The following is a 259481-nucleotide window of genomic DNA, read 5'->3' on the forward strand; positions in this document are numbered from 1 at the left end:
TTGGGGTTGTAGTGGTCCGGTCTGTATGGATTTTAGTTATATTAATGTCTTGTTTTAAAGCAACTCTAGGACTATGTTGGGACGGATATCGTAATTTTGAACCGCGGTCAGATTATGAGGACGATATCTGAGTTGGTACCCACCTCTCCAAACTTCCACATCACACGAGGGGGAGGACGTTTGGCCCCGATGGATTTAATGTGCACCAGACCCTCTTACACGATGGTACTTCGATGGAAGCGGGTCTCGAACACATAGCCCTCCGGTTCCGAAGCCAAGACTTTACCACCAGGCCACCGCGGCCTACAGTGGTCAGGTGGTAATGTCTCACTTAAAAGATTTCAAAACCCAAATCCAGCTAAATAAGTTGCTAATGAATATTAGTATTAGTACGCAAGAATATCTAAAGTGTTTTGATTACGAACGCATTTGCAGTTTGAAAAAGACATTCTTTAACACGTAAAAAAAAGTCAACAGAAATAAAACGTGAGCTCAGTTTTTTTTTTTTTTTTTTTTTTTTTTAAATGTTCAATATATGAAGAAAAAGAAGGTTTAACTTATAAATGGGAAGAATTTTAAACTATTTTCTAAAAGAGAAATACTTTCTTTACAGTAACTACAAACTTTAAATGTTTTTCTCGAAATAATTTTTAAGAAATAAATTAGCTAACATTTAACATAATATCTCCAAATTATTAAAAAAACTTTAATGAAATTTTCAGGGAATGTTTTGTATACTATTTTTAACTACCTGAAGTAAAAGTTTTGATGTACATTGCATGCTTTTTTATTTACAGCTTTTTTTTTATTAGAAAATAAACGGGAAATTTAGAATAACATCTATATTGTAACATAAAAATCTTTATAATCTTTTTTACATTTTAATCTATCGCCTAGGTTTTAGTTTATTTTGAAGATAATTATATTATGAGCATAAAGAAGATTATGATTATTCCATTAGAATTTTGTGTAGTGTTAGTCGTTTTGGTCCGAGTTTGTTGAAATTTACTTCGAAGTTGTCAATTAAAAAAAAAAAAAAAAAGAAGATTTGTACAGAAATTTGTGTTTTATATTTTTATGTATTATTTAATTATAAAATATCAAAGAAAACTTTAAAGATAGATTTTAAAAAATGGCTTCCAATGTATGCAGTCACTTTAAGATTTTATTTACTTAACTTACGACTTTATAAAATTATTTTTGCTTCTAAACGTTCAATGAATACATTTATTAAAAAATCATACAGCTAACTGCGTATAAAAAAAAATGAATATTTTAAGAGACAATTAAATTTTTCTCAACAAATTTTTACTTGTTCTTTGTTACTTTAGCCACAAAATTCTTAATTTTCTCTTTTAAAAACGGATATTCAGTATTTTTTTAATTTTAATAATAATCTGATTTAATCTTAATAATTTAAACCCTTAATGTAGTTTTATTTATAAATAAATGATTTAGAGCTTTGACTAACATATCAAAAGTAAGTAATGTAATCAATATTATTGTCACATTATTTTTTACTCTTTAAAATAACTTTGAATTTATAAAATTTCAAAAAGTATCGCTAATATATTTAAAAAAAAAATTAAGATATTACACAGACATATGACTCTTTAGTCCATCTACTAAATCTGAGAAGAATGGTCATTCCAAAAGTGTTACTGGAGTGTGAGAAAACTTTTTAAAATCAAGATAATTTTTTAGAAAAAAAGGACATGGAAGTTCATTTGAAATACAGAAACTAATAAAAAAGCAATTTTGCAAAAATCGCTGACAATGTACAACTTAGAAGATGCACCTCAGTTATTTAAAATCGATCATCCTAACATTGAAACTGGACTCTCTGCAGGATCAGCAAGTTCAAGATTGTGAAGTGCTCATATTGGAAATTTTTTCCTTTTCTTTTAAAAACGTGTGATCGAAAAAGGAACAATATTAAAACTCCAGTCACTTAATTTTTTACAACAAATATAATGCTAATAGTATGAAATTAAATTGCAGGAACTATCCACTGCAAATTAGGAAATTCACTGAAAAAGAATTGGATTTAGATATCGAAGTTTGTATAAATCAGCAAATCAAAAGAAAATTCGAAGAAAATATTTTTGAAATCAACTATTTAATTAGAGCTGGTTTTTCAATTAACAACCCTTTTAAAGCATGTTCATAACACCAAGCAAAAGAGTTAAAAAAGCAAACAGATAGTTTAACATGCAGTTAAAAATTGATCAATTATAATTTTTTTTAAAAATTATAATTGATAAATTTTTAATTGGGTATTTAATGATTTAAATTTCTATTAAAATAAATACTATTTAAAAGATTAATATAATGAGCTTATTTATTTTTCTTTTATATTTAATGTTATGAGTAATAACAATATTAAATATGTGAAATCAAATAAGCACTTAAAAAACAGTCAATTGTAAGAAATTCAAAAATTCATTTGTGAAGTAGACAAAGTGATTTTTTTCTCTTTTTTGTTTAATAACTGTTATTTATTTGAAAAAAAATTAGTCAATTTTTATGAATGGTTCAGAAAAATTAACTTTTCTGGACTATCCAACAATTTTTTTTTCTTACTTTCTCAAAAATTTTAATCAGAAGAAAACCTAAATATGCTGATAAACCAATATTGCTAAAGAGATTAACAATCACTGATGTATTGCATGAAATGAGTATAAAAGCATTTATATTACAATAAAAAATGCTTTTAAGTTAAAAATAAATAAATCATTCACATCAGTGGTATAAAAAATATTTTAATGTTCTTAATAATAATATAAAATATTTTGCATGGTACAAATATCTTACAAATAATGAAAAAGTTGTAGTGTTAAGTATATAAAGAAAGAATAACAAATAACAAGAAAATATGTTAACACAAAAAGATAACTTCTGAGAAAATGCATTGTATTATACATAGACAAAAATAAAATAAATTATAGAGCATAAAACGAAATGCTTTCAGTGATAAAATGTTACTAGCAACTTAAAAAGTATTTTAATTGTGCCTTTACATTAATAACAGCCAATATATTTCTATACAAACATTACAATCATTAACATTAATTAACAACACTCAATCATCAGTTCTTTAGCATATTATACATCACTTTAAAACATGTGTCACATGATATTTGTACTCTTTCTTTGCTTGTCACAGATACAACAGGGTGTCTACCAAATTATGAGGGGAAAATTAGGATTTCATTAAAATATTTGTTTATTATTATTCAAATATATTTGGCATTTAGGCTAATTGATTTGAGAAGAGTAAAATAAATTCTAAGTAATTTTTAGAAACATCCCATTAAACTTTTTGTACATAAAAAAAAAGAAAGAAAAATAACTTTATTTGCAAATGGCAGACACAGGGCTTTAAGCCAATTGTTAAAGAGGTCTCTTGATATTTTCCTATAACATTTCCATAAACTCTCTAGGAAAAGCATATTTCAATTGCTGGTTTGAAATAAAGTGTGCATTAAGTTAAAGAAATCTAAATTTATGCATACCAATCCATCTACCTATAGCTCTAAATTAAAAAAAAAAAACAATGTACATTTTAAATTTAAAAGAAAAATCTTGCAAAAATATAGCATTTAATTCAATAATTAGTTTTTCCATTAGCTCTTTAGCAAGAAAAGTCTGTTCTTCTAGAGTACATATTGCAAACCATGTCATTGAACAATTAATAGTGAATTTTCTGCACTTGCGATTTATGCTTGGATAACACAGCCCACAGCTTAACATTACAAAAATGTTTTATGGCAAAACTTGATATTTAATGCTAAGAATTCTGGTCAGCTATAATACAGTAAGATGGACCTGATTAGTGGATAACCAAAGTGACTGTCATAATATCAGGTGATGGATGGATGGAATTCCTGTATTTGATGCACCATAATTGCACTCAATCATTAGAGGGCACACCACCTGATTTTAAGATGAGGCAACCCCATCTTCAGATTAGTTCCCATGCAATAAAAATAAAAGACAAGGTTCTTAAAATTGGATTACAAAGCTTTTTGACTGCTTATGATCACAGCATTGGTCTCTGAAGACAAAAAAATTGAGTGAAATCTACAGTTGTTATGATGACTGAAGGGTTTAGCATAAGATGAGTCTAACAAACAATAATTGTAGTAAAAATAATATCAGAAACTTCAATATTTGCCAATAACAACTTTTTTTTGGACAGGTATTAAAAAAACTTTCCATGCATTTTCTTTACACATAAACAAATTCTGCATGGCTGAAAAAATTTCTGTCAGCTTACTACTGACAGAAATTCAGCAACTTTTTCATGGCAGGTAGACCCCCTGAATAAAATGAGTAAATATGAACACTCTTCGAAGGCAGTAAAGCTTTATACTATTAACTAGAACTTTAAACAATCTATAGAATTTAACAGTTAACATAACAATATAGCTCAGGAGTACAAAACTGTTATGATCAACATCCTCTTCTGGCAGATGTATCTCTAGAATTATGAAGTAAACTTTCTAGATCAATCTGCAATAGAAAAATTAAAATCAGTCAAATTAAAAAGAAGCATTTTAGAATACAAGTTAAAAAAAATATAAGATAAAAATTTTCCAAATATACAGTTTAAAAAAAAGTACATAGCTGTAATGAAACAAATTATTTCAAATTGCAAACAACACATGAATAAAAGTATTTCTAATTCATATAAAAAGGAAACTTTTGGAATTTAATACAATGGAATCCCTCATGCCTCAAACTTTTTTTTTTTAGGGATCTAGGTATTTTAATAGGAAAAATGCCTATTATTAAATCAAATTTCTTAAAAACAATAAGAAATTATCCATAAATATCACAATAAAAAATGACTACTGCTTTTGTTCATAATCATGCGAGAATTACCCCTGAGCTACTAATTCTGCAGATTATCTGAATGACCTTTGTCAAGACAACACAGAAGGCAGGAACTAAGATTGGATCCTAATAGCCATCACTGGTCATGTTACAATGCTTTCTGTAAAAGGAATGTCCGATCAGAAAAGTGGAGGTAATTCAAGCCTACAGCCTTACAATACCCGATTTTCATAAGTTCTCAACTCGTATCCTAATTCGACCTACTTTCTTTTATAAGGAGGAAAGAAAATGTGAAGTTTCACTGATGTTAACTGCAAAATATTTAGAAGACAGGAGATTGTTTAATAAAAGATAAACCCTCTTCACCGAGTTATCTGTAAGAATAAATGAATATATTTTTTTATTATTTGATTAAGATTCTTATTCCAAATTCAGTTTAAATTTCTTGTAAAAAATATGACCCCTAAACAACATTCTTTAACCAAGAAAAAAAGTCAGTATCAGTAAAAATTTAAAAAATAAGATCTTTTATTTTGAGAAATATTGGATGAATTTCAAAAAGTATGATATGAAACACATACAGACAAGGATTTAAAATAACACCATTAAAGTCCATTTCATTATAACAGGATTAATCCTGATTGATCGATTTACATTGAACAAGTTAGTCTCTCTTTAAAAATGCTGAGGCATATTAACAAAATCATAAAATATGATGCATAAATATATATTCTATGGGCAATAAAAAAAATATACCATGCTGCAGTTTATCTTAATAAAAAGACAGTACCAAATTTTTTTTGAAAATCTAAATGCATGAACATGAGCACATACAAATACATTTTTGATTAAAATTGACAACAATTAACAATGCAAAACTGAAACTGCAAGTATGGTTAGTTGAATACAAACAAAAACAAGCAATAATTGTAAGTAGTTAAGTGAAGAATATATGCAGTTTCAATATTTTATCCTCAAATAATTTTTTTTTAATTACCTCATCACCAGAAGAGTCTGAATCTAATTCAGAGGAAGATTCTGCATGATCTGTAGGTGTATGCAATAAATTGAATATATCTTGTCTGATCTTTGACTGATTTCTCTTACACAGAGCATAAGCTACGCGCACTGGAGTTCGACCAGCATAATTTCGGACACGTGGATCAACACGACATTTTGAGAGGAGCAATTCGACTAGCTTTAAGTTCCCACTTTCAACAGCATAGTGAAGAGCAGTTCGTCCTGTTTTTCCATCCTGTTGGAGTAGAAAATATTTAAATTAAATAAACTTTCAAGACTTTTTAAACAATTAAAACATTGGGAAACATATTCCAATTCGGGAAATAATATTCACAATAAATACAAACAAATGTATATAGTTAGGAAACAAAGTTTGAAATCTGGATATAAAAATTTTCTGAGCTTATCATTTGCAATTTTGTGAGAGAAAGACAATTAAAAAGATGACTGCATTATTATTATTTGTAAGTACAACTGCAGAGCTAACAATTAACTAGGTTAAAAAACAACAACAAAAAACAATGACTGTGCAATAAATGTGAAGATTTAAAAGTCTAATAATAACGATTGATTCATATAATATGCATATCAAGTATTACTGTGGTTTATTTTATATTTAAGTCTCACTACTTCCTTATTATAGTTGGCCTCAAGATTCAGTTTCAAGAATCGAGATATATTGCCATAATGGAAGTGAAATCTTACTAACATTTTATGATTTTGGTATAATTTTAAGACAGTCAAGTAAGCTAAATGGCTATTACAATAAGAATTCAATTATGTAATAAAATATTTATTGAAAGCAGGAATTTTATAAACATACATCAAATGAAACAGACTGCTTATGAGGAGTCTTCCCAGTTTTCAAAATTAAATAATTAGCTAAAATAACTGTAAGATTTGTTAGTAATAGGAGCCTTTAATTCATATAATTCAAACAATTACAGTTTTACTAATTAAATGTCACAACACGTTTACAGATACGAGAGTTTTTCTCTCTCTTTCGTTCATAATTATATAAGTTATTACCAAAATTATTAACATTTCCAGAAGAAAATTTAATAATTTTTATTTCATTTGAAAATATCCATTTGTAATATATCTAATATTTTGGAAATGTCAATTTATTTAAAGAACAAATAAGTTGAATGAAATATATTTTATGATTTTTTGCTTTTTAATAATTTGATACAGACATACATATTGTAAGTTCTTCACATTTCAGCATTTTAATTAAGTTGCAAAAGTCATCACCATGAACTTAATTCTTAATACTCTTAACTGATACAAATTTTCAGAAATGAACAAAGAATTTTTAAGTTTTTCTTCTAATCTTATTAAAAAATCTCTAATTTAAAAGGAAACAACTAAAACTAATTTTATATAAAAAATAGGAATAGTAAGTAAGAAATAAAAAAGTCTTTGATTAATGATGCTAAATAATTGTGCAGAAAATATTATTTAATACAAACTATTGTGAAGAAAATTGACAGAATTATGTCTTTTAATTGTAAAAAAAAAAAAAAAAAAAAAATGTAATATTTTTAAAAATGACAATCTCTTTTCTTTTCATAGCTGAATATTAGAAGAATCAGATACAGTTTGGTCACTTTTCATTCATTATTTGTGTGGTTTATATATATTTATATAAATGTGATAAATCTTTTATATGATGCTTTTCAAATATATTGAATCTAAGATCATCAATATAGGAAACACATCAGAAACAGCTAAATTAAAATTCAACTCAAAATTGCCTTTCATTACAATAAAAATGCCTTGCTTTCTTTGTAGCTTTCATATGCTTTGACTAGATTGTTGCTCTTTAAGGGTGTATCTTCCTAAATAAAGATATCTTTAATGACTATGATGTCTAAAGAAAGTGTTTAAAAATTTAACAAGATTAGTCTCTATCTCTTCTTTACTTCATATAACATACATATAGAATAATAGTTAATGGTATAAAAAAATAGAAACTTTATTCTTCACATAGTTTTTTCTGGTTGAAAAATATCCTGATTATGAATAGATTACCTATAGGACTAAAATTAAAATTTGGGAATTATTTTGGTTGAAAGACATCGAGCATTTTTAAACATTTTATATTTTATGCTGATCATTAAGTGTGTATTTTTTATCATTAAATTTGGAAACAATCAAATACCTGATCATTCATGTTTGCATTATTGTAGTAAAGACATTCCATTACTTTTAGAAATCCTCCTGTAGCAGCAAGATGTACACATGAAAGACCTGAAATTAGATGTCAGTATTTCATCATGTAAAAGGAATTTTCAAAAATATAAATATTCAAATTTTATCATGTTTTCAACATTCAACACATTATTTTATTTACTTAGATGTGACTAGCTATATTGATTAAATATAAATAATGTTGATTACATATCTGGATTTTTGTAGTAGAGGTAATGCTGATATGAAATATTTAAACTGTATAACAAAGTTTAGCCAATGATTATATTGTAGCAATTTTTTAATCTTACAATGGTTGATTACCTTCATCTAATAAAATTAAGCTATTAATGGTTATTTTAAGAAGTTTTTATTTTTTATTTTTTAAAGTCATAATGAAATTGTCAACAGCGATATAGTCACACTGACATAAAAAAGTAAATAACACTTATTCACTCTCTGTGCACAATTCAATTCAGAAAATTTGCAAGTAATGCAATGATTCAATTTGCTGACTTTTCTAATGATCAGCAGAATGATTTAAGAATGAATTAAATCTAATTGCCTTAGCTAATCCCTCAACAATTATGATGAGATTTGGGTTAGTGTTGGGGATTCCATAAGATCTGCCTCCTGGAAAAATAAAAAATGAAGAGGTAGCTTCTAGCTGTACTTTCTATTTTTGAACTAATTGAAGCATAGTTGGCTTATGCTTGTAGTTCAATCCCTATTCACTGTGTAAGATTTCTTACACTTTCTTTGCAATATTAAAAATAAGGACAAGGTAAATTTATTATATGCTTTTACAGCAAGTAGATGCATGCAGTTAGTTTAAAGTACAATTTTAGTATGATCGTTGGGTATTATTTATGGAGCCGTATTACATAAAGATTAAATTAAGACACATCAATTTTATTTCAATACTTATATCCAACTTAATACTATACTTGTTATTAATATTCACATTAAGATATTTTTTCATGAATTCTGAGTTCGTGAAAGGTACTGCATATTTTATTGCATTAACATTGAAATCTTGGTATACTTTTATTGCTAGTCAATAAATTTTCTTAATTTTCACTGTTAACTCGATTTAGAGAGAACTAAGATCTATAATTTCTCTTTTCTCATTTCATCCTGTAATACCTTTTATCCTCCTCTCAATTAATTGATCATGTACATGCATCATAACCTCCATTTTAGAACTCATTTGGAATTATTATCTACAGCTGAAGAAACAATTGAAAAAACACTTTTCATTAGCTTATAATATTTCTCAAGGATTTATGAAATAGAATGGGGGAGGAAGGAAAAAAAAAAATAGCCACAAAACATTTTAATATATTTTGCATAATGATGAGAAATCTTATATGTTATAGTCAATGAAATTATTAAATTATTTTTGGTACTAAACATGCTTAGTATTAACAAATTTTACCAGTTGTTATTAATAATAACTGATTAATCATCTTAGCTATAATATATTGATACAAAGAAAGAGAAGAACATGGATAATGGAGTTTGAAAGAAAAAAAGCTGACAGGAAAAAGTACAATTAGATTTTAATTATTTTATCTTCAAATTTTATGAATAAAAAGTATACACACACACACACATACATATATATAACATAGTTTCGCACTTATGTGCCCGAAAAAAAGAAAATTTTGAATTAATTTCTATTCTTCTTTCATGAGAGGTTGGTTTTGAATATGGGAGCGAAAGGCAAAACATATCTATTCCCACCAAAACAGACAATGTCTGAGAAGCTATTTCCTTATTTATTACTAATAAGGATTTCTTCAACACATGTTGATTCAAGAAAGGAAATCTTATGTATCTTTGAAAGAAATGCCATAGGCATTAGGGATTTTTATCCCTTCATTTATAGCATAACGCTTCAATGGCATCAACTTTTTAGAGCAAGTTACAAATAATTAAATTTTAAACAATGGGATTTGGATTAGGAAATAAGAGAAAATTTTAGAATAAAGTATGTTACTTTAAGATATAAAAATAGGAAATTAACTAGGATTTAAAATAAGAGATATTATTAACATATATAGTAAAATCTCACATTTAACTTACCATCATAATTTTTCATATTTATGATGTATGATAAATTCTGGTCTTGCAAATATATGGAATACAAACAATTTGCTTCATTAACTTCAGACTCGGTGATTGGTGCAAGCATTGCTTGAACACAATCCAAATCACCTCTACGTGAGGCAATATGAAGAGGAGTATTCCCATGATGATCTTGAATATCAAGAGTAGACCCAGCAACAACAAGCCTTCTAACAATATTTGACTTCCCAGTTAAAGTAGCCAAATGTAGCAAGGTCTAAAATAAATCAATGAAAGAATTAAAATACACAAAGCTCTTTATATTAAAAGATATTATTCTACTATTTATCAGTACCGAAGTATGTACCTATACACAGTAAAACAAAATAATGCTAAGTATTTGAAAAATTAGAATAATTGCACCATTTTCTATTTGCTTAAAAAAATTCAATATATAGAGATATGAAAACTTTGGAAACCTTTATCAGCAATCAAACTTCGTGACAAACAGGTGAAAAATTGATTGATCAAACATCAAGTATAATAAAAATACAATTTATTCCATATTTTGAGTTGATTCTTCATATTACTAGAAATGTTGAATTATCTTATTAGCATTTATAATCTTATATTCTTTTAATATCAGAAAATACACACACACACACATACATACATACAAAAAAAATCATAAAGCTGCTAAAACTATATCTTTTTTCAGCATTTAATCCTCCAAGTATCTAATTATTTTATGCCAAAATTTTCAGCTTTGAATAATTAAGAATTCAAAATAAAGTGCAATTTTAAGTAAAATGCATGAATTAAATATTATTATCTACTTTGACAGAGAACATGAAGAATGGAAAATGCCAGTTTAAGCCATTTAAATGAAATGATGGCATTAATGTACATCTACATTAATTGAAAACCATCTAATGAATATTTCAACGTCTACTGCCAATATTACAATGAAATAATTTTTTTTGAAATTCAAAATAAATCAAGAAAAATTGACAGAGCAAGCAATTCAATATTTACTAATATTTTTGTGGCATTCTAGTTTCTAATAATAATAATAATAGAATATTAAAAATACTTATTAGTGTGATTAAAAAGTAGAAATTTTACTGAAAAAAGTTTCTATGTTTTAATCTTCAATTTACAATTATTTGTTATAATTAAAATTCATCATAAAATTTAATTTTCATTGACATAAAAAATAAAAAGTATATAAAAATAAGACAATATCTATAAACTTGGATTTAAATATGAAATTATGAATATAAATATATAGATACAATCAAACACCAATATTTAAACTATGCAAATTAATAAAGCTTCACAAATATATTGGTAGAGCAAATTAAATGCTTTAGTCAGAATTATAAAACTGCAAAGTAATATGAAAATATAATTTAATAACATATAAAAATCCAATTTGAGACAGCTGTCAAAAAAAAAAAAAAAAAAAAAAAAAATTAATGAAATGTTTTAATTTCTCATATCATTTTATTTTACAAAGGGAATATGCTACAAAAAATTTTGCAACTACAAAGATGTTCTATATGGCTTAATTGCTAAGAGAATTCAAGCAAGCTTCAAATTCTTATACAAAATATTTCAGTATCTTTATAGAGATATTAATTTGCTATAAACTATTAAGTGATAATCAAATATTATGATATATCAGTGAATATTCATATCAGTTTTACTAAATATAGATTGACAATGAAATTTGAATAAACTTCTGTAAAACTAATTTTCTAAAAATACTGAAATCTCCATCTTCTAAAGTGATGAAATTAGATTAAAACATATATTTCCATATAAAAAATGAAAAATATGCTTAAAAAATAGTTCTGAAAGTCACAATGAACTCTTAAGAGAAGTACACAGTGGTCATACAGCGGTTATTGAAAATGAATCTGCGATTCTATAGTTCAAAATGCACCCTAAATTGCATTTTTCAACAAGATTTAACAACTGCTAAAAATAACCAAAAATAAGAGAAAAATTTTAATATATTTTCCTGAATTTTCATATTTAAATAACATTAAACCCAAATATTTATTGCTTCTTTCTAGCCACAAATTTGATATTCTCATATTTCATTTCAGAGCTAAGATAAATTTAAGATATAGAACAACAAGTATCATAAGATTTTGATACTTGTGGATACTTATGGTCCCCAGTTTATTCAGGGTTTTTTCAGATTACAGCAACTTCACTACACATAATGCAACTAACTTTGCAATATTTTTCATTTGCTCTAGCGATAAAACCTGGATGGGTGGAAGGGATGTAAATATTCCTAAGTATCTAGATTTTTAAGTATTACTCTGATATGCAAAGTTTGCAAAGCTGAAGAAAGTACTGAGCATCTGTTTCTTTCATTGATTTCTTTGAACAACAAAGAAATATATTTTTTTAACAAAATGGGCCTTTGCTATTTCCATGATTTTCAACTTTTAGATTAAAAAAAAAAAAAAAAAACTTTTGCAACAGTGGATTTTTTTTTATTTTATAAACAATGTTATTTTTTATGACAGTTTATTTATACAACACATCAATTTTTAAGACTTTTATTTCCCCACCTTTTTCTTAATCTTGCCACATATGACAAGTACATACTTTCTGTTTGGCAAGAATCCTGGGATAAAGAAATGCAAAATAAATTGCATTTTATTAAACCGACTATTAACTTGTGGCCTGCTGTCTCGGCAGATGTCAAATTAACCAGACTACGCACAAACATCTTTTGTTTGGTCAGCGTCCACCGATGTGCTCAGACTGCAATGTTAATCTTACAGTTTTACACATTTTAATTCAGTATCCTAAATTTAATTCTCATTGTGTGCAGTTTTTTAATTCATTAACATTGGAAATGCATGAATTGGTGGGAGAACACCCTCACAGGAGTATCTTTGAATTTTTAAGAGCTATAAATTTTTTCCATTTTATATGAAAACTATTGGCATTTTAAACTTTTTCTTGGAATTTTTTCCTTAATTGGTGTCATAATTTTAAGATCTTTGTCCTTTAAACTTATTGTGCTTTCTTTTTATAAGTGTAAAACGTTGTTTGTATTTTAACCTTGAGGAAATGTTTTGTTTAACAATCATATGGTAATATACACATACCACTTGTTTTGGCGCAGCATAGCCAGTTTTGGCTCTTGCGCCATAAAAAACCAATATCCATCCATTTTCTTAATCTTGATGTCAAAATGAAATCAAAGATAACTTGAAGCCATGTGGTCCAAGAATGAGCATACCTCTCAATATTATTAACAATATCTCAATAATATTATTTTAAATTAAAAAAAAAGATAAGGTAAGGAAAAATGACTAACTCCCTTGGAAATCATTAATCCTTCCTTTCATCAAATACGTTTTAGAAAGCAATGTTTCATAACATTGAACAGTTGCCAAACCTTTTTCCAAACATTGGTAACAAATGCTAAACATTCCATGTACTTAATATAAGAATTCAAATTTAAAAAAAAATAAACTTACTTGATATAAATCATTTGCAATATCTAAGAAATCAGGATGAGGTGCTAACTGAATGAGTGGAAAGATGATGTCTGATCGAGCTTCCACAACAGCTAAGTGTAGAATCCTGCAGTAGATAAAATTTAGATAAAATAGTATAGAGTAAAAACTATTAAAAATATTTTCAGCTTTTTCTAAAAATATATATTTTTTGCAACATTTTATTTAGTAACATTATTACAATAGTCTTTTCACAATCAGGCATACTCTCTTACATGGAGAAAAGTGATGAGAAAAAGTAAATTAATCTGAACTAAATATTGAAATCAAATTAAAAAAATATTTTTTATTACTTTAAAATGCCATAGCAAAAATTAGACAAATACAAAAAAGCAACAAGAAGGATAATTTGAATTAATTTAAAATTTCACAAACAGCCAACTTCTTGTTCGCCAGATCCATACCTCCAAAAGAATAATATATTCAATATTAAATTTTCCGATATAAAAATTCCTATTTTCTTTATTACAACAATATTATATGAATTTATAAAATGGATACTTCTTTTTTTAACAAAATAACAGTCGCTAAAGGGTGGGCTAAGTAAGAACACTTAAGCCACATAGATGTTGTTTTATATATGCCATTACAATTTGTGTATTTTCATCAAAAATATTACTATATTTTACTATTTTTAAATTGAATTTATTTTTCAAAAAAAGTATTTAAAAAATATATTATTGTTCTTTTACATGAAGCATTGACATGAAATTTTAAAATAATGAGATATAAAAAAAATTAAAACAGTAAAATTTCATAACTTACATTAATTTCCTAATTAAATAGTAAGTCCTAGATTTTTTAAAAACAGAAAATTGTTTTTTAATTATAGCTCTTGAAATAAATCATCAAAAAAGTAAAAAACATTGCCAACTAAAGTCGAATCATAAATGATATCATTTTGAAATTTAGACATTTTATATAAAATAGAATAATCTGAAAATCACCGAATAAAACCAGATGCTATAAATATCGAATGAGCATAAAAAATATTAATTGAAATTAGAAAAAAAAAAAAAAAAAAACTTACGTATCACCATCTTTGTCTTGGGTGAAAATATCTTCAAGCATATATTTATCCTTAGTATTGTGTTCTTCTTCATAAGTAAATCTTTCTGATTCTGATTTTTTAGATGAAATATTTTCTGAACTTGTCGGAGAAAAACAGTCTGATACTACACCACTGTCATAAGTTACACTTTGGTCCAATTTTTGTGGAAGATTCAAATCTGATATGGATTTACTGGCTGAAGAATGTGTGCAGGCAATTTCTTCAGATTTATATCCGCAATCAGCTGCTGAATCAAATGTCAAAGATATAGAACTGTCTGTTTCAGAACTGGATATTTTAGATTCTGATTTTAATTTGCTTTCCATTGACTGTTTTTTAACACTTTTATCTTGCTTGACAGACTCCATTTTCCTGAATATTTATCAGAAATCTCCTTTATAGCTTAATCTACAAGAAAATAAAACAATAATCATTAAAAACACCATTTTAAATAACAAAAAAATTTAAAAACATTTTTATACAAAATTATAAGACGATTTAAAAATAACTATATATAACCCCTTATTCCTCATTAAATGAAAAATTTTACAGTTTGGTTCAGAAATCATGAGCAAATTGATATTTATTTAGAAAAAAACTGAAAATTGCATGAAACTTTTATTAACCAGTTTAAATAATATATTAAATGAAATATTTACGAAAATTACAATCAACACAAAAAGCACAATGAAACAACTAGAATTAAAAACCTTAATATCACAAATCTATTAGTGATATGATTTTAACACAGCAAAATATATTTAAAATAATAATATTAATAATTATAGGCCATAAATATCATTACTAATTTAGAAAATAAAGAATAATTAATAACTATTTTGATTGAAAGCTGCAATCAATAGTAGTACGGTGAAAGAAAAATTATGCATAAAGAAAGATATAAAAGATACGTATGGATGAAAATCAATATTTCATTTAAAAAAGTCAGACATGATAGATTTTAATTGTACATGCATTATATACAACACAAAATTTCAGATAAAATTAATTGTATGTAATATTTCATTAGTAGCACCAATGACTAAAAATAAATTATAATAGTAAGTAAACAGAGAACATAATCCGAAATCAAGCAATCAATTATACAATGAAAGTTTAACTTAATGTAAATTTTTTATCAATTAAATAATTTATTAAGGCAGTTCAGATAATAACAAAGAAGCCAAACAAAAAATAAAATTAAATGTACCAATACATTTTAAAACTACATTATTTGAAGAAATAATTCAAACAATGGTTAAAAACGATCAATAAATTAAAATTTTTAGAATAATTTATCTCTAAATTTCTAGTTTCATTCTTAAAAGAACTACCATTTTTACTAGAAGATTATTATTATTATTTTTTTTTCATTTGAGGAATACTGCAAATTACTTTCATATGGAAGAACACAGAAAAATAATGCTTCACTAGTTCATCATTTCAGTAGTTGAATGATTTCTGACATATAACACAATTAATATTACAGCAGAAATTCGGTTTTAAAGTTGTCTTGAAAGAAGACTTCTCGGATATTTCATATGAATGCAAAAATCTCTGGATAAATATGCTTAATGAAGAACTTCATACACTTAACACATATTTGATTCTCATTTCAAGATAATTCTTTCTTTAGAATTTAGCCGTTATAAGTACGATATTATTGATTAAATATACTTAGTTATCTATCCTCCATAACGGCTACATTAACAAATAAAATTATCTTCTAAAGATAATCGACGTCATATATAAAATGCATAGATCTATTTAACAGCTTGTAAATCAATTAAAAGAATGATATTTAAGTCATAGCCAATTAATAGAAAAATATACAGTTTCATTAAGAAGTTAGATGAAATATGGCAAATAACTTTTTACTTCGCAGAAAACCACAAAAAAGAAACTGAAAATTAAAGGGACATTACCTTTCCCAGAAAAATTAGATTTCCATTTCAAATGATCAGAGAAAATACAAAAAGTGAATGAAGAAAATTAAAGGAAAAATATAATAAATGATGTACAAAAATTAAAACTGTTTAAATAAAAAACAATTAAATGAAAGAGAAAATGAAATTAGCAACGACAGAAAGTGCAAGAAAGATAACGTCCGTCCTTAGCCATGGGAAAAACCCAAACATTGGAAAAATCAGAAATTTTTTGAAACAGTCACAATCATGAGTATATGAAGTTTAAGTACTAAAAAATTTTCATTTCACATTTAAATTTTTCAGATTTTAAACTGGTGAGTTATATAATTAAAAAAGAAGTATTCTTATTGAATATGAAGTAATTTACCAAAAATACATTTATGAAATATAATTTAGAAATATGATTTGACAGTTCTGCTTCGTAAATATGAATCTTTATTATTTATATAGAAATATAGGTAATTTTTTTATTTTCAACCATAATCTTTGCATTTTTTTATTTTTACATTAATTTTTGCAACTGAAAAAAACTACCATAAAACACAAACAAAAAAAAATTCTGAAATTAGTTTTGTAACTGCAACTGCATTTATCTGAAATCGCGCGGAACTTTAACTTCTGTTGCCTAACAAATTTGTTTCGGTATGAGATTGTTTATGTTTATTTTTGGGAATCGTATGTCTTAGTTTTGTATATATATTTTCTGTTAATAAATAAATTTATTTTTTAAAATAAATATTTTATTTTATCCTGTGAGATAGCTAAAATGGAAGAAATGCGATATGCCCATTGTGATGGGCACACTGATATTTGCTATGATGATTCTGGAAAGTAAGAACTTTTAAAGATTTAAGCAAGTTTGCTATGTTCGAAAATTTTGATTTTGCGAGTTTTATTATTTGTATTTCAGCTCATTTTTGCTGTCTTTAATTGTAGCTACATTATAACTTGTGGTACAGATGGAGATATAAGAATTTGGAATGGCTTTGAAGATGATGATCCACAATCCCATCAAATGGGAAGTAGCGTGTCAGCTGTTGCTTTTAAGGTATTTCATTATAGCTCATTTTTGTTCCTACAGAAATTAGTTTTCCTTCTTTTGCCGTTAAATATTGTTTGATATTCTGAATGCCGAACAATAGGCAATAAAACAATATTGTTGGGTATTTTGTGCTAATAAAGTCTTGTTGTTGAGTTATACCAAATTGTATTTCATGTTATTTATTTGGGATTTTTAAACTGTTTCATTTGCAATCTTATTATCCGTTGTTATTATTATTTTTTTATTAATGAAATATCCATTTATCATATTTCTTTGAAAATTAGACAGAAAAATAAGATGATGAAATTTTCCATTGATGTTTTGTCATATATATTACTTTAAATAATAAGGTAATAATGTTAATCAAATTGAGGCTTTTAGTATTGGAACATAATGAAACAGCCATTATAAAATAATAATACTAATTTTGAATTGAATAAATAATGTCAACCTCTTCTCTTATTTATTAAAAATAGATATTTTCTTATATTTTTAAACAAAAGCACATGCATAAAAAACACACACATTTAATAACAAAATTATGGTAACTACATTTTATAGAGGAAATATTTTAAATCAAAGCTAGTAATAATTAGTCAATAAAGGCGAAATCAAGGATTAATGAAAACAATTAAAAATTCTTCTTTTTTTTTTTTTTTACATTACAAACATTGATAGAAAATTTGAAATGAAAGCTACTTTACAAATTTTTGATGATCTCCAATCAAGTCACATTTTATAGTTTAAGGTGTGAGTTAAATGGATAATGAATTTTTCTCTACAAATTTATACTTGCAACTATCAAATTAATTTTTATTTATAGAAAGGTTTCATCTACTTATCAGCTGATAGTTTCAAAGTATCTGCATATACCTTTCCAGAAGCAGAATTTGATCAAATTGTAGCCCAGTTCAGTACAACAGTATATCATATAGCATGCAGTTATGATGGAAAACTAATTGCTTCTGGTGGTGGGTAAGTTTTTTAAATTTTATTTCAGAACAGTAGTGAGCTTCATATTTCATTTCTATTGAAGTATCCTGCTGACTTTTTTAATACATATTCAATAATTTTTTTTCTTCTGCTGCTTAACTAACTTTTAAAATTTTCTTTTTTATGTCTTGTCACTTTCTGAAATTTTTGTTACAAGAAAACAAAGCATGTAAACAAAAGTTATTTTTTATTAAAAAAAACTTATATACTATAAGTAATAAAGTAGAATAAAGCATATAGTATTTCACTTTTCTAAAAAGAGGCTTACATGTATCCAAACTACATTAATTTCATAAGTCATTTGAACTAAATTCAGATAATTTAATTATTTTTATTTTTGCTTTCGCTTCTAATTAAATTGTTGCATTGTTATTTATAACAATTGCTTTGAAATCTTTACAGTGATTTCATCATAAAGGTTTTTGATACATCTGATAAGTCATTGGCTGAATTTAGAGGTCATGATGGCCCAATATTAAGTATAGCTATTGATCCCAAAGGAAAATATTTGGTAAGTATTTTTATTTTTAAAAAATCATGTTTGACATTTTAAATATCTAGTATTTGAATTTAAGTATGATATACTTTTCAGTACTTACTTTAAAATAAATTTGTCCAAAAATTTTATTTTGTATTATATAATGTGCTATTGTTATTTAGTGAGTGCTAGCATTTGTGATTTTCATTTAGAAAAAGATAATTTGAAAAGAGTAAGTTTTGATTATAAATTTGATTGGTTATTTATATATTTAACATCAAAATGTTTTATTTGTATGATTTAAAATAAGCAGAAAGGTCATTATAAAATTACTTATTGTAAAAAAAACAATATTTTATGAAAGATAAAAAAATATATCTATTATTTAAAGTTAGAAAAAGTAAAAGAAGATTAATTTTGTTTAATGAAAAGTATGAAATGTTTAAAGTACCGTAATTTCACACGTATAGTAAGCAGACACGATTTTATATAAAAAAAATTTCAAAAATCGTCAGATAGTCCGCAGACTATACGTCTGAAATTATGTTATTTTAATATGGCAATATTAATGTATTTTAGAAACGAAGAACTAAGTATAAATAGAAAAAAAGTACTTACTTACCTTCAGAAATAAAACGCTAAATACAAATAAAAAACAGTGCTTACTAATTAATTAATTACTAACTAATTAGTCAGTGTATGAAGCGCATCTCATATTTCCTCCTTTACCTTCCGACATCCAGTTCCCCAGATACATTGCAATTGTATCGATACGATACATACGAATGTTTTCTTGGAATCTCGCGCTTTTTTTAAATTTGATCATCGGCAGTTCACGGTTGCGTGTTTTTTAAATTTCAACGATTTTAACCGTGAACAACCAGCGTATTATCCGAACTGGTGGATAGTCCGCAGCTTCAAACACAGATAGTCCCCGGACTATACACGCAAAATTACGGTAAATTGCAAATTTGTACTTTTAAAGTAAACTTGTTCTTGTGTTTCAATACCTGGCATCTGAGAACATTATATTCTTTTAATTTATTTCTAAATGTTTAGAATGATTGAATTTAAAAATTTTGAAAATTATATATATAATTTTATTATTAATTAGCAATAGACTGGAATTGCAAGAAAAAAAAAATTAATTGGTTCATATATTTTTCTTTCCAAATTTAATTGGCATCCTTGTTCGAGTGTAGATTCTGATGTTTCTAGTTGAAAAGATAAATATTTTTATATCTAGGAATAATACTTTCCATTCAAATTTAACACGGTATTAAACCGGTATGTAATACAATTGCTTAATAATAATAAATATTTTACTAGTGAAATCTGTTTTGTTTTGTTTCAGGCATCATCTGGTTGTGATGGTACAGTTCGTGTCTGGCTCTTATCTAGTCAAGAATGTGTAAAGACTTTAAATTTGTTTAAAAAAAGTAATGACTTCAAGTAAGTAAGAATTTTCCCGACATTTTTCTGTATTTAAAATTAAATGAAAAATTAATTTAAATCAAATTACATAAACTGTTGTATCATGATCTTACACACATATTTGTTTTTGTAAATGTTGTGAGATTTTACTACGGAAAATTATATTGTTCTTTAAAAATTTTGATATATGAATTTGAATAGTTAGTAGAATTTTTCATTCAGGTATGTTTATTATTATTACCTGAGATTACTTGAAAAATTTCTTCTTTCCTTAATATGGATTTTCGAAATAGAGTTAGAAACTTGTAAAATTGATAGACTTGACCTGATTCCTTTCAATTGTTTATATAATTTGGATTTTTTTTTTTAAAATTACATTCTACAATTAATGTTGCTTTTTGTATCAATATATCTTTGTATAAAACCAACATATGTATAAAATTGTCATATTTTTTGTTCAAGATATTGATTATATATGATTATCACAATTGTAAATATTTTTGAGCTTAGATTGTGTGTGTTCTATTCTTTTTCTTGAAAGATTATGCTGGAATAACTTGAAGTTTATTTAATTTTTTTAAACAATTATCTAATATGCATTTGAAAAGTAAGTGCTGTGATGGAGATTTTTAGTATTTAATTAAATTTGTAATCATTTCAACAAAAATATAAGTAGTGATATAGATAATTTATAAATAAACAGTTAATTTTGCCATCAAATATGATATCTTTAATGAAAGTCGTTATTGTATCTGGAAATTATATTTACTATAGTTCTAATTTATTGTCCATTATAATTGTTTATTTTAATCACTGATTTATTAATTTTCAAAAAGAAAAAATTTTCCTTTTAAATTTATTATTCCAGATTTCCTTATGTTAGAAAGAATTAAAATCTAAAATTTTGTTAATATAACTATTACAATATAATAAATAAACAGTCATGACACATAAACTCTGGTTATAGTATATCAAAAAATGATTTATCACAGGTATATAATTATTTATTTTACCTTTTTTTATCTATTGTATTTTGTTATATTTAACAATTTCTGATTCCCTTTTTTTTTATTGAATTTCATTTTAGTACATCAACAACATTGTGCCGATTGTCTTGGAGTACTGATGGGCAGGTATAATTGAGGAATTAAAAAAAAATCTTATATTAAAAATTATGATTGTCAATTAAATCTTTACAGCAATTTGTTAAAATTTTTATTTAAATAATTAGCATTGAAATAATCTTTATTATAAACATTTATTTTCTATAGAGTTTAAAGTTTTTTTTTTTTTTGCTCTTATTTATTTTATTTGCTAGAAATTTTCCTTTTTTTAGGAAAAAATGTATGTTTTTGTCCTGTTATTTTTTATAATATTTTTTTTGTTCTATAAATTTTTTATTTGTGTTTTGCTTTTGACAGTTTTGAGCATTTATTTTTCAATATGTCATTTTTTTTATGACCGAAGATATTGTTCAATAATTTTCTAATGTTGGCTTAATCATGAACTGAAGCTTTAAGTGTATAGGCTTGGTGTGTTTATTTTTATTGAAAGGCATACTTTTGTAGTTAATTTGCATTAAATGATTAGTATATTTTCATTGAAATGAATAGCATTTTTTGTAATAGGAAAATTTATCACTAGTATGAAAATCTTTTAATTTTGTTCTTTTTTGTATGTATAAATATTTTATCTTTTTGAATTCTGCAGTTTTTAGCTATTCCTGTTGAGACAGAAGTCTGTTTTTATCAACGAGACACATGGCAATCAAAATTTTCACTTTCTGATGCGTGCATTACAAAGGTAATGTCTTTTTATAATTAAAATCTTTTTCATTTGCTGGAAAAAACATGAAATTGTTTATACTTGTCTTAATAATTTTCTTCTTTTTCTTCTCTGTTTCTTCTTATATTTATCTAGATGTTTTTTAAGAATATTTAATGCACAATTTTTATTTTTAAATTAAATTTCCTTTCCTTTTCACCATATTTGATATTTTGATATGATTTGTTTTAGGGAACTATACAATTTCCCAGTAAAACTAATGGAAGATTTTTTTTAAAACTGTTTCTTAATCTCTTTATTTGCATGTTGTAGTTTTTATTTTAAGGATGAAAAGTGAAGATTAGGCTATTAAAAAAAACATTCTTGTACTTTTTTATATATCTCTCAAAGTGAAACAATACTGTTATAGTGTTTTTATTTTTATATGAATGAAAAATTATGTTTGAACTTTTATTGATATATTTCTCTAAATATATGTTTATGATGCAAATAGCTCAAAATATATTACAATTTATATTTGTAATCAATTTTCTTTTATAAATACAGACTCTTTCCATTGTGACATATTCTCCTTATGGGAAATACCTTGCAGCTGCATCTATGAATGGACAGATGCTTGTTTGGGATGTAGAAACTAAGAAATGTGTTTCCAGGTTAGTTATTAAAATTTAACTACATCATAATTTTAAAAATAATCATGCCATCCAAAAGCAGCATTTTCAATAGCTTAATATTTCATAACTGAACATTTTGCATTATGCTGCATGGTTGTGTATCAATAAAAGAAGATTTTTGTTAATTGGTTATATACAAAATATGAGAAAAATGGGAAATTGATTTACTGTAGAAATTGTTATTTGATGCAGTTCAGTGGAAAGGAACAAGTTAGTCTCCTATGAACATTCTTTCGTCCATAAAATTTATGGGAATGAAAAACAGAAATTTGGTTGAAGAAATTCTTTAACTCAAATAATTTATTTTATATAATTGTTTTATTTCCTTTTTGTTTTATTAAAATTTATTCTTCTTAATGTATAATATTTCTATAATTTTTATTCAAACTATGTTGAAATCATTTGCAAATAGATTGTTACAGATGTATTAAATACTTGTCAAATTCTAGTAAATGCTATTCTTTTATACTGCAGCAAATGTGATTTTAATTATTTTTATTGATAATGTTTCCAAATGAAGGAAACTGCATGAAAAAGAATTGGCTGTTTGTGGTCTTGCATGGCATCCTTCTGGGAAGGAATTAGCATTTTGTGATATTGAGGTATGGATTTTATAATATAAATCCCACATATAAGTGTCATTAAATATTAATCATTTGTTTGATTGGTAAATAATTATTACTTTATTATATGAGAGTTAACTATAAAAAAAATATTTAACACATTTCTACTTTATTAATTTTATATTTAATAGATTACCAAAAATACTTAAAATGTCTAATGTTTTTGGATCATTTCTAGTTTATGAATGCAATTACTTTTATCAGTTATATTAATATTCATTTTAGGGCCAGATGGGATTATATTCCAGCCCACTGAATTCCGTTCCTGAAAAAGTATGCTATGTCTAATTTTTTTTTTTTTTCTGATATGGAATGTTATTTTAATGATTTTTTCAAAATCATATGCTTGATGGAATTCATTTGATTTAGATTATTGATGTTCAAGATAGTTCTCAACCAGCCAGTGAAGATTTTGAGATGAATGACCTTGATACATTAGTTGATGGGGAAGCTGTTGAAATTGATGATGATAATGGTAAAATAATCTTTACTGCATTTTACTGATGAATTTTTGTGTGGAAATATTTTTACATATTTAAAACAAAAACCTTAAAAATCCAGTACTTTATATTTCATAAAATGCTTTGAATGTTCATGATTATTATTAGAGTCTTTCAAAATTAGCAGTAAGATATTTGTAGCTTAATAACCAGTGTTATTAGCACCAAAAGATTCTGTTTTCTTTTCCTTTTCCTAACTCTATTTAGCTTGAATAAATTCTTAAAAAAACTATTCCTTTGGTATTATTTTTGGCACTGAAGTAACTGAAGTTGATCAAAATTTTGCTACCTTTTGTTTTACTGCGATTAGTACTTTTTACTCTTGGTGACTTTCTTATACTCTAACTGTAATATTTCAACAGTTCTGTAAATAGCAGAAATATCTTTTTAAATTATGCTTTCTAACTTTTTAAATCTATGTTTTAAATTCTTTTGCAGCATTTGATATTGGAGCCATTAAAGCTTCCCTTGAGCCAAAAATATTTGGGGAAGATTCTGAGGATATTCCCGAGATAATAAAAACAGAGCCAGAAACAAAAATCCAAATTGTCGAAGCCCCCAAACCACCTATTCAAAAACCTTTTCAACCAAGCTCAACACCTGTAAATTTAGATCGTCGTTTTATGGTAATATGTTACATTTTTTTTTTGTTTATACTTATACCATATGAAGATTTTTCAAAATGCTAGTCAATATGTAATATCTACATTATTTTTTTGTATTAGTATAATGATATTAATTTATATGTTAATAATTAGGAGTTTTTTTGTAAGACTAGTTTCTAATTAGTGTTACTTTTTTTTAAAGTTTATTGAATTTGAAATGACATAAAAATTGCTAAGAAACATGCAGATATTATCAAAAGTAAAGACAATGGAACAATACTTTTCTTTTTCAATAAATGTGAATTAAAAATCTCTTAGAAATTGTAAATAACACATTTTACAAAGAGTTAAAAAATTACAATAATCTTTATGCTTTCACCTGTTCCTTCTGAAAAAGTTTTCTTTTTCTTTTAAATATTCTAGTTATGGAATAATGTTGGCATAGTTAGATGCTATGATACAGAAGAAGAAAATTCCATTGATGTTGAATTTCATGATGCCACTGTCTATCATCCTTTACATTTAAACAATATTCATAATCACACACTTGCAGCTCTGTCAACTGAAGCATTACTTTTGGGTTCACCAAAATCAGATGAAACTACAAGGTATATTTTTGTATTTTTTCAGACACTAATGTTCACTATGAATATTTCATAATTATGATAGGTGATTATATATTTATGATACTATAATATAATTATGATATTTGATCTATTTATTCTCTAATATTTAAATATCTTACAATACAATTTTTTAATCTTGTTTTCATGTATTGAAATTAATTTTAAAATATTTTTCATTTGCTTTACTATACAGTTGTATGGTGTTTGTGTACTTTTGTGTATATTTTTATCACTTAATGAGTCCTAAATTATTTTTTTTCATAGTAAATTAGAGTGTCTACACTTTGGAACCTGGGATTCCAATAAGGAGTGGATAGTTGAAATGCCAGAGAATGAAGAAATAGAGGTGACTTCTTTTTTAAAAAAACATTTGTAGTTTAGAAAAAAAAATTATCTTTACATAAATTCTGTGAGAGTATTGTTCTGATTACTTAGACTAGAAAAAGTAGAACTAAAGAAGTTAAACTGTAAGTGAATTTTACTATCTTGATACTATGATATTAAATTATAAAATAATGAAAAAGTATATTAGAAGCAAGTCCCCTTTATTTCTGTATAAAATAATAATAAAAAAAATTATTTAATTTTTCAATTGTTGGATTATTTAAGCCATTAACTCTTCAATTCCTGATATTTAATTTCATACAGTGGTGAGATTTTAAAATGGAATTAACTACATATGAGATATAATCAGATTTTCTGATCTTATATTTTTGTCATTTGAAAATTTTGAAGGAAATTTGAATGATTTCAAGACCAACATAAGCAATGAAGAAAAATATTCGATAAAAAAACCTTGAAGGTAATAATACAAGAACTGTTTTACATTTAAAATAAAGGATGTACTCTTAATCATATTCTTCTGGAAACATATAACTGGTATATATTTAGTTATATACTAACTGGTTAACCTGTTGGTTAACCAGTACAAATGTGTATATTTGTATATATAAACTAGATAACTCAGTTTTGATATATAAAACAAGATATTCAACATCACTTTGCACCATGACAGTGAAGTGGTGCTTTCCAAAAAGTATCATCAATGCAAAAATTTTGTCAGCCTTGGCATGGCATGGATTGGAAAGTTGTATATTTAATCCATCTTATTATCCCCTCAGTCCATTTTCATTGCATTCTTTGGATTAGGCATTCATTTAAAAAAATAATTTCACCTTTCTAGATCTGTTAAATTATATAAATGTATTTTCTTTTTGGTTTCATTGATGCTTCATTTCTAGCAGAATGCTAATGAGTTTAGAGGTCAGTGTAAAAGGCTTTTCTTCAGTTCATTGAAGTACTGTTGTGTGTGGAAGATATATTCCTTTTATTGACTTGAATCTTCTTTCATCTTTTTTTTCTTGTACATTAGTGGGGTGGGGAATAATCTATTTTCAGAGATAATTTCTCGTAATTTATATATCACCTGAAGTGACACAAGTTTGTTTTTTATGCGATTTTGTTGTTTCTTTTTTTTTTTTGCAAGTGATTATTTCTTCGTAGATAATTTTTTTTCATACTTCAGCTTTATTATTAACAAATTATTTAATGTATATTTATTGCAAGCAATGTTTGTCTAAACAATTTAGAATTTTTTTTTAACAATCTACTAGGAAAATCTTAATTTACTGGGAAATCTTACTACTTGGAAAAACTCATATTTAAGATGTTTATAATTATTGCTTGCAATTTTACGAAATATGTGAAAAAATTTTTAATTCCTCCACAGGCTGTTGCTTTAGGTGATGGTTTTGCTGCTTGTGTTACTGACAAGAAGTTTATAAGATTATATACAATAAGTGGAATTCAGTGTGAAGTATTCCTGATGCCTGGACCTGTTGTTTGTTGCACAGCTAGAGGCAATCAGTTGCTAGTAGTGTTTCATAAAGGACTAGGTCAGTTGACTTGTCTAATTTTATGAATTATATCATTTATACATATATTATTTTAAATGAAACTTAAATTATAAAAAAAACGTATTTCCATTCATTTGATGGGATTTTAAAAATAACTTTTCTCAAATGAATTATATGAGTGGGCTTAAAATATGCCATTTAGGCTTCATTTTGTAATATATCATGACAATTTAAAAAGTAAACTTTGTTTTTTTTTAAAGATTATATTTATAAAATTATTTTTTTAATAATTTTTATTTTTTATTTTGTGAAATGTAAATGATTTTTCAAATTGGAAAAGTGAGATTTTGAATTAATTAACTAATTTATGTAGGAATTTTTTTATTTTAGTTATTTTTTTTCTACAACCAGGAAAAGGATATTGCTTGAATATATTCAGAATTATTCAGCTATTTATATCCAAACATATACAAAATCATTTTTAAAAAATCAAAACAGAAGTTATTATATTTGAATAAAGTAACAACACATGATTCATACAGAATGCTGATTTTATAATTAAACTGAAAATGGAAAAGTTTTTCTTTTTTTTCTGCTGTCTAAATATTTCTATATGAAATTACATATATTTTGGAAGCCAACAAAACTTTTAAATGAGATATCCACCAACAATATATAGATTGGAAGACCAATTCTTAGATTTTTTCATAATCAACAAATTTGTATTACAGAAGGCACAAGCATATAATATCAACATATTTTTTTTGAGTAAGAGACAAACAATTACAAATGAATATGTTCTTTCTAAATTTTCAAAGATTAAATGCTTAAATTATAAAAAATTTCTTCCAGAATCAGTGTCTATGTTTAAAGTTAAGGATATCCATTTCAAATATTTTAAAATAGATGTTCACCAATTAATGCAATAAAAAATAAATTTTCTGAACAGTGATAGAACTTGTCTTTGAACAGGAGGGGGGGGGGAGTATCTTTTGAAGGGAGGAGAAGCAGATAATGATTTTGAATGAAAATCATTATATTATGAATAAAAAAAATTCTTATCTGATGGCTTTTAGGGAAATCATTTTGATCTAATGGTGATTATTCATTAAGAAAAATTATTTATAGTTTCCAATGAAAATTTGTATATTTCTGTTTTAAATGACATTAATTTTTGACAAAAATTTGCCTTCAACATAATTCAGCAAAATAATTCTGAAATTGATTTAAATGGATGTTTCCCATTTCAAACCAAGAATTTGTTTCTTTGTTTTTTTAATTTAGGAATTGAGGGTGATCAGTGTTTAAATATGATGATTGTCAAAGTTAATCTTGAAAAGCACAGCAGTGTGAAAGAATGCTTTCTTCCTCTTAGCTCCAAATCGTTTTTAAGCTGGCTTGGGTGAGTTCAAATTAGGTTCTTTAATATTTCATGTGATTTCTTTTTGTGTAAATAAATCTGTCATGTAAGAATTTTTTAAAAAATGCGCTTTTCCATTTGTGGGGTAGCAATACAAATTATTCCGGGTTGTATTAAATATAATAATACTTCAAAATATTTGTGCTTATAAAGATATTTAATGCCTATTGAACAAACTTTTTTTTATTGTATTATTTTTTATTCTTTTTTATTGAATACTTTTCATAAAAAAAAAAATAAAAAAAAAACTTAGTTGTTATATTATTTGGTAACTGTTAAGAAATAACTTTGATTATGATTGATCTATATAAAAAGGTTTATTTGAATGCACAACAAATGAAATATTTTTTTCGTGAAACTCACAATTTCTTTTTATAATGCACCTTTAGTTTTATTATTATCAAAGCATTTCAGTCATTTTATTAAGTCATTTCTGTTATATTCTGAGCCATATTTGTGTAGCTCTGTTGTTGTTACAGTACCTGATATCTGTTTTTGAAAAAGTAAATGGTTTATATAATTTAAAATTATTTACAAATACAAGGCATATATATATGACATGTATTTGTGAATAATTTTGATTATTTGAAATATACTTCAATTTTAATTTTTTTCTTTGCTTATAAACTTGTTTTCTTTTCCTGGAACTTAAATGTCTGCAATTGAAAAAAAAATTGCTTTGCTTTTTTTTATTCCATGTTAATTGCATACCATATTAATCTTTTAGCTTTACTGATGAAGGAACTCCTTGCATAGTAGACAGCTCTGGAATACTTTCATTGTTGAACACATCTTGTGGTGTTAAATGGATACCAGTTGCAGATACAACAGCTAATGTAATGTATATTTTTCTTATATTCTTAATTGGAGTGGAGATTGATGTCTCTTGGACATAATGTACCTTTATAATTGCCCCTTGTCTCAGCATTTGTTGTACAATTGAGCTATCTCAAGCAATATCAGTATTTAATTAACATGTTATTGTTTATTATTCAGGTCTTGTTTATGAGCGTAGCTGTGATTTTTTTTTTTTAATAAAGAGCAAAAGTTGTAAAAGAATTAATTTTTTTTAAATTTGTAAGTTTTAAGAAATGTTTTAAGGTTTGGTAATTGCTACTTCTATATTCTAGTTTGTGCAGTGTAACATAGTAAATGAAACTGCATGTTGATTGTTAGTTCAGGCATAATCTGTAAAAATTTGCATTGTATTAGACCTCTAAACTGCCACCTCTTGACTATAGATCACACTACACATCCGGTACTATGGATCATTGATCCGAGGTGCATAACGGTAATTATTATAGACTTTTTTCATCTTAAATTACAATGCCATATAGTAAGAAGGGAAAGGGAGACCTTCCACATGAAAATATTATTATTGATTCTAAAGTTATAAAAAACAATCGAAGCTATATATACTGAAACAGAAAAGAAATTTTCCATTAGTGAATCATATAAAATGTTTGATGTTACATTTACATTAGTTTGTCATTTGCGGATTTTTAAGAAATCTCAGGAAAGTTTTATATTCAAATATAATGTTTGATATGCCATTAGAAAACTTTCCTTAGAAGATGTCTGTTTAGAGGAATATAAACAAAATGGCAAAACAAAGCTACATATTTAAAAAATAAAAAATAAATTTGGAGCTTGACTTGTAGTTTGGACAGTAATAAAAATCAACCTGTCAAGCAAAACAGAGGATTATGGGTAGAAGGAAAAAAGCAGTTGGAGAAAAATAGATGAGGCTGTTTATGACAAGGCATGTTGCAAAATTATCCACTTGAAAGTTCACAGACAAATTTGTTAAGATTAACAGCTGTCAAGCCTACTGATGTTGGAAAATGCACAGTTAAAGTTATGTTTCTTTTTCTTTTCATTAAATATGAAATATTCAATGAATTTTCATCCTATTTTTCCTTTCAACAAATCTGAAATCGGGGTGAAGCAGGATTAACAACAATATATATATATATATATAAAACGATGTAATCCAAGTACAAGATTATTTTATATTATAAAATATTTGCATGAAATTATAATTGTTCTTTATTTTAATTAACATTCCTTATCTTATTGCTTATAGACAATAAAAATTAGCATTGAGTAGAGGTTACATAAAATTAGGTTCTGAAATCTAAAATAGAAATGTAAATTGTTAATTTTTTAATTATACAATAGAAAAATTTATCTAATTTATGACAATCTTTCTTCTATAATAAAAAGAATGTAATTTCTTGAAATTATTCTAAAATAGACTTGCAACTTTGATTTTAACTCCTCATTTTATTTGTATAAAGTAATCCAAGGGAGGATAAGAATTTTACTGTTGAAATAGTTAAAATATTCATTCAGCTTTTGTCCAGCTTGGTTAAAAGCCTTTTCTTAAGTTAAAATGACCATTTTTATTTTTATTCTTTTTTAGATGAAGGGTAAATCTAACACTTATTTTGTTCTTGGACTGTCTGAAATAAAACAAGAAATCAGGTATGTTTTTTGCCCTTAATTTTTTAATATATATATTTTTTTATTTATATTTTTCATTTATTCAGCATTCATTTCAAACCTTGCATTCCAAATTTCGATCCTTTTCTAAAATTAAAGAATTATAAAGGTTACTTTATATTATATAAAATTAGATGCTTTAAATTTAATTTCGATTTTTAAGTTTTCTAATTACTTATGTTTTATTTTATAAAATATTCATATTACTTATTTCAGGTGCATTTTGTGTAAAGGTTCCAAATATCCTTCTTTATTGCCTAGACCCAATATTGCTGTTCTTCCATTTTCATTACCTTTCTGTGAAATGTCTACGGATAAAGGAAGATTAGAGGTAGATATTGTTATATTTCACATTGTTGCTTCACATTTGCATTCAAAATTTTATCATTATTTTTATAAAATTTTACTTCTAAAATTATTTTTACTTGCAACATTTTCCTCTTCTCATCTAAAAAATGAACTTAAAGGTTTTAATCTTTTTTACAGAGAGTGAATGAATATTAATCAACTCCTACCCCACAGGGAAAAAAAAAAACTTTATTGATAAATAATATAATTTTATTTCTACCTTTCCAGGAAGAAAATCAGAGGTATGCCATAGCTCACAAATGTATTGAAATATTGCTGAAAGAAGGATTTGATCTTGATTCTGAATCAAATGCAATTCAAAAGAAGCGAATGGATGTACTGTTGAAGATGTTTGCTGTGAGTATAGGGTTATTAAGTCTATTATAGTTTTGTAGTAAATTTATTAATCTCTTTATTTTTGTTATAATTATTTTAGATTTTGTAATATTGCATGCACTGGAATTAGAAATTCTCCCATGCATTATGGAAAAAAAAAAGTTTTATTTTATTATATAAAATTATATAACCAAAATAAAATTAAACCTGCTCTAGCACATTACATGTGCATAAAAAACTATTTTTTTTATCATTGTGTTGCCATCACATTGATAGAAGCCCAAATTAAAAGTTTAACTTTAAGCTTAGTACAGTATCATTTGCATTTTGTTTATTCTGAGATATAATCAATATGACTGCAAATCATGTACACACTTATCTTAACTTCAGACATTTCATTTAATACAGCTAAAATATGATTAGCTGTAATTAATTTTTTAAATTTTAAGTTCTTATTTAATTTTTGAAGCATTATTGATGTGCAGGTGTGATGAGTATGCAGAAATTATTTCATATCAAAATTTTTATTCATGTAAAGTTATTGAAATTGTGTGGAGTTTTATTGAAAAAGTTTTGTTTAATTTTTATATAAAATTTACAATTATCACATAGCTGGATTATATTATGATTTAGCTTATTTTTATTGATTAAAAATCATTATTCCCAAATGTAAAAATTATTAATATTATTATTTTGTTTTCAAAGTATTATCTTATTGAATATTAATCATTTTATATTAATCTTATGTAATGCATTATATGAACATTTAATGCAATATTATAAAAACTGGTATTGAAAATAAATTGTTAATTGTAATATTCTAAATTATAATTTAAAATTGAAAGAGGATTTAAAATAGAAAGATTTAAATTATATATTTTGCAACTATTTTTGTTGTGTGCAATATTTACAAATTAAAAAGTCTCTTTGCTATTTTTACAATTTGCAGAAATCTAAATAAAATGGAATAAATTTTTTAAAATTTGCATGTTTTACAGTTGGCAACAAGAACTGATAGAGAATTCAGAGCATTGAATGTAGCAGAGTTAATGCCTAATCCTGTAGCTGTTCAAGGAGCTATTCGATATGCTACTCAAAGGCATCGCATTGCACTTGCAGAACGATTAGGAGAAGTTATGAGTCAGAAAATGGCTAAAGAAGCTGAACCTGAAGAAGATGATGATGAATTTGATCTGCCATTCAGTGAAGATCTATCAACATCTCTCATTTCTGGAAATACATCAATTCCAAAGTAATATTTTGAATGCAAGTTTCGCAATTGTTACATGTCTTAAATCTATATTAAACTTTTTAAAAACTGAGGCGTAATTTGAATATCAGCTAGTAAAGATTTAATAAAATATGGTTTAAAAAAAAACTCTAAAAAAGAAAGAAACCATCTGGTTATAAAATAGCATTTCATAATTTATTTTATGAGCAAAATTTTGTTGTGTAACCTCCACCATTTTGGGCACTGTAAATTAATTTAATTTTGTAATCAAATTATAAAAGGAGAGAGATGTGTGGACAGTGCAATATCTTCTTTATCAATGTTTTTGCTAAATAAAATTAATTAATATTTTCTTTTTTAATTTTCTTACATTATTCAGTAAAAAAATTTTAGTTGGAAAAAGTTTCTCACTAATTTTTCAATTGTTTTGATTTATAGAAAATGGCTACTTTTATAAATAAGTTAACATTTAACTTCTGTTTACTTAATTTTTAAAGCACTTTATTCTACACATTGTTATTTCCCATTTTCTAGACACAAAAAACACATAACTTTAGAAATGTAATTATTTTTGATTAATTTGTATTAAATTTATTAAAATTATAAAACTGCAAACAAGATGTTTTCTAAAACTTGCTTTTGTTGAAATACGTTGTGGGTATTTTATTTGCATTATTGTTAATGCTATATATTTTAGTAAAAGTAAATTTTTTGGTTCCATTACATTTTTCAGGTTTGTTTAGTAATCATTTTAATTTAATGATTTAAAAAATTTTTGTCAAGTAACCCACTTTTTTTTTGTGTGGGGGAAAAATTTCTAATGTTGTATGGCATACAATTATATTCTTTCACATTTCTTAATCAATATTTAAATTTTCTTTTTGTAGTTTGAGTGTTCCTTTGAAAGAGGCTTCAGTCTTAAAACCCAAGCCTCTCTCTAGAATGAGAAGTAGTCAAAATTCAGGAAAATATTCTGAAAATTCTGACAACAGTCAACCTGATGTTGGTAAATATTTTACTGATATTTCCTCTCCCCATAGTTAATTCTATAGCTATTTATGCAAGATACAGAATATTATTTAGATTTTTTCTTCTTAGTAGAACTAATGCGTAGATTTTTGGATATTAATTAATAAATTGCACAAATTAATGAATGTACCTCAGTAATTTTTTTTTTATACTTAGCATTTCATAAACTGTTCTAATTTCAAATCTTAAAATATCTATAAAAAATATCGCAATGATATTGTGATCGATTATTGTATCATTGTGATCTTTAAAAAGATTTTCTTACCTTTAAGAATTTTGTGTTTAATTGTTGAAAATAGGTAAGATAATAATATTTATATTTCTAACTAGTCGCCTCGGGTAACTAACTGATTCACCAGGAATATTGGTTATATTTGATTTCAGATAAATCGTTTAGATATAATTTAATGTACAAGACATAACGATCATTCTGCCAAATTGCCTGATATTAACAGCATGTTGTTTTTTTTTTTATTGTGTATTTGAAACTTTTTAATGGAAACAGTTCCCTAACATCATAGAACTATTAAAAATCTAAATATCTGGTTCCTCTATCTTCTAAATTTTGTGATATTGTAACTTCACTTTTTTATTTGTCTTGTGAATTACACAACACATTAAACAAAATTTGTGTTCTTTAACTTTAAATAATGGCAGAAAATAATGTAAATATTTGATAAAATTATATAAATGACTTGAATTTCAGGGCAGCAATCTAATATATTGTTTTTTTTTTGTCTGTTAAAATTTTTTTATTATTTATATTTCATTTCCGTAGATGAGGAGAGCAGTGCATGTTCTTCCAAAGACATTTCTTTACATGCGAAATCTTCACCACATACAAATCCTTTCAAGGTTTGTGAACATTTTATCTTGACAATCTATTAATCAGAATTTAATTGTAATTTATTTTAATGTCATTGCTGCTTAGGGCATAGTAGGGATAGAATCAGGATATCATGAAATTTATTTATCTGAAGAAATTCATAAAAAATTCTAAAAGTCAGAAAAAATTGCAAATGAGAGCATTTTGTGCCAATTATGTGCACAACTGGTGAATTAATGTTATCAAAATCTTGCAGTGATGAAATATTATTATTAAAGATGATAATGATGCTTTGTCATAGTAACAATAATGTTGAGAGAAGATTTTCTATCAATAAAGATTGGCTAAAAGAATTGATTAAAGAATATGAAAAAACAAACATTTAAAACCATTTTATATGTGAGGAATTCATGAGCCATTAAGAATATAAGGAGAAAAACTGAAGGTAGAAAAGGAATTAAGTTAATATTTGGGAAGAAAATTGGGAAGTGATTTGATAAAAAAAAAATACAATCTGAAATCTATAATCGCTAGAAATATACAACATGTAAGATAAAATAATGAATATCCAGTGTTAGTTCAAATAGTGCCAGTTATTGAATAGTTTACAGAATTTAACAAATACAGCTTAAATTCACCTTCAAATCCAATGCATCGTTAAAAACACATTGCAACACTTGTCGAGATTATCAATTCTGTAATGTTTTATAGAAATTGGTTGAAAACTCCTTAGTTACTTGTTATGTTGTGTTCATCTATTAGTATACATATTGAATGTTCTAAACATTTAACTTGAATTGATATTTTTTTTTTCATTGAACATAAAAAAAATACCTTAATATTAAGGCTTCTTTGTTATTTCTTAATAATTTTTTGCAAAGTGTAAAAGTACATTTAGAATACATTTTATATATCCATTGTTATGTCAAGACAATAACTAAAATAAATGCAGTAAGCTTGATTGAATTATTATTCATAATTGTTCATGATTAGGGAAGAATTTGTTTGTTGCTGTCTCACATATATTATTTACAGTGGTATTCATGCTTTGGAGGACTGCCCTAATAGATGCCTTAGTGGTAAAACTTTAATATGTTTATACCAATCTTCAAAATAAAATACGAGGATGTGGAAAATTTCATCCCCATTAACCTTTATTAAATTATTGATGAAATATTCATTACATAGGCACCATGAAGTGTGTAGATTAATTTATTTTATTTTCTTTAAAATGAAAATGCTGAACACTTAGTGTTCATATCGACAGAAAAATGGAAAAAACAAGTCATCCTTTTCCATTTAAGTCTGGTAGAGTGATTAGTAACAGTTGTATTTTGTTTTTCCGTTGGTTTAAAATAGAAAAAAGGAACTAAATAAGTATATAATTATGGAGAATTTCAGTATTAATATTATTTTCATTAATTTTTTTTAATATTTATATATATATGTAGAGTAATACCAAACCTCAAGCTAAGAAAACGGAAATTGGAAATCTCAATGGCATTGATGAAATACTTAATAATAGTATGAATTCACGAAATTCTACTGGAAACTCGAGTGATAAGGTACTTTATTTTATTTTACTGAACAACTGCTGTATTATTTCTAAGATGTTGAAAAATTGTCTCATATATGTATTTTATTAGTTCTATTATGGATAAAATCTTATAAAATCAGTTTTTTTTAATTAAAAAGATTTCATAATAATTATATAAACTACTATACAAATATGTCAATACAACTATATTATGTATTACAAAATTCTACGAACATTTCGTCATCAACATGTATTGGGCAGTATTTTGAATTCACTTTGAATATTCTGAATTTGTTTCATCAAAAATAGAAAGAACAAATTGAATAATCTTATATTAATTATTCCTGTATGAATTCTGTTTTATTTACATATTTTATGGAGACAAACAAAAAATCTTTTACGATAAAATCCAAACTTTTCTAATAAGTTAAATGAATAAGCTAATCTCCTTCCTCCTACTTTATTTTTAAAATGACAAGTAGTATTTCAATAAATAAATGTGAATATTTCAAATCTCCTTTATTATTCTGTTATTTGGTAATAATAGGAGTAGATTGCAGTTTGATTTTTCTTTGCTACCACAGTTTGATTCTGTATCAGAAGTGAAGAGGAATCAGTAAAATTAATGCTAATTTTTGCTAATAAAATAATGGAGTCCTTTTTCTTTTTTCAGTCTTTTCATAAGTGCAGGATTTCAAAAAGTTATATTTTATTTTTTGTTGAGATTGCTTTCCACTTTATAAATTTGATGCTGTTCGTAAGGATTTTATAAAATACTGTTATTATTTAAAAACATTTTATATAAATTTATCTTATCTGCACTAACTATGTTTTTACAATCAAAGGGGCTTTTGCAACCAAAAAAGTCCAGATTTTCTACAAAGAAAAGCATTGCTCCAAAACCATCTGTTAATGGTGCTGTGGAGAAACAGAAATTTGGTTTTGATCTTTACCTGGAGGAAAACAGAGAAGATATTAAAGCTGCAGCACCACCTGATGTCAGTGAAACAGAATTGATTAAATTAGCCATGAAAATGTTTAAAGAACTTCCAAAAGCTGAAAAACAAGTAAGGATGTTTTAATAATTTTTTTGAATTTCTAGATTATAATACTAAAGTATTGTTACTTACTGCTTTAACACTTCTATTTTCATGATTTATTTGTTTAATAATTTACTTCATGATGATCGTTGCTTCATTTGTTAAATATTCCAACATCCTAAATTGAACAAACTCTTACTTTAATTAGAAGGAGACTGTATGGAAAGGAATAGACCTTTAAAATTAGCTATTAATCTCAATATCAATATGCCATGAATAATTTATATTAAATAGTAATTGTGAAAACCTTGATTGCAGTGTTTTTGTTATAAATGTTTTGTTGTTTGTATATCTTCATCAATTTCTGATGAGATTGCCGAAAATGATCCGATATTAATTTCAAAAAAGAAAAAATCTCTACCATTCCCCCCCTTTCTCTTTTAATGTTTTATGTACCAACTTTAACAATAAAATTTTTATACAGGAAAATTAAAATTTTACAAAGATTCATGTAGTAAGAGTAATTGTCTTTCTGAGTTAATTTTTGATTCACAGTCAAATGAAGTCTCAAATATCATTTAGAATAAAGATTTTTCAGTGCAAGGAATAAAATCCATTCTCTTAATTTTATTTTATGAAGAAATATTTATTTCTTTTCATACTTTGGTTGTCTTATTCATTCTTTTCTTATTTGGCAATAGTACAGCTACCATGCTTGTGTAATTATTATAAGTAGGGGAATGGAATGATTAAAGATTTTTACAGATATGCTATTTGAGCAAAATGAAATATTTTTAAATATTAATATATTTATTAAAAGCAGAAAGAATTTATTATGATTCTGTCTTCTTTTGCATTTATGTTAAAAAATTAAATAAAGTTCATGAAAAAAATTATATAAAATTACAATCTCTCACAACCTTTTGCTGTTTTTATAATCTTTCTCCTTTATTTTATAAACTTTGATTAATTTTTTTAAATAATTCTAATATTAGAAAGCAGCGAACATCATGAAAAACTGCTATTAAAATTGTTAATTAGGAAATTTTATTGAAATCTCGGACATAAAGATAATTTTCTGAATAATTTTTGCTTAAAAATATTTAAAATAAAACTTTTTTGCCTTCAAAACCATTCTTTGTTACCCTACCTAAATCATTATTTGTATTTACGAAACCCTGATGTAGAAGTATAAGTTGATGATTATTTTAAATTTATATTAACTGAGCTATTATAATATTTGTAGAAATATCAAAAAAGCTCTACTTCCAATGGCATTACTGAAACAAAAAATGAAAGTCTGCTAAATGATGGAAATGCATCTGATGTGAAAGAAAACATTTGTGAAGAATTGTCAGAAAGTCCAAAAAGTTCATCAGGAAAACGCAAAGGAAATGAAGAAACATCTGAGGAAATTCCAGTCAAGTCTAAAAAAATAAAAACTGATAAGTTATCGGATACCACAATCAGAAAATTAACTCAATTTGCTTTCACAAAAACTCCTAAATAGTATTGATTTTCAAATATATTCTCTGTATATAAAAAAGTGCCTTTATATGTTTCAGCGTTTTTATTTATTTTTATACAATAAAAGTAATTCTAGATGGTGTAAATGAATGTGTGATGCTGAATTATTTTTTTGTCAAAAAAATGTATCAAGATTGAATGTGATTTTTGTATGAGTAATTAATAAATCAACATTGCAATTTTCAAATAAAAATATTGAATAATTTGTTTTATTTAACTTATTACTTTATTTTTATTCATGTTTGAAAAACTTATCAAGTGCCAAATAGTTGTGTTGCCTTAAATATTTTTACACACCTTGCATAAAAATAAATTGATTGTAAAATTACACAGTAATTGTAAAAAAGTGTTCACAAATATGAGTGCATCCTCTTTTGTATACTAGATATTTATAACTAAGAAACTCTTTTGACAGAAAAAACAACAAAATGAACAAAAACATTGATTAAAAATAGCTCTAATCCCTATTAGTTAAATATTATTATCATTATCAGCATGGGTGGGAATAATTATATTTCATTTTTCACATAAGTTTGCTGTAAAAAATAATAATTGTGTCTGTTTTGCCCTTTTTGATGCAACATCGTAGTTTATTACAAAAATTTAAAAGCAATAAAAGTGTGGAAATATATCCAAAAAATTTCTGTCAGAAAATAAATATTATAAATATTGTTTAAATAATTTTGATTTTTTTTATATAAGGAAAGCTGTATTGTATTACATTGATAAGAATTATGACATTTGTGTACAAGTTTTTAAAATTTACATAAATTTTCAGGAAGAGTAAAATGATGGATTCTGAGAAACAGTATACATGTAATTGCTTAAAATTCCCAATTATTTGCAAATTGGATTTTTTTTACCAAGGAATTAAACATAATTTTTTTCATTATTAAAATATAAATTGTTAGCTGTTATTTTGACACAATCTGGCAAAATCCTTGAATCTTAAAAAAATTGCATGACAGTTTATTTATTTAAAGATATAAATTTAAAAAATCTCAGAAAAGAATATAATATTGCTTTTATTGGTTTAAAAGAAGAACATAGACAAATGTAATATTTCCATTGCATAAGCATAAGAAGAGTAAAAGAGAACTGTGATTTGAAATGCAGTTCATATTCCATTCCATCATGTTTGAATAGGAGAAGACTTTGTTTAGTTTCTTGGCAAGAAAATAGTGAAAGTATTTTTAATAATTCATTTGACAGACCTTATTAAAATATGTGAATGATGATTTCCAATTGGAATTCCAACATATTCATGTCTTGTGAGCAAAATTTAAATCTCATTTGAATTATTAGCATTTTCCTTGTTCTTTTGGAATTCCTGAGTTTTTATGCATAATATTTTACATTATATTTACAGCCATAAAATATCATTGGTGCATATGACAGATGATTGCAAGAATTTTAAAAATTCAAATATCCTTCACAGAGATATACTTTAAAATTTTTTCTATTTTTGTAGCAGTATCATCTCATTAAAATTTTAATTCTCTAAACGCCTAGTTTAAAAGATTTTATAAAAAATTCATAGCATTCAAGTGATTTCATTAAAATTACAGAATTGAGTTAATAAAAAATAAGGGATTAAATATAAAATTTGAGTTTTGTTATTCTAATCTGCGACAGCTAGTTCTTGCATTAGATTCAGTACTTTTTTAAACCACCATCATGCACATGTGGTATTTTATCAATAGCTCCATGATCATTTTACAACAAGTGACTGGGAGTTAGTTGATCAAAATCAAATAATTATTTGTTTAAAATAACAATTTTTCACCGTTTACTTATCAAACTAAACAGTGTATTTTTTAAAACCAATTCTATTTGAAGAAATTTGTTATTATCAGAATTGCAGAACAATTTACTAGCAAACATAACAAAGGGCTTTTTTTACAGTAAAACCACCTGGAATTTGAAATTATTAGAAAATTGTAAGACTGCCTATGATTTTTCAAAATTGAATTCATTAAAAAAATATATATATTCATTTGAGTCGCAATATCAACTATTCATTTTCTTAATATTTTGACCAAATTTGGATTTTTTTTATCTTATTGAATATTGCATTTTCTAGTGTTAATTGATTTATTAGTTCATTCTACATGAGAGATAGAAGTTCAAAATAAACTCGAGGTCACTTTAGTTTGATTCAAAATATCAGCCTAATTGTCGACAATTAACTGACGTGGTACAACAAAGTCACAAAAAGACTATTATATATATTTTTATATTTAAGCTATCCAGATCCAGTCTGAGAATGACATCATTATTTGAAATTTTGGGATAATGGAAACATATTGCTCAACAATTTTATGCTAAAAATATGTATCAGCTTGAAATCTTTCATCAAAATTATCAAAAAAATGTATTTGAATTTTGCTTAATTCAATTAAGTCTTTATCATTGTTGTCACTTTTGCCATTTCGTTTCCTACATATATATAGATTAAATGGATATAAAATTTTCCAGAAAAAGAATTATGAGAGATAAAATGTTAATTTTCTTTATATTAATGCCTCGATTTGCTGCAGCAGGAAAATTGAGACTGAGTTCGTAGTTTTGAACTGTGATTTTGTGAAGAGGACGACATTTGAACTGACTGCTTCGGATCTTCTACACCGCTTACATGATGATTCTATCTCAATGTCAGATTTAATGAGCACTAACTCCTCATACACGTGAGTTTTTTAGTGGAGTTGTGCTTCAAACTCAAGATTCCCTGGTCCCAAAATCAATACTGCCCTAAAGCCACTGGCCTCTTGTAAGTTGAGAACCCATGGAATTCTTTTGCATTGGTTTGGCCAAACTCTAAGCCACCAACCTGTTTTCTTAATCCTTATGGATACACATCTGGATTGCTCTTGATTGGATTTGAATCTGCACACTTGCAAGAAATGATGATCTTCAAATTTTCAAAGCTCATGGGAAAACCAGTTTTGGACGAGGGCTGTCAGCTGACAGAATAAGGGGTCATCAGATGTTCCAAGACCACTTTCTTTCTTTCTTGCCGGAGAATGCTCCTTACGACGTCCAAATGATCCTGGATGTAACGGACACTGGGGTGCAGTGTCAGCGTGTGCACGAAACACCTTTCTGCAGTCTCAAAATCCTCTCGTTCAAAATGAAGCACGCAGAGGTTGTGCAGAGCCTTTTGGTTGGTTGGATCTAATTTCAATACTCTCTGATAGCACTAAAGAAAAATGCAAGAAAGTATATTTTATTATTGCAAATAACAGAGTTGGTTGCAATTTCTTGTTGAAAAATCTGAAATTATTGTTGAGTAAAAATCTGATATGTTTTCAAACTATTCAGCATATTAAGGTGATGGACATAGATGCCATAGAATTATATCTTTTTGCTTTTTATTTAATTCTTCAAAGACATGAGATATATTTGGTAAATCATTCTCTTTTCATTTACTGATTTCCATCAGTAATTGAATTGAATCGAATAACTTATCCATCAGTAACTGAAATTAATTTATTGAATAACTGGTATTCAACTATTCAATAAATTAACTAGGAAATTTTTCATAAAAGATTCATAAGAAATATTTTTTGACTTAAAAACTTTCACCCTCTCTCTCTCTCTCTCTGTATATATATATATATATATATATATATATATATATATATATGTAATGATATTTTAATTCTAATTTCAATTTAATTAATTTCCAAGATTTTATCTTAATTTAGCCCATAGTAATTTCATTCTAAAATATTCTCTTATTTCGTGATCCAATTTCACTGTCTCTCCTTAATTCAAGAGAAGCTTTATAAAATTGCTGAATCGGCTAAAAGTCTAACTTTCCCACACTCCGTGTGAAGGGGTAGAAAAATGTCCAGTAAGCACTTCTTTTTAAAAGATCCCTGCGTTTCCCTTACTTCGATGGACATGCGTCAGAAATCCCTATCAGAATTTTATTAATATATTATCACAATGAAGAAATATTTTCCCTATCAAAATCTCAGGTTATATAAGACGAGGGATAATTTATTTCGCTCCTTTTCGACATCTGCTTTTGTGCCGGTCTGTGGCGGACGTGCCTTGTCCGCGCCTTCTTGTAAATAATCATACTTGCCTCCCGGACAGAATAAATCGAACTTTAAAAAATACAGTCTCTTCAATGTCTTCGAAACTGCATTCTGCTTTACATAAAATAATGCTTATATATATATATATATATATATATATATATATATATAAAGAGAGAGAGAGAGACCAATTAAAATTTGGTTCTCTTCGCATCATTTAGGCTATCAGTTTTGAATCATGTTTTTTTCAATGTCCTATCGTAAAATCTCCAATATAATTCATATCTGAATGTCATTTGCAACATTCATTCCCATTCTACTTCTTTGAAGTCGAATTGAAAGGTTAAAAATGCCATAAAATCAAGCAAAATTATAAGTGCCTTCATTTATCTCATATAAACTTGTTCCCAGAAGAAAGCCCACACAATATAAGTTGAAATCTGCTTGACTATATAAAGTTAAAAATCTCTTATAGAAATTTAAAAATTTTATTTGCTCCATAGATGTAAAAAACCCATATTATTGTGCAGATTTACAGCCAAGGGGACACAATAATTTAAATGCTTTAGAAATCTTTAATTCATGAATTTATTAGAATCTGTCTCTTGGTATATATTCTTATAAACCAGCAGAAAAACATCCTGTAGGCCTACCGGGAGATATGATTTTCCGAGGAAGCAAAATGTGGGATTCGACTTTCTTATCCTCGCTGGAGATTTAGGTAATTTCGATTACGCAGATTGAGGAAGTAAATTTCCAATTTGTCGATGGATTTTGATTGTCCCCGAAACTGAAAGCACATAGCAGAACTCGGTGATCACTATATATACCGAGTACAAGTCCCCTCCTCTGCCGTTCAGTTTGTTAAATGTGAAGTTCGGCCCATCGACGACCTCACCTTTGTTCTGCTACTTGATTTACCTAATCTGATAAAAAAATAATTATTAAATGTTTTAATTTAGTTGAAATTTGGCTTCGTGTAGCTGAAACTCGGCTTCAGTGGGATAGATTATATATATTTTTTAAACATAAATAATTGATTGCCTGTGATTACCTATCGTAGCAATTGTTCCTTAAAAAAAAAAAAAAAGATAGATGTTTCTCTGTGAGAGATGGAAAATAAAAACTCTAAATTGGTATAATCTGAGAAGAAATAAGCATCCCTTCGAAAAAACCCAGAAAAGGAGAAACCTCAAAATACCAAAAGGAATTTAAACCATCAGGTGTGATTTTTTCTTTTTAGCCAATGGAATTCAAAATCATTAAATCTTTACTATAGATAGCGAAAAAAGTGGCGAAATGAAAGTCCATTACCTTTTCTGCCGAGTCAAGATTTTTCAAATAATTGACATGAATGTCGGCAAGTAACAGCAGTCCGCTGATGTGATCGGGGTAGAGCTGCAAGAAATTTGCAATTAAACATAATGATTTTTTATGTGTACAAATAAGTTAATGCATATATATTTATTCTGTAATTATATTGATAAAAGACGTTGCAGAATAATGATATTGCTTTTATTCGAACGAGTTAATCAATGAACAAAAATTATATTTCACTTGATGGCAATTTAAGATAGCTCAGATCTTCATTTTTCTCATACAAGTGAAATTGTCAAAAGTTTGGTTAAGATATTATTCATATTTTACGAACGATATAGTTGATATCTCTGAAGATTGTACAGCTTATACCGTACCTCAAAAGCATTAACATTTCACTTCTTCAAAGAAAGAACGAGTGGAAAACTGAATACTAAGCAGATACTTTAAAGCTTCTATTCTGTTATGTGTCCGAGATAATTTTGTCTAACAAAAGGAAATATAGATAGGCTATTCCACGGATCTATGAAAACTATCAATTACAAACGGTGCAATAGAGCGGGGGAACCCTTCCCTCCCCAAAAAACGAAAAACAAACAAAAACAGCTGTTTATTAATTTATTACCCACCTTCAGCAGCTTGTCGAGGTAAAAGATTGCTTCTGCTTGTTTCTGCTGCTCAGACAATAATAAAGCCAGGTTGAAGAGGGCTTCCCGGGATGTGGCATCTTTCTATACAAAAAAGAACATAAATCATTATGTTATGAAGCAGGGCAAATAGAAATCATTAGTTATAAAAGTTGAGAATACCGAAAAGAGAATGAGCTTACATAATTTCGAAAAAAATATTCCGCTAATGTGAATACTTTATCTGTCAATATTAGAACTGACACATTTCTCAAAAAATTAGCTAAACTGTGGACAGCATTGAAAAACTCGATAATTACAGTTTTTTTGCTATATAGAATGAATGTATCGCTAATATTACTGTTGGCATATTCTTAATCGCACCAATGGCGATGGGGAGCAAAGTGGACCTTTAATCTTTGTTTAACTCGGTGATTTTCGGCCTTCCATCTTCAGTTAGTCCACCCTGCCTGTCATTATTACTTATTATGTAACGTACTATTACGTCTCTTATTTTCTCTCTATATTCTCCGCCTGTTTTTCTACTGATATCTGTCTCATAAGCAGTGAGCTCAGCTTTGCAGTTTGAATTAATTGAGTTGCAATCTAACAATCATCTCGAACAGTTGTTTCTAAATATGCAAAAGTTAGAGTTTTACAAATCTTTATCGAAAGTAAGTTTTCCAAATTTAATAACTCACGCCAAGAAAATCAGTGCTATGTTTGCTCCATCTTATATATGTGAACAAGTGTTTTCATCTATGAACCTTAGAAAGAATAATTTCTGAAGTAGACTGACAGATGAGCATTTAGCCTCGTTCCTTAGAATCAGTACATCTCACTTCGAACCTCAATATAAGGAACTTTTAAAAATGAAATCGCAATTTCATTCATCTCATTAACATACTTAAATTTTAGTACTTGTATATTGTTTTTCTCATTTTCAAAAATTTATCTTGGCCCGAAATTTTTTTTTTTTTTTTTTCGATTTTTGGTCTGCGACCGAAAAAGTTTGCCCATCCCTGGTCTAGACGGATGAAATTTAGTGTACGGTCTTTACACCAAATTTGAAGATTTCTACCAAATTTTGTGAAAAATCTTCTCAGAGGAAGTCCGTATGTTCGAATATAAGTCAACATGTTAATTACAAAACGAAGAGAGATAGATCTATAAAATTCGGTACATCGATTTAATATCTGCAGTGTAAACACCTATCACCATTTGAGCCAAATCCAACGAGGATTTGACTGTCTTTCGGTCTGTACTTTCAGAAACACGTAAACGCGATCATTTAAAAACGCAGTGACTTAAATATATCAAATTTGGTATGGGATTCTGTGACTACAAGTGGAAGTTTTGTGTCAAATTTTTGTTCCAATCAGTTGAGAAAAGCGTATCTAAAACACAAATTCCATTTTTAGGTACTATTAGTCGCATGTCAGAGATTAATCGCCACATAACTGACACGATTGATACAGTAAAAATGCTAAATTCATGCCAGAAGTTAGTATTTCGTACTATTGTACACCAGTGCTAGGGAAGGAGTTTTCTGGCATGACAAGTTTATTAGAGAATGTGCGAGAAAATTTTTGGGAGACTACTTCCTATTTTTTAAAGTCACAGCTTATTAAGACCAATAACATTCACTTTTAAAGAAATAGTTTATTATTTCAAAGTTTTCTCTAAAAATATAATTTTTACATTTCCCTTAGGTATAATTAATTTGTTTGTATCATTCACGCAAAAAAAGAAATGCTTCATTTTGAGATCATACATTATTCGTCACCATAGATTGACATATATTTTGTTTCTTTTACTTTCTTTTAAAATGACTCGCTTTTTAATAAAGTGATCGGGTGAGCCAATCAGAACCTCAGAAACCGTGTTCAAATGGGAACGAATGACAAGCAAACAGTAGAAGTAAGTGGTAAATAATTTAATTTATGGCTTAATTAATAATCATGTCTAAAATAAAGTTTCCATTCACAAAACTCTTCTATTTAGAAGAGCTTACCTGCAGAGCTTTGCGGAAAAACTTTTCAGCACTCAGAAAGTTCTGGTTGTTGATTGCCAACAAACCCAAATTGATGTAGATTCTCTCCGTTTCTTTTCCCCTGTCGAGTATCTTTTCAAGCCTAGAAAAGGGGAAAATTCATTATTATTAAAAATGATTTAAAAAGAAAAAAAAAAAATCCAGCAAATATTTCTCTTAAGACAAATACACTTGTCATTTATTTGGGATAGAAATAAAATGTGCAATTGAAGTAATGAGGATGCCTTTAAAATAAAAATATTTATAGGCTGGTATATTATTTGTAAATTGCAAACATGCGTCAACAAAAATGATATAAAACGCTCTAGGAGACAAATGACTGGACCAAGAAAAACCAAATTTTTGGCGAAATTTGGCTTCTTAAATAACAGGTGTTCATTATAAAAATCTCAAATTTCTAAGATTTTCAAAAATTTTATTAGATTTTTTAAAGCTATCAAAATAATAATTTCAATAATTTCGGAGCATATAATCGCGCGAAAAAGATTTTCAAAATCACTTTTAAATTAAATAATTAATAAGCTTTTCAGTGTTACCAATTTTATTTTGGTATAATTTTTTTCAAATTTTAATAAATTTTTTAAATGTCATGAAGTGCATTCTACATTAATACTTTTCATTGTTTTGTTTACTGTATTTATATTTAAGTACGCTGCAACGATATTAAATTTTTAAATTTCAAATTTCGATTAAAGTATACTGTTTTAGAGGCCTTACGCCATTCTGCTTATAGTGTTATGCATTTCTTTAATTTAATTTTCTGTATTTGTCTTCATATATAGAATTTTCATATCAGTGGAAAGAACATCAGTGTTTAAAAATGGACGTACTTTAAAAATTCTCACCATTGCTTAATTCTGAAAAAAAAGTTTTAATTGTATAAGCTATACCCAAATGAAAAGTGAATGAAATAGCAGTGTATTTATGTTTAATGACATGTATTACAGGTTATATTGAGCAGTAATAAACGCTATTGACATTGAAACACTGATTTCGGTGAGTAGAAAGGGAGTAGATGGCTTCAATGTAGAAACACCTCGGTTGCTGACAGATCCAGATGCTTGGGCACCCACTGTGCGCAAACTTCGCCATAACGAAACATTTTGTGGATTATATGATGCAGTTCTTTGCTACAAAGCAAAAGCATTTTCACGTGTGGTTATCCGACGCTTCGCCTTATCAGTTCCTCCTCAACCGAAACCTTGTCACTGTTGGCCACATTGGGCGCCTGCCTGTGTTTAATGTTTACGCATCCCGCCTCATCACGCTGACACCACCGGAATATGATGCAATATTCGAGACTTTGTTCTTTTTATATCTCTTTCATCCTGCAATAAATTTGTGAAGTGTGCTCACTTCTTGAGTGAAAAAAATTTGGTAACTGTTCTTAGCGCTGATCTAGAGGAATCCATCATGCAACGAACTGCGGAAACAATTCCCCAGAAATGAGTATATTGATGCACAGCCGTTAAATACGTATATGCAATAGGAAAACCATCACGCCATTTATCGGCTAACACATTAACTCACTGGTATTTGATATAATAACCGTTACAGCTAATGTTTTGTTTTCAATTGGGCAAAATTAATAAACACAACAAAATACAAAAATTTAATTAAAAATAAACATTATACTTAAACCTACTCAAAACGGAAAAATAGGAACGGAACACATAAAAACGGAATCATCGTAACTTGATCAGCAATAATACGGGAAAAAAAAAGCCAGGATGGAATATGGCAGCAACAATGAAACGACTTGTTGCAATTCAAAAACGATATATATGTTATAAAATATGCTTAAAATATATTTTTAAAAATGAATTAAAACATAAAAAATTTTACTAAACAAATTGTTTATTATTGATAAGACAGCTTTTAAATCTTAATTTGATATAAAAATTATTTTCGAACTATACGGTGTGATGAGAATAAAAAAAATTCAAATTCCGAACAATTTTGAACTGATTAAATTTTAGTAAAATTTCAAAAAACGATTCCAGACACACATTCCTACCCTCCGAAGTATATATGCACCAAATTTGGTAGCACTATTTCAAACGACCTGGCCTAGCACGCAACACGCGTATTCATCTTTATTATTAGTAGAAATAAAGATTTCACAAAGATGTGGTAGGAGCCGAAGTAATCCAAGTTCGTGATATGATTCCACCGAAGAACTACCAAATAACATGATTTCATGCAAGTTAAAATCATCAGAAACAAATATCCTCTTGCTGGCATATGGTGGAATTTGCGGCAGTGCAAGCTCAGGTGTCGTCCTCGCCGGCTGGCAATAGTTTAGAAATTTTAAAATAGTCCTAATGTTGCTTTGCTTCTAAACGGGATGTTTATATATCTAAACAAGATCTTTCATTTCATAATAAAACGTTCGGCAAAAAGCAAACAATTAACTTACCGTATTTTTGCCAAGTTTTTATGATTAGGAACATTGGAATTGTGCAACAAGAGCGTCGAAAACTCTAAAGATTTCTGTAAGGAAATAGAGGTTTCAAATCAAAACTTGAATGGTGAATAATACTTTTACCAGACGAAAAAATTATGAAAGAATGACACTGTCTCCTACCTCGTGATCGGGTTCCACGTTTAGAGCTTTGTTGAATGATTCAATAGCTTCTGAATTTCTGCCTTGATCCATTAGAACGACACCTAACTAAAAAATAAGAATCAATCAATCGTTTTTAATTATTAGCACTATATTTATTTAACTTACAGTATAGATTTTAAAGGAACACAAAAAATGAGTTAAATAAAATTTATTGAATTAATTTATCTTTTATTCTTTTAAAACTTTTTCTTTTTTCAACTGTTTATTTCTCGATAAATTTTCGAATATTTTAACTTAATAATACTTTAGAACAACTCTGCTTAAACTGAGAATCTGAAATTAAAATGTGACAGATGGAAATATAATTGGGTGTGTAAATTTCACACTGTTTTTTTTGTTTCATTTTTCTAAATAAATTTTAAATTAAATTAATTAAATTAAATCATATTAAAATTTATCATATTTAATTAAATCATATTGAAACAAAGTATTCCATTAAAAAATGCTAAATTTTAAATTAAATTGCTCTTTTTATTTATATTCTGTTCATTAATATTTTCACACCCTAACAATTTCCCAATCAGAAAATAAGACAAAGTTTTCGAAAAAAAAACCCAAAAAAACTGCCTCTTAAAAAAAAGGAAAATTGCAAAAATTTCATTTAAATAAAAGGTACAGGAAATAGTTTAAGTCTTTGTTAAAATAGTTGATTTTAAAGAAAGATCTGTCAAAATTTTCAAAGAAATAAAGCCTTTTTTTCCCAGGAATAAGTTGCATGTAATCTTTTGCTTTTACATATTACCGTATTTGTGCAATCTAATTGGGATTGCAGGGCATTTTACCATGATTTTTGCTGACATATGAAAGCAATTAATGCATAAAATTCAATTGCATATTATGTAAATAATTCCTTCATATGGAAAAGAATAATGAAAGTATACTTTTGGGTAGGTTTTTGAAAAGGAAATGTAAATTTTATAACAAAGGAAAATCAGCCTCGAGGAATCATGCCTCATAATTCATCTTAGTAGAAGATTCTTCATCACTTTATTAAAGAAAATTAATTAATTTTTTTGATTAATCATTTAAATAATTGCTATTTTAAGAAGGAAATATCTTTTTCTTATTTGTTTATTGAATATTTTCTTTTTACTTTTGGAATTTATTCTTTTATTCAAGTGAAAACTGAATGGGAAACTTAAGAAAAACGATATTTCTTAGACTTTTTTAAGTAATGAAATAAAGCTATAAAATATTTTAAATACCAGAATTTCGATACGGATAAGAGAGACTCACATTGAAATATAAATCGGGATTCGTGTCGTCATATTCCAGAGCCCTGTGATACAGAGCTTCAGCTTCTTTACTCCTAAAAAAAAACAGGCACGATTTCAGGAATATTAAAAGAAGTTAAAAGGGAAGTAGCATGAGAAGAATTCTAATTACGTTATTTTAAAAAGACTTTTGGATTACGAAATTAGAGCTGTAATTAAAAAATGCTTAGCAATGTTTTTTTTTTCAAAAAATTCAAGCAAAATGAAAAATTAGTACAAAAGTTTCGATTCTTACTTGTTCAATTTCAGTAGAACATCACCTCTGCTCAAATAAGCTTTGATAAAATCAGATCGAAGTACAAGTGCTTCTTTGTAAAGCTAGAAATAATGGTAATAATAATCTTTCAATAATTTATTGGAAAATAATCATTTTATTGAATAAAGCTTATATTTCAGTACTGAAATTAAAAATGTGCAAGATTTATCAGCATTTAACGCATTTTTATGCAAAAGTTTTCCCTTAAAAAAGTTATTTTTCTTTGAAACTTGTATGTAAGAGATTATATAGCTAAATATATCAATGATTATCCGCTTTTTCGCAATTTTTGAAAAACTCCAAAAACCAATAGTTAAAAATGCTAAAGAAATATTCAATACTTGACACCACCCACCACCCAAAACGTTGTAAACTGAAATTTAAGAAAATAAAAACATAGTCATTATCTTAATTAACTGAACTGCATAATAAGGAGATAAAAAATATGTGTAGTTAAGGAACGCATTAAGAATTTATAAATATATTGTTTGAAATGAATAAATTAACTTGCATAACTTAAGATAATTAAGTAACTGTTCATTTACATGTAAACTGAACATTGCCTTTATTTTTCTCAATGTTGACTAATTACTGACAAGACTTTTCATCCAATTTTTAAAACTAATGTATACAGAAATTATTTTCTAGACAGATCAATAAAATCGTCTGAAGAAAATGTAAATTAGACATGTCTAAAAATTCCGAATTTTATTATTTAATTTCTTTGCAATAAGTTGATATATTCTCGATGGATTTTTTTTTCATTTATTGATTTTTTTCTCTTTTACTGAAATAGCAGCAAAAGATAATAATTATTCACAGGCTATTTTGGAAAAAAATATTTTAACACTTTTTTTGCTGAAGAATATACAGTGGCTCAAAAAATTGAGAGTACACCTTACTTTTACTTGATAAACCCGACTTTCAATATAAATAACACATTACCGATAAGTGCAAACATGTTTTTATTTTTAAACATAACAAATGGTTTAATTTAGAGTAAAAATAAAGAAAAATCAAATAAAAACATCTAAATTGAAAAGTTTCAGAAGCATTTTAAATAGACATGCGCAGAATTTTGCCTCAAAAAATTGAGAATACACTAATGAAATTTTTGCGATATCACACTTAGAAATAAGTGTCAGTGATTAGTTGCATGTCTTTTGGCTCTTATAATGGCCTATAAACGTCATGGTAGCGATTCGATCAATTTTTGGTGGTATATGAAGATATTTTACCCCATTCTTCTTGCAACACTTGTTTTAAATGGGTTTTGTTACTAATTTTGTGTTTTTGGACCACTGCTTCGAGTGTGGCCCACAAACATTCAATGGTATTGATGTCGGTGTACTGTGGTGGGGAGTGTAACTGCTGTTTACAATGAAAAAGACACCATATTTTGACGTTACGGCATTCTGTTTGGGGTCGTTGTCCTTCTGGAAAATGAAATTTCCATCTAAACCCAAATTTTTAGCACTTTTCTTTAGATTGCTGCGAAATATATCCAAGTAAACCATATCGTTTATAATGCCATCTATAAATATTAAATTTCCTTCCCCTGATGAAGCCATGCAACCTCAAATCATGATGGAGTCACCATCATGTTTAACTGTTGGACCTAAATTTTTTGAATCCAAAGCAGTATTAGGTTTTCTCCATACAGTACGATGGCTGTCACTGCCAAAAATGTTGAGTTTTTTTTTCATTATTAAATATAGCTTTATTCCAAAGTTTATTGGTCTTCAATTGACGAGTTTTTGCACACTTCAAATGCTTTTTTTAAATTTGCAAGCTGATGAACGGTTTCTCTCTAACAATGCGACTTTTATATCCAGCTTGTCTAATGGCAATTCGCACAGTTTCAGCACTTAAACTTCTGCCTATGATTTGAAAAGTTTCTGCAACAAGTTGGATGAACCATATGGTCGCAGCAGTCTAAAGGAAAGTGTTAAAAATTTGGATTCAGATGGAAATTCCATTTTCCAGCAGGACAACGACCCCCAGCAGAACGTCAAAATATGGTGTCTTTTTCATTGTAAACAGCAGCTACACACCATCACCACAGTACCCTGACATCGATGCTATTGAATATTCGGGGCCATACTCGAAAAAATGGTTCAAAAACAAAAAAATTAGAAATAAAACCCATTTTAAACAAGTGTTTCAAGAAGAATGGGATATCGTCAGACATCACCAAAAATTGGTCGAATCAGTACTGTGACGTTTAGAGGTCATTCATTATAAGAGCTAAAAGACATACAACTTTATAGGGGCACGTTCTTTCTATGCGTGATATTGCAAAAATTTCATTGGTGTATTCTCAATTTTTTGAGGCAAAATTCTGCGTATGTTTATTTAAAATGCTTCTAAAAATTTTCAATTTAGAAGTTTTTCGTTGAATTTTCTTTATTTTTACTCTAAATTAAACCATTTGTTATGTGTAAAAATAAATACATGTTTGCCATTCCCGTTAATGTGTTATTTATATTGAAAGTCATATTTATCAAGTAAAAGTAAAGTGTACTCTCAATTTTTTGTGCCACTATATATAAAAACATTCAAATAATTTTTAATTCATTAAAATGAAAACGATCCAAATTAAATTAATTTTCACGATTAAATTGTAAACAATTTCATTTATGGAATGAAATCATTTATTGCTATTTGTTTATAATTATTTTTTATTTTCAGAATTTGAATGCTTTTAACTCTTTTTAAGTTACATGAATTTAACTGGGTGAGAGACGGAAATATTGATTGCATTAGTGAGACACAATTACTCTCGTGCAATGTTTTCTTTAATACAATCAATAATAGTACGTAAATTTTTAACTGAATAATTTCAACTAAGACTAATCAATGCACTTCATCTCTTTTTTAGCCATTATTTAATGTCATTAATTTTCTTAATAATTGTTCTTTTCGGAATTCTTGTAAAATATAACTGGATATATTTTTAGATGAACTCTGTTACATATGCTCCTATATATTTTATTACATTAATTAATATCAATTTAAAAATTTAATTTTTAACGAAAATATTCGTCAATATTCTTCGACCATATAATTAACTATTTTTCTACAACAAAATCATACTATAAAATTTTTATGTGAATTCAGAAATGGTTGCTAATAAGCTATGAAGTAACTCATGCATATTTCAGTACATGAATAATATTTATTAACCCTTTCGAAAATAACACTACTTTTCTGCGTGGTGTTTAAAACCAAGTTAATATTGGGGGAGAGAGCTTTTTAGGCATTTTGGTGATTACATGTCCCCAAATAGCATCACGTTACAGCCAATTGACACCAATTGATAGCTAACTAATGGAATTTAAAATTTCTTTTGGGAATTCTTTGAAGATGAAATGATATGGAGAATTTCTTTTGATGAAAACTTTTAGTAATTATTCAGTAGATACCCTCTTCTTTCTTCAGGAATAATCAAAAATGAATCGTAAATTGATAAAAGGATCGTTTGTTATAGCCAAAGCAGTGCAAAATCTAACTGGGTTTTTATTTACAAGATATAATTGAGTTTATTGTGCTAAAAAGTCTCTTTTAAGCATGCAATGAATTTCAAAAGAAAATTTATTTTCTCTTTTTGACCTCTTGCTCAAAATTCGAAATTTGATGGTATACATCAATCCTGTGCCATTAAAAATTCATTTGAACCTAGTGATAGCTTTTTTATGCATGAGAGTGAAAAATGAAATAAATGATTTAAATATTGTTAAATTAAAAATAATAATATAATAAAGTTTTATTTGATTTCTTTTAATAAGAGCTTTAGTGAAAAGCTTTTCTTTTTTATTATTTAACTTCATAAGTTAGATTTAATTTCAATAAAATTAAAGTTTTTTTAATTAATTTTTTTAAATCTGAAATTGACCGAAAAATATCTAAAAAGTCATTATAAGAAAGAGGATATCAATAAAATAGATTCTAATAATAATAAGTTTCTAGAAATTAATTTTAGAGGAGAATCATGGGAAATTCTTTTCTTAGATTAAATTAATATATCGCAAATTCATCTCACAGCATCAGCTTCTTCTAGCCGACTGTGGTTCTGCGAAATGAGGGAGGCCAAATTGAGAAACAGCTGCAGATGGCTCGGCGTAACATGGACCTCTTGCTGAGACTGGATTTCCAGAATGGGCAATAAAGTTTGCGCCTAGAAAAATAGGTCTTCTATTAACTGACAATGAATAAGTATAATTAAAGTTAAAATCTTTTGCAATCAACTCTCTTACATATAAATTAAAGTCTCATATTTTATGCGTAGATAGTTAAAATTCTAAGGGGCATTCAGATATTTGATTGTTCTGCTTTCTTATGCTCAAAAGAAAGTTGTTGAATTTTTTCAATTGAAAAATAGAAAATAAATTTTCAAGAAAAGTAAAGCAGGAAATTATTAGTTTATCCAAAAACCAAATGGAGCAATTTCTTCGAAGGACTTGAGTTGGAATAAAATTAGTTACTTAAAATGCTGTCCCTACTTCTTTTATTTAATTTTACTAACACTCAAATGTATAATGTAATTTTTAAACTAATCTCTTACAGGCTTTGAATTACTGGTGCCAAATTATCATTTTAATCCTACATCATATTATTTAATTATAAAAATAATTCGATATAATGCATTGTAAAATTTTTTAAAATTATTAATGAGGAATGAAATATATTTATTGTAACATTAGTCTTTGATAGAAGACAAAAAGTGATTAAATAAATTGTAAAGGGAAAAATTCAAGGTTAAATTATATTAAAGTACATTATACTGAAATAATGAAACGAACTCCAGAAATTTATTATAGAAAATGCCAAAATCATTTATTGATAATGAAATAATAATAAATTAAAAGTAAGTTCAAGAAATATTAATTATAAATTTGACAAATATTAATTAAGAATTAAATCACTGAAATTTTCAAAATCAAGACTTTAAAGAAATTTATTTGGAGGGAAATAAAGAGATAAGACTTAAGACAATATTTTTAAAATTAAATTATGAATAACATCATAGTTGGATTATTTTCAGAAAAGAAAATTAAACAACATTTTTTGAAGAAAAAATTTACCTTTCTGTAAATATCTTCAGCTTCTTTGTATCGATGTAAATAAGTGAGGACTCGACCAATGTTTAGATAACTTCTGATGTCATTCGGTTCTATTCTGTAAAAAAGTAGTTTCATTATGTTACAAAATATTTATAAAAAAAAAACCCCTCGAAAACAAAAAAGAAAAACCTGGTTGAAAAGGTAGACAAAAATTCTTACACTTCAATTTCGAATTTATAATCATAAACTAATTTATATAAAAATATAAAATTCATTTTTTTTCTTATTTTACTTAATTTTAACAAATGCTGAACAGAATCAGCGTAAAATGAAGAAAGAAAGTTTATATTCTTAAGCTTAATAAGATGTAACTAGCACACCGAAACTTTCCTAAACTTAAAGATAGAAATAATTTTCTACTGTTATAATCAGAATACCAAAGAGCGCCATTAAGAGTCTAAACTTTCATAAAACAAACAAAGTATAAATAAAGTCTGAAATAGCGGAAATAAATTATTTGGTATAAGCAAATATATAAATCGTCTGAAAGAATTCAAATAACTTTGAAACTGTGTGAAATGTGTATGGATACTAGTTGATATAATGTGAAATAATTAAATTAGTAAAGATAAAAATTCAATTATTTAAACTACATCTGCTAATAATTTATAGAAATTGAATTTTAAACATAAATATAAGAATACTACCTGACCCGGCAAACGTTGTTCTGCCATATAAATTATTTCTAGTGAATATTTTTGTTGTTAATTGAAAAATAACGAATGTATTGTAAGTGTGTGGGGATGGGATCTATGACAGAAAGAGGAATGGAGCGCTGTAGACTATGATCGCCGATAAAAACAAAAAAAGCACCAACCATTCATTTTCTCAATACAATGTATTTCATTAACGTAACGAATATATACATTGTTTGATCTCTTAAAAGTTAAACGTAAAGTGAAGAAAGAAATATTTTTTTTTATCCTAAAGTATAAAAATGAAATAAAGAAAATCAATATTCATTTCGAAGAGCGATTCAGTGTACGATATTTTTTGTCAGTACTTCTTTAGCCAACACAAATAAGCTCGATGGTTTGCCCGCGCGAGAACATGCCACGTATAATTATCAGTGTAAAAAACATACGTAGTGTGCCCAAATCTAAGCCGCAAACAGACATTATTTGGCCTTACGATTTATTGATTGTCATTGCGAATGCCAGTCTAATGGAAAATTGAACGCGTTTGAATTCGATGGCACGTCTGTAAAAATCATTGGAATTCGCGGCAGCAAAACATTTTCGGCTCGGAATTTGCCATTCAAAATGGTGGCTTTGATAACGTTTTTCATCAATTTTTTAATGACCAATCGTATGCCATTGCACAGCTGTGGTGGGTTCAAATTCCGAAGTAAAATAACCGGAGATCCAGCTTTCAGTCGTAGAAGGTGTCGTGACTTGCCTGGCAAATCCAGTGAGTTCAAAAATTCTGTTGGAAAATTTACAGCTTCGTTAGCATCGCAAACTGTATCGATCGATTTGTATGATACCAAATCGCCTTGCAACGACTGCTGTATCTTGAAGTTTAAATCGTCGACGTCCATATTTTTTGCTGCCAAAATGGCGCTTTCTGGCAGCCATGCATGATTTATGTATTGTGTGCGTACATAGGGAAATATGCGGTCAATGAGAGCATTTTGCGAATCAACGATAGTGCAGAAATTAGTGGGCAATTTTTATGCATCCAGTATTTTCATAGACAGTAACTTTTCCATCGCCTATATCTAACAATTGGTCCGAGAATGTGTCAGCAAATGGATCTTGTAGTATTTGAACGCGTGTGTTTATTTTTAGCCGGACTTTTTCAACATTACGCCACAGTGGCGATGATTTCAAGCAAGCGATGATCTCCTCACCGTACGGTGAACGCGGATAGGGGCACCCTAATTACCTAGCGTTCTGAAATATATTGGGTTGGCAACTAAGTAATTGCGAATTTTTTTTAGAAAATCAAAGACAATTTTTTCATGGAACTAAATAACTTTATTCTGTAATGTATTGCCCATTTTGATCAATGACCTTTTGCCATCTTTCAGACAGCATCATAATCCCACGTTCATAAAACTTCTGGTTTTTATTAGCAAAAAAAACTGAATCAGATACGATTTGACATCATCATCATTATTGAAATTTTTACCATTCAAGGAGTTTTGTAAAGATCAAAACAAAAAGTAATCAGATGGTGCAAGGTCAGGACTATATGGTAGATGTGGCAAAACATCCCAACCGAGCTCCAATAATTTTTGCCGAGTGACCAAAGATGTGTGTGGCCTTGCATTGTCATGATGGAATACAACACCTTTTCGATTTGTCAATTCGGGCCGCTTTTCTTCAACTGCATTGTTTAATTTCGTTAGTTGTTCAATGTAGACATCAGAATTGATCGTTCGGTTGGGTGGTAAGAGTTCAAAGTAGACAATTCCTTTCTAATCCCACCAAACTGATAACAAAACCTTCTTTTGATGAATATCAGCTTTTCATGTTGTTTGAGTTGGTTCACCTTTCCTGCTCCACGATCTTTTCAGCTTGATATTGTTGTAAACAACCCATTTTTCATCGCCAGTTATCAGTCGTTTTAAAAATGGATCATTTTCATTACGTTTCTTTAGCAAATCGCAACTGTTAATGCGTTGCGTTAAATGCGTTTCATTCAGTTCGTGAGGAACCCATGTATCGAGTTTTTCAACATAGTCAAGTTTTAAGTGGTTTTCAATGCATGCATGTGATACATGAAGCTTCTCTGCAATCTCACGTGTTGTACTGTGACGATCCGAATCGATTATTGCTTTGATTATGTCGTCATCAACTTCAACTGGACGACCAGAGCGTTTTTCATCTTTGAGTGAAAAATCACCAGAACGATATTTCTCAAACCAATTTTGACACTGCCGTTCTTTTAAAGTTTCGTCACCATAAACAGCACAAACTTTTTATGAGCTTGCGATGCGTTTTTCCCTTTGCGGAAATAAAAAAGCAAAATATGACGAAAACGTTCCTTTTGATTTTCCATTTTTCAACGAACGCCAAACGAAAACTACGCAACCGATCAAAAAACTTTTTTTACTGATTGACAGCTGAATTGCCAACTATCAAATAACAAAATGTGTTTTACATTTGTACTACGTCTGCAAACCTAAAAATTCAACTGAAGCCATCTATGAGAGAAATCAGCAATTACTTAGTTGCCAACCCAATACTTTACGACCTATTCTCATACATACTAAATACACATAAAAAATTTCATAAAAATCGGTCGAGCCATTTTGGAGGAGTACGAACACAAACACCGTGACACGATATTTTTATATATTAGATAAAGTGACCGCAATAAAGTACTACAAAATATACTCCATAGAAAAGGACAGAAAACTGTTTGAGAGGAAAAAAAAAAGAATCATGCTAGGGCAAAATTTTATAGAAAACCATTTCGATACATCTTTCACAGTTCCTTCAAGTACTGTCCCTTGGATTGCAATTCCTTTCGATTTGAAAGAGTATGCTTAGATACAATTGTCAGTAGTGAACCTGAAATTTAATAAAGACATTTTTAAAAAAATGGATGTCTATATCCAATTTTGTTTCGCATTTATTGCATTAACATAAATATCGTCTATTAAATTGAAGAATATTATTGTTATTATTGAAGAAAAATTAATTTTATATAAAATTTATTGACTAAGAACCATGATCATGATTATTTTTTGTTCGTTGGAATTAGTTTTTATAAAGACATTTGAGATGGAGAAAATTAGATTGATATTTTACAATGTCAAAGTTTTCTGAAACATGCATCAAAATATGATCCTTTCCCAAAAAGTCATTCCAAATATATGATCTAAAAAAATTCTGTTTCCTATGTTGTAAATTTAGGAAGTCGTAAAATGTTGTCATTTAAAAAAAAAGCTTTGGTCTCCTGCTCTGCTAAAATGTCCGGCAGCCAGGTCTTTTCTGTGTAAAAATTACTATTAAATAATTTTTTTTACTTAATGATGAAACTATGTAAAAAGTGTGGAGAATTAATAAATGTGAGGAGAATCATAGGAATTAAAATTAAATTGCAATTTTAAGGCATCCACTAGTGGAATATTTTAATTATTATCTTTTTTTGGTTATTTAGAATTTATTTTCTGAAATGTAAGTGATTAAATAGCTTAAAACCTAATATCTGTTACTGATATTTTCATTAAAAGTATTGAATATTTGTTTGGGGAAGTAGCTAAAAAGATAAATGATAGCTAAATGCACAGAAAAAATAATCAATTTTTGACAATAAGATGTTTTATTATGTTCATTCATATATTGATCTTCACATGTAATAAGTAGGACGACTGTCATAATTATTAAAAAATGTAAAACTATTAATTTGGTAATAATAAATTTAATAATAATTAATATGAAAATTTCTTAATTTTTTAAATTTTTATTAAAATCATCGTTTATCGTTGCTAATACTGTTGTTCGTTACTGCTCTCTATATATTCCACGAAATTCGACATTGAATTCAAACCTGCAATATAAATCTATATGATATCTCGTGCTTGGCATAAAATGTGCTAAAATAGAAAATGGCAACAAAAACGAACCAAATAAAACATTTGAAAAGAACATTTATATAATTCCCCGTACCTTCTGGCACTTTCGTAGTGGCTGAGCGCCTCTTCTTGCCGATTGAGGGACTCCAGCACTCGTCCCATATTATTGAACAGTTTGCCGTTTCTCTGGTTCACTGACAGAGAAGATCTGTACAAGGTGTATTCATTTTGCCTAAGTAACAGAAATATTATTGCTACTATATATATGCCCAAGAATGAGATAGAAACAAGATACAAGCCCTGATTTGAATCCTTAAGACATAAAAGTTTTCAGGAAAGGACAACTTAACACTGATTTGCAATCAGATGAAGCGGACGGCACTTGAGTCATCAATTTTTGCCGACATTACTTTGCCACTGCAGCAAGGGGAATGTTTGGTTTTCAGTAGCAGATTCAACGTGTAATACAGGCATTTATGAAACATATCTTTGGTGAAATGGAATTTCTATAGCCAAGACCTTACTATCTGACTGGTGGGATTCGTTGTTAATCCACAGAAATATCTTATCTCAATTTTCTCCCTTTGTTAAGTGTTGTTTATTGATAAAAAAATAAACTTGTCATTACAAAGATTAAAGATTTTGCAAATTTTAATTAGTAATTTTAATTTAATTAAACTTCCCCGATATTTTCTCGCATTCTGCATAATGAAAGCGTTATCCAGCGTATCCCCACATGAAAATTGGCAAAGTTGTGAGCTCTAAGAATTTTCAGATTAAAAAAAAATTTTTTAGAGCCCAGCAAATGAGCGTTTTCTGCTTCGTAGTGTATTGAAGAAAACCAAGGGTGCATTTTAGACATTTATTTTTCAAATCGATTGAAGTCAAAATTTGACAAAAATTACAAATTTAGTAAAAAGTTCATATATTAAATTTCATTCATTTAAATGGTTGCGTTTTTGAATGACTGTCTTCACATAAGTGCAAATGTACAAATAATCCCCAGATGATCAAATCGAGACGGATTTTATTCAAAATTTGATACAGAAATTGTTAAACCTATGTACCGACTTTTAATCCATCTAATCTTTTACGTTTTGTAGTTATATGTTCAATTTTAGAGATAATTTTCTAATGTACAGAGATTTTTCTAATTAATGTAAAAGCATTAAATCAGACAAACAATGACTTAAACAAAAGAAATTCGCTAAATAATCTATAATTATGATTATGTGTCAAATTTTGATTCCATTCGGTTGAAAGAAAAGCATACAAAATACATACTCTATTTACTGGTATTTGTGTATTAACCTTATGCCAGAGATTAATAGGCAGCACAAATACCAGATTCCCGCCAAAGATCGATCATTCATAATAATTGTTTGCTAGTTTGCATGCAGTTGATGATCAAATTGCTATGCTACAAAACTCACAACTGGAATTGCAGATTACGTAGAAGTCTGCAAATAATTTTAAAAAAAATGAGCACTCGTGCTTTCTGCCCTTGCCCAAGGGCCACAATTTACTAGCTTAGAGAGAGAGATAACACTTTATTAGAGTATGCGAAAAAGTTTTCGCTGATTATTGATTGTGATTTTACTGAAAAGTTAATGCTGCTGTATATACATTCAGTTTCCGTTTCGTAAAATTTGAAACGGGAAATTATTTTCTTTCCTACAATTATTGTAGATCATTAACTGAATTTGTTTGAAAATTTCATTAAGTTTCTCCAACCATTGTTTCTGCTTGGAAGCGGGTAAGAGGAATCCGCAAATTTCTCATGCGTTTCTGCTATTGCTGCAAAGCACGTAAGGTTTCGTCCTTTGCGTGATAACATAATGAAAGAATAGTCGAACCATTTCTGGTTGCGTTTGTCATTTATAATTATTGTGTTTTGCTTGTTCCAAATGACGGAGATAATAATGGAAAAATTGAACCCAGACTGTATTTCTTAATTTGTATTTCCAAAATTTTTGACTATTTTTTCAGAATATTTTCTAATTTCCATTTTATAAAATTTTTGAATGGAAGTTGTTTGATTCCAATATTTTAAATCCGAATTCAATTTTTTTATAGTTTAGTAAATTTTCTATTAACGTACTATTAAATATCTATACTAAATATATATTAAATAATATACTATAATTACTAAAAAAATTAGGAGTTATTTCGGTTAATTCAAAGTCAAAACTAAAAAAGTGTAAAACAAAAAAATGTTTTCATTTCTGATTTGTTTTTGTTAGGTAACATATATGAGCATTATATCCTAAATTAAAATTAGCGTTTTAAAACCCTTAATTCATTCAAAAATATTGCTGTTATGAAATGTATCTAATCTAAAAATCTATATATATAAACTCTTATGTGGGCGCAAAATCAGGCCGAATTTGTTAATCGGCGTTTGGCAACCCTTCGACCTCCTCCGGGAACATCAACACGCGGTTTCATAATATTTCAAGCTAACGCTATTTTTGCATCGGTTTGAAAAATTTTTAAACAAAAAATTAATGGTAAAAAAGGGATAAAATTTTATACGATGAGTTTAAGTCGTGCCGCATCGATTTTAAATCGGAATTTTCGAAAAAAAGAAGACAGGTGGAATGAAAATGTTCAAGAATCGTTCATAAGAAGATCGGGTCCTAATGAACGAGATAGGATTAAATGTTTATGTATAGTTTATGCGAAGTTTCCGAACTACAAGAGCATTTGTGGGACTATGTCAGGATTCTATTCTTTTTGCCAGGCACGTTACTGGAAAAAAGAAGTAAATCAAATGGCAAATACATGAAATGTTGTCATGATAAAAAAAAAATCGTTTTGGAACATCTGTTGAATCCACTGGAAATATTGAAAGACTTGCTGATCAGTGATTCAATCGAAGGAAGAAACTATCGGAAGCGTATAAGAGAATATAATTCTGCTTTAGCTTTTGCTTCCATAGGAGCTCAAATTAAATCTCCTCCTGGAACAGGGTCATATTGCTACAGGATTCATGTTCAGATATACCACATGGTTTCTTCTTTATACGGTGGTCATAACAAACCAGGTTATGGTCAGTTGTATGTGTTTAATACCAGTGAAGCCACTGAAAAACACATGGAGAAAAATGAAGGATATTTGTTCTCTGTCATGGAAAAATTGGATTCTATGTTGAGAACAATCAATCTGTTCATCGATTGTTATCTGCAAATGCATCGTATAATTGAAAGATATCCTGCTACAAATATCAGGATGGTTTTCATGGAGATGGAATGGACTGAATTTGAATATAGCTGTTTTCAGACAATTTATTTTTTTGTAAATATCAAATTCTTATTCTGTTTCTGTAGTGCAGCTTCCAAATCTGAACAATTGTGAGGAAAGCACAATTTTTTTAAAAATTTGTTTCTTTGGTAGATGTATATAGTTATTTAAATAAAAGGTTATTTGTGTTTATAAATAACTTTGATGCAGGTGATTTTTGCGAGTATACTTTTTGCTTTACAATTTTTATTTATTTCATTGTTTTATCATATTTTGGAATAAATTGCATCTGAATATATCTGTTGCCAGACTAAAGTGGTTTAGTAGATGGCGAACGAACGAAGCGAACTTGGATCGCGATGAACTGCATTAGCAGTTCCTGGGGGTTGACTAGCATAAGCGAGCAGGGGGCAGAGCCCCCAAGTATTTAAAAATTTCTAGCACTTTTCAAGCTTTAAACACTTTTATTTTGAATTTTGCTATTTATTTTATTTTATTATTGTTTCATTTAAAATAATTTTTTTATTATAACTACTTACATATTTTTTAAAACTATTTTTTAAATTATCTAAATTTTTCATTACCATTATCTTTATCTTTTTCATAGACGATGAAAATGTCAAAATCATGAAGATTGGTAAAACATAAAATATATTTTTCATTCATTTTTTGGTTTAAAAATTTACATTTATTTCATAACTAGCTGTACCCAATTTTCTTAATTAAAATCCGAGGATTAATTGAAGATTTATTTTTAGTTTCATTGACTTTGAATCAATCAAGTTGCACTGTAAAAAATTTGAAATGTTAGTGATCTTTAGGAACAGTTTTCAAAATTGTAAATATACAACGCATGCATTGTAATGATGTAAATACTTCGATGAATAATTCTTACCAATCAGCATTTCGAACCACAATTTTGCAAGCTCCGGCGAGCACAACAACAATAATTCCAAGGACAGCCCAGTTTCTGAAAGTTCTACAATGAAATAAAAACAATTTTTAATTAAAAAGTGTGTATTAATGTTTTTCAACTTTTAAATGGTTCACTTCCGTTCTTAAGCAAACAAAGAGATTTAATCCCTTGACATACGAATTGATGTAACTTCCCAATTAGATAACACGTCCTATTTTGGGCATTTATTGTTTTTTTTTATTCTTATAATAACATAAGGTGTATTTAAAATATTGAAACATTTCTAAGTGACTTTTGTATTTTTCTACACTTAATTCTTCCGCTTAATTATAGACTTAAAACTAAAAATTCAATAACACGATGCTCATATCAGACACGTCATTCTATGCGAAGGGGTTAATTTATGAATGCTCAAACAAACTTATTTATATGATGAGCCAAATTATAAAAAGTAAGAGCATTATAAAAATTTTGATTTCATTTACTCTTCAGAAAATTTTCTGTGAAAATGGTAAGATAGTCATAATTATCGAATTCACAAAAATCGGGGATAGTATTCGATAATTGCAATGTTCATAACGATTATGTCTGTAGTTAATGCAGACATTTTATACCTGCATGTTATTCATAAAACGGGCTATAAAGATTTTAATATGGAATGAATTATATATCTTTTGATAAGACATGACGTCACGGATCAACGCAAGACAACTGGCAGTTAGATATCATGCAATTATGTTTGTCAATACTTGTAAAATCAAGTGAATTGATTTCGCTAAAATTCAATCAGAACTTTTTCAAGCTCGTATTCTCTGATAGTCTGTTTTTACGAGTTGGCGGCTGTGAAGAATTGCGTGATGTCAGACAAGTCTACTTTGATAAATTAAAGGTGTAAGTGTTGGAAGATATGGCTCATTTCGTTCCTCATGACACGCGATTTAAGATACATTAAAAATGACAAGTAGGGAAAAAATGCGAATATTCCACACAAACGTATTTCTTATAAACGTATATTTCTCTATAACCCATTCTGTATTTCCTTTTTGCACTCATCTGTCTGAAATCGAAGATCGGCCACTAATATCGTCAGAATAAAGCTTCCAGCAAGCACAGTTCCGTTTAATTCATTCATATATGGCCGATTCATTCATATATGGCTTTCATTTATTCATATTGAGGCCGATTTTGTTTACTTAGTTTTTAATGTGCTTGAAATCTACACATTTGCCCAACTTAATGTTCTTGATGGCCATACAGCATTTTAATATTTTCAGATTCTTTTTAAAGTTTCTTAATGTTTACTGCTAAGTATCATCTAGTAGTGAACATGAGAAAATTTTTTACAAGATTCTAAATTAATTAAAATGATAAATTAAGAAATATATCTTCGTATAAGAATATGAAGATAATCTATAGATAGTATAAAATGAAGTCTCCTGAAAGCGTCTGCATGTTTGAACTCGAAAAACTGGAGAAATATTTATCTGATATTGGAGACATTTGTATCATTTTGAAAGGCATTTATTAAGGGGAGGTTTTAGTATATTAAGTCATATCAAAGTTAAAAAAGAAGTTTTATAATTGCGATTTTAATTATTTTCCTACGCTATTCGCGCATGTGAGGAAACTTCAAACTGCGCATGCACAAATAGCAAGAGCTGTGGTATGCATATGCGATACATTTCTTTGTTTATGTCTGGTTTTAAACAGCGATTCAAAACTCATTATGCCCGCCACAAAAGAAAATATGCATACCAGCCTTGGCCAGAGGATATTAAATGACGAAACGCTTCGTTTGATACGCGTTAATGAAAATGTAGAGGAAAGAAACGTTCGGTTAGCGACTATTAGAAAAAGAATGTCCACACTTAGGAAAGGAGAGTCTTCTTTTGAGCGAAGTAACTGTCTCTCTTTAAATCGCACTGCAAATGAATTGCAGAGACAGAATGAATCTCATGAGGAGTGAAGTGATCGCCTATCTGCTGACAGAGAAAGACATTTAAATTTGAGACAGAGGAAAAGAAGTGAAAGAACAAACGTTCCTGATATTTAGTCCGAAAAGGAGTACTCCGCCCTGAATTACAATCAATGTGTGGATTACAGAAATGACGTTTTGGTTTCAATAGGGATAATTTTTATAGTCTGACCATATTGTTCAGCTTTAAAATGGAAAGATGAATCAAAAGGCATGTGTTGTTTACCAGAGAAAATTAAATTAGAAGAAATCCCCCCCCCCCGCCTGAACCATTACATTCATTTCTTATTAATGAACATCATCTTTACTCGATATCCCAGACCAAGTTTATTATTCAATGAACACAGTTGTGGATAGTGAAGAAGTTGTTCATTATCCAATTGAATTTTTAAATTCTCTTAAATCTATCTGATCTTTCTCCACACAGATTAAACATAAAAGTTAGTGCTGCTATTGACTAAACTTTGATATACAGTCATTTGGCTCCTTGCAAGGGTTGCAATTTTTCGGTGGCGTTTTGTTTGGGGTTACATTGCCACAATTCGTTTTTTGGAAATCGCCATTTTTTTAATTTTTTTTTTAGTTTATCGGAACCTTACGATTGGAAATGCTATTGCTTCGTTCGCGCCACATTCGACTATCTCGTTAGAATTTGGCGATAAACTATTTTTTTTTGGCAAAAATGATTGTATATCAAGGTTATTCCCTCGTCCATGAGAAAACATTCTTAACTCTCTTCGCTTAAGTCAATTCCAGCAGTGTAAAACGTTTGTCCTTGGGCTTTATTTATTGTCATGTTGAAACAGAATCTAACTGGGAACTGAACACGTTTAAAGGAAAACGGTAAAAATATTGGAATGAGAGAAATCTTTGATATTAAAGCTGATTCTACTGCACCAGAGCAAGTTAAAAGTACTGTCTCAAGGAAAAACTGCGATATACAATCATTTTCGTCAACAAAAAAAAAAGTTTATCGCCAAATTTTAGCGAAATGGGCGAATGTGGCGCGAACAGCAGCAATAGCGTTTCCAATCGTAAAGTTCCGATGAATGCTGCAGCATATTAACAGAAATATAGAAAAAAATCAACAAATGCTGTAAATTGGAATGCACGCAATAAAAGTTTAATCGAAAACAATGTAAGTAAGTAGAATATGCACAGAAAAAAAAATCGAGAGAAACGATCAGAAAAGATCGAAATAAAGTAAACAAACAGTAGTAAAAAAAAATTGTTGCATTGTAACCTCAAACAAAGTGCTACCAAAAAATTGCCAACCTCGTAAGGCGCCAAATGATATATATCAAAGTTTAGCTTGGACAGCTTTATGTGGCCCTTTCCAGAGTTATATTCAAAAAATAATCTTTTCGATATAACTCTTATCAGAAATATAAATCGCATCAGAAAGAACAAAGAGCAAAAAGTTTCGAAATTAATCTATAATAAGTGATTAATTTTTTCAAGCCAAAAAAATCCACTAAATTCTACAAACGCATGTGCAGTAAGAAAAAAATACAATACAGTGACATGCTGTTGTTCCCGTCGGAACCTATAGGCCTTCTTATACCGAGTGTAGACCCGGCATGAAGTTTAAAGCTAATTTTTCCTCTTGGATGCTATGGCATGGGCAACGCTGTGCGGGTACTGCTAGTTATTAATAAAATGACAAAAAATAAAACACTCTTTTAATAATTATTAAAAATAAAACATAATTTTTCGATAAAAAATCCGGTTGTAAAGATAATGAAAAGAGTGAACTGCCGTAAACAACGCTATAATTACAAGGAATAAAAGAGAAAAAAAATCCTAAATGTTCAATAAAAATTACAGTGAATTATAAATATGATTGAAATTCCAATTCCTTTAGGTCATTTCTAATTATGCTTTGGACTTTTACAGTTTATGCTTTTACCTACACTATTGTATTGAATGCGTTGTCGATTGTTCGAATTATTTTCTGTCACGCCATGAATATTGTATTGATTTACACAATTCAAGTCTAGGACATCCATTTTCATCACGTTGCCTTTTCTTGAATTATATACATTTTCTTGTATTCACAAAAAGGCATACGTTTTAGCCTGGTCAGAAGTTAATTCGAGAGATACAATATCTTCAAAACGAAATACCTTTGATATATTCAACTTGAAAACGTAATACCTTTCCAAACTTTTTACTGTTGATTGCCTAGTTCAATTTCAGTTTACCATTAAAAATTAATTTGAAGTTAATCATAATCTAATTGTTTTTTTATCCTGCATAAAGCGACAGATGTTGAAGCGACAATGAAGCAACAGATGACGACATCAAGAAGACTCAACTTGCAGCAGATGTTTTCTTATGCAATATGAAAATAGAAAAAAATCATTAAAATGTTGATAAAGTTAAAAAAATTGAAATCTGCTATAGGAATGATATCACGTTAGAACAATATTATTTTTAAGTCATTATTTGTCTTAATTAATTTAAGTCATTAACCAATTTAAATCGATTTGAAATAGTTGCGTGACTATACATGTTTGATATTTTGAAAAACGATGGCTTTTTTTTCATCTCAAAATCGGTCGAGCTCTAAAATTTTCTCTCGGGACCAGACTTTTTTTTATGAAAATCTGGTTTAAATTGGCTCGGAATGACCACTGACTATTATAGTTCGCACTCGTTAATTTATAGAAAAGCGTTTTTTTTTTTTATTTTAAATTTTTTGAGCTTCAAATCTTTTTTTGCCAGCTAGAAAAATTGAAAATGAAAGTTTTGAAAAATCATATTATATATACCTTTCGATACATCGTTTCGCTGTTTCGCGTTGATTCCCGTTTTCTTCTTTGTGCTTCTTCGGGTGACATCTTCTTACAAACCATGCCCTTTCTTTTCTGGCCGCGTATTTTGAGGCTTCAAAACACCCAAACCAAAACAACATCGTGTGTTCTCACATGATAATATATACTTTTTTTTTTTATCAAAATGTAATTCCAGAATATTTTTCTGCAATTTGTGACTATCTACCAGCAAAATAAGATCAAAGTTGAAATGATGGTCGTTAGATTTAGTATCTGTAGTCGTATTCGCATGGCATGGAATTCGTAATGATACTCGAACTACTATACTTCAGACCGGATCGTTCCTATTACCTAAGCCAATATCCTTGGTTACTGTGAAGAGATAGCGAGGCAGACCACCCTCATGTTTAAATCATGATCTTCCACTTGTTTCGAGGGTATTTTCCTTTCGCTCCACGAATTCCGATGACTTCCTTTTCTTTTCATAAAAGCCACCCAACAAAGGATTCTGTCAAAGAGTTTCTTTCTGAGGAGATCAACATCAACAAAACGTGAAAGGGCCGACACAGCACTCACGAACAAAGGCAGAATAAAGTTCTTTATTTTTTTCACAAAGAGAAAAAAAAAGAAGTAATAAATTGTGAAATGTAAGAACTGATCTTCTAAACTACAGATCATTTCTGTAGTGTATTTTGCTATTTCAAACAGTTCTTTTTAGTTTGGGATTTGTTTTTTATCCATAGATAGTGAATGTATTAAAGATGTTTAGTTTTTAACCTTTCTTCTCGTGAAGGTCATGGATATTCTACAAATGGAGGACGTCAAGTATTAATTTCATTATATTAATAAATTATTATTTTTATGTTATATATGTTATGCTAAATGTGATAAACTAGTGACTATGTATAATTACCGGTAATTACACACACACACAATATGACAATATTAATAAGTTTTAATGACTATATATTAATAAATAAATTAATATTAATAAATATATATCCAGAATAAATAAATAACTATCATATAAAACTTTTAAATCATTAGATGGAGATAAGATTTTTGAGCTATAGTAATCTACTGCTGCTAGATAATTATGATAGGAGAATAACAAATTCATATATAGACTGCCAAACACTAGATATTCTATAATATATATTTAATGAAATCATACAAAAGGATTCTTTTCATTTTGTCAGATTTTTGAGCAATTGGTAACTAATTAATTTCATATGCATCCCTCCATCCATCCACGTTGATGAATGAAAATCTTTATGACAGAAAATACCCTAAAGGCTACCATCGGTTGAAGAGCTCTTTGTAAAATATGACATCAGCATTCATAATTTACACCTAACAATCTTTCTATGAAGATCTATGGTCAATACTGAAGGAATTTGTACTGAAAAGCCATTTTTTCTTCACTAATTGTTTCTAACTTTTACAGAAAACCTCATAGGGAGAGAGAAAAGAAGTAAGAGAAAAAAAAATCAGTGGCAAGGAATAAATTAATAATGATGTTGCAAGATAAAAAGTAAAATGCATTAATTGTTTTTAATAATTTATCTATATTTTTGAACGATAAATTGGTTAACATTTTGAATAAATAACAACATATAGTTATAATATTTATACATTTTTCTCTATATAATGAATCTAATATAATGTAAATCTATTAGGATAATATCTGCCTAAATTTGTAGAGTAAATTAAGAAGTTTTGAGTAAAAACAACAACAAAAAAAAACCTATATAATTTAGTAAGAACGGATACCATCTTTTTGAACTCAAATCCATTTAAACTCTGCTACTTACACAAGATCGTAAGAAGAAGGGTAAATGGCTTCAAGGGCATTTACACCCCTCCCTCTAGACGCTACATCACTGCTGTCTATACCATTTTTTATATGATAAAGTCAAGCCTCATATATCTTCGGGGAAAAAAAAAATCCGAAAAAGCAAATTCCTTTTAGAAGGCCTTTTCTAGAAAAACCAGGAAAAATAAATTATGTTCGCAGAATAACTAGTGGAGATGGATCGTTTGCTACAATAACACAAGGATTCGAAAATCTAACCAGGGGCTTACTTGTTTTCGAAAAGCAAACTCCAGCCCCGGGCGACGAGAATGCAAAACCCCATACTGGGGATGTAAAGAACGCGTTCTGCCACGACGAAGCCCACGGGGAACAACAGGTTGCTCGAAGGTAGGAAAGGAATAACGACCAATGAAATACCCTGGAAAGAAACGAAGGGAAATAAGACAGCTGCTACATTAATTTTCATAAATTGTTCTTTTAAGTATAGTGAAATAGAGTAAGGTAGTGCGTGTTGTTTAATATTAAATGAATGTCTATAGTAAATAATACACATTCTCGTGAATGTTTTGTGCTGTTGTGGGTTGTTGAAGACTTTCAAACCAGATTATCGAAAGCCAGATTTGTAGCTGTGCGTTTTGAAGTATAATAGATTTCCCCAAAATGATTTTTCAGTATTTGAAGCAATGCTCTGAAATTTTTATTACATTCTGCAATACTGCAAAAATTGACAAAAGTGAATTGATAAGCATTTGGTGAACAGATGTGAAATTTATAAATCTTATTAATCTTAATTTAGATATACGATGTTTTAGTTATATATGTGTGTATAATCAGCATCTCTTCCTAATTGATTGAGCCAAATTCAACCAAATATTGGACATTTATTTAAGGCAAGAAAAAGAATACTGTTAACTTTCAAATGTAAAAATTAATTAATTCAATTAATAAGAAATGAATCAACATTTTGATGTTTTCCGCAGTAACTTGAGAGCCAATTTTTACAAAATAAATTTTAACTCAGTGATATCAACTTCATACACATGCAATATTTCTTTCAGTTATTTTATTATTTTTTTCAACATTTAATAACAACTGAATAATAATAATTTAAGATTTAATAACAAGATTAATAATAATTGAATAGATCTAGATCATTTAAAATTGATTAAAAGAACTGCCGATAAATTTCTTCATCTAATTTAATAGATATTTTCATGTTTATTAGAAAACTTTTTATTCGATAAAAGGATTTTGTGTTTTATAAAATTTTATATGAAAATGATTTCTATATTAAAAATATTGAAACATGAAAAGCTTTATAATTCCATGTAATGCTGAGTATATCAGCTTGTGTATTATAAAATTTTGTCGATGGAATTGTGTTGCACTTAAATGACTCAATAGGGAAAATAAGAAGAATGTCATAATAATAATGTCTAAAACAATGTAATCGTTGAATGTTCTAAAATAATGATATTCAAAGTTTTATAACTCGGTCAGAAGATTTCAAAAGACTGAAACGTAAGACTGTCAAGATATTTTTACTGAATATGTTTCAAAAAATCAAAAGGCTGTATAAAATTTAGACTTCATAATTGTTTCCAGAAGTATATTTATTGATTGAAATAAAATGAATATTAAAATAAAATATTTACCGCATTTAAATCTTTTTGAAGATTAAACTGAATTTTATAATGTATCAGAAAACTTTTTATTGAATAATTCTTGGAATTACTACATAAATTATAAAAACAATTTATTCTGTGGTCCATTTAAGATAACAATGCTGAAGGATTCGATTTTCTGTAGTCATATTAAAATATATACATATATGCTTGGTTCCAGCAAAAAAGTTTTCGTTTTTATTGAAGTTTTATCTCTTCCATTTCAAATTCAAATCTTAGCAGAGTTGACAAAAAATTGGATATATATATATATAGTACAATGTACTGAATATTTCAAGGATTTTATAATAGTATGAATTATAAGACTATCAAAATTTGAAGCTTAAAAATATTTTGCTGAAGAAACTATTAAAATCCCAAGGTGCAAAAGTATTTATTTATTATTATTATATAAATAAATAAAATTACATCTTACCATCAAAAGTGTCATTTTCGTTTCGTCATCTGATCTCAGAAGAGCTTTCAGAATATAAAATACTGTTATGTATACTGCGATGGTGGCGACATTCCGGATATCCCCCAAACTATCCACTAGCGGGATGGTGGACATTGTCCAGTCGCAACAAAGATATTGGGGAAAGAGGAGAAGCCAGGCATTTACAGCCAATAGATAATTGTATGTCAAGTGGCGGATGGGGAATTTGGAGACTGATGCAGGATTGTCGAACCTAAAAGAAAAGCAAAAGTGACGGGAAAATATAATCATAATATCACATTTGTAAAATACTGGTTGGCCATAAAATAATTTTCTTGCTTGGAGGCACTTGTAGTTAAATGTAATAAATGTAATGAAACTAAGTTTCATGTGCAGACCAATGAAAGCATGAAATGAAGAATCCTACAAAAATATTTAGTAACGATAGTCAACAAACATATTAGATATTTCGGCGTTTTTGGCGCGAAAACGATTCAATTATTCAAATAAAGGCATAGAAAATGGATTATGCAAAATTTCATTAATGCTCAAGAGATAAAAAACATATAGAACATGTATAAATAGTCTCCAGTATAAAACACAATTTTTTTTAAAAATCAGCATTAGGCTCTTAACGACCACATGTCATGTTTTCAATGTGCTGCCTTCCCTGTTCTCAAGCATCTACGATATTTGGTACTAAGATTTTTTTGTAAGGAATCCGTTTCGCAGTCTTCCACAATTTTCATAACAAAAGTTTATATCATTCCCTTCCATTTATTAGTTTTAGCTGGGGATACATCTCAATATTATGGTCACTCTGTATATGACTTGAAGAGCAAAAATATAATTACGGAAAGAAGAATGTTTAAGACAGAAATAATTAAAATCGTACAAAATTATGAGGCTTTATTTTCCAATACTGTTTTCGTCTGAGTCCATTGCATCATTTGTTATTATCTGGGCCCACAATTTTTACATCACGCAAATTGCAGAAAGAATGACCTCCCTAAAAACATTTTCATGATAAAAAAATCACTATTTATTTTATCGTCTGCGTTTTTATAACATTATTTCGCCACTTTTTTTAAAACAAATTTACAATTTTATAAAATTATATCAAAAATTTGAAAAAGAATCATTTATTGAGGTATTATTGTCTGAGATTGGGTAATATTATCTTGCTGTCGTTTCTAAATCAAGTTCATTTATGCATAAAAATTAATCCTTTAACAGCCCTGATCCGCTGTTAGGGATTTTCGAAATTTATGTACACCACTTGGTGACAAAAATATATTTCGTACATGACAGTTTGATTTCGTTCTCTCTCTCTCTATATATATATATATCAGTCAATATTGTAAGTAACAGAAAGTTTGTTTTCTTTATTTCATTTCTTTAATACAACCAAACAAATTTGAAATTCGTCTGTAAGTTGAACGGAACAGAATTGTCATATTTGAAGCATGATATTTTTGGTTTGGTATTTATATCATAATGAAATATCATACGTAAATATTTAATTAAGAAGTTATAATAACGATTTGTTACTTCAATTTTTTTGCATTTTTATTGAAACGATTTCATTAATCATTTTATAAAGATAACCTTTTTTTAAGAAATATGAAATATTTTCAAAACAAAACATAATTTGAATATATCTGTACTGTTATACAATTTTTTTTGTACATTTATATATTTTGTGCAAATACTCAGCTAAAACTTTAAAAAAATGGCTGTTAAGGAGTTAAAATAAAACACATGAAACACTTTCATTAAATTTGAAACTAAAAATTGCAATGAAGTTATGAAAATTAACTATTGCTGAAACGAGAATTAGAGTTTTTTTAATTAAAGATTATGCGAGAAAACTACTCGTAAAATGACTCTGAGCATTTTAATATCAAATGAATTCTAGAAATCTTCTGTATCTGCCCTTGTGCAATACATTTTGAAAAATATCTTAAATTTAAAGAAAAAAAATGGCCTGGAATTAAAATTGATATTCCTGAAAAATTAATTTTTTAATTTTTCAGTAGTGCAAAATAACTTTAAATAACTTTTAAGAAATTAAAAATTCAATGAATTTTTGATATTCTTTTCTTAGTGAGTACCTATTGTCCAAGAAGTTACAAGAGACGAAATCTAGATTTTATTGTACGACCTATAAAGCGCTTTGAAGAATTTTTGCATCACAATTAATAAAAAAAGTTAATTATTAAAAATTAGAAAATTACTTAAAAAATTACCAACAAACACAAAAGACTCAAGAGATACACATTTTTCATAGCACAGACTTGTTATTTTCTAGTATACGTAGTATAAACATAGTAATCGTCAAAAAATTCGAACTCGAAATTTTGACGAATCTCCACGTTTTAGACCACCCCGAGTCCGAAAAACACACTTTTGGAAAATGTCCATCTGTCTGTCTGTGACAAAGATAATTCAAAAACTATTTGAGGTTGAAATTTAATATACGGTCTTTACACCAAATTCTGATTTCTATCAAATTTTGAGTAAAATCGACATAGAACAAATTGTCTTTCTGCAGTTCGAATATAAGTTAACACGATAATTACAAAAAGAAGAGAGCTAGATAGATAAAATTCTGCACACAGATTTAACATCCATAGTGTAGACATCTGTCAAATTTTGAGCCAAATTCAACAACGCGTTGACTGCCTGTCGGTCTGCACTTTCAGAAACATGTAAACTCGATAACTCAAAAACACAATGACTTAAAAATATCGAATTTAGAATGAGATTTTGTAACTAGTGAAGTTCTATGTCAAATCTTTGTTTCAATTTGTGTCTAATACACAAATTCGATTTTTGGATACTATTAACGCCAAGGATGACACGATAGATTAAGTAAAATTACTACATTCAAGCCAAAATATAATATTTTGTAACTATTGTACGCCAAAGACATGCAAGGCATGTTCGGGCATGGCAAGTTTATTAGAGAGTATGCGAGAAAGTTTTAAGGAGACCGCTCCCGGTGTAAATCATCATTTTAGTTGATCAGATATGAAATTTCAGAATTGGTTGTTAGTATCTATCTTTTATACCAAAATGTCACTTACGACCCACCATTATATTATTTCATACAACTGATGAATTCTTTTCGGTCATAATTTTGCACATACGTTATTGAATCCCATTGTAAAAGGGAATAAACATAAAGAATATTTAAATATGATGCTATTTATTCTTCCGCAGAAGATTTTAAGGAGATACATTTACCTGTTGAAGACCGGTAATCTTCCACCGATCATTTTCCAGCGCAAATGCAGTGAGAGCACAGCCACAGACACCATAATTGTCAGTCTCAAGAGTTTGTCCCTCCACCACGGAGACATGGAGCCTCGGCTCAGGATCAAATGCCGAATGTTCTGTACTCTGTTCGATCTCTAGAGAAAAATAGATAAAATAAACCCATTCTTATTAATATACTAAAAACAAAAGATTAATGCTGCTTTAATTCAATATCAAGTAGCGTTTTTTGGTTTTGTTAATCCACGCAATTTTTCACAATGTCAATATTTTCAAATTGTTCTGCTCACTTACAGACGAGTATAATGTAATTTAATTTGAAAAAGTGTAAATTCTTTTGTTTTGATATTTTTGCTTTTTGAATAATGCATTTGATTTATTAGAATTATTAAAATCATTGTGTAGCGATCCTAGCAATTTTTTTTAAAACAAAGAATGGTTGATGCTTTTATAAATACCATCATGCATCACTCATGAAAGAAAATTGCAAAAATGCTCTATAAACAGATCGATGTACTGAGAGTTACAAATTTGACAGATAACTAGTTTTTTCTGTCTGGAAACAAGTATGCCCTCACTACGAAAGGAGCGGCACTTCGTAATTGAGGATGAGATGCTTCCGGCATGATGGCTGGTTCTCGTCACCCTTGTGCGTATACGAAAAGGTGAGGATCTGGCTTCTGCCATTGATGACGGGACGTACATCCTTAGGGAAAGGGTTGTACCGTGGCCGGTGATGATCCTTAGGACTCAACCACAGTTCCCACCAGTGTTGCTGTTGCGGCGTTCATTCAAGTTTTTCCGTGTGCCTTCGGGCGGGTCGGAGTAGTCAGTCTATGACTCACTACGAAAGGATTTTCAAAATTTTATAAAGAATTTTAATCAAGAAATAATCGACTTTCTGTGTTTTTTTCTTATTTATTAAGGACCAAATAATCACACAAAATATTTTTATACTACTTTAAAATTTGAAAGGGATAAAAGCTCTTGGTGATCACAAAACGACTACTCCGATCCGTCTCTAAGGCACTCGGAGATTTTGAACGAACCGAGGCCTAATGGACATCACCAGCCAACCCTTCTTGTAGGAAGCAAGTCATCTGTACGGAGGTAGTCGATCCCACACCATTATCACCACAACCTTTGTTGTATACTATAGATCAAATTTTAAAGCTAAAATAAAAACAGACGAATTAAATTTACAAAAATTACATGATACGATATTTCGGGTTAAAAGTTAGAATCCTCTTTAATTCTCTGCACTCCGAAAAGTAATGAGATGCATTTCTATACATATGTGAGTATAAAGATTCTTTTTAGTAATAATTCTCAGAAATAAATGTAGGTTTGCTATTTTCTTAAAAATTAATATGAAAGTTTTTTGTTATTACATTACTTTTACAATAAAAATTACGCAGCAAAATGTGAAAACAATGCATACTGCACAATGGAAGTTAAATTGTATTATAGGAGAGAGTTAAAGAGATTAAATTTATTTCTCTATGCATAAGAAATCCTTTATTACCAAGATGTAAATATAAGTATTTCACAATTTTTGAGCCTATAATATTTACGAATCCATTATATTTACGAATTTTATCCATTTATTCTCATAAGAATACTTAAATAAACAAAATTTTATTGGCTTCAATGAAAATAATATACAAATAACATCATAAGAAGCATAACTCAGCCTCATTCTTTTTGTGCCTCAAAAAGATAACCAATCCATCAAACATCAATAAGAAAATGAATATTTTGAGTGAATGTTGAATTCGTATCGAGAAACGAATGTTACTATTTCGTATTGAGAAACGAATTCATATTTAATAAATTGCCTCTTCGGCAGAGAAAAATTGTACACACCTTTGGTACGAATAACTCATACATACAGCAAATAGCCAAAACTGTAATGGCTTGTTCTTTGCATAAAAATCCTATGACTGCAAGAAGACTAGTAGCTCCACAGTGTTGCCAGGCTGAAAAGGAAATGGAATAAAAAATAGAAATTATTTTAGACGAAAATTCAGCAACAGCGGCAAGTAATCATTATTAATCACAAGCTACAAATAACAAAGAATAAAGGAGAGAAAAAAAATGAAATTCTTAAATTATTCTGAATTTTATTGATGTTGTCAATTTTAAAGATAAATTTCATAATTATGAAGTTGATGATTATAACCAGATTCAAAATATAAATTACAGAGTTTTAAAATTTATTGATATTCTACTGCAAACGATTTTTTTTCTTAATTTCTGGTTTCGCGTGATAAATATCATATAAATATCTTAATAATAATCAGAATTTTCTTTTAAAAATAAATAATATTTACAAATTTTATAATTTTCTTTAAGTTTTTCTTCACAGGTCTTATTCATTTATTAAGCTTTGATTCAAATACTCGAAATACTTTATTTTGTGTAGCCAAATTAGTAAGAATATTAAGTTAATATAAGCAAAAAGAATAAAAATAGAAACAAAAAATTCTTACTAATTTGGTTAAGTTCATCTGTGTTTTAGTAGTAACAGCATTAGCGCTCTCTCTATACAATTGTATCTTTTTTAGTAAGATTCAGAATTAATTTTTTAGTTTTTTTTTAGTTTTTCAGAAATACATTTAATTGATATTTCATAATGTTTGTATTTTCGATTATTTTTTACGCTATGAAGGATTTTTCTTAGATATCACAAAAACACGCGTTTAAACATTTTACACTTTTTCATCTACGATGTGTTCCAAACGAAAATTTTGTAATAAAAATTCGACCTCGAGATTTTATTGAATCGCCATGTTTTGAAACTCTAGAACTCAGAAAAGAATTAATTATGCATTTTTTATGTGTTTTGCTATAAAATGATTAAAACCGTAATACAGTTTGAACATCTCTCCTATCGATATGGTAAAAAATTTGATAAAAACCTACAATTTTGGCTCCGAGGCCAAATACCAATTTTTTTCTAATTTCTGGTATTTAGTTCTCATTTTCTCATATTTAGATGAATCGTCAAACAGTCTTTTCTTTAAAATATTTCAACAAAAATTTAATAATAAATATAATTGCTTATACATAGAATGTCAGATTTTATCTATTTAATTCATTGTATTTTTGAGACACTGTGTAAAAGAGAGAGATCTGAACATTTCTCGAACTTGATTCTGTTAGGATATGAAAAAATAAAAATAGTTTTATGTAAGTGGAGTCAGTTTTTATTCAACAAATGATTTTGTCGACACGTCAGAAATACAAAGAAATGCAGGGTGAAAAATCTCACCTCTTGCATTAGGCAGAAATCTGTGTTCCACGTAAAAGAGTAAGGCACAGAGAAAGGCAACAGCTGACAGAAGTTCTGCTCTCCCGACCACGCCGGTAACCTGGAAATACATATGAGAATACAAATTAAGAAACATTTAATAATTTCATATAAGAAGTGTGAAGTATTTAATAATTTCAGAAAAAAAAATGCTCGAGGAGTCTTCCCGAAATTTTCTCGTGTACTTTATTAAATGCTGTAAAGAATTTGACTGGAAAATTGCCGGAAGATAGATGGCAGCACCGTATTGATGTAGATCAAAAATGTGATGACATCACACCGGTAGTACGTTTGGCAGGAGATTTTTTTCGGCGAAAGTCAGCGTGGTGTTGTGTTGTATTAGGTGGTGTTGAAAGTAAAAGGCATTGATGCCTGTTGATGGTGTTCTATCTAATGGATTAAGATAATGGTCGTGGGAATGGATTTACAAATATTGTAATGTAGGAATTTCCTATTGTTTATATGTTGTAAATGTTTTTTATGTTATGTGTTTTTTGTGTGTGTTTTGTCCGATTATGATGTTATAAATAAACAAATTTAAAACAAATTTATGCCACTAGCGAATAGTTCTTACGAAACAGTCTATTAGCTTGCGATCTTTGGCAATTAATCATTGGGATGTAGTTTATATAAGCATCAGAACGCCAAATGTATATTTTGGGTTCCGTTTTTTATTGATTAAAGTAACATTTGATACAAAACTATAGATATAGTCAAATATTACATACCGAATTTAATATATTTAATCATTTTGTGTTTGAAATATAGTATTTACATAATAGTGAAAGTATAGACAAAAAGTCAGCCCTTTGATGGATTTGTCTTGCATTTGACAAATATCTATATTTTAAATATTAAATCTGTGTTTCAAATTTTATCCACTCAGTTCTCTTTGTTTTTAGTTACCGTTTTTAACAGATTCGGACAGTTTGAGTGACTGATTTCCTCTTCTTTAAAAATTTGATAAAAAATCTACAAATCTAGTGTTAAGATCATATATCAAATTCTGCTCCCCCCTACTGAAATGGTTTTTGAGTTATCTTTTTCGCAGACAGAAATAATTCCAAAAATGTTTTTTGTAACTCAGGAAAGTCTGAAATGTGGAGATTCGTTGAAATCGAAAAAAAAGAATATTGCTTACATTTATTTTTTGAGCAAAAAGTAACTTAAGCTATTATTTCTTTAGAGAGTGGCTAAATAGGTTAAAAGACATATAACGGAGAATACATACAAAAAGGATTGTATGAAGTTATTTTGTTAAACTCATAAAATTTTGTTGCATTTTTAAAAATTTCGAAGCATAAAATAGTTCAAAAATAGTAACTGATCATTTTATTTCTTTTTTATATAGTATTTTTTAGTATAACATTTTCTCTTGAGATATGCGTGCTCTTCTATTTAAATTATAAAAATAATGAATGAAAAACTTCAGTGTTAAATGGAAAAATAAGTTCATTTGTCAAAGAAAAGAGCAAAGAAACATAATTGATTTTCCTCGAAGCACTTAATAATGCTTCTTTGCTCTTTTTTATATTGTAAAAGGATATTGTTAGTATTCATTATTTCTATAATTGATTTATAATGAATTTCAGCAGTTTCTAAATATTACAAAACATTTAATTTCCTACATTAGTACTAATAACTTCTTTAACAAGCACTTCCAAACCTGGAAGTGTTTGTTAAAGAAGTTAACAAACACTTCCAGGTTTGCCAATTTTTTATGCCAATTTCCTATGTATTTATGTTTTGTCAATTTCCTATGTTTGAGTGCTCACGTAGTAAATAGGAAAGAAATAACAAATTTGGCATCCCAACTTGATTGAATGTTATCCTTGATATGGAATCTCTTTTATGTTCATTCTTAGAAGACAAGTAAAAAATTATCTGTATCTCATTTTCGAAGAATTTGTTAGCAAAACTGGCGGGTTAATAAAGCTATTGTTTCTCGAATATACTTCCTTTTGTTCCCATTTCATTTTGTTCAGAAGCTTGTGTAACCTCTAGAACAGAAAGAGAGCGCCATCAGTGAAATACGTCTTTTGAAGTATCCAAAGAAATGAACGGAATGAAATCTGAATAGCATGGAGGATGTTCCATGTTCCAGGACTTCGAAGCCTAAATGGCTAATGATCACAAAATCGTGTCATGTGGTAAAGTACACTAACGTCACTGTTTGAAGAAATAAGCATTTATTGCAGATTTCCTAAACTTTGTACAGTTTGGTAAGTCTTCGATTAACCTCTGATCCTACAATACCTGATCACAAAAAATAAATAAGCGCTGTTTATTCTTTTCTGATACATACAGGTAGCTCTGTCATCATTTTTTAAAATAATACAGAGAAAATGATGCAAATATGATTCAATTTCGCTTAATTCGACTGCAATATTACAAATTCTACGTATATTTCTGAAACATATTATATTTGCATATCTAATTAAGTACTGAATTATTTTGTGTCTATTGAAAAATGGTGAGAAAATTTGCCTTAAAGAAATATCGAATATGTGAATTTCATTTAAAATTCAATTTTAAGATTTGAAACATTTCTATTCGACGACAATCGCTATGAGTTTTCCAAGCTTGATGCACATCTCAGTTACAAAATGGAATATTTCTTTAAGCAGGAATTATAAAGATATATGAATATTTCACTACACAAAAGGACTTAAAATGTTGGAGAATTGTCATAGCTACCTACGGCTTCGGTGTGAACCGGATGGACTGCAAAGAGAGCACTGGACACTAAGCTAGAAGTTCCAGAAAGGAAATGCAGGCAGAATCTAGAAAGAATTAAAAAAGATTATATTTGCTTGATGACCAATAAAAAAAATATGAACAAAGAGAAGTTCAATGAAAACCGTATGCTGTTTCCCTGTCTAACCGTTGCTTAATATTACAAGTAGGATTCTTTTCTTAAATAAACATGTATTTATGCTAAAGTTTTGAAAAAAATACCCTTTTTTATTTGGGAATTAATGTGTCAACTCTCAAAGTATAGGTAGATTTTGTAGAAATAACGCCAGAAATTCATTAAGTGTTTGATCTTCTGGATAAGAGTATATTAAAATTAGAAACATTCTAAGGATTTCGGGTTTGAAGCAAAATGTAATGTTTCAACTGGTAAAATGGAAAATTATAACACTAAATTTCCATGCTGCTCTTTGTAGAGTTACAGCTCATTCTTTAACTTTATTGAGATGGTGCTTTAAGTAGTTTTTTTCGCAAATCATAGGGAAAAGATTATGTAAAATGCATGTTAAGAAAAGTAAATTATGTGTTGCCACATTGATATATAAACTCTAATATTAACTTGCAACTATTATATTATTACAAAAAAAATCTCCGCTCGATGCATATGGGATGAAAAATCCAACAATATCAATAAGGGAATAAATACACTTTATTCTACAGGAAAACAAAGTATCAAAAACATCCGCGACACAACCAAAAAAACACCAGCATTAGCACATAAGCACTAAATCACTGTTAAATAACTGAAAGAGCACAAACAACTAGTTGGAAATCAACACTCTAAAGAGAGACGCTTTGTTCAATTATTCATTTGAACTCAACTCAACTATTAACCTACTGACTTCATCTCTCGGGATTTTATAATCACTGTGACAGATAATTGAACATTCAAATACAAAAATCGGAACTTCAGTACGAGTAGAGCTATCGTTAAGATTCTCGAATATTCGGGATCTTTCAATTTTATCGTCAAAATTGCCAAGATGAGATTATTGACTCAACATTCATTCAGTAGCTATTAGAACATACGCAAAACTATTTTTCCTACTAGAACACTTACTGAGCAGGGAAACATTATTTAAAGTTCTTAATAAGGGATAATTCTCAATAAGAGACCCCCCCCTCTTCGCTAATATGTTTCCTATTAAAGCAACAACTTAATTGTGCACATGTACGATCGCTTTTTGGTTCACTTTAATTTCACTCTGAATTTTTCCTTCAGTCACAAATTTAGTCATAGAGTTTCCTTTTCAGCAAAAAAGTGAAAAAATGCAATTCCTTGATTTATTCTGAAACTTTATTTTAGCAATGTTCAATTATTATAATATTGTAAATACTAATTATAGTTGTATATAATTAGTATCTATATTAATTTAAGTACCATCGATTTTATTTAACTATTATTTAAAAATAGAAAAATCGAAATAAAAACTTTCTGCTTCAGAAAAGAAGTTATTTCGAGTCCTCAAACTTTCCTGATATATTTACTCGTCTTCGAATCGTAAATCTTATTGAATATCTATCTGCACTGACAACGGGTAAGAAATGGTCCTGGTTTAAGGTGGGCATGTCTGCAAAAACGACAAAAGAAAAATAGTTTCACCCTCAGAAATTCTGCGGGAATTCTTGGTCGTACCAACGAAAAACTGTACACTCTGCAGAGGGGTTGATAAGCTTTTGGACGTGGCTGATTTTATGGACGCGGATACATCCAAGAGGAGCGCGATAATGTTTTTATGACTCAGTTATAGTGTAAAGTAGAGAGCGTTAGAGTTTTTTCAACATTCTTGTATATTTAGACAATATTAGTTGATAGGCCCGACGTTGCACTATTTTTGTATAAGATATTAAAATAAGCAAAATACTTTTATCATTTGAAATGCTTTTTTAAAATCAAAATATTAATAAAATCAGATAATTTTTAAAAACGGTCAATAATTGATTTTCTCCATAAGTTCTGAATTTTTTTTTTTTTTTTTTTTTTTATTTCTACTGAAAATTGTGTTCATAAATGCCGAAGTGTAAGAAAGGCTGGCTGTCTTCGTTTCAGCTGCTGTTTAAAACATAATTTTACGTATGGTCAAACCAGTATTTTAAATCCAATAAAAATAAGAAATGTAAGAAACAGTGGTAGAGTTGTTCAAAGCGTATACAAACACAAAATCTCTACTAATTTCTAATTGACTGAAAATTTAATTATTGTTTGAAAATGAAACTAATAAAAATGAATGTGTGAGTTTGTTGGAGCTCTACAAGTCAGATCATTTGGTTTAGAGCAACCAAACTTGATACATATATATTTTAGAGAACACAAATGTGCATCTCAAAACGGCTATTTTTTAAAAAAAATATTAAAAATTAATCGAAAATTTTGTCATTTTCCCATCAGCACTTCCAAAACTATTACAGCTTAAGAAAGCAGACATACATCAATATATCTGATCCAAAATTGTTGTTAAAGATCTACTAATCTGAAAATATGACTATAAACAAGAATTCATAATCTATTTCTTTCCAATGTTGAATTGTTGAGTTCTCAGACAAATAGGTAAAATTACAAAAATATGGGCCGGCGTCCTGGCATAGGGGTAGCGAGTCTTCCCCGTGATCTGGGCATAACGGGTTCGAGTCCCGGTTTGGGCATGGTTGTTCTTCTGTTGTTCTATCTGTGAGATGTGTGAATGTGCCCTCCTGTAAAAAGGGGTTGTGCAAGCGAATGAATGATGCGTGAGTGGCAAAGTCGTACTCTTGGCCCTAGTTGGCGCTGCTATAAAAAATAAGAGACTTTCCCCTCAGGCTTAAATCGCTGTCTTCGTAACAGCGGGCTTGTCAGTGGCAAGTGCCATAAGAAACAAACAAACAAACAAAAATATGGTGTGTTTTTTTCGGATTGCAGACTTGGAGCTTTATTAACATCTGTAAGTAAGATTTTTTTTCATGATTTTAATATTTTCTTTTTTTTATAATTGAATGATTCTCACTGTATAACTATAATTCCTACGCCACTGTTAAGATTTTTACGAACCACAAAAAATTCTCTAAGAATTAAAAACCGAGAAAAAAACATTAAATTGCAAAAATAAAACTTAAAAAAAAATTGAATTGAAGAAAAATATCAGATATTTCTTCTTTCGTAAAGCTATCTAATGTCCGTTAGGAACATAATCAAATATTTTATAAATGTGTTCGAATGAGTCATGTCCAATTTATAACCATTATCATTGAGGGGGGGGGGTCAACATAAACCACAAACTGGCTACTTCGACCCGCCGGATGGCACACGGTAAACTCTGAAAGACCGGACCACCGCAACAGCAGCGCTGGCGGGAACTATGGTTGAGTCCCAAAGGCCATCACCGGCCACAGTACAACCCTACTCTTGGGAAGTACGTCCCGTCATCGATGGGAGGAGTCAAGCCCTCACCTTTTTGTGACTTTGTTAACTTTTTTTTACTCACCTTTTTCAGGCCTTCACCTTCACAAGGGTGGCGAGAACCCCCAACCACCATGCCGGAAGCTTCTCATCCGCAGTTACGAGGTATCCCCCCCCCCCACTGTAGGATTTGGGAGAGAGTCAGAAAAAGATGGTTGTAGGCCATAATTAATCAAACAAACAAAAAAGACGCACAACTTACTTGTAGAAAAGATGACAAACAAATGCGTGCAGTAGAATGTTGACCAAGTGATATCCCATGGGTTGCAGACCATGGACGGCGTAGTTTAGCCGGAAACTCAGGACTGTGAGTGGACGGTAGGATTTGTGACTTTGTTCCTGAGGAAAAAGAAAATATAAAGTAAACGAAAAAAGAAAGGGAATAAGAAAAAAAAAATCAATATAAGGTGATTCAGGAAGAATAAATTATTTTCGAACAAGTTTGCAATCAATACAAATGACTGATCATAATTAATTACGGCATATTAATCAGTGTTCTTGACAGATAGGATGATGCGTGGTTGGCCCAGCAGAGAGCGGGGTTAGCATAGCCCTTTATCGGAATCTCGCAACTCATTTCAAAAACATAATGTAATACGATAACGTTCACTATCTGGTTAAAGAAATTAGTATAATGACAACAAATGTCATCATGAAACAAGATATTGTATTAGATATAAACTCTTTTGGCAACAAGAGGTGGTAAGAAATGCATTATTGGTTCAAGAATCTCGTATAAGCTCTCATATTCTCGAATCCTAGAAATATTTTGCGTTTAGATATCTGGGCAGCAAAATAAATGGTAAACCTCATCTTACCTCCACTTCTAGAACTTGTGCAGCACTTATCTGGTTTGGCATAAATGTGGACATCAATAAGCAAAGACATATATATTACTCCGGAACTATTACACATACATTTTCTCCAATCATGTACGAAAATATTTGTCTTACCCAAACTCTCGGTTTAGTTATATTTAAGTACAATTTCGAAAAAAATACGAGGGTTATATCGGAATGATCAATTTGAAAGCGTTCAGACGTTGAGGTCTTTTTTTCCGAGTCGGCATATGCCTGTCGAACATTCAAATTTGTAACGCACGTTAAAGTATTAAAGTTAGTCGAGCATCATTTAATGAAAATATCAATCAATATATTATAGGATACATGTCCTTCTTGCTTTATTCTATTTGCTTGATTTTGATTTCCAGTGTATGTGTAAGAAAGAAGTTGTGTCACACCTTTATAAATCTGGTTGACTTCAAAAAGAACAAATTTTTCACATAATTAAAGCCTGTGTTGTAAACTTATTGACTTGTCAAAAACCAAAAGACATAAACTAAGATAATTTCCACTATAAATATTTTGAATGAAAGCAAAACAAATGTTGTAAAGTCTAGACAAGTGATTATTCATGTCATTGGCTTTCACAGACTACCTGGTGAGGCACTTGCTGCATTCAGTATGTTTATATTCATTTTTCGTTAATTTCTCTTTAAAGTGAGGGATTATCCTCATGATGGCATTTAATATCAAACTTCATCAGATCTAAGCACTCCCAGTGAGTTAATTCTATAAACATTAATGAAAAAGTAAAGGAGGAATAAAAACACTTGTATTAAGAAGTAGAAAAAAGATTTTAAAACGAAAATATGAAGCTCATAACAAAGTTGTGAAAGCGTTAAGGGCCAATTAAAGCATTTTAAAAATACAAGAATTTTATTCTTCTTTTATACATAATTAAAACCTTTAACAAAGCCGTAGAAATTATATTGTGTTTGATATTCTTATGGCTTCATTTCTTTACGTTTTCACGAATTTGATATGCTTTTCATATATTTGATAAAAAGATATTTTCTTCTTCGCAGAATGTGAGTAATAGCTTACTTTTAAAAGCTCCTAGAACTCTTAAACAGTATATTTTTTACATAGAAGCAAAATTTATTTATAATAAGAGAATTAATTAATCTTTTAAGTCTGAAAATATTAAAATATTATACAGTCAGCTGGAATTCACAGCTCTATAAAATTTCTGAGCTCTTTGATTATCAAGAAGTGAATCAGAAGTCGATGGCAAAATTTCGTTTTTACAAATTAGAAAATCATAAACATGAAACTTGCAATTAAAATGAAATTTTCTATAAAGAAAATGAAAACATGTATTGTGTAGCGTTTTTAGCGAAAAAAAATGACATATCTAGATAAAATTAAACCGTAAATTCTTTAACACAGTTTTCAAAGAATTCGGTAGAGAAAAAAAAAGAATGCAGATAAATATTTCACTTGCCTTTTTAAGAGGTGTCCCCCAGAAGTCATTTTGAAAGACATTTATAAGAGGAGTGTAAGGTCTAACATCCTTATTCCGGGTGATGGCAGCAATGTCATCAAATACAAGACCACATGGCAAGGAATTGAAATAACACACAACAACTAAGGCAGCTAGGACTAATGGATAAATTTTCTCTATCTCCATTATTCTAAAAAATATATAAATATTTTACAAATAAAATATAATGTGAACAGCAACGAAAATCACGAACAATTTTAAAGATACACACATTTTCTAGAGAAAACTTTATGCATATATTTTTTTAAAGCATAATTTTATTAATTGAAAAATTTGGGCCGTTTTCCTTCATGACATTTTATACTATCGAAAATTTAATAAAATAATCAGTAAATCTTGTATTTAAAACTATGGGATATGTGAAATTTTTAAAAGCGTCATTAAAATCTCAAAATTTTCCATTGTCAGTACCTATCGAAACACTAATAGGTTTACTCTATTCCTACAAATAATAAAGATAAATGTAGATGCTTCTCTCTCTGTGTGTGTGTGTTTTGGTGCTTCATAGGCCATACAGTTTAACCTAATGCTATTATATGAAGCAGATTTATACTCTGGAGGCACTTCGAAGCGAAATTCTTTAAAATGTAATTCTACTTAATTAAAATTAAAACAAATTTTTGCTTTTTGCCGCGATAACTTCCGAAAATATGACAAAAAAAAAAGGATTTAAAATTTTCTTTTTAATGATACCAATTTCTTGTCATTTAATATTATTCAATTTTGATTAATTAGTAAAAAAAAAAAAAACGATTTCGAGCATATTTTGCATCAATATATTTCATTGTTGAAAGGAAAAACTCAAATCATTTTCAATGAGCCTTGAAATTTCATCTTCGCTTAACCCCCCCCCCCACTGTTAATGATCAAGATATGAAGATTCGGCTTAAGTTACGGAGTACGTTTCTATATAAAATATTAAATTGCTGGAGCTTTTTTGTACTTACAGTTAAGATTTAATTTTAAAACTAAGAAATGGTGAAAGTGTTTTAAAGAACGTATTTTTTGAAATCACTACTGTTTCTTTTCTGTGATATAATTGTATGTATAACCTCACAAGGCTACTCGGCCCTCCTAATTAAAGGTATTCGGATTAAATTTGAATGACCGAATTGGCCGGAATAAAGTTTGAGTCCTAAAGACCATCATCGGTCACGGTATAACCCTTCCTGTAGGAAGCATGTCCCGTCATCGGAAGAAGGTACCCAATCCCCCCCCCCCAATTTCTGTACTCTTCGGGTGGCAAGAACCAATCACCATGCAGGAAGCTTCTCATCCTCATAAGAGTTACCCCCCCCCCGTTGGGGGTAATTATATGCCTAAATATATTGATAAAAAACAAGGAAAATGCATATGGCAATGAACAGAATAATGTAAAACTTCTGAAACTGTACGAATTAAATATCTATGAAAATTTTAAGTTAAAAATATTTTGCTATGGAAGCATAAGATCAAATCAGCCGAATAATTTAATTGAAATTTTTAGCAGTCTTTAACGCTAGTGAATGAAGTGGTCGCAAAGGCGAATAGTAATCAATAAAACAAAATCTATATTTATTTTTCCTGCCTTGAGTCAATATTATTTTACATTTGTATTCATTTTATGTGCTTGTGAACACTTTTTTGCGTGCTGTCATATTTTTTCCTTGGAAGGAGTCTCTGGTTTATTGACTAATCAAGAGAAAATAGATAACAACTGAAATGGCAGTTTTAAAAAAGTAAAAATAAAAAAACAAAAACAACCTACTTAGAAATTTTATTTCATCTGTCAAGCATGAGTTATTATTTACACATTCGTTATTAGTTTTGAAAAAAGAACGAAAACCTTTAGAAAAATCACTAATGGAAAAAAAAAACTCGTATAAAAAATTTGATTATAAAAATAATATTTAAGAAAAATTGTAACATTTTATTCATTTTTCTCAAAAAATAGAATTTGCATTAATTCCGTTATTCAACTTACTATTTATCTGTAAGGGCATGTTTTTTACAGAAAATTTTCATATTTTGAAGTTGATTTTGTTATTTCAGTATTTTCAAGTCAGAAAGAAAAGGTTTTTCTGTCGTCGTCAGTTCTCTAATTACTGAATATAAATTTTTAAAATTTAAGTTTATGTGGGTTTGAGTATGATACTTAAAACCATTTAAAAACAAAATATATAGTATTTTAAATAGTTTTAATTAAAATTTAAAAAGACGTATACAATAATTTAAAGAAAAAATTTTAAAGAAAAACCGAAAAAAGAACAAAGAAGGCTGACTGCCTTTAACACCAATTTGAAAACCAGAAACCACATCACCAACAACGTCAACGCCTTCTAACTCTGCTCGCTTTCCTCTTGTTGCTGATCGGGCGAGCGCCACGAGGAATTGTGTGTTGCCATCGTGTGGAACTTAAATTCTTCCCATACTTATTACCTTTTCCCCACGATTCCCAAGAAATTCAATCTAATATAATATACAGGACAAGCACAAAGTTTTTTTCTGAGAACCAAATATTAGAATGAAAGAACCGTTGATGATATTAATATAAAATATTTTTCATTGCATAGCTCTATTTTTGAATTTTTTTTTTATCATCCACCTACTGGTGTATCTAATCTAAACTTATAAGAAAGAATTAAGTTTTGATTTTTTAACAAAATGGAATTAAGTGAAAAAACACAATGCTTTTTCTAATGAAATTTCATGGAATGAAATCAGTCAGTTCCTTCAAGGCAGACATTGTTTTGGATATTTGCCGCATCATTTCTTGATGATGAAGCACTGAAAGTACGGACAGTAGATGGTGTGTCTAATGGGAGCATGGGTTTACACTCGGCCATTTATAAGACGACCAGTAGGCGTTGGCGTAGAAAGTGAAAATGCTGTTCGTCCCATGGCAAATACGTGTCCCGACAGGGCTACAATACGCCATTGTATTTTATTTTTTTTCCTTACTACGCATGCGTTTGTAGAATTTAGCGTGAAAAAAATCATCACTTACAGATTAATTCCGACATTTTTAGCACTTTGTTCTTTCTGAATGCGAGGTTGTGTTCTTTTTTTCCCCTATAGTTTTCCAAATTTATGTACGTTGATCTTTTTTTTATTTTACCATGTTTCTTTGTATAAATATTCATCATTTTAATACGATACGCAGTAAAAAAGAAAAATTCAGGGACGCCAAAACGGCAATTTATAGCCAAGCAGGGCATGCCTGAATCTGTCTTATGAAATTGTGGCAAACATAAATCAGTCCCTTACTGCGCATGCGTTGTATTACTGGCTGTCTTATAATTGGCCTAGTGTAAATCCACCTTCACATATAGGACAACTTATGGTAAGAAATAGAATAACTCTAGTATTTTTTGATCTACAAAGAAATACATTTGTTGTTGTATTTTAAACGTTGAAATTTAAGTTAATATATGTATTTGCAAATATAATTAATAATTTACAAAAAGAAGTATTTGTTTAAAGATAATAGTTTTTAAAACAATTTTTTATAAGCAGGATAAGATGAGATGTTAACCCTGTATTTTAACTCATAGTTTTGAAAAAAAAAAGAAATATTACATTCTCCGCTGCCAAGAAACCGCGATTTAAAGAAAGATGTTGCTTTATAATAAATAACTCATACTATAAATAGAAAAAAAATAGACCAAAAGACGAAACATGCTATTCCTATCAATTCTCAACAATGTTCGATGTTTCCAGTGCTTCATTTTTGACAGACGATCACTTTGTCTTTCGCTTCCATTGCCAAAAGGAACAAAATAAAAACAGAAATAAAGAAAAATCGTTTGATAAAGAACCCGCCTCAGTTTAAGTTTCCTTTGTTACTATTTCATATCATCTCTTCAGGCGAAACCTTACGCTTATTTTTCTGATTGGAAGGACTGGGGGATGTAAAAAAAATCGATGCTTCTAAGAATGCTGTGCTAACAGTCATACCCTGAAATGTTGTTCTACGTATGATCCATTTTGTTCGCTTAAACGTTCTTATCGTTTGTCACACATGACAGATCAGCTGCTCGTGTTTTTATTGATTGAATACTACCCTGCTTTTAGTTTCCATTCTTATTGGAAGAGAATTTTATATTATCGAATTTTTCTTTCCATTGCTGTTCGATATTATTTTATCTTCCGCCAAAAATTCAGAATTATTTTGCAAAGGCATATAACATTTTTTCTCAGGTTTCGATGTCGGAAAAATATATGATCCTGGGATTTCGGAATATCATCACGTAAACATGTTTGGAATTCAACGAAATTCGAATCAATCCTGAATATTTCTCGAGGAGGATTTAGGCATTTTGCTGCTCTGAAAAATACACAATATGAGACCTCGTTTTTAAAAACTGGTTAATTTAGATTTTTGTTTCAATACATTTTTTACTTTCTTATATGCGTAGTATAGAGAAAGAATAGTAATTATAAAAAAAATTCGCACTCGAGATTCTGACGAAATTCTATGTTTTAGATCTCCCTGAGTTCGAAAAACATTTTTGAAAAATGTCCGTCTGTTTGTAACAAAGATAAAAATACCTTGAACTAGTAGAATGAAACTTGGTGTATGGTTTTTATGCCAAATTTGTGGATTTCTTTCAAATTTTGTGTAAGATTCTCTCAGTGGAAATCTGTATGTACGGCCGTTCGAGTATAATTTAAAGAGATAGCTACAAAACGAAGAGAGCTAGTTTGGTTTAGTTTAGTTTAGTTATATTAACGTTCCGTTTTAAAGCAACACTAGGGCTATTTTGGAACGGAACTCATAATTTTGAACCGCGGTCAGACGACGAGGACGACACCTGAGCTGGCACCCCCCTCTCCACACCACACCAGTGGGAGGACGTTTGGTCATGACGGATTTAACGTGCAACAGACCCCCTTACACGACGGTTCTTCAGTGGAATCGGGTCACGAACCTGAAACCCTCCGGTCGAAGATAGATAAAATTCGATGCGCAAAGTTAACATTTATAGTCTAGACACCAATCAAATTTTGAACCAAATCCAACAAATAATTGACCGTCTGTCGGTCTGTACTTTTAGAAACGTGTAAACGTAATAACGCAAAGACGTAATGATTTAAATACATCACATTTGGTACGTGATTTTATGACTAAGTATGGTTTTGTGTCAAATCTTCGCTTCAGTTGGTTGAGAAAAACGCGTATAAAACACAAATTTGATTTTCGGATACAATTGACAGATTGGCAAGGGTTAAACGCCAAATAACGCGCCAAGGATAATACGATAGATTACGTAAAAATTCTAAATTCACGCCATAGGTTAATATTTTGTCAATGCCATGCAAAGCTTTCTCCGGGATAACACCTTTATTAGAGTGTATACGAAAAAGTTTTAGGGAGACCAATCCTGCTGGTTAACTTACGAATTGCTAACACTTTATTTCGCCTAAATTTTTACTTTACTAAAAATGCATATTTATTTATTACTAGCAGTACCCGCACAGCGTTGCTCGTGGCATAACATCTAAGAGGAAAAATTAGATTTATGCTTAAGTCTAGCCTCCACCCGATATGACATGGGGATATCATGCGGGATCAAAAAGATATTTAGAAATCATCAAAAATAATTACAAAATAATTTTTTTATAGCACATATTCAGAAATATTTAGGGCTAAGCTTGATATACAGTCATTTGGCGCCTTGTGAGGTTGGCAATTTTTCGGTTGGTGCTTTGTTTGGGGTTACATGGCCGCCACTTTTTTATGTTAATGTATGCTACTGTATTTCAATCTTTCTGGTTCATTTCCCTTGATTTTTTCCTGCTGTATATACTTTTTCTGCTTACTTTCATTATTTTCGATTAAATTTTTTTGCATGCATTTCATTTTACTGCATTTATTGACTTTTTTTTTCTATATTTCGGTTAATTTGCTGCAGCGTTCCTTGGAACCTTTAGATTGAAGATGCTATTGCTACCATTCGAGCCACATACAGCCATTTCGTTAAAATTTGGCGGTAAACTTTTTGGGTGAAAATGACTGTATATCAATGCTGTTCCATATTTAGACTGTTAAAATGGTTTCAATTTTCCCTTGTAAACAACACATGCCTTTCGATACATCTTTCCATTTTAAAGCTGGGCTAAGCTTTGATATAGAGTCATTTTTTGGTGTCACTTTTCTACCGTTACCCTATTGCTGTCATTCTCGCCATATTCGGCCATTTCGCTAAAATTTGGCGATAAATCATTTTTTGGCGAAAATGACTATATATCAAAGCTGTTCCTAAAGCTGAACAATATGGGCAGACTATAGACATTGTTCCTATTGAAACCGAGGCATCATTTCTGCAATCCACACATGGATCGAAATTCAGAGTGGAGTACTCCTTTTCGGACCAAATATCAGGAACGTTTGTTCTTTCACTTCTTCTCCTCTGTCTCGAATTTAAATGTCTTTCTCTGTCAGCAGATAGGCGATCACTTCACTCCTCATGAGATTCATTCTGTCTCTGTAATTCAATTGCAGTGCGGTTTAAAGAGAGACGGTTACTTCGCTCAGCAGAAGATTCTCTTCTGAAGAAAGAGTGGACATTCTTTCTCTGATATTCGCTAACCTAACGTTTCTTTCCTCTACCTTTTCATTATCGGGCAACAAACGAAGCGTTTTGGCATTTAATGTGCTCCGGCCAAAGTTGAATTTCCTTCTTTTGAGGATAATGAGATTTGACTCGTTGTTTAAAATCAGACGTAAACAAAGAAATGTATCGCATATGAATATCACAGCTCTTGCTATTTGCACATGCGAAGTTTGAGATTTCAGCTCATGCGCGGATTAGTGCAAAGCACAAATACTGCTGCTTTACGCATGCGCGAATCGTAGTAGGAAAATAATTAAAATCGCAATTGTAAAACCCCTTTTTTAATTTTGATATGACTTCAATATACTAAAACCTTTCCCAATAAATATCGTACAAAATGGTACAAATATCTCCAAAATTAGTTAAGTATTCCTCGAATTTTTAAGGTTTCAACAAGCAGACGCTTTCAAGAGACTTCATTTTATACTATATATAGATATAAATGACTGATGACTGTACTGCATCCACGTTTCTACACAATATAGATTTAACTTTGTATAGAATCGATTCCACTCGGCGTTTATAAATATTGAAATAACTTGGAGAACTTAATGAAATAAATAAGAAATTGATAACAAGGGCAAAATATTAATACTTAATAGTTGAAAGGATTCGTACATTTTTATTTAAATAACTAAGCTTATAATCTCTTTTTGAGCAACCAGCCAAGGGTTCCTTCAATCCAGTGGTCTTAGGAAGCTATCCAGCAATGTCCTAAATATGAACATTTTCATCAAGTATACTTAAATTTTTACTTCGAAAATATTTCTTCAAAAGTTAACTCGGAGGAGTTTTTTTTATCTTCTGAAAACTATATATTTTCAGAAAATTTTTTCCCACGATATCTTTGAAAATGATTATATCTTTAAATATTGAGAAAATTGTTAATTTATAGATAACTAGCAGACCCGGCCACGCGTTTCTGTGGCTAAGGTTTTTGTTATATTACAAAGTAGTAAACTATTCAAGGGAAACGGTAGGAGAACACCAGTCATGGGGCCCACCATGCTTTTTTACACAGATGCCATTTGTAAAAAAACATCTGGACCTCCATGATTGATTTTCTACTACCGTTGATATTGAGCAAAAATCAATACAAAAAAAAATAAATTTAAATTTCTTTATTTTTTGTATTCAAGTTTGTAACAAATGAGTACATTGCAAAGTTGTTAGTAAAAAACACGTAACACTTAAACTTATAAATAAGGTAGGTAGGGCAGATAGTTTTAAATCTTTGACAATAATGTTTATTATTTTGAATTATAAATACTTTTAATTTCAATTTAATTTAGCCCTAATCGGTGCACAATATTTTTGGTTAACCTGTCTTTAGGTAACACAAATAGATTTGACGGTTTTCCTACATGTGAACATGCAATATATAGTTGCCCATGAGAAAAACATGGATTTTCCAAATCTAAACCACAAATGGACATTGTTTGGCCTTGAGACTTATTTATAGACATGGCAAAAGCTAAACGAATTGGAAACTGTAACCTTTTGAAGAGTATCGTAGATTCTGATGGTATCATCGGAACACGTGGCAACAGGACCACTTCTCCTTTAAACTTTCCAGTTAAAATGATAGCTTCAAGTATATTTCCGGTTATCTTTTTGATGACCAAACGCGTACCGTTGCATAATCGAGGTGGATTCAAATTACGCAGGAGAATAATAGGTGAACCAATCTTTAATCGAAGGTTATGTGGTGGCATTCCAGGTATATCTAGTGAATTTAAAAATTCAATTGGAAAATTTACACTATCATTTTCATCAACAACAGTATCGATTGATTTAAAAGACATCAGATCGCCTGGTAACAACTGTTGTATTTGGATGTTAATCTCGTCAACATCAACATTTTTGGCTGCCAAAATACAACATTTTTAGCTGCCAAAACAGCCCGATCACTGAGCCAGTTATGATTCAAGTAATTACTCTGTATATCCGGAAAAATACTCTGAATCAATTCATTTTTTCCCTGAAGAACAGTGCAGAAATTGTCTGGCAGTTTAATGCATTGCGTATTTGGTTGCAGTTCTATTTTACCGTTCCCAATATCTAGTAATTGTTCAGAAAATAGTTGTGCTGATGGATCAGTTTGCAATTGTACGCGCATGTTTATGGCCAATCGAAGTGTTCAACACTTTGCCATAAGAATGATTGTTTTAAACATGCATTAACCTCATCCACGAAAGTAGAGCGAGGTATAACCGGTAAGGTCTGACGGAAATCACCAGACAAAAGTAAGATAGCACCACCGAAAAGTTTATCATTGCCGTTTAAATCTTGCATAGTTCTATGCAATGCTTCGAGTGAATATTTGTGAGCCATTGTGCACTCATCTCAAATTATGATTGAACTCTTCTGCAACACTGCAGCTATTCCACTATTCTTTTTAATGTTACATATTGCGTTTGGTTTATTATGAATGTCCAAAGGCAGCTTGAATGTTGAATGTGCCGTTCGCCCACCATCTAGCAAAGTAGCCGCAATGCCTGACGATGCAACTGCCAGTGCGATTTTCCTTTGTGACCGTATTTTGGCAAGAATCAATGATATTAAAAAAAATATTTGTACAATTATTGAAAAAGTGTGAGAAGCTTTGTACCACTTTTTCATATATATATATATATATATATATATATATATTAACTTTTGATCCTGAAGCCTTAAGTACCTCATAACCATCAAAATACATATATCATACAGTGTGATTTGATGTATAGTAAATATATAATAATATAACTATGTGATAATACTTACATGTATATATTTTAATTAAAGATTGTTGAACAATGAAGCACTAATAATTAAAAAGCAAGAAGAATTCCACTGTATTACTTTTACTATAATATGAATTCAATTTATACTTCAGTCTAAATAACACGTGGTCGGCTATGCTAATACCAAAAATTGAAAAAGTAAGAACAATTGAATTTCATTGTATTGCGTTTACTACGAAATAAATTTAACTTATACTTTAGCCTCAGCAACACGTGGTGGCTATGCCATTAAATTGTAGCTTATGTGAAACGTTGGTGCTTTTAACACAGGGCCATCTGTTAGAATACTTACTCAATCCAGTCAACAGATACCGCCATCTGTTAGAATCGCTTGGAGCTAAAGATAATTGTGACTGTCAAATAATGAACAAATAATTTGTTCCTTCTTAATACCTTTCTTCTTAGTATAAACCCTTTATGATGCATAATAAATCCTCTACAGTGATACAGATTCTGGCTTCCTCAGCTTAAAGGAAAGATTTTTTTTTAAAAAAAGTTCTATATTCCACACATGAAGTTGCCATGAGATTTATTCCGTCATTGATACATTTGTCTGTTGCAATAATTCAGAATTCATTTACAAAATGAAATCAGTTTCAGAAACATTTATTAAATAATGATAAGCATTGTAGCTGAAGTGAATGATAGCTGAGTTGATGATAGCTGACATAACTTGATACGTACATGCAGTTTATTAGTAAAGAAATGAAAAACTGAAACGATTATTGTAACCATTTTTTATTATCATATCTTCAATAATTTATATAAAAAAGATTAAATTTCATTTAGCATACAAATGAGTTAATATTTTTTTTATTATCCGATTAGAGGAACTTATTATTGGCTCGTTCACTTACCTTTTTTACGATATGCTTAACAAAAGAAATAAAATCATTTAATTGAAAATTCAATGAAGGTAACAAATGTTATTGACGTACAACATTTTTCTTAGTAAACAGTCAAATAAAGAATCGGAATTCATTGAAAACGAAAAGTAATAATTATCCGTGTGCACCTCCAAGTATTTTTCCAAACTTCTTTATAATTAAAAAAAAAGCAGAATTTTAGTATGTTATATTAATCAGTGATCCGTTAAAACGTTTGTAATTAATCATTTTCAAATAAAACATCTTATTTCTGAGAATTGCCACCGTGCACAGTAATACAAAATTCAAACATAAGATCGTGATACTTTATCCGTTGCAACGTATCAAATTTATTGTATGCATTAAAAAATAATTGTGGAAAACGATATCTTATTCCTGAGAAACGTTTTCAGATAGGATCATAAATAATTCTAACATTCGGATTCGAAACGTAACGCAAATGCGTGAGTGTTTCTACGCCAGTTGGGGTAACGCTATGCAGATTAGAAATTTTTAATTTCCTTTATTCTGTTTTATTTTAATTCAAAAGTACTTAAGAATGAATGTGAAAGATCGATTCATTAACAATGTTTAATTTTAAATGCATAAAACATTAAAAAAATAAATAGAATCGTTTTAAATAATCAGCCGAAAAATCTTGAGCCTAGCCTCATGACTGTTGGGGGAAAAAAACTGAAACCGTACTCATTTGGCGGTGGGGAAAATGAAACGATTTTTTTGGCGGGAAAGTTAGTTTTTAATTAATAATTAAAATTCTAATTAAAAATTCAAGAAAGGGCTATCTTATCTTTTAAGTTAGATCAAACTGCACACGGTGTGCAAATTTGATTAAAATCGGTTGAGTAGTTTAGGAGTCCATCGCGGACAAACAACGTGACACGTAATTTATATATATTAAGATAAGATTGGCGGTGGGGAAAATGAAACGATTTTTTTGGCGGGAAAGTTAGTTTTTAATAATAATTAAAATTCTAATTAAAAATTCAAAAAAAGGGCTATTCTATCTTTTAAGTTAGATCAAACTGCACACGGTGTGCAAATTTGATTCAAATCGGTTGAGTAGTTTAGGAGTCCATCGCGGACAAACAACGTGACACGTAATTTATATATATTAAGATAAGATTGGCGGTGGGGAAAATGAAACGATTTTTTTGGCGGGAAAGTTAGTTTTTAATAATAATTAAAATTCTAATTAAAAATTCAAAAAAAGGGCTATTCTATCTTTTAAGTTAGATCAAACTGCACACGGTGTGCAAATTTGATTCAAATCGGTTGAGTAGTTTAGGAGTCCATCGCGGACAAACAACGTGACACGTAATTTATATATATTAAGATAAGATTGGCGGTGGGGAAAATGAAACGATTTTTTCGGCGGGAAAGTTAGTTTTTAATAATAATTAAAATTCTAATTAAAAATTCAAAAAAGGGCTATTCTATCTTTTAAGTTAGATCAAACTGCACACGGTGTGCAAATTTGATTCAAATCGCTTGAGTAGTTTAGGAGTCCATCGCGGACAAACAACGTGACACGTAATTTATATATATTAAGATTGGCGGTGGGGAAAATGAAACGATGTTTTTGGCGGGAAAGTTAGTTTTTAATTAATAATTAAAATTCTAATTAAAAATTCAAAAAAAGGGCTATCCTATCTTTTAAGTTAGATCAAACTGCACACGGTGTGCAAATTTGATTAAAATCGGTTGAGTAGTTTAGGAGTCCATCGCGGACAAACAACGTGACACGTAATTTATATATATTAAGATAAGATTGGCGGTGGGGAAAATGAAACAATTTTTTTGGCGGGAAAGTTAGTTTTTAATAATAATTAAAATTCTAATTAAAAATTCAAAAAAAAGGGCTATTCTATCTTTTAAGTTAGATCAAACTGCACACGGTGTGCAAATTTGATTCAAATCAGTTGAGTAGTTTAGGAGTCCATCGCGGACAAACAACGTGACACGTAATTTATATATATTAAGATTTAATTTTTAATTTTAATTTATATTTTAAGAAAATAATTGCAGAATTAAGATTTTTTTTTCTGAAAATACCTTTTTTGAAATCGATATTTTAATAGAATAATCTTTACAGGTTTGCATGATATCTGCAAATTTTGCAATGCATTCACAACTTTCTGCAGGGCAAGCTGCTAAACCTAGAACTACCAAATTTCGATTGTGATTATTTCATTGATAGTAGATACTCATTAAGAAAAAGATTGTCAAAAATGTAATTATACTTTTAATTAAAACTTAATGAATACTATTGTGTTATTTGCACGCTATTTTTTACTAATTATTTACTCGCTGTTTAAAAATTTAGAAAAGTTCAACAGTGATATCAATTTTATTTCCGCAAAACTTTTCCCTCTAAATTGATTAAATTTTCAAAAACCTTTTTAAATATATTTTGCAGAATGTTTTTTATTCTTTTAGTTACTGGGTATATAACAATGACATTAAGTTAAGTGCATATTTTTGCTTTGGATATCATTACAGTTTTATGATTAACAGCAAATTCTCAAGATGAAATGTAAATAGGCTAATCAAGTCTGATACATTATCATACTGATATTTTAGATTATCAATTAGAATTTTTTAAAATTAAATTAAATTTATTTTTTTATCAACAGCTACGCCCTTTTATTTTTCTTATATACAATGCATGTTAAAAAATAATATTTTAATTGGCAAAAAATGTAATGAGATTCCACACAGATTTAAAAAAAAAGTATTTCTCTTTGTCTTGTTCTGCGAACACCGTATCTCAATAACGGAACTACCTATACGAAGGAAATTCTGCATGTGATCTTTACATTAATATTATAAATATGTAATAAATTCCTTAATCAATAATTTCGATGAACCAATTGGTCGCCAAAGGTGGCTAGTAGTTTACATGAGAGAGAAACGTTAAAATAAATTATACTATGATAACACTTTAGTTGATTGAAAATATGGTTGTAAATTCAATTATGATTCATAACAGCATATGTACGTTTGATATTATAAATTAAATGCTGTATTATTCAACATAATCAACCAAAATATATAATTCGCGAAAACGGACACAAGATTTTTAAGAGTCATTTGCTTAAAAGCTTATTGTCACAAAGAGATAATATTAAAAGCACGAGCACGAAATAAAATAATATTCTTTAAAAGATTTAAAAATGTTCCATAAATACCATTTCGTTTCAAGAACGGAAGACCATTTCCATTTGTTCTGTTAAAAGCAAGGGATTACACTGCAAACATTACTTTCAACTTCATTGTTACGATAATGACTACAATTTCGCCATCATTATCCACAACCATTACCTAGATTGGAGTTTTTTCCCCTTATAATGAAAGGCTGAAAACCTAAAATTAGGCGCCTTTCCTTGATTCATCATAATAATGATTTGCAAAAGAGTTTTTTTTATTTTTTTTTTAAAAAAAGAAGGAAAACGCAGACGATAAATTAAGCTTCCACACAATCTATGAATTGTGTGGAAGTTATTATGAATACATAATATCTTTACAATATGGAAAAGATAACCCTAATAAGGCATAAAAAGCCTTCCTAAGTGAAGAAATACGAATCAAATTAAATTATATTCCGTCAATTCTGGAGAGAGCTAGTTATTACACAAAGCAGAGGAGATAAACTTTTAAGTACTTTGAGCGTCTATTTTCCAGATTACTTTTAATCGTTCAAGAATGCGATTACAATCGGAACTTGAAATATCTAATATTAAAATATATTTTGTATAATCGGTAAGTAGTTTTGTATAATCGATAAGAATTTTTTTTTCAAAGACGATATTTTGTTCTTTTATAACAAATTGCATTATTTTTTTAAAAATTTGAATTTCATAGTTAAACTGATTCCTTTTCGTGTGGTCGCAATTCAGGATAATATGGGATTAAAAAAAGTCTCACGTAATAAGCAAATTCGCATATTTCATTATATGTGAAACTATTTTTTTTGTAGAAAACATAAATACAGCATATGTTCCACTTTTTAAATTATTTTTCAAATTATTTACTTATGATATTTAATTAGGTTCCGATACAAGAATTATAAAAAGAAAAAAAACATTTTCTCTACAAAATTTACTTTGGAATCTTTTGTGTAAAAGAGAGGCTTGAGTCATCTGATTTCTTTTTATTTTTAAATAACATTATTAATTATAATGTACCATTATGAAGAGCGCACAAAAATACCTATATTTAGCAGTGTTACAACGTAGCGCATGTATAAAAATGAAATTGAATAATATTATTATAAAATATATTAAAAGAATTGTAAAAATTGAAGAGAAAACCTCCAACCTCCTCCTCCTCCTTTCTTACCTCCACTCAGTAAGAAAGTACACTTTCTTTACTGAGCACTTACTACTCAAGAAGTAACTACGCATTAAATAACATTATTAATTATAATATAGCCATTGTGAAATACGCACAAAAATATATTTTATAGTATTACAACGCAATACATATATAAAAATGCAACTGAATAACATCATTGTAAAATATAAAAATTGAAGAGGAACGCTGCAACTTCCCCCCCCCCCGAACTCAGTAAGCAAGTAAACTTTCTTACTGAGCACCTACTACTCAAGAAGTAAATTCGCATTAAATTTGATAGCTGTATGTCCAACGGTCTGTTCTTTAGCACACTATGAACAGTTTTTTTCAATATGCATGTCGAAATTTACAGAGAACAAGTTAGCTCTAAAGATAACCATATTAAAATTTATCAAAACACTCGCTATATATATATATTTTTTGAAATGAGAATTATGCTTTTAAATTACAGTGATAGCTTCACAACAATAGCTCGAAAACTGACATTTTTTATTTTCAAGTCAATTTTAAACTTAAATTATGTTTTATATTTAGATAAATATAGATTTTATTGTAATATTCATTTAAAGAATAGCTTGGGCAACCCAAAAATCGTTTGACGAGCATTATTGTCCAGTTACCTGATAATAATAAAAAACTATCAATCCATAAATAAACATTTTTGATTCTTTGACTATTAACTTAATATTTATTTCTAATTTTGGCTGATAATAATAAAGCAATTTTCAGTAGGGGGTTTGAAAACAAACCACTCATTCTTTGACTTATTCCACTTTACCATCGAAAGCATAGCAATTAAGAGCCATTATGAGGATGGTCTCTGGTGCTGAGAGGATGGTTCCCCGTGGATTACTGCTAATTGGCTGGGAGGGGGGGGGCATTCAATCTGTTGATGCGAGGGTTATCGTTTCTCTTGAGATTCTCGACGTTAAATAAAAGATAAACTCGGAGTCACGATTTTCTTTTTGGGCTGCAATAAAAACTGTTAAGTAATTACTAAATCAATATATGGAGTCTATTTAGGGATTGTTTTTCTCTTGACAATGTTTGATCATTGAATCGTGAAGATTAAATTCGGCTGTTTCTCGACAGTATATAAATATACTTTAGTTGCGCAAACAGGACAAATGTTTTATTAATGGATTAAGTCTGAAAAAATGAAATAAAAGAAGTAGAATACCTTATATAATCAAAAGAATCCAAGCACTTTGGATTTACGCATTTTGTCCGATTTTTTTCAGAAAGGCTGAACGAACTGCTTTTATAATGCGGCCGCATAAAGAACGTACAACTCATTACTATTTTATACTGAAGATGGGGTCGTGAAAATATTTAAGAAACCAGAAATTTATGAAGAAATCAATTATTTAAATTCACCTCATTTCAAATTTTTTAATGATTTTTAATGATTTTATACGCCATTTTAATTCTTCATCATTTGGTTTCAGTTTCTCTTAGAATGCAGCAGAAATTCAGCTCGCTGCAATGCTAGTAATTTTCTGAATCTTAATTGTATGCATTTGAAATTTTTACACAATCTGGCTTTGGCTTGTATATCAAGCTTTGGAATTTTGAAACAAAAAACATTTATTTGTATACATAGCGTGCTTTATTCACTGCAATATTCATGTTTCTTAGAATATTCCTAACATTTAATATTAATTTAAATATAATATATTGTTGCCACATCATTGCATTTTCTGCAAAAATATTTTTTATGATTTGATTGGAAACTATACATGTTTTAAATAAAATACATGCGGAAAAATTTGGGTTTCTTAATAAATCCTTTATATCTTCAATAATTTTCTTGGATTTTTTTTCAAAAAAACTGTGTGAGATTTGCAAATGCAAGTAAAAAAAAAAAAATCCATGAAAGTTGACAATTATTATCAGCGTTTTGCTAAAACGAATGAATCCAAATCATTTTTATCGACAGAAATTTCAAGTCCAATCTCTTAAATGTTGTCTTGTTTGCATGCCTTTCCGCCTGAGAACACGATACCTCAAAACATAATCATAATCAGCTAGAGAGGTAAAATTTGGTTTACAGGTTTAGTATTTAAAATGTATCGAATTTTGACACAAATCTGTCACAAGGTTGACCGTCTGTCGGTAAAGGAAGTCTGTCTGTCCGAATATAAGCAAACAGGATAACAGCAAAACATAAACAGTTTGATAAATAAAATTTGGTACATAGGTTTAGTATCTTAAATATAGATCTGTACCAAACCAAAAGTATGAGCTAAAGGTTGAAAGACATTTTATACTTTCGCATGTATGCAAACGCAACTATGTCACATTTTGGTTATATTCAATCGAAAAAGAAGCTCCAAAATATATATTTGATTTTTTGGTATTTGTTTATTAACCGCATGCTAGTGATTAATCGTTAAAAATATTACCAAAGATTGTACACCAGATTCACGCCAAAGATCGATATTTCATAACAATTGTTCGCCAATGTTATGCATTTAATACCAAACTGACAGTGTTCTTCATTCTACTGAGAAACACAAAACTCTTAAGTGTTGGACTCTGAAAATAAAAATCTGAGCATTCGCGGTGTTCACGGCATTGTTCAAGGTCAATATTTTTATGTGCAGAAGGACTGAAAATAACTTTATCAGTGAAGTCGTGAGAAAATTTTAGGGAGACTACTTCCTCTGATTTTCTATTCTTTTTTTTTTTTCTGTGTGTGTGTTTCTTGAAAGGCCTTTATCCTTACTTTTTGATTATTTAATTGCTAAGCTTGTACCGACAACAAAAGTTATAAATTTTCAAAGCAAACAGTGAATTAATAAAATAAATAAAGGAAACTAACTTAACAAACTAAAATATTTACGAAATAAATAAATAAAGGGAAACTAAACAAACTGAAAGATTTATGAAATAAATAAATGGCTGAAACTTCACCAGCGCTCAAGAAATAGTCTTAAATATTTATTAAAACCTAAAACAGCAATCCGAAAGATAGAGATTAAATGAAATTTGTTTACTAAAACATGTTTCTCACAAAATCCTTCAACAACCCATGAAACTTTTAAAACCTTCCAGAAATATTATCTTCCTTTGGAACTCCAGATTCTCCACCACAAAATTCCATTACTTACAAGATTTCGAACTTTTCCTCGCGATGATTAAAGTTTAAAACCGAGCCAGGCTGGCCAGCGCCGATTAAATCGGCTCCCACGAGTACCTAGGAAACAGGAAGACTTCCAGGAGTGCTTGGGAGGGAAATTCGTTCGATTCACTCGAGGAATTTCTGCCTGGTCCCGAAGGGGATTCTTGTCCTGAAAATCTAATTCTTCCTCCAGCAAGAAAAGAACGAACTGTTGCTGGAGCCTTCTCTTGGGAAACGCAGGCGGATGGAAGAGATATACAAAAGACGCGCTGCAGCGAAACACGGACAGCAATTACCAAACTGTATTTCTTCATTTTTTTCCCTAAGGAAAATGAATTCTCCTGTGTTTCCAGTCGAAACTTCAAAATGAAACAGTAGAAAATATAATTCCAGTGTTTTAAATAGGTCTATTTGAGATGATTCTTGTATAAAAATACGGAAAAGAGCATTCCATTTCCTATTAGCTTCATTCTTATATTAAATTTAAAAGACAAAAAATTAGCTTTTTATAAAATAAATTTTATTAAATTGCAATGTTTCAGTTTTATGAACTTTTCAAAATTGATTTTATTAACAATCTGCATCAATGTTTTTAACTGTTAAAATGGAATTCAAACCTATTGTATATAAACTAATAATAAAAACGAACGTGTGTGTGTGTGTGTGTGTGTGTGTGTGTGTGTGTGAGTTTTGGCCCTGTATAACGTAGACCATTTGACTTAGAGCCACTATTTTTTGTCAAAGATATATTATTGAAGGTGGGAATGTGAACCCCAGAGAGATTTGTTTTAAAATTTTAATTCATATTGTAATCAATTAAAAATGAAGTGAAATATTGACTTTTACTCTTTAGCTTTTACTATTATTACAGCATAAAAATAATTTTAGACCAGCTAAACATTTTAAAAAATTATCTTTTTAATGATACTGATTTAATAATCGAGCAAATTTTTCTAAATTGTACCACTTTTTGAAAAATATTTTTTTGATTATTTTTGAATAATAATTACATTGTTACCCTGAAATTCAAACCATTTTCATTGTTTCATCAAATATTTAATCATTTATTTTTGTTCCATAATTGAATGCCAAAGAAGAGGGGCACAATTTAATATCTGCTTTGCAAGACAAAAATACTACAAATACAAAAATAAAAAAAGGACAAATAAAACAGTGGGAGTGAAAAATGAAAATAAGACAAAAAATAAAAGTGATAAATTAAAAAGTAAAGTCTGTTGTTATAAAAATATCTCCATTAGAAAAGTTCATTTATACAATAAACAAAATTTAAGTTGGACAATTAAAATAACACAACTTTAATATCAGACGATTTGGCGGAATCATGAATATGAAGCAATAAAAAACGATTTACTTGAAATCATAATCAAATATAATTAATAAATATAGCAAAATTTAATTTTTTTTGTTTAACTTCTGTTAATATTAGAGCATAGAAATGATTTCATAAGATTTAAAAATTATATATATATTTAATGATACCGATTTAATTATCAAACAATTTTTTTAAATTAAATTTTATCAATTTTTGAAAAAAAAAATGTATTTTCTTGCCACTTTTTCAATAATAGTTAAAGTGTTGTCCTAACATTCCAATCGTTTTCGTTATTTCAACTAATGTTTAAAACTGTGATTCTCTTCCATTGTTGAAAACTAAGGAAGAAGGATTCTGTTTAATATATATAATGTTATTTAATATATATATATATATATATATATATATATATATATATATATATATATATATATATATATATATATATATATATATATATATAATGAAAAAAATACATGTAAGACTATTAAATTAGTACGGCTTTAATGGGTGGCAGTTTGACCGGATCAAGGATATGAAGTCATATTTAAGCAATTTAACTGAAATCATATATAATCAATATCCCCAGCGAACCAGTTGGTATCGAAAGGCAAAATCGTTCACTCATTTGATTTTGCTTACCTTACATTTACGATAAGAATACTTGAATCATACTTCTCATCTGCATTTTTTTAGTCATTCCGGTGAGATTTAATAATGTGATAAAAATGTTTTTTTTTTGACTAAATTTCCCCAAACAGAATTTTTACTTTCTTTATTATTAGCATGCTAATACCAAAAATTCAATGGCTGGTGCAATCTGTGCGTCAGGATAGACGAATTGAGTTCAGGATGTCATCATGCTATAATTTTTCCAAACAAAGATTTGAATTACTTTTTTCTTTCTTTCTTTCTTTCTTTATTTCTTTCATACCTTTTTCCCCGCTATCTTTTCTGATAAGACCATTACCCTTTTGTATATGAAACATAAGGATTTAAATTGCTATTTATTTTGGATAAAACATTACGGAATACTGAAAAGTTTTCGTAAAATAATAAAATAATAATCTGTATTTTAAGACAATAAAAAATTATTTAGGGTAAAATTAATCTTCAGAAAATTATTGATGAAATGCATTGAAAAACCCTCGCATTTCAGTCTAGTTTCTAATTAAATGGATAATTAAAGATCTTAATAATTAATCTATTGATTCTAAATATATCTGCGTTAAATTCGGTAGTTCTAAATCTAATGATATGATTTAGAGATCGTCATAACACAAACATTCACATTTGTTATTCTAAATGGCGAATCAATTTTCAGTATGATAGTGTAAACAACTTACAAGACATCATATAAGTAAATAAATAAATCGTCTGCAATGAAAAATAATGTAAATGATTTAACTAAATAAATAAATCCTAAATTCTTTTAATGAAACGCTGAATTAATTTTTAGTATGACAGTTAAACAACTTACATGGCATGATCGTTTGCAAATAAATCGTCTGCAATTAAAAATAATATATGTGACTTAATTAAACAAATAAATTCTAAATTCTTTTAATGAAACGTTCTCAGTAAGACAGCTTTCTTTTTTTTATTTTTTTATTTTTTGATAACTAATAAGACTGACTTGGGAAAAAGACATTTTGTTTAATCTTTCACAACTAAGTTCCAGTTTGAGACCTTTGATGTATAAACAAATAAACCTTGTTCTTAAAAAATAAAACAAATAATTCTATCAAAGAAAAAGTTAATTCCTTAAATTATATGAATTGCATCTCCTTGCATTACACCTTGACAAAAATATATCAGCTCACGGTATTGCAATAAAAGCCATGTTATGAAAAAATTATACATCAAAAAACCTTTGGTCTACTTGAAAAAGCTTTTGCATGTTATCCTAACATATTGCTGATAGAACATGCATTTCTTATTCTCATAAATAACTGGAAGAAATAGCAGATATATTAGATCCATACATATTCTGACTTATAGAATGTATTGCCGTATATATAAGAAGAATGAATATAAACATGATGATAGAAAGAAGTTATATTTCTGTAATCAGTTAAGCTATTTTCGAAAAAAATATATAGTTTCATTTCTTATGATAAATTTTTATAAGACAAAAAGTTTATCAATTAGCTATTTCAGTGATTCTCAACGAAATAGGATGCTCTAACATTTCTATATTTTCTTCCTCTTTGATCAATAATTCTTAATCAATGGGATATGGCCGTTTAGAATTAATGAAGAAAGAGAAAGATGAATTGAGAAATATTATTAAAAATAAAAACAAAGAAAATATTAGTATTAAAAAATAGGAACTACCATGAATAGAAAAATATCATAGATATTGTAAATAAGAGAAATACTATAGATTTGAAGAATTGCTGTCGACAAATTAAAATTTTAATCATGTTTTTGATATATTTCAATTTTTAAGTATTTTATTTTTAAAATTTCTATATATTTCTCTTTTTTAATCTTTAAACATTTTCTCTCGCATGATATTCTTTTTCAAATCATTTCTCTATGATATTGCTTACCACTGCTCACGATTTTTGATGATTGATTAAATGATGATTTTTTTTATGTATGATTGATAAAAAATTGTTGATAAACAAAAACAAAAAAATGATTTTTTTTAACTTTCCAAACGATATAAACAGGATACTACGAAAAATTTAATTGTTATTAAATTTATTTTCCACTTTATTGATTTTTATGAGTTCTATAAGTGAACTTTATAAATATTACAGACTCTTGCAATCGGAATTTTTATCAGATTTATAATAAGATGTAATCTGGAATCGAAATTAATATGGATAATATGGAAATATAATATGAAATCAAAATTAATCGAATGACCCTTAATTAAGAACAATATTAAAATTGTATTATCTTTGGTTATAGCTATTCAAAAATTTAGAACGAAATTCAAACGTGAACAAAAAGAATTTGAAATTCCACACAATTTTTTCTATATATCATGAGCACAATATATTATATATATATAAACAAAAAATTTGAAATCTTGCTAATATTTTATAACATGAACAAAAATTTGCAGAATTCTATCTTTACAAACATGAAAAATGTTTAAGAATTAAAAATGCGCAAGAATATAAAAAGATATGTTCATACAAAAACACTCCCCTTTAGAATTTAAATTGTAAATAAAGGTAACAATAAATTAGTTGATAAGTTTTGAAATTAAAAAATCAATTGGAAATGGAGAAATAAAAAAAATCAATAAAAATTTTTGAGAAAGATCCGCAATTTAAGTCTCAACGAATAAAAATATTTAAGGGCTATTTATTAATCAATATATCTTGAAATAAATAATTCCTGATCGACGAAGCAAACATTATAACGTTGCATAAAAATATGGAATAAAAATACAAAATTTTTAAATAAACTAATTATTGACATTTTAATATATATTTATATACCATCAATAAATTTCGCCATTCTTAAGTATAGCTAATCACTCAAAATGCTCTATCATTATTGCTCAAATATAATTTAAAATAATATATCTGTTTGTAATAAGATATATTTCATCAAAGTTGAATGGCAACATTTATCTTATTTCCATCTTCGGCGATTATTTCGATGTTATTAATGCTGGGTTTACACTCGGTAAGACCAGTGTAAAGACCTCGATGACCAGTAAGACAATGCATGCGCAGAAAGGGACTGATTTATTTTTGCCACATTTTCGTAAGATAGATTCAGTCATTCCATGCTTGGCTATAAATTGCCGTTTTGACGTCCCTGCATTTTTCTTTTTAACTGCGAATTGTATTAAAATGATGGATATGAACACAAAGAAATATAGTAAAATAAATAAAAAGGCCAACATACCTAAATTTGGAAAAGTATATAAATGGTAAATAAAATGGACACACACACACACACACACACACACACACACACACACACACACACACACACACACACACACACACACACACACACACACACACACACACAACATCGCATCAGAAAGAACAAAGAGCAAAAAATGTTGGAATCAGTCTATGATAAATGATAAATTTTTTTCACGCTAAAAAAGCCGCCAAACTCTACGAATGCATGCACAGTACGAAAAAAATACAGTACAGCGGCATTTTGCTGTCTCGTTGGGACAATCACTTGCCACTGACGCATTTCAGTGATTCTACGCATGCGCTGCCTCCCGGCCATCTTATAATTGGTCGAGTATAAACCCGACAAAACATTATGTCGGCCAATTTTAATGAAGTACATTTTATAAAAAGTGGGAAAGAAAAGTATATTTAATTTTAATTTTTAAAGAATTGTATATTTTTATTTTCAATTTATTTACATATTTATCTCTCAACTATCAGAAAAATCTTAGTTATAAAAATTAATGGTTTAGCTTTTAATAATTTATGAAAAATAAATCTTAATAGTTCATACAATTTAAATAGTTTAACTTTACTTTTAGTAACGAATGTATTTATAAAATTTTATGATATGATAATCTTAAATGGCTTGCCAGCGATGGAAGTTGGGATAACGCAGATATCCCAAATCACACATTGATTGATATTCTCTGAGGGGGGATGGGTGAAACGAGCAGGGGGGGCAGTCAACTTCTAGTTATAACTATAATACAAAATCTATAACATATCAACAATATATATCTTATTATGATATTTTATCATTAATTAAAATTAAGCAATTAACTCAAGGAGGACCTAATCAAAAAGCAACACAGTCTGTGGGCTCAGATTTAATAAAAGATTGATAACCATTATATAACCATAACCACAAGAATCAAATGAATCTAGAAGAAAAAGATCCAATCCATAAGTCAGCTTGCAAAAGCTTTTCCATGTTTTATGTTCTCGGAATGACTGAGTGCTCATGTTTTCCCACTCATAAATTACAGATGGAAGTAAAGATGTATGTCACTTACCTCTGATACAGATGTCAATTTAGGGAGGAATGTTTGAAAGATATATCTGCAAGAAAACGAATGAAAATATCGTAATTTTTGGAATAAGGATATGATTTGTTTTGTCTTAACATTGCAATTGTGACAAAGAAAAAAAAAATCGATAGTGTTTTTTAAGGCCATTAGTTCTGAACATTTGTTATTTGGGATAAATTTTTTGTAATAATTCCACTTCCATTACTCTTTTAGTATGGTAAACAACGTCAAAATATGCATAATCCATATTGCAAAAAAGTCATAAATTTGTAGAATTGAATAAAATTTTTAGTTTTTGCGAATTCTATGCAAGAAATCTAAATTAATTTAATTCAATCCAAATATTATTCTGTTTCGACCAAAATTTATCAAAAGTAATTTATTATACAAATTATGATACTATTGAAGAAAAATTGTGTAAACGATTTAATTTGTATAAATTTCTTTCTTCTGATATGAAATATTTTATTACAATATTAATAAAGTCATCAATTTTACTAAATAAGTAAATAAAGCAAGTAATTAATAAAAGGATTATATTTTTTGCGACTGAAAGCTTAAACAAGATTTAATTTTATTAAAACAATTCCAAATTCTGTCGAAGAAAAAGTGAACGATTAAATTTGAGCATACTAATTTCATATTTTATTTTATTTCGCATTTCTCTCTTCAAGATAAATTTAAATATATTATCTGCTGCTATGAATCTTTGACCTAAAAATGGCAACACATGTTTTTCATTTACGAAGATCGATTCAGATATAAGGAAAAATCTTCTAAACATAAAAAATTTAGGAATAAAAGACAGATATAAATGACAGGAAAAAATCGAAAAGATGTGAAAGAATTCAAATATTTTTCTTTGTAAGCAGTTAAATTTCAACAAAAACCAAGTGAAAAAAATTTATTATTTTAAAAATGACAAAAAATTCCTCTCTGTCTATATCGCCAATAGTTAAAGCAAGTGTAGTTACAACTCCTATCCATAGTTCATGCTGATTTCCGTCACGTATTTTCTGCTTCACAATTCTAGCAACAGAATTTTCACTTCGATAAGTAAATAAAAAAACAGAAAAATTGATTATAAAATTAGTTCAGACGGTATAAATATTATTCATCAGAATTTATATCCCACGGATGATTGGGTGCATTATTATAGCAGTAATTCATAAAGTATAAATCTCCATTTGGACAAAATTTATGAGACACGCTAATCACATTTCAAATCAATTAGTTTCCCAATTTTCTTGTATTGCTACAAGGGAAAAAGTTAGATGTAATGGTAATGATGAAAGACAAAAATATAAAACTAAATAGATCAAAACATATCTTAATTTTCAAAGACTTGAGAAGAGAGGGAAGAATTTTCTTGTTTTTCCTGCAAAAAAATTTTTAAAGAGATGTTTTCAGATATCTTGCATTTATAATTTAAGTGCATTTCTGTAATATAAAAGTTTCCTATACATAAAAAAAATGACAGCTACAAATAAGGAAAATGTGTATGTACTAGCAATCTACAGGATAGATCGCCTAACTAGAACAACTAAATTTGGCAGAGATATATTTTAGAGGTACTAATGTACAAATAATTTGCTCTTTATAATGATATCGATTTAGTTGTGCAATTTTTTTCTTAGCTTTGGGCAATTTTGAAAAAGGCTTTTTTATGCATAATTCTCAACTATTGATTTCGTTTTTGTGATGATATCCTAACAGTTTTGATTGCTTTATCTAATATATATTATCGTGTGATTTTCTTCAAATAAAAAAAGAAAGCTCCTATTTAATAGTTAGCTCTATAGTTCTCTTGATAAATATGATGTGAAACGAAAAACAATATTTCAGAAACTGATTGCCACCCATTTAAGTTTTCAAAGGAATTGTGATGCATGAGACTTGACACCATCATGTACATTCATGTATAAAATTAGAGGAACAAGTATAAAATTATTAAAATTATATGTCTTTAAAATTTCTCACAATTTGACGCTTAAATATACATTGTTGAGGGATCACAAATATCAGATTATGTGTAAGAGATTTGATTGAAATTAACTGCAAATAATAATTCTGAAAATCGACTATTTGAAATTTGTAAGAATTGATGCATTTATCTCGTTTCTGAGAGAATGGAGAATATAAGCATCATTTGAGATAGGAGTCCGTATTAGTTCTAATTAATGGCAATCGGAATAGGTTGCTTTCATGGAGGATTTTCAGAAGAAACTGGCCTGCATCTGTGTTTTATTTGGTAAAAAAGTCCCCAAGAAAATCTCTAGAAGTCAACAAGCTCTCAAGCTACAGTTTCTTACTATGGTACACATCAGTCTACCGATTGTTGAATAACGCTCATTTAGAGCAACATTGCAAGATTATAAAACCCATTGCAATTTTCATCACATTTGCATACCTTAGCCATGCGATGATTTAACTAACTAGAATTTTGGTTGTCTAATTTGAAATTCAAAAGAATTAATTTCGAAGGAAAAAATCGACTAGTTTGGAATTCAAAAGAATTGATATTTTTCTCTCGTTTAAGAGAGAATGGAGATTATAAACATCAGCTGAGGTAGAAGTCTATATTATCTCCAATATATGGCAATGGGAATAGACTGCTTTTATAGAGAAATTTTAGAAGAAATTGGTTTGCATTTGTGTTTTACTTGGAAAAAATCCAAGAAACTCTCTAGATGCCTATCAATTCTCAAGGTACAGTTTCAGTGAGTACAGTACCTTACTAAAGTACACATCAGTTTACAAACTGTTGAATAATTTAAAGCTTCATTGCAAAATGATAAAACCTACTGCGATTTTCGTCTAATTTGCTTACCTTAACCATGCGATACTTTAACCAATAGTTTTGGTTAGCAATATAAAAGACTACAAAGTAAATCATTATAAAAATCTATGAGTTCCTAGTTAAAGATTTAAATTAATAATAAAACAATTTTCGCTAAAAAGTCACAATTGCGATAATTATTTCGCAAGTTCAGAAATGTACAAATTTTTTTCAAGCTCCATTTAACTTTTAATATTTCGATTTTCCATGATACTTTAAAGATAATTCACACAAAAACAGAATTTCATCTTTGCACGTTAATGCCTCAATTACGAAGAGCTAATTCATTAGACAATGTAATCCACTTAATAACAGAAAATTCCATGGAACAATGCTGGAAGGACTTCAGTTCTCCGAGATAGCATAAATCACCTTCATCTCGTGAAACGTGCCAAACAGCCTTTTCAAAAACGACATGCTTTGAACATTATCATCTCTGGATGCTAGAACTGTAATTAGACCGAGTTATCTCTCTGCAAACTAACTGATCGAGCTCAGATAACGAGCTAAAGTTCTGGATGAAACAGAGCCGTCCATCCCCGCATGCGATTTGATGAATTACCCCTTCATAACTCCACCTTCACAGAGAGGGTTGAGGTGTGGTCGGCTTTCTAGGCGGACTGCAAAGGGTGGTCATTAAGGAAAAGTTGTCTGTCAGGGCAGGTTTGGCAGGTGCGTCCATTTAAATTAAATCAGCGAGATGGCAGCCCTTTCAACCGAGACGTCTCGCGAAGTTTGCGCTGATTTGAACTGGCTGATATATGTTTGATAAACGGCATTTAATCTTCAATTTTGTGTATCTTCAAAGCCTCTTCTGTCAAAAGTAAATTTAAATGAAGGTAAATTTTATAAAATGTAAATAGATGAGACTTTAATGAATTTTTATTATTCCATTTAAAAACTTCGTTATAAAAAAATTCATGACAAATTAATTTGTAAATCCCAATGTAAATAAATTCATTGTGGGCATGTATATATATCCCACATTTCCTCTTAAACAACTGAGCTGAATTCAAACATATTTTGAATCCTAATTATTAAGAAAAAGAGGGGGAAATACTGCCATCTTTTTAAAATGCTTAAGCTGAAAATATTTAATCAATCAGAAATTAATCGACATTCTGTGGGGTTTTTTCCCTCAGTAATTTCAGTGCGAATATTCTTAAAAGAAATGTTTTTATATCATCTTAAAATAATTAAATCCTTTTAATTATACCGATGTCATTTCCAGGTAATATTTTCTTTTATTTTGATTAACTTCTCAAAATTTAATAAATAATTTAAAAGGCGCAGACGATTTTGAAACAAGCATATTTATAAGCATTGCGTTGCTAGGCAACGAAGAGACTGGTTTTCATCTTACCCGAACTATTTTACCTATATTTTTTATATTTATATTTTATTTTAAAAAATATTTTCACCAGCATTTATAATTTGTTTTGAAAGGGTTCTGAAACTTGTTAATTGAAAACAAAAATGCAGACTATAGAAATATTTTGTGTATCATAATAATTTATATGATATAAGCTTTTGCATATAAAAAGGAATTATTTAAAAATGTCCGTTTATGGACGAGATGGGATATCGTCTAACGCTTTTAAATAGATTTTTCTTTTTAGCATACAATGCATAATTAAAATTTTGCTCACGACTATTAACATATTTAAATGAAATTTTTAATGAAGTTTTTAAGGTGGTTAATTCCACATTTTAATTAGTGAAAATTTCATCCCGAGTATCACTGGGTATTTCAACTGGTATAAAATCCAGAAAAAAATTTGAACTGAAAACTTATCTATCTACTTTATCAGCTTTAACAAAGATCGTAAAGTGTGAAAATATCATTAATGATATTTGGTACAAGTTTATTATGAAAAACATTTTTTCATAGAAATTTTCACATTTTTTTTAACGATTGAAACGTATTATCAGTAACACTTTCTTAAAACTATAGTTCCCATCATATTGTCTTAATACTATTAGCATTCCTTCTATTGAAGTTTATTTTTAATAACTTCTTTATCACTTCATCACTTACGATATTGTCTTTATTAAGTTTTGTAACACTTTGCAATACTTCACGCTCTGTATGTTTATCAATTCCTATATCTTTATTAATTAGGAGAAAATAAGATACTCTATACCTTCTGTAAAGAGCAGCTTAATAGGTCTATATAGAACTGTTTAATAGCAGTTTAAAAAAGGCACGAAAGCTAAAGTATAAATATAAATTATTTTTATATTTATACTTTTTATTATAGATAAGTATAAATTATTTTTTGAATAATAAGCAAATATCGATCAAAGGCATAGTTTTGCTTTAAATTTTGTTAAATAGAAAACTTCGTTAAATAAATTTATTGAAAGGAAGTTCTGCTGTATTTAATTCAGCTTACTCTATTACTGAAAATAAATATTATGATATCATTTTAAATGCGTTTACTTAATTTAGCATGCTTCAAGTTTCTACGGAAGAATTTTTGTATATAGTTTTTGATCACTTCCTCATGTACTAAAGTTTTGAAATTCTGTAAAGTCTTTCATTCTCAATGTCAATAGCATATTTTAATAATTTTACAATTAGAAGGAACATCACACATACAAGAAAATAGAAGATCAACAATCGAAAGAGAGATTTCACTAGACTACTCATTTTTCTCAACTCATCTACTAACTAATGATTCGTTCTTATTTGCACGCCTTTGTTTTTCGAATGTTCTAGAGCATATTGCGGAACTCGAACTCTAATGAAGATAAGATTTTTTAAAGTTCAATATATTTCATCCTTGTTGCCTAAATCAGCCAATTCGCGTCCAGTTTATCGTCAAGGACCGGGTTCTTTACAAGGCATTCATGCAGCATCCGTTAGAACTATATGGGAAAACTCTTTTTCTTACTCTGAAATTAACTGCATAGAGAAGCAATATTATAAATACGTAATCTTAAAATTGCGGGTGATATACTTGACATACATATGCTGTTTTGGTAAAAATATAAAGTTATAAATTACATTTCATTTTTCAATTATTATTTGCATGTACGTGCGAATAGATATACCGATAGACAAACCAAGCATTAATTTAATACAAAGTTTTATGCATACATAAAATTATGCTGATAAAAGTATATGCTTAGTTTCCTCTATATAACTAATACATTTAATTTTTCCTCTACTAACTAATACATTTAAAAAATCTTGTCTAATTACATTTTTGACTTATTGTATTCATGTGCAATCGAATAGATTATCAAACACAATTCGCTAAAAAATTTGCCAACAATTTAATAAAAATCTATAATTTTGCCACAATGTCCGCGTATCGCATTACTTTATTCTAGCACTTTGAATGCTTGAGTCCATAGGCGGAAGGATATAATTCCAAATTAAAAAATAAAAAACAACTTGGTAAATAAGATTATTTTAAAGATGTAAATTTTAAATTATTTATTGATAGAGATGAGATGTTCAAAGCTTTCTTTTGGCATTTTCGTTCATCTTTAACTAAGTTTTTAAAACTTCTTTTTCTAAAATCATGACTGTATATTTGGTTGACTTTTGTTGATTTGGTTGACTTGAAATTCGTTGAGTGTCAATTTGCATATCTTTTGATTCAAATTACAATAGAGAACCCATGGAACCCCAAATTTAGTTAAAGGGCATTCTATTTTGGATTACTATAATAATGTTTCAATCAGAAATATTTAGTTTAGACTGTCTCAAATTTCGACCGCATAAGCCTTCTAGATATCGTTCCACAAGTCTGATGCTCTGAAGGTTAACAATAATTCCTGTCACAAATATTTGAGATGCAAGTCCTTCTGGTCTTATGTATGTAATAAATTATAACGTACAGAGGACATGTTGCATGTGATTCTAAGCTTTATTTTTACTTTCGCATATATGAAGCATTCATGTTAACACGATATTTCAGAAATGCAACAGCTTACATAAATAAAATATTAGGTATAAGATCTTATTACCAATATTGTAGCAGTGTCTCAAATTTTGGTTTCAACCGATCAAAAAATGCCACACAAAAAGCATATTCTGTTTACTTTATTATATTAGAAAGCACAAAATGCTTAGGTGTGGAAAGGGAAAATAAAAATCTGAGTTCTTGTGGTATTAATGATCATGATTTTTTTTGCAAGGAAGAAGGGGAATTATACCTTTATTAGGGAGTATGTGAGATAGTTGAAAGCAGGCCACAACCAACGGTTTCTATGATTATTGCTTTTTATCGTAAGAACATGCAATATTTCCCAACATGTCTCTCATTACTAAGTTATACCTTTTAACTAAACACGCTACCCAACTAAAGTTTTTTTTGCAATTCTATTTATCCCTCTCATTTTCATATAATATGAGCTACTTTTCATGTATATATAATTGATTCTACATATACATTTGTTGCCTGCACGATATCTTCAACTTACAGACAATACACAGAACGACTGGTAAAATACTTTTATTAAAATGAATTTTCAAAAGGGACTAGATAATTAAATCGAAACAAAAACATTTTTGCAAACATGAAAAAAACGTGTTGAGTACACGAAAAATCATTTTTTGTTTCTTCACGACAGCGATAACAGCTTGTGTTGTGTTCAGCATTTCGTGATCAACAAGTCTGCAATTCCATGTAACCCTTTGTTCGATATGGAATAAATAGCAGATGTTTGAGTCTGAACCTGGTGGGTTGATAGAAAAATTCATAACAAACAGTTCAGCAGTTAGAACTTTGCAACGCAGATTTGGAAGTGATTGATTGAGGAGAGCTAAAAATGTGCTGTGTGAAAGATTATTCATTCTGGTGAGAATTATTTCGATTTGGAGTTTTCAACGGAAATGAGTTTCTGCTTGTATACGATTGCATTTTAATTTTGGCAAAAGAAACATGGTTTCCAAATATTTGAATAAAAAAGACGCAGGGAAATTAGAAGAGAAAAAATATCAACTGTCGCAAATAAAATAAAAAAAATTCTGTACAAATACAAAAATAAAATGCTACTCATAAAAGCAGAAAAATAAATAAAAGTAACAAAGGACGAATAGAAAAAGGGTGTGGCACGGTGCAAAGTTGACTTCCGGAAAAAAAAATTGAGTTTCATGATGACAATGAAATTTATTGTTATAAAATATACTTAAGAGTTTAAAAAAAGTACACTAATATTAGATAAAAATAGTTCGGAACTTAATTGGTATAGTTGAATTTTTTTAATTTTTAAAAAGTGTAAAAACAATTTGTTTTATTATAATCTTGGAAGTTGTGATGAAAAAATATTAGCATTTTGTTTAATTTTTAATCAATTAATAATACACACTTTTTTTTAAGAAGAAACGAATTAGAATATTGTTTTTATTAAATTCAAAAGTTTTTCCTACAGTATTTACATATGCATATGGAAGAATGCGAAAAAGAAAGACAACAATATTATAACAGCATTATATCACAACTAAACCTACAAGGAATTTTGGAATCTTAAAAATAATTTAAAAAGCCCTGAATTAAAATTCAGTAAGATTAGAAGAACACAAAATTTTTAAAAATACAAATAACTACAATCGTAGTTCAAAACGTGACAGAACATCTGCATTTAGATATCAAACGATAAAGTGAATTTTTTTTTCATCTGCGTAATTCAAAACGCGTATACTTATTTTTAACATTAAAATTCAAAGGAAAGAGAGTTGGCGAAGTGAATTCCAATTTCAAGAGTTCAACAAATAAAACAATTTTCAATAATAATTATTTGAAAATCAAAGAAAGAAGCAATCATCTTTTCATTTGAAAGTAAACAAAAGGATGAAATTACTTTTCAAGTAATTGTTATCATAATAATAAATAATATTCCATTATGCTTTATTTTTCTGCATTTCCTTTATAACTTAAGATTATTCTAAATATGAAAATAATTTTATTTGAATTTATTTTGAATTTTTATCGGGCACTTTTTTCTTTACTAGTTGTTATTTTGCAGATTTTCATAAATAAGATTAAGGAATACAAGAGAAATAACTAAAAAACTAAATCTCACATTTTTATCTCAATTTTAATAAATTAGAGAACCTGTCTGATATTTTATAAGTAAATAATCTTATTAAACTATAAAAATTAATTAAAAAATATGAATGATGCAAACGTATAGCATTTTATGAATTAATGCTGATGCTGACAGTCAAGATTACAATGCAAGATTGATCACAAATCATTTAATGAGTTAACTATTTTTATAATAATTATTATTAACCACAACCATTTTCAATAAAAAATTTCGAAAATCTGATAGATTCAAATTTTTCTAAAAATTCTTTTATTTTATTATTTAAAAACGTTTCTACAAAACATTTGCAGAGTAAAAAAAATTGGCAAGTGATTTTTTTGGAAAAAAAAATAATACGAAGCTCTTTAACAAAATAAGTGATGTGAAGTAAAAAAAATAATTAAAAAAAACTTCTGTTGTAAATTTTCTGGCAATCTCTACAGCTCTACCCTAGAAGCTAAGCTGTGTTTCTGAACAATTTAAAAACACTGAATGGTCACAGAAGCGCAAAACAAAGTTTAAAAATATTTTTTTTATTCTCATTTAACTAAATCACGAATTTTATAAAAGATATCTCATTCACTACAAAATTTATTTCAGAATTCAAGTCATTCAAAGTATTCTTAAAACTCATTTCAGTTTTGCTGATGAAATTGTCACTGGTTTTAACTAAAATGTGAATTTACTATTCATAAAAATGTTATTTACTATGAATTTACTATTATTTACCTATTTACTATTTACTTGTTTTAACCAAATGTGAGAAAGATTTTACAGTTATGGGATAAGAAACAGAATTTAGGAAATCCTTTAATCTTTTAAAAACTCAAATTGTACAAAAATTTAAAACAGTGTAAATAATAAAAATCGTAAGGTAGAGAAAAAAAATAACTTGTTAGTGAAATAAGTTCCAATATAAGATATAAAAAATTTAATCAGTGGTATTTTGGATAAATAAGATTTTTTTCTGATTGCACCAAGTAATTTTCACCGAATCTATACACTTTAACAATATGATATTTAACTTGTGACCATTAACTGCTAAACTATTGGCAGCTAACGTTTATTTGGAAAAAAAATTGGGAATTTTTTTTATCGTTGTTATTACCATTTGTGAGCAAAAATATTGATAACAAAAAATACAATCCGTTGATAAATAAATAAAATATAATTCTTCAGTATGCGTTCCTTTTTCTGTACTTCTGGACAAAAGACTGAAAGGCAGACATTTCAGACATCGATTATTAGCACCAATGATAATATGAATGATATGATTACATTTATTTTTATGCCTGAAATTCTGCAAAACGGATATATGATTAAAACTGATGCATAAAGCTACGTTTTGAAAACATTGAGATGGAAAGGTATGAAAAGCCTGCGGGAATGCTCTCAAAATAAGATGTTATTCCCCCCCCCCCCCATAAATTCGTGGACCTTGGGTAAGGCCGTAAAAGCCAATATGCGAAGATTTTTTTTCCACACATGAGAGGGTAATACATGGAGAGAAAAAAAAAAAGGTACTTGTGTATTAATCGCATGCTACTGTCGAATAATAGTTATGAAAGAGCCTTATAGAGTGTGACCTTTGGCGATTTTTTTGGCAATTAATCGCTGGTGTGTGGTTTATACACAAGTAACAGAAAAATACATATGTATTTTTGAAGCATTTTTTCTGACCGATTGAAAACAAAAATTGAAACAGAGCTACGATTGTAGTCACAAAATCAAATACAAGTTTCATTTAGTTAGGTCCCTTTTAGATGCTAAACATGAGTAACAATTTATCGATCTTTTTATGGTTTATAGTTACTAGTTCTTGAAGAGTTGGACAAATAAACTTTCTTAAAACTAAAACCTCCAGCCGGAGTGATCATTCTTAAACTTTCTCGCATAATCTCTTATTAAGACGTTGTCTCAGAGAATGTCAGCATGGCGTACAATAGTTACGAAATATTTATATCTGAAGTAAATTTAACATTTTTACTGATTCAATCGTGTCATCCGTGGCGAGTTTTTTAATGATTAATCCCTCGAATAATAGTAACCGAAAATCTAATTTGTACTTTAGATGTACTTTTCCAAATAAATGAAGCAAAAATTTGATCCAAAAGTTAACTTGTAGTCATAAAATCTTATGCCAAATTAAATATATTTAAGTCATTCAGTAATTAAGTTTACACGTTGGAAAAGTTCGGGACAGATAATCAACCCTTTATTGGATTTGGCTCAAAATTTGATAGGCGCCTCACTATATGTGTCTAATCTGTGTGCCATATTTTATCTATCTAGTTTTTTTCGTTTTGTAGTATCGTATGTATTTATATTCGAACAATAAACAACAATAGACTTCCTCTGAATGAAATTTGTTCAACGTTTCATAGAAATCTACAGATTTGGCCGTATGTAAAATTTTATCCGTCTAGTTCAAAGCGTTTTTTGAATTAACTTTGTTCCAGAGAGACAGACAGAGGGACATTTTCGAAAAATGTGCTTTTAGAACTCAGGGAGTTCAAATACGTGGAGATTCGTCGACATCTCGATTCGAACTTTTTGACGATTGCAATAATTTTTCTATGCTAAATCAGTAAAAAAAGTAATCTTATTTATTCTGTAAAACTACTTTCATTGCAAATGTGGTTTAATAAAGGAAAAAACAACCTTCAGTGAAAACAGATTGTCTCTAATATTGGACTCATGACATCCAAAAACTCCCATAGCAGTGATAGTTAAATCACACTGAAGTCTAAATCAAAAGTGTAAGATATTTCTACAAATATTTATTTCTTATTTAAGCACTAAGCGAATTCTTTGACCATTTTTAATTCTTTAAAACAACCTAGGTAATAAAATGAAATCTGCTGTTTTATTTGGAAACATTTGTTGATTACGTAACTATTGGCAATTAACAATTTGCTTTCATTTACAGTTTTCTAAATACTAATGAACAAAAAATTTCACTTGTTTTTGGAACCATAAATATAAAAAATTTAGTCATCACTTAACAAAGAAAATTATCACTCGGATTCTCTCAAACTATCCAAATCTTAAATTTTACATGCAATCTATTACTTTTTCAATTTCCAAAATTTATCAAAACTAAATATATTTATTACAAATATATTTTAATTCATGTGAAAAAAGAAATTAATGAACTTTTAATCTTTATATTACGACTAGACAAAATTCTAAAAGGCATGCAAATGAAACGCTTAAAAGATAAATCATATCCTTTTGTCAATCTATGTTTAAAAAAAGATATGCAAGTTTTTTTTTTTTCTATTTAACCTTTCGAAGAGAAGATTTTTTATTCTTTCTTAAGCCCTTGGAATCGTGCTTTTTTTTAAGGAATTTTTATATTATATTATATATATATATATATATATATATATATATATATATATGAATAGCATTTATAACGTACATACAGTGAAGATTTTAAAAAAATAAATATCTACCAATAATAAGGAGTATGGAGGTATGTGGCGTTGTATAGGACAGACTATTTGACCTAAAATTACCAAATTTGGCATAGATATTCCTTGATATTTCAAATCTGTACTGTGGAGATTTTTTGAAGTTAAAATTTAATTAATTAAAAATTAAGCGAGATTATGGGGTTCTTCAAAGATAATTTCTGAAAATATTATTACACAAAGTTGTGTTTTTTACATCGTTTTATAATTTAAAAAAAATTATCTTTTTAATGGTATAAATTTAGTTGCTGCGCAATTTTTTTTCTAAATGATAATTTTAAAAATACATTTCTTCCTTATTTTTAAAAATAGTTTTCATTACTTCAATGGAATTCAAAATATTTCCATTGTTTTATCAAATATTTAATCGCATGTTTTTCTTCTACTGTTGGAAGCTAAACAAAAAAAGACTATTTTTGTTATATATGCAATTCAACTGAGAAAGAAGAAAGTCACAAATGACAGCGCACAATTAGAAAATAGATTACTGCGCAATTACGCTTTTCATCCATGTCCATCATGTCATGAACATGACACCTTTAGAAAGGTTCATGTGCATGATAAACCAAACAGTTGTAAGGCTAATAAGATATTATGGATTTCTATTTACCACAAATGATACTTTATTGAAGGAGCCTTGAACTTAAATCTCTTATGACACACGCACAGAATATTTAATTGAAATTAAATATTAAAAATAATTCCACCAATCATCTGGTCTCTAAAGCCAGCAAATTATTAATAAATCTGCACATAGTAATAACAGTTAACTACCATTTAATTAAAAATTTAGTCTCTTTAAAGAAAAAATAAAAAGCAATAAAAATCATAAATAAGATGATATTTCACAATTAATGTATAAATTACATTCTCTTACACTCACCTTCAAAGTAGCAGAAATGATCCGTTTTTGATCAATATGCGCTTCAACTGAACTCAGGAGATAAGGAATGTACGCCGGTCGCTATAGTGTTTTCCGGGAATATATTGTTCGCTGACGGAAGAGCAGACCTGTCCACACACTGTGATGCAGCCTCTCTCCAATGAGATGAAACTTGAGCTGAGAACGGAGAGCTATATAAATCTCGAACTTATAGTATGATCATCTAATGTTTAAGCTGAGGACGATGAGGCGCCATCTATTGGGAATAAAAGGAGACAAAAGGTAATAGCGTGCGAAAAACTGATAATTTAATAAGATTTAAAATTTTTTTTTACATATTCGACTTTTTCAAAGTAAAAAAAAAAAAAAAATCATAAATAGTGTCTTAACAACTTATAACGATAAATTTGCAAAAATTCAATTAAATTTACTGACAAAAAAATTTTGAAATAACATCAAAAATGTTTTTTTTTCTTACAAACATTGAAGAAATTACGGTTTAATAAGACATGATATACAGTTAATATCCCATTAATTACAGGTAATAATTTCTAAAAAAACAAAGCACTCCATCAAGTAAAGCATAACGATATCCTCAAAAGTCATTCATGAGGACAATAAAATTGATATAAATATATATCATTATTTACCAAGTATTACCAAGACTTTGTTTTAGTTGGAAATTAGAAACGTTTATAAACATACTAGTCACCTTTGTTGACCAGCTTGTTCTGTCAGAACTTTTTAGGGTAATAAATGATTAAAACGTGATGGATTTTTAAAAATATCTCGATGCTATTTAATACAACTGAAAAACATTAATTTAACCTAATCAGTCATATAAATTACTGTGAGCAATGGCTTCACTAGGGTAGGAAAGTCAGAGAAAATGTCCTAGGCGATTTTACCAGGGGTTCCAAAATATTTGAAAACGTCAAGGGAATAAATTATTTAAATTTCGAAAAATTTTAATAATTTAAAAGTCTAAAAATAAGAGTCATAAATAAGAGTGTAAAAAGTATTTTTAGATTCTTATTCCACAGAATTAAAATAATTTTTCTTAGAAACGGAAACGAAGATTTTTTTCAATCATTTTAATATTTCTATTTATTTAATCATCCAAATGAATTCTCAAATTCAAATTACTATTTAAATTCTTTAAATCAAAATCGTTTCTGACATAGATAAGAGAGTCATGTACATCTGAAAAAAGGTTTTATATTATATAAGGTCATAGAAAATATGTTTCCTTTATATAAGCGAATCAAACAGGTAGTATTTGATAAAGTAGATTCAGTGTGAAATCGGATTTAGTATAAATAAGCATGGAATATTATATTTCTATTCATCAAACATTCACATCTATCAACAACATTTAAACAGGTACAATTCTGACTAAAAAGTGTATATGATATAAAATAAAAGCAGAAATGGAAATTCTGTTTCGATGGAGTTAATATCCAAAGAAAGATTTTTTTAAATCTTAATTTTAACATCAGTAAAAACACGGGATTAAAAGTTTTGTTTGGTGAATTTGAATTTCATTATAATATTAAAAACATTACTACGGACTGTTATGAAATTAAACAATTTAAAAAGAATGTATTAAAAACAAAAAAAAGTTATCCAGAGATGAAGTTGATTAAATTATTTTTAAAAGACAAGTTCTTAAGCTTTAAAGTAATGTAAAATACATTTTTGTGACATTACAATAGTTTTTGGGAAAATATGGTCATCAATTTCCATAGTTAAGACATAGCGATTACTTATCTGACGACAATCTATTTTCATGTTCGATTAAACTTTTTATTTGACATTTATTTCTTAATTTCTTTTACATCTTGTTTCCTCTGCCTGAATTGGGGGACACGGTGAATCCTCTCCAGAATATTTCTAATAACATTTTGCAGCTTGATTAAATAATGAAACTTTGGACTAATTTTAGTAATAGAAACGTTCAGATTGCCATCTGAAAATGTCAATGTATCGACTTGTTTACATTTGAGATTATTTATTGCCATTTGGCTAAAATAACCACTGTATTATATTATATTACATTATATTATATATATGAAGAGAAAGAGAGGGATGATCAATAAAGATTTTAAACGTCTTCAAGGCGTCATGCATTTAGTTCCTCTAAGATAGAAACCTGGGTGAAAAAAAAACAATAATTATATACTAATATCTTAACATTTTCGGAATGTTGATAATGTTTAATTTCAAATAAATTTTTGATGCGTTATTTGTTTATGAATTCTTTAATAAAATATTTTTTAAGCATTTTTACTTACTTATTCTTACTTGAAAATTTTTACTTACTTATTCTTACTTGAAAATTTTTACCTACTTATTCTTACTTGAAAATTTTTACTTACTTATTCTTACTTGAAAATTTTTACTTACTTATTCTTACTTGAAAATTTTTACTTACTTATTCTTACTTGAAAATTTTTACTTACTTATTCTTACTTGAAAATTTTTCTTATTTATTCTTACTTAAAATCTTGAGCACTTTTACTTACTTATCCTTATTTAAAATCTTGAAAATTCTTACTTACTTTTTCTTATTTAAAATCTTGAAAATTCTTACTTACTTTTTCTTATTTAAAATCTTGAAAATTCTTACTTACTTTTTCTTATTTAAAATCTTGAAAATTCTTACTTACTTTTTCTTATTTAAAATCTTGAAAATTCTTACTATTCTTGAGCGCCAATTATCCAGGAAGTAATTATGTACCAAATTTAATAACTCTAGATCCAATTACTTTTTAAGGAATTTTTTTCATCGTACAATCCCCAGAAAGCATGCTAGTCTAAAAAACTCTTAGGTTAACAAAGACTGAAATCATCCAGAAAAGAATTCCTGCTACTAACTTTCTCAATATTTTCTGGAACAAACAATCTCACGCTTCGTTTTCAGCCATGCTGTCATGCATTTATTCAGTATGTTACTTCTGACATTTCACTTTACATCGTTGTGCTTCTTTTGACACTTCGCTTTCTCTTCATTTGTTCTCGAACACCCTAGGGTGGAAACAGCAGCATTCCTTACGGACGCGTGTTTGTGAAATATTCGAGTTTCTTAGAATTCCAAACTTGAATATTTCAAGATTTTGTATTTTTAGTAGAGTTTTGTGCTTTTTGATTTTGGAAGAATTTTTTGAAAGGTAAACTCATGGGAGATTTTCATTTTTAAAAAATTACTATATATATATATTAGTCTTTTTTGCAACATATTTCATATAAACAGTGAATATTTTTAAAAAAAAAAATTAAGTTAAGGTTTGTTGATAATTACTTTTTAATTGGACGTTTAATTAAATTCTCAATGAAAAGTAAGCAGACATTTTTAGGGTTTTCTTCAATAATTTCAGAGTATATTGTTACAAAAAACAAACTGACAAAATTTTAAAGTAAAAAAAAAATCTGACTTATCATTGCTATCATTTTTATTTTAATGCAATTTTTCCAATTTCAATATTTTTAATATCTTTTATTTATTTACTATTAAATATTTTTAAATAAAGAAAAAAATTCTAATAATTTCAACTTGTTTTACAATAATACTTTTCATCACTTCAGTTACTACATTTATAGACATACGCATTGTAGCGATATTAAACTCGCCTTTCGCATATATGCTTGTTATCGTTGCTATATAATTAAGAGTAAAAATGCTATTTAAGAATGAAATAAAGATAAAAGATTCATTCCTAAAATGTTTTTTATATTGTATATTTCAGATTAGTAATTAGAAACTCCTTTACATTTGTCTGAAAATATCAATGTCTATAGAGATTTCTTTTTTCCTCCCCAGCCTCCAGCATCAAGAGTAATAGATTCAAAGAAAAAGGGGAAAAATAATTCCACAGTTTTTCACATTCATATACGTCCATAAATATCTTTTTAATAGAGATTTTCTTTGTAAACATTAACCAAATTACTTTCTATTAGATATTTTTAACTAATAAAAAATAATGATAACATAGTAAACGAACTGCCTTTTCATCTAATATGTTATGATAGCAAGTGCAATAATCACAGAATTCTTGCTTTTTTTATTTTATTTTTCACAATTCATAATGTTTGTCGGTTTTTATTCCAGGTATTTTTTTTCTATCCTATTTCAAAGTAGAAAACCGCAATAAATGGTGTAGCATTATAATCCGTTTTTATATATTTTTTATTTCTTTACATAACTTATTTGTGTTTCATCCTCTGTAAATATTCTAATGTTTAATAAAATTCCTATGGCACACCCATCAAACCGTTCATTGACCAGAATGGTTACGGATACGAGGGTATGATACGACTTTCTGATCGGTAAATAATCTGCTTTTCAACATGCTACTCATTCGCCAGAATTGAGATTGCCACAGTGTGGGAATAACTCTTCATTCTTGAGTAATAGAATTCTATCATCTGCTTTAAAAACCAATGTGTGTGTTGTGTGCTGAGTGTTTAAATGCCCAGTTCTGTGAGTATCCATCTGTCACTCCTGTTTTGGAAATGCGGAGCAGCATAGAATATTATCAATGACACAAAGCTGTTCGATAACTTCTCATGGTGGGCTTAAAAAATTAATTATTATATATTAAAGGCTTTCAAAAAAATTACTATTGTCTACTCATTGTGGGCTTTTAACCTCATGTGCTTGATATAAGTGAAGATACATTCTGGTCAGCATTTCGTTTTGTGAATTGAATAATTTCATCAAATACACATCTTTGCTACAGTTGGAATAACGATAACAGACGATATTTTTCAACAGCTGTAAATGTACAGCAGATGTCACGTGTCTTACGCAATCGCCACACCCAAAATTTTACGCCGATATGCATTTCGTAATAATGAACGACTGGACGTTTGATAGCAATTTTGCGAACTAATTTTCTGAGGAAGTAGTACTTATTCAAAACACAGGAAATCCAGTACAAACGTTTTTGATTTTAAAATAAAATAACCAGAGGGAATGGTTTCCACAAAAAATTCTGCATACTTCCTAATAAAACTTGCCACGACCGAGAACGTCTTACACGACATCGACGTACAATAGTTTCGAAATATTAACTTTTGGCGTGGATTTCTCACTTTTTTAAAAATCTATCGTGTCCTTATTGGCGAGTGCTTTGGCAGCTAATACTTGGAATGTGTTCATAGTATCCGAAAATCGAATTTGTGTTTTAAATACATTTTTCTCATCCGATTGAAACAAAATTTGACACTAAACTGCATATGTAGTCACAAAATCCCATACAAAATTCGATATATTAAGTTATTTCGTTTTTAAATTATCGTGTTAACATGTTTCTGATAATACAGACCGACAGACAGTCAACCCATGGCTGGATTTGGCTCAAAATTTGACGGTTGTCTACATTATAGATGTGAAATCTGTGTACCGAATTTTATTTATATATTTCTCTTCGTTTTGTAATTATCGTAATAACTTATAATCGAACAGCCGGATAGACGGACTTCCTCTCAACAGATTCTACTCAAAATTTGAAAGAAATCTGAGAATTTGGTGTATAGATTATATACCAAATTTCAACCATCTAGCTCAAAGCGTTTTTGAGTTATCTGGATGCGGATTCGGAGACGGACGTTTTCCAAAAGTATGTTTTTCAAATTCAGGGAGATCTAGAACGTGGAGATTAGTAAAATCTGGATTAGAATTTTTTGACGATTTTTATATTTTGTATACGAGGAAATAAAAATGTATTTATTGAAAAATATTAAAAATAAACTTATTAAACAATCATTTATAATTGTTTTAAAGCAAGTTTATAAAAAGCATCCGAAAGAGTGTGTCCTTGATAAAGTGCATACCATTCTCTGTAGTATAAACAAGAAAACCTTATTTCTACAGAAAATGAAATTATAAAAATGTTTCAGCCGCATTAACAAATTCTGCATGAAACATTTATGAAAATGTAACGCAAACAGTTTCACATTGTGGGATAAATTTTGAAATTCAAGGCATATCATGAAGCTTCTCTGCAATAATAGTGAAATGAGATCGATTCTATAAATATGAAATGACATCCTCCATAAGATTTATGTCAACAACAATTGGTTGATAGCGAATACTTCTTTAATGCACGAATGCATTTAAATGCCTCACACTTAGTTGTTAGTCTTACGTTAGTTGTTAAACATGATTAATGAGATAAGTGTACAAATGGTATGTCCAAAAATTACGATTATAGAGATTTTTTTTTAAAATTAAATACTAAAGTATTAAAATATATATCATCTATCGAATTGGTTTGTTCCCCACCATATTTTTTTTAAAAATTTTAACCCATAGTAACTATACTAGTTATGAAGAAAAATATAAAAAAAAATCCTTTCTTCAAGTCCAAATAAATTTTTATTTCATATTTTACTTACAGTTTCTATGTAAATAGTCTAAAATAGAAGCGAAATTTTAAAAATAAACCATGTTTATACCTCTTTTTGGAACAGCATGTAAGTACACTCACGTCCAAAATTAAGGTCACAAAGATGTTTTTCAAAGTAATTCTAAATGGCTACCAGTAAAATTTAAACAAATTATATTTTATATATTGTAAAGGACCGGCAACACGATATTAACCTTTGTTGTGGGGAAAAATGTTGTTTAGCATTAGTTTTTGAGGAACTACTGGAATTAGACCGTTTAGGCATCTGGTATTTTTGTCTGCAATTTTGTGAATATTGAATTAAAACAAAAAAATTAACATGTTTTCAGTGAGAATGAGTTCTCATAATCCTTTAGACGATTCATTGAGATGGATAGCCGTTGGCAGGCTTGAAGCTGGGCAGTCTTAAGCAGAGGTGGCTCGATGATTACAAGTGGCACCGAAAGTGGTATCCAAGTTGTGGAATCAATTCCGAACAAGTGGCACTGTAACCAGGAAGGCCGGTCAAGGCCGTCAAGGAACAAAGACGCCTGCACAGGATCGCTATTTGACATTAAGCGCACGACGGCATAGGCTGATAACGGCTCCTCAACTTGCTCTTGACCTTGCTGCTGCGTCTGGAATAAGAATTTACAGACAAACAGTATACAAACGTCTAGCAGAGACGGCCCTTTATGCTTGGTGACCAGTTGAGTGTGCCCCTTTGGCTGCATCCAACAGAAAAGCCCGGTTCTTGTGTTGCCTAACACAGCAAGAATGGGGTGTGTTCTTTTCAGTGATGAGTCAAAATTTACCACACAGAGTGACACTCGTTGAATCTTCATCTGGAGAGAGCGAGGAGCTCGCTATCATCCCTCCTACGTAAAAGAAATCGACAGACTTGATGGCAGAGGAATCCTTGTCTAAGGTGGCATAATGTTGAGCAGTCGTACACCACTGCACGTCTTCGATGCAGGTACTGTCAATGCACATCTCTATAGAGATGAGATCCTTAAAGCCTATGTGAGATTGTTCCGGGGTGCTTTTGGCCGAGAATTCATATTTATGGACGATAACGCGCGTCCACACAGAGCCCAGACCTTTGATGATTTTCCTGAAGAGGAGGATATTCGACGTATGGACTGGCCTTCAAGGTCTCCGGATCACAATCCTATTGAACATGTTTGGGATGGTCTCGGAAGATCCATTGCACAGCGTAACCCTTCTCCTAATACCCTCCAAGAGTTAAAAGCCGCGTTTTTGAAAGAATGGGCTTTGTTGCCCCAAGCATTTATTGACACCCTCATAAACAGTATCAAAGCTCGTTGTGAAGCCTGTATAGCAGTGCACGGTGGTCACACTCCATATTACACAGGTTTTTCCCGAGATAAATGCTTTATCTCTGATTCATAATGTAACACTTTTTCATATACCCTGTTTCTTAATTCCAAATTAAAATCTTTTTCATGTTGTTATGTGTCTAGGTTCTTTCTTCCATTGTAGTGTACCTCTGTGCCAAATTCCGTGGCAACACAGTGAATAGTTTTTCATTTTTTTCAGATTTTATGTTTGTGACCTTAATTTTGGACATGAGTGTATTTCGGTGCATTATTTCAAATGATCGACTTTTCAACGTGAATTTCAAATGGATGGCAACTTTAGAAAACAATAAATAAAAGAGATTTGAAATTGTATTCCACGTTAATGATATAGGTTTGAATCGTTAGCCTTTACTTAAAAAATCGTTCTTAATTATATAAAAGAGGTAACGTGCAGAATAGTGCAAGTCTATTTTTTGCATGGACCCTTAAAAAAAAAATCTTTCAATTATATTTTTTCCCCCAATTATAAATTTATTTTTTAAAATATCTTCAGTATATTTTAAAACGATACTTCACAATGGTTTGCTTACTGGATTTGCATTCAATTTCGTTGTGACAATATTAAAAGTATTTTTGTTTTTTTGCATGCACGTTATTTCACATGATAATGTTATATAATTAAGAAACAAATGTTTAAAATAAAATAATGGTAGAAGAAACAATCTTAAAAGATTATTATGTTACAATTCTTCAAAGTATAGGTTTGAATTTTATTTATTTATTTTTATGTATTTATTTTTTTGAATTGTTACATTTTTGTTATTTCCAGATATAGTTCACGAACAGTTGGTTTAAAAAAAAGATATTCTAAATATTTAAAAGATATTGAAATATCTGATATAAAAGATATTTCAATATTATATATAAAACATATTGAAATTTTTTTTGAAATATCTGAATGTATATACTTGTTTTAATAATAAGTCATTTCAGAATGTTTTAAAGAATGTAATTTTGATTTCCAGTTGTACATAAGAAATGTGTGAGAGGCAGATATTTACCTGTGATAATTTTTTTTGTTCAATAAAATGAACTTAAATCCAAACGACTGATTAGAACTTATGATATATTTCTCTTACAGATATACATAAATCTTGAAAGCTCAAATAATTGGAGAACTCTTTTTTAATTTTGATGACCTCAAATGAAAAAAAAGCAATTCCGCTATTCCCCATTGCAAGCAGTCCATTAGAGGGAACTAATCACTTCAATTCATTATACGAGATGAATGCCATTAGTCAGAAAATTCGACGCAAACGAATAGAATTTTAATGAAGATGGAGCACATTCTATTACACTAATCCAAGGGATACCTTTCCCATTAATCCATTCCGATGAGAAAAGATAGAAAGTACGAAGATCAACCTTTTCTTATTAAAAGAAAATAATTAAGAAATAATACTGAACAAAATAGAATAACAAAACAAAATGGTCATTTGGAATATTAAAAAAAGAGACTTAAATGAAGCTTATTTTTTATTCTTTATTTGAAATTTATTGTGTTTCTCATACTTCTGGATGAATAGGAAAATCCAATAACCCATCTTTTAACTGTGTCCTGCCTTTCTTTGTGTTAAGGCTCCACTTTCTGATTTCACATATATACTAAACTGAATCTTTCTTTTTAGCTTCCAATAATGTTAAAGTCAGGCGATTAAATATTTTATGATATAATGAACAAAACGTTATTTTATTAAAACAATGAAAAGTATTACTGAAAATTATGCAAAATTAAAAAAAAAAAAAGAAATGCCAATATTCACGAAAAAAAAATCGCACAACAACCAAATTGATATCAATGAAAAGAATTATTTGAATTTTAAAGTGATGTAAGAATTACTTTTTTGAAATAATATTTTCGGACGTTATTGGAGAGAAATGTCAAATATTCAATTAAGTTTTGATTAATTAAAATTCACATTTCTGCTTTTCAAAGCATAATTGTATCAAATTTGGTTGCTCTAAATCAAACGGTATGTCGAGCGTCAACAGATGCACAATTAGAAACAAACACACATTCTTCTTAATTATAAATAGAGTTATATAAAAAAATTAAGATGTATTTTTTACAAATCTTTTTCAATAAAAATTCTCTGCTTATATTGAAAAATTTGCAATCATAAGAAAGAAAGAAGTAAAGCAACCAGAAGAATAAATAATTAGTTTCCTTGAGATTAAAAATCCTCAAAAATAATTTTTGATGTAATTTACATAGCTTTATTTTTTATCATGTGACAACATGTTGTTTTGGTTAGGGGGTTTGAAGCTCGAAATCACATAGGCAATGAATAAAGCATAAATGGCAATTTTCGTCATCATCTTTTAATCTCAATTTTTTTACCTGCTTTTACCAGTATTGCATTATTATTACGTATGCTTCTTTGACAGCAGATGCGTTTTTAAAAGGTTGACGCAGAACTATGAAATCATAGCTGTTATTTCATCTCAAAATCGGTCGTTTTAGATTTATTTTTTACTAATATTTGCTTATAAATTTGTATAAAATATTGTTTTTTTTCTTTACGCTTTATCATTTTAAATAATTATCGTTTATTTTGAAAAGATAAAATGAATTGAAAAATTATTAATATTTTCTATTCATATTTTTCATTGTGCATTGTATTGGAAAAAATTTAAATCTATGTGTGGGAAAAAATGTGCTAATAGTAGATTTAGAAACTTATATGTCTTTCATTTTTTTTTAATAATGCTGCCAAAAACATAAAATAATCTCTAAAATTACTAAAAAAATTTTATATGTCAAACATTTAGCTGAATTTATTATTTTTTTGAGAGTTGGTTAAATTCAATAGTAGTAATTAAAGACCGGAGTAATTTTTTTAATTCGTTACCCTTACATTAACTATCATAAGTTACCGCCGAGAAATAAGTTATTTTTCCTTATCATATATTTAGAAATTATTGAATTATTTTGTTTAATTAATCCTTAATGAAGACGATCATTCGTTTAAAGTTTCCTTTTAAATTATTTTTTTTACTTTAAAAAAGATTCTGTACCATATGGTTTCTTTAAAATTCGAAAATAATATTGTGTTGTTTACATTTTTCTTAATTCGTAATTGTGAGAGTGCTCCAACATACCTAAACATTTTGTACTCTTAAAACTATATGAATAAATATTTGAGATTTTAATAGATCCGCTATTGTTTTTGGACTTTTTAAAGACCTTTGGTTTCATGGAGGTAGTATAGCACAGTTATAACACCTGGGATTAGAAACAACAACAACAATATAAATATTTACCGGTATTAGAAATATCAAACCACGATTTTATTGTTTGGAATTATTGGTAATTTTCTTTAATTTCTTCAAGTAAAATAATTTTAAACACCTTATATACAACTGATAAAGTAGACCTATTCTACTTTCGAAAATAAAAGGTCACAATCCATTTCGAAATTTCCAAAGGAATCAAAATTTTTCCCCTTAAAATAGCAAAACTCTTTTATAATGTGTTCAAAAACTAATTAAAAACTAAAACAAAATTCTTCAAAAACTAATTGAACCGAGTTTCAAATGGAAATTTGAATTCCTTTTAAATTTTGAATTTCAGGGATTTGCAAAATGTCAAATTCAACCACAAAGGATTTTTTCTTTCGCAATTTTGCTTTAAGCATGGGAATTAATTCATTATCCATCAGTTCAAATTGCTTCATTATTTTTCAAAAATATTTCAATTAATTAAAATTGTTTTTTAAAATTTGTTATTTAGAAAATTTCCTACTAACGATTTAGATAAAAATAGCCTTAAAATCGTTTGTAGGAAAGAATATTGCAGTTTTTTTCTCGATAATTAAAATTTATTATATTGATGTTTCTTATGAAATAGCTAAGAATGATTATTGTTTAAACGTTAGAAAACTTAAGGAAGATATGCGGAGGATGATGGGGTTACTTATACTTATGTGATGCATGACGAACTACGCAATATTGAATTCAATACGATATCTAACTTTTCAGAAGGAAAATGGATGCGATGGTATCATACTGTTTAAAAGTACAGTTAAAATTGCTGATGCTATGTTCCGTCACTTATATTAAATATTATATGAAAATCCCCTTGCCAAAATTAGAAGCCTTTAAATTGCTTGAATAACATGTAATATTAGTAAGAGAATTAATAGTTATCTCCTTTAAAAGAAAACAGAAATAGTCCAACCGTTAAACAAACCAAGCACTAAGTGAAGATATTGAGTAGTTATCAGAGATTCCGTCTTGCCATTGGCTCAAAAGTTGTTTCACTTTCTATCAGTTCGACAGCTGCATTCCTTTTTCTCGTAACCCATTCATTGGCATTAATATAAAAGTAACAAGATGCGAGTCTGATCAGAGAAGCTACAGAAAGCAGAAAAAAAAATGGCTCATCATATAGAAAGCTTGGAATGATATCGTTTGATGCTTCCATTTTTTTTCCAGCCAAAAGATTGCTTTAGTTTCTTCGCCAAAGATAAATGCAGAATCTTTATTTAGAAGTCAGGCATTTATTTTTAAAGAAAGTAACAAGATTCCATTCAATTTATCATTGATTAATTTTTCAAAGTCTCCTTTCCGTGATCAGCTGTATTCTCACCATATTAAAACTTTTAATTTAATCGTGCTGACCAAATTTGATGAATGTGATCTTATTACAATATAAAAGAAACTTTTATTTAAGATTATATACCCACAATGAACTAAGATCAGACTAATTGGTTAGCCATATTTGCAAAAAAAAAAAAAAAAAAAAATGGTGAAATTAATTGCGAAATCGTTCTAATTCTTAAAGCTGGGGCTTTGTGAAATTTTTATCTTGCATTATCTATTGAAACTAGATTGTGGGACTTGATAGGAGACTTAGAATCATGAGCCTCCATATGGAATAAGAATTGAAGAAATTTGATCATTGACAGAGGCTGGGGAACTGGCTTCTTGGTCTCTCTTAATATTTTGAATATAGAGATAAGACGTTCGGAAAGCATCTGATTAAATTGTAGAACTTCTGATATTACATTTTTGCTCTGGAATGCAGGCCTTTAAATGATGCATTAAGATATTGGGAGACTGAATTGTTTAGAAACCAATAGATGGACAAAACATACCGTTTCTTTGATCATAAAAATCACCAAATTTGCTGCAATCAATTTTTTTTAACTTTAGGAAGATAGGGGGGGGGGCGGAGGCATACAAATTGACAAACGTGCAGTACTCGGTTTGACTTCAAGCAATCCGATTCTGTTGCAACACAAAAAGAACCTTTCATAACTGTAATTTAAAATTTTATGGAGATTCTTTCACCAAAAATGTGAAGCTGCATCAGCAGAATTCTTTTTAGTGTCTGCAATAAAGACATAATCCGTTAAACATTTCATTTTGCAATTATCATATTTATTTTGGTTCGTCTTGAATTTTTCTTTTACATTCTTTCTCAGCCACTAGCAATTAAAACAGTTTAAGAAAATTTTGAAATATATCTTCTACGGCAAAAAGATCTTACTTTCGTACTCTCTTCCAATTTAATATTTAACATGATATTTATTTAAACTCCTGTAGTGAATTTGGCAGAAGGAACGAAGCAACTTCAAGAAAATCTTTACTGTGCAATTGAAATGCTCAATTCATTGGAAAAGATTCGATTTTTTAATTGGCTATCGGTAATTAAATACCAAACAAATTTAAACAGCAACTTAATGTAATAAATGACAGAGTACTAAGTAAAAAGTACTAAGTAAGTACTAAGTAAAAGACAGTGTTAGCATATAAAATTAATTATATTGTAATGCTTCCACAGAAACTCAATCAAACAACTATTTAACAACTAAATTTTCTAAATCAACAAAGGTTTTCGTTGACTGTAATTAGAAGTTCTCTAAATTCTCCTTTTGTAAGTTTACTAAAACTTCCAGATATTCCGATGTTCCCACAATCGACTTTCGTCCGTCTTTTAAGCCACAGCTGCCAGGACGATAGACGACTCTTTAAATACAGCCTTTCATGGAAAATCTTCCAACATTTGCATATCTTTAGACATCATCTGAGAAAGAAGATAACGCATGAAAAGTTTTGCAGCGTCTGGAAGATTTCTTACTAATTTAAGGCTGGAGACGGTTTTCGACGATTCCTTTTGACTTCTACAACACAGAAGAGGGTATAAATTTGCATCCTCTGTTATTATAAGTATTTGGCAACTTCAAGAGGAACTCTTATTGTCATTTGTCTGCTTCGTTCGCCGTTTTCGCAATCCTCCTTTCCTTTTTCCTGGAACGGATGCAAAGAGGAGGGAAGTAGGAGGGTTGAGGAGAGGGGAGGGACATTTAATTTGAGTTCACCACGACAGGTTGAGCGAATTAAGCAACAAAGTAGTTTTCGAACGAAGCATTTAAGTCTTTAAGGAGGAAAATCGACCATACCAATTATAATGCGAATAAGTGCCAGATGGCTCAACTGATTTTAAAGATTGGAAAAGAAAATTAAGTACGTAATGCAATGCGTGAGCTTAGTGATGTGTTTTATTTTCCTGAATTCAAAACGACGAAAGAAAAAAAAAACACGAGTTGCTTGTGAAAGGTTTTGAAAATTCTCAAATTTTTATTAGAAAATCCCAAAACTTCAACATTTTTAGGGACGATTTTTGAATGTAAGAACTGAATAACAGATATTGGAAATTATCTTATCTAATCTAATGTGTAAAAATATGCTGTGAAGTTCACAAAATAAACCAGCGTTGAATATTCCCCGCTCGACTGTTTAACAATTATTACGTTCTTTTGTATTCACTTTCAATCCTCATCTGCATTCTCTGGACGTATAGTGGGGTTGAGGTAGTGTAGGGAGGAAGAGGGTAATTGATGCTTGTGCCCCCACCCCCATCTAATTTACATGCATAGTGATACAGTTTTGTGCTATATAATATGATGAAGAAAACAGTTTGCATTTTGGAAACCTTCCTTTCCATCCATTAAATAAAAATGTTGCGCAGATCTACAGTTTTGTTCCACAAGACCACATACTAAATATTATTTATCTAATTTACTGCGTTTGAGTCATCGAGTTCACATGCACGCAAAAATACTGACCAATAACTTTGAAAGATGTGGTTGAAGATGTAAATAAATAAACAGTTCCTCGTCTCTCTTTAACGACACAACAAAGAAATTATAATTGATTTACGGTCCTATCGCCACTGATGGAATCTACTAACCTCATGAGGGTTCCATGCATGAGAAAATCATAATGGAAGCCATTTTGAGTGCCATTGTATTAATACATGAGTTTCAACATATTTTCTGTTTGGACAAACTTTCATTATTGTTATCTTAATTATATATTATTCTGGTTAATGTACCATTTAGGACTAAAAAAGAAAGTAAAAATAAAACATAAATTAGATTTGGAGAAAGATAGAACAATGGAAAAGAGGCAATGGATGTAAAGAAATACTGTCTCACACGCTACACCACCATAAATAAAAGGAGAACATATGTTCATATAGAATACATATAGAATTTTTAAAATAGTCTTTCCCTAATATTTTTGTAAAAAATTCCCATGTCTTTAATCTAAAATGCAGTAAGAAAAGAGTTTGATCTGCAACTCAAAATGGGAAACATTGACCTGCTGATAAAATGATACGTTGTTGTAGACGTAAAATGGGGTTTTCAACGCATTTTCCATCGATTACGATAACAACTACTAGATAAGAAGACGGATTATTTTGTAAAAAGAATCCCAAAAGAAACCAGGCGTTATTTCTTGATTTATGACTTTGGACTCTCATCTTGCTTCAAATTGTATTTTTTGAAAACAAATTTCTACATAATAAAGAAAAAAATACGACAAAATTCCAAATAAATTTATTTCTCTATTGATTATATAAAAGATTAGATTTTTGTAAAAGCATATGCCATTGATAAAAATGTTTGTCGTCAATAAAATTAAAAAAAAATCTCCTTATGAAAAATTTGTCTTCAGTATTTATTCTAAATGCTTATATTAAAATATGGAATTTAGCTTGAGAAGTTATAATTACTTATAGTAAAAAAGAATATATCATTTTTGAACTCAATTTCATGGGGTAGAAAACCGTAATAAGATAGTGATTCCGCAGAGAAACTAATCGATTCTCGGATAATTAGGAGCTCCACGGATAATTTTAATATGGTTTTAGATACATTTTGTACGAAGAGACAAGAAATCTGGTGTTATACTTCTGCTCTTAAAGAAAAAAAAATAAGAAAATAAAAAGAAGGTTATATAAAAACAAGCAAATCAATTCACCCATTCGTTAATTTCATTACACTGTTACACGGTGAACTTGTTCTACTCTCTTTTATGGTCAGCAGCATGCAGAGACAAATATATTTTTCCAAGACATCCACCGTTTTCTGATTCTGGTCCATACTCGGGATCATGGTTGGGTACAATGTTCAATCTAATGGATCCCTCTTGGGTTGTAAAACCATCCCCTAAGTGCTCTCGTAGGAAATCTTGCTTCCTGACCGGGGTTCCTCGGAGCTTCATCTGAGATCCCTTTTACCATTTCCCTTCCTCTATGACCCTCGCTTTCTATATTGGCCGACATTAATATTAAAGATGAAGGCTTTAATACATGAAGAGCTGGCAGGCTGAATTGTAACATCACTGCCGAATGGTTCTTTAGGCCTTAAAGTCTTATATCATTTATCTAAATATCGCCTTTTACAGTTGCAACCAGTTAAAACGCACCATTTACACTTTTTATTTCATTTCGAATACAAAGTATACAAGAAGAAAGAATATTATAAACATAAAAATAGTCTCGAGATTTTGATAAATCTCCACCTTTTAGACGTCTTTGAATCCAAAGAACACAATCAGTGAAACTATGTTTGTCAGGTTTGTCACTAGGTGACACTAAATTGTATTGAATAAGACGGATGAAATTTGATATGTGAACTTTATACCAAATTTGTATATTTTTCAAAATTTTCACAAAAATGCTTCGACAAAATGTTCAACTGTCTGAAAAGAATTAAATGGATAAAATTTGTTTTCGTCAGAATTATAAATAAGTGTTTAATTTCGAATCAAATCGGGGAATGAATTAACCATCTATGTTTGTTCACATGCATGTAATAGTGATAACTCAAAAATGCAATGATTTAGATAAATGAAGTTTGGTATATGGTCTTGCAACCCAGATTGTAGATTTGCATAAAATTTCAGTTTCCATCTATCGTAACCAAACCAAAAACTCTGTCATAACCAACCCAAAATACATCCTATTATGTCAGCCCAATCATAAATCTGAGGAGAGAGAGGGGCAGACCCCCCTTGCATTTTCAACTTTTTGCCTAGTTGCTGTCTTTGAAATAGAGGGCGATAAAATTCTAAGTACTCGAGTACCGACCCAATCCTGTATCCGTACATTTAATGTAGGAGGGTGACATCTTTATTATAGAGCATAAAACAAAATCTAGGGGAAGCCTACACTGGCAAGAATGAATGTAGCATTCTAAATTTAAAGTGGAAAAGTAATATTGCAAAAAAGAAAGTAATTTCTATCAGCTAGCAATATGAACCCACTGCTGACTAATTCTTTTACTATTGCATCATTATTAAATGTCATCTTTAATGCTGTTTATTTAGCATCATTCTTAAATGTTAAGTTTAATCCAGTCAGTTCAGAATCATTCTTAAATGTCAGCTGTAATGGTATCAGGTCAGTATAATTATTAAAGATTTCAATTAAGGATTATGTCAACTTCGTTTATGACAAAACTTTGGAGTAGTTCGCTTTTATTGGCCCCTATTGTAGCTCTTTAAAGATTATCGAGTAAAAATGTGTTGCAAGGGAAAAAATAAATAAAAATTCTTACACTCTAAAAATAGCTTTTTTTAAGCTCCGAATTTAATTTTTAAACTTTATTAGAGCAATTTTAAACTTTGCTAATTAAAATTGTTTTCAAAACAATTCAAACAGTCTACAAAACTGCAAATAAATTTCGTATACATTTTTTATTCTTATTTAATTCATCATAGGTTTTATCTTCATTCATTGCAAAGGACAATAAGTAATCTGGTGGCTTCAACTGTTGAAATTCTTGGTAAATCCTCTGAAATTATCGATGTCAACAGTATTATTTACAAATACATTTGTATATTGAATTAGCTGAATTGAACCGAGAATATTCTCAGTTATTATAATCGCATCTTAATTAAGTATAATTGAATTATACAGCTCTTGTAATTTTAGCATATTATATTTAGTTCTACGCAAACAATTTCTTTAGGTACTTAATGTTATTCTAAATCAGTAATTGTATAATTACCAATGAAGATCTATACGGAATTCTTTCAGCTACTTAATTTCTTCGTTTAATAAATCTTAAAATAGAGTACATGATATCCATCCTATGAGTGACACAATAACTAATTTTTTAACCGTTACATATACTCATAGACTTTCAATTGAAAATATGTTTTGAATAAAGTAAAGTCTTATTTCTTTTGTTGCTTGAGTCTATAATTATAATATTGAAAAAAAATATATTCAACCTTAATTTTTCTATGCAATCTCCAACCCTACTAATTATATTTAGTAAAATAATCTTCGATATATTAACATTTTAAACAGAAAAGTTACACTCTTTTGTAACCAAAACTGACGGAATTATGAAGCTTTGAATTTCATTATTTTAGGCAATTTTAAACAAGATCAATGGCTGCCTGGTGGAAGACTGGCAATGGATTCTCCATCTCGAAGCAGCCGTTGATTGGCCAATCTTCCGAAGCATTGCATTCTTTTAAACTTAAAATTTTCCGAGTTCACTGGTATTTTTATCCATAAATGAATTAAAAAGTGAAAAGCAATTCAGTAAATAATTTACGTGAAGTCAACTAAAAATGTTATAAATTCATAGAATGATAACATAATTTTGTTAGAACGTACTCTAATAACCCGTAAGCACATGAATGAAATAGAAATCCGACATGGAATGAATTAGACAGTTGATAAAAAAATATTCTAAAGCCTAATTATCCTCTCTTGTAAATAATATAAGTTTTAATATTGTACTATCAAAGAGAATGCATAGTAAATAAACAAACAAATAAATGAATGAATGATCAGAATAAAATAAAAATTTGTTTCAAACGTTAAAGTAACTGTCCTATATGCTATCAGCAGCAGTTGCACAATCAGTAGTAAATTTAAAATCACGGATATCATTTTATCACGCGATCATGAGTTGATTTCATTCAGATTAAATATTCCTGTAAGTGAATTTAGAAATTTCATTGACAGACAAATGTACGGAATGAAGATAATAAATAGGTGTGTTAGTAACATGCGATTTATAAGGAAGAAATATTCTCTTGTCCTTTAAGAGTCAGTAAAAGAAGATAAAATTTTACATCGAAAGAAATTCTTTTGCGGAATTCCTACAGCAAGTCAAGAAGTGGAACAGTGCGAAGTAAATGGAATATTAGGCGTATGGTAGCACTTGAATATCTTTGAGGTTGTAATTCACATTTTTCTCACATTTGTAATAAAACTACCCATGACATATGGACAGACTGGAAAGAACATGAAAGTAAATCTATCAAATTAGAATTACAAGAAAAAATAGTTTAGTCCATACGCTAGAGTTTAAAACTTAAGTAACTTTTCTGATTTTGTTATAATTTTTCAAATATCTATTTGAAATTTGTATTGCAAAGACAGTAAGAATCATTTCTTTCTAATTGCTTTTCTAGGAGTTCATTGAAAGATATTACACATTACTTAGAAGTCAAAATCATTAATGTCTGTAATAACTCTACCAATCTTTCGTACATAAGATGGGGATCAATAACATTCAGTCTTCAGATAATAATCTTCAAAACTTTTTCCTGTAGTTCCATATTTTTATTTTATTACCAAAGAGAATGACTTTCTTTCACAATGTTCTCTAATCAATCTTCATAAAAGAAATTACACTTTTTTCACGAAATATCACCACCTTCCAATCGGAATTAGGAGACGTAGATTTTTTTTCCTGTTAATGGCTTGTCCCAAATACTTTAACTCTATTACTTGTGTAATTGAACTTTCCCATTAGAAAGTTGCGGTGCTTCTAATGGTACAAATTGAAAGAAACAACGCATCGAGATGGATTTATGAACTAATATTTCAAACTATAAGATCATTTTCAAAACTTGAAAAATAAAAGCAAAAGCGAGAGAGGTTAATATAGGTAATGCGTCCATTAAAACCGAAATGTTATTAAAAGTTAATTGCTACAGAGTTTTTCTTGTCCTATTTCGATATAATGACTGGAAGATGGCAGCAGAGACAATAGTTTGTGAATGATGAAGTGTTCTTTCTGCGTTATTTTTATACACCTAATGAAAATGGATTTACCAACTATTACTAAAGAGTTCTTTTTTTTCCTATTAAATTTAATATGCTTTGTCCAGATATTTTAGTACCAGAGTGACGGTTCAAAAACATAGAGAAAGCGAATTGTATTTAATGGGATTACATTTTTCAAGCAAAAAAAGAAAAAAACCCTTTGAAATATAAACAATAGCGGGCGATAAACATGTATTTGAAGATTATTCAATTATCAACAAAACGCTAGGGAATTCCCTTTTTAAAAGATAGCATTTTTCATACACAAAAATTATACCAACCATATACAATTTGTTCGATTTTGGGTTAGGGCAGTTGCAGGTTCGAAACTCGTTTCCATCCAACCACGCCATACACGACGACCTGATACATATTAAATACAAAAGGAAAGCAGTTTTCAGGTTTCTATGATGTAGAAATTTAAGCATCATTTATTTCATTTAAATCATAGCTCTTCACAAAATACTATTAAAATCGATCTCGTAAAATTTCTAAAAACAACACTGAATTTAAGCAACCAATCTTGCTTTGCCAGAGATAATAGAAAATTTTGAATGTCTTTCCAAGTAATCCATTTTAGTAGTTTCTTAGAAAGAAAAAAAATCTTTTCTATAATTCAGTTCAAAAATAAAGACAGAAATTATCTGTTTTGTCTAGAATCATTGTTACGTCTACAAGTTTTAAATATAATAAACCATATATTTGGCATCAAATAAATGAAATACAACATCATTCTTTTAAAATTCATAAATTCCCTAAATAATCAGCGCATTTATTACTTTGGAACTCAACCATCGCAATTCGCCATCAAAATCTTAAAATTGTACTCAGAATCCTGCATCTTATAATCACATACTGCGCTTAAAGTCTTAAGTATTGTTCCTAAATCTTCAACTGTCATCCATGAATTAAATTAATGTTTTTGTTCTGCACCATTCATATTCGTTTTATGTTTATCAGGGAGAGGGTTCATAAAAGAAATGTATTGCTCAAAGAATCTACAACTGAAATCACTTTATCTCCAGGCACCCTGAAACAATAATTAAATTTCAGAATTGCAAATATTTGTATATCGCATTATTCTTAAAAGAATGCACATTGGTCTAACAGTGCGTATAATATTGTGGTATTCTGTATGCAGTAAAATGGTATGAAAAGTAGTGCGAATTTTATAGAAGTTCAACCAATATCAAGTTAATTAGTTATTAATTTAATTAACTTGATTAAAAATTGAAAAAAAAAACAATTTGAAATTTACAAAAATTTCCCTTACTGAAGGGAAATTATACCAGAAGCTTTTTTAAACCAACTTAAAATTCAAAATTTTACCATTTCATTAGTATCAATTTCCTTATTGCACAATATTCTCTTCACCTTTTATTAATTAAAAAAATTAAATGCATTAAAATTAACGTTAACTTGAATTATTCTACCACTGTTTTTTTATTTCTGTTTTTTTTTAAAGCATATTGTTACACATCTGTGATGCGGCTTCTCAGCATAGTTGTTTCCATAGGAGGTCCCAGAGGTTGGCGACAAACTTGGCGACTATTTGGCGACTTTGGCGTCAAAATAGATTATAACCGAAACATCGAGAATTTCCCCGAACCGTCCAGTAGGAACCGAGTTAAGCCTCGAACGTTCCTGATTGGTTGAGAGGCTTCTAGCCCCGCCTCCTGAGACCTATAAAAGGAAGCAGCCGCAGCTGCCGGGGAGTGGTGAACCAGTGGAGTACGAGAATAGTCGGAAGCGACAGAGAAGAGAGTAGTCGGAATCGACGATAAAGAACTGGCCTTCCAGAGATAAGCGGAGCAGCGACGGAGTGAAGCTAGTGCTGAACCAAGCTGTGCCCTACTGTCTGCAGTAGAGTCTTGTTATATGCTGCTGTGTATGCTGTTGTTACTGCACGTCTCGGCTGAAGATAATCGTCTTCTGTGCTGTATATGGTTGTCGTCTTTGTGCTGTCCTGAGTGTTTTCGTGTAAATAAACGTCGTTTTTTTATTTTTTACTGACGCCTGGTGATTGAACGTTCTTCACACCATATAACTTCCACTATCCAAACGAACCCCGGAAATTTCGCAACAATATCTTTTAACCAGATTTTCAACTATTTCGAAGTTACAGTCACTAGAAGCAGACATAATTTAATTGCTCAGACGGAAGAAATAAAAGTAAAGCTCTTGCTAAGCAAATGAAACAGATGTTCAACGACAGCAACGGCTTCAGGCAGTTAGAAATGAATCAACATTTTGCTTTTTTTCCACGGAAACTTTAGAAGAAATTATTTCGAAGAAACATTCCACCATCTAAAAATTTAAAATTCTAAGTTTCCAATCATATCAATTTCAACCCGCACTTTCTTCTGAATCTATTTGTTCTATATGTATGCAAGAAAAAGTGGAAATCGTGTACTTCTAAGTTAAGAAGTTTTTATATCCAATCTATAAGAGATTTCAACTTAAATTATTATTAATAATTACTTTAAAGAATTCAGGTAACAAGCAATTTTAACGTCAGCGTTTGAAGTGCATGTGTAAAAATTTCTATGAATCTCCAAGAATCTGGCTACATATTGTTACGAAATTTCCAGGGTTCGTTTGGATAGTGGGAGTTATATGGTGTGGAGAACGCTCAATCAGCAGGCGGCAGTAGAAAAAGAAACAACGACGTTTATTTACACGAAGACACACAGGACAGCACAAAGACGACAACTATATACAGCACAGAAGACGATTATCTTCAGCCGAGACGTGCAGCATACAAAACAGCATACACAGCAGCTCTACTCCGTCGCTGCTCCGCTAGTCCCTGGAAGACGAGTTCTTCACCGTCGCTTCCGACTACTCTTCGACTCCACTGGTCCACGACTCAATTCACCACTGGTTCACCACACAATTCACCACGACGACTCTGGTTCACTCTACTCTGCTCTGTCACTTCCGACTTCTCCTCAATTCACCGCTGGTTCACCACTCGACTCACCACTGGTTCACAACCAACCAGCAGCGGCAGGACTGCTTCCTTTTATAGGCATCAGGAGGCGGGGCTAGAAGCCTCTCAACTAATCAGGAACGTTCGAGGCGTAACTCGGTTCCTACTGGACGGATCGGGAAAATTCTCGATGTTTCGGGTATAATCTATTTTGGGGCCAAAGCCGCCAAATGGTCGCCAAGCTCTGGGACCTCCCATGGAACCAACTATGCTGGAAAGCCGCATCACAGGTTCGTAACAATATATTTGACCTTGAGAGTTTCTAGGTTCGTACTAGCTTCTAAAAGATTAAATTTAAAGTTAAAATTTTTACGATACCAGAAGAAAGCAACTTAAAGACATTTTGATTCAGATACTTAATATTTTTTTTTTACTTTCTCGGATACGTAATATATAGAAAATATGGTAATCATTAAGAAATTCGAACTCGAGATTTTGACAAATCTCCACTTTTTAGTTCGAAAAACCCATTTTTGGAAAATGTCCGTCTGTGACAGATAAATCAAAAATGCTTTGAGCTTGACGGATGAAATTTTGTGTAAAATCTTTATATCAAACCTTGAGCAAACTCTTCTCAGAGGAAATCTGTCTGTCCGGCTGTTCGAATATAATTTAACGAAATAACTACAAAACGGAGAGAATTAGATAGATATAATTCGATACACAAAATTAACATCTGTAGTCTAGATACCTATCACATTTTGAGCCAAATCCAACAAAGGATTGATTGATTGATTATCTGTCCGTCTGTACTTTCAGAAACATGTAAACGCGATAATTCAAATATATCAAATTTAGAACGTGATTTTATGACTAAGTTTTGTGTCAAATTTTTGTTTCAATCGGTTGAGAAAAATGCGTCTAAAGCGCCAATTTGATTTTCGGATACTATTAAAGCATGCCAGGGATTAATCGCCAAATGAGAAAGATGACAAGACAGATTCAGTAAAAACTTACGCCAAAAGTTAATATTTCGTAACTATTGGACGTCAATCCATGTAAATCTTCTTTGGTTTGACAAGTTTATTAGAAAGTAAGGAGAAAGTTTTGGAAAGACCATTTCCATTGGTTTCTAAAGTATTTATTGCGACTTTTAACAAAAAGTTGATAAATCCTAATGCAAAGAAATCAAAATTAATATGCATTTAAATTCTTCAATGTTCGAAGAAGAATTTGCAGATGACGCTAATTAAAAATTGTTCTTTTAAAGAAAACAATTCAATTCAAACTTAAAAGCAGAAGTTGCGCAACGGAAGCAAAAGTAAAAATATCGAAAGAAAATAATTTCAACATTCGGAAAGTGATAAGGAACACATATGCCAAATTTCGTTCGAATCCATCAAGGGTGTGGAATAGTATGAGGTTCAAACATACAAATGGATTTTCAATTTTATATTATTTATATAGAGAGATTTTAAAAGTTTCGCACTATGTTTAATAAAAAAAATATAATCGATTTTGTGCACATTTTATTAATATTAAAACATTCAATTATGTTTTTAGTCTATGAAATAGAAGACCAGTGGAACCTGTGTGATACACAAAGAAAGAAACGAATATTTTTAACCGCTTAACTGTTTTGCCCAAGTGCCATACGTGCATCGATTTATCGAATTTTGATAGTTGTAAGCAAAAAATTAACCATTTCATAATGATTATAATTCAATATTAAAGTTACTTCGAAGACATAGATAAGTCAAGTATTTAATGGATTTCCATTTTAATCAAAATAAGAAAATATTTTCGAAATAGAAGGTATTATCTTATTAGATAGTAAAGAAAATAAAACAGTTAAGGGGTTAAACAGAAAATACAAAGAACTAAAATTTTATATATAAATCGCTACCTTATTTATAAAAGAATTGATTTGCTAGAAATATAAAGATAAAATTAAGTTCACATTTCAAAGTTCAAGCTTTGAAAAAACTAAATTCATAATTTCAGCAATTATTTCAAAATCTATTACAGTTCAATTAATTTTTACAATCTAAAATAATCGATGCGCCGGTTTTCATTCATATTATCTAAAATCATTATAATATTGGTGAAGATTTGTTTTATACGCCAAATAACTATACAGCAGAAAAATTCATATAATTTATTCAATATTGTTGTATTTAATAGTAACTCCTGAAAAATTAGTGAATTACCATTTTAGGAGAAAAAATTAAATAGAACTGTGATACAAAGCCACTTCTAGGGTTCAGACTAGGACAAATCGGAAAAAAAAGCAACTTTCTTATTGCGGAAGAGCAAGAAAACATATAAACGCTATGAGTGATCGAAATAGACAAATGCGGGTGGAAAAAGGGAAATACATATTCGAGTTGTTCTCACTAAGGACCTTCGGAATTTAGTTCTCGAAACTCGCTAACTTAAACCAACCAACACTTCAACTATAGTTTCTATTTATTGGTAGGATTTTATCTGACTATAGGAAAGTGCAAGCTAACATAACCACCAAAACAAATTTATTTATTCAAAACTAGCAGCCTTTGGCGACCAGTTTGATGGCCTAGATTATTGGATTTTTAGGTTGTTAATTATTAACCTTTTGCTCTCGAGACCGTTTTCGCGGGGACGAATAAGCAACTCGAGACGTTTTGTAGCGCTCTTAGTTAATTTCTTACCTCTAACTTAAAATGATTACATACACAATTTAGCGTATAAAACTTATATTCTCGCACTTTATTAATCTTGAAACCTACAAGCGATATTCCAAATGTATGCCGAGTTTTTAAAAAGAAATATATTATAGCCACGCATCGAATTTCCGCACCAAAGTGGTGAGTGAGAGTCACCTTTCGAAGATAAAGGATTAATACGAGATGCATTTCTTTAAAAAGCAATTCCCCTAGTAATGTTATAGGACTGAAACGCATGAATTCAATTAAAGTAGTTTACTGCAAATTACAAAGTGTATATATATAACGAAATAAAAACGGAAAGGAAAATCGTACTGCTAATTGAATGATTGGCAAAAGCAGGTGTTTCAATATTTTGATGAAGAGTTTGAATTCCATCACAGCATCTATAAACATTGTTTCAGATAGTGTAGCAAATGCGAGTTCGCAAATTGTACAGACTAACTCTATGGCAAAGGATACCGACGTGCTCTGATTGGTCGATTTCTTTCGCACATGCTGTAGCTGCTGTAATCTTGTTGCATTGTTTTGTTTTCTACGTACTTTTTTGCCTGCCATTTTTCAAAATGGAGAAATTAAATCTTCTAGAGAAATACAATTATAAAATAATTGAGATTGATGAGAATAGAGCTATTTTTCGTATTTCAGATCTTGTAAATAAAGATTAGAACAGGTAGCAATTCTTCTGTGAAGTATTATTAAAATAAGACTTGAAAATTAAGCTTTTATTTTACGGGAAATGATCGGCCAATTTTTTTATTAAATTTTCACGTTAAAATCATTACCATAAAATATTTATATGCAAATATAGTATATTTGACATTAAACGGAATAGAAATCATTATAATTCTTATTGAATATTCATGCAAAATAAAATAACACAAGGAGATATTTATTTATTAATTTCGTATTCAAATTATTACCATAAGATGTCTATCTGCCAATGGCCTATATTTGTTAAGATATTTAGATTCATATAGTTATTAACAATCTAAGTATTAATCTTGATATTTTTTATTAAAATATTCAGATTTATTAATATATAAACAGTTTATACATTTCTTTTGAATACTTATTTCTTGCATTTCTTTAACACATATTTTAGGAATGGATTCAAGAATATCAACAAAGATGAGAAACAGTTTGGCACAGTTTTGCAAGGTTTGAGCCAAATAAGCGATACCTACACTATTATGAGTGCAAAACATTGCCAAAAAGATGCCAAGGCTTAAACCAATCAGAGCACGTCGGTATCCTTTGCTATAGAGTTAGTCTGTACAATTTGCGAACTCGCGTAGTAAATTGAATTAAAAATATTATCAAAGTTAAATGAAAAAAATGTATGAAAATGAAATTTATATAATTAAAAAGGGTAATTTTTTAAATCTTAAGATAAAAAAAACCAAAGACATTTTTATAAGATAATTGTTTTAAAAGATATGAGTATCAATTTCTATAAGCAAGTATTGCAATTTTAAAACAAGTTTCTTAGCAATTTTGGTATACACTCAGAATTGCAAACTTTAAAAGAGTTTTGGGACGATTGGCACGATTTTGACGTGCTTAGTGAGAAACCGTAATTAATCTTACCAGCTGTTCAGCCTCTATTTGCTCTTGATTGAACTTTTTGTTTCTAGCCTTTTTCTTGATTTCTTTTATATCTTCTTTCTTCTGACTGAATGCCCTCTTCAGTGACATGGCGAACCATCTTCAGAACACATCTAATTTTTCACGTTTGCAGATCCATTAATTAGCTAAGCAAAGCATTTGATTCTATTCAGCTATAAAAATGTTTAATGAGTGAAGAAATCTGAGATTCGTATGATATTTTGTTTATATTTGACTGCTGCCATTTGAAAATTAGTAATAAGCTTGATTTCTGTGCCACGTACGTTAACGTTATTTCTCTCTCTCTCTCTCTCTCTATATATATATATATATATATTAAATGCTTTTCAAACCCATTCCATTCAGATGAGAATAGTCAAGTCTATCACTCAGAACAATATTTCTTCATTCGGGTATTTTCAACATAATCGATTAAAATATACATATTTATTGAAAAATAATCCATGGATTATTCAAGGTAAATTATTCCCACCATTTAATCAATCTTATTTAAAAGAATCAAAAGCGTCATATTCAGATCCTTGCCTCGTTACATTTTTCATTATTCCTTGAGACCCGTTTTTTCCCATAATTGACACCAAGCGACGTCACATTGTTATAAATAATCAATTTTCATTTGTGAAAAATATATGTATAGAGATCGCATGATATATTCTTTAAAAATATTGACATAAAATAATGAATATTGTTGGCGGAATGGGATGCCATCACGTTCTAAGATTAAATATCAGTTTCTATCATGCAATATATTATATTCCAAATGCATGAAAAATTGAAGTTTTTATTACTGTAGAGACCTGTTCATAATTAGGCGAAAATGTCAAGAGTAGTTAAAAGCTACCCTTGACATTTGAAAGCGCAAGTTTTCTCTGGATCAAAGCTCCAAAATGAAAATTCTATTTTGCTTATAACCGTAATTTCTTTCAGATCCATATACAAATAAACAAAATAGAAAAAGAATGGCACTAAGGAAGTTTTTTTTTTTTTTTTAAGCAACTGAAAATAACCAAAAGTTAAAAAAATAAAATTGAAAAAATCGGGAAAGTGCAATTCATTGCCCTCTGGTGTCTGATATATCTTTCCTAATTGACTGACACCTTACTGATGGGTACTGTAGTCGTCGCTCCCAGTTACACTTAATGATTCTATATGTCCGTTTCTCATATTAAGAAATTCATCACTTATATTAAGCTATCAACTAAAGAAATTAACTATTATTAGCTCCTTTGAACTGTTACTTCCTCTACAAATGTCTAGTGGTATTTTTCATCTGTCCAGTCCGAATTCACGACTAAATGGAATAGTTTAGTTTAGTTATATTTACGTCCCGTTTAAAGCAACACTAGGGCTATTTCGGGACGGACCTCGTAATTTTAAACCTCGGTCAGATGACGAGGACGACACCCGAGCTGGCATCCCCCTCTTCACACCAGCGGGAGGACGTTTGGTCAAGACGAATTTAACGTGCAACAGACCTCCTTACACGATGGTTCTTCGGTGGAATCGGGACACGAACCTGAAACCCTGGTGGTAAGCCGAGACCTTACCACCAGGCTACCGCGGCCCTACGACTAAATGGAAAGCAGTTATGTTTACGGACGACAGCCGTTTCTACTGTTCGTTTCAGTATCCCAGACTACCACTTTTCCACAATTCTACCTCACTAAGAGATAAGACGCGGAAGGATAAGTACAGTTCCTGCATTCTTTGTCCATGCTTTCTACTCCATTAAATATCTTCCGTTTTTTTTTTCCTTCACTTTTTTTTAAATGTGGTGTTTATTTCTAACTGTACTATTTTATTTTAACTCAAAATTGCATACTGATTGCTTATACAGCTAGTTCAAGTGGCACAAAGAATATTTTATATTATATAATTAAATGTGACCAGGATTATCTACCGTTGTTAATTTTAAAATATTATCACATTCAATAACAAAAAAGAAGTTTTCAGATTTAAAACAAAAATTCTTTTGTAAAAAAAAAGTGAATTATCAAATTTTTAAAGAACAGAACTCTTTTATTTATTCATCTGTATTTAATGTTTAGACCTTTTATAGTAAATAACAATTGTTCTAATTTGTGTGTGTGTGTTTGAATTGGAATCTTTTCCCCACAAAATTACAACTTATCCGCAGTTTTTAAGCCTCTTAAAATCCGTGAATAATCTATTTATTGTTAGATGTAAACATCTGTTTTCATCTTTCGTGTCATCCCTATTTTGACAAAATAAACGCATAAACATAAAAGCGCGGAGAATTTTCACATCAGTGAATGAACAGTACAAATCATTTCTTAGTAACAAATGAGATCAAATAAAAGCATTTTAACGAATATGTTCCATCACAAATATAGTATACTAACTGCTGGCATTATAATGTGGAGGCAGACTTTGTACGATAGCGCACGAATCTGCCGCTGTTAAATGCAGAGCGATTCATCAGATTGTGATCGTTCAACCAAATTAAAATAAATATTAAGTTTAAAGCCAAAGAACTAAAAAGAAGATATAATGAATCCGGCCAGAAGATTTTCTGAAGGGTTATCCTCAGGCAGGGATTCAAACCAGGGATTTTTTCTGTGAGAGGTCTGACTTTCGTCCAACAAATTGACCCCTCGTGACCTGAAAATCCCAGGAAATTGAGGTTTTGGGGATGAAATTAGTATCACAAAATTAAAATAATTATTAATAACAAGCAAAATTATTTCTTTTTTTAAAAATCCAAGTAAGATCACAGGAAAACCAAACAACACAAGTTAAGATAGTTTCTTTTTGTGATCGTTCCCTAACTGTGGTGCCATTCATGAGTGAAATTGTTAGAGGCTTGTTCCAGCATGATTACAAAGGCACATTCCTTAGAAATATCAGAATCCAGTCATTGCCACCACATGATTTACTTAAACATGTGCAAGGAAATACTAGAAAACAGCTTCGTTCTTAATTCATTCCACAACTATTGCGGGTTTTATGGAGTAGATGTTAGAAGCAGTGGCGGATGTTGACATTTTGTGGCATGTACACATTTTAATAATCTGATCAATTTCTTTTCACATTTCAACAATTTTTTTTACTTATCAACATGTTAATGATTTATTTTACATTCAATTTTATTTCAATAACTTTAGAATATATACATGTGTGTATTTATTATGACTTAAATATAATTGTGTGACATGTGTACACAATTATAGATAAATTAATGCCTTTATAATTAAGTATGCATAATGAAACTGACTATACTTGATAAAGTCTTAGTATTATCTTATTATTACTTACTAACATAAAATTTGCATGTTTTACAATTTATTTTTCAGCTAGAGCTAATAACTTTTTCTCAATTCGATCTGACTAATGTAAAATTCTCAGCAGTCACAAGCCTAGATATTAATTACCAAAATAACAAGCCTGATACAAAGACTGCATAATCCATAAAAGCAGTTGAATTTTTGATGATGTGCACATGTTTTGAAAAGCATTTTTGAAATCCAAGTTTATTAAATAATGAAATCTTGAAATATATCTTCTTATATCACAATTTACATATAGAATTTCATATTTTCCACTTATACTCTTGAAATTTAAATTCCTTTTATTACTTTATTGCAATTTATTAATATGTGATGACTTAATGTTCCCTCATTAACATTTATCAAGCAATAACATATAAATATTATAGAAAGAAAAATATTGAATTTTGGACAGCAATTAGTGTAGATTTTTTTTAATAACATATGGAACATACATGAAAAATTGAAGAATTGTTTGTGGGTGTAGAATTGTAAATTGTTGATTATGAATGCTATGTATAATTTACAGAAATAAATTTTGATTTTCCTACATGATCATATACAGACTGTTGTCTGTAAAAATAAACAGTATTGAAAACAGGTATAAGAGGCCTTCTGGTACAAGCCAAGTCTCAGTTTTGTTTACAGAAGAATAAAAAAATAATCGATACAATCATTAAAAGGATTTCTTTTGTAATATCTTGCATACAAATGATTGGAATTAAAAATGGTTTCAGTTATGATCCCCACCTCTACTTCTCCTAAGCATTTTCTATTTGATAAAATATTATTTGTAGATGAATTGCAAACAGAAAAGAAAATTAATTAACCAATGAAAAAGCTTTAACTTGGATTTATCTTTATATAAAATCAACATATAAGTACCTTAAATTTATATATATATATATATATATATATATATATATAAAACATTAAAATTATACACATGGAATTTGTGTACCAAAATTTTAAATATTTTTTGGAAAGACAAGAAAAATAACTACTTATAATTATCACAGTTTTTTTTAATTAAATTCTTTTTTTACAGAGCAAAGCTGAGAATTCTAAGAGTAGAATTATGAAGAATAATTTTAAAAGTAAAAAGAAGAAGCTCCATAAAACAAACAAGATACAATTCATATACACTAATGAGAACAAGGAGAAATAGATGCAAGTGTGAAAAATATTAAATTATGAAGAAAGATGCATATGTGACAAGAATTAGAACATTCAATTAAACTCAGATCATAATACATTTCTAAATAAAATGTGCATTTAAAGTAACACCAAAGCAGGAAAATATTCTCACTATTAGACAATAGAATATCCAATTTCCATATGATACAAAAATTACTAAAGATTCAACAAAGTAACAGATTTTTTTAAGCTTTAAATTACAGTTTTGATTTTTCAAAGAACAAAAAAAAAAAAAAAAAAAAAAAGTATTAATCACACAAATTAATTTTCAAATACTAAACAAAGCCAAAATATGTACAAACAAGGCAGATCCTCCTATTAAAACAATTAAAAAGTATTGCATTTAAAAAAAAACAATTATTTTTAAAGAATATATATATAAATAAAAGCAATTCTTAGTTAAAAAGCCATTCCAAACTGAAATACCAATTGCTAGTAGAAAATATTTCTTACAGGAAGGGAAAAAAAAAAAAAAAAAAAAAAGCAAAAGCTTTTAAAATTTGCAAAAATATTGAACGAAATTACTAAATACTTTAGAACAATGTCAAGTATTGTAACTTGAGACTCCTTAAATTTTGTCCCATAGATTTTTGAAATCTTTAAATTGTAAAATAAAAATAAAAAAGCACAATTAATGTGTAAAAAAAGTATTAATAAGTAAAAAAAGGAAATTAAATTTTAAATAAAAAATAAATTGTAGTAATATATTTTAAGTCAAGATGATATTTTCAAGAATAATTTTCATCTACAAATATTGAAGAGTATTTTTTAAAAAAGTCATTTCACATACACAAATACATTCTTTTTTCTTTTCTGATTTCTTTTTAGTGGTGGTGGGCACCTATAGTTGTGTCCACATTAAAAAGTAGTAGTGAATTCTAATTATTGGAGAAAAATTCTCTAAAATCTTCTGATTAAAGTTTAAATTGTTATACTACATACAACACTACACTTTATAAAAGATTTACTAAAATATTCTTAGAGTGGTTTTGAGAGTAAAAATTCTTTTTTCTAATTTAAAGGTAAAAGCAGATTTCAACATTCCCAACAATGTTCGGTGGGCAGAGTCATAGAAGAATCACATCTAAAATTAAATATTGCAAAACATGAAACTTTTACATGGCTTTTTTTTTTTCTTTGGGAACTTCATAAATTTAGACTCAATTATAAAATAAAAAAAAAATCAACATAAGAATTTATTATAGAGTATTTTGATATATAAATATGCCATGAAACAGTATACTGAATTATATATAGATAATTCTGAAAAACAAAATACTATAATTTTTTCTTTTTAATTTAAGTTTCACAAAAGATAACTTCAAAAAAAAAAAATTCATATCTGACATATGATACTATAGAATAACACAATTTTAGCGAAAAAGTATATTATGTAACATTTTGTACATACATTTTGATGTCCAAAACTTTACTAAACTATGTTTCCTAAATATTAAATAATTGTAAAAATTCTCTAGAGTCAAATAAATATGGTAAAAAGAAACGAAAACATATTTACATTAGGAATTCTACATTTCATATAATTAGCAAAAATCGTAAATTTTTATATGTTAAAAATCCCAATTAGTATATCTATACAAGACTCAGTTTTGACTAATGTGTAAAAGTAATTTTACACATTACTTATAAATGAAAATAATGAAGTAATACAAACAAATAAACAATCAAAAATACATAATTTTGGCACATTTATACACATGCAAGTTCAAATTTTTTTGAAACAATAAAAGAAAAAAAAAAAAAAAAACTTTTTCATGAATCAGCTTCAGCCAATATTAGCAATCAAAACATCCCAATGCCTTATTTTTACTATAAATTAAGACATATCCAAAATATACAAGTGCAAAAGATTGCAAAACATTGTGAGTCAAGGAAAAATAAAAATTAGATTTATTTACAACATATGATTAACTAAACACCACATTCAGCTAGCTTTTCAATAAAATCCAAACAAATTATGCTTCCAGTTAGATGTTATATATCTAACAGTATAAAATAGTTACTGATCTTGTAAATTATGGTCCCCTTATTGAACTTTCTTATATTAAAACATACATTCTTACATATGCAATTAGAAAACATCATTGTCTACATTGTGCGACAATTTGTAAATGACGAACTGCTTATGTAAATAAACTTTAAAACTTGTTTGAACAGTCCAAACAATGCTCAATGGCTTTCTGCAGAATCAAAGAAGTCTTCATTTCCAAAGGATATGCCTCTCTGGAAACCATCCTAGAAGAAAATTATTAAAAATTCTATATATTTTTAAAATATACAAATCCTTTTTTTCATGAATATTTATAAAAAAGGATTAAAACAGTTTTTGAAAAGTGAAAATTAAGTTTCTCTCAATCCCCCCCCCCAAAAAAAAACATCAACTAAAAACTTATCAAATGTACTCTATTTTTTTAGTATTCCTATACTGTTTATTTTAGTATTCTGAAATATACACTTTTTGATGATTCTATCTTGCCAAGGTGTGAAATGCAGAAGAATATACTATTTCCTTAATTTACTTTATTGTTAAATGAAAACATCTTTTCCTTTAATCTTTCCTCTCACCCCTATTTTGTCAAATTAAACCCATCCAAATGCATGTGCAAAAATGTGGAGGTTTTAGAATTCGTTGACAAACAATACTATTTTATTTTTCACATTGATTAGCTTAGGGGGAAAAAATAGAGATATGCATACTTCTGATATGGATTAAAAAATGCCTATGGTATAAAAAAAAACGTATTTAGCAAGAACATCTATTTTGTAGAGACGAAACCACCATTATAACTAATATATGTCCAAAATTTTCAGCCAAAGCATATGTATTAATGAAGCATGAATGTTTTGAACATAGTTTAACATGAATATTTTGAATACAATGAATAATAATTCATGTATTCAGACTCAGAAAAATTAAACCATTTTGTTTTTACTATTCTTCCACAAGTTTTTTTTTTTTTTTTTTTTTTTTTTGTAATGGAGGTAGCAACATTTCAAGAAGGAAGGGGTTGCAAAGTAATATTGGAGACAAGAAAGCTTCTTAAATATCTTCTTTTAAATGTATTCATTCTAGTAGGCAAAAATAAAGTTAAGGAACATTATATTTATTTCATTAATCAACATATTTCAATAACCTCATTAAAATTTGATGAATAACTATTTTAATTTGCTTTTGTAAATACTAAAAAATGACATATTTTCCTATATTCTGATATGACAGAGAGGTTCACAAATAAAATAAATAAAGTCCTACTGATATGCATAAGTGTGTGCGAAGGACCTGAGAGAATGTATAACTAAAATTTTTATTTTACGAAAGCTGGTAAGAAACTTTTCAATACCTAGACAAATATTCACATGTTCAAATTTAATTAATCAAATATCAATCACAATTTATTTTTAACAAATTAAATATCGCAATTGCAATAAATAGCTGATCCATTCAGAATTTAAAAAAAAAAAAAAAAAAAAAAAAACATATAATGTTTAACAAGTACATATCTAACAGCTGAGTTAAGGAAATCTAAAATGAAAATATGAATAAAATCACTGCTTCAATAACTTCAAAATGGCAATATCTTTATTTTCCCAAACTTGTAAAATTTTCATATGTAGTAATGCATAAAAACTGGGAAATAAAAAATAAGGCGAAAATTCAGAAAAAACTATTCTATACAACATACCCGCATTTCTGATATCTTCTTATCCAGTTCACCAATAGCATTTTCTAAATCATTCGTAGCAACAGAACTAAAATCTCCCATTCCAAATGGATCATTGTTTGATGTCTGATATGGGTTGAATGGAGGAGCTCCAAAAATATCTGTCTTCATTCCATTTGCTGCAAAAATTATAAAAAATTTAAAATGTGTTTTATGTATTTTAATAATAGTTTGCTAAAAATGAAAATGATTGGCCTATCTTCTTTACACAATACTGTTTGTTCTCTTAGAATCACTTTTTGTTGGAATGATAAGATATATCAATTTTTGTCATATTATAAAATAAGATTACAACATATTTCAATAATTACAAAATATTTATCTACTTGCACATTTATAACACTTTCTAAAATATTGGAACAGAAATGAAATTCGGATTAAAATGCACTGAACTGTAACATAAAAATACATAGTAATTTTAAAAAAAATTATATTGTGAATATTATTAATCATGAATCTGAAACAGCATAGAAAGTATATATATATATATATATATATATATTAACACTGTAGAATAATTTTTACATAAAAATAAAAACCTTATTTTTTATTCCTGTAAATGTTATACATGCATTCTTGGTAGGAGCAAAATGCTCAGGAAGATTTTCATTGAGACATAGGTATTCTCATACATTAATCAAGATACATTTAAATAAGATACCATTGATATAAATGACTATTTCAGAGAAAAAAAATATTGTTTAGATAACAAATGAAAGATACTTTATAAAATGAAAACAAATTTAAAAGTTGATAACTCATATCCATTTTAACAATATTTTACATGAAAAAGATTTTAAAATATCTACTGCAATAAAGTTTTAGAACTTTTACTATCTCCATATTTTTCATAATTTGCTTTTATTGCAAGTAGTATAAAAACAAACAATCATATTGTATAATGCTTATTATTAGTATTACATTTAGATTTTAAGAATTTATAGCTTTGAAAATATAACCAAAAACTACCACTGATTTTATTTAATTTAAATTAATCTTAAATTTTAAAATCTAAATTTGATAAAAGCATCCATATTTGATCTGAATAATTAAATATAATAATTTTAGAAAGAATAAGAAGTGCATTTTTATATTGAGCCTTGCCTTTATTTCCATTAGTAATGGGAGTTTCTTGTCTAGGATTGAAGTCATCAAGGTCATCCAAACATAAATTTTCTAATTTCGTGCCAACAGTAGGAGTAGTTATTGGTAAGGTTACAAGAGTAAAAAGTTCCTGTTACAACAAGCAAATACATTTTTAATATACAAGGTAGTAAAAAAAAAAAAAAATCAATAGCATTAGAAATAGAATACATATTAAATTTTCAGAAAAAAATTATTTCATAAATTTTTTTTCTATAAATTCTAATGAGCTCTAAAACTTCAAAATTAACTAATTTAGAACTATAAAAAGTCTGGGGAAAACACACATGCACAATTAAAATTACTAAAAATGAATGCAATGCGATACTAACCTGTTTTATTAATTATTTGCAAAAGCCATATTGCAGCTAAAGATATTGGCAAACATGTTTTGATTTCTTTACCAAAAAAATTTTACATACTGCAAGTATAATATGTATTTACTAAGGGAACAAATGACTCTTACACTTGTAAGATATAAAATCCGCTATAAATTTAGACTAAAGAAATTAAAAACATAATCAATGAAGTTATTAAAAAATGCTTTTAAATATTTCAAAATATCTAACAAAAGATCTTAATGGAGAAGGTTTAATATCATAAAACAGAATCATATGATTTGAGCAAGAAACATACATTCAGTTTATCACAAAGTTTTTTTAAAGGAATGATACAAGATTAAAGAGGATTCACATTTTTTTTCAATTATTTTTTTAAAAATGTCTTATAGCCAAGCTAATTTTTTCAATTACATTAACATCCAACTAACTTACTCAGATTTGATAATTTTCTAAACAAAAAGGCAGAAATTCACCAGATTACCATGTTTCTATTACTAGCTATTAAACATGATACGTCTGCTGTAAGATGGTTCTTAAAACTTAAAAGTAATGGTATCAAAATAAATAATTCGACACTTAAAAAGTTTTATTATGAGAGAATAAAAAGAAATTTCTTTTCCTAAAAAAAATTGACTGAAAAATGTTTTGTGACTAATGCAATTTTCTACCTTCACAACTGAAATTGAAGGTGAGGTAGTACTTAGTAAAAACTATATTAAATCCTACAATATGAAGTTGTAACTTTCACAACTTGAACTTAATAGTGTTCATTACTGTTCATCTACTCAGAAAGTGTCTAATTCAAAATATAAAATGAAATATTTAATTACCTGAGAGGGAGAAGTAGGAGGCATTGATTTAGACATTTCATTTCGAGCATTTTTATTCACTGTATTGTTATAGCCAGGATCAATTGCTGATTGATGTCGAGTAGTAGGAATGTCACCATTCAAATTAAGAAGGTTTTGATTCTACACATTAAAAAAAAAAAAGATTATTACAATGCAAATTATACATTTAGAAAAATTAACAAAAACTGACTACATGTTTCTTCTATTAAGACATTTCTGTAACATTTTTCTGGTAAAAACTTACATATTGAATGATTTTCAGATATTTTTTTGTCCAAATATAGAAATTTACTTAAGTAACAAGACTCAAACAAGCTATAAATATGTGAAATTAATCTTAATTATTTTCATATGTAACTCATAATTTATAATTCATTGTAATCAATTTTTTTCCGCATGAAATAAAAGAATAGGGGTTTGTTTAAATTCCACAGCTAAAACTGAAATTCAAAATTTTTACAATAATTTCCATTTTACAGATACAGATATATAATTGTTTTATAAAGATTCAATTGCAAGAAACGGAATTTTTTAAAATTAATCTCGTTTAGGGGAAATCATAAAAATTGTAGGAATAATTCCTGTTATTATATTTATATAACATCTGCTACTGAATTTTGTTATCTTTTATTTAAAAAGCCTGCAATTTACTCTAATTATTTACAATAGATTTCAAATATGCAGTTCAACTTTTTTGGGGCACTATTTAATAATATAAAGAAACATCTGCTGAATTAAATAAAATTCCATGATTCCATGTAGAAACTCACCAGAACTTATTATATAAATGAAGGATTCTTTGAAGCTTACCATTTGTCCATTCTTCATGTTTCCATTTTCTGTAACTGCACCTTTAGATACTTCTGCTAACCTCTGTTTGAGCATTGAATTTTCTTTTTCTAGATCTTGAACCTGCAAAGTAGAAAAAATAGTTATTTATTAGAAGGCTTAAAAAAAAAAGTTTGCCCAAAAGAAAATGAAGATTAAAAAGGCAGAATGCAACTCTAATAAATTGACTTAATAATAAATAAAATTATAGCAGGTTTCAGATTTTTATCTCTATAAATGCAATCTAAAACAAATAATAAATGCAATAGAATAATAAAATGTTTCCATAGACGTATAATACATCATATATGAGTATGTGAATGATAACCAACCTAAATTGTATACAAAAACAGTTCCATTAGTATAAAAAAAATTAAGCCAACAAATAAAAGAAATTACTTGGGGGGGGGGGAGGAGAGGGAATCTTGTAAAATTACACTGTTGTTTGCCCTTTCTTATATAAACCAACCCAGGTAAATTTGCAATTACATGTGACCAATAATGGTCATCTTTGGAGCTTAACAAATAAAGTAAGATGTACCACAACCTTTACCTTTTGATTAAATTAAGAATTTTTTAGTATAATAATCGGTTGTCCAGCTAAGGGAAGATTGCACTTTATTGAATTGAAACACTATGTCTTAAAACTGACACAATATTCAATGGTTTTATATAGTCATCAATGTGTCCCCCCTCCCCCAATTTGAGAATGCAATTACAATTTAAAGATATTAAATAAAAATATTTGAGTCCACAAATATTTACCAAATAGATTTCGAAACATTAAGGCTATGTGTATTAGTTATTTCACTGTGTTAAAAAGTGTGTATTTGCTTCAGATTTATTTATAGTGAGGAAAGGAAATATATCTCAACTATGATCTGAATGACTGGTATTCAATTGATTATGACTTGGAATTAATATTACAGATCTTATCATAACTGTTATAAATTGTTAATTTACCCAAAAGAGCTTAAAATATTAGGGAAAAAAACATTATTAATTTTTATATATTTATTTACATAAACTGCTATGAAAAGAAGACACAGAGTAGACACAAAAAATAATTAATCACAATTAAAGGCAACTGGTTGTGCATGCAACTAAAGTGCATGGTGTGTCCTTGCACTTTAGAACATCGTAAATAGAAGCCACAGGAGAAGACATACAAACAGAAATTAATAAATAAAATTTAAAAAAATCTTAATGTACCCTTTTTTGCAGAATCATCAACTGTTTTTTGGCCTCCAGATCTCTTCCTGATGTATCTAAAAATTTTCGATATGCCAAATCAAATGCTTCTCCTATAGTCAATGTGATGTCTTCAGCCTAATGAAATAATAAGAAAAGACATAAAAAAATGCACCTTCTTTTCAAGCTACAATCTGAGTTCTTATATTAAAAAAATAGTATAAAAATATTTTTTTCAAATATTTAAATTTAGAGATGTTAGTTCAAAAAGAAAGAAGAATGTAAGTTGATGATGTGAAGATATTAAATAAATTATTGACACAAAAATAACACATATATATATATATACCATATTTATGAAACAAGTCAAACAAAGGTACTCTAATATTAAATATTTAAAATTTCAGAATTTATTTCAGAAAGGTCATGATTTGAAAAAAGAAATCTTAAAGTTGTAAACACCGAAAAAAAAATACTTTTGTTTAATACAAGAAATATATATTTGATATAAGAAAATACAAAATTTTCAACATTCACTTGAGGAATTTTACAATATGCTGAATTGTTTGAGAGAGAGAGAGTGAAAAACTAACAATTAAATGACTGCATTCTAAAACATAAGGAATATCTGATATTTTTAAACATTTTTTTCAAATAATTTTAAGTTTTGAAAGTTTTATGTTTGCTTACAAAAGAAATAGGCAAAAGATTTCTTTTTTAATACTTTAAAAAAGACTTAAGAAAAACAACTAGATTAAGATCAACATTTACATTTTTCTTACAGTAGTAAAATAAATTAATGCACCATTATTATACCAATTAAAATTGATTACTATTTTAACTATCCTTTTCAGCATCACTCAATACCACTAATTTCATACATGAAAGAAAAAAAAAATCAAAACACTTTTTATTGCTATTCAGATTATTTAGTATTTCTAAATATATAATCTGACCAATTATTTTGATAAAGATTAAAAATAAAATATAGAGTTATAAACAAATGAATAAATATTAGCATTTATATTTAATTATGAACAACATTTATTATTATTTATATTTTATTATGGACAACATTTATTATTATTAATATTTTATTATGAACAACATTTATTATTATTAATATTTTATTATGAACAACATTTATTTTGAAAGTGTAATTTGCAAGTATTGATTTTTAGTATCCATCTTATACATGATGAATTCTTTAATTTGTATTCCATATGTATTTCAGCAAGAATATTGTTCTCATAGTTGCATCTTTTTAAGTGCTAATTACATAGTTAGTATAATTTTAGTTGACAAAGGATCTATTGAATATTAAAAAAACTTCTGAGAAAACATTTTGCATCAGTGACAGACGAATTAAAAAATAAATTCCCATCTCTAAATTACAAGATCTTTCAGTGTTGTTCTAATTAATTTCAAAGCAGATGAATTGACTAATGATTAAAAAATTCAAAATTTCTTTCCATAGCTAAAGCTTTTATATTTACTATAGAATCAGAAAATAAACCTGTAATATTAATCTTTAAATATTCAAAATTTTCTAAGCTTTTAATGAAGTTAAATAACATAAAAGCTTAAAGTTTTTAATAGATGTTGAATAAGTGGAGAAAAGTTCCCAAGATGTTAATAAAATGAAATAGATAAGAAAATAAGAAAAAATAAATAAACAAAAAATTTACTTACCAATTTATCGCTAGCAAATACAAAACACATATGTTTATCCTTATTTTCTTCTTTAGCAATGAAACTAAAAAATTTCTTATCAGATTTGTCGTTTGCACAATATGATATACGATGCAATGGATACTGATGGAATATTTGCTAGAGAGAGAAAGTTTTATTCAAGATTTAACATATGCTATACTGATATTACAGAGTTATTTTTAAAAAAATTCCACTTCTATAATATTACATGACAAAATATTATATTACATTTTTAAATCACGATTTCTAACTCAGATTAAGCAGCTAGTTGAAAAAATTCTTAATGTAAATCAGATATATCTTTTTTTTTCTTTTTTCTTTACACAAATAAAGCCAACATTGAATCAATGTTAAGGCATCAAGTTATTCAATGAATATAAAAAACTCTACTGAAAAGTCATTTAGCATATTTAAATCCCTTTTTAGAATCACACAATCATTTGAAAAGTATTATAATTTTATAAGAACATATTAACCCTTCAAGCAACCAAATCAAAATGTTTCATTTATTATACTCAGCTTTAATAAACTGCTTTATTTTTACATTTAAAAAAATCCTATGGCAAAAGCAGATGCTAAAGATTAAATTATAAATTTAAAAAAAACATTAAAATAATTGGTTAAAATCATTAAAATAATTGGTCACTTCTAAGTTTAATGAAAATTTTCTTGATTTATGAGCATGCCCTATCTGCATGTGTAAATATTACTTATTACAAAATTTTTTTAGTTGAATGAACATGACTGTAAAAATAGTTTTAGGTGGGGAAAAAAAGCCAAGAGGAAATTTAAGAAACTTTCTTAGAATAATTATCAGACATTTTAGTAAAATTATTTTTTTAAAAAGGGAAAAAAACACTTTTGAAGTTACAAAAATTTATGAAGTAATACCTTGGTTTGCTTATCTTGGATAGCAACACCATCAATTGAAATAGTGACTTCAACTTTTGGTGTTTTTGTACCTTCAGCCTTTTTCAGTTGTTGATTAAACTAAAAGAAAAAGAAAAAAAAAAATTAGTCTATATTTTAATTTAAATTGATCTTTTTATAATGCAAATGCTGAATACAGATGTACAAATGTAATTCATAAGGAATATTTAGCTAAAAAAATGTGACTATAAATTTACTCAATTAAAAAAAATTTAAAAACATTACAGAAAATGATTTACTGTTTTTAAAATTTCTTGGTTTATTATAAATATCAATGAGTGGTTCATTTATGGCGGAGATGGTTCAGAAATGTAGTAAATCTTGTTAACCAGCAAAATCCCAACAACAACCCTTCTGTAAGATATAAATTTAAATCTCCATGTTAAGTTAATCTGTAATGAGTTATTTTTTTTTTAAAGTCCAAGCTTGAGTGCATGCCATCATTTTCATTTCTGTCATAGTTTTTACATGACAGTAAAATAAACAAATTTATCAAGATGATAAAATTACATACATTAAAGTTTTGGGTTACAGAATATATTTTATTATACTAGTCAGAATAAATCAAAATTTATCATATTTAAAAATAGAAAGGCATTTCTCTGGTCTTTAAATTAACAGCCATAACACATTTTTTCTTCTCTTAAAATTAAAAAAAAAAAAAAAAAATAGTACTTTCATGCAAAATTGCATAAGATTTCAAGAGTAATTTATGGACTTGGATCATAAATCATTAGACAAATCCACTTGACTTATGGTGAAAATCATGTTTTATGGCAAAGAAATTTGGAAGAAGGACTTGACAAAAATTAAATTATTACACATTCAAAGTCTGCCTCCTCTGTCAGTAACAAAAGAATATAGAATATTTTTAAATGTAGCTATACAAGTATTCAATAGGTGCATTCCAATTGTCAAAGAATAAAAGAAGTGTCAATAGCAAACCACACTTTTACAAACTATAAAAGTTTTATAAAAATCTATAAATACTAGAATATAATCTTAAGCTTCATCATATTCATATGATTTTATCACACATATAATAGCTTTCAGAATATTTCAATAATAGAACTATAACTACTTGTTATTCTAAACAACAGCAACAAACATTTTGAATTTGTAAGGATAATTAATGCCTTTAAATGGTTGCATTTTTCTTGCTACAATATCTTTTACCATTTTATGTCAAATCAGACATTAAAAATAAAATGAAAAACTTCTCATCTATATAATTTCCAGATCTAGATTATCATATTAGTGTCTACAAAAAGTTAATTTTGCAGAAGTTGAAAGTATTAAGTAAGAAGTAATAAGTAATCTGTTCCCAAGTTTACTATTATTAGAATATTTTGCAAGCTTCTGTACATGTGATAATATCCAATGAATATGGTGACTCATGATTTTATTTTAAAATTATATTCTGATATTTACAGATTTTTGAAAAGCATTCAGTTTCATAATAGTGCAGTTATAAAAGCAGTAAGAAATTCATTACAAAGAATGTGAGTAACTAGTGATAATGTCATATCTTCTAGTTGATCAAGATTAATTATTTAAAACTATAAAAAAACTTGTATTGCCATCTGACAGTGTTGTCATAAGTAAAATTTATGAAAATGTGGAGCACATCTGGATAAAAATATATACAGAATTAAATGGAAGTGAAAGAGCAGACATTCTAACAAAATTTGTTATAAAAAATTTAATTGGTATTAATTTCAATAAATTGAATGTTCAAGTTACAAATGAAGACAAGATGGAAATGATGAAAGCAAAATAGATGACAAAAATCCAAAAAAGGAGTTAGGTGGAAAAAAAACAAAACTTTTTGATAATGTAGTACTAAAAAGATAATAACCAAATGAATTTTTTACTTCAATTATTCAAATGGTCCATGGTACTTTAAGATTTACCAGACCAGATTTTATGGACAAAGATAAAGTGTTTCTGTGGAGGAGCAGCACATACAATTCCACACATTATTAGAGAACACGAATTTTGGAATAACCAACATGAATAGTTGCCTTCTGGCTCAATGGAAATAAAATCTTACTAGAATTACAACTCATCAGAAACTCTTCCATCTTGATTATTGAGAAACTATTGATTAAAGAACTAGACTCATTAATAACAATAGAAATTATTTTTTCTCACATTCTATATTGTTTTTATGTTCCCTTCATTTTTTTTACTATTTTTTTTAATTCTCTAAATTTACTTTTTACCTAATATTTGATTCTATTGTTTGGCATTTCAAAGGATCTGAGCAAATAACAAATGACTTTCTTTTTGCCTTTAGCAGACTTCGGTGCTTTTCTATTGGATGGGTTGCTTTGTAGAGGCCCATCTTTTCCCATTAGTCTTCAATTTGGATTTTATATAAGTATGCATACAAAATAAAAGGGGGGGGGGGGAAGAATACAAATGACACATTTAAAGGAGAAAAATAAAATAGATGAAGCACTGTAGAATTTCACAAAATTATGTCAAAACATGAAGTTATGATTTAAAAAATTCTGGCCTCAATTTTATAAACATTCAAAATCATATAACTTCACACTCTTTCATGTCATATGAATGGCAATTTTACAATGCTGTGTTAATTTGTTTTTCTGAAATATAAAATTCTGTTTTGTTTTTAAGTTATCTTTACAGTTTTTCTTATTTAATTAGGGCTGGTTCATAAGTTAAAAACATCCAAACAAAAACAAAAAAGAATGACTTTATAAAAGCTACTTCTGGATTTCAATTTAATTTAGGAGTAGCAATCAAACTTAATTAATGTCCTTATGACATATATTTGAAATTAAACTATTAAAAAGATTAAGAAAAAAAAAAAAAAAGAATGTAGCCTGGAAATACTAGAAAAAACAAAATCCAATCACTTCATAAATTTTCTACAAAAATGATAAAAATCCTGAATGCTACATGCACTCCAAAAGTTATACGCCTGTAGAAAAATATGATTCTGAACAAGAAATTAAATCTGAAGCATTTTGATTCCACTACACAATTTAGATGAAGAGATTTGAAATATAATCAACATTTAAAGACATATCACCATTAGTAATACAAAGTTTATAATGGTTTTTAATGAATTCTAATCCATTAATTTCAATTCATGTTAGTTGTAAAATTTTCTTCTATTTTTAGTTCTTTCAAAAATTAATTCTACACAAAATTCCTAGTATGCAAGTTAATGACCATTTATGATAATTATTTCTAAAATCAAAAATTACAATCTGAAATATTTAAGTATGGACAATCAAGTATAAAACTATTCAAAATTACACTTTTGTTTGTCTTCCAAGAATACATAGTTAAAAAATCCCTCTTTTGATAAAAAAAAAAAAAAAAAAAAAAAAAAAAAACTTTATAGAAATTTCTTATTCATTTTTTAAAAATGTTATTAGAAAAATCTTTTCAATAAGAATCTTTCACACTTTTCAAAAATTGCGTACAATGTATGACCAATTCAAATAAGATTAATAAGATGCTTGGAGATTCTATTGAATGCATAAGATTCATTACCTATGGTAAATAAACAAGAATTTCAAATATCAAAACTAATGAGTGCAATTTATGAAAAAAAACAGTAAGATTTGTAATGTTCTACAAATTCATTTTATGAGAATAAAGAAAAAGAAACATTTGATTCTTCAGTAAGTCAAAATTTCTGTTCAGAATTCCAGGAAAGATAAATCAGCATTATATATATATGTAATGATATTTTAAAATTTAATTTAATCCTAATTAATTTCTTAGCCTAGTTCAGCCCATGTCAAAGTCATTCTAAAATATTCTCTTATTTCCAGATCCCATTCCACTTTTTCTTTTTAATAAATTCAACTGAAGCTTTGTAAAAATGATTGTGTCAGCGGTTCCCACGTGCTGAGTCGCTGATATAAACAGATTCTTCTAAAGGATCCCTCTGTTTTCCTTGTCAAGGTCAACACATGAGAAATTCCAATCAGAATCAACATGTGTCAGAAATCTCATATAAGACCAGGATAAAATGTTCATCAGCCTTTTTTCTATTCGCTGTGTGTTGTGTGCGTGTTCGTCGCTCCTGCTTGGACATAATGCATGCCTCTCTGTCATAAAATAAAACAGCATCAAAAAAAAAAAAAAAAAAATCGAAAGTCTCTCTACTGTCTTTGAAAACTCCTGATTAAAAAATTATATGCTTACACACACATACATAATATATATATATATATATATATATATATATATATATATATATATATATATATATATTGCTGAATTAAGAAAACAATGAATAGAAATAAAACAAAATGTGATGATGCAGAGTAAGGCTATCAAGTACCAAATCCAACAGAAAAACAGCGTACATTCAGATAATTTTGTAGAAATTTGAAATAAACTCTAAATATTATAAGGTTGTATTACAAAATAAAAATTATATATAATAAGAAACGTAAATATATACAAAAGAAAAAACACACCAACCTTTAATTTTCTGATTCCATCTTTCACAACATCAATACCTTTAGCTGAATCAACTTCAATACTGCCTAGAAACTAAAAGATAAAATAATAAATATTATAATTTTGGAATCAAACTAATATACATGAATTCATAGGAAAAGCAAGGTGATAATAAAGTAAGAACTCATTATAATTATATAATTACACACTACAAATAATAACATAATTTATCATTGTAATTTATATCTATTTCAAACATAATATAACAACTACAAATGTAACTTTTAGGCATTTGGAATCTAAAAATTTAACTTTAAAATTAATTATTTTTAAAAGAGCTATGATATGGTAAATTCATAAGCTTCATGCTTAATTTTCGTTGGAATAAAAAAGAAATAGCTAAAAGGATATTTAGATCAAAAAGAAAATTTTTTGCATTAATTTATCTTGTTTTCTGATAATAAGAAATGTATTTAGCTATAATCCAAAGCTGCTGCTGGAATTGTAAAATAGAATTTATTTACCTGTAAAATATTTTCTCTTCTGATTCCTTAACTTTAAAACAAGCTTAATCAGCAATCTGCTCAACTCTCAACTTCCAAGTGATCAAATGCTATCAATAAAATTTTGCCCCAGCCTCCAAACCAAATCAAATTATTATAAACATCATGACTATATTTATAATCAATTCGAGAAGAACAGAATAAGTCATAAGAAGAGGTGTAAATGAAAATAATCAAAGAATATTTTCATATGACTTAACTGTTTCTGCATCAAAATGCTATTTTTAATGGGCATCTTAATTACCACACTCATAAAATAGAGGTTAACTATTAGTAGCTGCAATCCTTTGTTATTTATAACTTTTAAATAGTACAGATTTGTGTCCCCCCCCCTTGATGTAATGGATTCTACTTTATATAATTAGTTTTCTTGAATTTATTTCAAGATATTAGAAATAATTCTCACATTGTAATTAGATAAAAGGATTTTTTAAAAAGTAAAACACAATATTAGATATAATTTTCTGATATATTAAAGAATTTTATCATTGTAACACAGCAATGTTACAAACAAAAGTACTAGATAAAATTATGCACTGAATTTGTTTCGCAGAACAAGATACTCGCACATTAAATAGAAACTTACACTAAATTATATATATAATTTTACCTTGACTAGATAAGCAACATGACCATGCTGCAATGCATCTGGTGGGTGAATCCAGCTTTTGTTAGCTAACGAAAATAAAAAAATAAAATAAATAAAAAATAAAAAAGCCAAGAAGAAAATTATTTTGAAAAATTGCAATCCAAATTTTATTAATGCAGTAAAAAGTAGAGATTATAGTTACTATAGATTTTATAAATATTTAATTTAAAATTAGGCACTAGGCAACAACAATATTAATTTCAAACTGCAAGTTTGACATACTTGTTATATCTCTATTTTCATACATTCACAAAATTCTAGATTTTTAGAAATGCATATTTTTTAGCAGTGAAAAACTTACTTCCATTTTTTGAATTATTCTTGTTATTTTGAGCCCATTTTAATAGATTGGATTGTTTAATCATGGTTGAATTTGGAGAAGAAAAAAGAAATTTCTAGGTACTGTAACTGACTGGAAAAACTAAAACAGAATTTTTCACACAAGCATATCTGTAAAACATAAGAGATTTCAATTCAACAACTCAGATTTCAATTCAATTCAACTTAACAAAATAAGCAAGTAAGTAAACTTCACAATATTTCAACTTAATAAAATATTTAAGATTAGACTTAAATAATATTTTAACTAAAGTAATACATTTATACAATAAATAATACCTAAATAAAGTAAAACCTTATCGAGAAGCATATTCTGATTAATACTATTTTAATAATAATAATAAAGGAATCATGAATGAAAAATAAAATGCTAAAACCCAAAAATAATACAACTCATTTTAAAATGCACAAGATTGATGTAAATCAAGAAAATTTACAAAACAATAAAAAAATCTTTAAATCAACCAAAAGGTTTAGTTTTATTCATTAAGGATCAATAATACTATCAGAAGTTACCTAGAATACAGAACATATTAAACACAATAATTTGGAGAAAAAAAAAGTTATATTAAATTTACATGATTGATAAATTTGATTCTTGGCCTTAATGTTTAATTAAACCTGCTATGAAATATGCACCAATGCACATAAATTTTTTTCTTTTTCATAAACATTACACTGAAACAAAAAAAGAATTATCTTTTGTATGCCTTTTATTATGTTTTTCATTTGCATGTCATGAAACTTTCATGGCACCTTCTTTAAGAAATTTATTTTCAAAGCCTGGACACCAAATTAAAATTATTTATATATACATTTTTTTTATAAAAATTATTAAATAATTATTTTAAATACATGTTACTTAACATTAACCAATGATTTATTTTCTCTTCCCTCAATTTTACAATAATGAATTTAGAAAGCAATGATTTATTGCTTTTGTATTTTTTTTTTTTAATACTGATCAATAATACTTTCAAAATTTCACTTTAACTATCAGATGGGAGATCAATGTGATAAAAATATTATTTATATTGCCATGATTAAAAACAGCTTAGATTTCTTTAAAAAAAAAAAGCTTAGATTTCTAAAATATTATGATTTAATTAATGATATTTCACTTATTTCTTTAAAGTAATATATCTTGCATTTTTTTCTTTTCTTTTTTTTTTTTTTCTATTTACTGTTACCAACGTATTCTTTATAATTATGGTATAAATGAGTGTTCATAAACAAGTACATATCAAATTAAAATATTACATAGATTTCTGCATAATTTAACCTCAATAATTAAAGATATTTTCTAAGATTATTAAAATCATGCTTTAACTTTCTAATATAACAAATCAAGATAAACTTCAATAGCATTTTTCTATTAGTAAAACCTCGGATAGAAGATTACTAAATCTTAGTGATAATTTTCATGAGTCATTACTAGTGCAAACACAGATAACCAAAAACTCAAATTTGGTGAATACTTACTTAGAAAAACATATCCTTTAGTAAAAAAAACCAAGACACATAATTCCAAAACTTAAGACAGAATAATAATACTCCATATATTTATAAAAATTAAGAGTTATATTCCTCAGCAAAACCAGTTATGGAAAAATATCATAAACATACCCAACAGCAGTAAAAAAAAAAAAATTTTTTTTTTTTTTTTTTTTTTTTTTTGTCAAAATCATTAAATTATTCCTTAATTTGCAAAATAAACTACTAAACAATTATTGGAAAGTTAAGAAATTATTTTAATAATTAAAGAAAATCTGCACAAATTGTCCTCATACAGAAATATTTATAATATGCAAATAAATTGTCCCAATGACACCCTGTAATAAATCCTTAAATTCTAGGATGAATATTGATAACTTATTTAAACAACAACAAAAAAAGTAATAATATGAATATAATTGTTTAATCCTAATTGAAATTCCAAAATCTTATTTTTTTAAACATGGATATAAACCAACATTTATATCCATATGAATTTAAACTGACAAAAGATAAAAAAAAATTATAAAAATAATTTTAAAACTATAAATTTTTACAGTCTAAAGATTTTGCAAAAAAGAATGTACATATCATAGCTTTCTTTGAGTTCAAAACAAATATTTTGTGCAAAAAAGAAAGGAATATATGCATTTTGTAATTTCATTTACCTAAAAATTTTTATTATAATGTAAATCATAATTCGCTTAGGTATAAACATAATATAAAATAATATGTTGTTGCATTACAGATTAAATTGTATCAATGGCTTCATTAATTGCACTAAACAATCTAAATTTTTCAAGATTTTTAATTTAATTTCAAGATAATTAAGATTTTAGAGCTTAAAATATAACTTTTGAACTAGAATGAATACTTTGTTTCGTATTAATTATAGAAAATATAAAAATCACTACATAAATAATAATTTTATAAATTAATTCTGAACTTGCATTCACTTCTCATAAAACGTTTTATAAAAAACAATTTGTCATATTACATTTTTATGAGAATTAAGAAGAAAAATGCGTAGATTTTAAGATTATTTAAGAATTACTGATTAGATAATAAGGATATTATAAAAATGGCACACAAATCTTCATATAAGTTTAATTTAAGTGCTTCTTAGGATTAAATTTATTATATAGTAACTTAATATAATATAAATTCTGCTACTGAATTTAAATTGAATTTGCTGATTTTTTAACCAGGATGCCTTCAAATAACAGATCAACATGATGCTTTTGTACATTACTAATTATATTAAGAGACAAGATTAACATTAAATGTTTGCAGAACTTAGTGAAGTAACTCACAAACAAGTATCTCTAAAAAAATTTTAATATCAAATTATAACTGCAATTAAATTCAAGGATTGTTTTGCATTTATTATTTTCCATCTGTTGCAACATTAATTTTAAATACAAACTATAAATTCCATGTCTCTTTTCTTATTCTTAATATGATTTTTTAATGCATTTTACATCCGGCAATTTATACTAATAATCAATTTATATAAAGAAAATTTCTGCATGACATCAGAAATGAGATTACCACTTGTTCAAAGTTCAGAAACGCGGCTTTCAGTATCAAAAATTACTAATAACTTGATGTTAAAAATATTGTAATGATCAAAAATTACTTTTGGCATACTTAAGTAAATTAAAAATTTACAATTCAGTTGCAAGAATCTTCGACATCAAATCGTTATCTCTCTTTAATAATACGAAATATACAACTACAAACAAAGTATAAAAAATTTTCCCAAGCACAAATAATTTTGTCGGTTTTATGATAATCCTTTATTATGATAAACAGAATAATCCAGTTGAAATCTTGAACTTCAGGAAGAGAATGATAAATTAATCGGATTAGAATATGTAAATTCGAAATATATTCTTCGCTGTTTCATCACTATTCTAATTTACTCACCTTAAAATTCAACAGTCGGCAACAAATTTATTGCGATATCCAATATCAGAAATCCGAGAATTTAGTACTCCAAAATGAATGAGGAGGCGTTCTATTGAATTGTATACTTCGGATCTGCACGAAAACACGTTTGTGTACCAGTTAGTGCCAAGGGACTAACATAACATATGAAGTTGTCTGAGGCGAGATTACAATTTGGCGGAGCAGTTAACTTCAGAAACATCGCCAAATTAAAGTGATCACATTTTATTTAAACGAAATAAAAAGGTTTTGAAAAATTAAATTTCAATAAATATTTCTCAAAATCGTTAAAAATGTAGCAATGTTTATGAATTAATATAAAAAAAATCCCCCTTAGTAATCTTGTGACATATTTTTCATTCAATTTGGCGCTTGCCAAATCCTGCTAAATTTATCACTCTAGGAAACGCCGATTGTGTCAACAAAACTGCTGCTGAGTAGTTTTATTACTACGTGACATTAGACAAATCAATACTCTTGACATACATTTCTCAAATTCATGAAACACGATTATATTTATATATATAATAGCAAGCAGATTAAGTTCGTATTTCAAAATGTTTATTGAATAAAATAGCTCCTTTATCAATGAACTCGAGCAATAATTTAGAATAGCAAAACACAGAAGTTTACTATGATGTTCCTGCAGACTGAAACATAGTTGGTTTTGATTTCAGTTTCTGATTTTTTTCTTCTGCTTGATGTAAAAGAAATATCAAAGAATGATTTGGAGGTGAATATTAAAGGAATAATGTAAAATTTGACTAGTTTTCTACAGCATTATTAATATTCTCTTTACTTTTCCGAGCTTTTTATTCTAAGATGTTTCTGAATCTCTGAAATTAACGATCTTTATATTCATTTTGTGGTACAAAACTATACAGAAAGCTATAAAAAACCAACAAGACTATGGAGATAAACTAATAACAACTGGTGTTTCAAATGCTGCACCTAGAAAGGTACCCAAAACACTTCAAAACACAATATGAACAAATTCGAGCTTTTTAGATGATTTTTAAGATATTGCCATCAAGAAGTCATTCACATTTCTTCGATAAATAAATAGAAATAATTTTAACACATGAAACAAAATTGTATTAAAATAATGACAGTCTTCTGTAATGCCTTACGACTGGGACAATTTTACTTCGCCTAAAAGGTTTTTCTTTTTTTTTTGGGGGGGGGGGGTGTGAATATTTTGAGAAAGTTCTATCTTCTTTAAAAATGTTTTACAAAAGTTTCAAAAAAGTATTATTATGCCTTTGAATTTTAAAGAAATATTGCTCTATCCATTATTATAAATTATGAGGATTCAGGATGAGAATTTAAAAAAAAAATGCCTGTAATTGTTTATTAACAAAATTTATTCATTAAATATTTTAATAATATAACATATTAGCACCCGATATTGTTATAATATCACCATTTGAACTCACTCTAAATATGTTCTATTGCGTCAAATCCGATTCAGATTTCGTGAATGATTAATAGAGATACACAGGCGAGTATCGAAAGCAATAAACTTAAGAGTGTAATCATATTTAAAAGAAAGAAAGAAAAACTTAGTTTCTACTACTCGAATGTTGGGTTAGTAATTTTAAATTGTCTTTTAAAACATTTAAATAAAAAGCAGGATTAATTATTTCATCATAAATAACAAATTTCCTAGTCCTGATGCTGTTTCAACCGCCATGCTTTATTATTTCAGCCAAGTTTTTTGGATTAAGTTCATTATTCTTCTTTCTCAATATAATTATACACCTGTTAAAACAAAACATTTGAATTTGCTTTCGCCCGGAAATAAGACATGATTCCAATACTCTCCGAGCTTATTTATCATTCATTTTGTGAATCAAAACCTAATTTTTTTTCTTTTTCTTCACCTCCCCTCCTTTCTTTCTTTTTCTTTTTTTGCATAAAGAAAAGATTTTCTCCAGTCTAAATTTCCACGCAATCCACCTGATCTCAGCACTCTGCGAATATTTTTAAACGAAACTGAAGCAGAAAATATTTTCGCAAATTTTGTAAAAATCTTCGCAGCACTCAGTGGATTTTTAGCATATTTTTCAAACATAAATCTCTCTTAATATTGAATTAATTTTCGTTGACAACTTTTCATATTTTATTTTTAATTCAATTTTCTTCTCCTTTGGTGGAAAAATAAGTACTTTTCGAATTCTGCTCGTTTTTCTTACAATTGTGAGCTATTTCAAAATGGCAAATACAATTTTGGGAAATAAGACTCCAAAAATTAAAGCCAAGCGATTTTTAAAATGTCACCAAAATGTCCCCAAAAATGATTCACATTTTTTTTTTTTTTTTTTTTTTTTTTTTACGATTTTATTTAGGAATTTTTCGATGTACTATCACTTTATCTGATGCATCTTACCTCATCTTCTTGCATTTTCATTTGTATTCAAATATGAAATTAAATTGATTCCTTTTCAGAATCACATGGAGAACAAACCAGAAATCACTAGATTTCATATTCGAATTCCAGGCTACAGAGTTTTTCTTTCACATTTTTAAGGTGTATGAACACTTTTGACATTCACTATATATGACTTAAGTTATTCTTTTCTCAGAAATGAATTCGCCATTTTGAATGAAACTGTGAAAATTTTTCAGAAGTTAATAGTAGATCAATTTATTTGTCTCAAATCTTTTCGATCTATAAATGCATGATTGTTGTTGAAAACTCATTATTACTACCTTTCCTCTTCATAAAATTTATTTCAAGTCACATTTGTAATCCTTATATGCTTAATATAAAGTCGTCAACTACAAAATAGGAACATTTCTGTGATGCTGTTATTTATAATTACATCGTCATAAAATTGGTATAAATGGAAATGACTCGAAGGGACAGGTTTATTCTAATTGAAAATGATTAATTAATTAAAATAGTTAATTAACTTCTACCTGGAAATTTTTACATTAAGGAAATCGACAATAAATAAATCCACCAGGCCTTTTTATGCAGGTAAATAAAATTTCACTCCGAAATCCTCAGTAGTTCTTGAGATATAATTAATTTTGTCTGCTTAAAACGCAGGCCAAAAAAGTGCCCACCTTCTTTGAGCAGTATATTAAGTAAATTTCAGCTTATTAATTAAAAAAAAAATCTTTAAACCTTTAAAACTGATAATTTATTTCAAATCTAATTAGGAACCACATTCTATTGCGGACATTTATTATTGGTATTCATATAAGAAATGGAAGGACACTTGAGGTACTTAAGCATGTTCAATAATCTCTGTCTTCTAATTTGACTGCTTTAATTTAAAAACAAACATAAATATTAAAAATATTTATAGTTTGATTCACAAGTGATAATCATTAATGATTGTAGAAATTCTTTGGTTTATTAGCGGATTATTATAATACTATGTAAGAGGACTGAAGCCTTTTTAAATTTGAACAGTAATCGAATTGTCTACATATTCGGCTTACAACCAAGAACAATTAAAGAATTTTTAGAATAATTTGTCTAAAAATATCTAGGAATTTGAGCTCATATAGCCTAATAAAAGGACTCATCTAATAAGACAGTTGATGAAGCAAAAGCTTTAGTATTTTGCCTTCTGTTTTTGAATTCCAAAACTTTAGAATTTTACTCTATTTTTAAAAAAATTTTGAAACGATGATGGTAACGCAAAAACACTTCATAACTGCGGAAATATGTGAGAAAAAATAACCGCCTCGTTAGTTTAGCATTAGATTCTAATTTTATTAACAAAAAAATGCTTCTAATCATGATTATATGATGCCAACATAAAACAATTTTATATTTATTGATCATTTCGTGAAAAAAAATTATTTGCAATCCTCAATATTTTTATCATTGCAAGTCTTCAAAATTAATAGTTTCTTTTTGTATAAACACATATACAAAACACTAAATTTCTCAGCATTAGAAATGATAGTGAATCTGTTAATATTTCTTGCATGACATTCATTCTTTTTTCATAGAATTATCAAAATTCCATTTTTTTTCTTGTGATATGTTTTTTGAATTAAAAATAATCGCCTGTTAAAAATTTTCTTAAGTTTTTGAATGGAACATTTTAGATATTAATTAATTATTAAGTAACATACTTTAATTTATGAGTAAGTTTAAAACTATCTACTTAGAATCAACTTATCAGTTTTAAAAGAACAATATCATGATAAAGTTCTTTTATCGTTCTGCGTATTTTGATACAGTGGAAGATAACCCTTTCTTTCAGAGTTTCATCATTTTCACGTTCCTATATTTAGTCATTTACATGTTATTGCAGTTGCTTGGAACAAAAGGAAAATGCAAGTGACAGAAACATACGCAATAAAAAAAAGTCTATTGTTTTCTGCTCCGCATTTCATTAATTATACAAATATATAGCTTATAAAGGAAAATCTTGTACATTTTATTTAGAATTATTTTGAATTTAAATAAGAGCTGCTAAATAATTAAGAACGAAATTTTTTCTTTGATTGCAGAAAAGAGGTAGCATTTACTTATATTAAAAAATTATAATTTTCTTGGTTACGAATTTTAAATAAATTAGGAAATGCATAGAAACATGTAACAACAAAATATTTATGTAGAGGATTTTTGAATTAATGCCTTTAAAGTGCAGCGTGATCCAAATTTAAGGAGAGTTTAAAAATCTCATTTGCAACAATTATAGAAACAAACCAATTAACCTAATACATACATTCTATGTATGTATTATGTATACATACATAGAATATCTACATTTATGCTGATATACAAATTTGTATGTCTTCATTTTGTAGACACACATTCATGAATAAGTGATTTCGATTCAAAAGAGGGAAAAAAGTTCATATTTTGGACAATATTGGGGAAATCATGCCAGTAATTTGTTCAAAACTATCTGAATTCTTTTTATCTAAATAATTAATTGCACACGAAGCAATTTTTTCATTAAATTATAATTTTAGTAACTGTGACATTAACTTTACCATCGATCATTACTCTTAAAATTCTTCTACCTTAGAATTAGCAAATTTCCTAATTGCTCTAATTTCAGCTGGTAAAATGTTTCAAAAAGTCCTTCTAAACATTCGGCGAATAATTCTGCTTTTCGAAGGTTAGAATTTTTGCAGTCTAATGTAACCAACGTTTATAGAAGGATTAAGATCTTTAAGGTCAGGAAGACTTCGGGACTTACTTTCTTTACTCTCTAGTGGCAGCCTCTTACTTAGTTACCTATTCAGTCGATACTATGAGGCTCTTTTTTAATAATTTAGTCAATTCAATAAATATTTCAACTCATATTTAGCTTAATCAACATGATGATTATTTTTTGATATCAATTTTTTATTTTAGAAAATTTAGGAAATGTAATTGATTTATTTACTAAAACTGTTATATACTAAACTAGTATTTGTACAGAATTTTATTTATAAGCAGACGCTCGTTGTTTATAATTGCTATAATAATAATATGGACAAAATGAAACCGATGGAAACCTTAATAATTTTAAATGGAAAAAGTATTATTATCATATGATTTTATAATTCACAAAATTTACGTTTTTTTTTCAAACTTATTTATTTGTCAATTTGGTTAATAAAATTTTTTTATGACTGTTTGCTGCCTCTTCTCTCTTCTGCAGTTCTAGGCAACTGCCTAGCTTGCTAATCGGAAATTCGTTAAAAACGTTAATTCGTTATATTCCTTCCAAACTTCCCAAAACAGATATGTTTCGTTAATTTGTTTGAATATCGATACAAGCAGTTGTTATCTAACAAATAGAAAAAAAAAAAAAACTGTAATAACATATTTAATTGTATTTCACCTTAAACAAAATTGGTCTTAATGTTTGTTTTTACAAACTTTAAAATTTAAAGGAAAATTTATGTAAAAGGGTTAAAAAAATTTAAAAGTTTTTTTTTTTTTTTTTTTTAAAAAAAACTTATTCTAGATAATCAGACTTAGTCAACCAACAAAATAAATTAGAACATATTGATCTGCAAGCGAGTTTGAATTGATGGAAAATGAAATGCTAAGAGTGATGTTTAGAAATGCAAATAATACTTGATTTTAATTTGAATGTGTTCCAGTATATGGATCTCGTAAATCACATGGGAACAAAGATTTTGATTATCCTAGAAATACAACAAATATTCAGGATGAGAATTTTAAAAAAAAATGCCTGTAATTGTTTATTAACAAAATTTATTCATTAAATATTTTAATAATATAACATATTAGCACCCGATATTGTTATAATATCACCATTTGAACTCACTCTAAATATGTTCTATTGCGTCAAATCCGATTCAGATTTCGTGAATGATTAATAGAGATACACAGGCGAGTATCGAAAGCAATAAACTTAAGAGTGTAATCATATTTAAAAGAAAGAAAGAAAAACTTAGTTTCTACTACTCGAATGTTGGGTTGGTAATTTTAAATTGTCTTTTAAAACATTTAAATAAAAAGCAGGATTAATTATTTCATCATAAATAACAAATTTCCTAGTCCTGATGCTGTAATGTATCCTACACAAATTTCAACCACCATGCTTTATTATTTCAGCCAAGTTTTTTGGATTAAGTTCATTATTCTTCTTTCTCAATATAATTATACACCTGTTAAAACAAAACAAATGAATTTGCTTTCGCCCGGAAATAAGACATGATTCCAATACTCTCCGAGCTTATTTATCATTCATTTTGTGAAGGAAAACCTAATTTTTTTTCTTTTTCTTCACCTCTCCTCCTTTCTTTCTTTTTCTTTTTTTGCATAAAGAAAAGGTTTTCTCCAGTCCAAATTTCCACGCAATCCACCTGATCTCAGCACTCTGCGAATATTTTTAAACGAAACTGAAGCAGAAAATATTTTCGCAGATTTTGTAAAAATCTTCGCAGCACTCAGTGGATTTTTAGCATATTTTTCAAACATAAATCTCTCTTAATATTGAATTAATTTTGGTTGACAACTTTTCATATTTAATTTTTAATTCAATTTTCTTCTCCTTTGGTGGAAAAATAAACACTTCTCGAATTCTGCTCGTTTTTCTTACAATTGTGAGCTATTTCAAAATGGCAAATACAATTTTGGGAAATAAGTCTCCAAAAATTAAAGCCAAGCGATTTTTAAAATGTCACCAAAATGTCCCCAAAAATGATTGACATTTTTTTTTTTTTTTTTTTTTTTTTTTTTTACGAATTTATTTAGGAATTTTTCGATGTACTATCACTTTATCTGATGCATCTTACCTCATCTTCTTGCATTTTCCTTTGTATTCAAATATGAAATTAAATTGATTCCTTTTCAGAATCACATGGAGAACAAACCAGAAATCACTAGATTTCATATTCGAATTCCAGGCTACAGAGTTTTTCTTTCACATTTTTAAGGTGTATGAACAATTTTGAGATTCACTATATTTGACTTAAGTTATTCTTTTCTCAGAAATGAATTCGCCATCTTGAATGAAACTGTGAAAATTTTTCAGAAGTTAATAGTAGATCAATTTATTTGTCTCAAATCTTTTCGATCTATAAATGCATGATTGTTGTTGAAAACTCATTATTACTACCTTTCCTCTTCATAAAATTTATTTCAAGTCACATTTGTAATCCTTATATGCTTAATATAAAGTCGTCAATTACAAAATAGGAACATTTCTGTGATGCTGTTATTTATAATTACATCGTCATAAAATTGGTATAAATGGAAATGACTCGAAGGGACAGGTTTATTCTAATTAAAAAATGATTACTTAATTAAAATAGGTAATTAACTTCTATCTGTAAATTTTTACATTAAGGAAATCGACAATAAATAAATCCACTAGGCCTTTTTATGCAGGTACATAGAATTTCACTCCGAAATCCTCAGTAGTTCTTGAGATATAATTAATTTTGTCTGCTTAAAACGCAGGCCAAAAAAGTGCCCACCTTCTTTGAGCAGTATATTAAGTAAATTTCAGCTTATTAATAAAAAAAAAATCTTTTGTTCTTATTTACAGAAATTTTGGTCGGCAAATTAACACCATTCAGATTTATCCTTAATATGAGTATGATTCTTCATATTATAAATATATTGTTTTTATTTAAATATTGAAGCCTTTGCATCTCTTTTTTTTTCTTTCTTCGAATCAATTCAACATTCAGCCTCTTTAGTGATTCTGCCCTAAAAAATAGCTGTCGTCCCCTCAGATCATTTCAAACGACACAATTTTGAGAAGAAAATTTCATTGCACCTTCGTCTCAGATGAATCGTTTGGTTTTGAACGAATTTTGAATTAAATTTCATTTTTATTTTTAGCATTCAGTAAGAAATATGGCATTTCATTTTTAAAAATTAGAGAAAAGTGCCCAATGAGTAATTAAATCTTTTCTTATTCCTCTATATAAAAGATGTTCAAACGTCTTCTTGTTGCTGCGTTATGGATGTAGAGAAGTGTCTACGTAAGGGCGAGAAGTTGCCTGCTCTAATAGTGCCCTGATCATCAGGTTTAAAATTACTTGGTGTATCTCATAGCCCTAGTGTTATTTTAATATAGGATGTTAATGTAAGTAAAATATTCTAACTCCTTGCCCGTACTGTAGATAATGGATCAAATTATAATTATATTTTTAATTTTTTGAAACAAAATGAAGGCATTTGATTTTCCAAAGCGCAATGGTTTTAAGGCACAATGATTTGAAGGCATTTACATTTTCCCTAATTACAAAGAAATATATTTAAGGATGTCTTATTCGATTTAATTAATTTGTTCATCTATTTAACTAACTAATTAATTAAAAAAAAGAAATTTTATTTTAAATGCACAGTTTAGGATTTTGAAAGTCGCATCGCAAACTACCCTTTTATGTTGGATTAACCTTTAAAACTGAGAATTTATTTCAAATCTAATTAGGAACCACATTCTATTGCGGACATTTATTATTGGTATTCATATAAGAAATGGAAGGACACTTGAGGTACTTAAGCATGTTCAATGATTTCTGTCTTCTAATTTGACTGCTTTAATTTAAAAATATTTATAGTTTGATTCACAAGTGATAATCATTAATGATTGTAGAAATTCTTTGGTTTATTAGCGGATTATTATAATACTATGTAAGAGGACTGAAGCCTTTTCAAATTTGAACAGTAATCGAATAGTGTTGTCTACATATTCGGCTTACAACCAAGAACAATTAAAGAATTTTTAGAATAATTTGTCTAAAAATATCTAGGAATTTGAGCTCATATAGCCTAATAAAAGGACTCATTTAATAAGACAGTTGATGAAGCAAAAGCTTTAGTATTTTGCCTTCTGTTTTTGAATTCCAAAGCTTTAGAATATTACTCTATTTTTTTTAAAAATTTTACACGATGATGGTAACGCAAAAACACTTCATAACTGCGGAAATATGTGAGAAAGTTAAAATAACCGCCTCGTTAGTTTAGCATTAGATTCTAATTTTATTAACAAAAAAAAAATGCTTCTAATCATGATTTTATGATCCCAACATAAAACAATTTTATATTTATTGATCATTTTGTGAAAAAGAATTATTTGCAATTCTCAATATTTTTATCATTGCAAGTCTTCAAAATTAATAGTTTCTTTTTGTATAAACACATACACAAAACACTAAATTTCTCAGCATTAGAAATGATAGTGAATTTGTTAATATTTCTTGCATGACATTCATTCTTTTTTCATAGAATTATCAAAATTCCATTTTTTTTCTTGTGATATGTTTTTTGAATTAAAAATAATCGCCTGTTAAAAATTTTCCTAAGTTTTTGAATGGAACATTTTAGATATTAATTAATTATTAAGTAACATACTTTAATTTATGAGTAAGTTTAAAACTATCTACTTAGAATCAACTTATCAGTTTTAAAAGAACAATATCATGATAAAGTTCTTTTATCGTTCTGCGTATTTTGATACAGTGGAAGATAACCCTTTCTTTCAGAGTTTCATCATTTTCACGTTCCTATATTTAGTCATATTGCAGTTGCTTGGAACAAAAGGAAAATGCAAGTGACAGAAACATACGCAATAAAAAAAAGTCTATTGTTTTCTGCTCCGCATTTCATGAATTATACAAATATATAGCTTATAAAGGAAAATCTTGTACATTTTATTTAGAAATATTTTGAATTTAAATAAGAGCTGCTAAATAATTAAGAACGAAATTTTTTCTTTGATTGCAGGAAAGAGGCAGTATTTACTTATATTAAAAAATTATAATTTTCTTGGTTACGAATTTTAAATAAATTAGGAAATGCAGAGAAACATGTAACAACAAAATATTTATGTAGAGGATTTTTGAATTAATGCCTTTAAAGTGCAGCGTGATCCAAATTTAAGGAGAGTTTAAAAATCTCATATGCAACAATTATAGAAACAAACCAATTAACCTAATACATACATTCTATGTATGTATTATGTATACATACATAGAATATCTACATTTATGCTGATATACAAATTTGTATGTCTACATTTTGTAGACACACATTCATGAATAAGTGATTTCGATTCATAAGAGGAAAAAAGTTCGTATTTTGGACAATATTGGGGAAATCGTGCCAGTAATTTGCTCAAAACTATCTGAACTTTTTTTATTTAAATAATTAATTGCACACGAAGCAATTTTTCATTAAATTATAATTGTAGTAACTGTGACGCTAACTTTACCATCAATCGTTACTCGTAAAATTCTTCTACCTTAGAGTAAGTAAAATTCCTAATTGCTCTAATTTCGGCAGGTAAAAAGGCTCAAAAAGTCCTTCTAAACATTCGGCGAATGATTCTGCGTTTCGAAGGTTAGAATTTTTGCAGTCTTACGTAACCAACGTTTATAGAAGGATTAAGATATTTAAGGTCAGGAAAACTTCGGGACTTGCTTTCTTTACTCTCTAGTGGCAGCCTCTTACTTAGTTACCTATTCAGTCGATACTATGAGTCTCTTTTTTAATAATTTAGTCAATTCAATAAATATTTCAACTCATATTTAGATTAATCAACATGATGATTATTTTTTGATATCAATTTTTTATTTTAGAAAATTTAGGAAATGTAATTGATTTATTTACTAAAACTGTTATATACTAAACTAGTATTTGTACAGAATTTTATTTATAAGCAGACGCTCGTTGTTTATAATTGCTATAATAATAATATGGACAAAATGAAACCGATGGAAACCTTAATAATTTTAAATGGAAAAAGTATTATTATCATATGATTTTATAATTCACAAAATTTACGTTTTTTTTCAAACTTATTTATTTGTCAATTTGGTTTATAAAATTTTTTTTATGACTGTTTGCTGCCTCTTCTCTCTTCTGTAGTTCTAGGCAACTACCTAGTCTGCTAATTGGAAATTCGTTAAAAATGTTAATTCGTTATATTCCTTCCAAACTTCCCAAAACAGATATCTTTCGTTAATTTGTTTGAATATCGATACAAGCAGTTGTTATCTAACAAATAGAAAAAAAAAAAAAAACTGTAATAACATATTTAATTGTATTTCACCTTAAACGAAATTGGTCTTAATGTTTGTTTTTACAAACTTTAAAATTTAAAGGAAAATTTATGTAAAAGGGTTAAAAAAATTTAAAAGTTTTTTTTTTTTTTTTTTTTTTTTTTAACTTATTCTAGATAATCAGACTTAGTCAACCAACAAAATAAATTAGAACATATTGATCTGCAAGCGAGTTTGAATTGATGGAAAATGAAATGCTAAGAGTGATGTTTAGAAATGCAAATAATACTTGATTTTAATTTGAATGTGTTCCAGTATATGGATCTCGTAAATCACATGGGAACAAAGATTTTGATTATCCTAGAAATACAACAAATATTCAGGATGAGAATTTAAAAAAAAAATGCCTGTAATTGTTTATTAACAAAATTTATTCATTAAATATTTTAATAATATAACATATTAGCACCCGATATTGTTATAATATCACCATTTGAACTCACTCTAAATATGTTCTATTGCGTCAAATCCGATTCAGATTTCGTGAATGATTAATAGAGATACACAGGCGAGTATCGAAAGCAATAAACTTAAGAGTGTAATCATATTTAAAAGAAAGAAAGAAAAACTTAGTTTCTACTACTCGAATGTTGGGTTGGTAATTTTAAATTGTCTTTTAAAACATTTAAATAAAAAGCAGGATTAATTATTTCATCATAAATAACAAATTTCCTAGTCCTGATGCTGTAATGTATCCTACACAAATTTCAACCACCATGCTTTATTATTTCAGCCAAGTTTTTTGGATTAAGTTCATTATTCTTCTTTCTCAATATAATTATACACCTGTTAAAACAAAACAAATGAATTTGCTTTCGCCCGGAAATAAGACATGATTCCAATACTCACCGAGCTTATTTATCATTCATTTTGTGAAGGAAAACCTAATTTTTTTTCTTTTTCTTCACCTCCCCTCCTTTCTTTCTTTTTCTTTTTTTGCATAAAGAAAAGGTTTTCTCCAGTCCAAATTTCCACGCAATCCACCTGATCTCAGCACTCTGCGAATATTTTTAAACGAAACTGAAGCAGAAAATATTTTCGCAGATTTTGTAAAAATCTTCGCAGCACTCAGTGGATTTTTAGCATATTTTTCAAACATAAATCTCTCTTAATATTGAATTAATTTTGGTTGACAACTTTTCATATTTAATTTTTAATTCAATTTTCTTCTCCTTTGGTGGAAAAATAAACACTTCTCGAATTCTGCTCGTTTTTCTTACAATTGTGAGCTATTTCAAAATGGCAAATACAATTTTGGGAAATAAGTCTCCAAAAATTAAAGCCAAGCGATTTTTAAAATGTCACCAAAATGTCCCCAAAAATGATTGACATTTTTTTTTTTTTTTTTTTTTTTTTTTACGAATTTATTTAGGAATTTTTCGATGTACTATCACTTTATCTGATGCATCTTACCTCATCTTCTTGCATTTTCCTTTGTATTCAAATATGAAATTAAATTGATTCCTTTTCAGAATCACATGGAGAACAAACCAGAAATCACTAGATTTCATATTCGAATTCCAGGCTACAGAGTTTTTCTTTCACATTTTTAAGGTGTATGAACAATTTTGAGATTCACTATATTTGACAAGTTATTCTTTTCTCAGAAATGAATTCGCCATCTTGAATGAAACTGTGAAAATTTTTCAGAAGTTAATAGTAGATCAATTTATTTGTCTCAAATCTTTTCGATCTATAAATGAATGATTGTTGTTGAAAACTCATTATTACTACCTTTCCTCTTCATAAAATTTATTTCAAGTCACATTTGTAATCCTTATATGCTTAATATAAAGTCGTCAATTACAAAATAGGAACATTCCTGTGATGCTGTTATTTATAATTACATCGTCATAAAATTGGTATAAATGGAAATGACTCGAAGGGACAGGTTTATTCTAATTAAAAAATGATTACTTAATTAAAATAGGTAATTAACTTCTATCTGTAAATTTTTACATTAAGGAAATCGACAATAAATAAATCCACTCGGCCTTTTTATGCAGGTACATAGAATTTCACTCCGAAATCCTCAGTAGTTCTTGAGATATAATTAATTTTGTCTGCTTAAAACGCAGGCCAAAAAAGTGCCCACCTTCTTTGAGCAGTATATTAAGTAAATTTCAGCTTATTAATAAAAAAAAAATCTTTTGTTCTTATTTACAGAAATTTTGGTCGGCAAATTAACACCATTCAGATTTATCCTTAATATGAGTATGATTCTTCATATTATAAATATATTGTTTTTATTTAAATATTGAAGCCTTTGCATCTCTTTTTTTTCTTTCTTCGAATCAATTCAACATTCAGCCTCTTTAGTGATTCTGCCTTAAAAAATAGCTGTCGTCCCCTCAGATCATTTCAAACGACACCAATTTTGAGAAGAAAATTTCATTGCACCTTCGTCTCAGATGAATCGTTTGGTTTTGAACGAATTTTGAATTAAATTTCATTTTTATTTTTAGCATTCAGTAAGAAATATGGCATTTCATTTTTAAAAATTAGAGAAAAGTGCCCAATGAGTAATTAAATCTTTTCTTATTCCTCTATATAAAAGATGTTCAAACGTCTTCTTGTTGCTGCGTTATGGATGTAGAGAAGTGTCTACGTAAGGGCGAGAAGTTGCCTGCTCTAATAGTGCCCTGTTCATCAGGTTTAAAATTACTTGGTGTATCTCATAGCCCTAGTGTTATTTTAATATAGGATGTTAATGTAAGTAAAATATTCTAACTCCTTGCCCGTACTGTAGATAATGGATCAAATTATAATTATATTTTTAATTTTTTGAAACAAAATGAAGGCATTTGATTTTCCAAAGCGCAATGGTTTTAAGGCACAATGATTTGAAGGCATTTACATTTTCCCTAATTACAAAGAAATATATTTAAGGATGTCTTATTCGATTTAATTAATTTGTTCATCTATTTAACTAACTAATTAATTAAAAAAAAAGAAATTTTATTTTAAATGCACAGTTTAGGATTTTGAAAGTCGCATCGCAAACTACCCTTTTATGTTGGATTAACCTTTAAAACTGAGAATTTATTTCAAATCTAATTAGGAACCACATTCTATTGCGGACATTTATTATTGGTATTCATATAAGAAATGGAAGGACACTTGAGGTACTTAAGCATGTTCAATGATTTCTGTCTTCTAATTTGACTGCTTTAATTTAAAAATATTTATAGTTTGATTCACAAGTGATAATCATTAATGATTGTAGAAATTCTTTGGTTTATTAGCGGATTATTATAATACTATGTAAGAGGACTGAAGCCTTTTCAAATTTGAACAGTAATCGAATAGTGTTGTCTACATATTCGGCTTACAACCAAGAACAATTAAAGAATTTTTAGAATAATTTGTCTAAAAATATCTAGGAATTTGAGCTCATATAGCCTAATAAAAGGACTCATTTAATAAGACAGTTGATGAAGCAAAAGCTTTAGTATTTTGCCTTCTGTTTTTGAATTCCAAAGCTTTAGAATATTACTCTATTTTTTTAAAAAATTTTACACGATGATGGTAACGCAAAAACACTTCATAACTGCGGAAATATGTGAGAAAGTTAAAATAACCGCCTCGTTAGTTTAGCATTAGATTCTAATTTTATTAACAAAAAAAAAATGCTTCGAATCATGATTTTATGATCCCAACATAAAACAATTTTATATTTATTGATCATTTTGTAAAAAAGAATTATTTGCAATTCTCAATATTTTTATCATTGCAAGTCTTCAAAATTAATAGTTTCTTTTTGTATAAACACATATACAAAACACTAAATTTCTCAGCATTAGAAATGATGGTGAATTTGTTAATATTTCTTGCATGACATTAATTCTTTTTTATAGAATAATCAAAATTCCATTTTTTTTCTTGTGATATGTTTTTTGAATTAAAAATAATCGCCTGTTAAAAATTTTCCTAAGTTTTTGAATGGAACAATTTAGATATTAATTAATTATTAAGTAACATACTTTAATTTATGAGTAAGTTTAAAACTATCTACTTAGCATCAACTTATCAGTTTTAAAAGAACAATATCATGATAAAGTTCTTTTATCGTTCTGCGTATTTTGGTACAATGGAAGATAACCCTTTTTTTCAGAGTTTCATCATTTTCCAGTTCCTATATTTAGTCATTTACATGTTGTTGCAGTTGCTTGGAACAAAAGGAAATGCAAGTGACATGCGCAATAAAAAATCTATTGTTTTTCGCTCCATATTTTATTAATTATACAAACAAAGAATATATAGCTTATGTTAATTGGTTTGTTTCTATAATTGTTGCATATGAGATTCTTAAACTTTCCTGTTAAATTTGGATCGCATGGCACTTTAAAGGCATTAATTCAAAAATCCTCTTCATAAATATGTCTTGTACATTTCTTGTACATTTTATTTAGAATTATTTTGAATTTAAATAAGAGCTGCTAAATAATTAAGAATGAAATTTTTTCTTTGATTGCAGGAAGGAGGCAGTATTTACTTATTAATACTTATTATGCTTATATTAAAAATTATAATTTTCTTGGTTACGAATTTTAAATAAATTAGGAAGCACAGAGAAACATGTAACAACAAAATATTTATGAAGAGGATTTTTGAATTAATGCCTTTAAAGTGCCATGCGATCCAAATTTAACAGGAAAGTTTAAGAATCTCATATGCAACAATTATAGAAACAAACCAATTAACATAATACATACATTCTATGTATGTATCATATATACATGCATAAAATATCTACATTTATGCTGACATACAAATTTGTATGTCTACATTTTGTAGACACACATTCATCAATAAGTGATTTCGATTCATAAGAGGAAAAAAAGTTCGTATTTTGGACAATATTGGGGAAATCGTGCCAGTAATTTGCTCAAAACTATCTGAACTTTTTTTTATCTAAATAATTAATTGCACACGAAGCAATTTTTCATTAAATTATAATTTTAGTAACTGTGACGCTAACTTTACCATCAATCGTTACTCGTAAAATTCTTCTACCTTAGAGTTAGCAAAATTCCTAATTGCTCTAATTTCGGCAGGTAAAATGGCTCAAAAAGTCCTTTTAAACATTCGGCGAATGATTCTGCGTTTCGAAGGTTAGAATTTTTGCAGTCTTATGTAACCAACGTTTATAGAAGGATTAAGATCTTTAAGGTCAGGAAAACTTCGGGACTTGCTTTCTTTACTCTCTAGTGGCAGCCTCTTACTTAGTTACCTATTCAGTCGATACTATGAGGCTCTTTTTTAATAATTTAGTCAATTCAATAAATATTTCAACTCATATTTAGATTAATCAACATGATGATTATTTTTTGATATAAATTTTTTATTTTAGAAAATTTAGGAAATGTAATTGATTTATTTACTAAAACTGTTATATACTAAACTAGTATTTGTACAAACTTTTATTTATAATCAGACGCTCGTTGTTTATAATTGCTATAATAATAATATGGACAAAATGAAACCGATGGAAACCTTAATAATTTTAAATGGAAAAAGTATTATTATCATATGATTTTATAATTCACAAAATTTACGTTTTTTTTCAAACTTATTTATTTGTCAATTTGGTTAATAAAATTTTTTTTATGACTGTTTGCTGCCTCTTCTCTCTTCTGCAGTTCTAGGCAACTGCCTAGCTTGCTAATCGGAAATTCGTTAAAAACGTTAATTCGTTATATTCCTTCCAAACTTCCCAAAACACATATCTTTCGTTAATTTGTTTGAATATCGATACAAGCAGTCGTTATCTAACAAATAGAAAAGAAAAAAAAACTGTAATAACATATTTAATTGTATTTCACCTTAAAGGAAATTGGTCTTAATGTTTCGTTTATACAAACATTAAAATTTAAAGGAAAATTTATATAAAAGGGTAAAAAAATTAAAAAAGTATTTTTAAACTCATTTTAGATAATCAGACTCAGTCAACCAACAAAATAAATTAGAACATATTGATCTGCAAGCGAATTTGAATTGATGAAAAATGAAATGCTAAGAATGACGTTTAGAAATGCAAATAATACTTGATTTTAATTTGAATGTGTACCAATATATGGATCTCATAAATCACATGGGATCACAGATTTTGATTATCCTAGAAATACAGCAAATAAATGGAAAAAAAATCGAGGCGTTGGAAAATTTTTAGGGGAAAAAATCACCCCTTGAAGTTGAGAGGCCCTCTGGTTTATTTTAATTATATTAACTTCCCGTTTTTAAAGCAACAATAGGGCTATTTTGGGACGGACCTCGTAAGTTTGAGCCTCATTTAGATGATAATGACAACACCTGAGCTGGCACCCTTCACTCCAAGCTTCCATGCTACACCAGTGGGACGACATTTATCTCCGACGGATTCAACGTGCACCAGGCGCACTTACACGACGATTCTTCGGCAAAATCAGGTCTCGAACCTGAAGCGCTCCGGCTCTGAAGCTGAGGCCTTACCACCAGGCCACCATGGCCTTGTGAGGCTTCTAGATAATTGCTTATTTAGACGATTTGATATTTCTGCAATGAAGGGGCCGCAGACAAGTGGAATGCCGACAACTGAAAAAATTGTGATTACAATTTGAATAGAAGAAACAGATATACGCGATTGCAAGAGCGATCGTGCACTTTTATGACTTTCCATTTTCTCTTGAAAAAAAAATGTTGCCCGCACTTTTTCAAAAAAAAACAAAATTATTTGTACAAAAATCGTTTCTTTGACGAAAGTTAGACTAGTCAGTGTGGCACCGAAGAAAGATTTATAAATCACGTGATCAAAGCCTGTGACTACGGCGAGAACACAGAGAGAAATTGAAGTCGAAGAACTCATAAAAATTCCAGTCATTAAATCTTCTATGAGGGACATTTTGTCAAATCTTTTGTATTTAGCTCTCTCTTAATGTAAAAAAGTTAACGCTCATTTAATGTATTTTATGCTTTTTAATGTTTCACAACTTAATATATAATGTAAAATGTAATGTTTTTTCTCTCTCTATTCTTCTTCTGTACGAATCTGTGTTTTCTTTAGAGGGTTCTTTATTGTTTGCAAAGGTCCAATGTCATCAAGCGAGTTTCTTCCTTCGTGCTAGGAGGGGTTGCTCTTTGACGGTTCCATCAAGTTTCCCGCATGGCTTTTGGCTAGGCCGGGGTATAGCACAGTAATGTACAGCAGTACAGCAGTGTAACTTTCCCCACATCGGCTAAAATGTGAACTATTTTTCTTTCTTTTGGAATTGAAATAGCACATTCAGGATGAATGCGCACATAATTTGGTTGTGACCTAAAATATAATTTTTACACAGGAAATATGCTTAAACACCTTCCCTTTTAACATTTTAATTCAGATCATCCTGCAAACTAAAAAGAAAAAAAAAAAAAAGATTGTAAAATTTAGGCTGAAGCATGTTAGGATGATTATATTTTAGGACTGATTTGTCTTTTCCTTGTATTTAACATTAACCAGAAAAATCAAAATATTAATTCCCAAACCCTAACCAATGATTCAGATTCTTCTACTGTTGTTGCTGCTAAAAGACTTTCATGATCAAAGATAGATCTTCAATTCTGTGTACGGTATCACTGTTCTTTCTATTTTTGATAGTAGTTTTGAAAACATTACTTAACTATCATTTTCTATAAAGAAAAATCGCAACAGAGTTCCCCAGTCTTAATAACTGTATCGATTTCAATAATTTTTATTTCATTAAAAAATTCTTGATATCTAAATATACCTTCGTCGGTCTTTTGTTTTCACTGTACTAAAATTCGAGAAATGCCTTGGAAAAAATACCCCTTCAAGATGTCTACACATACCTTCGTCGGTCTTTTGCTTTCACTATTCTAAAATTCGATCCATGCCTTGGAAAAAAAATCTTCGAGATGTCTAGACATACCTTCGTCGGTCTTTTGCTTTCACTATTCTAAAATTCGAGAAATGCCTTGGAAAAAAACCTTTCAAGATTTCTAGACTTACCTTGGAAAAAAAACTTTTCAAGATTTCTAGACATACCTTTGTCGGTCTTTTGCTCTCACTCTTCTAAAATTCGAGCAATGTCTTAGAAAAAAAATCTTCAAGATGTCTAGACATACCTTCGTCTGTCTTTTGCCCCACTGTCCTAAAATTCGAGCCATGTCTTGGAAAAAAATCTTTCTAGCAAAGTCTCAACCTTAACCATTGTCCATCGGTATCTTGTCGATTTGCAAATATTGTCAAATTGTCACATTGTTATTCGTTTATTGTTTAAATTTAGTATATATAATATTTTTTTGTTTGGATGATTAAGATTATCAAAACTGGTTGACACGATTAGATTAATGTTAGTAATATTGTCGGTAAACAGCTAGTCATCGAAGGCGGTTAGTCTTCATATTATTCTTAAGAATTTATTCTCAATTACAGCAATGATAATGTGCACATATTACCATTACAATGTGCATAGTTATTAAAACTATGAAAACATTAGATGTACCTAAAAATATGGTATACACAAACTAAGAGTAGCTACCCCCCCCCCCGAATTTAGTGCCTGAAAGCCAAATGATTTACCTTGTGGAGCATCTTGCAAGACTTTTAATGCTACTGACGATCAATAGTTATAAAAAAGCCTATTACAATATGATCTTTAGCGATTTTTATGTGGTGATTAATCGTTGTGATATGATACAGAATACGAACTGAAAATACGAACACCTTTTTTTTCTGATTAAAACCAAAATTAGACTCAGAACTGCAATTTCAGTCACAGAGCCAGATATTAAATTTCATATATTTAAATCGTTGTACTTTTCAGTTATTGCTTTTTATATGTTTGTGAAAGCATAGGCAGTAAGATGGTCAAAATCTCAACTGATTTTATTCTAAATTTGACACATATCTACATTTTAAATGTTTAATCTGTATACCAAATTTTATTCATCTAGCCTTTTTCGTTTCTCAGTTATCGTGTTAACTTATATTCGGACAACTGGACAGACAGGATTCCTTTGAATGAATTTCTTTCAAAGTTTGGTAGAAATTTAGAAATTTGGAATACCGACCATATACCAAATTTCATTCATCAAGCGTCTGTAAGAGTGTTTTAATAGATAGATATCCGAATATAATGTTTAAAAAAGCATTTTCTGGACTCAAGAAGATCTAAAGCATGGATATTCGTCAAAAATTCCGAGCTTTTTTTTTTATTACAATACTTTCTGTTTAAATACTTCGTATACGAAAACTTAAAAAATGAAGTAATCAAAAGTGTTTTCATCATGCATAACGTAGCACGTATTTTGAAAAGTTGAAAAAAATCATGACATTAATCCGTTCTATATGCAAAATATGAGATAGTTCGTTGATCTTCTGTTAAAAGCTGGGAAACTTACACAAGTGTGACCGAAGATGGCGCGAAGCCGTTACTTGGAACGGATAACTGTCAGATCATAAGTAGGAAGTTTTTGAAGAAGTATGTTGTAAATCTGAGGAATGGTAGATGCATTTATTGGGGTAAATTCAAATCTCCAGTCAAAGACTGCAATTCAAATTCAGGCATTTTTTGTTTTGTTTTGATGACTTAATATCAATTGAAATATTTTGTGATAATGGTAGTGTTATCAAGCAAAAAAATTCTGAAGCAGTGGAGAAATTTTGGAACGTTGAAGACAGTTGGAAAAGTACGTTATTTCTGAAAAAAAGGGAAATAATTTCTTTGAACTATATTTCAAAGTTATTGTATCAAAGGAATGCTAATCAATAAGAATTGTATATTCCAATAAAATGAAAAAAAAAGAACAAACAGTTTTTTTTAAACATTATTCAGAATCCAAACATTTTGACATTTTATAATTAATAAATACAATTATTAATAATAAGTATTGGGATGGATTTTTGCTCACAAGATAAACGTAAAGCTGAAAAGAGTAAACATTTTTTTTTAACAAATGGTATTCAAAACTCATAATAATAAATGTATTGTTAAAAAAATTAACGAAATTTCAATTTTTATAGTTACCCGGATCTATTAGCAAAATATTCTCAGCGCATCAACATCTTAAACAAAAATAACTATATTCTATTAGGAGCAAAACTGATCGAATTATGAAACTTCGAATTTCATTATTTTAGATCAATCAACAAGCAAGAAAATGGAATCCGTTGATTGGACAATCTTTCCAGAAGTAGCCAATTAAATTACCTAAAATTTAAATAGCTATGTTCGAAGTTTTATGAGAGGATGATTAAAAAAAATAAGGAAACTTGTCTTCAGAAAGAAAAAAAGTTTTTATTGTGGAGATTAAAGAGATAGATAAAAATAGAAAGGTAATGATACATATTATTTTTTCAATCATGGTGGAAAAATGATATGTATCATCCATTCACTATGTTTTAACAATCAAGGTGAATTTTATGGTATTCACCATGGTTGCTGAAGCATTTCTACCATCAATAAACTAGCTAAAAGAATTCAGCAGAGAAGAAAATCAAGATCTAGATTATCGAACCACATGATGATGGCTTCCTGAACTTCTACATCGGTTCTGAAACGACAACTTAATAGGTCTGTCTTAATAGACAACATCAACGGTCGGAAGAAAGGGAAGTCACTTTGTTTGAGATATAGGCTGCAGGAAGAAGGCTTCAATTCTATTGATAACGTGCACCAAATTGATGTAACTGAAATGATATGTGGTTGAGGGCTGTGGTGCAATAACAGAATACTTTTTGAGAGAAGTTCCGGTAGTGTCCTGCGAATTTCTTCATTATGCTTTGCTCAAATAATTTAGGAACGCTACGGAACAACTAACTCTATCTATATGTGACATCTGAATTCTGTGATTTTTTAAAATTCTATTTAGGCATAAAATCTGATTTGTATGAAGAATTTGTGCTTTTTAAGTATAATATTATAGTATTATTATTACACTTTATTTATAGTATAATAAATACTTTTAGCCTACGAAATTTGATCAATATTGTTCGCAATCGAATGAAACATTTATTTTTATTTGAAATGTTAGATTCTCAATAAAAAAATAAAAATAAAACTAACACTCGGGAATTATATAAAAATCTATCTTTCATCATTTGTTCGGTAGGTATTTATTGTCTGAATAAACACAAAACATAATTCTTCATTTAAAGTATTTTTCCAACTGGAACTGTATGTATATTCATTTTTCAGACATTAGTTGCTAGATCAAGATTAGAGTGAAAACCTCAGATAATATAATATAATCGTATAGTATAGTATGGTATAATATAGTACAACGTTTTTTTTTTTTTTTCATTTTTTCATCAATAATAACGTTTTTCTTTAATAAACCAGTGATTAAAATAAATTTTTTTGTAATTGATTTGTTCCAACGAAAATAACATCTATGAACAACTAAAAACATGGATGTATTTAAATAATTATCTTATTTAAATTATATAAATTTAATACTGCAGTTTATTACGGAATGCAATATTATAATCGAAAACCACACAACTTTTTATAGATTTCTAACAGGCTATCAAAAAGTATATATTAATTTGTGTGTACTATTTGCAAAATCAATGTAATTCATTTCCCGAATGATTGTTTGTATTATGTATGACACAAATCGGGAGCGGATTTTAATCCATTATATTGTGAGAATGAAAGTATATCTCAAGGTTCGAAGATGTGTCCTTATAACACAACTACATTCAATTGATTTTATACGATTGAGTGTTCTTGATTGATCGAGTTTAACAAAACTATGCATGTACCTTCCTTTTTTTTTGTTCATGATTTATTACGTCAATGGAGTCAATTTCTGATCACGTGATGCAAAATAAATGTACTGTTCCAGTTTGATTTTGATATACCTCATTTGTTGCTTCAAGTGGAACATCTCTGCACAGCATACAACTAAAAATGAAAAGATGTTTTTTTGGATGAAGTTACAGGGAGTTAGACAATCGCCTATGCTCTCTCTTGTCTTTTTTGCATTTGTATTTTCTTTTATTTCGATAACTTATTTCATTGGATTATTCAACATGATGACATTGGCGCTTTCATAGTGTTGAAATCCTTTAGGTTCATTTTTCTTTCAATTATGTAATATCTGATTCACACCAATGTATCATCTCTTATCACATTTCCATATACACTAATACAGTGTGACGTGTTTGATATTTCAAAATAAAATGAAAATGATAAGTTATAAGTTTTAGGTCTTTTTTTATTTTCTTACACGTATTATATACGGAGTATAGCAATACTCAAAAAATTCGAACTCAAGATTTTAAAGATTCTCCATGTTTTAGATCTCCCTGAGTTCGAAAAATACATTTTTGAAAAATGTACGCCCGTGACAAAAACGCTTTGAGCTAGATTGTTGAAATTTGGTATACGGTCATAAAAACAAATTTGCAAATTTCATTCAAATTTTGAGTAAAATTCTTTCTGTTCGAAAATAAATTAACAGTATAACTACATAACGAAAACAGCTAGACAGTTAAGATTCGATACACAGATTTAACATCAATAGCGTAGATACCTGTCAAATTTTGAGCAAAATGACTGTCTGTCGGTTTGTACTTTCAGAAACATGCAAATGCGATAATTCAAAAAAGCAATGCCTTAAATATTTGGTATGGTATTATCGATTACAAATGTAGTTTTGTATCAAATATTTGTTTTAATCAGTTGAGAAAAACGCGTCTAAAGCACAAATTTGATCTTTGGATTTTATTAATGCCTTCCTGGGATTAATCGCCAAATAATCGCCAATAGATTCAGTAAAAATGTTAAATTCACTCCAAAGTTTAATATTTTGTAATTATTGAACTTCAATGCCATGCAGGGGTTCTTTGGCAAGACAAGTTTATTAGATATCATGCGAGAAAGTTTTGAGAAGACCACTCCGACTGGTTTCTCATTGATTGATTCCAAAATAGCTTGCAAATCTACAGTATTTGTTGCAAGAATACATGCCAAGCTTCATTTATCTAAACCGTTGAGCTTACCGATTTATCGAATTCACGTATTCATCACCTTAAAGATAGACGGGCGACCAAACTTTTAACGGATTCCGTTCAAAATTGAATATTGATCTACAATTTTAGCGATAAATCTATAAAATCTATTTCAGCTTGTGTTTTCGAGTTATCATCTTCAAATGGAGAGCGGTCGGACATACCGATTTTTACTGACAGATTTAGATCAAAATTCAATAAAAAAGGTTTTTCATGCTTGTAGTTGGTTGCAGACTTCAGATATCGAGTTTAGAAGCCGACCGACCGGTTGACTTAATGCCAAAAAGGAATTTTTTGACATGGAGATTCATCAAAATATTCGTCATCGAGATTATAATATTTTCTTTAAAAGTATGCAAAAAAAGTGAAAAAGCATCAGCACTTGTGTTTCATATTTGTTGTTATTAATGACCTTTAATGATTTTCGAAAGATAACAAATATTTTTTTTTTGTACAAATTTAAAATAACTTTTGGCAAACAATGTATTTAAAGCTTAATGGTTTATTGCGTTTTATCCTCATATCTTTCCGATAGGACTTATAATGCTAAAAAATAACACTTTAATAAGACATAGAAGCTTGCATTTTATTTTAAAGGTTTTGAAATATTAGGTAAAACTATTAAAACTGAACTGTTATTTCAAACTTTTCGAATTTCACCTATACTTGTAAGATACATAAAATAGAACACATGTTTTGAAAAAATATATTTAGCTTAAAAAGACATACTAAAAAAGCTCTGAATTATCGCGGAAAATTCTACAAAATTTTTATGTCAGTGAACTTAAACGTCTAGAAGGTAGAAACAATCACCGAAAAAAAAACGTGTTTACAACGTTGTGTCTACGTTAAAGATAATACTGAATTCTTTTTACCACACTTTACAAAAGAAGAAAATTTACGAGAATTCAGAGTCTGAGTCTGAGTTCAATTTTGTTATTGAAATACACATTGGTTTACATGAATAATTTCATTACTACTTAAAAGAGCTTTTTACTATTTTTCAACATAGTTTTCACCATTATTAAAGCAACGTTCATTTCTAGAATTTAGCTTCATTCCCTGAAATAAAAAGATAATAAAAGTTGTTAAGTTGTAATAAAAGTTGTAATTCATGCAATCGTTATTCAACGTGATCGCTTGAAATGGTGAAATAAGTAGTTGCATCATGGAGCTAAATCAGGATACTAAAGGAGGTGATTCAACTGCTCCTATTTAAAATGTTAATTCAGGGTAATAAAGGTAATAAACGTTCCTAACTAAACTGTTGAATCATTCTTTAAGAGTCTCCAGTAACATGTAATAGAGCATTGTTGCAGGGAATAAAATCCCAAAATTATGTTTGAGTGCTATTTTTTTGAATTGTAATCATGTTTTCTGTAAGTATCACAATAATTTTAAGCCTTAATTGTCTCACATCTCGGCAAAGAGTCAGCTAATAAAATCTCAACCATATCAATCTTCCTCTGTTCATACTTAATAAAATAAATGTGTAAATGGATTCATTAAATTATTTAATAATAAATTCATATATAATAAATAATTTAAAGACCTAACGTAAAACACACATTGAAGACCTAATATTTTATAATTCACTTAATTATAAAATATAATAAGTATAATATAAATAATTTGTATTTTTCATAAATTTATTTGTTTGACATCCACTCGTGCATTGGAGATGAGATTTGTGCCTGATCCCTAAGAAAACATGTATTATTGTTATGTACTATCATCTTGTACTACTGTTATGTACTATTTTTAGACAATACATTACAAACTTTCCATTTCCATTTTTTTTTTTTTTTTGCTAATGAGAATAATCAAATAATTGGAAAGGAGGGAAAAATTAAAATATGAAAGCATAACAAATTTAACAAAAATCTCTTTTTATCAAGGGCCGCGGTAACCAGGTGGTAAGGCTTCAGAACCGGACGTTTCAGGTTCGAGACCAGATTCCGCCAAAGAACTGTCGTGTAAGCGGATGAGGTCAAACTCCCTCCCATTGGCGTGGAGTGGAGGCTTGGAGAGGGGATGCCAGCTTAGATGTCATCCTCGTCATTCAACTGCGATTCAAAGTTATGAGGCCCATCCCAAAATAGCTTTAGTGTTGCTTTAAAATGGGGCGTTAATATAACTAAACCAAACTAAATTTTTTTTATTTGAATAAGAAAAATAAAGTATTTTAATAAAAAAAATTGAAAAATTACTCATAAAAATAATGAAAAAATTAAATAAATATTAAAAAGAGTTTTAATAAGTACTTTTTTGATCATTTAACATAGAATCCTCTACCTCCCTTCCCGCTCGCAATTTGCGGATACTTTAGTTTGAGCCGGGATTTTTATCCCAAGGCATGATGCTAACATCAACTCAAGGAACGGCCACCCAAACTACTCCGAGAGGCAAACTGGTCGCCCTTTCAGTTTCAATTAAATCCATTCCTTTCGACTCCTTGACCTTGGCCCTTTTATTCTTTTATTTAGAAAAAGGAAAGAATAGGGATGCATGTACAAAGAGAGAGAAAAGAATCAAATTAAACATTATCATTCCTTCTCAAAGTGAGGAGAAATATGAATTTCTAATTCTATAGAAAAGAGAGATTCAGCCTGTCACACATATAGATATTAAACATCGAATAAAAAGACATTTTTGCCGCAAGCATAGCCTTTTGATTTCTGAGCAATGTACAAACATATCTTTTAGGTAGATTCCTATAGAAAGATTACGTATTGCTATTACCCTAGAACTCAAAGCAACCCTTCGTTCAAAAGTTCACACACACACACACACACACACACACACACACACACACACACACACACACACACACACACACACACACACACACACACACACACACACAATGATATTTTAAAATCTTTATTTGATTAATTCAACATGAGTTCTGAAAGTGCAAGTTCCCACATTCTCGAGTGAAGAGATAAAAAATTGTCTAGCTAAGCGAATTCTTTTTAAAAGATACTTAAATTCCCCTTGCCTAAATCGACACGTGTATGGAAATCCCTGTCAGAATCTCATAAAATAGTTTTGTCCTTTTTTTGCTTCTTCTGCACTTGTGTCGTTATACTCGTCGCTTCTGCTTGTACATAAATTAGGCCTCCCGGGAGGGAATAAAAGCGGAAGGAATAAAAATTCGAACGTACTTTTCTGTCTTCGACCACGATTCTACTTAAAAATTATATGTTTACATATATATAAAAGTAAAAAATAAAATAAAATATATTTTTGAAGCAGAGTCGTGGCCGAAGAGAGAACAGAGTTTTGAATTTTAAAACATCGATTTATCCATCCTTGGAGGTATAATTTATGTACAGGCAGGACGCGATGGGGCAAGTCAATTCCACAGTGCGACACAAGAGCGAAAGAACTTAAAAAGAGAAAAAGGGACAGAAAATTTATCCCCAGTTATTATATCCCATTGGATTCTGATGGGGACATCTTTATACGCGTCGATTTAGGATAGGGGAATCTAGGTATCTTTTAAAAGAATTTGCAAATATGATAGACTTTTATACCTTCACTCGGAGAGTGAGAACCGCTGATTTAAGCATTTTTACAGAGCTTCTGTTGCATTAATTAAATAAAAAAAGGTGGAATTGGATCAGGAAATAAGATAAAATTTTAGAATGAAATTAATATGGTCTAAATTATAATTATATATATATATATATATATATATATATATATATATATATATATATCTTATGAACAGGATAACTAGATTCATTTTGCTTGGATTTTAACTAGCTTAGAATATGTTGTTAGAAATGTAAAAATTTCGTATGATTTCGTAAATGGCACGTCTAGCTCAGAGGGGGTGAAAATGAAGGGGGGGGGGTGAAATTCATTTCGCTTGAACTTTTTTTAGTATTTAAGATTGAAAAATAAATCCATTTAGCCAAATGAGTGTCTCATTAAGATGAACGGCTTTAATATTTAAAGTTTTTCGATAGCTGCAGTATCTTAGAAGTTAGGGGGTGAAAAGTGGTATTTTCACGTCCTAATTCTGACTGTTTCTAATTTCAACAATGTATGTTGCCAGATAGTAACTCAGATATAAAGAAATCTACTTTTGCCTTCCAGCTTGCCGACAGGATTTCTTAAAAAAATTAAACTGTTTCGAAGTGTTTCATTAAATTTGATAAAGTGCTTGTCAAATCTTTCAATCGTAGGAAAATATTTAAATAAAATCGGTTAATCATTGCTTCCCTCGGCATTAGTGTTGATATTATTTTCACTTTCGAGTAGGCCGGACGCCGTGGGTTCATTTAATAAATCAAGAACTTTTAGGAAGACAGCTGAAATTATTTATCATAACTCTACTACCAGTGACGTATTGATTAGGGATTAAATTTTTCCTATTAAAAAAATTGAAGAATGGAAAGATTACCTTTGATGAAATGTAAACATCTTATCAATACATAGATTGCATCGTTTTTCTAAAAGTTTTTTTGTCTTTTATCATTTTTTTGTTAAAATGTTTTTTCTTGTGATAAATATTGAAATTCATGGTATCGGAAATAATAAATTAGGATTAGTGTTAATAAAATTTTATCTTGAAAAAATAATCTCTCCCCCCTGAGCGATTAAACGCTTTGAATGTCCGAGTTTGTTTTGAACGGAGTATAACTACAGTACAGAGACTTCAATGTATAAAAAAACTAAATTTATTGAAAAGATGCAACTGTCACAAAAAGTAAGGAAATAAAAAATATTTGCACCGATTACTTAACTAAAAGTTCTCTCTTTGACTTTCTTACATGCTATAACAATTCAACGATTTCTGTTTTGTCATGCTTATATCATCCTCTGTCGGCGTCCTGGCCTAGGGGTAACGAGTCTGTCCCGGGTTCGAGTCCTGGTTTGGGCATGGTTATTCTCTACCCTGTGTTCTATCTGTGAGGTGCGTGAATGAGTGCCTCTGTGAAAAGGGGTTGTGCAAACGAGTGTGTGCGTGTTTCTTCTTCATATGAGCTAGAAGTCAGACTTCTGCCCTCGGGTGCTCAGGGGTCTTTACCCTCAGAAGCAACTGTGCAAAAAAAAAAAAAAAAAAAAAAAACCCTGGGTTAAAACAGTCGCACGACAAAAAAAAAAAAATCATCCTCTGCATCCCCTGAACGTATACCGAGGATTAGTGAAGAGAAAATGATGACAAACACCTTTATTATCGGAACACTATGAAAGCGTCAGCATCTTTCTTACTCGCCTCCCGCCTGTAGTGACTCAAATGACGTTTTATTTGCTTCGTAATAAATTGAGAAAAACGAGTATGTGTTTTGGATTCTTTCTTTTTCTCCGTTTGGATGTAAAATTTGACACAGTTTTGCAATTTTGATTGCAACAGACAAAAAAGATCTCATATCAAAATATTATGCATTTGAGACCGCATGCCAAATCCGCAATAGGCTAAATAAAAAAAGAATGCATATTGATGATGATGTCGTGTCCGCGTTACCACGGAAAGAGGTTTCAGTAGCTTCTGAGGGTAAAGACCCCTGAGTACCCAAGGGCAGAATTCTGACTTCTAGCTCATATGAAGATGACACTCTCACATTCGCTTGCACAACCCCATTTTACAGGGGGAGGGACACATTCACACACCTCACATATAGAGGATGAAGAACAACCATGCCCGAACCGGGACTCAAACCCAGGACGCTCAGATCACGAGGAAGACGCGCTACCCTTACTCCAAAACGTCGGTAAGAATGCGCATTAAATTTTATAAATAAAAATTGAGCTTTAAAGTTATCTTATTCCCGTAATACATACACACGAATATGTAGAGCAATGACTGGTTTCGCTTTATTAGATTTGATTATAAATTTAATATACATCGACAATTTTGATGATAAAACTGTGTCATAAATTTCATTCATCTAGTTCTTTACGATTGACTTGTTAACTCGTGTAAAGGTAAATATACTTCCCTTCGACGGACTTTCTTAAAACTTATTAGAAAGCTATAAATTTGATGTTAAAGCTATTTATAAATTTTATAGGCGTAGATAAATGCAGATTTCAGAAATTATGATCATAGATAAACAGAGTGACTGGCAGACATAATTCCAAACATTTTTTTTTTCGGATTCTGGGAGAACTGAAACATGAAGATTTATTAAAATCTCGAGATCGGTGTTTAAAAAAAGTGTAGTATAAAAAATATATAGTAACCTTCAAAAAATATATATATACGAACTCGAGATTTTGACGAATTCCACGTTTTTGACATCCCTAAGTTCGAAAACCACATTTATAGAAAATGTCCATCTATCTGTCTGTCTGTGACGAGGATCACTCAAAACTGCTTTGAGCTAGACGGTTGAAATTTGGTATACGGTTTTTCAACAGATCTGCAGATTTCTGTCAAATTTTGAGTAAAATCTGTTCATAGGAAGTCCGTCTGTCCGGCTTTTCGATTATAAGTTAATACGATAATTACAAAATGAAGAAATCTAGATAAATTAAATTCAGTATATTGGTTTAATATCTATAGCATAGACACCTGTCCATATCTATAGTATAGACAATTGAACCATATCTAATTACGGGGTGACTGTCTGTCTATCAGTATTTTCAGTAATAAGTAAACACGATAATTCAAAAATGCAATGACTTAAATATATAAAATTTGGTATGAGAATTTGTGATTACAAGTGCAGTTTTATGTCACATTTTTGTTTCTGTTTCAATCGATAGAAAAAAACGCGTCTAAAACACAAAAATACATTTTTCGGATACTGTTAACCGCATGCCAGGAATTAACCGCCAAATAATTCGCCAAGAGTGACAGATAGTTTCAGTAAAAATGCTCAATTCACGCCAAAAGTTAATATTTCGTAACTCCTGTATGCCTGTGCCATAAAAGATGTTCTCTGGCACGGCAAATTTATTAGAGAGTGTTGAGAAAGTTTTGAGAAGACTACCTCCGCTGTTTTAATGATTATTATACTCTCTCCTATAAGCTTTGTATGCTGGAAAGTAAAAAAAGTGTTGACGCGATTAGAATAAAATAGGCATGGATTTTAATCGTGAATTGGATCAACGATAACAATGCAATGCACCGGTTTTTTTTCAAATTAATTGCATATTTGGAAAAAAGAAATATTTAAAAAAATGCAAGAAAACTTTTCAGTACCGCAAAACACTTCAGCATCAATTTAAAAAAAGGACAAGAGACGCTTTTATTGAAAAGTATTATAAAAGAATGCAAACATTCTTTAGCCATGGCACCATCCATTTAAAGATACGAATGCGCATGATACGTCTTATTTGAATGTAAATGCCTCAACAGGTGGTTGTGTAAGGAGGGAGGAGAGGAGTATATGTCTTCAACGAAGCAGCAAGTACAATGTGAGCAACAGAAGAACAAACAACGACCAAACGATAATGTAGCAGCAGACTGCGGAAACATGTACTTTTCTTTTTCTTTCTCGTTTGGTGTTCTTTTTTTTTTCTGTGTCGATCTTTGTTTCGTTTTTACTATTGCGTAATTCTGCTTCCCCTTCTGATAAAAATGACTTGCAAAATTGCGGTGCATTGTGGGTGAAGGTCGAAAAATAATACAATCCTTTCACTGATTGTGCGTTCAAACGTTTATGAGAAGTTGCTTGTTAGATATTAAAAAAAAAAAAAAAAAAGGCTGAACTTCCAATTTGTGTTGGGAAATATGATCATTACTGAATTGATTTATAATAATCATTCACTGAAATGATTTAGAAAACTATTACTCTAATAAATATAAAAATTAACTACATCGTTAATCTATTATTCGAAACCTTTAATTAAATTTCATAATTTCATTCATATAGTTAATGCCTTGTTTATGTGGTACACCTTTTTTGAGTTTTCTTATTTATTTCTGAGCTCTTTACTTTCTGTATTTATTACATAAAGGAATTTCTTCATCTATGCATAATCCATCTGTCATGTCATGTTTCTGCGCATTTCATATTATCTGTTATTTAGTTTAAATAGATCAACGACTTTTATGAATTATGTGTCAATTTATGGTCATATACCAGAGCTATTTTGAGACAAACCTTGTGGTTTACGATTTCCTATGGTAGAGACCAAAACACTTTCAGTTAGACGGATTAAATTTAGTATGTATTCTAAATTTGTAGATTTCTATTAAAATTAGTATGTATTCTAAATTTGTCGATTTCTATCAAATTTAGCATGTATTCTAAACTTGTAGATTTCTATCAAATTTGTATGTATTCTAAATCTGTAGATTTCTATCAAATTTTTGACGAAATCCATTCAGAGAAAGTCTATCCGTCCGGTTATCTGAATATAAATTAACACGATAACCAAAAACCTAAGAAAGCTAGATGGATAAAATCTTGCACACAAATTTAGTATCTAATTTAGTATCTATTTAGTATCTATCAAACTTGGAACCAAATCGGTTAAAGAGTTGACCATTTTTCTGTCTCTACTTTCACAAATATTTAAACACAATAATTGAAAAATACAATAACTTAAATATATGAAATTTGGAATGTTATTTTTTGTTTGCCGTTGTAATTCTGTGTCGAATTTTGGTTATAGCTGGTTGGAAGAAAATGTACAAAATATATACTCAGTTTTCTAGTATTTTAGTACCACTGATATACATTCTCAATAATTACACTCTAATAGGTTCTTTTGGAACTGTTTTTCGTTAATAACGGAAGGTTAATAAGACAATTCTAAGTGCATTTATTAGAGTGTAAGCGAGAAAGTTTCTGGAAGACTGTTTCCACTGATTTTATTACGGAACCTTCTATAAGTATTGTGTCAGTTTTGATATAAAATACGACAAAATATTGAGGGGCGCATTTTCGTTTGTCGACCGAAAGACGAGGATGACGTCTGACATGGAGCCCTCTCCCTAAGCTTCTGTATCTCAATAGCGGAAGAATGTGTGGTCCCTATAAGCAATAGGTATGGGAGCACATCGAGTCCTTAGAAAAACTGGGTCACGGTCAAAACTTTACCTTTAAGTCACTACAGGTATTAATCCATCCATATTTATCACTGTTATAATGTAGATTTTTATTAAAGGAATTACAATTTTTTTACGAAATTAAATATCACAACAATCCAATTTTAACTTTAAAGTGAGTATTTGTAAAAATGGAAAATAAATTATTAAATAGCTAATTAAATAAAAAGAAAAGACGTGAAAAGGTATAAAATAAACGATGAAACAAGTTTAAGCGATAAGAGGATTCGTCATGGACGGGATGCTTTGCTATCGGCAGACGCTTACTGAATGAAAGAACGGAACGGCAGATGTCAGATGGTATCTTAGTCAACAAACAAACAAAAAATGCTCAGTCAGGGAGAACAGTTCTTTATCAAAAACATAAAATGAAATATTTTTGATTTTCAAGAGCAAAGCATGAAAGAAAATCGATAGCAGCACTTAAAAAAATTCTCTAATAAAAATTTCATTCAGATGTAATAACATCAATTGAAGTGATTTTGATATTATGTGCAAATGGGAAGCAAAATGATACGAACACACATGAAAAAGGCACGGCCCATTTCAAAGAAGCAGAACGCGCATGACACTTTGTACTCAACTCTATCAGCAATGTAGCCATGAAAGGTAAGGTATCAGTCGATCAACATCAGTAATAGGTTTTGTATGTGCCTAGCGTACTCTCCGGGAACCTCAATAATGACTGATCTGCCAGAGATCCAAAAGCCATGATTGCTATAATGCAGTACGCTGATTGCTCAGTTACAGAAACAGCCAATTATTTGGGACATGCAAAGGATACTGTAACAGCCGTCATAACATTGTACTAGAAATTCGATAACGAAGCATCTGCAAATCACAACAGTTGGCATGAAAAAGAAGCTTACTGAGAGGAGTTATAGAACGTTGACTCGTATAGTGGTCCGAAAGTGCAAGCAATTTTTATCCCATATAATGTTTGAGATAAATAGTCAACTTCGAAATCCCATTTCAACAAAAAACTGTCCAAAGGAAACTTCCATGATTCGAATGGAACTCTCTTATGAACTCCATTACAAGAAGAGTTCTAATTCATATGGAATTAACTCAGTTGTAATTCATATGGAATTAACTCAGTTTAATTCATCGAAAAGTTATAATTCATAAACCATTGGTAGTTACGCCACTGGTGTAAAACACACAGAAGCTGAACTCCAAGATAGTTGCAACTCGTCATTTGGTCTGATGAATCACCGTCACCATATTTCAGACAATTGGATGCGTTTATGTCTGGAGAACGTCCACAAAAGCATTTTCTCCTGATTGCCTTTAGTCTTACTGTAAAGAATGAAGGTGATTCCCTTATGATATGGGGTGCATTATCGTGTTACGGTTTTGGTCAACTTGTTATTATGCATGGGGAAGTTACAGCTGCTTACTATGTCGATATTATGGGGGGGGGATTAGGTGCATCCTTTACACCACACTTTATTTCCAGGAGAATATCCATTTTATCAAAAAGATAATGCTCCTATCCATACTGTTAAAATCGTCCAAAATGATTTGAAGAGCATGAGGTGGAAGTAAGACATCTTGCTTGGTTTTCTCATTTTCTTGACTTGAATATTATTGAACATCTGTGGGGATATTTGGAGTCAAATTCCGTGCCCGATTTCCACCATCATCTACGCTTTCGGAATTAGAGACATCTCTCCAAGAAGAACAGCTTCATATTTCATTAAATGCTCATGATCTCTATGCATCCATGAAAAGTTGAATATAATCTGCAATTGTCAAGGAGTGGTCAAACCCCCATTAATAAAATTTTTCTTTCATTGGTGTTCGTATTATTTTGTCATCAATCTGTATGTCTTATTGTTTTTCTATGATGTCTTCAAAATGTTTCGAGTTATTAATTTCAATTATTCCCCAAAAATATTAATTTACCGATAATGGTTCCAATTCCAAAATTTTTGTTTGGATATTAGCAAAAGGTGATAAACATAATTTAAATTGTCCTACATCACCCCATTAAGAACGGGAACTATCGCACAATGACAATTTTCATGGCTTTTCTGTTAAGGAATCTAATAATACTGCTAATCGCATTATCTTATTCCTAAAATACAAAAGCAAATCAGCAGGATTGGTCTCCCCGAAACTTTCATGTATACTGTCTAATAATGATGTTATTTCCTTTTCCCTGCGGACCTGCAAAACAATGAACGTTATGAGTGCTCTGAATTTTATTTTCGCTTATGAGAGTTAAGAGTTTCTTAATATATTAAAAAAGATCCAGTACTTGTGTATTAACTGCCTGCCACTAGTGAACAATAGTTACGATTATCGATCTTTGAGTAAATCTAGCATTTTTATTGAATCTAACTTGTAATCTTTGTTAATAAATCGCTGACATGCGGTAATACACAAATACTAGAAAATTGAATAGCATTTTGGATGCCTTTTTTTTGTTGCCGATTGAAACCAAAATTTGTCATAAATCTGAAATTGCACTTTTAAAATCATATACTGACTTTTATTCATTTAATTCATTGCATTTTTGAGTTGTCGCGTTTAAATGCTTATGAAAGTACAGATAGAAGACAATCGACCCTTTGGCGGATTTAGTTCCAAATTTGGATATGTATCTACACATAAGATATTAAAGCTGTGTCTCAAATTTTATTCATTTTTATTTCTTCTTTTTGCAGTAATAATGTTAACTTATATTGGAACAGCTGGAAAGACAGATTTCTTCAAGACGGATTTCTTTCAAAATTTGATACAAATCTAAAACTTTTGAGTAGAGATTATAGATAAAATTTTATCCTTCCATAAAATTTTATCGTTCCATCTCAAAGCATTATTGAGTTATCGTTTTCATAGATAGATAGAGATCTGAAGTTCGAAAATTCGTTAAAATCTCGAGGTCGATTTTTTTTTTGGCAAATGCAATACTTTTTCTTAGTATCCTTCATATATGAGAAAAAAAAGCAAAAATAGAAAAATACCTTGTTGAATTTTTAAAAAGAAAAAAAATTCAATGCCATTTATTGCTTTTAAAAATCCAACATGGAATTTTTTGTTTTCTGAAGAAAAAATTTGCAATAAATTTTATTCTGTCAATATTTTTGACTCCGAAGGATGTGATTTTATTCTAGAAAAATTGCATTTCCGATTAACTTTATATTTTTATGAGACGAATTTAATTAATGGCTAACTTTTATGGGGGGAAAATGTTACGAAAAAATTATGAGGGGAAAATGTTACGAAAAAATTAACATCACATTTAAGATCCTTAAGAATAAACCGCAGGTAGTCTTTACTATTCGGAATTTCATAAATTTAATGACCACAAACTGCCCATATCCTCCATTCTTTCTAAAAGAAAAGATTTAAGCCGGAATGTGTTTTTTTTGGAAGTGAATCATTGCCATTATAAAGCAGCAGATAAATGAATTTCCTAGAAATTCCGTTAAGTCAACGTGACCGATGCAGATAACAAAACGAATGCTTGCTCAAAACTCCTTTAAACTGCTATAATCGCTTTTATTACTGACGTCGGTTAGTAGGTGAATGTTCCCTTGTTCTGTTAGCTATCAGGAAATAAAAAGCATTGTGAGTAACAATGAATCATTCAGATTACTGAATGCGTACTTACTAACTTTTTCTGATTACAGCTCATAGAATGCGTTCATTTATATCGTGAGTTAGTTGATTTTTAAACCAATAGTTAATTTTTAAACCATCAGAGATAGCCATACGTATACAGGCAGTTGAAAAAATGCTTTATATGACGTAAATAATCTTTATATCTCTCTCTATATATAATTGTTTTTTACCTTTGCGTTTTATTCGCTTTGTGATTGGTAGATAGTGAGTCATCTGACCTTTGACATTTGGGGTTTGTTTTGCTAGCATTGTTTGAAATATGGAATAAAAATTATTATTACGTCATAACAAGTATTTAGGTTACACTTGCCGGTGAAATGGTGGCAAAAAGAAATGACAAGCGAAAGCGAGCAGAAGACGAAGCCCCTTAGTTATTCAGATAAATAAATGTATTCTGAAAAAGTAAAATTTCATGAATTATCTGATCTTATGAATCATTATAAAACATTCTTGGTACTCTATCATTTTAAACAGAAAAACTTCCACTTATTAGTGACTAAAATTGACCGAAGTGTGAAGTTTCGCATATCATCATTTTATTTCATTTGTAGGGCTCTGATGGTATTGTGGTGCTTTGAGTTTTGAATAGGAAGTTGGCCGATTGGAATATGCATGTTCTCATCATGGAAAGATTAAACTTCCAGCATTGAACGAATGGCCAGAAAGTAAAATAAGAAATACAAATAAGGAAGTACAAATTTTCAAACAATTTTCCGATTTTATTAGTTGTACTTGGTAAAAAATTCTTGACTCTATCATTTTAAACAGAAAAAGTTCCAATTATCAGTGACTAAAATTTATCGAATTAGGGAGCTTTGGGTATCATTATTTTAGTTCATTTAAAAGGCCTCGAGGGGCTCTGGTTATAGTCTTGGTTTCGAGATGGAGTTTCCCAGCTCAAAATTCCATCCCACCGAAGAACCGTCGTGTAAGCGGATCTGATGTAGTTAAATTTATTGGAGTCAATGTCTGCCCGATGATGTGGAGATTAGAGAAATGACTATCGGCTTAAGTACCATGCTTTGCAATTCCAAAATAGTTCTCAGATCTCTTCGAACTCTAACATAAATAGAACTAAATTAAAGTTTAGATAATTTCAGTGACAGTCTGAAAGAAGATCCGTCAATCAACACATATTGTTTCTTCAAACGGGCCGATGATTAGCCCCAAGTAAAAAAATTGAAAGCTTTTTAACTTATCTAGTTTTTATCATAGAGTTGATTTTCTTTGTTTAAAATGTTAATATGTCAAGAATATTCCACTATTTCTGACTCATAGATCTGAGATTGTAAAAAAAAAAAATCATAATTTTTTTCAGGAGAGATTTATTGATTCAAGTAATCATTAAATGCTTCATAATCAATATCCTTGGATAATTCTTGAAGTTGTAACATTTTTCCAACTAAAAGTCAATGTCTATATCGAATAATTTAGAAAATATCTATCGGATCAGGATTAGGGTTAAGCATTTGTATATTATTTGCCTTTCTGAAGGACAATTTTAGTGCTCAACGATCAGTGAAAGAAACTAAGTGCTCCTGCGTTTAAGAAATTAGCGATTTTATTCAAAATTGAACCTCTCTTTAAAAAAACCCTTTACTGTCGTGAACAATGTCTCCCTTTTTGTATCACAGGAAGCCTTACTGTGGTAACAGTCTCGTCATCAGGATCAGAGGATTGCATTTTAAAATCTGACAACACAACGTATCTGACAGAATACAGGCTTGGTGCATATTAAGTGCATTGAGGATCAAATCTCCTCGATGTATAGAGATTGTTGCTGTGGTGCGGAAATTTGAAGAATTTTTACAGCTCAGGCATTTCAATCATTATCTCACTTTGAATCACAATTATGTATTTCGCACCAAAATAATTCTTTTACGGTTTCAAAATGGAATTCAATTTATCCTTACCCACAAACAATTTTTATTTATTTACGGGGAATGGATCATCTGCGTGGAAAACAGGCATGGTTCACTTCTTTAAGCCTTTCATTATGGATATTTACTAAGTAATCTCATTGTCATGACATTACTCTTTTCACCTGTTATGTCCGGAGGTTAAGAATCTTGAGTTCAACAACTCAGCGACATTCTCCTCAAATCGACACATTTCATTATGGTCATTGTTGCTATATTTTTTCCTCCAGTATACTGTTACAATTGTAGTAGTATTATCATACTATTTTTCGTTTACATAATCAGTGAGGTCTAGATTATCTTGTAAATAGAGCTATCAGCCTATTTATACGGCTTATTTCTGTGTAATGGGGTAATTAACTGCAATAATAATAAAAAAAAATAAAGCTACCGTTATGTTGTTACCTATGGCACTTGCCACGGACAAGCCCGCTGTTACGAAGACATCGGTTTTAAGCCAGAAGGGGAGCATCTCTTGCTTTTACAGTAGAGCCAACTAGGGTCAAGAGTACGACTTTGCTACTCACGCATCATATTTGCTTGCACAACCCCTTTTTACAGGGGAGCACATTCACACATCTCACAGATAGAACAGATGAAGAACAACCATGCCCGAACTGGGACTCGAACCCGGGACGCCCAGATCACGGGGAAGAAGCGTTACCCCTATGCCAGGACTCCGGCGAGCTCTCGTTATAATTTAATATATTTTCACTTTACTGATGACTAGGTTTATTATTGTTGAAGGACGAATAGAATATAACTATACAGACTAATGGATTAAAACCAACTTTTATCTTCTTTGCCTTGACTTAGAAATTCATTTGTTCGCTTGAGCCATTGATCTTTTTCTGCATATAAATGTAAAACGGAGCCTTGTGAAAATTTTTAAAAACTCAAATTTTTATATAAAAGTCGCTTTGAATAATGTTTAAGGTTAAATTTATGGTTTAAGGACTCTTAAAAGGCGATAAGGCATTTTAAATCTAGAGAAACCACATAGAATAAGATTTTGGAGTCAAATAGCAAAGTTTTGATTCATTTTGAGGTTGCAATAAAATACTTCAGCTCCGATTTTCTCAAATTAGGATGATATAGAAAAGAAAAGTCTTTTTGTAAGTAATGAACGTATGTGTATGTGTGTGCCACTTCATTGTGGGAGAAGAATATTGTTAACAAATGATAGGATTAGGATGACTCGATTTGATTGAAATTCCTAGACAGCCTCAGTATATTATCTATTGTATGAATTTTTCAGTATGTTTTGGTGTGTACGGCATTATTTTTCATGTACCATGGCACGTACATTTTTATTTTTCCTATATTTATTCTGCTGAATTTAAATTTTCGTTCTGTGCGTTTTGGTTCTAGGCATCAAGCTTACCTGATTATGTAAAAATAGGCATAATTGTTCATGGGATAGAACTTTGTTTCTTACTGATTGCGGGGGATGCTTGTCAAAAAGGAAATGATTAAAATGAATTTTATTCCAAAACTGCACGTGACTTTTCCGTATCAAAATTATTACCGGCCAATGAGAACAATGCATGTACAAAATGTTTCCCCTCATAAGGAATTTAAATGGAAATTTTTTTTTGTCAACCTTCTACGAAGTTATTAATAATCTTAGATATATTATTTTTTGTATATAATAAAGTTGTAAGTACTAAACGTAATCTTTCGTATGAAAAAGTGAAAATTTCTCTTCTTGGAATGATATCTTTCATAAGTTTACCGGAAGGATCTTGTGAAATGAATAACAGAAACAAACTAACTGCTCGCGTTAGATAAACGAATCCGTTGAAGACAATTTAGAGATAAGATTCAGTTAATTGCTAATTCAATTCCTACTATTAGCTCACACTCTCCCTATATATATTTATATATCTTGTTCAAATTTTCAATTTTTTTTATAAAATACTTTTTATTCGTCCACACAAGATAAAATACATTTTTTAAAACTTGTAGTGGATGACACTTGATGTTAATACAATTTTTTCAAATATTAATTCATTAATTAAATTTAATTAATTTTTTGCCATTTAATATTGTGATTATGTCATATGTATATACATATTTTTATTAATTGTAATTATTTAATAAAAAGTAACTAAAATAAAAATTTTCTTTGTTGACCTAAGAAGGAATTAGTTTAAATTTTTTTTTATATCACTTGTTTTTTAAAATATAAGTATGTTCAGTACATCATTGTGGGATAATTTTATGTAAAAGTTGTTTAAAATTTCATCTAACCCCAATCTAAAGGTTGAAAGAGAGAGGAAATAAATGCTTTCAACCAGAGGGAAAGATTTCTCCAAAACTTTCTTACATACTAATAAATTTGTCATGCTGGAAAACGCTTTACTTGACATTGGCGTACAATAGTTACAAAATATTAATTTTTGGCGTGAATTTAGCATTTTTTCTGAATCTATTCTGTCATCCTTGGCGAATTATTTGGCTATTAATCCATGGCATGCATTAATAGTATCCAAAAATCGATTTTGTGTTTTAGACGCTCCTTTCTCAATCGATTGAAACAAAATTTTGATCCAAAATTGCAGTTGTAGTGACAAATTCTCAGACAAAATTTGATATATTTAAATCATTGCTTTTTTGAATGATCGCTTTTACTTACTTTTGAAAATACAGACCGACAGACAATCAAATTGCTGTCAAATTTGGTTCAAAATTTGACAGGTGTCTACACTATAGATGTTAAATTTGTGTATCGAATATTATCGATATAGTTATCTTCGTTTTGTAGTAATAGTGTTAACTTATATTCGAACAACCGGACAGACAAACTTCCTCTGAACAGATTTTACTCAAAATTTGATAGAAATCTGCAAATTTGATGTAAACACCATATACTAAATTTCAAGCGTCTAGCTCAAATATTTTGTGAATTATGTTTGTCACAGTCAGACAGACGGACTGACAGACCTTTTTCCAAACTCAGGGAGGTATGAAACGTGGAGATTCATCAAAATCTCGAGTTCGATCTTTTGATGATTACTACACTTTCTCGTAAGTATAGAGATACTTTCTCTAAAGAATAATCACATTCTAAAAAGAAGAAGAATCACATTTGTCGTGACGATCGCTTTGATATTCAAACTACCAATTAGTTATTCAAGCTACCAAAAAAACCATTTTTCTGAAGGTTTCAAAATCAAAATGGCGATATAATATACACTTTTATAAAAACCTTTCTTGACAGATACGATTTTTTTTTGTAAATAAATGGTTGTTAATGTATTTTATTTTAAAGATATCAAAAATTTAATTTGTTATTTGTTTCAACAACAGAGAATTTTGGAATCACTGATCAAAATCTTTTTTTGATCAAAACGTTTCTAAATGTATAGGATATTGTTTCCATTTTGAATTTGAAGTCAATAATCAGCCAATAACTCTTTAAATTAAAATTATAATGAATTAAATTAACATCTATAATATTTTAAATTAACAGAACAACAATAGAATCTAACAACATATCAGAATTATAGTTTGATTAGTTGAAATTTGTTTTATGTTTTCGATCGTTTCGTAATATGGTAGCGTTTTAACTATTTGCACACCTGGGTATCTTCGATCAAAATACACTGATAACATACGTAAGGTTTCAAAATCAAAATACATTAATAACACTCATAAGGCCGGGATAGCCTGGTTGGTAGGACGTTGGATTCGTATCCCTTGGGTTGCGAGTTTAAAACCTGCCGGTCGAAGACTTTCCATCTGAGTGGTGGCTGGCACACGTATAAATCTGCCGTGGGCACAAAGTCCTCAATGTCGAGAGTAATATCATTGGGGGTACTGATTCATATGTGATTGTTCTCTGATTCAAGTCTAAATTACGATCTGTGGAGGAATGAATGAAATGCATGAATGAAGCCCCCGTCCCGTAAAAAGGGCTGTGACATGAAATTAGCTAAGTCGTGCTCTTGGCCCTAGTTGGCTCTAATGAAAAAACAAGAGATTCTCATTCGGCTTAAATCTCTACAGCTGGCTTGTAAAGCGCCATAAGTCACAACACAACGATAACATACAGAAACCTTAGAATTTTAAAAGGATGTAATAAATCGTTTTTTGCAATAATATTTTTCGGGAATTATCACGCAGCCAGCAGAAGTGGTCTCCTTAAACTTTCTCGTACATTCTCTAGTAAAGGTGTTATTTCAGAGATCTCCTTTCACGGCACTTGCGTACAATAGTTACAAAATATTAACCTTTGGCGTAAATTTAGCATTTTTACTGAATCTATCATGTGTTACTCGGAAATTTTTTTGGCGATTAATCCCTGCCATGTGGTTATAATTAACCAAAAATCGATTTTGATTGTCAGAGATGTTTTCCCCAACTGATTGAAATACAAATTTGATATAAATCTACACTTGTTGTCACAAAATCGCTTACCAAATATGATATATTTAAGTCACTATGTTTTTGCTTTAACGCATTTACATATTTCTGAAAGTATAGACAGACAGACGATAATCCCTTCTTCGTATTTGGCTCAAAATTTAATAAGTTTCTATATAAATTATAATATAAAATTATAATAAATTATACGAGAAAGTAAAAACAGAAATCTCACTTATTGTTTTATTTTTTACAATTAAATAAATGAGATTAATAAATATGTAAAAATGTTCCGAGGTGCACATTCTCCCCCAGTCTCCCCCATAGATATGGGGCAAATACGGCTTTTGCGCTAAGCAAAACCGGGGACCCCCCTTCAAATATATAATTTAATCAAAAATTCGTTGATTATTCTAAATTGAAATATGAATTCTAAGAATAACAGGATTTAATTCTATTAAAAAATCATACACTCATATTTTGAAAAATCTTAAAATAAATAAAATAAAATAAAATCAGAGGCTTTTCCTTTTCCTATATATACAATGAACAAAAACTTGTCGTCAAAAATGTCAATGTGTTCTTACACGCTTTTTTTTTCAAGCTATTGACGTAAAACGACCTTGATCAGGCCGTGAAAAGAACCTGTTCCTGGAGTTGACAGTTTTATTGCAAGTCTAGTAAATCAAAATATTTGCTAGAAACATTCGATTCTGAGAATCCATCGTCAGCCGGTAGAACATGTCAACGGTTAAAAAGCAAAATTTTAAAACTCATATTGTTTTGACTTTTAGCTGACAAGTAAATATTTTTACTTAGAATCGGACATGTCACAATAACTCAAGGATGATTAAATAAACCCTGTTATAAAATATTTTGTTATAATCGGATTCGAAAATAACACTTGTTCCAATAGAGTCTTTTGAAGAGTGTCTCAAGTAAAATGAACTCCTAATCTGAAATTAATATTTTTATGAAAAATTTAACATTTATAAATATTAATTTTTCAGAAATTGTACTGTACTGCATATTACGCGATATTAATTAATACATATTGTACAATTTTGTTGCTATGGTATTTAATATTACTATGTTTATATCAATGCTAATGAATATGTGATGTCGGAAACCTATTTTTGCGCTTGATTATACTTGCTGTTTGAAGCCATATTTTTTCACTTCTTTTATGTTTTCATTTCTCTGGCTGAATAGTCTTTTTGGTGGTACGGCAAACCCTCTTCAGAACGTTTTCAATATCATTTTGCAAGCTAAGCGAGAAATTGAATTCAATGTATCTGTATAAGTGTTCAATGAGGCAGACTGAAAATCGTTCGATGATTTGTTTACATTTGGCTGTTACCATTCAACAAGTAATAAGAATGATATTTTTTAAAGTGTAACAAGTGTAAGAACGATATATAAATTTTTTCAATTTTTTTCCCGGTCATATTAGTTATGAAAAACATTCTTTGTACGCTAACATTTTAAATAAAGGAAAGTTACACTTTTCTATGAAAAACAGGCTGAGTTACTAAATATTGAACTCAGCCATCATTATTCTAGACCAATTAACACCAACTTCGAGAAACCGGCTTTCATTTCCAGATTTTATGAGATTGAAACGGTCTAAAATCTCAGTATATTTATCTTCATTTAAAATTCATCATTTTACGTTAAAATAAAATATACATTTAAGGTATCCAACTAAGTTAAAAACAGGAATCTGGATGAAAATTCGGATTTTTATTGCAATTTGAAAAAAATAGGTTCGTTTCTGTTTCCAATTGTAGCCTGGTGTGTGTATTTAATCCAAGGAAAGATGCTTTCTTGTCTTTTTCTTATTTATTTCCACACACACACACATAACAACACATATGGACGATGATCACACATATATAAGGAAACATATAATATATACATTTAAAAGTAGCCTCTAACAAAGAGCGAACGAATAATTCTTTTTACCGCTAACAAAAGAGCGAACAGGTGCCTGTTTGCACCAGTTTCACAGCAACTCTCAGGTTGAAGTGTTTACAATAAAAAGCGTCAGTGCGCTTTCCTCACATTCCAAACATACATATGGTTTAGAGCATACTGCGCTATCTATGTTCAGTATTAATTTTTACTATGTGAATAAGTATACAAGGAATAAAAAATACAAATAAAGTAATTAAATGAAAAACAAAAATTACAAATAAAGAAATCACATAAACACCAGTGATATTATTATTTTGCCTCTATGTCAATTAGAGGTCAAGTTATAGTTAACTATTGAAATGTATGTGATGCTTATTTATAAGCATTTAAAAGCCATAAATACATTTTCTGAAGAACCACTTTTTTCGTAATTCTATTGTACGAGTATCGTCATATCTCAAAAAATAATCAAGATATTTTAATGAAATTTATCACTAGTGAGCGTTATGTAATGAAGAATGTAGTGAACAATGGATTTGATGTTGAATGCTCTAGAAGTAGATTTATGATTGTTTTATGTAGATAGTGCTGAAAAAAATTAAAAACTTTCATGCATGATTTTAAATATTACATACCAACATTTCATTTTCGAGTACAATTTTTAGATAATAGTTAGTTACATTTTAAGAAATGTTACAAAAAAAAAAAAAAAAAACTGCAGCAATTTTTCCTATAGAACTATCCAAGTTTTTGTAAATGAATGCTAACATTTGCATCAAAATATCTTTTTCTTCGAAATAGCTATTTAATGCTATATATTTAAATATTTTCACTTTTATTCATCATTTTATTCTTATATTAATAAAAGACATATAAACATTAATATATATATATATATATTTTGAAAAATCCCCTACGAACCTAGTCGAATACCTTAATACAGGTTTATATTGTTATCAGAAATAAATTCTTGGAATGTTTGTTATTTCTCCATATTTTGACTCCTCAAGATGGCCACCTATTATAATCGATTGACAGAACTGGTCCTATTAAAAGGCTGAGAAATTCAATTCTTCTTAAAAGATATTGACCTTTCTTTCAACTTATTTAAAATTCAAGTCTTTTAATAACTTAAAAAATACTGTTATTGAATATAATGTTTATTACTTGCATAAAAGATTTCAATTAAACCATCTTTAAAGAAAAAAAGTCGTCAGTTCTCATCTCCATATAGTCGTAGGAAGGAACAAGATAATGTTAGAAAGGAAGGTGTGGACAAACAAATTTCTTAAATATTTCGGTTCATTAATTCTCCCTTTATGTTAACGAGGAATAAATTACTACATTACCTTGAAGAGAAATCCTTTCTCTTATCTTCAGTCGTTCGACATCATTAGCGTACGATAAGGCTGATTAAAAGTGATGTAATTGGCCCTGAATGGGAAACAGGTGGCTCAGAAGCAAGATGTCGAAATATTTTTTATTCGTCGGTTGGAAGAAACAGAAATTAATTCCTCCCTTTAGGTAAAATAAACATCCTAAGAAGAATTTTAAAGATAAAAATAAAAAAAGTCCTTTTAAGCGAATAATTAGATCCGTGTAAATTGAGAAAGGAGGAAAATCTAAAAATATACATATGCGTTTGTACTTAATGTTTTTTTTCATTAAAAATTAATTGTGAAAATTATCGTCTGAAAGTTGAAGATTTTAATTGGCCTTTGAAATTAATTTGTCTTTGATGTTTAAAATCTCAGAATCTAAGTATAAATTATCGTCTGCTTGAAATACGAAATTTTGTTAATAGCTTAGAATTGACAACGGCATTTGATTTTATAAAATAGGAGAGTTCACGAATTTTTTACATTAAGTAAGGAGATAAAAACATTTAAATATAATTATACGTGTATTTAATAAATTAAATTTAATTAAAATAAATTTATCATTTGGAATAATGTCATCAGTATTTTGCAATTATAACTCAGCATTTTTTTAAAAATTAATAATTTGATGATTTCCGAAATGATCAACATAAAAAGATGATGCTGTTATTATTTTTGGTGAAAATGATGAATCAGGTTCCATATGAGACACAGGAAAAGTATAAAAGCATATTATAAAACTCAAAATAAGCAACCTATTTATATGACCAATTTTTAATTTTATTATTGTTGCCACATCATATATCTGAAATTAGTATTCCAAAAACAGAAATAAAAAAAAAAGAAATAAAAGAGACAGTTTATTTACGTTCAGACATCATGAAAATTTGCGAAACACAAAATGACGTTTTGTTGTTTATCCAAAAGTACAAAAATATGCAATTATCTAAAGAGAAATGACTATTAACATTTTAATCCTATGTACAAGCCTCAAAATTTTTATACTAAATTATAGTTAAAAGTAGATAATAATTTTGTTCTGAATAGAAAAATAGGTAATAGAAATTAATAATAATTTTAAAATAGAACACTTTTTTTATTTAATTGTATATTTATATGAGAGATATTTGCCATTAGTAATATGTTTCGATAAATAAAATTGTATATTCAAAATAAGACATTAAAATGAATTTATTTTTATCGTCTGCATGAAAATGTCTTGGAAAAAAAAGCGAGTGCGTCATGTAATAAAAAAATCTCTTATGTTATGATACAATAAAGTGCATTTAGTTTTAAATGTCAGCGTCCGAGAATGAACTTTGAATGATGGACAGGTGGCTGTTAGAAAATGTTGAAATACTCAACTATTCATCACATGGATGAAAATTAATATCTCTTCTTAGATAATATAAACAAGAATCTTATCTTTAAAAATTAAAAAGGACTGAATATGAAAACTGAAAGTTTGAAATATTGTATATATTTATTTAAATTTATTTTTAGCACAACTATTTTTCGTTTTGAAAAGTCATTACCTGCATGTTGTTAGACTTCAGGTTCTATTTTGCATAAATATATTTCTATAGAATAATATAAAATAGCAGAAAAAAAAAAGGAAAAACTATATATGCAAAAATAAATTTTTATCTTTGTTTTTGTATTACATTATATTTCAAAAATAATAAGTGAAGTACAGTATAAAAGCATATACTATGTGTTGAAAATTATTAGGTTTTCAAAGTAAATAATAATCAATTGTTAAGATTTCTTTTAGAGCAATGAAATGCTAGAAAATGATTTTTTCTTTATTGGTTTTTATTTTCGAATGAAGAATTTTGTATTAAATAAATAAAGCTTCTTGAATTTTTCACTAAGTTTTTAATTGAATAAATACGAATAATTCTTTTTGAAAAGGATAATTTTTCTATTTACAGTAGAAGCTAAATACAACTGGTGTAGTGAATTTTCAATAATTAAGACTAATGAAGTTTTAATAATTAATCTAATATTTAGACTCAAATCTAAATTAGGAAATATGAATAACTTTCAATGTCATTATATAATATATTTCAAATTCTTTGCTGCATTCTTTTATAACTTTCAAGCTGAATAAACAATTGTTCATGCAAGATTTTTTTATTGCACATAATAGCAAAGCGAAAATGGATATAAATTTTATTGCAAATCAACCTACTAATAAAACTGCCTCATTAAACATGATTCCCATAGTTTATCCCGTGTTTTGAAATACCTTTTGTAAGTCTCGTTAAGTACTATTTGCATAGAAAATAAACTTGTGAAACTCTATAGCTTACATCAGAGTTCTGAAGTATAACAGGGTTTATGATATTTTTTCCGCAGTGTTCATTCAATAGAATTCGAATTAATTTTCATATGATATAACTAACTCTGGGAAATTCGTGCTAATTAGGGAGCATATAGACCATTCGGTTATGCCTTTTGATTTTCTCACAATAACGAGCAAACTAAGTAGATTGCTTTAATCAGGCATTGCCAGTGTTGGAGAAAAGTAGTGTTGCAAACGCATTTAAAATGTGGAAGTGTTATTTTAACAGTAATGCATTTCAACTTTGTTTGTTAGTGCATTGAAAGTAATAATAAACGTAATAATAAATTAGAGACAATGATCTCTAAAAAATTTCTCACATACTCTATAATAAAGCTTATAATTACTTATAAAGCTATATAATTATTTTTCATAAATTTATCAAAGCAAGGTAGTTTTTGTTTACGAGTATTAGGCAGATTTACCATTGTTAAATATGTTCTCTAAAGCTTATGAATGTAGTAAAAAACCGTCAGTAGTTATTATTTTTTAGAGCTCAGTTTTGCAACAGAGTTCAATGAAGAATCAAATATTTAAATCAGAATTAACTAAATGTAGTGATATTACTAATAAGCAATTCAATTTGAAACTTTAAAAATGCATTACTATTAGATTATGAAATGAGAACCATTTACTCACAGAATACTATAAAAAGATTCTAAAGCAACACTAGCATTTATAAAAGATGAATTAATTCTTCAAAAACCAAAAGATGAAGTTCAGAGATTTAGTTTTAAATAAATGTAGAAAATCAAAATAAAATCATATTTATTTTAAAAACTTGGCATAAATAATTTGCATTTATGCATTATGTAGTTGGAATAAACGCAATTTTCAACGGAGTTTTGAATAAATACCAATAATTCGAAATGTAAAAATTGATTTAATTATTTCATTAGTTGTTTATGTGCAGAAAGTAAAAAAACAATAACAAATGTTTAATATTGCATAAATACCAAATTATCCCAAATAACAACTATTTATCAACTGAATGTATGTGAATATATTACTATAATCTGTATAATGACACAAACTACGAAATGTTTGATAATACACAACAACTCTGTACGAACAATATTACATGGATATTTCTTCAATATTAAAAGATATTGGAGAGAAAAGCATGAATGTTCTCTGCAGTTTAAATAACAGTGAAACATATATCACGGCCAGGGTTTAGAGGATATGTTAAATGAACAACACTACGATCAATGGATATTGAATCAATTCACAAAACAAAAGCATTGATAGTGAATTGAATAAATGAGGCAAGTCCATTTTTTGAAAATAGGGCAAGTCCATTTTTTGTTATTGCGAGATATTTAAAGGTTTGTATTTCAATAAATTTAAAAATATTGGTAAGTATTAATAGATATATTTTTTGTATTTTATGGTGACAGATAATGTAAGTTTGTAATCTAATAGCGTTTACAATGCTGATTAAAAAAGTAAGAGTTTTATTATAACTAAATGGACTTGCCCCACTTTCAAAATTAATGAATTATTGTGAATGTACATTTAATTGGGAAATATTTCAGCTGCATCAGCCTTTTTTTAATAATAAAAACATAATACTATTCAAATTTTTATAAATATTTAATCATTTGATAAAAAGTGAAACAAAACAAAGAATATTTTTGTAGAAAACATAACATTACAAAAAACAATTCAGTTTTATTAAGAATTTCAATGAAATTATACATTTTCAGTTTATACGTAAGTATAATTAAATTGAATTTTATTCAGGATTTAACATTTTAGAATGTCCATGATGAACAGAAGTTATATATGGTAATAAAGCCATCCTTTCCTTTCATTTTTCAGATGTAATAGATCTCCTTATTTTTCCTTACATAAAAGATAATTTTATATTTCTGAAATTACTTGGAATTATTTATCTTCCTCATTGTGTTGACCAATTGATAATTTTAAATTCATAATCTGGTTCTATTGAAGTTTTGTTGAACATTTTGTATGGTGCATCCCTTGTAAATCTGGTCAAGCTTATTGTTAATCAATTCACGGTTTCTACATCGGTATTTTTCTTTCTTTTTAAAGCCGCTTTTTCCAGAGATTGGGTTGAAAATAAATTTACATGTTTAATTTCATGTACTAAAAATTTATTATGTTGTCGACAATGTTGTATTACTTTATAGTAATTCTGGAGAATATGCAAGGAACTGGTTTCTGGATTGAATAGTTAATGGATAGTTCCACTCCAAGATCACGATCATTCGGTAGAAATGAATGTCCTGACAATAAAAATTTGTGATCAATGATATTTATTTCGTTGTCACTGGACTGAATAATCAGTGATGGAAGTAAACATTATTATCGACACACAAAATTAAGATATACTTTTTATTATTTATAAAATACTGTACAACCACCGATTTTCAATATCAAAAATAGATAAATAGAAACACCCTAGATTTCAGACATGATATCAAACGGAAACATTTGCTTCACCATAGACCAACCGGAGCTAAATTTTGCCGTAATATATTCGGTCAAATATACTTTCAATCTAATATGGACTTGCACCACTTTCAAAATAAACAGATTTGCAATACTGTTAAGAGCTAAAACTTCCATCTCTCGAATATTAGAATCTAAAATATTTTTTTACTATAAATCTTTTAATCATAAAAAGATCATAAGAAGTTTTATTTATAACGACCTTTATCTAAATTATTTTTCAAAAACGGACTTGCCCCACATTCAAAATAAACGGCTCACATGGATCTAATTAGATGCAAACTTGATGCAGGCTTAATTAGATGCACACTAGATGCTGTTCTATTTAGATGCGGATCTAATTAGATGCAGATCTGAAGTAGCCCTTATTAGATGCAAATTTGAATATTTGCATCTAATAAGTCTAACTAATTTGCATCTAATAAGTCTATTTGCATCTAACTAATTTGCAAGTATCTAGTTACTTGCAGGTCTAAAAAGATGCAGATGTAATTAGATGCAGTTCTGATGTGGGCCTAATAAGATGCAGTTCTATTTAGATGCGGATCTCATGCGCGCTTAATTAGATGCAGGACTGATGCTGGCCTAATTAGATACAGACTTGATTCCGCTCTAATGAGATGCAAACCTGATGCAGATTTACATATGGATCTAATTAGATGTAGATCTGATGGGGGCCTAATTAGATGCAGATCTGATGCAGGCCTAATTAGACGTAGTTCTATTTAGATGCGGATCTAATTGGATGCAGATCTGAAGTGGGCCTTATTAGATGCAAATTTGAATATATCTAGTTACTTGCAGGTCTAAAAAGATGCAGATGTAATTAGATGCAGACCCGATTGAGATATAATTAGATGCAGATATATTTAGATGTGAGCCTAATGAGATAGAGTTTTCGTTAGATGCGGATCTCATTCGTGCTTAATTAGATACTTGACTGCTGCTGCTCTAATTAGATGCAGATATGATTCTGATTTAATTAGATGCAAACCAGATGCAGATTTAAATATGGATCTAATTAGATGTAGATCTGATGGGGCCTAATTAGATGCAGACTAGATGCAGGCCTAATTAGATGCAGTTCTATTTAGATTCTGTTCTATTTAGATGCTGATCTAATTGGATGCAGATCTGGAGGGGGCCTTATTAGATGCAAATTTGAATATATCTAATTACTTTCAGGTCTAAAAAGATGCAGATGTAATTAGATGCAGTTCTGATGCGGGCTTAATTAGATGCCTACCTGATAGAGATATAATTAGATGCAGATCTATTTAGATGCTAGCCTAATAAAATACTGTTCTCTTTAGATGCGGATCTCATTCGCGCTTAATTAGATACAGGACTGATGCTGCTCTAATTAGATGCAGATATGATTCTGATCTAATTAGATGCGGACTAGATGCAGGCCTAATTAGATGCAGTACTATTTAGATGCGCATCTAATTAGACGATAGATCTGATGCGGGCCTAATTGGATGCAGATCTAATTAGATCAAGTTATATGCAGTTCTACTTAGATGCAGGTCTGATGCGGGCCTCATTCGATGCAGATCTATGTAGATCTAGTTACATGCAGTTCTGTTTAGAAGCAGATGTAATAAGATGCAGGTCTGATTCGGGCCTAACCAGATGCAGACCTGATACAGATCTGATTAGGTTCGGGCCTAATTAAATGCAGGTCCGATGCGGATCTCATTAGATGCAGACTTGATTCAGATCTAATTAGATGCAGATATATTTAGAGACGGGCCTTATTAGATGGGGACCTGATACCGGCCTATTTAGATGCAGGTCTGATGAGTGCCTAATTAGATGCATACCTGATGCAGATTTATTTAGATATGGATCATATTATATGCAGACCTCATACAGGCCTAATAAGATGCCGACTTGCTGCAGGCCTATTTTGATGAGGATATAATTAGATGCTGATCTGATGCGGAGCTAATTAGATGCAGTTATATGCAGTTAAAATTTGATGCAGATTTAATTAGATGCATGCCTGATGCGGGCCTATTTAGTTTCAGACCTGAATCAGATCTAATTAGATGCAGGCTTAATGCAGATCTATTTAGATATGGATCTCAATAGATGCAGATCTGTTGAATATCTATTTAGATACGTATCTAATTAGATGCAGATCTGATGTAGGCCTAATTAGATGCAGACTTGATACATGTCTAATTTGATGCAGACTTCATGCAGACCAAATTAGATACAGTTATATTTAGAAGCGGATAAAATTTGATGCAGATATGCGAGCCTAATTAGTTGCAGATCTAATTTGATCTATATACATGCATTTCTAATCAGATGCACGTTTGATGTGGTCCTAATTAGATACACGCCTGATTCAGATCTAATTAGATGCGGTCCCAATTATATGCAGATTTGATGCGGACCTAATTAGATGCAGACCTGATTCAGATCTAATCAGATACACACCTGATGCAGATCTGTTTAGATATGGATATAATCAAATGCAGATCTGAAGCAGGCCTAATTAGATGCAGACTTGATGCAGGCCTAATTAGATGCAGTTCTAATTAGAAGCGGATCTAATTTGATGCAGATATGATATGGACCTTATTAGATGCAGATTAAAATATATCTAGTTACTTGCAGGTCTAAAAAGATGCAGATGTAATTAGATGTCGGTCTGATGCCTGTCTGATGCTGGTCTCATTAGGTGCAGATCTGATCAGAGATGCACACATGACGCTGCAATATTATCTAAACACAAAATTAAGAAATACTTTTTATTATTTATGAAACACTGTACAACTACCGATTTTTATTATCAAAGATAGATGGAAACACGCTAGATTTCAGACACAATATCAAACGGTCACATTTGCTTCACCATACAGCAACCGGAGCTAAATTTTGCCGTAATAAAAATAATTTCAATCTAAGATGGACTTGCACCACTTTCAAAATAAACAAATTTTCCATACGGTTAAGAGCTAAAACTGACATCTCCAAAATACTATAATCTTTTTTTTTTCTTTGAATTGTTTAACATAAAAAACATAAAAGAACATAAAAAAGTTTTATCTATAATTACCATTATCTAAATTTTTATTTCAAAAACGGACTTGTCCCACTTTCAAAATAAACGGCTCATATGGATCTAATTAGATGCAGATCTGATGCAGGCCTAATTAGATGCAGATTTGAATATATCTAGTTATTTACAGCTGTAAATAGAATGCAGATGTAATTAGATGCAGGACTGATGCTGGCCTAATTAGATGCAGACGATTCCGCTCTAATTAGATGCAAACCTGATGCAGATTTACATATAGATCTAATTAGATGTAGATCTGATGGGGGCCTAATTAGATGCAGATCTGATGCAGGCCTAATTAGACGTAGTTCTATTTAGATGCGGATCTAATTAGATGCATATCTGAAACAACCCTAATTAGATGCAGATCTGATCAGAGATACACACATGACGCTGCATTATTATCGAAACACAAAATTTAGATATACTTTTTATTATTTATGAAACACTTTACAACCATCGATTTTCGTTATCAAGGATAGATAGATAGATAGAAACACCCTAGATTTCAGACATGATACCAAACGGCCACATTTGCTTCACCATACGGCAACCGGAGCTAAACTTTGCCGTAATATATTCGGTCAAATATAATTTCAATCTAAGATGGATTTGCACCACTTTCAAAATAAACAGATTTTCAATACTGTTAAGAGCTAAATCTGCCATCTCCAAAATACTAGAATCTGATCTTTTTTTACTTTAAATTGTTTACGCATAAAAAAGATCATAACAAGTTTTATCTATACTACCATTATCTCCATTTTTTTCAAAAATGGACTTGCCCCACTTTCAAAATAAACGGCTCAAATAAATGCGAACTAAATTTTTTGAACAAAAAGTTTTAATGTTTAAACGAAACTGCAATAAAATGTACAATTACAAATGGGCTTAAAGGACTATAATATTTTAATTTTTAATATATGCAATATTTATAATGATTTAGATGGATTTTTAGAATTAATAATTACGAATTTAATGCTCATTGTGTAATAAAGATTCATTAACCAATCTCTTTAAATATTATTTATAGAGAAAAATCGGGAATTTTCGTGCTTTGCTCCAAGGTCTTAGGGTAAAAAAAGTTTACGATGCTTTTTGGTTAAGGTGATTAAATAGTAAAGAAAAAATTTTCATGTGACATTTCTATAGCATCAGTAATGCAATGCAGGTGTTACAATTCAGTTCTCCTAAAATGTATTAATTATGTTCTTATTTGGAATTTATTCTGCAGAACTTATGGCTCATTATTTCAGCTGATTCTACTACATTTAATGTAGTAAGTACATGTAAGAATACATTTCCAATAAATGCATCTAGTTTCTTTTGATGGGAGATTGTAGATCTTTTGAAATGATACCGATTTCAGTCCAGTTCAAGGAAAAGAAAAATTATGTGCAGATTAATCAAGTATTTTATACACGCCAAATATCCCACCAGGGCCTTCTCAGATATGAAGATGTGAAGCTTCCAGCATGATGGTTGGTTCTTGCCAGCCGGATGGTACAGAAATGGTGGGAAGCAGTTACCTTCTACCGATGACGGGACGTGCTTCCTACAGGAAGGGTTGTACCGTGGCCAGTGAGGGCCCTTAGGACTCAACCTCAGTTCTCGCCAATGCTGTCGGTAGACAGGTAATTCAGATTTATCGGTATGCATCAGGGCAGTCGGAGTAGTCAATTTATGAATATATAAGGTGAATATAAATAAGTCGTATAAAAGAATTATTTATTAAATTTTGTTATACTGCAAACATGGCAATGCACTTAATTATTGTATAGTGACACATAATTTCCATGTTCACAAATGGGAGACGTGATATTATTAATCACTGTGAAAATGTTCCATAGATAAATCATTTTCTACCATATCGTGGCCAATATGTACACTTAGAGCAAACCAAGTGTAGAGTGCGTAATGTTGTTTCTCGTTGTATTTTTCTGGTATACAAGGAAAGTGCCTTGGGAGGTAATAATTATGGTGGGAATTCATTTGAAGTTTATAACACCATAGTGAGTATTCTGTTTTTAATGACTGTTATACATTTCTATCATAAGGAAAATATAGAAAGAATGATATGCAATCTCTATTATACTACTCGAAGGTAGATCTAGAATGAATTTAATAATTATTTGGATGAGAAATATCTGAGAATATTTATATGAAAATTTGGGATTCTTAGAGTAATCTACTTTTGAACTGGAACTTTGCAATAAATATTTTTAAATTATTCAAGAATAAACTATTCAAATAATTTATCTGTACCAATACAATATACAAATAATTTATATATACATTATATTTAACCATTTTTCTCGTTATGAAGACATTGACAATACTAAATTGTGGATATAAAAGATAAATTCTAAAATATGACTATTATTCATCTATTAGAATATTTGACGCAGGCTGTTATTATTTATATATTTTATATATTTCTGCACTGTTCGTGAGCACATACCCTGTGTTCCTGTTTGCAAAAAATAGAATATTCTACTCAAGAAAAAATTAAGAAACAGTTTCTTGATTACTCATCCATTTATTCACATAGAGTCACTCCTTATTTTTATATAATTTTATATAAGCAATTCTATATCACGGTTACGAATATTTCTTCAGGACAATAAAAATTTTCTTCATAAACTACTAATTTCACGAGAAATTTGCTGCGTTTCCGCGTGATCGTTAAAATAAATTTGCTCTACTTTACCTTGAGAGCTCTCATCACTCACATTCACGTGCACGTCTACTTTTCTTGACTGCCAAGCAAAACAAGAAATCTTTTCTACATAACTTTCAAGACAACGGGAACGCGCTGCCATCTGGGTTTATGATGGGGAACTAATCTCCACTTATCCAATAAAATTAAGCTAAATTTATTTTTCAAGCTGCTAAATCCACGGCGTGGATTTTTAAATTATTTTGAGGATATCAAATGCGAAATAAGTCATCAAGAAAATGTTATCATTCCATATATGGTTTCTGGTAATTTTTACCAGTTCATGAATCCAACCAATGATTGAAAAAAGCCAAGATTTAAATCCATCGTTATTCAAACAAGATTTGACAGAAGAGCCTTAAGCTTACATTTTAAATCAGCGGAAATTTTTCCCCCGAAAATTAATAAACATATATTATTAATTTTCCATTATTAATTGTGCTATCAATTACAATGCTTTTTCTTTATATATTACATGCACAAAAAAGTAAAAAGGGGGTAAAAGTTGGGCTCAAATCTATCAATATGTTTATGGAGTTTAAAAATAAAGAAACATTCTTATCTTTTTACACTATTTTATTTTAAGAAAAGAAGAATAATTACATGTGAATTTTTGGAGATCTTTTTTTTCATGTATATAATGAAGACGTTTCCTTAGAATGTTTGAGATGAAACTTTTGATTCATATTTCTCAATGTTTATTTGAACATTTGTTGTATCGAATGTTTATTTGAATATACGATTTATCCTATTTTGAGATAATTTGTATTTATAGTGACATATATGTCTAAAGAAAGGCACGTTTATGTGCAAGTTTCAGTGCAAGAAAATGATTTCCTAACTTCGCATTTTTAATGGACAGGTTTGAATAGAAAGGTGACAACTTCAGACACTTTTAATTGTGCTACTCAACTTTCACCATTAGTGTTTATTTTCGTTTATGAAAACTAATGTAATTATAGAAACTACGAAGTCAAAAAATCGTAATAAAAAATAACAAAAATTTTAAAACAATGTCAGGAAAGAAAAAGCATACGTTTTTAAAATTGAAAGAGCGAGAAAGATCAACCTGTATGTTAATAAAGACTATAAAGAAGAAAAAGACGTTGATTAACATGTTAAAATGAAAAAAGACTTAATAAAATTTCGACTCATACGTTGGAAAGAATTTGATGACTCACTTTTGGCTTGAAAGTGAGAAGTCTGTCTGGTTTCCACTATCCAAATATTTTTAATATAACTCACCAGATTCGGACCGGAACGTAGGTATACGATTTGATTTGTTTGATTAGTGACTGGTTTAAAAGTTGTTATTAAACCAGCCTCACCCTTTTAAATCGTTATCATTTCTAGAAGGCGATACTTGACACGGCATCTCAGGTTTTAATAGGGCAACATTTCAAGCTTTAACTTTCACATGGCAACAATATAGGGATATTTGTCACACATGGTTACAAATTGAATCTGCGTAAGTAATAGTATAACAAAAATAGTATATATAGTAATGACTTATAAATAAAAAGACATTTTTTTTTTTATTTCTAAATACAAATCTGCCATAAGGTATATATCATTTAAAATTAACAAGCATTGCCAACATTAAGTGTATAATTATCTTTCCAATAAATATTCTCAATTTTTGAGATATTTCTGTAATTGTATTACAATTTTATTTCATAATATTCTAAGGTTAAGAAAAGGCATTAATATGCCTTTTTTTGACAAGGGATATATGCAAAAGAATATACTCAATTGATCTGGGCGTCCCGGGTTCGAGTCCTGGTTTGGACATGGGTGTTCTTTACCCTTTGTTCTATCTGTGAGGTGTGTGAAAGAGCCTCCCCTCCCTTTCCCTGTAAAAAGGGGTTGTGCAAGTGAGTATGTGAGTGTCACCTTCGTGTCAATAGAAGTCAGACTTCTACCCTCGGGTGCTGAGGGGCCTTTACTGTTAGAAACTACTGCACCATCTCGACTTCGGGCTTGTCAATGACAAGTGCCATAAGTAACAACAAAAACTTATACTCAATTGCACAAGAAATATGATATATTTATTTATATTTGTAAAATAGAATACAATAATTTGACGAAGACGTAATCATATCCTTTTAATTTTTAATTCCTTAATATATATATATATACTTTAAGCACAGACTATTTGAAATTTTATTCAAAATTAAAAAGTGAATATTTACATTTGAGCATATATCGAAATGGGAATACGCTTATCACATGGTGCGAAGAAAGTTATTTTTATAAAAATAAATTAATAGAAATATAAATAATAAACAAAGAGAAACCATTACAGTTGTCTAAAATTACCCACTTCTGACTCGACGGAATTGTTTTCATACTGCATGAAATCAAAAATCATGATGTTAGGAAACCATTTTGTTGTACTCAGACATGCATATCAACGTGCCTCATTTCCACAGGCACTTAAATGTAAACACAAACTACCTTAAAATAAGGCTAATCGTGACTGCGACAGAAATGAAAATTAGTTCTAGGTTATAAGGTGCATCAATAAACGGCGCATCTTTGACGACATCTTCTTTCCAAAACACACCTGATCATACACCTGTAGAAAGAAAAAAATAAATAAAGAAAAGGGAAAGTTATTCTTCTAGGAGACCGTGTCTTGAGCTAGATGGAACGCAATCGAATTTCCTACGTTAGTGTTCTCCAAGCATCATGATTTGTTCCGCTTCAAAATATTTCTCAATGTCAATCGACATTTCCTTACTTCGAATTTAAAACGTGAGTAAACATTGTTTACAACAGAACTGGGCCTACCGATAGGTTGAAACAGTTTCTAACTTTCACTACTAGTGTTTACTTTCGTTTACACAGAAAAGTAATGTTTTGTAAACAATGAAGTGAAATCGACCGTGAAAAGTATACGCATCAAAATTTTTGTTAGCCATGTTAAGATTGGCAACAAAAATGTTCTGGCATTAGAATAATGATAATAAATAAACATTTGTATTTATATACGATAAACCAGGGAAGTGGTCTCCCTAATACTTTCTCGCATATTCTTTATTAAACTTGTCGTGACAGAGAACGCTTTGCGTGACACTGGTGTACAATAATTGCGAAATATTAAATTTTGACTTTAGCATTTAAGCTGAATCTATTGTGCCGTCCTTGGCGAGTTTTTGGCGGTTTACCCCTGACATATGGTTAATAGTATATAAATTGAATTTGACTTTAGACACATTTTTCGCAATCGATTGAAACACAGATTTGACAGAAAACTGCACTAGTAATCACAAAATCCGTTACCTAATTAGATGTATTTAAGTTACTGCGTTTTTGAACTATCGCGTTAACATGTTTCTGAAAGTATAGACCGGCAGACAGTCAACTTATTGTTTTTTTTTTCTCAAACATTGACAGGTATCTATGCTATAGATGTTGAATCTATGTATCGAATCTTATCTGTCTTGCTCACTTCGTTTTGTAGTTATTGTATCAACTTATATTCGAACAGCCAGCCAGACAGACATACGCTGAATGAATTTTGCTCAAAATTTGACGGAAATCTGAAAAAGACTGTATACCAAATTTCAATTATCTAGCGCAAATCGTTTTTGACTTATCTTTGTCACGGATACATTGACAGACATTTATAGTAATGAAAATACCTTTTTCGGACTTAGGGAGTTTGAAACGAAGAGTTTCATCAAAATTTTTATATTGAATTTTGCGACGATTGCAACAACTTCTCTATAATTCACGAGAAAGTAAAAAAGAGAGGAAGAAAAGATAAAAATATTTGTATATTTAAATAATAACTAATAAAAATATTAGGAGAAATTATTGTGTGTATCTTATAATTGTGTTTTTAAAACCAGAAGAAATTCATTTTATTTTTGCAATTGTATAAAATTCTTCATAGTTTGATTGGAAACATATATCAAAAATAGATATTTAGGTTTGCATTTAATAAATATATAATTTTAATTATTTTTACTCGTGAGAAAATAATCATGTTTTCATTGAAATTACATGATTTAAGATATAATTGAAATTATTTGTCTTAAAAAATAGATAATTTCATATTCAAATTAATATAAATATATTTAATATTAAAAAGCTATTCCTTTTCTAATTACTCTTATGATTATATTTTATCTCTGATAGTTTGTTAATATGAAACTTAATTTCTAAAAACAACATCTTTTACTGGTAGAAATGAAAATAATACAAAATTCTTTTTCCATTATTACTGTTACGAACTGAATAATTTTAATTCACGCTTTCATATATATTTTCCCTTATATAATTTTTTAAATTTTAATAATAAACATTTAGTTAAATTAAATTATATTAACTTTTAACGTTTAAATGTAATTAAACCTATTAAAACCAAAAATAATGTTAAAAGTAAATTAAAATTGTATTTATCATTGTAAGTTTAATTTATCAGAGAAGTATAAAACAAAATTAAAATTCTTTAAAAGTATTGCCGAAAATGATACTTGATGATATTGGAAAATTATTCCTAAAAGTAAATTTAAAATGCGTATATCTTTATAACCATCTGAAACTGAGGATAGTTTTACTACTAAGAATCCGAAAACTATCCTCTAAGCGAATTTAGTTTAGTATTCACCAAACTTGAGTAATCTTCGCTGATCTTTTAAAGTTCTTACTTTATAACTATGTTGAAATTTTATGGATCACATCAAGCTTTCTATTGAAAGCGATCGAATGTTTCTTGCTGTGCTAAGCTTACAAACAATCCGCTTATTTTTAATCATAAATGCAACATTTACTTTACACGATTCGTATGAGTGAACACGTAAAGCTGTTGAAATCTTCTAAGTCTGTTTTGAACTCAACGTTTCTCTTTTTAAGTCCCTCAATCAAACAAATATAGTGATTTTATTTTATAAGATATTTGTAATAAATAGAATAAAGATATTACATCAGGCATATATAATTCAAATAAATAAACATTAATGGAATGATGAATTTATGTTATTGCTTTAAGAAGAAATTTTCAGAAAAATATATTTCTTTTTCCTCATTTGATTTAAAAGATTTATTTTTTAAAAGATCGTCTGCTTTCATGTATATATATTCAGCTTTTAAATTCCCTTTAAATAACTTGAACAATCTTTTAATAAATTATGCAAATCGGATACAAACTCTTTTGTTCTGAATTTGTATAAATATTTATTACCTGAAATAAATGAAGAAAATTTGAATTTTAGCATTTTTGATTGGATAAAAACTGAATACCCTGGATTTTTAAAATTTTGCTTTAAGCAATTTGTATATAAAATAACAATTAATATTTTCATGCATAAGAATTTCTATGAATGCGTATGGCAGTATAAGTAAAATTTAGAAATATTTACTGAACTGGAATAAAATTTAGAAATTTTTACTTTGTTTTTGTTTTTAATGATTTGTTATATGTTACCAAAGTTATTCCAGTTCCGTATTATGTGGCTTTAAGTTTAAAATATGCACATAATACGGATAATACATATCTAAGAAAAAGAATAGAGATTTATTTAAAAGCTGTCTGATGATCTGCTGTGTAATTTTTACCTATGGATAGATAAATGAGTATTGAGATGTAATTTCTAGTGTTCTTTTCTCAAAGAAATTGTTCCTGAATAGTGACGAATAAAAGGGAAAACAAAATTACCAATTTAAAATAGGGAATACTGATATAAAGTCAAAGAAATGGATGAGGTTTCAATTAATGAAAAAATCTACATTATAATCTTTGTTGAATTGAAAAAAATATTTAGTTTCTATGAAAATATATAACAATTTAGTTCAGAATCATATAATGAATAGTTATAGAAAAAAAGTTGTTTATTTTTTTTCTTTTTCCATATAAATATTATTTATATGAATGTGCTATATAAAGGCTATTTCACAGATTTCAGACAGGACGACAAGCAGAATTTCAATAATTTAGCTTCAAAATAACTATTAATAATTAATTTCATAATTAAATCAAAGTAATTAAAAGCTTAATAGTTAATTTAACTATAATAAATAATTATTGGCAATAGTTAACTCTTTTTATGATGTCAGGAAAAACAGTTGCAGTAGAAAATGAAAAATCAATAACATAATCTTAAAAGAAATATGTCGTATTGATATTAGGAACCAATTTTTACATTATTATTTAAATTTTGTGACAAAATAAAATAATTGCGAAAACAAATAAAGATAATTACTAATTTATTAATAAATTTCTCTATTGAACGATATATTAGGCTAATTGAATTAAACTTATAGAATGCCATAAGATGGACGCCATGAATTAAATGGACGTCATATGAAGTGACCTCAATCAAATAAAATGCTACAGAACTTTTCAAATTTTTTTTTATTCAATTCAAAACATGAAAGCCATATCTCAATGAAGTAATCATATGTTAAACGAATTTATTGTTTAACTATTTTATCTGGCATATTCTGATAAAAGTAGGAAAATTAGGGCTTATTCAAATACTTTTCAATAATGATTAAACAAAAAAAAGATTGAAATTTATTACATACTGATTAATATTATAGCACAAACAAGCTAATTTTTAAAAAAATGCATTCATAAAATTTCATTTTGTAATATCAAAGTTTAGAAATGGTAAATAAGATGCAATAAAATTACAAATGATATTTAACCAATCAAAGAAAAGTTTTTTTTATGAAATAAATGCATGAATTTCTTTTGTATTCCTCATAAATATTACAACCATGTTTCCATCAATAAAATTTCTTTCGAACTGATTTTTTTTTTACAAACAAAATATTCCACACATAATGAAAACAACTGGAATATTTTATTTATAGTATCTTAACACGTATTATGAATCTTTTAGCTAACTTTTATCCATTATACCCATGCATTTATATTACTAAATTAAATAGTTCCATACTTTATATTGTTTTCCGGTTTTCTCGATCATATTTAAAGTTTCGTATCCAACCTTTTATTTTACATTGCTGTGAGTACAATATAAGGAGATGAACGCCTAAAAATCAATACGAAGAATTTCATTTCTTGTATAAAAGTTTCAGAGATATATCTAAACTGAAAAATTATCATATTTTTAAATGTACATTGAATTCTCCTCAGATGCATTATTATGGTTTAGCAATGTTTTGTTTAATAAAAAGAAATGCTATAGTGTTAAGTTATAAATGTTAAACAAATGTTTAATTATAATACATATCATTATATCTTTTTAATGATGACATACAACTTATAATATGAGCTAAAATTTACGACTTTATGAATCCGTCCCACGAAATTCATTATTACATTCATTAATCATTATAATTCATTCCCTATCTATTCTAGATATAATTAAAAAAACAATCTTCCCTTGGTGCATATTTTCACTTTTCTGAGTGTACTTTTGGCAGCTCTGGATGAAACGATATGTCACACTCGCGCACGCACGCACGCACGCACGCACACGCACACGCACACATACAGATAATAGAGATTAATATGTAAGGAATTTCTTGTTCTTTCGATTTTTTTTGTTGCTAGAATTAAAAAAAAAACACCTCTGAAAAATCATGCCTAAGTCAAAAATTTAAGACTGTATAAATAAAGAAGACATTTGTCGAAATAGTTGCAAGAAAATTTCAATTATTTATTTTAGTAAAAATACTATTATTCTGTTAAGTAACGAATAAAAAATATGAATACACAATAGAAAATGAATACGTTTTTATAATATTTTGCATTATTTGTTTATTTTGAAATAAGCCTTATTTCTAAAATTGTATATAAGAAATTTTTATCAAATTTTAATTCGAGTTTTTTAAATTAAAACTATTGTTACAGACTATTATATTCTGGACTATAATAATATTCACTGTGATCCGAATGAGTTTGCCTTTTTTTGGTTTAGTAAATAAAATACAGTTTCCTTAAACAGTAATGAAGAAATTAAAGTGTAACTACATATAAGGTAAGATGCAATAGCATTACAAATCAGAAAATTAAAGTAAATAAAACTTTCTTTTTAATTAGTGCCAAACGCTATATTTGGAAAACTACGGAAATTCACAGCTGGATTTTGTGGTAATGTTTATTTTATTCGACGGAAAATGACCCGGAAACAGACCTCCAACAGATAAGTTGGTCCACACATATCCCCAATTCTTCATACCTCTGTAAAATATGACGTAAAGGAGGAAGAAAAAAAATCGTCTGAATTATTTATAAATACCACGAAATAAGGTCGTATTTCATGATGCTGATAAAATTTCGCGTGGGGAAATTGGCTGTGGCAACTGAATAAATTTCGTCTGCTTATAGATTTAATTCATATAAGATAAGCGATGTGTTTTATTTATCATTGGCATTGAAATCGGAATGTTCCTCCGTGAACCATCTGTCCTTCAGTGGTTTTTTTTTTCATTGTTGTTGAACGTGCATCTGAATTTGTTTCAAAAAATAATCCAAAACGAATATTATTGTCGAACGTAGGTGCTCCGATTGACGTACGAATTAATAGCAAATACAATGCAGTTACAAGAATAGCGTGCAATGTTGGACAATAAGTATTTTAAATAGTGTTTTACGATCTTGAAAAAGAGCAGAAATTCAATGGAAATTTTTTTTTTCTCCATGAATAAAAGCATAGAGATTTAAAGAAGCAGAAACTACACTGGAGAGCCATCTAAGAGTTGTTATTAACATTTGCATTTAATTTCCTAATTATTAAGTATTCAGTATTAACCAACGAATTTTGCATTCACCTGATTTATAATGCTTTTATTTCATTCCGTGCTCCTTACAGCAGATTTTGGAATTGTAATAACAACTATTAAAGAGCCTAACAACAAAAGCTTTTTATTATATATTTTTATCAATTTTTAAGGCATAAATTTGTCTTATTTTAGGAAAATATTTCATAAATAGAAAATATTTCTTTTAAATCCTTGTATGAAAGATTAATTGTGATTCTTTTTCCAAGTCTCCATTTCTTTATTGTTATTTTATGCTTCTTAATGAAAACACTCCAACTTCCTGGATTAAAAAATACTTCAGAATTTTTCCTGAATTAAATTTAAATATCTCGGTTTACCTCTAATTTTATTACTAGTTATCCGCTTTTGGCGACTAGTTCGTTCACAGAGAATATTCGTTGTACTTAATTTTAATTAAAATTTTTAACATAATTCTGTCAGACTTTAAGCTCAGATTATTACATTAAAGTTGTGTTATTTAAACAGTCTCATACATATTCTGTTCATTGTGTACATTTATTTGACGGAGCCACATGACACTACAGTTTAATTAAATTCGTTAATTTCCTGATTATCTAATAATGAAATCGAACTTTCGCAGTATAACTTTTTTTAAATTTATCTTGTGTACTGCAAAGGTAATAAAAATAAATTTTTTTCCTTAGCCTTTAACAATGCTTTTAATTAGCTTTCCTTTCTTAACAATTGAAGAAAATCTCGTGATTAAGTAATTTGGGGAAACAATAAAAATGGTTTAAATTTCTGGTTTAATCTATCCTGTTGTTAAAAATTAAACATAAATATTTTTTTAAAAAATTGTAAAAAGTCAGAAAAAAAGCTGCACATCTATTAAATTAGTATCCTTATAAAGCCACTTTTTTAAAATTTTGAAACGAAGTAAAAATAAGCATAATATTTTTTGCACAATTATATTATCGAAAGTTCTCTAAACCCAGATATAACATAATTTTAAACTAATTGAAATTTAAAGAAAAAGCATAATTTTTAATTAATTGAAATTCTAATTGAAATTTCAAAGAAAAATCATCCCTTGGTATACATTTTTACACTGGAGATATATAGGTATGTGCCAGATTTGGTATCTGTTGGTAGACGGTTTGGTCTCTAGAAGATCGACACTCTTCTCTTTTCTCTCATTCTAGAGGGTCGACTCTCTCTCTCTCTCTATCACACACACACACACACACACACACACACACACACACACACACACACACACACACACACACACACACACACACACACACACACACACACACACACACACACACACACACACACACACACACACACACACTTCGTCACCTTTATTATTAACAGAGAATAATTACGTTACACAAAAATATATTACTTTGCTTCAATATCATATTAGCTAATCGAATTTATCCGCATTCTGAAATTATATTATTTTTTTTTCACTGACGTTTCGCAGGCATCTGGCTGCACAGTTGCATCAAAATGAACATACGTCCTTGACAGTATTAGCCTGCAATTCTTTGTACCGAACTAAAAAAAAATGTCCGAATTCTAATTTAGTGTATCAGAATATCCTGTTTCTTGCATAAAAATAAATGGCTCATATTAAGAAAAAAAAGTTTAAGTAAACTTTTTAAAATAAAAGTAAGCGTTTAAAATGAAATCATTCCCAATCTTTATTGTATATAAAATGATCACTCGAATGTTACGAATAAAAATTAATCTTCATAACATCATAAATCGTAAATTCTTTAGCTAATTATATGTATATAATTCATAATATTTATATATTCATAATATTTATATATCTATGAACATTTTATAAATAATGAACTATTTCATTGTTTCAGATTTTTTTAAATTATTTGTTAACTTATTTTGTCTAATACTCTTTTTATGCTTCTTTCTTTCAGCTAAAGACCTGGATTCAAAATTAATCCTAAAGTAAATTTTAAAAAAATCTAATTATTTTTTTTAAGAATTATTTTTCTTAAAAATGAGTTACTTTTTGATCATTTTTCTTTCTTGCGTTAGCTGATTAAGAACTGAATAATTTAAAACAGATAACGAATTTGAAGATAAGTTAACAAAAATATTTTTTGAACGAATAATGCTTTTTGTTTAAAGTTATAAAACTTCGATTCTTAGAAGAATAAGTTTTCTTGTCCTTTTATGTATAATTTTGTGTTAAAGACAGTTAACGGTTATGTGACACACAGTTTTCGCTTGTTGTTGGTGTCGTATCAATGGAAATGCAAATATTGAGGAAAGAAAGTCTCAGATATTGTCAAAAGTCCGGAGGACCACTTCCGCCAGCTTTGGTGCTTGAGAACTGTAAAGGATCTCTCCAAGTGGATCCATCAGTGGTAACCAGCCAAGCTTTAAGATATCTGCGGTAATAGATGGACACTCGAAGATATGTCTCTGTGTGAGATGAGTTTTCGGACAGTTCTTGCAGTAAAAATAGGATCTTCATTCCCTTATAGTGATTTGTTCTTAATCTAGCCAGTGTAGTAGTTACATTTCTAGGGAAATAAAAGTCGGCGATTAAAGGCTTCCTAGAGAGCTTATTTGTAAGTCGACATCTGGCCACAGCGTTCGCATTTGCAAGTGGGATGGTGGAACTAGGTTGGACCAGATTTCGATCCTCTTTGGTCAAAGCATCAGCACACTCATTACACGCGATGTTTACATGTGTGGGTATCCGCTGCAGCACACAAGATTTCCTCTTGCAATGAAAGATTTGATGAACAGTTGGTTGAGTAGTGGTGATTTCGTTTGGGTGTTTTAAATGTAATTGATTCAATTTTGCTTGTTTTCAATGCAAATTTCAACTAATTCATTCGGTAATATTTAACTCTTATTTGTTTAGTAGCTTTCTATATATTAAGATATACCACTAAAAATCATGCACATGATTTTGAAGAATTTTATGTTTAAATAAATATTTTAGTACGATTTATATTAGTTTCAGAAAGTATTTTCAATTATTTATAAGAAATCAATAATTAATAGAAAAGTTATCAACTAAGTACTGTAACATTTGATGAACTGGATCGACATTAATTATTCTTTCAGCAATAAACAAACTCAATAGAAACGTCACTTTTACTTTTTCCTCACTAGATCATACTGCATAATTTATAAACAAGCAATCAAATAAATTAATTCTTATTATTTAAATGGGGCCATAAAATCAATCATAGATGGATTCATGGAATATAAATTACCATAAAACTGTTATATGGTAAAATAAATGTCCTGATATAAAAGAAAAAAAATCATATTCCCAATAGTAAAGAAGTATGCAACTTCAAATGTAGTATATTAATACACTAATGATATATAAATAATAATATTGTTAATGATAAGAATATTACTAATGATAAGAATGTTGCTAATGATAAGAATGTTGCTAATGATAAGAATATTGGTAATGATCCTAAATATTCCTTTAATTATCTGAAACTAATTAAAAATAAATTTATTGATTTATGCTTCAAATTAGATAATGTTTCCAGAATATTAAATGTTAATAATAATAATGTTATTAAAAGTTTAATAAGAGGACTGTTTTACGATAACGATTTAAAGAAATTATAGATAAGTTTAAAAACTCAGATATCTTTGTGACAAAAATGAAGCAGTTTACCCATATCCGAAACAGAGACAAACAATTGACTCAGATTGTTTTATCAAACATTAAGAATAGTAAACTTTTTAACCAAGCAACTGCAATGCATCTTGAAATTTCATACGAATCTATCAGAAAGGGAATTTGGTCTTGATATTCATTCGTCTCTTTTTCCCAATAATTTTTATTGAAATTTTTCTATCCCTTTCCTATGAACCAAAATATAAAATATGTTATTTGAATTATGCTCCTACTTACTTACTTTTATTCGCTTAATTTTGTTTTTGCGTATGGTTAGCGATTCAGAATGTTTTTAAAAACATTTTGATTTAAAACGGTGATCTCTCCTAAATTTTTGGTTTCAGGAGTTCAGAATCATCAGTTTAATAAAGGAAGATAAACATTTAAATATAAATACTAAAATATATTTTTAAAAAACTACGCGCATTTTAAATATACAACAGAAATGCAGTGAATGGAGAATACAGTCTTAATAAATCTCATTTCATTTTTGTGTCATAAAACATTCGGGCGTATACCAAAATTTCTCGTCTGCAAATTTTTAATGCAAACGATTTGTAAAAAGACATCTTTTCTGTGATATTTTGCGGGTTTTTTTTAAAATATCATTCTTTTCCAATTGCTAAGAAAACGTGAATCCATAGAAATATTTGTTTAGTGCTTGTCGTGGGTGAAGGTACGGCAGGTGGTTAAAGGTGTTAACATTAAGTAGAGCATTTCCTTCTGTTTCTCAGGGATGTAGGTCATTTCGCATCACTCCCTCCGTCGCTTGCAAGACACACATGAGATAATTGTAATAATAGATGGTGGAACTCTGTATTTATGAGTATTAAATCGTCACGAACAGTCCAGATTATTGAAATAATGTGCGACTGCCAATTTTTTTTGCGATTGACTGATTTGGTTGAAATTGATTTTAATTGAGAGGTGATTCAAGGGGAACAAAATGGCACTTATCGTACATAAATTGAATTGCGATAATGTGTATGATTAATACATTATTACGCTTTTAACTCTTTTTGAATTGGGTGTAAAGTCAGAAACATGTATTTACTACAATGGTAAGACTAAATAGACTTATTTTGTTTTTCGGAATAATTTTCCTGCTTTGAAAGGTACCAAGGAAGGTTCAATGTGTGCATCCACGCCTGAAACTTTTCATATAACCAATACGATGCATTTGTGTCTCACGGTAAAAAAGAATCGAATATATATTTTTAGAACATTATTGCATCTGTTTTTCTAATTTGTATGCAATTCGACGGACACCCAAAATTTTAGAGTCTACTAAAATTTGTGCTTACAACTTGCATTTTTGAGCTTAAGCATTTGCAAGTATGCGAACAAGAACACAGATAAAAAGTCAATTCACAGATGGCACTGTTCCAAAATTTGATACAGATTTACAATTCTATCTTTAAAATTGTATACAAAATGACATCCATACAGTGGCGGATTTGCGACTAGGCAAATATCTTGCACCATTGGGCTGAGAAGTTAAAAAAATTATAATAAAGTATTTCAATTTTTTAGGAAATATGTTTTTCCTTGCATATATTATTAGAAGGACATTTTTTGCATAATACATAGTTGGATAAATTTTATGTCAATATTAATAAATGTATTTTTTAATAAAATCTATATTATTTCGCTATTTTAATAACTTAATGAAAAGATGTCATCTTGCTCTTCTACTGTGACAAAAAGGCAATTTTGACAGAAATTGAATATATTTTTATTCTTAGAAGACAACGTACTAATTAATTAGCTAATTAATTAATTAATTATTCATAGAAGACATCATATTAATTAATTAATTACAGAAAGTACGCTTTCTCAACTAGTATATAAGTTACTTAATAATTTTTGCTTTTGCACATGCTATTTTTAACCTTTGCTTTCTCATAAAAAATCAATATAATTAAATTTTTTTTATTCTCCAAATTGAATTGATTCTGTTTTTCGAGCATTCCTTCTGCGGCTATGGATATCTTTTGCAACACATGGTGCAAAATCTTATTATCTTAATCTTTAAAATCTTATCTTTTATCTTAATTTCTTGATGAAAGATCATAATACATCTTACAGTACACGGAAAATGCATCGTACTTTCTTATTAAGTTTTAGCTCATGTCTTGATTTTCAGAAAACACATTTCAGTAATAACTAATTTTTTTGCAGACCAAATATCTTGAAAATGTTGCTTTAAATCTTGTTTTGCCTTATACAATTGCTTTGGAACTTGCATATATTCCAAAGGCGAGATTGTCGGAATATTACTAAGTTTAGGCGACTAAAGTTGGTTTTTGAAACAGCTTTCGCATCATATTAATCAAGAAAAATCACATAAAATAAGCAACAAATGCATAAAAATGCTAAATAGAAAACAGTAAGAAACATTTGAGGCAAAGTGATGAAGATGTCACCTTGCTGTTCTCCAGACAGGGAAATGTTAAAATATTTTGATTTTTTTTAGTAATATTAACAAGAATAAGATATATATACAGTGGCTCCCAAAAGTGTTCGTACACCAACAAGAATCAATTAAAAACCTCATTATTTACCATTATATATTCTTATTTTTACATCAAAATTTTTTCATAGCATATTTTTACAGTTCTTAATAAAGCAGTGAAGAATAAATTTTAATTACGATGCAAATTATTTTTTTTTAAATGACAATAAATAAAATTGCACAAAAATAGGACACAAAAGTGATCATACACTTTAAAAAAGCATCACTAAATATGAAATTTTCTAAATTTTTATAAATGTTTAGTATTTAGTATGATATCCTTTATTCTTTATAACAGCTTTTAAACGTTTGGGCATAGATTTAACTAAACGGTTGGTTACTTCTGCACCGATCTTGTTCCATTCTTCGATCATTACTGCTTTCAGTTGAATTTTCGATTTAATGTCGTGACTTCTTATTCGCACCTCTAATTCTTTCCAAATATGTTCTATAGGGTTTAAATCCGGTGATTGAGCTTCTGTTTTAAGGGTTTGAGGGCAATGATAGAGGCAAAAAAGACGAACATTCATGGCCGTGTGCTTAGGATCGTTGTCTTGGTAATACACAAAGTTGTTTAAAATGCCCAATTTTTGTGCTGACACTTTTAAATTATTATTGAGAATATTTATATAAACTCTATGATCCATTATACCATCAATGAATACTAAATTGCCTACTCCAGCCGCTGACATACACCCCCCAAACCATGACACCTCCACCGCCATGTTTTACTATTTCAACTAAATTCTTGAGATTAAGTTCTTCATTTTTTTTTCTCATTTTTTTTTTCTTTATACAATGATTTTCCCATCCGACCCAAAGATGTTAAACTTACTTTCATCTGCAAATAAGACACGATTCCAATAGCTCTCTGGCTGGTTTATCATAGATTTGGCAAATTTAAGCCTAGCAATTCTGTTCTTCTGACTTACAAAGAATTTTCTTCGCGCAGAGCGACGTGTATATCAGCATTCCGAAGAATTCTACGAATAGTTTCAGAGGAAATAGAAGTTCCATTTGATTCATTATATTGTGAAGTAAACTTTATTGCACTCAGACGTGGATTTTTTAGAAATTTTCTCACAATATTTCTTTGACTTCTAGCTGACAGAATTTGAGGGCGACCTTTACGAGGCTTGTTTGTATTCCTTTTTCCCTCTCTGTAACGTTTTATTATGCTTTGCACCGTTGAATGAGGTAGATTAGTTATAGTTGCAATGCCTCTAATTGATTTTCCAGCTTTAAAATGAAATATAATTAATTTTCGTACGTCTAAACTCGTTTCTTTACGAATGCGCGTCATATCTAAGAATAAAGTAAATAGAATAAATAATTGTGATATTAAATACTGAAATCAAACGATTTTAGTATATTTTTCAATTAGAAGAAAAATAAGCCGCAAAAGATATTTTTTATGATGAATTTAAATAAATAATGTTTGGATGTACGAAGACTTTTGTGTTCTAATTTTGTGACATTTTTTATTTATTTATTTTTTAGAACAATATTACTTGATTTTTTATAAAAATATTTGTTCAGCTTTATGAAGAACTATTTAAAGATGCTAATTAAAAAAACCCAACTAATAAAATGCTTTATTAAGAAGTATAGAACACAATTTCTGCAAATTTCTTTAGTGTACGAACACTTTTGGGAGCCACTGTAAATAGTGATTATAAAATGTGCTAACTTTAAATATTGAATTTGAATTATATATTAATTAAACAAAAGATTATAAAAATATAGATATTTGATTTGAATACAATTAAATGTAAGAAAAGTTCTCAAGCTTCTTCCTTTTTTTGAATATACTCTAGAAAATATCACAATTTTAATCATTGTTTTATAATAAACATGCAATAAAAATAATTTTTATTTTTATTTTTATCAATCCATTTTGTAACATATAAAGATTTTTTATTACCTTATTTATTCCAACAAGATATAAATATTGTAAAAATGTATGAGTGAATAGTTCAATTTATCTGTCTTCTCCCATTGAAAATCGTTCGAATCATTTGTTGATAAAATGCCAAATGGCAGAAAAATAAATTGCATAGAAATTAATAAGAACATTTTGTCCGCAGATGATATTTTAAATAAAATTTTTAATTCTGAAGTCTTTTCTTTTTCTTTTTATTTTAAAGATTTATTCTGTAATTTTTCGTGTAAAGTAATTAAAATAAGCAGCTGGTTTCATATGTTTTATCTAATTATATACAATTCAAGAAGCGTTCGCAATTTCAGTATCTGAATGATGCCATCATCATCGTAATAAATATTCATAAAATTAAATAAACAAATAGAATTACTTGTAATGGCGCATTTAAATTGCATAATATGAATGAATAAATAAAATCGTCTGCATTGACGTCGTTAACAGGCATGCTCATTGTGAATGAGTTTTAATCCACGACTATCTGGCTTACGGAATCGTAAATTAGTTTCAGTTATCTTTTGCTGTGAGCAATAGATAAAATAATTTCGCTATTATTCTGTCCAAGTTTAAATTAGTTCTTTCTTTTAAACAATGATTCTACTCTCTGCTGCTATTATCAGAAATTGTTTCCGTTCATTATTCTTTTTAAACGATTGCATGAAAGCAAATGAAATCATTGATCAACGGAAAGACAAAACATCGATTTGCATTTCATATTTTTTAATGCTGAAATAAATTCTGTGCATACTTTGAACCAACAGTTATTTTGTAAAGTTGGAAAATAATTTAAGTAATTTTATTTAAACAGCTTACACTTTATAAATTATACACTGGTTCTATCAAGGCTGAAATAAAATGATAAAAAAATATTTATAAATGTTAAAGTAACGAACATTACATAATTAAAAATCCGGCATTCATTTGTGATTGAATTAATGTAAATGATTGATAAATGATCAAAAAGGGCAATAGACGAACTAACATGAAAGCTATTTTAATGCAAATTTGTTTAAATTCTTAAAATATGTTATTTAAAAATTTAAAAGCTCAGAACACTGTATACGGTATATTCGCAACATTTACAATCGAAAGACAGGAATGAATTTCATTATCTAAAGCTTATTATTTATTAAGAGACTATAATCCTAATTTGAAATTAAATAATTTGAAAACATAAAATATTAGAAAAAAAAACCTTTTAACCAAAATTAATTAAAATTAAGCAACATTTTATCACTTTAGAGTAAGTTGCTATCCATAAATAGGAAATCTAAAACTTTTTTGTATAAAATTTTAAAAACGCACCAAAAATCTGAAATTTTTAAATGTCGTATTAAATATTACGAACACACACATGTACAAAATTTACAATAAATTTCACATTATATTTAATGAAGACATAGTATTTTTTTGGTTTATAAAAGGAAAGATCATCTTTCCCATTTATCTGTTGAGTATTAAATTCTCTTAAAGCTTTTTTTTCATCTAAAATCGATTCTTTGTTTTATTGTCATTTCTAGCCCCTCTAAAAGGATCAATTTACAATAAAAATGTATTCCATAAAAGATGGGATATGTTAATTTTATTATCCAATCGTATTAATAGCAGAAGCCTCTTTTATTACTTCTTTTATAACAGACATAGGTAGAATTCGATATAAAGTGAAGGATCTTAATATAATATAATTTTTTCTAATTAAAGACTTTTATTAGAGAAAAGACAATTGAGGTGATTTGAAATGCCAGATTAAATGGTTTTCTGCTTGAAATTTTTTTTTCTGCTATATATTTTTGTATCGACGACATTTTTCCCACCTAGTCATACAAAAATATTTATTCATGTATTTAAAATAGATGACAAAATATTGAATTCCTAGAGTGAATTCATTTGAGGTTGCAGTCACCTGCAAATGTGATTTAACACGTCATGTATATACATGAAAGCTAATATAAAAAATTACAACACAGCAGCGGTACTTAACGTCAATATTTGACGCTGTATTTACATTTCTTGAGTAGAAAAATGCTTTATTCTTCAAATTTTGGTTGTTGTAACACTCTAAAAAAGATGATTATTTCACGAAATCGCCTTTTGACTATCTGATATTTTTACATTATTAGATACATAAACGAGAACAGTTTTTAAGCTTGGATCCTACTACATACTGTGCTTTTTTCGAAATAAAATGAATGAATATGGAGAACATATTTTTTAACATTTATGTTAAATAAATTAGCGGGGGTGGTGTCTCCAAAATCTGGTATAATCTTTAATAAATGTATCTGCGTAGTATTAACCGCATGCCATTAGTAAATAAACTTTACGGAAGAGCCTAATAGACTGAGAGCTTTAGCGATTAATCGCTGGGAAGCGGTTAATATAAAAGTACGGAATACAAAGTGAGAATTTTAGACACATTTTTTTCTCGACTGACTGAAATTTTCGTACAGATCTTCAACTGTAGTTACAATACTGCGTGCCAAATTTCATTTATTTATTCATTATTTCGAAAGTCATTGCGCTTTTGAGTTATCACGTTTAAATGCATAGACCAATGGGCACTCTTCCTTGTCGGACGTGCTTCAAATGTGATGCTGATTTACATTTTAGATGCTAAATCTATGAACTAAATTTCATCCATATAGTTTCTTTTCATTTACCTAACTTCAGACAACCTGTGAGACAAACTATCACTGATTGGATTGGTTCAAAATTTGATTGAAAGCTCCAAATTTGCTCTGAAAATTATATACCCAACTCCATCGATTTAGCTCAAAGCGCTTTTTAGTTATTGTATTGTAGAGGGATAGACAGAAGGACATAATCAGAGACAGATAAAATTTCAAATAATTTTTTTTTCATGTACAGAGAGACCTGAAACATGAAAATTTGCCAAAATCTCGAAGTCGAATTTTTTGACAATTACAATGTATTTTAATGCAATTTTATAATTATTAATCGTTTTATAATGTAATTAATCTTAATCGTATTATAATGTAATTAATCTTAATCGTATAATAATGTAATGTAATTAATCTTGATCGTATTATAATGTAATTAATCTTAATCGTATAATAATGTAATGTAATTAATCTTGATCGTATTATAATGTAATTAATCTTGATCGTATAATAATGTAATGTAATTAATCTTGATCGTATTATAATGTAATTAATCTTGATCGTATAATAATGTAATGTAATTAATCTTGATCGTATTATAATGTAATTAATCTTGATCGTATAATAATGTAATGTAATTAATCTTGATCGTATTATAATGTAATTAATCTTGATCGTATAATAATGTAATGTAATTAATCTTGATCGTATTATAATGTAATTAATCTTGATCGTATAATAATGTAATGTAATTAATCTTGATCGTATTATAATGTAATTAATCTTGATCGTATTAAAATGTAATGTAATTAATCTTGATCGTATTATAATGTAATTAATCTTGATCGTATTAAAATGTAATGTAATTAATCTTGATCGTATTATAATGTAATTAATCTTGATCGTATTAAAATGTAATGTAATTAATCTTGATCGTATTATAATGTAATTAATCTTGATCGTATTAAAATGTAATGTAATTAATCTTGATCGTATTATAATGTAATTAATCTTGATCGTATTATAATGTAATTAATCTTGATCGTATAATAATGTAATTAATCTTGATCGTATTATATGTAATTAATCTTGATCGTATTAAAATGTAATTAATCTTGATCGTATTATAATGTAATTAATCTTAATCGTATTAAAATGTAATGTAATTAATCTTGATCGTATTATAATGTAATTAATCTTATCGTATTAAAATGTAATGTAATTAATCTTGATCGTATTATAATGTAATTAATCTTAATCGTATTAAAATGTAATGTAATTAATCTTGATCGTATTATAATGTAATTAATCTTAATCGTATTATAATGTAATGTAATTAATCTTGATCGTATTATAATGTAATTAATCTTAATCGTATTATAATGTAATGTAATTAATCTTGATCGTATTATAATGTAATTAATCTTAATCGTATTATAATGTAATGTAATTAATCTTGATCGTATTATAATGTAATTAATCTTAATCGTATAATAATGTAATGTAATTAATCTTGATCGTATTATAATGTAATTAATCTTAATCGTATAATAATGTAATGTAATTAATCTTGATCGTATTATAATGTAATTAATCTTAATCGTATAATAATGTAATGTAATTAATCTTGATCGTATTATAATGTAATTAATCTTAATCGTATAATAATGTAATGTAATTAATCTTGATCGTATTATAATGTAATTAATTCTTAATCGTATAATAATGTAATGTAATTAATCTTGATCGTATTATAATGTAATTAATCTTAATCGTATAATAATGTAATGTAATTAATCTTGATCGTATTATAATGTAATTAATCTTAATCGTATAATAATGTAATGTAATTAATCTTGATCGTATTATAATGTAATTAATCTTGATCGTATAATAATGTAATGTAATTAATCTTGATCGTATTATAATGTAATTAATCTTGATCGTATTATAATGTAATGTAATTAATCTGATCGTATTATAATGTAATTAATCTTGATCGTATTATAATGTAATGTAATTAATCTTGATCGTATTATAATGTAATTAATCTTGATCGTATAATAATGTAATGTAATTAATCTTGATCGTATTATAATGTAATTAATCTTGATCGTATAATAATGTAATGTAATTAATCTTGATCGTATTATAATGTAATTAATCTTGATCGTATAATAATGTAATGTAATTAATCTTGATCGTATTATAATGTAATTAATCTTGATCGTATAATAATGTAATGTAATTAATCTTGATCGTATTATAATGTAATTAATCTTGATCGTTATTATAATGTAATGTAATTAATCTTGATCGTATTATAATGTAATTAATCTTGATCGTATTATAATGTAATGTAATTAATCTTGATCGTATTATAATGTAATTAATCTTGATCGTATAATAATGTAATGTAATTAATCTTGATCGTATTATAATGTAATTAATCTTGATCGTATAATAATGTAATGTAATTAATCTTGATCGTATTATAATGTAATTAATCTTGATCGTATAATAATGTAATGTAATTAATCTTGATCGTATTATAATGTAATTAATCTTGATCGTATAATAATGTAATGTAATTAATCTTGATCGTATTATAATGTAATTAATCTTGATCGTATAATAATGTAATGTAATTAATCTTGATCGTATTATAATGTAATTAATCTTGATCGTATAATAATGTAATGTAATTAATCTTGATCGTATTATAATGTAATTAATCTTGATCGTATAATAATGTAATGTAATTAATCTTGATCGTATTATAATGTAATTAATCTTGATCGTATAATAATGTAATGTAATTAATCTTGATCGTATTATAATGTAATTAATCTTGATCGTATAATAATGTAATGTAATTAATCTTGATCGTATTATAATGTAATTAATCTTGATCGTATAATAATGTAATGTAATTAATCTTGATCGTATTATAATGTAATTAATCTTGATCGTATAATAATGTAATGTAATTAATCTTGATCGTATTATAATGTAATTAATCTTGATCGTATAATAATGTAATGTAATTAATCTTGATCGTATTATAATGTAATTAATCTTGATCGTATAATAATGTAATGTAATTAATCTTGATCGTATTATAATGTAATTAATCTTGATCGTATAATAATGTAATGTAATTAATCTTGATCGTATTATAATGTAATTAATCTTGATCGTATAATAATGTAATGTAATTAATCTTGATCGTATTATAATGTAATTAATCTTGATCGTATAATAATGTAATGTAATTAATCTTGATCGTATTATAATGTAATTAATCTTGATCGTATAATAATGTAATGTAATTAATCTTGATCGTATTATAATGTAATTAATCTTGATCGTATAATAATGTAATGTAATTAATCTTGATCGTATTATAATGTAATTAATCTTGATCGTATAATAATGTAATGTAATTAATCTTGATCGTATTATAATGTAATTAATCTTGATCGTATAATAATGTAATGTAATTAATCTTGATCGTATTATAATGTAATTAATCTTGATCGTATAATAATGTAATGTAATTAATCTTGATCGTATTATAATGTAATTAATCTTGATCGTATAATAATGTAATGTAATTAATCTTGATCGTATTATAATGTAATTAATCTTGATCGTATAATAATGTAATGTAATTAATCTTGATCGTATTATATGTAATTAATCTTGATCGTATTATAATGTAATGTAATTAATCTTGATCGTATTATAATGTAATTAATCTTGATCGTATAATAATGTAATGTAATTAATCTTGATCGTATTATAATGTAATTAATCTTGATCGTATAATAATGTAATGTAATTAATCTTGATCGTATTATAATGTAATTAATCTTGATCGTATAATAATGTAATGTAATTAATCTTGATCGTATATAATGTAATTAATCTTGATCGTATAATAATGTAATGTAATTAATCTTGATCGTATTATAATGTAATTAATCTTGATCGTTATTAATAATGTAATGTAATTAATCTTGATCGTATTATAATGTAATTAATCTTGATCGTATAATAATGTAATGTAATTAATCTTGATCGTATTATAATGTAATTAATCTTGATCGTATTATAATGTAATGTAATTAATCTTGATCGTATTATAATGTAATTAATCTTGATCGTATTATAATGTAATGTAATTAATCTTGATCGTATTATAATGTAATTAATCTTGATCGTATTATAATGTAATGTAATTAATCTTGATCGTATTATAATGTAATTAATCTTGATCGTATTATAATGTAATGTAATTACTCTTGATCGTATTATAATGTAATTAATCTTGATCGTATTATAATGTAATGTAATTAATCTTGATCGTATTATAATGTAATTAATCTTGATCGTATTATAAT

General features: G+C 28.5%; 4 protein-coding genes across 6 annotated transcripts; 1 reads left to right on the forward strand and 3 right to left on the reverse strand.

Annotated features, from left to right (window-relative positions):
* Positions 1-2799: 2799 nt before the first annotated feature.
* Positions 2800-16858, reverse strand: LOC129964152 (NF-kappa-B inhibitor cactus-like). The gene is made up of 7 exons (XM_056078864.1): positions 16650-16858; positions 14704-15132; positions 13635-13740; positions 10141-10399; positions 8024-8112; positions 5837-6094; positions 2800-4515 (listed from the first exon to the last, which is right to left on the reverse strand). Exons 2-7 carry the CDS (start codon positions 15090-15092, stop codon positions 4456-4458), a joined length of 1161 nt encoding a protein of 386 aa, XP_055934839.1. The 5' UTR covers positions 15093-15132; positions 16650-16858; the 3' UTR covers positions 2800-4455.
* Positions 16859-17263: 405 nt separating this feature from the next.
* Positions 17264-39183, forward strand: LOC129965802 (WD repeat and HMG-box DNA-binding protein 1-like). Its single transcript, XM_056080003.1, has 27 exons — positions 17264-17294; positions 17414-17483; positions 17589-17700; positions 18518-18669; positions 19090-19198; positions 20520-20617; positions 21687-21732; positions 22310-22402; positions 22931-23037; positions 23579-23660; positions 23907-23954; positions 24051-24156; positions 24620-24807; positions 25210-25394; positions 25677-25758; positions 27142-27307; positions 28553-28670; positions 29416-29524; positions 31114-31175; positions 31410-31524; positions 31770-31898; positions 32876-33129; positions 33996-34114; positions 34916-34992; positions 36415-36528; positions 37346-37567; positions 38787-39183. Exons 2-27 carry the CDS (start codon positions 17419-17421, stop codon positions 39048-39050), a joined length of 3222 nt encoding a protein of 1073 aa, XP_055935978.1. The 5' UTR covers positions 17264-17294; positions 17414-17418; the 3' UTR covers positions 39051-39183.
* LOC129965809 (protein O-mannosyl-transferase Tmtc3-like) lies at positions 38837-126341 on the reverse strand. 3 transcript variants are annotated; one of them, XR_008784240.1, is made up of 22 exons: positions 126166-126341; positions 88812-89001; positions 86728-86864; positions 83040-83121; positions 80300-80399; positions 78892-79004; positions 76996-77162; positions 73747-73999; positions 71916-72064; positions 65058-65141; positions 61014-61151; positions 56353-56446; positions 55311-55445; positions 51248-51330; positions 50975-51047; positions 49697-49783; positions 49529-49602; positions 47071-47191; positions 45060-45161; positions 44428-44511; positions 41898-42266; positions 38837-38967 (listed from the first exon to the last, which is right to left on the reverse strand). XR_008784240.1 is itself a non-coding variant. In XM_056080027.1 (21 exons), the coding sequence occupies exons 2-21, from the start codon at positions 88995-88997 to the stop codon at positions 38962-38964; spliced, it is 2268 nt and encodes a 755-aa protein (XP_055936002.1). In that variant the 5' UTR covers positions 88998-89001; positions 126166-126341; the 3' UTR covers positions 38839-38961. The 3 variants fall into 3 exon arrangements, 2 of the variants coding, with proteins under 2 accessions (XP_055936002.1, XP_055935990.1); XM_056080027.1 differs by lacking the exon at positions 41898-42266 and having other exon boundaries at positions 38839-38967; XM_056080015.1 differs by lacking the exon at positions 38837-38967 and having other exon boundaries at positions 40113-42266.
* A 32009-nt stretch (positions 126342-158350) lies between these two features.
* Positions 158351-178387, reverse strand: LOC129975963 (PTB domain-containing engulfment adapter protein 1-like). Its single transcript, XM_056089275.1, has 12 exons — positions 178223-178387; positions 174762-174910; positions 174422-174486; positions 173270-173341; positions 168758-168856; positions 167846-167983; positions 166175-166291; positions 164945-165046; positions 164114-164254; positions 162904-163033; positions 161761-161918; positions 158351-160312 (listed from the first exon to the last, which is right to left on the reverse strand). Exons 2-12 carry the CDS (start codon positions 174823-174825, stop codon positions 160247-160249), a joined length of 1152 nt encoding a protein of 383 aa, XP_055945250.1. The 5' UTR covers positions 174826-174910; positions 178223-178387; the 3' UTR covers positions 158351-160246.
* Between the last annotated feature and the right edge of the window lie 81094 nt (positions 178388-259481).

This window comes from Argiope bruennichi, chromosome 1, assembly GCF_947563725.1.
Source record: "Argiope bruennichi chromosome 1, qqArgBrue1.1, whole genome shotgun sequence".
In the NCBI taxonomy this organism is placed as follows: Eukaryota; Metazoa; Arthropoda; class Arachnida; order Araneae; family Araneidae; genus Argiope; species Argiope bruennichi.

Bases quoted from the DNA above. Each gene is read 5' to 3' on its own strand.
- LOC129965802 (XM_056080003.1), top strand. From the start codon at position 17,419: ATGGAAGAAATGCGATATGCCCATTGTGATGGGCACACTGATATTTGC. The intron at 23,661-23,906 runs GTATGGATTTTA...TATTCATTTTAG, and splicing joins TAGCATTTTGTGATATTGAG to GGCCAGATGGGATTATATTC. The intron at 31,176-31,409 runs GTATGTTTTTTG...TACTTATTTCAG, and splicing joins GAAATAAAACAAGAAATCAG to GTGCATTTTGTGTAAAGGTT.
- LOC129965809 (XM_056080015.1), bottom strand. From the start codon at position 88,997: ATGGAGATAGAGAAAATTTATCCATTAGTCCTAGCTGCCTTAGTTGTT. The intron at 86,865-88,811 runs GCAAGTGAAATA...CTTTTTCCTCAG, and splicing joins GGGGGACACCTCTTAAAAAG to GAACAAAGTCACAAATCCTA. The intron at 74,000-76,995 runs GTAAATGTATCT...CTTTTCTTTTAG, and splicing joins AGATTACCGGTCTTCAACAG to GTTCGACAATCCTGCATCAG.
- LOC129964152 (XM_056078864.1), bottom strand. From the start codon at position 15,092: ATGGAGTCTGTCAAGCAAGATAAAAGTGTTAAAAAACAGTCAATGGAA. The intron at 10,400-13,634 runs GTAAGTTTATTT...GATTTATTTTAG, and splicing joins TTGCAAATGATTTATATCAA to ACCTTGCTACATTTGGCTAC. The intron at 4,516-5,836 runs GTAATTAAAAAA...TTTCTATTGCAG, and splicing joins CAGACTCTTCTGGTGATGAG to ATTGATCTAGAAAGTTTACT.
- LOC129975963 (XM_056089275.1), bottom strand. From the start codon at position 174,825: ATGATTAAACAATCCAATCTATTAAAATGGGCTCAAAATAACAAGAAT. The intron at 167,984-168,757 runs GTATTACTTCAT...TTCTCTCTCTAG, and splicing joins TCCAAGATAAGCAAACCAAG to CAAATATTCCATCAGTATCC. The intron at 166,292-167,845 runs GTAAGTAAATTT...TTATTTCATTAG, and splicing joins TATTTGCTAGCGATAAATTG to GCTGAAGACATCACATTGAC.